This window comes from Theropithecus gelada, chromosome 15 (assembly GCF_003255815.1).
Source record: "Theropithecus gelada isolate Dixy chromosome 15, Tgel_1.0, whole genome shotgun sequence".
NCBI classification, from domain to species: Eukaryota; Metazoa; Chordata; class Mammalia; order Primates; family Cercopithecidae; genus Theropithecus; species Theropithecus gelada.
In genome coordinates, this window is record NC_037683.1 from 6,712,361 (window position 1) to 7,000,718 (window position 288,358).

The 288,358-nt window shown below is 45.5% G+C and overlaps 1 protein-coding gene across 3 annotated transcripts; it reads left to right on the forward strand.

Annotated features, from left to right (window-relative positions):
* The first annotated feature begins 22,533 nt into the window (after nucleotides 1–22,533).
* On the forward strand, nucleotides 22,534–240,337 carry MED27 (mediator complex subunit 27). 3 transcript variants are annotated; one of them, XM_025360394.1, is made up of 8 exons: nucleotides 22,534–22,773; nucleotides 24,851–24,995; nucleotides 88,800–88,930; nucleotides 163,942–164,035; nucleotides 206,373–206,480; nucleotides 216,194–216,235; nucleotides 237,320–237,397; nucleotides 239,752–240,337. In XM_025360394.1, the coding sequence occupies exons 1-8, from the start codon at nucleotides 22,571–22,573 to the stop codon at nucleotides 239,884–239,886; spliced, it is 936 nt and encodes a 311-aa protein (XP_025216179.1). In that variant the 5' UTR covers nucleotides 22,534–22,570; the 3' UTR covers nucleotides 239,887–240,337. The 3 variants fall into 3 exon arrangements, with proteins under 3 accessions (XP_025216179.1, XP_025216180.1, XP_025216181.1); XM_025360395.1 differs by lacking the exon at nucleotides 206,373–206,480; XM_025360396.1 differs by lacking the exons at nucleotides 88,800–88,930; nucleotides 163,942–164,035; nucleotides 206,373–206,480; ... (1 more) ...; nucleotides 237,320–237,397; nucleotides 239,752–240,337 and adding an exon at nucleotides 29,023–29,414.
* The last annotated feature ends 48,021 nt before the right edge of the window (nucleotides 240,338–288,358 follow it).

Consider the following 288,358-nt stretch of genomic DNA (forward strand, 5'->3'; position numbering starts at 1 on the left):
CAGCAAGGCCCTGTTTCTAAAAACGAAATAAGATTATCAATAAGTTCTAGGTTGGAAATATTTTTCCTCAAGATTGTGAAGGCCTGTGCCTTCTTGCAGTTTCCAGTGATGATGTTAAAAAGTCCAATGCCTGCAGGCAGATCACCTGAGGTCAAGAGTTCAAGACCAGCTTGGCCAACAAGGCAAAACACCATCTCTACTAAAAATACAAAAATTAGCCGGGCATGGTGGCGCATGCCTGTAGTCCTAGCTACTTGGGAAGCTGAGACAGGAGAATTACTTGAACTTGAGAGGCGGAGGTTGCAGTGAGCCGAGATTGCACCACTGCACTCCAGTTTGGGCGACGGAGCGAGAATCCATCTCAAAAAAAAAAAAAAAAAAAAAAAAAAAAAAGCCCAGTGCCTGATCCTTGATCCTTTGTGTATGCCATTTGTGTATGACATTCTGTCTTTGGAAGTTTTTGACATGCTTTTGCACTGGGCACTCTGAAGGCTCTTTAAATCTGAAAATGTTTGCCCTAAAGTTTTGGGAAATTGCCATGTATTATTTTCTTTGATAATTTCTGCCCCTCTATTTTCTCTCTTTTTTTTTTTTCCCTGGAATTCCTCCTTTCGGATATTGAACTTCCCAGACTGTTGTAGAGAGAATAATGCCCCCCTACAGATTACCACATCCTAATCCCCAGAACCTGTGAATATGTTACCTGACAGGTGAAAGGAACTTGGCAGACATGATTTCATTCAGGATCTTAAGAAGAAGAGAGGAGATTAAGCTGGGCTTAATGAAACAGCGAGGATTTTTTTTTTTTTTTTTTTGAGACAGAGTCTTGCTTTGTCACCCAAGCTGGAGTGCAGTAGTGCAATCATAGCTCACTGCAGCCTTAGACTCCAGGGTAGTTGGGACCACCAATGTATGCCACCACACCAGGCTAATTTTAAATTTTTTATAGAGATGGGGTCTTGTCATGTTGCCCAGGGTTCTCTTGAACTCCTGGCATCATGTGATCCTCCCACCTCAGCCTCCCAAAGTGCTGGGATTACAGGTGTGGACCACTGTTTCTGGCTGCAAGCATTCTTATAAAAGGAAATCAGGAGGGTCAAAGTCAGAAAAAGGAGGTATGACCATGAAAGCAGATGTTGGAGTGATGTGCTTTGAAGGTGGAGGAAGGGGCCGCAAGCCAAGGAATTCTGGTAACCTCTAGAAGCTGGTAAAGGTGAGGAAACAGATTCTTGCTTTGAGTCTCCAAAAAACAACCCAGCCCTGCCAATACCTTGCTCTTTGCCAAATTAGACTCATTTCAGACTTATTACCTCCAGAACTGCAAGATAGCATTAATGTTATTATTAATATTGTTATTATTATTCTTATTATTATTTGAGACAGAGTCTTGCTCTGTCACCCAGGCTGGAGTGCAGTGGCATGACCTCAGCTCATTGCAACTTCCACCTTCTGGGTTCAAGTGATTCTCCTGCTTCAGCCTCCTGAGTGGCTGGGATTACATGCAAGTGCCACCATGCCTGGCTAATTTTTTTTAACTGTGCTTTAAGTTCTAGGGTACATGTGCACAACATGCAGGTTTGTTACATAGGTATACATGTGCCATGTTGGTTTGCTGCACCTATTAACTCATCATTTACATTGGGTATTTCTCCTAATGCTATCCCTCCCCCACTCCCCTCACCCCACGACAGGCCCTGGTGTGTGACGTTCCCCACCCTGTGTCCAAGTGTTCTCATTGTTCAGTTCCCACCTATGAGTGAGAACATGTGGTATTTGGTTTTCTGTCCTTGTGATAGTTTTCTCAGAATGATGGTTTCCAGCTTCATCTACATCCCTGCAAAGGACATGAACTCATCCTTTTTTATGGCTGCATAGTATTCCATGGTGTATATGTGCCACATTTTCTTAATCCAGTCTATCATTGATGGACATTTGGGTTGGTTCCAAGTCTTTGCTATTGTGAATAGTGCCACAATAAACATATGTGTGCATGTGTCTTTATAGTAGCATGATTTATAATCCTTTGGGTATATATCTAGTAATGAGATCGCTGGGTCAAATGGTATTTCTAGTTCTAGATCCTTGAGGAATCGCCACACTGTCTTCCACAATGGTTGAACTAGTTTACAGTCCCACCAACAGTGTAAAAGTGTTCCTATTTCTCCACATCCTCTCCAGCATCTGTTGTTTCCTGACTTTTTAATGATCGCCATTCTAACTGGTGTGAGATGCCCAGCTACTTTTTGTGTTTTTAGTAGAGACGGGGTTTTGCCATGTTGGCCAGGCTGGTCTCGAACTCCTGACTTCAGGTGATCCGCCAACCATGGCCTCCCAAAGTGTTAGGATTACAGGCATGAGCCACTGCACCCGACCTGTATATGTTATTTTAAGTCACTAAGTTTGCAGCAATTTGTGACAGCAACCATAGGAAATGCATACAGGAACGAACAGGCACCTACTGTGTGACAGGCACCAGACCACAGTCTACATTCCTTCTTTGCTGAAACTTTCTGGAGCCTTCTGATCTGGATGAGCCTCACTTTGCAAATTCACCCTCCTTGCGCTCACCACAATTCTCATTAAATCATCAGGGATTTTTATTCATTCATGTCTCTCTACCCACTAGACCACGGGCTCTATGAGGCCTGCAATTATGGGTTTGTTCGTTTTATTCACCACTTTGTCCTATGGATGTTAATAAACATGTAGTGGGTGAATGAGTAAGTGAATCAAAGGGATTATCCCTGGTAGTCCTCACAGCAACCCCGGGAAGTAGGACCCATTACTCATTTCACAGGTGAGGAACTGAGACACAAATGAGGCCCCATCACTTCTCTAGGGATGCACAGATTAGAAGGAGTAGAGCCAGGATTTGCGCCCAGCATTGTTTGCTGGGGCCTTCAGTCCATGAGCTTAGCTGCTAAGCTAAAGATGTCCCTCCAGACTGTCTGCCTCTGCCTCCCTGACTGTCCCCAGCCCCCAGCCTTTGCTGACTTCTGCCCAGAGACCTGACACTCTGGAGGAAGGAGCATCTTAATTAGGCCACCCTGCAGCTGTTCGGGGAGCTGCCTGGTCCCCCATGGAGGCGGAGGTTTCTGTGACAAGTCCCGCGCGTAGCTGGGCTGGGGGCTAGAAGCGACAGGATCTGTCAAGTAGGTTTGGGATCCTTGGGAACGGGCAGTGTTCCAGAACCATAGTGTCATCATCGTTATTATTGTTTTATCTAATCTGTTCTGGAGAACAACCATTTTGAAATTGGGCAAAAATATAGCCTAATATATTTAAACATATATATTTTTATTTTTATATAATTTAAAAATAAACGCATTGATGTACATTTTCCAAGTGCCTGCCTGCTGAATTCCTAATGTAATACAACATGACTCAGAGCTAAATTTAAAGAGAGAAGCACATATGTTTAAAGCAGGCACCAACTTTCAATCTGAGGAGAAACAGAGTCAAAAGTATTTTTTTTTAGCGTGTGAGTGGACTGAGTGCAAAGTGAATTATCTCCAAGCCATCTGGGAAGTCTGGTGTTTTTCAATGCCTTCACAACTCTAATTTTAAGCCGTTATTTGGCCTTTAAATAACAATATCTTTTCTTTCCATTGGAATTTGCACCACATCCGCATTTATTGCGCTATCGACTCCAAAAAGACCTGTCTTTGAGAGCGAAAAGAGCAAAAGTTATTGAACGTATTACTCTGCAGATTGGCTCTGGGGAAAAAAACAGCAGTCTGATATTTTGCAAATGAAGTTTGACATATTCTGGGATGGCATATTGCACTCACCAAAACAAGCTGGTTGTGCCCGGAGGGGAAAGCTTAATTAAAACCCCCTTAACAGCACACAGCTCCAGGAAGAACACTCAGGGTGTACTATACTCGACCTTCAACTCGTTCCGCAGGGTTCTCCTTCCCCGACGAGATTCCCAAAGTCACAAGAACGGTCTTGATTTTTGCCCAGAAGAAAGACACCACAATATGATCACAGAATCTTAGCTCTGAGGGGGTTCTGGTACCACTTCCCAACCAAGGCAGGGATCTCCTGCCTAGAATCCCAGATGAACGTTCCTTTTAATGTCTACTTGGATACCTTTAGTCATAGGGAACTCACTACCTTCCCAACTGTAGGAAGTCCTCTGCAATATGAGGCTGAAATCTTCCTCCCTACAGCTTTCCTGCAACGGGTTCTTGTTATTGCCACAAGATAATCTAGAAGGAATCTTCTCTTGGGCTGACAGGAAGGTGAGTTGAAGGTCACCACCATGATCTTTCTCCTGCTCCAAGCTAAGCACACCCAGCACCTCTAAGGCAGGAACATGAAGACTTGGCAGGATCTCTCCAGTAGCAAGGATGATACCTTTTTGGGAAACTTGTCCATGGTGGATGGGACAGAGAGACAAAGCGGATGTCTTGAGCCTCCATAAAGCCAGGTTTGGCCAACGTATTTCTTTGTTTCTGTTTTTGTTTGAATCCCAAGCCCTCTCTTCCTTCGGCAACCTCTATGTATGTTCCTCGGAGGCGTGGACTTTGCTGAAAACCAGATTCTGATTAGTAGAGATGTTCTCAAAGGGAACGGCCTACAGAACACACCATCCTGTCAAGAGGTCCCTCAGACATTCTTCTGCCATGAGAAGAAGACATGCCAACAAGATTGGGAGACCCAACGTGAGCCGACTCCAACAAAGACTTTTTTTGGAATGTGCACGCACATCCTCGATAGGTGGCCCAAGGGTTCTTTTGCTCTGCAGTAGACGTTGAAGGTCAACTGAAAGGTCCAATGAGACCCCGCCTCCCTCACCTCTCTGATCTCAGCTCCCATCCACCTTCTCCATTTCCTTTTGTGTTCCAGCCACTCTGGTCTCCTCGCTACTCCCCACAAGGACTTTGGGTTTTTGTGTTTTTTTTTTTTTTTTTGGTAGGGGGTCAGGGTCTCGCTCTGGTGCCCAGGCTGGAGTGCAGTGGTGCGATCACAGCTCACTGCAGCGTTGACCTCCTGGGGTCAAGCAATCCTCCCACCTCAGCCTCCCTAGCAGCCAGGACTACAGGTGCACACCACCATGCCCAGCTAATTTTTTATTTTTTGTAGAGATGGGCGTCCAGGCTGGTCTTGAACTCCTGGGTTCAAGCAATCCTCCTGCCTCAGCTTCCCAACATGCTGGGATTACAGGCATGAGCCGCCATGCCTAGCATCCCCCAGGACTTTGCACCTGCTGTTCTTCCTTTTTGGAATGTCCTTCCCACGGATATCCTCACAGCAGCGTCGATTCCTGATTGCACACAGGTGACTACTCAAAGATCTCCTTATCTATCAAAATGGCACCTCTGCATCAGTCTGTCCATTCATCCTGCTTCATTCTCTTCTTAACGCATCTCACCACTTTCCGTAACTAAAATGTCAGTTTCATAAAGCAGGAACTTTATCTCACTATGTATCCTGCTGTGTTCCCTAGGCCTACATTGTGCCTGGCATGGAGTATTCCATTAATCAATGTTTGCTCTATTTCTTATGTTTGCAGATCAGTTTGTGGACTCTCAGAATGTCCTGCAGACAGACTTGAGAATGACTGGGTTAGCTTTCATGCTATGTCCTTCCTGAGCCCTCTCTAACCCTTTAGATAAAGTGACTCTCCTTTCTTTGTGTTCTCCTCAGACCCAGCGGTCACTATTGAGGTGGCCTTAACCTACAGCAACTTAAGTTTTAGTAACTTGTATTCGTATTTCTTGTTAGGAACAATTCCCAGAGAGCAATCAGTCACCCAGATGCCAGCAGGTGCTCATGAAACACAAGGTATAAAAATAAATGACGTCCTCCTCCTCCCTCTGTTCTCTTTAATGGAAAGGTTTTGGAAATATTTAGGTTGAAATATCTTTTTTTTTCATGATGAAAACTTTTCATACCTAGTCAATTGGGAGTGCTGGTGAGCAGTGGGGTTGAGGTGCAGTGTGATTAATATCTCAAAGAACTTTTACTATCTGCTCAATTATGTCCACTCTGTCAGGTGTCATTTAGAATTCATTTTTTTAAAAGTCCCCTTACAACTCAACAGATGAATAACCCAAAAAGATGAATAACCCAATTAAAAACAGACAAAGGATTTGAAAAGACATTTCTCCAAAGAAGATACATAAATGGCCAATAAGCACAAGAAAAGATACTTGGCATCATTAGTTGTGATGGTTAATATTAAGTGTCAACTTGATTGAATTGAATTGAAGGATGCAAAGTATTGTTTCTGGGTATTGCCAGAGGAGATTAACACTTGAGTCAGTGGACTGGGAGAGGCAGATCCACCCTCAAACTGGGTGGGTACCATCCAACTGGCTGCCAGCATGGCTAGAAAAAGCAGGCAGAACAGAATAGAGAACCCAGAAATAAACCCAAAAACGTACAGCCAACTGATCTTCAACAAAGCAAACAAAAACATAAAGTGAGGAAAGACACCACATCCAACAAATGGTGCTGGGATAATTGGCAAACCACATGGGGGAGAGTAAAACTGGATCCTCATCTCTCACTTTATACAAAAATCAACTCAAGATGGATCAAGGGCTTAAATCTAAGACCTGAAACTATAAAAATTCTAGAAGATAACATTGGAAAAACCCTTTTAGACTTTGGCTTAGGCAAAGACTTCATGACCAAGAACCCAAAAGCAAATGCAACAAGAACAAAGATAAATAGGTGGGACTTAATTAAACTAAAGAGCCCCTGCACAGTCAGCAGAGTAAACAGACAACCCACAGAGTGGGAGAAAATCTTCACAATCTATACCTCCAACAAAGGACTAATATCCAGAATCTACAAGGAGCTCAAACAAATTGGCAAGAAGAAAACAAACAGTCCCATCAAAAAGTGGGCTCAGGACATGAATAGATAGTTCTCAAAAGAAGATATGCAAATGGCCAACAAACATATGAAAAAGTGCTCAACATCACTAATGAACAGAGAAATGCAAATCAAAACCACAATGTGATACCACCTTACTCCTGCAAGAATGGCCATAATAAAAAAATTTTAAAAAAAATAGATGTTGGTGTGGATGTGGTGAAAAGGGAATACTTCCGCACTGCTGATGGGAACGTAAACTAGTACAACCACTGTGGAAAACAGTGTGAAGATTCCTTAAAGAACTGAAAGTAGAACTACCTTTTTATCCAGCAATCCCACTACTGGGTATCTACCCAGAGGAAAATAAGTCATTATATGAAAAAGATACTTGCACACACATGTTTATAGCAGCACAATTCGCAATTGCCAGGATATGGAACTAGCCCAAATGCCCATCAATCAGTGAGTGGATAAAGAAATTGTTATATATTGTTATATTGCTAAATACATACATATAAAATTGTGATGAAATACTACTCAGCCATAAAAAGGAATGACTTAATGGCATTTGCATCAACCTGGATGGAACTAGAAACTATTATTCTAAGTGAAGTAACTCAGGAATGGAAAAACCAAACATCGTATGTTCTCGCTCCAAAGTGGGAGCTAAGCTATGAGGATCCAAATGCATAAGAATGACACAGTGGGTTTGGGGACTTGGGGAAAAGGATGGGAGGGGAGTGAGGGATAAAAAACTACAAATTGGGGGCCCAGGCGCAGTGGCTCACGCCTGTAATTTCAGCACTTTGGGAGGCCAACGTGGGTGAATCACGAGGTCAGGAGATCCAGATCATCCTGGCTAACATGGTGAAACCCGTCTCTACTAAAAATACAAAAAATTAGCCAGATATGGTGGCGGGCGCCTGTAGTCCCAGCTACTTGGGAGGCTGAGGCAGAAGAATGGCGTGAACCCAGGAAGGGGAGCTTGCAGTGAGCCGAGATCGCACCACTGCACTCCAGCCTGGGCGACAGAGCAAGACTCCGTCTCAAAAACAAAAACAAAAACAAAAACAAACTACAAATTGGGTTCAGTGTATACTGCTCCGGTGATGGGTGCACCAAAATCTCACAAATCACCACTAAAGAACTTACTCATATAACCAAATACCACCTGTTCCCCAAAACCCTGTGGAAATAAAACATTTTTTAAAAAGAAAGCAGGTAGAAGAAGGTGGAATGAGCAGACTTGCTGAGTCTTCTGGCCTTCATCTTTCTCCCATGCTGGGTGCTTCCTACCCTCCAACATCAGACTCAAAGTTCTTCACCTTTTGGGCTGTTGGACTTATGGCCGTGGTTTGCCAGGGGCTCTCTGGTCTTCAGCCACAGAATGAATGCTGCACTTTTGGCTTCCCTGCTTTTAAGGTTTCGGGACTTGGGCTGAGCCACTACTGGCATTCTTGCTCCTCAGTTTGCAGATGGCCTATCGTGGGACTTCACCTTGTGATCATGTGAGTCAATTCTCCTTAATAAACTCCCTTTCATATATACAGCTATCCTATTAGTTCTGTCCCTCTAGAGAACACTGACTGATACATTAGTCATTAGAGAAATGCAAATCAAAACCACAATGAGATTCCAGTACGCATACACACAAGGATGGCTATAACCAAAAAGGCAGATGATAAAAAGTGTCTATGAGGATTTGGGGAAATAAGAACCCTCATACATTGCTGGTGGGAATGAAAAATGGTGCAGCCACTGTGCAAAACAGTTTGGCAGTTTCTCAGAAATGTAAGCAGAGTTACCACATGACCCAGCAATTCCACTCCTAGATAAATATCCAAGAGAATTGGAAACATATGTCCACACAATAACTTATACACAAATGTTCATAGCAGCATTATTCATAATAGTCAAAAAATTGGAAACAACCCAAATGCCTATCAACTGTTGAATGGAAAAACAAAATGTGGTCCATCTACTCCTTTCGTCCACAAAAAGGAATGAAGCTCTGATATATGTTACAACCTGGAAGAAACTTTTAAAAACCCATTATTTTAAGTAAAAGAAGCCAGACACAGAAGACCACATATTGTATGATTCCATGTATATGAATTTTGCAGAATGGGCAAATCCACAGAGACCGAAAGCGGTTTCCACAGACTGAGAGGGATAGAAAGTGTTCTGGAATTGGATAATGGTGATGGTTGCTCAACTTTGTGGATATATAAAGCATGCACATTTTAAAAGGGTAAATTTTATGGTATGCAAATTATAGCTCAATGTAGCTCTTATTTTTCTAAAACATTAGTCTTCACCTTTGAGTAATTAAACAACTGATAAAAGTGATTACCATAGGTAGCTTTCACCTATTTGCATCTATTATGAAAACACACACACACACACACACACACACACACAAATCAAGCAGTTGAATAGAATCAACTACCATTTTGACAGACTTCAACTATCTCCTCCCAGTACTAATAACACAAGACACCAATGTTTTGGGCAAAGATAAAAACAGAAGTCATTTTCTGGTTGATATTATGCAGAGGAAGTAAAGTGACTGCTGGTAGTATCATGTTATCTTCATCCCTTCCAGCAATGACCATCACAGTGGATAGTGGACAGGTTGGTGTCCAAGAGTCCACATAGCCTGTTTGTTTCTACCAGGCAGTCACCATAACCAACAAATTCCTGAGCGGGGCATGGTGGCACACACCTGTGTCCCAGCAACTTGGGGGCTGAGTTGGGAGGATCACTTGAGCCCAGGAGGTCGAGGTTGTAGTGAGCTATGATCATGCCACTGCACTCCTGGGCAACAGAGGGAGACCTCATTTCTAACAACAAAATATAGAACCAACAAATTCCCAAAATAACAACTTAGAATCGGAAAAACTCAAGGCATGTGAGTACCTACATAATGTCCCTAAAAACAAAAACAAAGAATAAAAAAAATCTAACCTCATTATGGAAGCTATCCAACTATGAAACCTAAGTAGAGTGAATAGTAGAATGAATCCCTGTTTCAATAATTCTCAGCTGATAGCCAATCTGGTTTCACCTTCCCCCATCTACCTTTGCTCCTCCATATAACATATAATCTTACCCGTCAATATCTCAGTATGTACTTCTGAAAGGGGACTCCAAAAAACACACACATGGCTGGGCATGGTAATCCTAGGCATAGGAAGCTGAGGCAGGTAGATTGCTTGATCTCAGAAGTTTGAGACCAGACTGGGCAACAGTGCAAAACCCTGTCTCTACAAAAAATACAAAAATTATCCTGGTGTGGTGGCACGCGCCTGTACTCCCAGCTACTTGGGAAGCTGAGGTGGGAGGATCACTTGAGCCTGCGAGACAGAGGTTGCAGTGAGCCATGATCAAGCCACCGCACTCCAGCCTGGGTGGCAGAGTGAGACCCTGTCTCAAAAACAAAAAAAACCCACACACGTACAAAACGTATTCAAGTTTTCCTTATTATCTTACAAACTTTAAAAAAAAGTTTATATAATGTCCTTTTTATTATTATCTCTATTCTCCATGGAAACATGAATAGCAATTGCCACTATTTACAAAAGCAGCTATTGTGTGCCAGACAGTTTACTGGGGGCTTTCCACATATTGCACAATAAAATCCTTGTGTCAACCATAGAAGGTGGTCATTATCACCCACCCATCCACCATCTCCCAACTCAAGGAGTTTGAGTGTCCCAGCCAAGGTTCAAAGACAGGTCAGGCTGGCTCACCTAATCTCTGTTTCCCACTCTTGGTTCTCCCATGCCCGTCTTTATTATAGGGCTGAGCTGTCCAATAGTCTAGATACTAGTTATGTGTGACACAGTAGTTAAAGGGTAGCTAATGTCCAATTTGAGATGTGCTGTAAGATCCACAGAGAATTCAAAGACTTAGCATAAAAAAAGAATGTAAACTATCTCATTAGTAATTTTTATATTGATTGCAGATTAAAATAACTTTTGGATATATTGGCTTAAATAAAATATATTATTAAAATTAATTATCATGTGTATTAGTCCGTTCTCATGCTGCTAATAAAGACATACCCAAGACTGGGTAATTTATAAAGGAAAGAGGTTTAATAGACTCACAGTTCCACATGGCTGGGGAGGCCTCACAATCATGGCGGAAGGTGAAGGAAGACCAAAGTCACATCTTACATGGCAGGAAGCGAGAGTCACTTAGCATAATGTCTTCAAGGTCCATCCATGCTGTAGCATGTGTCAGATTTCCTTTATCCTCAAGATTGAATAATACTTCATTGTGTGACTAGACCACATTTTGTTTACCCATTCGCTGGGCACTTGGGTGGTTTAGACTTTTTGGCTGCTGTGAATGACACTGCTGTGAACATCGGCATACAAATATCTCTTTGAGACCCTGCTTTCATTCTTTGGGTATATATCCAGAAGTGGAATTGCTAGATCATATGGCAATTCTATTTTTAAGTTTTTGAAGAACTGCCATACTGTTTTCCACAGTGGCTGTACCATTATACATTCCCATCAATAGTGCACACAGTTCCAATTCCTCCACATCCTTGCTAACACTTGCTACTTTCTGTCCGTTTTTGTTTTTGTTTTTTGAGATGAAGTCTCACTCTGTCACCCTGGCTGGAGTGCAGTAGCATGATCTTGGCTCACTGTAACCTCCGCCTCCCGGGTTCAAGCAATTCTCCTGCCTCAGCCTCCTGAGTAGCTGGGACTATAGGTGTGTGCCACCACACCTAGCTAATTTTCCACCATGCCCGGATTTATATATATATAATATATATATATTTTTATATATTATATATATATTTATATATATTATATATTTATATATATATATATTTTATATATATATATTTTTTTAGTAGAGATGGGTTTTCACCATGTTGGCCGGGCTAGTCTCAAGCTCCTGACCTCAGGTGATCCACCCGCCCCAGCCTCCCAAAGTGTTGGGATTAAAGGCATAAGCCACAATGCCCAGCTGTTTTTGTCTTTGATCATAACCAGCCTAGTGGGTATGAGGCTCTTTACCTTTTTAAACATGACTACTAGAAAACATGTAGCTCACATTCTATTTCTTCTTGCCAGCAGTGCTAACGGAGGCTGGAAAAGAAAGAGAAAACTTGATTTCCTGGCCTCCTGTGCAGATAGAGGCGGCCATGTGACATTGCTCTGGTCAGTGAGGCATGAGCATATCTGCTGGTGCCACCTCTTCTGCTTCCTCCTTCTTCCTGCCTATAATGCATCCTGCAACCATGAAGTGACAGAAATGAGGATGAGGTTAAGTGTGGTGGGGCAGACTGATGAAAGAGGAGACTTGCTGGTGAACCCTGGCATCGGCCTCTCATTATGTAGCCCCACACCACTCATCATGCAAGACCATAAGCTCTTCTCCCTTCAGACCACCTGTAGCTTTTTATGCGTTTGTTAGTGTGGCCACACTTCTATAATGGGATCACTCCTAAAGTGGCAGAGCTGGGACTTGAGCACATGTCTGTCTGTCTGTCTCCTAAAGCCTCTCCATCTGTATTAGTCTGTCTTCACACTTCTGATAAAGACATACCCAAGACTGGGTAATTTATAAAGAAAAAGAGGTTTGGGGCTGGGCGCGGTGGTTCACACCTGTAATCCCAGCACTTCGGGAGGCCAAGGCAGGCGGATCACGAGGTCGATAGATCGAGGCCATCCTGGCCAACATGGTGAAACCCCGTCTCTACTAAAAAGACAAAAATTAGCTGGGCGTGGTGGTGCACTACTGTAGTCCCAGGTACTCAGGAGGCTGAGGCAGGAGAATTGCTTGAACCCGGGAGGCGGAGGTTGCAGTGAGCTGAAATCGTGCTACTGTACCCCAGCCTGGCGACAGAGTGAGACTCCATCTCATAAAACAGAAAAGAAAAGAAAAGAAAAGAAAAAGAAAAAGAATTTTAATGGACTCACAGTTCCATGTGTCTGGGGAGGCTTCACAATCATGGTGGAAGGTGAAAGGCACTTCTTACATGGTGGCAGGCAAAAAGAATGAGAGAATGGTACCCAAGTGAAAGGAGAAACCTCTTACAAAACCATCAGATCTCGTGAGACTTATTCACTACCATGAGAACGGTATGGAGGAAACCACCCCCATGATTCATTTATCTCCCACCAGGTCCCTCCCACAACATGTGGGAATTATGGGAGCTATAATTATGAGATTTGGGTGGGGACACAGCCAAACCAAATCATCATCTCTCTCCACCTCTATCACCCACTGTCTCCCAATAATGGACTGGTGATACCAGTGAGCTGAAAACCAGGCTCTTGGCTGTCCTCTGCATGATTACTCCCAAACAGGAAAGGCGTTTTCTAACCAAATGGTGACCACGCATCAATTGCAGGGAATGTGTCTACTTTACACACACATAGATTTACAAATAAGGATGTCCACCGCTGTATTGTTTAATGTAGGAAACTTAAGCCATCAGCAATAGGGAATTCAATAAATTCTGCAAAGCCATTGAATAGAATCTTTGATGGTTATTAAAATGATGTTTTGGAAGACTATTTTATGATACAGTATTTAATCTATATTATGAAAGATAGAGGTATCAAAATAGTATGATTCTAATTTTGTAAAAGAATGTATATTTGGATATAATCAAAATGTGGAGTGGTAGGATCACGCAAAACTTAATTTTTTTCTTTGTTTTTTTGAGATGAAAAAACAGATTACAGGCTCATACCACCACACCCAGGTAATTTTTGTATTTTCAGTAGAGATGGAGTTTCACCATGTTGGCCAGGCTGGTCTTGAACTCCTGACTTCAGGTGATCCACCCATCTCGGCCTCCCAAAGTGTTGGGATTATAGGCATGAGCCAACACGCCTGGCCATTTTTTTTTTGAGACAGAATCTCACTCTGTTGCCCAGGCTGGAGTGCAGTGGTGCCATCTTGGCTCACTGCAACCTCTGCCTCCCTGGCTCAAGCGAACTTTCCACCTCAGCCTCCTGAGTAGCTGGAACTATAGGCAGGCACCACTGCATCCAGCTAATTTTTGTATTTTTTTATAGAGACACAGTTTCACCATGTTGCCCAGGCTGGTCTAAACTTCTCAGCTCAAGTGATTTTCCACCTTCGCCTCCCAAAATGCTGGGATTACAGGTGTGAGCCACCTCATCCGGCCTTAATTTTCTTATGTAGACTCTTTTTTGGCTTCCCAGATTGCAAAGTAAGCTTGTATTTTCTAATCAGGAAGATAGAAAGCAACGCATGAAGAAAAATAAGGCTCCTGAATGGACTGTTGCTTTGTCTGGAATCTCACACGCCCCCTTTATTGTCTTACGGAGAGTTGGGGGAGGGAAAGCTAGAGAGGGTGTTGGGAGGGGTAGGGGGAGCTGAATGGGAGCTTCTGAGACAAAAATCCTAGAGCTGCTGGTGCCCCATGTGCCCTGGCCTTCCCTGGGGCCCTGGAAGCCAGGCATCTGCCCTTTGCACCCAGGTGCTGGGTGAAGACTCCAGATTTAGTAGCTTCTGATGCTGGCAGACCACTGACCCTCTTGATTAAAATGCACCATCCACATAACTCAGTAATAGAATTAGAAGGCAATTCCTCCCTCAAATGGGCTGCGGTTGAGGCTGCACAAACAGCGCGTGTTTTGTTCCACTTTGATTTGGCCTAATGTGTTGGTAAAAGGGTCCGTTCCTGAGATGTCTTGTACTTAATTACGTATGAACATAGCAGAGAGTGGAGGACCCTAACAACATGGCCAGTGGTTGATTAAGTGAGCATCCAAATGGGCAATCAATAATTTACTAAAATATTTAAAATGCCTCCTGGCTTCCTGTGATGGGAAGAGTATGGCTCCTGTGTGTCCTTCATTGGCTGTTCGGCAGGTGGAGGTCTCCACTGCCTTTCTGGTCTCTCTGCTTCTGAGCTTGGGCACATCTGCCCACTTTCTCCAGAGGTGGACAGTGGACTTGCAAAAAGAGATCTGATCACATGACATCCTTGTTTTAACCATCTATTGCACTTGCCCCAACCCTACCTTCAGAGGGAAGCTCAGGATACACTACAGTTATTCCATTTATTTATTAAACGCCATCCAAGGCCTTTCTGGTTTCTTGCTGCAGGCTCTGCCCCTCCACACTCTAAGCGGCTTCTCACTCTGGAGACTTTGCATTGGCCGGATGGTTCTCCCTTTCCTCTACCCCCACTTCACCTGGTCAGCCCCTATGTACCTCGGCAGGTGTGGCTCAAGCTTCCCCTCTCCAGGAGGATGCTCTGACCATCCTCTCTAAGGACCCCACAGTTCTCCATGTATATCTTTTACCTTGCACTTGAACTTCACTGTGTTGCATGTTCTGATCATGTCTGCCTCCCCTACCAAGCTGTGGGTGGGTGTCATGAGAACAGGAACACGTTCCACCTGGATCTTTATTTAATCTTTTCGTTGGGTGGATACTCCCTAATAAACAAAGGAATGCAGGAATCCTGGCATGGTGGTTATGATCAGGGTTGGTGGTTAAGGATTCTCTCCCTGTCCTTCTTGAATTAACAAGTTCCTCTGAATCACCTACCCTTGGATTGTTAGCTACAGAGGGGATTCGCTTTCTTATTCTCTCTTTTTTTTTTTTTTTTTGAGACGGAGTCTCGCTCTGTCACCAGGGCTGGAGTGCAGTGGCCGGATCTCAACTCACTGCAAGCTCTGCCTCCCGGGTTTACGCCATTCTCCTGCCTCAGCCTCCCGAGTAGCTGGGACTACAGGCGCCCGCCACCTCGCCCGGCTAGTTTTTTGTATTTTTTAGTAGAGACGGGGTTTCACCGTGTTAGCCAGGATGGTCTCGATCTCCTGACCTCGTGATCCTCCCGTCTCTGCCTCCCAAAGTGCTGGGATTACAGGCTTGAGCCACCGCGCCCGGCCCGCTTTCTTATTCTCTAGCTGCAAGAGCTGAGGTCCAGAAGGGTTAACTTATTCACCTGAGAGATACCAGTGGAGCCACAGGCCCTAGTCTACAAGGGTTTCCTGACTTCAAGGGTCCGCTTTGTCCCTGGGAGCATGTGGGTCATTGTCCTCATGGTAATCATCGTCAGCATCAGCATCATGTCAAAATAATGATAGGAAGGAAATAAGAGGAAAAGTTCAGAAAGGACTCAAAGAGGATTCTCTACCATACTTGTTTTAGATTAGTTATAATAAACCTGATTCTAAGCAATCTAAAAACGATGGTTGTTCTGAGCCTTAACCAGGTAAACATGGAAGAACACAAAACCCACTTGAGATATTTTCGGTGATATTTATTGGGCTGTACCATTGACTCCCCAGACGTTTAGCAAAATGTTGGGCACATTCAATATGTATTTGTTGAGTGACTCAAACGAATGCCTACTATGTCCCCAAAACTGGATGCTTTCTTAATTTAATCCTCAGAGCAACCTGCAAGGTCTTAAGTGTTATGCCACACTGATTACAACATGTGGCTTAGTTATGTTGTGGCTTATCTGAGGCAGATTTGATTTTAAATCTCTCTGGTGACATTCCAACCATCGAATGCATTGCTCTGCATCCAGTGAATCCTTAATAATTATTAATTAATGAGGGTGCCTTCTCAGTCTGAATGCTTAAACCACATGCTCTCTGAGTATGATGGGAGTTGCAGCATATTTTAATTAAATACTGACAACTTTAATTCTGATTGCTCATTCTAATACTCCTGAGCTAATAGCACCAAGCTAATGGCTTGTTCGTTTTGGAAGATATTAACAGCGGGGCACTGCCTTTTACCCAAACATAAGATCATAATAATTAAAATCTGATATTGCTCGAAACGAACTCCTTTAAAGTAATTTATATCCCACAAACACACACAGATGCAGCCATGTAAGTGCCAACATTCCCAAGAATTTACAACCCCTTAGAGAAACTCTGTCCATTTCTTTCCAAAATGAAAAGTTTTCTGTTGACGTGATAAAAGACTCCTTACTAGGTTCAGGGGAAATGTGTATTTCCACTGATCAATTTCTGAGTTTCCCAGAAGAGGGGAGCCACAGAGAAATCCTGAAAATGAATGGCTGCAGGAGCAAAGTCTATTTGTACTTTATTGCACCAATCAGAGTCTAAACCACTGAATCGGAGAGTGAGACAAAGAAAAATCTTATTGTATGTGTGAGACTGAGCATGAAGGAGAGATGGGATCTGCATATACAAAGAGATGGAATAATTTGGAGAGAGGATCCAAAAAAGCAAATATAACATATTGCATTAATTAATTGCTTCCACCAACTTATACTGAGTACTTATTGAGTCCCAGGCATTGGAGACCCAACGGTGTTAGTGCCGGAGTGTGATCCTTAATGAGAGGTTCACGTCTGGGCTTGGGGAGGTGGTGCTATGAACCTCCTGAAATTGTATGTAAAATCTTATGTTTATGGGCACATGTGGGTGAGGGTAGAAACAGACTGGTACTTTTTTTCTTTTCTTTTTTTCCTGGGGACAAAATATACAGCATGAGTCACATTTTCTAATCCTTCAAAAGGTAAGTAACTATGATACCTTTTGAACCCCCAAAAGGTAAGTAACTATGATAGTAGAATTTGCCTCCTCTCCTCTTTCCCTAGAGAGAATGAACAAACCGAAGCAAAAACCAAAACAAGCCAATGAACAAAGATATTTTTATTTATTTTTACTTCCTTTACTTTTGTAAAGTTAAAAAATATTTTCTACCAAACCTTAGAAAAAAGCTTTACCCCTACATTCCAAAGGCAATAAAAAGGCCACCAAGGCCAGGGGCGGTGGCTCACAACTGTAATCCCACCACTTTAGGAGGCAGAGGCGAGCAGATCACCTGGGGCTGGTAGTTCGAGACAAGCCTGGCCAACATGGTGAAATCCCATTTCTCTAAAAATACAAAAACTAGCCCGGCATGGTGGCATGCCTCTGTAATCCCAGCTACTTGGGAGGCTGAGCAGAAGAATTGATTGAACCTGGGAGGCGGAGGTTGCAGTGAGCTGAGATCGCATCACTGTACTCCAGCCTGGGCGACAGAGCTAGACTCATCTCAAAAAAAAAAAAGAAAGAAAAAGAAAAAAAACCCACCGAATACAGTGAATTATGGGATACAATTCATTGACAAGCTATTAGCAACAAGGTCATGTCATTAGAGATAATTCGAACTAATAATCCGATTGCTAATCTTTGCTTGAGTCTAAGTAAAGAATTCTCAGTGGGATGAGAAGCATAAGTCACAGACATCTTCTCCTAACAGTTATGCTTTTCTGAGTATTTGTTATTTACCAAGCATTATTTCAAAAGCTTTACCTGCAAGGTGTTATTAAACCTCACAGCTATTTTATGAAGATATGTATTATTACCAGTCCTGTTTTACAGACAAGGGAACAGATTCAGGGAGGTTCAATAACTTGTTAAACTCCACAGCTAGAAGTTTCCTGCTATCTTCATCCTTTCCCTTAAGAAAAGCTATAAATGACCACACCGTAAAGGTGAGCTAGATGTCAGGAAATAGAAGCAACTATACAATCTCAAGACAAAATAGCTTTCTTGCATGAGACAATTAATTAATTTAAATAGTGTTTAATAGTTGGTTTGTCAGGGTCCAGTTTCTTAGCAGAATTCATCTTTGTGTTTCCAGAACTACAGGAATTGAACTGAGGTGGTGAGGTCAGGTTAGGAGGAAGTGGTGAATTTTTTTGAGACAGAGTCTCGCTCTGTTGCCCAGACTGGAGTGCAATGGCACAATCTCGGCTCGCTGCAACCTCCATCTCCTGGGTTCAAGCGATTCTCCTGCCTCAGCCTTCCGAGTAGCTGGGATTACAGGCACATGCCACCACATCTGACTAAGTTTTGTGCACGCCTGGCTAAGTTTTGTATGTTTTAGTAAAGACAGGGTTTCACCATGCTGGCCAGCCTGGTCTCGAACTCCTGACCTCAAGTGATCCACTCTCCTTAGCCTCCCAAAGTGCTGGGATTACAAGCGTGAGCCACCGTACTTGGCCAGGAAGTGGGGAGTTATTAAGGAGGTGGAATTGAGGTGAACTACCCAATTTCAAAATCCTTGTCAGCACAGCCTGGCTGAACCGAAGATTTTTCTTACCATCTAGATGGTGGTTTAGACTTTCCCTGCATCTTAACGATGGCTTTTTTTTTTTTTTTTTTGAGACAGAGTTTCACTCTTGTTGCCCAGGTTGGAGTGCAACGGCATGATCTCGGCTCACAGCAACCTCTGCCTCCAGGGTTCAAGCGATTCTCCTGTCTCAGCCTTCTGAGTAGCTGGGATTACAGGCATGCACCACCACACCTGGCGAATTTTGTATTTTTAGTAGAGATGGGATTTCTCCATGTTGGTCAGGCTGGTCTCAAACTCCCAACTTCAGGTGATCCTCCTGCCTCAGCCTCCAAAAGTGCTGGGATTACAGGTGTGAGCCACTGCTCCCGGCCTGGATGGCCATTTAAAGCAACTTATTTTGACATACCATACTTGCAAGAATAATACAAAGTATTCCTGTATACCTTTTACCCAGATTCTGTGTCTGTTGACATTTTACCACATCTGCTTTTTCCTTCTCTCTCTAAATAAACATATTCATTTTATTTTCTTTTTCATGTAGACATAATGATGCTCTTTTTTCTCTTCAGGGTATATTTCCCCTAAAACAAAGATATCCTCTTCCGTAACCACAATACAATGAACAAAATCATGAAATTATCAATGATATGGTTTAGCTCTGTGTCCCACCCAAATCTCATGTCAAATTGTAGTCCCCAGTGTTGGAGGAGGGGCCTGATAGGAGGTAATTGGATCATGGAGGCAGATGGATCATGGCGGCAGATTTCCCCCTTGCTGTTCTAGCGATAGTGAGTGAGTTCTCACGAGACCTGGTTGTTTAGTTCTCACGAGATCTGGTTGTTTAAAACTGTGTGGCACTTCCTCCTTGTTCACTCCTACTCATGTAAGATGCGCCTGTTCCCCACCACCTTCAGCCATAATTGAAAGCATCCTGGGGCCTCTCCAGCCATGGTATCTGTACAACCTGCAGAACCATGAGTCAGTTAAACCTGTTTTCTTTATAAATTGCCTAGTCTCAGGTATTTCTTTATAGCAGTTTAAGAACAGACCAATGCAATGATTGATAAAAATACTATTAACTCATCTACAGATCTTACTCGTATTTCACCAATTGTCCCGATCGTATCAGCAAAAGAAAATCCTAGCTCACACATTGCTCTCAGCTGTCACATCTCTTTGGTGTCTTTTAATCCGGAAGAATTTCTTTCTTTCTTTTTTTTTTTTTTTTTTTTGAGATGGAAGTCTCGCTCTTTCGCCCAGGCCGGACTGCAGTGGCACTATCTCGGCTCACGGCAAGCTCCGCCTCCCAGGTTCACGCCATTCTTCTGCCTCAGGCTCCCGAGTAGCTGGGACTACAGGCGCCCGCCACGGCGCCCGGCTAATTTTTTATATTTTTAGTAGAGACGGTGTTTCACCGTGTTAGCCAGGATGGTCTCGATCTCCTGACCTCGTGATCCGCCTGTCTCGGCCTCCCAAAGTGCTGGGATTACAGGCGTGAGCCACCGTGCGCGGCCTAATCCGGAAGAATTTCTCAGCCTTCTTTGTCTTTGAGGACACAGATATATACATATATATATATAAATTTTTTTTTTTTTTGGTTGAGACTGAGTCTCGCTCTTATTACCCAGGCTGGAGTGCAATGACGCAACAATCTTGGCTCACTGAAATCTCCACCTCCTAGGTTCAAGCAATTTTCCTGCCTTAGCCTCCCGAGTAGTTGGGATTACAGGCGCCCACCACCAAGCCCAGTTAATTTTTTGTATTTTCAGTAGAGATGGGGTTTCACCATGTTGGCCAGGCTGGTCTCGAACTCCTGACTTCAAATGATCCACCCACCTTGGCCTCCCAAAGTGCTGGGATTACAAGCGTGAGCCACTGTGTCTGGCCTGACACAGATATTTCTTGAAAAAGTACAGATCAGTCAGTTACTTTTGTCATGTTTTTCAGTTTGAGCTCTACTGATGTCCTGATTAGATTCAGGTTATGCACTGCTGGGAAGAATATCATGGAGGTCATGTTGTGCTCTTTCCAGTGCATTGTACCAGGAGGTGCACAACATGTCCCATCACTGATGATGTTGACCTTGGCCTTTTGGTTAAGCTCGTGTCTGCCATATTTCTCCACTGTGAAGTCACTCTTAAGTCACTATCCATCCCCCCTTATTTTTACATTAATGAATTGTTTAAAATTTTTGGTAAAATATGCATGACATAAAATCAACCATTTTCACTGTTTTTAAGTGTCCAGTTCTGTGGCATTAAGTACAATCACATTGTTGAACAGCCATCACCACCATCCAGCTGTAAAACTTTTCCAAGTCTGTACTCTTTAAGTACAGACTTAAAGGTGGCCGTTTGCAATATTATGCTGAAATCTTCCTCTCTACACCTTTCCTACAACTGGTTCTTGTTATTGCCACTAGTTAACCAAGGACGACTCTTGTCTTGGGTTGACATGAAGGTGAGTTGAAGGTGACAATCATGACCTACCTCCTGCTCTACTCTTCTCTGCTCCAAGCTATGCAACCCCAGCTCCTCTAAGGAAAGAACATGAGGACTTGGGCAGGTTCCCTTTGATAAAAAGATAATAAATTTTCAGAAACCTGTCTATAGCCAACAGGACAAAGAGACATTGAATTTTTTCATAAAGCCAGATTTGGCCAAAATGGTTTTGTTTAAATCCCAAACCTTCTCTTTCTTCCACAACCTCTGTGCTATGTATGTTATTTTCGGAGGTGTGTGCTTCATTGTAAACCAGCCACCATTCTACTTTCTGTCTCTAACATTTTGACTACTCTAAGCAGAATTTTGTCTTTTTGTGACTGACATTTCACTTAGCATAATGTCTTCAGGTTTCCTCCAGATAGCATATGTCAGAATTTTCTTGCTTAAGCCTGAAGAATATTTCATTGTATGCCAGTATCACACTTTGCTTATTCATCAGTTTATGGACACTTGGGTTGCCCCTGCCTTTTGGCTGTTTGGTGAATAATGCTGTTATGAACATGTGTACAAGTATTGAGTCCCTGCTTTCACTTCTTTTGGGTATGCGCCCAGAAGTGGAACCTCTGGATCATTATTTTCCTCTTCTTAATTAATAAGCATGTTGGGGGACAATACTTTGAGATTACCTGAAAAACCTGTTATTTTTCTGACACTTTCACCCACTAGTGTTAGCATCCATCGATTTCTATCTGAATCAATTATTCTAATGGTTGTCAAATGGCAATTTTCTAATTCCGTCACTCTTTCTGCGTTGATGAGTTGGCATTCTACTAGAAAGAAGAAACTTCCCTTCTCCCCCCTTTATTTATGAATATGGACTCATTTTATTGAATGGGCTACGCTCCTTTCCTTTTTACACTATTGCTCTGAGCAATTCTTTTCCCTATGATTCCCCAGAATGCAAGTTTGGGGAAATGCGAGAACTTTCTGTATTTCTTTGTTACCATTAAACAAACTGAGAGTGCAACCTGACTTCCCCAAGTTGAGAAAAATCATTTTCCTGCCCACGCATTAGTTTAGCTCAAGGGGAAACCCTTTTTCGAAAGTGCTTTCTGGGCAGCCCCGCGCGAACTGCATTTCCCAGAGGTCTTCGGAGTTACGTCATCAGCGAGCGCGGCTTTTTGCTGGCGAAGCCGGCTTTGGAGAGCTGCTGTGGCGGCGGCAACATGGCGGACGTGATAAATGTCAGTGTGAACCTGGAGGCCTTTTCCCAGGCCATTAGTGCCATCCAGGCGCTGCGCTCCAGCGTGAGCAGGGTGTTCGACTGCCTGAAGGATGGGATGCGGAACAAGGAGACGCTGGAGGGCCGGGAGAAGGCCTTCATTGCGCACTTCCAGGACAACTTACATTCGGTCAACCGGGACCTCAAGTAGGTACCGGCTGAAGGGGCCGGGGTCGGGGACCGGCCCCGCTCCGACCCTGCGCCTACGTCGCTCGAGTCTTCCCAGGCAGGGGCTGTTCTCCATTTCCTTTGATCCCCGTTCTTTCTCTTCGTGCTCTCCAAGCCTCTGCCTACCTCTCAGGGACACCTTATCACCATGCCTGCTTTCTCGTCTCGCTTCTCCTGGCCTCCTGGTCCTGTTTGTCTCCCGCCATCCTCGACCTCTTCTGTGGCGGTTCCATTCCTGACAAGGAGGCATGCTCTTCCTGTGAAGTTCCGCTTCTCTGAGGTTGGCAGGTTTCTCACCTGTAGGCCCTCTGTGCCCCATCACGTCTGATCCGAATGTAGTGATAGTACAGACAGGACCTGATCAGTCCGCTCCAAACCCAAGTGCACCCAATCTGATTAGCCCCAATTCCCTGGCCCTGAACTTGGACTTCATCAGTTCCACCACCACCCACCGGCAACCACGACGAAACAGGCCAGGCCTTGAGCTATCTTCTCCGTTTCCCCTACCCTCTCCCAAACCACCTGATCAGTTTCCTCACTCCCACTCTCACTGCTCCTGTTCAGTTCCTTCCGCAGTAGAGACCTAATTTTCAAGCTCCTAACCAGTTTACTTACTTATGCTTAACGCCCCTGCTTCTTAATTTGTAGTCTTTTAGGGTTAAGGATTCCACTTTTCCTAGTCTTTCTTACAAAGCACCTTCTTCACTTATACTTCACAAGTGTTGTAAGAATTAAATGAGAGGATGTTTGTAAAGGGCCTGGCACATAGTCGGCGCTTCTTGATTGCTTAGGTCCTGAACTTGCCTTCTCTTTTATAAGAGAGTCAGCCCTTCCCAGGAAGGTTAGAATTTCAGGATTTTTGCCTTTTACTTCTCAGAACTGACCTGAGTAGGGGAAAGCATTTGGTGAGCTAGTCATCCTTTGATTTCTGGACTGGTTGAATTTTTGTTTTTTCAACTTGGTCTCCTTAGTAACCAGATGGAAAGAGGAGATAGGAGGGAGGAGGAGGTGGAGGAGGTGGCCAAATGATGGGTGCCTTTTTGTTTTCCCCCTAAGTAGTTGCCATAAATCACACACCCCTTCTCAACGCCCACATCCGCTTGCTATTCTCTGGCACAGCGCCGAGCACCAGTTAATACTTTCCCTGCTTCAGGGGATGCACTGGCTCTTCTTCCCTATCTTCTATTTTCTTTCCATTTTCTCTCCGAGTTACTTTCCTTTGTAATGTTCAGGATATTATAACCCTTCACCATTTTAAATAGAAACTTTAAGAGTGCTGACATTATCCCTGTGCCGTCTTAAATCTTTGTACAGTAGTGCCAAGAAGAAGGTGGCTGATGATTCCAAAATGAATGTGGCATAAGAAGCTGTTCCTAGAGAGTCTTTTGTTGGCAGTTTGGGACTGGCCCCTCAGAACGTACTCCTGGAATGTGCTCTTGTTGGCTCGCTTTCCCAAGCTTCTCGAGGGTTTTCCTGCTAGACTGAAGTGTGTTTGACACAGCCCCCTCCGTGGTGTCTTCCCATTCCATTTGTTTATTTTATCTCTTCTTTGTTTTGTTAAGTTTTGCCATCTGTGAAGCATCACGTACAAATCTATCCCTATGTGAATGAGAAATAATCATTTATTCAGGTACTTGCTGTTCTGCCAAGTGTAATGATCTGCACGTGGGTCTGAAAACTCTTAGTGAGAGGCCGTGTTATGCCACATTTCAAAATTCCAGAAAGTCTCGTCCCCACTGCAGAGATGAATTTGAGTTGTTCAATTCTGATTGTGGGAGTCTTATTGATTCTAGTGCCCATACGTTTTTTTCCTCCTTTGGAATGGCACCAGGAAGCTCTGTTTTAAAGTCAGATAAGCTCTCATTTAGGGTTTTGTTTGTTTGTTTGTTTTTGTTTTTTTTAAGTGTCCCAAATATTTTTTAACCTTTCAAAAAGTGTTTCTTCTTAAGGGACTTCTGATGGATGGTTTGAAGAGCAGTCTTTGATCCTGGGGGTTGGCTTTACCTTGGAGTGTAAGTGGGCTTAGGTTTATTTGCCTTATCTCTTTGCTTTTCAGTGAGCTGGAACGTCTGAGCAATCTGGTAGGCAAGCCATCTGAGAACCATCCTCTTCATAACAGTGGGCTGTTAAGCCTGGATCCTGTGCAGGACAAAACTCCTCTCTATAGTCAACTCCTTCAAGCATATAAATGGTCAAACAAGGTAAGGGAGATGTAATAAATGGAGCTAATAGATGGAAAGCCAAGTTTTCTTATATTCCATAAATGCAGAAAGCAAGAGTAAGTTTGGATTGCTTGCTATGTTCTTGATTCAGCATGGGGTTATAGAGTTGGAAGTTGTAGAATTTTTCTGTAATCTGTTTTATAGTCCTTTGAAGTCTTTGGGGATTCATGATGCTCAGGTGATTACGTATTAAAAATTCTAACTCAGGTGTATTTAACCTGGAGACCGGGTATAGGGAGCAACTCTTATGAACCCCTTAACATTATATGCAGCATGTTGTGGTATGTGCATGTGTATCTGGGGAAGGCTTCGTAGCTTTCATCAGGTTCACAGAGGAATCTGTGGCCCCCAGGAGGTGTCTAAATGTTTAGCTGCAAACATTATGTTCTTGTATTGTCTTTTCCTCTGTCACAGATGGATGAGCATCACTACAATACCGTTTGTTAGATGACTCTCTAATTACTTAGATGCCACCTAAGGGAGATTTTTCTTAACATGCTCTGTAGAGTTTGATATTCATGATTTCTTTCAGCAGGCAGGCCTGCGGCAGAGACCCTAGGACAGCTGTAAGTGGAAAACTAAACTGTAGTTGAAAAATAACAGAAACAGTTAGGCTCATGAATCTGGAAACGGTTCGTTTGTTTACGAGCAAGTTCCTTTTGTTTGGGTGCTATGTGTTGTGGCGTGCATGTGTGTACGGGCTTTTTATGTTGATAGGGAACTAGAATATATATATACTTTAGGAATGATTTTGGAAGCTTTTTTATTATACTGTGCTGCCTCTTTGAATAATTGTTGTTAGAATTGTTAGTTGTTTAACTGTATGCAGGGTGGTGCCCCCTCCAGTAATCCATTGGCATTTTCTTCTTTTCGGTGGTTTTTTTCCCCTTAGGTCTTAGATAAGAGATAAACCTTGAGAGTTTTCCTGGTGTGCAGAATTTTTTCTTTGAATTTCTCTTTGAGGGTGTTTTAGTATTCTTTGGTTTGAAGGGGAACCCTGGGAGCTTCATTTGTGATTTAGGAAGGTGATTTATCATGGGTTACTAAAGAAAGAACTTGAACCTTGAATGCATACATGTAGCCTAGAAGGCCTTTCCCCAAAACTCTGGGCTGCCAGTGACAGAAACCCAACTGGGTCTAGATTTAGCCAAAAAAAAAAAAAAAAAAAAAAGGCATGGGGGGCCTTCAGTGGTTCAAGGAACTAAAATGTTCAGGGAGTTACTTGTCTGTGACTGAGCTCAGGAGCATCAGGGTGCTTGGGTGGTGTGGCAGGAACGTCACTCTCCTGCCCTATCTAGGACTGCTTTCCTTTCTTGGCCTGATGCTCTCCAAGGGGTAAAAAACATGGCTCAGCAGTTGTGGGTATACATAGTTCTCATACCTGGTGACCTCCCAGTGTCCATGTCAGGCTCTGAAAAAGGGTTCTGGCCCAAACTTGATAGGTGCCCTCTGAGATGGTTCATTGCATCCATGGGTGGGATCCTCAGCTCAGAGCACCTGAAACATAGGAAATGGGGCTCCTTGGAGTTGGGACAGAGGGAGTTCCCAGAAGGGATGGATGCAGGGCAGATAAAGAAATCACAGATGTCTGTTGCAGTTTTTTTAGGCCAGACGTGGGACTGTTCCAGCTCTATACAGATAGGTGTTTGGAAAAGGAAGCCATGTTGATGTATCCTGTGGGTCAAGTTCTCGAAATAGGGTACAGTGACAAGGACTGTTCAGTGGTGGGAAGATTCAGGCTGATCTCAAAACCATGAGTGAGTGGGACACTTCATGGAAATGACTAGTCTTACGTTGAAGTGATGACACTGAATTTTTGAATGAAGGTAGTTTAATCACTGAATTGTTCCGCTATTAGAAGTTCCTACTTCGGCTGGGCGTGGTGACTCACGCCTGTAATCCCAGCACTTTGGGAGGCCAAGACGGGCAGATCATCAGGTCAGGAGATCGAGACCACGGTGAAACCCTGTCTCTACTAAAAATATAAAAAAAAATTAGCCAGACGTGGTGGCGGGCACCTGTAGTCCCAGCTACCCAGGAGGCTGAGGCAGGAGAATGGCGTGAACCAGGAGGTGGAGCTTGCAGTGAGCCGAGATCACACCACTGCACTCCAGCCTGGGCGACAGAGTGAGACTCCGTCTCAAAAAAAAAAAAAAAAAAAAGTTCCTACGTCAACCCCTACCCTTGCCCCACAGTGGAAAATAGGTTGTATTAAGGAAAAGAAATGTTATGTATTATGTATGTGGAACTTCTTGTGCTGGAAATGCTACAGGTTAAAAATATCTGTATGCATTTATCCCAGATTATAAATCTCCTATGAGCAATGTGAGGGGGTGTCGAGGCTGCAGACATGTCCCCGGCCTGCTGAGGTTCGGCTCCTGTAAAGGAACTATGTTCTTTCACCAGCACGAGAGAACAGTTAAGAGACTGAGCCCCTTATTTTAGAGGTGAGCAAACTGAGGCCCAGTGAACTGACCTGTTTACAGCTCCCCAAGCTAGACCAGAATTTGGGTTTCCTGACCTGGTTCAATGTTCTTTCCTCAAAAGTTGATGTTTTAGTCCGGTTTTGCTTAAGGTTTTCAACTGTAGAAAACATTTTTTTCCCCGTTTACTTGCATCCTGGAAACAATTCACATTATATTTTATTCGTGAATCTGTATGTATTTTTCTAATTTTTAGTGATTTATCAAAGGGTGGAGATGGCAAATACATGGTACCTGGATTCTTAACCTATTGCTCTTTCTAGGGCAGACATCACTAATCAACCATTGCATTCTTTCCTGCTGAGGCTGTGTGTATATTGGCTTAGAATCCTTGCAACTCTCTGTTCTGGCACTAGGCAGTGACTGCCAATTATTCAGAAGAGGGTGGCAAGGAAAACATGTTTTTTATTTCTGTTATAGCATATGACGTCCTGTGCAACTATTACTTATTTATACCTTACCTTTTTCTACAAGGGATTTAAAATAGATTATAAGAATACACAAAACCCTGAAAGAAAAGAGGGAAAACAAGAATGAGGATGCCTATATACATTTCTTTAATAAACACAAGAAGTAGCCTCAAGAAATAAGCCAGTACTCTAATTTCCAGCTGGGGACATGGAAGAGCAAACAATTAATTATATATGTTTATCTTGCCTTTCCTACAAATGAAAAGAGCTTTTTAATTGCTAAAGCTTTCATCGTTCATCATTTTACCCTCAAAGAGTTTAAACCAGTAAGTGCGTTAATATGTTAAGTGAAGTTTGGGGTAACTTGCCAATGTCAGCTGTATGCACTATTGGCTAAGAATTGAAGGACATATGAGAAAGGCTTTGATACCCACCCATTATGAGATGAACTTTCTGTTTTATGTGCTGTTGGCTATAGAAAAGTCTCGTTCATGCCTAATGACTAATTATTTTCTTTAGGGGATTTTGTAATTTTTGTAAAGTCAGTTGGAATATTAATTACCTGGTACTTGGCATAATTGTTAGAATAACACGTTTAAAAATTAATCTCATCTAATGGAATGATGTCAAATTGCTGTGAGCAGCACTTTTCCCATACTGAACTGGGGGAAGAATTTAGCTTTTCACTATTATGCACCTATAGATAATTGTTCTGAGAAGGATGACAAGCTCTCTTGACTAGGGCAAAAAATAATTGGCATCAACGCTGTCCTTGCTATAAAATAGTGAATGTAGACTTGATAGTGCTTATTATGTTCAGAGATGCTGAGAGTTAACCTGAACTTATTCTGAAGGTCCCCTTTTGAAGGTTTCTGGCATCCTGTCACCAGGCTTTTATTTCTGGCTTTTATTTTTTTTCATTTGTTTATGGCAGAAGGCTACTTGTATATTTGCCTGGAAAAGCAGACTAAGACGTCCGCCTTTCCCTGGCGACATCTGAAGCTGCAAAGACCCCAGAAGTGTCACTTTTTACTGGGCTTGGGAAATGGGCCCAGAGCGAGGTGCTGCTGCTACCTTTTTTTTTTTTTTTAAATGTTTGATTTTTTATTATAGAAAGAGCAACTTTCTATTCCAAGAATATTCCATTGGAAAGTCTGAAGACGTTTCCTCCGTCCTGCCCTCCTGAACCGTTCTTATCAGAATCCAGTTGCTTAATGACTAAGTTACTGCAAAGTTCACTTCTTACATCTATCTCTGAAGGTGCTCTTTTCTGTTTTTGCATCACGGAACTAACAGGGTTGGAATCGTTTTACGTTGCAACGCAGAGCCTTTCCTTTACGGACTCCGTCCTCTTTTAAGGGTAAACTCTAAGGCCCAGGGGAGAGAAAACATGTCCATCTTGTTCCTTGCTGGGAGTCCCCAGCACCTAGCAAGATGCCTAGTACACTGTAATCATTCAGTGAAGACTAGCTCAGTGAATGAAAGAATAAATGAATCGAAGCATTTTCTGTTGAATTTTTAATTTACAACCCTTTTGTGGTTTGCTTGCTTGTATTTTTGATGAAGTACAATGAGGGCATTTCCATTTTCAGCCATTACTGAGAAAGCCAGTTGTGGTGCTTGCAGATGGGAGGAAATTTGGAGATCTTATGATGGAGGCCAGGGCTGGGGGTCATTTGGAAGGCCAGGGTGAGGTCATTGGGTGAACCAATGATAAGCTCTTTGAAGGCTGATTGTAGCATTTTTATCCATATCATCTGTCACCTGGTGTGCCCTTCTAATGGGACTTGGTGGAAGTTTTTTGGAGTTGCCTGAGTCAGGCTAATTTGAGCTGCTGCACCTGATGTCAGGTGTTCTGTGGCAGCTGTCATTTTGGCAGCAATGTGGAAACTGTCTAGGAAGAGGAAAGTCAGCTCCACCAGCCTCTTAGGGTTATCCTACTTTGTGAGTTACCTATAACCAATTTCTGCTCGTGTTTTCCTTCCCACCAGGCCCACCCTGGCTCATTCTTCTCTCCATATAGCTGCTACATGTTCAGGGAATACAGATTCATTCAGAATATAATAGGAAAGAAAATGACTTAAATGCCCCTCAAAGTTTAATCATCATGACTTTAGGATTGAGCACCCTTCTGGATTGTCCTTTTATTAGCGAAGGTGTTCTTTCACCTAAATCTAACCTGTGTAGCGCCCCATCACTCAAAATGAACTTGCTAGCATAGTGGATTGGGCTGTAGTATAGACTGCTCTGGTTAGCCTTGAACCCTGCACCCTCCTCCTCCCTCCCCACCTGCAAACCCTGGATACCATGGGAGCCATTATGAAAAGAACAGCCAACCAGAGAAAACAATGAAATTCAGCCAGTCTCCTGGACAGCTAGATATATGGTAGGATTCAGAAGTCAAGAAGGTATATCAAAAATATAAAAACCTAGATGTGAGTTCTGGAGTCAAGACTACCTGAGTTCTGATCCAGCTCTGTGCTTATACTTGAGCTCACAACCCTTGATACAAGGGAAAAAATTCTTTTTGAGTATCAGTTTCCTCATCTGTAGAATGGGGATAATACTAGTATTTGTGTCATAGGGTTGAAGCGAAGATTGAGATAATGCACATCAAATGTCTTAGGATAACTCACACATAGTCAGTGCTAAGTAAATGGTAGTTATAATGACCAGGCATAGTGATAGTACACATGTGTGTTCTCATTCATGGAATGCATGTTACTCATGCATATGTACTCATTTATAGAACGTGTGTTACTTGTATGCATGTGTACTCATGGATTGCATGTCACTCGTATGCCTGTGTACTCATTTATGGGGTGTGTGTTACGCATATGCCTGTGTGCTTGTTCACGGGGTACATGTTATGCATACGCGTGTGTGCTCATTTATGGGGCGTGTGTTACTTCTGGGCCCGTGTACTCATGGATTGCGTGTTACTCATATGCCTGTGTACTCATTTATGGGGTGTGTTCTACTCGTATGTGTGTGCTTGTCCATGGGGTGCGTGTTATGCGTGCGTGTGTGTGCATGCTTGTTGATGGGGTGTGTGTATGTGTGTACTCACCATGGGGCATGCTTTACTCGTATGCATGTGTGCTCATTCCTGGACACGTGTTACTCGTATGCATATGTGCTCATTCAGGGGCGCGGGTTACTCGTGTGCATGTTTGTTCATGCGGTGTGGGTTACTTGTATGCGTGTGTACTTGTTCATGGGGCGTGGGTTACTCGTCTGCTTGGCGTGCTCGTCCATGGGGTGTGCGTTACTCGCATGTGTGTGTGCTCATGGAGTGTTACTCATATGCGTTTGTACTTATGGGGTGTGTGTTACTTGTGTGTGTGCTCGTTCATGGGGTGTTCGTTATTCATATGCGTGTGTGCTCATTTATGGGGTGCATGTTACACATATGTGTGTGTGCTCATTCGTGGGGCACCTGTTTCTCGTGTGTGTGCTTGTTTATGGGGCGTGTGTTACTTACATGCGTGTGTACTCGTTTATTGAGTGGTGGTGTTGCTCAGTGGTTCAGAGCGTAGGCTCCAGAGCCTGACCACTCTGGCTCACATGCTGTGTTACCTAATAGCCGTGAGGCTAACCTCTCTGTGCTTCAGTGCTGTGTTCTCTAAGATGGGAATGATAATTGTACCCACCTCAGAAAGGTGTTGTGAGGACTAAATGAGGTGATACAAGTAAAGCACTTAACCTAGCACAGAGTCAGTACTCTCCAGTGGCTGCTATTACTGTCTTAAGACAATGCTGAGGACAGATTCCAGCGAGTGGTGGCCCATCTTCCAGTGGCTTCAGCTCCCTCACCAGGCCTCCCACACCTGACTTTGGTATTCTCCTGAAGTTCTTCACATTGGAGATTCTGTTGGATAATCAGCACCTTTTCCACTGAGACAACAATTCACACATTAATATGAATTAATGTGTTGGGGGGCAGTTCTTTCCTCACAGAACCTGGGGGTGGAGGTAAGGGATTGGGGATTTGGTGGGGGGTGTGGGAATCGAGGGGCAGTAAAGGCAGGGCGAGAGTCCTGGGGACAAACCACAGGAATAGTGAGAGGACTGTGAAGAGGAGGTGAGAAGGGCATGTTTGGCCCCAGGCGGACATTTGTGCACACCAAAGGGGACTCTTCCCACCTTGGGACTCAGTAAGACCTAGGAAATCAGATCTGTTTTATAGTCTTCTCACCTGGTGGGAAAGGTCTTGTGGGCCCGTCTGGGATTTTTAGCCTTTTTTTTGAGACAGGGTCTTGCTGTGTTGCCCAGGCTGAAGTACAGTGGCACAGTCATGGTTCACTGCAGCTTCAGCCTTATGGGCTCAAGAGATCTTCCTGCGTCAGCCTCCCAAGTAGCCGGGACTACAAGCATGCACACCCACGCCCCAGCTAATTTTTAAATTTTTTGTAGAGACGGGGTCTCACTATGTTGCCCAGGCTGGTTTCAAATTCCTAGGTTCAAGTCATCCTCCTGCCTTGGCCTCCCAAAGTGCTGGGATTACAGGCGTGAGCCACCACGCTCAGCAAGCCCTGCTTCTTGAGGACAATATCTGAACACAAAGGCTAATTTAGAACATTTGGATTCTCTCCAGGTTGTAAATCGGGTGCTTGTTATCAGCAGGGCTCTGGAGTCAGACTTCATTGGGTCTCAATCCTCATCCCCCTTTTCCCAGCTTTCTCATTTGGAAGAACGTGCCTTTGCCTCAGCCTCCTCATCAGTTCAGTGTGGATAACAGTAGCTTCCACTTTCCGGGGCTGTTGTGGGGACTAAGGCATTGAGCACATTTGAGGGACCTAGGCCGGTGCCCAGTGTGGCGCACTTGCAGCAACTGTCCTTTATTCTTGCTCATTTTAATATGAAAGGTAAAGCTGCACCTGGTGGTGTGCAGTCAGGAGAACCCTGGATGGAGCATTCTAGAGAGCACTGTTCAGTCTTGGCCGTCCACTGTCCTGCTCTGTGGCCTCATGCCAGTGGCTTTCCCTGCCTGGGTTGCAGCTTCCTCGTCGGTAGGATGAAGGGTTGGGCTGGGTGATCTCTTCAGTCCCTTCCAGCTCTGCCCTGGAGAGGTTCATCGGAGTCATCAGTGCATTTCTGTGGTCATGGTAACAAAAGTGTAATCCAAGGAAGGGAGAGTTATTTCCACCTCTTCAGCTCTAGTCCAGTAATGTTTCTGAAGTCCACACAGCCTTTGTGTATGCTCCAGAGCATCTCAGAATATCCCCGAGTGCAGAGTGGAGCAGCAGCCCCCAGGGACTTGAGTGGAAAATTACCTTGCAAAGGTTCTGCAGACAGCATTCGCCTCTTGTAACACACCATGGGTAAATGTTACTGAAAATCAAGCCATACCCCTATCATTCGAAACGGTTTCTATCCCAAGGCTTTGGCCCGATTCCATGTCTGTATGTTCTACTTATTAGTTGTGGTTTCTGAAAATAGTCACTTTATTGTTGCCTGGAATCAGGTTTGTGACTCCCTCATTCTTTTCTGTAAAAGAGCAGGAACTGTCTTTGGGAGGCTCACTGGCTGGCCCCAGGGAGGCTGCAGAGGCTGCTGGACATGTGTCAGCCTGCCCGCTGGGAGCCACTGGCTGTGGGGACTCACATTGATTCCCTGCTTGACTCTCTTCTATCAGCCTTTTGTGGGATGATCAGGTTTGTGTGGTTTGTCCAGAGCCTTCTGTAGATTGTAACCAGAGCCTATAAAGGGCATTTTCTCTTCTCTTCCAGGAATGTTAAGTAGAAAGGAAATTGTCTCCTGTCATTTGTCCTTATGCAAAATTGTACATTGGTGGTGGGAAGGAAGCATATCATTACATGTACAGAAGCCTCCCATTTTCTTGTCTTCTCTCTTCATGGTGGTTTGGGCTGGGAGAAGGCCGCCGGGTTATTAGTGCTTCTCTCCCTTTTCTGGGCCATCTCATCTGTTCTGTGGCTGCGCTTGCCAGCCACACACAGTGACATCTAACTCCATCACCAGGCTGGCTCCCTCCCCCAACATCCAGACCCATGTATCAAAGGGCCCAGCTGGACAGCTGCCCTTGGAGACTCACAGGCCTCTCAGACTGAAGCAGTCCAGAACTGAAATCCTCACCCCCACCACCAACCCACTTCTCGTGGTGGGATGCCTTAGCCAGCCACCTGCCCAGATCCCTGGGTGTCATCCGTCGCTTCTGCCTGTACCTCACACCCTCTGACAGATCTATTCATTCCCCCTCTTCACAGCCTCTCAGGTTTTTCCTCTCCATCTTGACTGCTGCTGCCTCTCCCCGGGCCTCCATTATTGCTCGGGGCAATGCCGCAGCCTCCCCACTGGTTTCTGGCCTGTAGTCTACCCTTTCTAATCTATTTTCCACTCTGCAGCTCTCGAGGGATCTTTAAAACGTAGAGATCTGATTTTGTCACTCTTCAGTGATTTCCTCCCTCTCTCTTAGGATGAATTCCAGCTCCCTTGCTGGCGCTTGGAGGCTTTCTAGTAATAATACACGGGAGCCCAAGTCCTTTGGCCGGCTTCCCTCGCCTCAGTTTCCTCATCTGTAAAATGCCACAAATAGTCCTGCCTCTTAGGGTAGCAGTGAGGATGACGTGAATATTGCATGCGAGTGTGTGGCCCAGGGGGAGTGTCTCTACATGACCTGTTGACAGTTAGCAGTCCCAGTGCAGGCCTGTCGTCGTTGTGGTCAGTTGTCGTCGTCGTGGTCTGTTGTCGTGGTCAGTTGTCGTCGTTGTGGTCTGTTGTTGTGGTCTGTTGTCGTCGTCGTGGTCAGTTGTCATCGTCGTGGTCTGTTGTCGTGGTCTGTTGTCGTCGTGGTCTGTTGTCGTGGTCTGTTGTCGTCGTTGTGGTCTGTTATCGTCGTTGTGGTCTGTTATCGTCGTCGTGGTCTGTTGTCATCATGGTCTGTTGTTGTCATCATGGTCTGGCACCACTTGTTCTTCTAGCTTGTTTCCTCCCTCCCTTCTTGCGGAGGGAAGAAACCCTTTTTATTATGAAAACTTTTTATTATGCAAAATTTCAAATATACACAAAAGTGAGAGAATAATGACCTAGCTTCAACCATTAAGAACATTTTGGGCCGGGCGCGGTGGCTCACGCCTGTAATCCCAGCACTTGGGAGGCCGAGGTGGGCGGATCATGAGGTCAGGAGATCGAGGCCATCCTGGCTAACACGGTGAAACCCTGTCTCTACTAAAAAATACAAAAAATTAGCCGGGCGTGGTGGTGGGCGCCTGTAGTCCCAGCTACTGGGGAGGCTGAGGCAAAAGAGTGGTGTGAACCCGGGAGGCGGAGCTTGCAGTGAGCTGAGATCACACCATTGCCCTCCAGCCTGGGTGACAGAGAGCGAGACTCTGTCTCAAAAAAATAAAAATAAAAAAAGAACATTTTACTAAACTTGTTGCATATATTTCCCCATCTCTCCCCACGCTTCCTTGCTTGCTTTTTTGGTTGGGGGAGGCGAGGACTGGAGTCCATATGTGAAAATGGAGCCCAGACATCCTGCATTTCGTCTATGGAGACTTTAGTGCACAGCTTCCTCTCTCCCCACTTTCCCTGCTCTTCTTATTGCCACTTCTAGTCTACAGAATTAATTGCGGTTCCCCAAGGGGCCATCATCTCTTCGTCTTGGGGCCTTAGCACTTGTTCTTCCTCCTCCTTTCTTTCTGTGGAAAACTCTGAGTCATTCAAGTCTCAGCTTAGTTGTTACCACCTCTGGGAAGCCAGGCTTTGAGATGCATCCAAATTAGGTGTTCCCTGTGTTTACCCCATGATTGCCTTTACTTGTCTGTTTTCCCTGCAAGATGAAGGCTTCTCCTGTATTAGCACTGAGGCTTTGGGCCAGTTACCTAACACCTGCTGGACTGTGAAATGGGCATGGCGCTGATCTCACAGGGCTGTTCTAAGCATCTAACTGGAAAATGTATGTCAAGTTTCTAGTTCAGGGTTGGACACACAGTGGCATTTAATAAATGGTAATTATTGGTATTAGTGATTTCCAAGTGTGCAATAAAACAGTATTTGAATGGAATTAAAATGGAGCCTCTGAATCTCTTCCTCTGTCATTTTTAGATTGTGGTTTCTTTTCCTTCTGCATCTGCCTCTGTTTGCATCACCTTAACTTTTTCAGATTTTGGTTGTGGCTGTTGTCAGGTGCAGGAGCACTGAGAGGCAGGAGGCCTGGGAGTGAGTGCCAGGAGGCTTCCTCTCCATCTTTGGCTGCTATGTGCTTTTATTTTTATTTTTATTATTTTTTTCATTTTCTTTCTAGCAATAGAAGATTCCCAAACTACACTCTGTGCTAATCTTAGGGATTCTCTGCACTGGCTCAGGACTTCTGGCCTGTGTGCGGGAGGGGAGCTGGGGCATCTGTTTTGCCTCCTGTTCACTGCACTTTTCTTTGGCTTCTGGAACTTGCTCTCTGCATTTCCTTTGCTGCAGTCACTTACTTGTTTTGGGAGGCACCAGCTCACCACAGTGTCTTGGGCATGGTGAGGCTTGTTGTTGGGGCCAGTCCCTGCCCAGGGTCTTGGCCCAGCTTCTGCTTTTCCTTGCTGACCTCTCCAGCTGAAGAGAACTCCCTAAGACCCTCCCATCACACAGGGGACGGTTTGCTCATCTAGTACTTGCTGGGAAGTCAAGAACTTTGTTGTCTTTTTGTCACATTGCCAAACCTGTTTCAACCCTGGGGTTGAAGGCTGTTTCTGAAGGCTCCTCCAGCCTCATCTGTGGCTGCTCTGCGAGATGCACCCCGGGTCAGCTGCAAGGAGCCTGCAGAGGTCAGCTGTGCCCTGCTGCTCGCCGCCGTGCCTCCGCCTGGAATGCCTTGCACTTTTGCGAATGCATTTTCTCCTCCAGCCCTCTTAAAGTGTCTCTTCGATGAAGACCAAGCGGAGCTTAGCTCAGCCGGCTTTGCCCCACAGCCTCTGAGCAGTCACGCTGACCACACTGTGGCTGCCTGCTCTCTGGGTCCGGCCCTGTTCTCCATGGTGGGGACTGGAGTCATCTTGGAGTGCCTGGCTCTGAGTACAGAGCAGGCATGCCGTAATTGAGCAGCACCTCTGCCATCTTTCCAAGCACACTCCAGGGACTGTACTTCTTTGGACTGTTAGGGGACCTTGGTGACGAGGTTGGGCATCACATCTCATTTGATAGAGAGTGACTTGTCCAAGGCCATGCTGCTAGCCCTCTAACTGGAACCAGCAGTATTTGGCAGCTATAAGAGGGAATGTCAGTAGAATGTCCAGAAAAGCAGAGAGGTTTCTTCTACCATTGAGGCCCATTAAGATACTGACTTTTCCCCTGGGTGGCCCCCATCAGTACAGCAGGACCAGTGGTCTGTCCATGTGACATACCAAAGGGAATCATTGGGGACAGGTGTGATCCACAGACAGCCATGTGGGGCCCAGCCTGGGCATGGACACAACTTAGAGGAATTGCCCTGACCTTTATGAGGAAGGCAGCTGCAGGCCTCTCAGATTCGGGAGCGGCAGGCACCCTTGTGTGCGTTAAGCTCTAGCTATGATAAGTTGGGATGTGAGCAACTCACTGGCATCTTTGCAGGGCGTCTCATGAAAGAGAAAGGTACTGCCCAGGAGCCCCTTACCGGGGTGGAAGGGGGCACCAAAGAATGGCTGTGTCAAGACAGGCACCACCCCTGCACCTTTTTGTTTGTTTTAAACAGGGATTGTACTCGGTCGCCCATTGGGTTCATAAGATGAGATACCCGCCGCTCTTCTCCTTTCCCTGTTTGTGTGTGTCTGTGTGTTTTAGCACTGGAGGGTTATGGTAGACCACTGTTATTTTTAGTCAGTAGGCTTCTCTGATTATTGATTACTTATCAGTAGTTCCCACCACTGTGTGTTCTGGTCTTGGCTCTCTCTGGATGCCGCTAAATGTGTTAACTTTTGAAGGGTGAGAGTCTGTAGGTTTTGAATGTGTATATGCATTAACGTGTGAGAAGATGGTCGCACTTGCTGCCAATGTGCTAATTCTTAATCATTTCCAAACTGTGCTTTTGGATAGTGTGCTTTTTGCTAGGAAATATCCAGTGCATCCAGTCGATATGCATTTATTGAGCACCTCCTACATTCCAGGTGCTGTTCTAACACAGTGAATGAAGCCCGTAAGTTCCCACCTTCCTGGTGGACAGAGGAGTAAAGTGCCCAAAGCACCTGGTTTTAGTAATAATTTCTGGCCCTACTGCTTGTCTTTTTTTTTTTTTTTCCCTTAACCAGTAGCCTTAAATGCCTCAGCTTACCAGTCCTTACTGTCAGAACGGAACATGACAGAGTGCCGGGTGACTTAAATTGGCAAATGTAACTTATCTAAAGCAGTGTCTGAACATGAAGGAAATTTTGTCTTGCTATCCTGGTATCTTAAATATCGCCCAGTTTTTATAGCATGGTGCATTTTAATTCTGCTCCACACTTAATGCAAATGCAGATGTATTATTAGCGATATACCCTTTCTGGCTTATTTGCCCTTGGCTTGGCACCAGTTTGCCTTTATCCTTTTCTAGCCTAAGGCTGTGCTCACTTTAAGGGATTCTCATTGATTGGAAGAGAACACTCTATATCTTATATTTATGGCCCATCGAGGAAAAGCAACCACTCAATCAGCTTTAGGGTTCCATCAACGTCAGACCTGACTCAGTTGGTCTGTTTCTGTCATGAGATAACTTTCTACATGTTCTTTGAGATATGTATTGGTGACTCTGTAGCAAAGAAGCTACACATTTGTTACTCCTTGTATTTCGGACTGGGTCTGTTTACATCTCCTCTAGATCCCCAAAGGCTGATTTTGGCCGTGTGTGAGACAGGCCTTATTCCTTGACTTCAGCACCTCCTCCCTGCATGCTGGGTTCCCGGATGCTCTGTATTCTCTTGGTATGTCCGACCACCCACCTGCTCTTCATCCAGTCATCCAATCATAGCAAGATTTATCTACCTCGCCATTTAAAATCACACTTGGTATTCGGCATGTTTCCCAGAATTGAATGCATTGATTCAAAATACTACATCATCCATGTTGTCTGTGATGAGAATTGGAATCACCCGAGTTTCAAGATAGACTGAATTCTTGATGTCTTAGTGAGCAGAAAATGACGAAGTGACCGTTGAGGAGCTTTGTTTAGCGACAAGGCGGAAGTACGTTTTCCTTTCAGTGTCTCCATGATAGTTTCTGTGTGCTTTAGATCCTCTACAAGTTTCTTCCACTTCACCTGCCAAATGGCTTTGAAGACACTCCTTTTTCCAGGTGGTGAATGCACCTAGATCGGGCTGGCATATAGTAGGCGCCCAGTAGGTCTAAGTTTTTCTCTCATTACCCCAAGCTCCCATCCGCCATTCCCCCTGCCCCTGAACACTTGAGCGGTGGAGGTGTTCCTGCCTAACTAGATTCCCTTCAGACTCGGCTTGGATAGCATACATACCAGCTCCAAATGCCTTTAAAATGTTTAAGAAACTAGCAGAGGATTATGGAGGCCAACATTCCTCTATCCCTTGTTTTTCCCAGTCTAAAACAGAACAGTCCGTGTTAATTTTAATTGCTTGGATGAGCTCAAACATTGAGATTTTAATGCATTTTCACAGTAGCTCAGACAGCATAACCACATTATCCTGCTGGCAGTTGGTTGGAATCCTCGGCCAAAACGTTGTACTTGGGGACCTCAGCTCAAAAAGCCGGAACGTGGTAATTTCCTAGCGAGATGTCTTGTGGGGAATGTTGCTTTTCCTGTTGAGACTTCCTCCAGATAGTGAAGTGTTGTCCTCCATCACGTAGTGGTAGGTTCATATTGCTTTCAAGGAGGGTTTCAAAGCTCTTGGCTAGCTGAGGGGGTTTCTGGGGGAACTGCTTTATTCTTATGAGTTGCAAAATGGAAAAGGCCTATTATAGGCCTCCCATAAGCAACCCAGATGGAACGTTGTCACTGTCTGCAGCCTGGCGTGCTCTGGAAGGCACTTCCCAGTGACTACATCTCCCATCTCCTCAGATGATACTGATGAATTTGCTGCTAACTGAATGAACAAATACTCCCACCCTGTTTCAGGCCATCTTCTGTCACTAGGACACTTGCAACAGCTTCCTCACAGGCGGCCCTGTCTTACACCTAGTCCTTTTCCCACATAGTCAGAGTGACCTTTCAAAATGCAAGTTTGATCACATAACTGTCTTGCTGAAAATATACTGATGGCTGGGTGCAGTGGCTCACACCTGCAATCCCAGCACTTTGGGAAGCTGATGCTGAGGACAGCCTGAGCCCAGGAGTTCAAGACCAATCTGGGCAACATCATGAGACTCTGTCTCTACAAAGAAATGAAAAAATCAGCCAAGTGTGGTGGTATGCGATAATCCTAAGTCCCAGCTACTCAGAAGGCTGAGGTGGGAGGATCACTTGAGCCCAGGAGTTCGAGGCTGTAGTGAGCTGTGATCACCCCACTGTACTCCAGCCTGAGTGACAGAGTGAGACCCTGTCTCAAAAAAAAAAAAAAAAAAAAGTATTGATGACTCCTTCTCATGCTCAGGATGAAGACGGACTGCATAATGTAGCTTGCTATGGTCCAGGTCTGGCTCCCATAGCGCCCCAGCTCTGGTACTTAGTCACCTTGAGTCACCATACTCGACCTGCTGGCCCATGCTACTGGCTGAGCTGTTGCTGTGTTCAGATGGGCCCACCTCACTTTATGCGTGGTGAATACGTTTTCATTTTTCTGTATTTGTTACTTGAGAGTCTTTTCTAACTCCCCAAGTTGGGGTGAGGCAGTCCTCCCGTGTGCTTCCGCAGGCCACTTTCCCACTCCCATGTTGCCCACATCATGGCCTGATTCATGCTGGACTGTAAGTACTGATTGCCTGGACAGGGCCTGGGGCCAGATCGGCCTGTTCCCCATTTCATTTCCAACATCTAGCAATTCTAGCAGAAGAAAACAAACTAACAAAACACTTTCAGTCAGATGAGTAGCTTAATTATCTTTGAAGACAATATGGTAACTTTAATTGAGCATATTTTTGAGAGGAGGTAGGAGCATAGGTGGGATTCCAGGCCCACTTTCTGGAGGTTGGTGGGAGATGACTGCTAACCCGTGTGTCTCCAGAGCACACAGCTGCTGCGATGTCTGTATTGGGCTTATGCATTCCACTCACAGCTCGGCTTGCTGAAGGAGCATGCATATTAAGGCTTGTTTTTTTCTTTTTTTAAACTAGTTTGGGGATACAAACAGAAGGTAAATTATCCTGATTATTTTGAGGCAGTTATGAAAAGGGCAAAGAAAGGATACAGCGAAAGTCATAGAGACACCTTATGTTTATTTTAGGCCTTTACAGTTTCTGAAGCATGGACATGCCTGTCATTGCATCAAGCCAGGAGCAGCTGCGATGTATGGGGTCAAAGCCTGGGCTCTGGGGCCCAGTGGGTGGCCTGGGTGCCAGCCCAGCTGCCGCCCTTTAGTAACTGGTGACGTTGTTCAGCTCACTCCTGTTTCCTGATCTGTAAAATGAGGTTGATGGCAGGAGTGATTTGTAAACAAGGCATTTTATTAATAAAATGTTTAGACCCTTCTTAAAATACAACAAATTTTATAGTGATTAACATGTTATGCTCTATAAAAGTTTATTATAGACCATTCAAGCTAAAACAATACAATTTGAAAGTATGCCACATCAACTTCACTTACAAACTACTAGCAGTGTCAGTATAAAAAGCAAGATCCCACAACCAAAATCAAAAGATCTAAAGTACGGTTGTTTTTATACCTTAGCATCACCTCCAATTCTAACTTTGCTGGGTGAGACATACCCTCCCATAGCCACTCGTTGGCCCTCAAGGGACAGGGCCTGCAGGAATGTGCTGTGAATAAGGCACCGTTGGTCCTTTTAGCTCTGACTTACTTTTGATTTGGAGAACTTATGTCTGAAGTTAAGGTTCAGCCTCCATCCCTCAAGGTTTTACCCACATCCTTTTGCTGCCCCCCTTTCTGTCCTTAAGTGTCCTTTAGTGTTGGAGAAATGGTTGTAGATGCAGAAATGCTCTTGTATCAGTCCATTAGTTAATGAAGAAAGAGCTACTTGTAGGGTAACAGCAGATGAAAAGAAAGTTAAAACTTGTAGACACTGTCCTCTGAAAGAAAAAAGGGATTTTTTTTTTTTTTTTGAGATGGAGTCTTTCTCTGTCACCCAGGCTGGAGTTCAGTGGTGTGATCTCCACTCACTGCAGCCTCTGCCTCCCAGGTTCAAGCAATTCTCCTGCCTCAGCCTCCCGAGTAGCTGAGATTACAGGCATCCGCCACCATGCCCGGCTAATTTTTGTATTTTTAGTAGAGATGGGGTCTCACCGTGTTGGCCAGGCTGGTCTTGAACTCCTGACCTTCAGTGATCTGCCCATCCCAGCCTCCCAGTGTGCTGGGATTATAGGCATAAGACACTGTGCCCAGCTGGGAAATGTTCAAAACACTTTATCTGAAAACTGAATTTTGAAGTTGAGTAATACGTTGTGCTTGGTGGGGACCATAAAGGGTTTCCTGTAGAAGCTTGGAAAGGGCGGCCCTTGGAGGAAGCTTCTATAGAAATGGAGCCATCATGTGGAACCGTGCAGTAGTCAGTCGGGTGGGAGGGGGAGTAGTAATTTTTGCCGTCCCTGTGCACATTTGTCCAACTGATGAGAAAAACCTTTGAGAGTTGGCCTACATCAAATTTGCCTTATGACAGGGATATCTGTATCTCACGGCTGTACGTGGAACTGGCAGCCAAAGAGGTCAAGCTTGTGTCTACAGCTTTTTGTCAACATTCATCTTCTTCCGCTGTGTCTGTCTGCCAGTGGTGATGCGTCTGCATTTCGACAAGATGGTGTGTCACTGCCTCCCCCAAAGCAGGGGGCCACCCACTTCCTCATTCTCCCATTAATCTCTATACATGGGGGTCATACCTATGCTAGTCGGTGATTCTTCTACGAAAGAAATGGAAACTGAAATTTTGTTAATTTGTTCATGTTTTTCTACCTTGAAACCAACTTCCCAGCAGCGTTAGGTAACTAGATCAAGTCCAAGCTCTGCAGTTTCTTGTTTTTTTTTTTTTTTTTTTTTTTTTTGAGACGGAGTCTCGCTCTGTCACCCAGGCTGGAGTGCAGTGGCCGGATCTCAGCTCACTGCAAGCTCCACTTCCCAGGTTCACACCATTCTCCTGCCTCAGCCTCCCAAGTAGCTGGAACTACAGGCGCTACCACCTCGCCCGGCTAGTTTTTTGTATTTTTTAGTAGAGACGGGGTTTCACTGTGTTAGCCAGGATGGTCTCGATCCCCTGACCTCGTGATCCACCCGCCTCTGCCTCCCGAAGTGCTAGGATTACAGGCTTGAGCCACCGCGCCCGGCTCTGCAGTTTCTTTACTGTGTCCTTGGGCAGGTTACTTGACCTCCCCTGAGTCTCAGTTTCCACATCTTTAAGTGGAGAGAATCATGGTTCTTACCTTCTAGGATGTCTGTGAAGACTCAGTGAGCTAACCCTGGTAAAGAACTTAGCTCAGGGCTCCCTTAGTGTCAGCTCTGAGGGGTATGATAACGAAATGTATTAGTGAGCATTGGTACTAAATATAACAACAGTCACCTGAGCTGCTCTTCAGACTGGTAATACCAAGCGAGGAAGTTGAGGAAGTCGTGTGTCCCTGTATCACATCTCAGCAGACAGGGATCTTCAGCTGGGTTTTGGGCAAGGCGCATTAATGGCTGCTTTCCTGAGGATTTATTTCCAGCCATGATGTACAAATGGCTGTGGGTGTTGAGGCTGTAATGGATCTTGTGTTTAAGGCTTCTACTGTCACGGCTCAACAGAGCCCTCCCTCGACCCGCCCCTCAGATTGCTGCCTCTGGCTCGGAGCGTGACTGCATCTCTCGGCCCCATCACCTGCCAGCTCTGAGCTGGTGGCTGTGAGGCGCGGCCTTGGCATTGCTGGCAGGTGTGTCTTAGGAGAAGCTAGGCACTAGAGCTTGCCAGCACAATTTGTACTTTGATTAATGTAGTTAATCTAACTATCTTGTGTCAACCTGAGAGGATCATTATGCACAAATCACTGTTGAAACTTGAAGCTGGCCTCCCTTTCACTAAGCCCCCAGGCTGGTCTGTAGTGCTCCACCAGAGTCTTTCTAAGGGTGATTCTGTTCCTCTTGCCCTCTCTGAGATACCAGACTTTCTCCGAAGTTCAAGTTAGAAGCTTTGAAGAAAGGACTTGTTTGGATTCTGGTCCCGTATGTTGTGTCTCGCTTGCGGAGAACTGTCCCCTTTTATCTTTGCATGTGAGTTAAATTTCATTTTTCCGCTAAGTAGTGTGAGTCTGTAGCTGACTGCTGCTGCTGCTGCTTTCAAGTCAAGTGGGATTTTCAGAATGGGGCCCGAGTGGGCTTAGAAGTTCCTTCAGGGATGGGAAGGAGGTATGCATGGGGCGGGGGGAAGGGTGACACTCACCAAATCGCTTCTGTTTTATTGAATGTAAACAAAGTGTAAGACGCTTCATTCTTTGTACCACTAAGAAAGATAAAGCACCGCCACAGGTAATTTTCAGACACTGTGATCATAAGATGCATCATTATTTCAGGTTTTAGAATAAGTGAAATGTGATATGTTGATAATGAGGCTGGTTATAAAATCCTTAGCTTTTGATACGGTTTCACTGAAGTTGTGGAGATGTGGATTTGGAGGACCCAGATATTTGTGTCATCCAGTGACCTTCACATGACCTTCTATAGTAGTCTGTTCTCATGCTGCTATGAAGAAATACCCGAGACTAGGTAATTTATAAAGAAAAGAGGTTTAATTGACTCACAGTTCCGCATGGCTGGGAAGGCCCCGAGAAACTTACAGTTGCACTGGAAGGGGGAGCAAACACGTCCTTCTTCATATGGCGGCAGGAGAGGGAAGTGCTGAGCAAAGGGGGAAAAGCCCCTTATAATACTATCAGATCTTGTGAGAATGAACTCACTGTCACGAGAACAGCATGGGGGTAACCACCCCGTGATTCAGTTACCTCCCACCAGGTCCCTCCCACGTCATGTGGGGATTATGGGAACTACAGTTCAAGATGAGGTTTGGGTGGGGACACAGCCAAATTGTACCATCTTCCAAGTTGCTAAAACAGTAATGTACCCATCTCTCTGTGAGGTAGGAAGAGGGAGACCAGCATCCCTAGTTATGCACAGAAAGATTGGAATATTGTGCTTTTTATGTGTGACTTTCAGATGATCACATTCTACATATTTTCAGTCAGCTTAAAGTTTTCACTTTTAAAATTGTTGGCCAAGCCTCATATAATTCTTAACTTTAAAAAAATAGGATTATCGCTTGACACGTTTTTTTTCTTGAGGATAGAACATTCCACTGTGTTAATTTATTATTTCGTTTATTTTTTAGAAATTAAGTTTTACTATACTGCCTAGGTTAGATTCAAACTCCTGGACTCTGGTGCTCCTCCTGCCTCATTCTCCCAAGTAACTGGGATTGTTGGCACATGCCATGGCACCGGGCTCCACTCACTGGGCAACACAGTCCTGATGTCTCCTTTGTTGTCACCAGGGAGGGCTGAGGAAGTGGAGTGGGCATTGACAATTTGGGAGTCTGGAAGAAAGATAAACTCAGGAGGTCTTTTCACTTTCGTGAGTAATGTTTGGGATCACCTGTTAGGAAATCCAACGTACAGGCAGAATTTTCTAGTCACTCCCTAGATGAGTATCTGGGAAACTGATTTAATTGCCGTCATATCGGCTTATGTTTATCCTAGAGCAAATGAAGTTTAAGGAGGTCCCACTAAGTTATTCCTGATTATTTCAGTCTGTAAACTAGCTACAGATGCAAGAGAATGTTTAAACGCCATATGGATGTGACCTGTGGCCCACGCAGCCCAGCTCTGTTGCCTCTTGAAGGCACACCAACCACTGGCAGACCTTTGCTGGTGCTGCCTCCATATGTGATTCCCCATAGAAATAACTGCTCACAGCAGAGCACAGCCCAGATTCCATTTGTTTCTCATTTGGTCCCCAGTAACTTGTGAATCTAGACTAGATTGGTTTGCCAGATGAGGATGCTGAGCCTCCGGGAGGACACAAACAGCACTGGATGGCCAAGCGCTGTAGATCATCCTGTTTGGTGGGACTGGCAGAGGATTACCTCGGGTGGTGTGCTTTTGTCTAGGCTCTTGTGATTAAGAGGGAAAGGTTCGCTTGAATTCATGTGAACAAAAAGGAGGCATTCTTTGGGTGTTTTGTGGAACCAGAGGGCAAACAATATAGCCAGACCTTGCAAGGGCCTGGCACCAAGGGGTAGTGCAACTCCTTTGTGAGTCTTGGTGCTGTGGGGCCCCATGGTCCCTTGTCTCTGCTTCCTCATGAGTCTCTATCAGGCTTTGCTGTCAGCAGATGGGTGTACTTGTCAGGGCACGATGGCCTCGTGGCCTCTGAGTTTACATTACCTCAGCATCGGTGAGCCATATGAGCCGAATGAAGAATCTTTAGTTCCATTTTTTGAGAGAGCATCTGAAGCCAGCTCTTTGTTCTGGTCCACTGAATGTGTCCATGGAGTTGGGGTGTACAGTTCTGAGAGACAGAGGGGTTATGCGGGACTAGACCCGAGTCATCCTCTGCAAGGTGTGAGCCCTCTGTCATGGTGTCTATACCTTCCCTAATCTGTGAAAGTCGGGAAGTTCCTTTTCTGAAATAGCTCATACAGGTTGAGTATCCCTTTTTTAAAATGCTTGGGACCAGAGGTTTTTCGAATTTTGCATTACACTTACCAGTTGAGTGTCCTGAATCCCAAAATCTGAAATCCAAAATGTTCCAATATGCATTTTCTTTGAATATCATGTTGGCACTGAAAAAATTTGGGATTTTGGATTTTGAGATTTGGGATGCTCAATTTGTACCTGCTTGGAAGTTGGTGGTATTTTCACCCAGCAATTCTCATTTTATCATTCGGATGGGAGGCTGGCTACTGTGTAATTATTTACTAGGGCATCAGCCTTATACATTTGAAGTTTGCTGCTGCTTTTCCCTGTCATGACTGCATCAGCTAGGACTCCGCTAAGATTTAGAAAGAGGATTAATCTTTGTGTTCCTTGCATAAGCAACGTCTGTTGTAGAACTAATAATGAGGTATAAAAAATGCTAGTATTTGTCCGACTTAATGAAGTCACCATAATGAAGGCATGAAACAAGCAAATATGCCATAGTTATTTTGATGGAAATGTGAGCAAATGTTAGGCCTGTTATATTTGAGGATAAAATTGCAATTTTAGGTGCACAGAAGTATGACATGATGATGAAGCACAGGAGCCCTCTCTGATGCCAGGTTCAGACCCTGCTTTTACCACTGCCTTGCTGGCTGTCCTGGGGGGGCGCACTGATCTCCTTTTGCTTCCTAATCTGAAAAATGGGCCTAAGCATGGCAGCTGCCTCTGTGGGTTGTTGTAAGGCTTCAATGAATTAAATCCCCTGAAGTACTTAAAGTGGCATCTGGCACATCATAAGGACTCAATAAATGGCTACTTTTCTTAGCGTTGTTAATCATTACAATTGGACTGTGGTGGAGGTTTGACTAAAATGAGGCTTTTGTGTTATCTGTGGATTTAATGGTCTCGGCTGCTCTCTTGGTTCCAGTGAACGGATGGATAATGGGGAGTCTTCTCAATACTGTTATTAGTCCAGATGCTTTACCTGTCCTAATGTTCTGTCTTAGAGGTGGCTTATCAGTGCTATGAGTGAGTATAAGGCATCTTAATAGCAGATTTCATTTGTGGTTTGCAGTGTGAGTTGACCCACATCTAAATCTTCCTTGATCTAATCGTCTTTGCTGTCCTGTTTGATCTTGTAAATATTAATTTAATCTGGTTGTTCATGTGGTTTTCAATGGTCCCAAGGTTAATTACTGTGTTTTGTTTATAAAGTACTCATAGATGGCTAGGCCCATTGTGGAGGACTTACAAAAGCTCCATCTGGGTTTAGGCCTGCAGACTTGCAATAAAACTTGGTGAGTGTTAATGAAAAAGAATTTCCAACTCTACAGTTTTGGTCTGGGAGATTCCTGCTTGGGTCCCTTGTTTCAGGAAATATTGGGGGCATAACTATTTTGTACCTTTTCCTATTTGCTGGCAGAAATGAGGAGTACCTAATCCTGTCTCCTAATTAGGTACTGGATTAGGAGTACCTAATCCAGCATCCTGAGAATGCTTGGTCATTTAGGAAATGCTTCTTGAGGGCCCACTATGTGCAGGGATGTATGCTCAACTGAAGGCCCTGCTTTCACTGCACTTCCAGGGTAGTGAGGGGGACAGCAAGGAAGCAGATCCACAGGGCACAGGGCAGGAGGGAGCAGTGAGGCTGGGATGGTCAAAGAAAGCGCCCTTCTGAGAGGCTTGAGGAGGAGGCAGCACTGGTGAGGGTACCCTAAAGAAGACCGGAGGAGAGCGTTGGCCTGCCCCAAAGGGTGTCTGCTTCTAACAGGCAGACGTGGAGGGTAGAGGGGAGGGCAGGAGAGTATTCCAGGTGGAAAGGACAGTTTGAGCAAAGGTAAACAAAACAACTAGGTTCCTAAATTTCTTAATCTAAGAAATTGGATTTGCAGGTGTGTTAGGCTGTTCTTGGGTTGCAATAAAGAAGTACCCAAGGCTGGGTAATTTATGAAGAAAAGAGGTAGTGGGACATGATGGCTCATGCCTGTAATCTTAGCACTTTGGGAGGCTGAGGCAAGCGGATCTCTTGATCCCAGGAGTTTGAGATCTGGCAACATGGCAAAACTCCATCTCTACAAACAATACAAAAAATTTAGCTGGGTGTGGTCGTGCCTCTGTAGTCCCAGCTGCGTGGAAGGCGAGAGGATGGCTTGAGCCCAGGAAGTGGAAATTACAGTGCACAGAAATCCCGCCACTGCACTCCAGCCTGGGTAATAGAGTGAGACTCTGTCTCAAATAAAAGAAAAGAGGTTTAATTGGTTCACTGTTCTGCAGGCTGCACAAGCGTGGCGGGACATCTGCTGAGCGTCTGGGCTTCTGGGGAGGCCTCAGGGAGCTTTTACTTATGGCAGAAAGTGAGGTGGGAGCAGACACCTCACATGGTCACAGCAGGAGCACTGGGAGGAGGGGGGCCGTGCTGCACACTTTTAAAGGAGACGTCAGTATCACCAGTACAGCACTAAGCCATGAGGGATCCGCCCCCCTCACCCAAAAACCTCCCACCAGGCCCCACCTCTAGCACTGGGTATCACATTTCAACATGAGATTTGGGCAGGAACGAATATCCAAGCTGTATCAGCATGCTACCTTCTTGGGTTTTTGTTGTTGATGCCATACTCCCGTATTATCTTTAGTTTTGATTACTTGACATCTTTTTCAGCAATTTTTTTTTTCTGAATACATTAGCTTTAAGAAGGAAATTTTGTCACTTAATCTATTTTATTTATAATTTACATATTATATATAATATATATATTTTTCCTATTAGAGATTACAATAAATATATAAACACTAAAATGAGAAACAGTGTTCCCCTGGGATCTACCCAGGAATCACCTGGTATTCACCAGTGGTACGCCTCACACGCTTTGGGGAACTCTGTATTTGGCTGAGAGGCTCAACTATTTTGCCTGAAAACTTGGAGAGCAGGAGAAGCAGAGCAGGAAGATGGGGAGTGTGGCCCAGAGTTACCGCTGGATCTGGAACCAGGCAGCCTGGGTCCATAGCCTGCTTCTGCTGTTTCCCAGCTGTGTGACTTCAGGCATGTTGTTTCATGTCTCCGTGCCTCAATTTTCTCTTGTGAAATGAGATAGTGTCCACCTTATAGGGTTATTGTGAAGATGTGGTAATGTCTGTAAATTATTCACGACAGAGTTTGGGACATAGTAAGCCCCTCAATAGATTTTCCTTTTTTTTTTTTGTTACAAGAGGTAAGCATTTCTGCTGGGTACCCAAGTCTCTTTCTCTCTGGTATACTGTATTCAGATCTTTGGTGCTCATCCTAACGAAATGAGCACCTCTGTACCCCATTATTTTTTTCCCTTACCATGTTTTCTCAGCAGCCAGCCTAAAACTCACAAGTGTCTGAGTGGCCCTTTCATGGGAACCTTAAAGGACACCCTCATAAATAATGGAAGGTGGATTAACAGACAATTGGATAGAGAAGGTGTCCTGTGTGCATGCCATGGAATACTACTCGGTCATGAAAAATGAAATTATATTTAAGGTGGATTAACAGACGATTGGATAGAGGTGTAGTGTGTGCATGCCATGGAATACTACCCAGTCATGAAAAATGAAATTATGTTTAAGGTGGATTAACAGACGATTGGCTAGAGAAGGTGTCGTGTGTGCATGCCATGGAATACTACTCGGTCATGAAAAATGAAATTATGTTTTTTTACAACAGCATGGATGGAACTGGAGGTTATTAAGTGAAATAACCCAGAAACAGAAGGTCAAGTACTGCATGCTCTCACTTGCTGAGTGGGAGCTAAATAATGTGTACACATGGACACAGAGAGTGGAATAATAGACATTGGGGACGGGGAAAGGTTGGACGGGGGAAAGGTGGGAGGGTGGGAGCGGTGAGAGGGATGAGAAATTGCCTAATGGCAACAATGTATACTATTCAGGTGATGGTTACCCTGAAACCACTATTTTTTTTTTAAAAAAAGAGAGAGAATGGTATGGACAGGTAATTTCAGCTGACTTGGAATGTGGTGTGGAAACTCTCACTGCACCTGTGTTTGGTTGGGCTTTGCTGCAGAGAGATTTTTTTTCCCTGTGTATGTATTTAAATCTTAGCTTTGAAATGTGACCTCTACAAAGAGTTATTAGGCTTTATCCTGATAGCTATTACATACTTCAAAAACCTATATATTGTATAACTACTAGATCACTACTGTGTGGATTTAACCTTCATTATTCAACCTCAAAATAGGGACTGTTTGCAGTTTAAATGTCTGCTCTTGTCCACAGTGTTTTGATTTTGCTTCTGAAGCGGAAGTTTGTAGACAAATAACTGATCCCTCTTAAAGGAAATGTACAAGAATAAAGTTGTCTTGAGGCGACCTTGTCAGAGCCAGGAGACCCAGGGCCTGCTGGTGCCGTTTTCCCCCCTTCGTGTTCCTTTTCTGTGTCGCCATCCATCTCTGCTTGTCAGAGCTGTGCTGCTGCCCACCCCTGTCTCGCAAAATCTCATGCTTGGGCTGGATGAAGCAAGTCACGGATTGAATGGAGCCATGTTATTTTCTCCTATTGCCCTTTTTCCTGGAACACAGTTGTTTTGTTTTATTCATCTTTTGATCAACTATTATAAGCTAAACTCTCTCATCATAGTTAAAATGGCAAGGAAAGGGACCTGCTTTGGCACCTCAGTCTCGTCCATCGGGATTCTTCTGGTTTTAATGTGATATGTGACATATTTTCTGGGATCAGGGCAGTGCTTGCCAATAGAACTTTATGTGATGATGGAAATGTTCTATATCCACATTATCCCACATGGTAGCCGCTAGCCACATGTAACTGTTGAGCGCTTGAAATGTGGCTAGTGTTACTGAGGAAATAAGTTTTTTATTTTACTTAATTTTAATGAAACTTAAATAGCCACCTGTAGCCAGTGGCCACTATGTTGGACGTCACAGATCTGGAGGCTAGAAGGAACCTTGGGCCATGTAGATGAGTGCTTAACTTAACCGTTTTTTGCTTCACTGTGCTTATTTCCACAGTCTTTCTGTCTAGCTAAGGAGGGGCAGGGGATGGGATAGGGCTTTGAAAAGCATCAGTTCTAGTGATGGGGTGAGAAAGAACGCAGAGCCTCTGAGACAGGGAGCCTGGAACTCTGTGGCCAAGACAAGCCCTCTTTTTTCCCCAACGTAGTTAGATTTTAGAACAAAGTACATTTGGCATTTGGGTTAATCCTTTCAGAAATCCGTGTACTAGCTAGCTGTAATTCTACCCCTTTCTTTCCCACTCAGGAAAGCTTACTGGAATGCAAATGAGTGATAGAAATGTTATTAGGGATAACCTTGAATCTGATCTAATTTATCAGTAAATAATTGACAATCTTGTGTACTTTAACTGTTATCGGGAACATGTTATTTGGGACACATCTCATAATTGATTATAAAAACTACTGTGTCTTGACACTTCATTTGAAAAAGGATAGATCCATTAGAACATTCGCTGCAGTGTGTGGGGGTGAATGTGCAGTTGTATAGATGCATGTGTTGAACCTAGGGTTTCCTGGACAAGTGATGATTGGAGAAACACAAATAAGGCCATCATTGAGTCTTTTCAGCCATTCAGTAGTTATTGAGTGCCATTCATATGCTGAGATGTTGACAACGTAGTAATTTAAAAGTCAAGGTCTCACAGCCCTTACCCTCCCTCATGGAGCTTACATTCTGCCAGGGGAGACAAAACTATAAAAGCAATGGCAGGTGGTGATAAATCATGCAGGATAAGAGCTACAGAAAGACTGGGGTGAGTCCCTTTGATGGGGTTGGGGGCCGGCCTGTGTGGAGAGCAGAGTCTGAGCAGAGGCCTGCATATGGTGTCTGGTGAGAGCCTTCCAGCAGAGGAAACAGCAAGGCCAGCCTTGGAGTCTTCGGAAGGCAGTCTGCTGCAGTTGAAGCTGTTAATATTTCTTGCTGTCACAGAAGGGGCTCTTGATATCTGGAACTTATATTGATTTCTCACTCTTTTTTTCCCTGTGAACGTAATCAGGCCTGGACCCTGTCTTTTACAGAGCGACTGTCTTCGTTGGGCACCTTCAGCCAAAATCAGGTTGTTAATTGCCACATGCGGTGGGCTGTCTTCCCACGGGCTGTGTCAGCATCTTCCGTGGTGATCTCATGGGCAAGCGTGCTCCTTAGCCCGGCACCTCGACTGCCCCTCATCTCCCATCTGAAGCCCTGCACGTTGCCTTCTGTAGTCAAGACTGTTCCATTTTCTGTCCTTGGAACAGAGCTGGTACTTTTCTTATTTCCCTTTTGTTCATGTGGTGCCTCTTTTCTGAAACAAACTTTTCTCCTCAGTTCTTCCCTGATCTTTCCCATCCGCTTACTATCCCTTCTCCTGGGACACTTGACCACACCCACCCAGCTGTGGCCGGAACCCTTATTTCCTGATTTGTGGTGAGGGATTGTTTGGATTACATCACAAGCAATGCCCTGATATTTGTTGAGTTGGTAATAAATATGATCAGGCCCATCCCACGTTTTATTTCTCCCATTTCTTGGCCTTGAACTCAAGGACTCTTTGTAGTGTTAGGTTTGAGGAAAAAAAATAATTTAAAATACTGTAAAACATAGAGACACTCCAATTCTGGATTCTTTAGAATACATTTTCCCTTTTTTGGGGTTCTTTGGATTTCCCCCATTTTTCTTTGGCAGTGTTTTCAGTTTTCTCTTATTTCTGAGAGCTGAATGTGTGGTTAGGGTGATGTAGGGTTCTGGGAGCCAGTCTCGCTGACAGTCGGTGGGCCAGAGATTATGTGTGCAGCTTCGGAGGGCTCACATTGCTTTGTTTTGTTCTCAGCCCTTTCTGGTTGGAAGGTCCTGTCCAGGCCCAGGTTCTCTATGATTCTCTTTGCTGGTTTCCTGGCTGGGCTGACCGTACCCTGCTGGACATTCACCAGACCTTGGCAGCCTGTCCGGGAGAGCTGGGAGGAGAGTGTGGCATCCGTGCTGGCCATCTCCCCACTGGGCTCTAGAATGACCACTTGACTGCCACTCTCCCTCTGGCTCCACTTTGAGCGCATGCCTGCAGAAGCTCATCTCAGGAATATTGAAGTTTTTCCTTGATTTTTCCCACAGTCTGCAGAGCCTGATTTAGGGCCGCACCAGGATTAAGTAAGATTACCAGCATCTTCTCTCCATCTCTCTTGTGTATCTTGTATGAATGTGTCCTAATAACTATTGATATCAAGTTCATCCCTCCAGAAGCCAAGACCGACCTTTGGTGTCCTGCTGAGGTTGCAGTTTTCTGATGTGTTTTTCTTGCAAGTAAAATCAATGGAGATAAATCTCAGTAACTTTTCCTGCACAGTGAGGTGGTTAGGCTCTGCTGCCATGGTGGGCTCCTCCCTCTGTGCCATGTGCTCGCTCGTCTTGTGCAAGGTTGTTTCACCAGAATTGATTGGTTGCTCCACTACTCTAAAGGTCATGCTTAATCACATTTCAGGAAGATTGAAGAAGATTCCAAATTGCCCAAGTTGCATAGTTGGCTTTGTGTTGTCCTTTGGTGCTGTTTGTTCTTGACAGCACAGCTCTCATTTACTCAGCAGTTATACCTGTACTTAAAGGACAGAAACCCAAGCTGCGTTTTTTATCCTGAAAATTGGTCACAGCCAGTTGTCTGTGGTTCAGAAATGGTCTCTTTTGCCCATGGAAGTCCTAACATGAATGGCATGACACCCCAGCATGCTGCCAAAGCCCTGCCCGCCACCCCCGTGATTCAGGTGTCGGGTGAAGGACGGGCCGTGGCCGCAGAGTGGGTTTGGCTTATCTGAGCAGTTGATGAACCAAGCTGACAGGTCCAGAGGGGTTCTGCTGTTGGCCTTTCATGTTAAGCATGGGGCTGTAGAACAGATGGAAGGGAAGGGGCCGTCTTGACAGTTTGGGAAGGTGGGGACCTTAAGTTACGATGAATCAAAAGAACAGTTTAGTTACTAGCGGCGCTCTGTGTGACAGCTTGACATTCTGTAATTGTCCACAGAGACCCAACTACTTTGGAATGGTGTTCTTGCAAATGTGTCATCTAATTTTTTCCCTAATAAGGAGGAATGGTCTGATTTGAAAGTTCTGAGTAATTTCACATTATTTATTAACTGTCAGCTGCAGGAATGCTTTTCCTCTCCATAGTGGTTGACTGGAGGACTGGAAACGAGTAATTGAGATTCCTGCATTCCAGAAGCATTTTTTTTTCCATTCCTGAGAGAAAAATTGTGTTTGGAAAATCTGTAACATGACTTAGTGTCATAATGTCGAGGATGTTTGCAAGATAGGAGAAAAATTATTATTTTGTAGGGGATGGTTAACTATTGTTTTCAGAGTAATATGTGCTCATTATCCCAACCTGAAAAACAGAAAAGCAGAACGAAGAAAAAAGTTATCTGTAATCTCACCACCTGACCGATGTATACCTGAGGTTGCAGTTTTTTTTAATTTTTGCAATCAGACCTTGGCAATGACCTTGAGCAGTAGGATATAAATAACTCCCACATGCTTAGTGTTCCAATAATGGAACACTAGGCATAAATGAGCTTTAAACACCATCAGCATTTTTATACCTCCTTCTAGCCTTTTTTTCTAGGTAAATGTTTTCATTTTTAGCTTTGTTATGTTCATTCTTTATATGCAACGAAAACTAGCCTCACTCTGTTTCCCACCATAGCCTACAAATTTTTTATGATGTTATATGGTAATATTATTATATAGTATTCAGAAAATTTGGATTTTAAAAACTGTGTAATATTCCATTGAGGGCATGCACCATAATTTCTCATACCATTTTCTTGTTGTTGGAAATTTTGTTTACCACTGATATAAATATTGATGGCATAAATATCTTTTGCTTAGGAGTATTTCCTAAAGATAGAGTCTTGGAAGAATTATTGGGTCAAAGAGTATGGATTTTTTTTTTTTTTTCCCAGGATTTGGACAAGCTTTATTACAAAACTATAGGTCACCATTTGAACCACTATAAAGGTGCCAAGTGGACTAAGACACGTGTGTGTGTGTGTGTGTGTGTGTGTTTCTAAAACATGTATAAAATGAAGCATTTTAAAATTGCCAAGCAGTTTGGCCTTAAACTGTAAGGTTACCTATATATGGGTGGTTTTTTTCTGCCATTTTGCAAATGGGACCCCAACTGTATTTGGTACTCTTCCTCGTGATTATCGATCTTTTATGTCCTTTATTCTTGCTTCTCCTCCTCTCATCTCATGCTCTGCCTCTGTCTTTGTTGCTCAGTACACGTTCACATTCCACGTGGTTGTTTTCTCTCTGAGTAATACTGAACCGAGGTGCAAAGCTGTAAAGACAGCGAGATCCCTGAAACAAGTACAATCTTAAAGATAGATATACGTATATGATCATTTACATACGTATCTTTAAGATTGCATGTATATACACACACACATGCTCTCTAAGGTGAAACCTATGCATGTTCAGCTTAAGGATGAAGCCAGGAGTTCATCAACTTTATGAGGTCACTTTTCCAAGTGCCTCCTTTTCTGTAATTTCTCTTACACTTTTCTTGAGGCTCTCCTTTTTGATTCCTTGGCTGGAAAACTGGGGCTTTATTTGCCCTGCTCTGCTGGCTACTTTCACGTTGCATTTGGGACAAAACGGTAGCAGGGCAGAGAGAGAATAAAAGCAAGGGGTGTGTGTGTGTGTATGTGCGGGGGACAGATTCCTTCACTCTCTTGGGACTACTGTTCCTTTGACTGGAAAGGAAGTTTCTCTACCCTTACTCAACATTTGAGGCTCTTCCGGGTTCCCGTTGCAGCTGCTAATGCCGGTGTTGTCACCACCGCTACAATTGCTTGGGGGCTGGGACGTGAGAGAATGGAGAGAAGGGAAAAACCCAACAGGTGATTTCACCCACTACTATTTACTTTTCATAGTCCTCAAATAACTGCTCCATATATTCTGTTCAGCTTTTATAGCTGCATTCAGTGGAAAGTCAGGGTGGAGAGTACTCCCTCTGACTTACTTACATCCAGAATAAGATATGGCTTTTTTTTTCTTTAAAGATTCTTGGTACCTATTACTAAATTGCTTTTCACAATAACTATACCAGTTTGTATTCCATAGCAATATTAGCTGACCTGTTTCAGTTTACTTTTGTGAGCATTAGAAAAAATTGTCAAAACAATCAAAACAAAATAACAAAATAAAAATACTTTCATCTTTACTTAGTTGATAGGCGAACCACTGCAGCTTACTGTGTTAGTTTATTTCCTTAATTAGTGGTGTGGTTTAACTTTTGCCTTTGTATTTATTAACTTAGTGTATCTCTTTTCGTCTCTTGAATCGTCAGTTCTGATCCATTGCCTATTTGCTAAATTTAGTCTTCATATTTATACATGGTCATTTTTAACTATAAAATAACATAAACCTCTCAAAATATCACAGGGCTGGTATGGGAGCTCTGTATTTCCAGGGACCAAGGTTCCATTATCCTATTGCTTTGCCACATGTAGCTTTTATTCCCAAGTTGTCCGGTATGGCTGCTGGAGCTCCAGCCATCACACTTTCTTTCGTAGCAGCAACCTGGAGGAAGTAGTGAAGTAGGAGGAACAAAGAACTCTCATGAGCTTTAAGGAGGTTTCCCAGAACCTACAGATAACATTTTGTTCAATTCTTACTGGTCAGAACTTAGACACTTGGCTACCTTACTGCAAGGGTTGTTGAGAAACAGTGTTTAGCGGGGCAGCAAAGAACCTGTTTAAAAAACTGGAGTTCTGTAACGCAAAAAGTAATGGAGAATAAATACTGACATGCAGTCAGAAGTGGCTGCCATGGTGTTAGTTCCTTTGGAATTATATCTATATCTATTTGTTGTAAAACAAGCAAACAAACGTAATAGAGGCCTAAAAAGTCAAAGGTGAATGGCTGGGTTGGGATTTCCTTCCTATCATTTCCCTTTACCACTCAAATATAACTGCTGTTAATGGCTGGCAAATAGTTTTTTAGGACCTTTTGTTATGCATGTAAAAGGTGTGTGTGTGTGTGTAATTTCCTCTTCTTAGACAGTACTTAGAGTTTTCTTTCATTCAATAATAGACGTACAAATCATGTGTATGTGCAGCATGCATACAATATTCTATTATATGAATGTACTGTAACTTACTTTTCTTGTATCGACAGACATGTTGCCTAGTTATTTTATGTTTACAAATACGCCTGCAGGGAACAGTCTTGAGTATCTATCTTGGCATACTTGGTACATATATTTGTCATTGTTTTCCTTATATCTATTAATTGTAGACTTTTTTTTTTTTTTTTTTTGAGACGGAGTCTGGCTCTATCGCCCAGGCTGGAGTGCAGTGGCCAGATCTCAGCTCACTGCAAGCTCCGCCTCCCAGGTTTACGCCATTCTCCTGCCTCAGCCTCCCGAGTAGCCAGGACTACAGGCGCCCGCCACCTCGCCCGGCTAGTTTTTTTGTATTTTTCAGTAGAGATGGGGTTTCACCGTGTTAGCCAGGATGGTCTCGATCTCCTGACCTCGTGATCCGCCCGTCTCGGCCTCCCAAAGTGCTGGGATTACAGGCTTGAGCCACTGTGCCCGGCCAACATTTTTGTTTTTTAAAGTATCTCCCCAATTTGTTGTCTGCCTTACATTTTGTTACATTTTCTTTTTTAAAAACATATACATATTTAAAATTTTATAGTCAAATCTGTTGGTCTTTTTCTTTTCACCTGTCTCTTTGAAACTTAGTGGTTGTGAGATGTTCACATCTTTTTTTCCTCCTATGTTTTTCTGTGATTTGATTTCATACTTTTAACTCTAATTGATCTAAAATTACTTCTGGTGTATGGTGTGAAGTGGCACTCCAAATTAAAACTTTTTCCTGTTTTTAATGTATTTCCACTGAATTAAGTAAATTTTATTTTTGACTTGGTAATGATAGAGATCTCATTAAATGAAAACTGACCAGAAATGGGAAAAAAAAAAAAATTAGAGTGTCTTCATTTGATTGGCTTCTACAGGTAATTTTCCAGCCATGGAATTTGAGGGTGAAATGTGGACTGCTTTTGATCATTTAAGCAGATACAGAATTGTCCTTCACATGTGAGGTCAGCAGATCCAACTGCAAAGCAGTTAATGATAAACAAAGTTAGCTTACACACTGAAAATCGGGTGCAGTGGGCGGCCTGGCTGCCGGTAGAGCACCCGCCTGGGGAAGAGGTGAAGTCAGCCTTGTCTTCACCCTCTGTTCGTGTTGCCCCTCAGGACAGACCATCTCATGGTTACCGTCTCCATTTCTGTCTCCTCCTCCCTCTCGCTCTGGGAGTTTCTGATGCAAGATCACTGAAAAAGTGCTGGGAGTGAGAAGTAAGAAGCGTAAGAGAAAGTTTGTCATGCATTTATAAATGAGCAAATACTGTGCAAGGTGCTTGATACAATTGCTGAACCTAGAAGCAACTCCATGGTGTATGCATTATTGTTCCTCCTTTAACGAGGAGAGAACAGTCTAGAGAGTTAGGTGGCCCATGCCGGGTCCCTCAGCTACCAGGCAGTGCAGCCAGGCTTGTTTGCCCCCAAACTTTAGAGTACTTCTCCCTTCCCTCCTGCCCTCCCTATTTCTTTCCCATCTATCCTTTGTCCCTCTGTGACCTTTTTTGTCTTTTCCTTTGTTATCTCACGAGGGACTTTAAAAAACAACATCTCAGATTATCAGAGTAACACATTTATTATAGAAATTTTGGAGTATATAGCAAAGATCAGCAAGAAGACATCCCCGCCAGTTGACACACTTGACTACGGTGTGTGAGTCTCATTTCCCTTCACGGTTTGTCAGCACTGGGTATGGAGATGAGAAGACAGTCTTTGCCAGTTGCCCTGAAGGAAGGTGGGACCTGCATGTCGTCTTTTGCACGTTGCAAGTTCATGCCTTTGCCCTTTCTGCATTGCTTGGTGTGGCATTTTTTTTTTTTTTTTAATTGACATCCATGCTCCTTCCACTTCTACTATACTGTAGAGCTTTGGTTCTTTTGCCCTAAGAACCTTTTTCCTGGATCCATTACCATTAGGAATTCCTTATTAAATCTGTTAATGTAAGTTTTAATTGAAAATTATTTTTTTCGGTTTACTCTTTTCTGATAGCATGTATTTTCATTTAATCTTTGTAATAGTGGAATTAGAAGGTTTTTTCTTTTTTAAATTATAAAAGATTTTATGTATGAAACTATATACGTGTATCATATATGTGAAATGCAGATGTATAATAATTGCTTATGTACCTGCTCCTAGCTTATGAAACAGAGCAGGCAGCAGTTCCTGTGCATATCTTATGAGCCCCTCCTCATTCTCCCTCTCTCCTTCTAGTTCCTCCAATGTACCCCACCTGACTGAATTTTGAGTTTATTATTTCCTGAAGACAGACATCTTTATTCCTTTTTTAAATTTTTTTAAGAAAAAAAAAAATAGAAGCCTTAAAAGGTCAAGTAAGTTGCCCAGGGTCTGGCAGTGAAAATAACTGTGATGCTGGCACCTAAATCTCGGCCTTGTAGTATAAGTGTGACTTTTCCTTTCTCTTCTGAAACACTGTAATACCTCCTCATTTTGTTCATAGTATTATGGTTTTTTTTTGACCCTCACCCTATATAGATTTAACTTTATCGGTTTTAACAATACAGATTTCTGAAGAGTAAATTAAAATTTTTTGGAAGTAGTGCTCTTATTACTGAGAGTTTTACATTTGCCTGCTCCAGATGTTACTAGAAAACTTACCTTGTCCCTCAAAAACAAAAGTACCAATGGTCTGTGGGATATCTGTGTATTAGCCTCTCTAATTTGTTCCCATAGCTAGAGTTGGCAAAGGTAATGTACACATGATTAGTGGGTATGTGATCACCCCTTTTATACAATCAATACCATGGTTCCAAATGAATAAACCTATCTTGAAAAATGGCTAGCCTTTCAAAAAGTCAAATGCTGGGGATTTTCCACTGGCTCTAGTTCAGTTTTTGCTAATTTTTGTAACTCACATCAACATTCAGGTCACAGATGTGGATTAAAAGTGAAGCCCAGTGAAATAAGATCTGTCTTGCAGTGGTGGTGTGTGCAGCAGGGTCCACTCATAGACCTCAGTTTCCTGCATCAGAAATGCTTAGTCTTCTTCTTGGCATTTGCTTCAGTGCTGACTCACAGTGAATGCAGATTGTGGCCACTAGACTGTGGATAAAGGAGGGGCAGGAATTGTGGGCTCTTCAGTCCCAGAGGTCCCTGGGCAGTATGGCATTGCGGTTATAAGTGCAGACGTTGAAGTCTCATACCTCTTGGCACGCCCTCTTTACCTTGTGACCTGCAGCAAGTGACTTTACCTCGTGAAGCCTGTTTTCTCATCTGTAAGATGGGGGCAACATCAGCATACACACTTTTGAGCATAATGAGTTTAAACAATTTATAAATAGGGTATACATGAGACTGTTTCTGTGAACCCTTTTCTCGGTGCCTGGCACACAGCATGCGTTAAGAACTGTAGCTGCCAGTAGTGATGGCCGTCACCGTCATCGTTGTTTTCCTTAAGCCAGCCTCCTCATTTGTAGAGGAAGAAACTGAGTCCCAGGTCCTGTGGCCACTCAGCAGCCAAGCTGGGACAAGACTGGCAGCGTCTGGGCTTCCCGTGCAGTGCTCTTTCCACCTCACCACCTGCCTGTCTCCACATATCTCTAGATCACGTACTTTGTCACCTCCCCTGGTTCTCTGCAGTGCCGGCAGATCCTAACAACAGATGGTTCTGTTTTGAATTAAAACAATTTAACTCAAGATCCATCAACTGCCAACATCAAACACCCTTAAAAGAAGGGAAGAAACTCATTATCAAGAGTATTTAAGCAAAGTAGGTATTTAATCTATCTTAATCATTTGCATTCTTGAGAAGAAGAAAGTCAGTGGCAGCTGCCACCGTAGGCCAGGCCCCACGAACGTGCTTGCACGTAATTGCTTCTCCCTTTTTTTCTTTGCCATACCGTACTGATTTGGACTTTGGCCCTTAAGAACAAGTTTTTCAGCACACTGAATATTCGACTATTTAAAAATTTAAAAAGTAATCTCTCATTTTGTTCCATAAATCCTGTGGCTGTCCATCTTTCAGTCGAGCTTTGTCACAGCACACATGGGCACTGCGGGCCTTCTGACGCCACGTGAGGCTGTGCTTGCAGTGCCCGACAGGAAGATGGGGAGCGACTGAGCTCTGTGGACGCTGCAGTCGGTAGCATGATGGTTCCTGTCTGGCAGAGCTGCAGTCACCTACGTTAAATGTGCATTCGGTGCTGCCCCTACGTGCCATACCTGGTTCTTCCCAAAGCTTGGTGTCTACAGAACGTTTCCTTGCATCGAAATCACAGAGCTGATGGTGTGAGAGTGGATGTATGAGCCATAAAAATATGCAGACTCTTTAGTCACGTGTGCGTGCTCAGTTCAGTCCACTCAGGTCTGGACTCTCAGCATGACTGTCTCCTCTCCCACTTTGGCCCTTCACTGTCATCCTCTCTGCTCTGTTAGCGAGCTCGTCATCTCCCTTGCAGCCCACATTAGGTGCCGAGGGACACAGAGGCAGTTGTTGGCGACCCTCTTTTTCCCTTTGTTCTTTTTGTTTCTTCTCTCTACCCCTCTTCTTCTACTTTATTTCCTCCTTCTTGTTTTTCCCTTCTTCTCTTCTTCTCTGCTGCCCGTGGTGTGGTCTGATGACAGCTGCCAGCAGGGCCGCTGTGTTACACTGCTTCCAGATAAATCGTACGCCTTGCCTCTGGGGTGGTGAGATGGCAGTGGCTCTGGGCCCTGGCTGCAGGTACAGCTTAACTCTTTGGAACCAGGCTGTGGCCCCCTCCCCTCCCCTAATCTCAACATGAGAGAAAATGATGGAAGCACCCAGTTGTTTGACAAAGCATACGGGAGGAAATCAAACCGTTGCCTGCGCCTTCCTAGAATATCCTGTCGTGCGTGCTGGTGCTTGAGTGTGCGGAGTGTTTGCAAGTGCACAGGGCGCACCGGCAGAAGCAGAGATGTGCTGGTGGAGCCGAGCACTTTGTCACCTTGAGTGCTTCTTATTGGGACCTTCATGTCCTTGACCAGATTGAAGCCTGATGGGCTGGAAGGTCTGGGTGTAGTTAAGCTCTGCCGTCTGCTCCCAGCTAAAAGTAAACATGCTGCCTTAGTATTTGTTTTCCACACCACACTTTTGCCCAATGTATAGATCTAAAGCCCTATTTATAGCTTTCTCGTGACATTTGTACGGGCAGTCTCTCGTCAGGGATGCCTTATCTGCGTGTGGAGCCGCCTAAGCCCAGCCAGCCCCTCTCCATGGCCCCACCTCTCATCCCGACTTAGATTTCTCTGTGTATAAATGGCTGCTCTTAAGCAACCTGCCATGCAGTTTCTTACCTAGTTTGGTTTAAAGTATTCTCCCACAGGGAAATAAAGCAAAAAGGTGACGGCATTTGCTTTTTAATCTTTTAATAATTCATTTCCCTGCCGCAGGGAAGAGACTGAGGCCCCCGGTGGCTGGCGGCAGCTTTGTTTAGTGCTGGGCAGCCCATGTGCGAGGACTGATGCTGAGCACGACAAGGTGAAATCTCACAGGTCATCAATTTGTAGCTGACAGCATTTTGAAAAGTGATGTGTAAGGAGCTGATATTGGTATAGTGGTATGAGTGAAATTTATCATATCATAAAGTGTATGTGAAAGGGGAATATTGTATATTTTTTCTTTATCAAAATGTCCCACTTTCTTATTGATGCTTTTCACCCTTCTATGGTCTTATGAAACAAGACAACAAAACAAAGCTGGGAATCATGAAATCTCAAAATTAGCAGAGAGGCCACAGAACTACTATCTTTTATTATAATTCAGGGACCTGCCGTCACAGAGGCGAGTGGTGTCCTTTGTAGCCAGTGAAAGTCCTAGAGGCAGGACCCTGTCTTGAGTGCCTTTTTCTCCCCAGGGCCAGCACTGAACGGAGCACACAGTGGCGGTTGACGGGCAGGAGGGATTGCCGAGCACGTGGACTCCGGCTTCCTGGGTCCTCTTCCACTCGTCCTTGTGACACAGGGTGTTCACTCACTGTCCTTTGAAGTAGGGCTCCCCTCCTTGAAGTGTACGTTGGATCCAGTGTGGCCTTTGATGGCAGACAGACTGGCGGTGAATTTAGCTCAGTGACCACTTGCTGGGAGACCCAGCCTTCTCTTCCCTCAGTACCTCGGGATGGAGTCAGTACTGGAACTGCACTGTTACGACTCGTAATGACAATGGCCAGTGTTTATTGAGCACTTGCCATGTGTGGGGCACCGTGTTAGGTACTTTGCATGAATTAACACATCTAGTCCCCACAAGAGCCTGGAGGCGTGTGTACTATTATTATTATCATTCTCACTTGAGAGCCGAGGAAACTGAGGTGCACAGAGCTTCAGTTACACAGCTTCCTCTTCACTAGCCCCTGAGTTCTCCCGCCTCTCAGCAGAGTACCTGACACATAGCACTCATGTGGTAAGTGACAGGTTTGACAATAAAGTTAAACTGTTTGTATGGCAAATCTCTTAATAGTGTTCTTTGTGGTTTCTTTGCTTTCAAGCTTGAGAACCTCTCCATCTAGAAATCATTAACTCTTTATTCCACTGGGAGTCATTTTGGTTTATGGGATTCCTTGCAATTTTGAAGTCCAAGTTCAAGGCAAAGAGACCAAAATCATACTGTTTAATTGCATTTGAAGACATGATGAAACCAGATTGACCTCCATGTTCTTGTTGTGGCCCTGCCATGGATTGGCTGGCTTCTCCGCTCTACTGCCTGTTCTCTATCAGCAGGCCGAGTGTTTTTTAGCAAGGACAGTTGAGTCCTGTTACTCTGTTCGAAGCCCTGCCATGGCACCCATCATATCCAGATGAAAACTTGCAATGGCCGCCCCCACCCACCTCAGCTCCTTCCTCCTTCTCTGTCTCCTGCTGATTCAAAGTCATTCCAGGCACACTCCCTTCTCCACCTTAGAGCTTCTGTGCTAACTGCTCTGCCCCCAAATATCCCAAATACCTAAATCCTCATTTTCAGATCACATTGCAGGTGCCATCTTCTCAGTAAGCACCGTGTTTAACATTGCAGCCCACTCCCACACCCTGCACATTTTAAAAACCATAACATGTTCTATCTTCTAATATACTATATATTTTACTTTTAAAAAGAGTGCTTCTTGGGAAGTAGCCTTTCTTTGTTTATTTCAGTGATATTTCTCAAGTGCTTAGAAGGATACCTGGCACATTTTAGGGATTGGCCCATAAATATTTGTTGAATGAATGAATGAATGAATGAGAGTGTAGCCTTGGTGAAGCCACTTTCTCTTTGGGGCCTTAAAAAAAAAAAAAGGTAGAATAGCAGCTTGTACTGCTGTAGATGACATACATCCTCCCAATTGTAACTTCTGTTGATTCTTTGCATCTTGGTTGTGTCAATGCATCACAAATCCACCCTCACCCACCCCAGGATGTGAGATTCGCAGAGCAGACAGAATTCAGCTGGTGTTGGGGAGGCAGATGACATATCCTGCATTGCTGGATCTAGAGATCTACGTTCAGCTCCTATCTGGGGTCGGGACATGTTGTGTGTCAGCCAAAGCTCATGTGTCAGAAACACAGCACTTTGCCCAGCCTACAGCTGCCCAGTGAGAGCCTGCCCGTTTTGCCCACTTTCTTCTGGTGATGTTTCCAGAGCCTCTTTGCAGTGCCATTGTCATTTCCCATCACCAGCAGGGTGGCTCCAGTTTTCTGTCAGTGCCACCGAAGCCAGCCCAAGCCCATTGTTGCTGTGGATTTGTTTGCATATTGCACAGCCATCTGTTCTCTTTACCATCCAAGCTTTAGATTTTGAAATATGAATTACCAACCACTCCAAGGATTTCAATGGCTTACTGTTTGTTTTGTATGCCAGTAACTAGTCTTTCAACTGTTAGCATCACCGTTTTAAAAGCCTAGATTACTCTTCTGTGGTGTAGGCGCGTTGGGCAGTCATTGTGGCTGAATGAACTAGTACCTAGGTATCTAACTGAACCCTAGGCTTGAAAACCACCATATGCGACTATTACTGTCCGTGCTTTCATCCTGATAGGGAACATTAAATCAGAAAGTTGTTTGAGAAAGATACCAGTATATAGTAACCCTAAATATAGTAAGCTCATGGATTAGGATTACACTTCAAGCGTGTTTATTCGCGTTGTGACTTCAGCTTACTATTCTCTGTGATAAACGGAGGGGTCTGTGAGCATGATTGTGTGTGGCGCGCTTCTCAGTCCTAGCAGCAGCGTCTGTTGTTACTACCATCCTTTACTGAGCATTCACCTGTACCCAGCGCAGTGCTTCAGCATTTCGTCTTCCACCCACAGCTTCTTTCATTTTCTTTAACATGCCAAGCTCTCCTTGCTCTGCTCTTTGGGCTGTCTCTTTCCCTCTGTCTCAGTCACTTTATGTGGTCACAAATTTTACAGGCAGTGCCTCTGCTTTTACATGTTGTTCCTTCAGCCTGAACTGTCCTTCTGGCATAGGCTTTTAGCACTTGTGTCTTTCCTTTGTGGCATTTGACACAAAGGTCATTAATCTTTAGTTTGGGGGTTACCTGTTTATTGTCTGTCTGTACTTATAGACTGTAAGTTCTGTGAGGTTCCAAGCTTTATTAGCACCTAACACTACCTGGAAATAGACTGAGTCATATTTCTGTAATAAATGTTGTGTTTTCACAGACAACCCTATGAAATGTATGCATAGTATAACTTCTGTTTTACACATGAGGAGACTGGGATAGAGAGAGGTTAAATCACTTGCCCAAATCATCCAGCTGGTAAGCGGTAGAGCCATGCTCTTTCCTCTGCTCTTCTTAAGAAGCAGTGCATGCTGGCATGAGTGACCTATGAGTGACTAAGATAGTCAAAAAGCAGTAACAACCAGACGCAGTGGCTCACACATGTAATCCCAGCACTTTGGGAGGCCAAGGTGGGAAGACGTCTTGAGGCCAGGAGTTTGAGACCAATCTGTGCAACATAGTAAGACCTCCTCTCTACAAGAAAATAGAAACAGCTAGCTGGGTGTGGTAATATGTGCCTGTGGTCCTAGCTACTCAGGAGGCTGAGGCGGGAGGATAGCTTGAGCCCAGGAGTTAAAGGCTGCAGTGAGCTGTCATCTCACCACTGCGCTCCAGCATAGGCAACAGAGAGACCCTGTCTATAAAAACAAAAAACTAAGACAGTAATACATAAACCAAAAGACCTGCATTCTGAGTACATCAAAATGGTTAGGAGAGAGAGATGTTCTTACTTAATAAACGTTAGCCAGGGAATATTTTTGTTTTCTAGCTTTTTCATGTGTCTAAAATGTCTGTTTCTCTGCTTTAAACAACCCATTACAAGAATGGGATTGAAGCCTACAAAGGTCCCATTCTCTGTGGTCTTGGAATTTTTTTGTGTTTTTGCTTTTTTTAGAGACAGGGTCTTGCTCTGTTGCCCAGGCTGGGGTGCAGTGGTGCGATCAGAGCTCACTGCAGCCTCCACTTCCTGGGCTCAAGTGATCCTACCATCTCGGCCTCCCAAGTCGCTGGAACTAAAGGTGTCTGCCATCACGCCCAGCTAATTAAAAAAATTTTTTTGGTAGAAATGGGGTCTTGCTATGTTGTCTAGGCTGGTCTTGAACTCTTGGGCTCAAGGAGTTCTCCTGCCTTGGCCTCCAAAAGTGCTGGGATTACGGGCATGAGCCACCATGCCTGGCCAGGCCTTGGAGTTTTCACTGTTGAGATGATCATTTGCATTTTTTCCCTCTGTCAGAAGGTTTCCTTGACTGCCTCTAAGATGCACTTGCATCCTTCAGGTTTTAGCTCAAGTGACCCCTTTGCAGGAAAGCCTTCCTTGACCACACTATTTACTGTTGCGGCCCTCTCGTTGCCACCCCCATCTGCTTCCCTGCGCGTTTTTCATGGTCCTCCTTTTTGTCACTGAACTTCCTTCATGTTGTACCTATTCCTTTGTTTCTTGTCTGTTGTATCCCTCCTCTAGAGTGTGCTCTCCAAAAGCATGGATGTCTCTGTCTGTTTTGTTTGTTGCTTATTCCCAGTACTGTCCTTAGAGCAGTGCCAGGCACATTTGACTCATAGGATGTATTAATATTTATTATTCATTATTGAATGAATGAAATGCTATTTGGCTAGACAAGTTAGCTTTGTAATTCAACCTGCAGGTATTGGGCTCATTTGGACCTGGGATCAACTGTGTGACTTTGGGCAACTGACAGCTTCTCTAAGCCTCCTTCCTGATTGATGGTGTGGGTTGTAGGGACACCTTCCCCTTTATTGAGTTGCAGGGATTTCATGCCTGCCCCGCAGTGAACACTTGGAGGCTATTATCATCGTTTCAGAAGCTGCATAGCCTAGGAGTCTTGATTGGTTGTTTCTGTTTACATACTGCTCATTTGAGGGGCATGTCTGTTTGTGTGCACATGTGTGTGTATGGTCTGGTGAACCGATTGTGGTAATCAGTGAATAAACTAGGCCACTTTCACAGATAGTTTTCAGAGCTGAAGTCTCGGCACAAACGGTCCCCACTTTTTGCACATAACAATTTGATATTTGATAATGAAGACCTACGTGTCACGTCCCCCTACCTTGAGTTTCTTTCTGGTTGACCTATGCTCATAGCCAGACAGGAGAAGGTGAAGGCCACAGTCAGCGCATAGTCTGGTGCTCTTCCTGAACCCCCTGGGTGCCGGGGGAGGGGCTGTCCCTGAGTTACATGAGATTGCTGAGGAGACAGAAGGGCGTGGCTTTCTGGTACCTTGTCAGAAACCCAAGCTGTCACGCTGAGGTTCCCTTCTCCATCACGTGCTCAGTTCTAGCTACCTTTCGACCTAAAAGTGAGATGCACCTTGTGATTCTTCTGCAGACATCTTTCCAGAACATTTCTTAAGTTGCCCTTTGCCCTTGGACAGAGTGCTGCAAGGGCACCAAAGCAAAGGGCAGGCTTTGTTAGGGTTGTAGTTCTTGGAGAGGTGAGAACCAGATATTGTCTTGTTGTGATAATAGGTGACTTTAGTGACCTGCAGTCCTTGAGTCTGACGTACTTTGATGAATTTATGATCTTGATTTGTCCAGGACACTTTTAAACTCCTCTTTCTTTGCTCCCTTGAATCTAATAAAGGTAATCCCTTGTTTTCTGCTTCAGATCTGTTTATATTTATGAGAACTAATGATATATTATGTTATGCCTTTGGGGAAGAGAGGAAAAGTTCGTCTTGATTCTTGAGCTGGGGGAGGGGGAGAGCCGTAAGCCGCATTCTTTATTCCCATGTGTTTAATAAAGATTGCAGCAGTACTCATGACTTCTCGTCTATTCATACGGGGCTGTATTGGTGCTGTGTTGCCGCTTCTGAGATTGGCACTGTTATATTATTAATAGTACTGATCACACATGCCTTGCATTTAATACAGAACATAAGAGGCTCACCTAGCATGAATGAAAAATCTCAAATTGAAAGTGTAGATACTATAAAATTTTTAAAGCAGGGAATGCATTATGATTGAACTTTCAAAATACAAATAGTGTATTTTTAATAACCAAGTTATGAATGTCCTTGGATTCTTGGGTTAGGGAGGTGGAGAAAGGAAAGAAAGTGGCTTCCTTTTGCCTTTACGCCAAATGGAATCTGGAGACACACAGAACACCAAAGATCTAAGTTACACTGACAAAAACCAAAACAAAAAGCCCAGATCCAAACCGGAGTTTAGGAAGGCGGCATTCCATCATTAACTCATCCAGCAAGGCCAATAATGGCAGAGATCTCAGAACAGTTGGAAGTTTATGTACACAAATGTATGTGCTGAAATGCCACACTCTGATGACATTCGATGGAGAGGTAACCTTTGATGATGAATTTTCTTGCCCTTTTTAGGGGAGTGAAAGGGGAGGCGGGTGGTACTTCACAGGACTCTAAATTTACCAAAGTTTTTCAAATTTAAATTTTCTTAGAAAAAAATGTCAAATGATTGTAGATCCAAAAATGCCTTTGTTGGCATTTTAATGGTGCTTTTTGAGCCCAGTATGGAGTGTAAGTGAAAAGAAAAGCAGTTTCTTTCTTGGTAATATGGTATTGAATCCAAAGCCTTGGACCATACAATATCCCAGGAAGCTTCGTGATTTATATATGGTATGTGATCTTTTCTTAAACATTGTTAACCTGTGCCCTTTACAGACAATGCCAGGTCAGAAAATGTCAGGGGAACTTTGGATTGCCTTCATAATCGTGTAAAGAAAATTATTGTCCTCAAAATCCAGAGACTATGACAGGCATTCTTAAGAGAGTGATATGTTCAGAGACACAAACAGCATGCATGGGACTGCTTTTAGCTAGTGGGGAAGGAAAAATATTTAAGTGATATTTTACTTCTGGTTCAGACCCACTGTGGTTAAGAAAAAATGTAGCTACATGTCAGGCTGTTGTAGACACCTATTTAATTTGTTGGAAAGGTGAATTCTCAAAGCAGGAAGCCTTTTGAAATGCTTATTCACACTCAGACAATTTATTATAGAACTAGAGAGAGGCTTAGTGTGGAGTGCGGGACTAGGTGCTCCCCATGAGAAGAGTGGCTTGGGCACAGGGTTGTGAGAGGAGGGGCAGAGGAGGCCAAGAGAGTGGCTAGGTGACAAGAGCCATCACCTAAAGCCAGTGGAAGTGGGAAGTGGGCCCTGGTGATGGGTGGCGTTCTGCATTCCCTCCTGACCGGCTCTGCCTCCTGGGACCTGTCAACCCCTCAAGTTAGTTAAGAGCTCCGTTTGGGAACACATTCTGTTACAAAATCGTATTTGCTTAGGTGCAAATGAAAAAGTGTCTTCTTGTTCCTCTTATCATTTAGGTCATTAAAGAACAGGATTTAAGTGAAAATGAGAAAAGAGACAGTTCTTTGGCAGAGCAGAAACTGTGTAACTATTTTCAACCCCTGTGTTTTGAAACAACATTGGTTACTTCAGTTCAGCTCTTTCAGAAAGAAGAAAAAAAAAAAATCGAATGTGTGGGCTTGATAGGTGGTTTTGCCAAAGTACAGACCAAAAGTTGCATTCAGAGTGCCACATCATTTCTTTTCAGAAAGTTCACTTTCTCGGTAAACACCAAAGAAGAACCTACAAAAAGGAGCCTAAAAACATGATTTTATTTCATGAGACTTCAAATGCCTTCTTGTCTACTTTTTCCATGGTTTTTCAGCTTTCAAAGTGGTGAGCATTACGTTCTTTATCTTTATTTGCAGCCAAGGTGGGCTCGGCCCGTGGGCTTGTGGCAGAGCCATCCCCCATGCCCAGGCTCCCATGGCACGCAGCTAGCAGCGGCCAAGCTTCGCGCCTCGCCTACCACATCCACCTTCTGATGGCAGTGCTCGCCAGTGGAACAAGCTCTCTCCACACCTCATTATTTCTACAACCTGAGTGAATTTGCAAATTAATTGGTGTGTGGGAGGGAAGGCATCTGCTATTGTAAAAACCTTTAACTGTGGCAGTAAAACGTGAAATAAAATTAAGTGTTACTCTAGTAAACTAATAGTCCCTAGGTGATGAAGCACATTTTGTAGTGTGTAGGGGCTTCCGTTTTCAGGATCTGTTTAACTTTGAGGCTCTTTCTGCCCCCTCTCCCCCGGTATAGTTTTTATTTTCATCCAAGGAATTCAAGCATGTAGTTTAAAAGGCAAATAAATAATACTACAAGATTTATACCAGATGTGTTGGTCTTGCCCAACTATGCTATGCCACTCTTCAGAGGCAACTCCTTTTAACTCTTTATTTTATCGTTTATTTGTTTTAGAGGAGCGGTCAGGCTGGACTCCTAACTCCTGGGCTCAAGTGATCTCCCACTTCAACCTCTCGAATAGCTGGGACTCAGGTGCGCTCCACCTCGCCTGGCTGCTGTTAACTCTTTTAGCTCTTTCCTTGGATACTTGCCCACATTTTCCTAAATAACCTGCTTAGACTGCTGTTTTAGATGTTATCTCTTGCCTCTGCCATGGAAGATGAAGATTTGACTTTCATAGACCACCATCTTCCCATTGCATTGCTTTAATTGATACTTGGTTTTTACATTATTATGACTATGAAATATTTTTTATAGTGGACACATGTAGGATACTGTGATTGCTATTTCTTTTGGTGAATGCTGAAGTAGAGGGTAGCTCACCATTTAGTGTGCAGATTTATCCCCCTGTCTTCAGCTGTCCCTAAACCCTGAGCCTCTAGGACAGCCTCTCCAGAGAGGACACCACCTGGCTTCTGATGGAGCAGGGATCTGGGTGTTCAAGAAAGATTTAACCAGTCCACCTGTTTTATGCCTACTTGACCCCTGGCCTTCCAGGCCACTGAGTGCCCCCACTTCCTCAGTCTTTGGAAATTCTGCAGTGCAGTTCAGCTTGCTGTTTAAAAATAGACTTCTCCCACCCTCCCAGCCTTCCCTTCTGTTCAGGGTAGGTGTTTAGTGTACTTCATTCTGCGAAGGTAGTGCTGGTCCACTTACTTCCTGTGTTCTGAAATGTAGTTGACCTCTCTTTCTATTGCTGTCTCCTCTTCTCTTTGTCCTTGTAGGCTCATACCGTGAGTTTATTCATTTGCTGTCATTTTAGTGGTTTGGGGAGAGAATGCAGGTGAACATGACTTCATTCTGCCATGTTCAACAGGAAGGTCTCTGGCTTCTGTTTTTGATACGTTTTGCTTTGTTTTACACATAGGTCTACAGCGTCTTTGAATTTCAAAAGCACATTTTGATTTAATGGGCCTATATTTTTCATGAAGGGTCTTTTTTTCATCACATGATTCTAAGAAATGTGTGCAGACAAGCACATTGCTACTTTGAAATAGAGTAATAATGTCTCTGGGTCTCTAGTATGCTTTCTAAGAAGATCCGTCGGATGCTAGTATTTCATCACGTAGCGGGAGGGAGAAATGATAAAACGCGAAGCTCCTGAAAAGAAAGGACTGGCCTTTCTTCCCCTCTTTTAGGTGCACGCTGGTTTTAAAAACCTCTTTCTCAGCGGTGCTCTTACGATTTTGGCCCCCAGCAATTAGCTTTTCTAGAGTGGAATAGTTGAGGGCAAGAGTACCTGGTGTTTGATGGCAGTGTTAGAAGCTGAATTTTTCAGAGAAGCAGAGACTCCACTAGACTTAGAGCCACTCCCTTGGGTCAGGGCCACGGAGAGCCAGGCAGCACTGTCATGAGGGGCGCCGCTGTCTTTGAGACCACGTGGCTCTGGCACCAGTGGACACTCCGCTGAAGACAGGGCAGAGGCCCGAATCCCCTAACACTGGTCAGGCTTGTGCCTCCTCCAACAGATGGACCGGTAACACCTTTTCACATCCCTCCCTGTCTTTGAAAACCAGGACATAAGTCGCCAGTTTGTTGTCTTCTGCCTTTGGGAAATCCTCACATTTTCTGTATGGGAAGCACAGCCAGCCCATGTCACTCCACCCTTTTCTACCTCCTGCCACTCTAGCAGCAGTTCACGTGCCATAGCCTGTGTACCTTGATTTGCAATTTTTGGACCATACTCTGCACCGGCTCCCCCACCCCCCGCACCCCGACACTTTTGTTTGCAAGGGTAATACAAAATGCAGCTCACAGGCCTATTTCAGACTTTATTAAAACATCATTTCCCCTGCCTTGTTCCCAGATTTCTGTGCTTAATCATAGAAAGCCAGCTTGTTCAAATATACATTATTCTTGTTTGGAAAACTCTTGGCTTGTCTTCCTCCCCACCTCCTTCCATGTTTTGTAACCTCCCTTCACCGAGGCCACTCTTATTAAATATCATAATTTGCTCATTGGAGAGTTATTTGTAAACTTAATTAACTCTCTGTCAGTGTTTGAGTTAATTTTCTCCCTTTCATTTTAGCCTCCCTGGCCATGGTTTTTCATACTCTGTCCTGTGTCTGTTAAAGACTTTGTAAATAGTTTTGAAATGCCAGTTGGTGATATATGGGCCTCTTTAACATTTCTTTGATTTATGTGCAGTGCTGTGGAAAAAGGCAAAGAAAGCAAATTATATGGCAAAAAAATGTTGCCAATCTTTACTTTTTTACTCTTAGTTTTAAAAAGTATACTTATCAATCAAATTTGATGGACTTTCTTTTTTATAAAGATTGAAAATTTAACTATTTGAAGACTTGTGCAATGCATGTTCTGATTTGCTTAATCAAGTAACTTGGTACTAGAGTAGGGTTTCAGAATTCTAAAAGCTTTCAATCTCTACTATTTGTTCCTATCCTCCTCCCTCCCTGACTCTTCAACAATACATGCATGAAATGGCCCGATTTTTGATAGGAGTTAGAAAGAAGGAATCCTCTCAATGCTGGAAGTATAGTGCTGAATCTTTCTGGTGAACCAGCAAGAGCTGTGTCCTTCTCTTAGTTGACCGTGACTTGTCTGAGGCTTCTTTCTCCGTGGCATATCTCTGATGGCTTCCAGGTCTCAAGAGACTGACCTCCTGAAGCTACCAGTGAATCTGCAAATGTTAATTCTGTACTCAGATTTTAGCATGTCTCGGAGCTGCCCGGGGGTGCCTGTTAATGGTGTGAATTCCTGGGTTCCTCAGTAGAAGTTCTGATCTCACAGATTGGAGGTGGGCCCCTGGAATCTGCACTTTTGGCAAACACTCTGTAGATGATTCTGTTGCAGATGATCTCTGGCTATCCTTTGAAAATGATTTGAAGGCTATAATGTCCTTGATTATACCACTCCCCTATTCGGTATCTCCAGTGACACCCCTCGCCCAATTGTCTACTATATGAAGTCCAAAGAAGATGTAAAAATTCCATATTACTTGGGAGCATTGGGACTTGTCATTTGTGTAGGCAGGGTATATAGGTCTGGCTGTGCAGTTATGCAATGCCTACAGACCTCTTTGGATTTTTTTTTTTTTAAATCTATTTGTTCATTCAGCCACGACTATGTGCCAAGCACTGTCGTAGATGTTGCAGCTACAGTCATGACTAAGAAGTCTCTGTCCTATTGGAGCTTATATTCTAAGGTATGGGAGATAGGGAGAGGGTGAGTGGGAGAAGTAGAAACTAAACAAACAAACGATATGTAAGTAATACCTCGCTGGCTTTACTACTGTGATTAAGATAAAACTGCTGTGATGGAAAGCACCTGCCAGCTCCTTTAGGTGGCCAGAAAAGACTCTCTGAGAGTTCAAGTTGAGACTTGTACAACAAGAAGTCAGGTATGCAAAGATCAGATTGAAGAGCATTCCAGGTAGAGGGGACAGCTAGTGCAAGAGGCCTCAAAACAGGAACAGAAAGGAAGCCAGCCAGGGTGGTGGAATGCTGGTGAGGCAGGTGGAAGGAGGAGGTGGGGCCAGAGCACATAGGTTGTCCTGCTGTGTGTGTGTGCCCTGTGACTCTACTGTGGCTGTGGTTGCTCAGATCAGAGACGGGCACCTAGGCCAGTGGCTGCCAGCAGTTGATGAGGTCCCAGCCAGCATGGGTGCTGTGCCCAGCACACTCACCCTCCACGGCCTGGCACAGATTCACAGCTCCTTATCAAAGCTTTGGGCATCTGAGTCTGTTTTGGATTTTATAACATTTTATATTATAGAATGGTAGCATGGCTCCTATACCGTTAATTTCTCCAGCAGGGTCTGGGGCAGTGCAGTGTAATCAAATTCTGTGCAGCAAAATGTGTGACTGTTCACACTAAGTGAGATAAATGAAGATTTCAATAGACTCACATCAGTTCATGGCAGGTGTTGCTGCCACATGAGTTTTGGCACCTACACCGACGAGAAGGCTTTAGATGTTCAGAACTGTTTATACATTTTATACTGTGCAAGGGAATTATGGCTGTGTACTGGCAGATTCTTGGCCCATCCTCTGTTCTGGGTGTGAAACATCAGAAGGCAGTGAGTGGGTGAAAAGGTGTGTGCACACGAGTGTGCCTGCTCAGGCGGCAGCAGGCAGAGTCCCAGGAGAGAGCAGAGGCGAGTCAGGAGACGTTGATTGTGGTGGAGTTGGAAGAAGCAGCCCAGAAGAATCCAAATCCCAGAAGCTGAGTAGGACAAATGGCCGGAAGCTGCTGGAGCAGTTGGGCTGCGGTGGGCTGCGTTCCGGTCTCTTAAGAGGCCTGTTTGTGGATACGGCTCCTGTGGTTTCTTCTTTCCCACAGAGCAGACCCTTACTAACTGGGCAACCAGAGCACAACTGTGCTCGTGGTAACCTGCAGACCTAACTGGATAATAAGAGGAGTCATTAGATACCCATCATCCTCACTCCGTTGATTCAGAATTCAAATATCTACCATACTTTGAAGTTTACTTACATCCTCTCTGGCTATCTCCTGCCAGCTAATGAATTCATTTACTCATTTATTTTAAAAATACTTACTGAGAGCATGCTAAGTCCTGGAGAGGCAGTTGAGTGTAGTGGTTACATAGCAGGGGCCCCAGAGCCAGGCTCTCCGGATACCAGTCCTGACCCTGCCGCTTAACGTCTGTGCCTCAGTTTTCTCATTTGTGAAACAGAGATGATACTAATAGTACCTGCCTCACAGGGTGGTTGTACAGATTAATTAAATGAATTAGAATAGCACCTGGTTCATAGTCCTGTATACACATTAGCTGATGTTATTTTTTTTTGTTGATAGGCCAAGCACTGTTCCGGACACTGGGGATGTAGCTGTGAGGACTAGGGGAGGTATCTACTCCTACGGGGCTCACATTCTAGGCAGATCTTGACCTTCTAAAAGCAGAGCGTTTCTTTGTATGTCCATTCATGTGCAGCACTGTGCTCTGCATCCATCAGGCCATCCCATTCTCAGCACATTTTTATTGAATGCTCATGTAGACCCTTATGCTAGGCAGGGAGGCTTCTAAAATGGGGTTTTAGAGACAGTTCTGGCACTCTTGTGGCATACACTTTGGGCAAAGAGTAAAGTATTTACACAGAAACCCCCACACTATCATGTACATTGGTCAGCCGTGGGAAGGGTGTTTCAGAAAGGCTTCTGGTGTGGCTTGAGCAATTTCAGTTCTTCACCACTCTCTGCATGCCAGGTACTTAAAGGGAAAGGCAGCCTATTTCTTGGGTACTGGGGACCAAGAGGACACATGAGATGTCGCACAAGTTGCCTGTTCTTATTTTCTCACTCCTGGTCCCAAAGCAGGCTACTTTCCCCATCTGGGCTCTTCCTCTGGATGGACGTGGTTGGTGATGGACGTGTGAATATTCCTTCTTGGACATTCCCAGCTGGCTGCTGCTGCTCCTCACTTTGGTTGCTCGGCTTGTTCTTCACAGCAGATTTTGGAAAGTTTGAGTAAGGCTGCTGAGCATCATTGGAGTTAGAGTAGGGAACATGCACATTGGAGTAGCCCTTCTCGTGTTGGACTCAACTGTCTTATGGCTCAGCCATCCCTGTGCATTCCCCTTCCCCAAATCCACCAGGAACAGACTTGTTTTTGACTTGTCTATCTTTCCTAAGGCTTTTTTCATCAGACGCAAGTTCTTCCAGTTATTGGCACAGTCACTCCTAAGACTTAGCTTAAGTGTTAATGGCTCAACAATCTCAGCCTATTAACACTAATCATAATAATATTTATTGAATGTGTGCTTTGTGCCAGCCACTTTGCTTGGCCCTTTTCATGTTCTTAACCCTCACTAACTCCAAGAACCAGAGTGTAATTTTGCTCAGTGAAACCTGAGATTGTTTCTAGAGTAATCAAATAGTATTGAGTAGCAGTGTTATCCCCAACAGTAGAAGAGAGCAAAGGCTTCAGAAAATTGAAGAACTCTCCCAAGGTCATAGAGTTGGTTCAGGAGAGGCCCTCTGCTGTATATCCAGATGGTTGACCATGAACCCACATTCTTAATTAGATTAAGAGTAGTAGAACTCTTTCTCTGCCTAGGTCTTGTTGATCAGTAGAAAATTCACTCTGGGCCGGGCGCAGTGGCTCACACCTGTAATCCCAACACTTTGAGAGGTCGAGGCGGGCAGATCACCTGAGGTTCGGAGTTCGAGACCAGCCTTACTAACAAGGAGAAACCCTGTCTCTACTAAAAATACAAAATTAGCCGGGTATGGTGGCGCATGCCTGTAATCCCAGCAACTCGCGAGACTGAAGCAGGAGAATCTCTTGAAAACCCAGGAGGCGGAGGTTGCCGTGAGACGAGATCGCGCCATTACACTCCAGCCTGGGCAACTAGAGTGAAATTCCGTCTCAAAAAAAAAAAATTCACTCTAATCTGTTTGTTTTAAACCAAAAACATGCCCGTTGTTAATATGTGTGACTTTGCCTTTTTTTTTTTCTTCCAAGGGGAAAAATCATTGTCCTGTATTTATATGGGAAAATCCTGACACACAGGCTTCCACCTGCATTACCTTTTCTCATACTTCCTGTGTGTAGATAATCACAATCAGAACTTGAACAGACCGACAGAAATCCTTTAGCAGTCCTACAAAGAGTGCTGTGGGAGTCTGGGGAGAAACTTTCATCTTCTAGTACCGAATTCTTAGATAGATGCATAAGAAGCACTCCTTAACCTGATTGTTTCATGCATCAAGCTTGAGTCAACTCTCTGGGCATTTAGGTTGTGTGTAGATTAAAGAGAACAACCTCTACAGTATATTAGAAGCAGCTGCCCAACTAATCCTCGGGATTGCCTTTCAATTAGAGTGCTCACCTTGTTTCTGCAGGCCTTATACAATTGTCCTTAGGATTTGACCAAGAGGCATCATCTTGTAATAGATTGTCTTCCTCAATTGTATGAGAAGAATTCTGAGTTGGGTTTCCTTCTCAATATAGCTACTCATTTAGAATGACCTAGTGGGTACATTTTTCCTTTTTTCTCATTACATTTATCAATTTATTATCTGACATGCTTAGGGTGACAGGATTTGATTTAAAAGGTGATCATTCTAATCAATTTTGTGAAAATTCAGTCATTCCTGGTGTTATTGGAGGAAGCGAATTTCTAGGTATGGTCACTTGTGAAAATCACAAGAACAGCTCTTTCTTTGTCTGTTTGCAGTGTACTGGGCAGTATGCTTAAGGCTTTTGCACACATTATACCGCCTAATTCCAACAACAACCATTCGTCATCTGTAAAAGGAGGCTGACGATACTGCCCTCCATGGGTTTGTTGTGAGATAGGGAAAAGGCACTTTTAAAGCCTGCCTTAGGGGAGTGTTCCCAATAAACACAAAAACAGCGCTCTCCTTATGAGATTGAACGTTGCCTTTTCTTATTGAGCTGATAAAGAAAGTGGCTCAGAAGGGAGGGAAAACACCCAGAATCACTCATGTTGGACTGGGGTTTGAACTCAGGTCTATCTCACTGCGAGGCTGCATCTTCTGTGCATTGGGCCACACTGCCTCCAGAGTGTCAGCCTTTGCTGCTTCATGGCCAAGTACAAAGGAAAGCAGGTGCCTCCTTGGGCCTGTTGCCTCCTCATAGTCCTGAGCCACCACACCTTGTTCTTCCTATTCCTAAAAGGACAATGCAGTTGTTAAAATGATCAATAAAAAAAAAAATTCCTTCTTAAGAGCTCTCTCCTGTTTCCTGATTTCTCTTCTTGCATGCCTCCTAACTAAGCAGCTGTCTCACTTCCACTCCTATACTTTTTTGTTTTTCTGACATCATTGTCGTATATCTTTTTCCAGTCAGTGATTATATGGCTCCCTATTTTCCTGTCTCCTTCCATCTGAGTTTTCTCTTCACTGCCTATCCTTCTTCCTTGCCTCTTCTGACTGTATATCCCCAGTAAGCAGGGAGTAGGGGGATGGCTGATCAAATCCCTGATTTGTAGCCAGGTGTCTCCCAGCAGACTATTGGTTTATGGAGGAAAGCCGAGGAGACTATTGGGGCTGCATCTGACCATAATGAAAATGGTGCTTAAAGCAGCAACAGGCATTTCATGATACTGGAATAAAGAAGAGCTAAATAAACTCTCCAACTAAATCTAAATGAACTGGGAGGTGCACAGAAACTCATTTTTCTTTTCTGAGAAGCCATCCCTTCTTCACACTACCCATAAAAGAAGAAGTTTATAAAATATCAGATTGGCAATTTTCAAAAAATCAGGTTTATTAGTTTACTGACTAGATACCTTGGCAATGAGTGACTAATGCTTAGAATTCAGTGTTTAGAACTTGAAATGTCCATTGGTGGTTCTCACTGTACTCATTGTTTAGTTGAAAAACGTCTGTTTTCTTTTGGGGCAGGGGAAAGAGAAATATTCAGGGGCATATTTCTTATATGGGAATATTTCGTTCTTCCCCCATGCCTCACCTGTGAATGTTTGGGAAGAAAAACCAATAAATATTGTATGTCAGTAAATGCTTAAGTGCCTGTTAGGGCTGTAGCATTGCATTTGATTTCAACTTTTACTAGGCATAAGACACCTCAAGGAGCCCTTTCCCAACTGATATGATTTGGCTCTGTGTCCCCACCCAAATCTCATCTCTAATTGTAATCCCCGGGTGTTGAGGGAGGAACCTGGTGGGAGGCAACTGGATCATGGGGCGGTTTTCCCCATGCTGTTCTCATGATCATGAGTGCTCATGAGATCTGATGGTTTTATGTTTGGCAAGTTCCTCCTTCGCTTGCTTCTTTCTCCTGCCGCCATGTGAAGAAGGCCCTTGCTTCCCTTATGCCTTCTGCCATGATTATAAGTTTCCTGAGGCCTCTCCAGTCATGTGGCACTGTGACTCAATTAAACCTCTTTCCTTTATAAATTACCCAGTCTCAAAGTATCTTTATAGCAGTGTGAAAATGGACTAATACACCAGCCCCCCGTCACTAGCTGCCTTAACTGGAGACTTTTGGTGACTAGTAAAATGTTTGCATTCCATATTTAAATTTCACTGATGTTGATTTTTGTACTAGGAAGTCAAGCGCAGACTGCTCAGAGTAACATTTAAATACAGAATTTCATTGTTAGGACCTCAGTCATAATTCTAGCCTTACTTTGTAGACTTTTGATTCAGGCCTTAAGTACGTGTTTAAAAACTAATGTCCTACATTTCTGGTAGAAATATAAAGATAATCCTGAGATGTGTGTTTCTTCCCTGTTACTTCTGTCTTTGGTTAATAACTGAAAGATCAGATGCACAATCTGTTTTTCTTGAGTCCAGAAGTGTAATATGCAAATGGATAAGGATTCCGGGGTGGTTCATCCTTAGCTGGTGACAAGAACATGATGGTGCATCTGACATGGCCTTCTTCCTCCAATAGAAACATGGGCAAACAAGATAGCCCACCATGTTGTCCCTCTTCAGAGGGCATATTCTCATTCATCGTCACGGCCTGTCAATAATCTGTTATGATGCTCTCATTACTGTGTTGTCAAATTTTGCGTTGATCCTATTTATATTTTTGGCCTGCATCTCCTTAAGTGGCCATGTGTCTTAGTTTAGGCTGCGTAATAAAATACCATAGACTGGGGTAAACAACAAGCATTTATTTCTCCCAGTTCAGAAGGCCGGAAAGTCCAAGGTCAAGGTTCTGGCAGATTTGGTGTCTGGTGAGAGCTCTCTTCCTGGTTTGCAGATGGCCACCTTCTTGCTATATCCTCTCATGGTGGAGAGAGAGAAATCTGATCTCTTCCTCTTCTTTAAGGGCATTAATCCCACAATGGGGGCATCACCCTCATGGCCTTATCTAAACCTGATTATCTCCCAAAGGGTCCAGCTTTAAATACCATCACATTGGGAATTAGGCCAATGTGTATTGAAACAGAAGAATTTTGGGGAGACAAAAACATTCAACCCCTGACACCAGGTGACTCTCCAACGTGATCTTTATGACCCTGTCCATTGGTCTCTGAGACCATGCAAGGCATATAGGGTGAGCGCCTGGTGTGAAGTGAGAGGGGGCTCCTGGGAGACAGGAAAACACCAATTTTTATATACCCTTGTCTGTCTTTTCTTAGCTGCTCATCTTCCCATTTTTTCCCTTTCTTCAGTTGTCTTTCTCTTTCCCTTTACAAATAATCCCTATGATGGTTGTTTCTTCCATTGTTAGCCACATTTTAGTTTGCTTTGTTAGTGAATTCATTCAGATATGTGAGTCATTCTCCTTCTGTCAGACTGGCATCTTTGAAGGATGGTAACATGCATACAGCTGTAGCGTAAACAGGAGCAGTCGTGGAGAAAGGCCTATTAATAAAGGTGGAAATTCTGGGGAGTTGCAGTAGAACCATCTAAACAACCCTAACCATTACAGATATTTAAGAGGGAAAAGGGCTGCTATCCATCGTCTCTGTTTACTTCTTGGATAGCTTTTGAAGTTTGGACATTTGAACACTAATATGTAGGGAAGAAAGAAACTCAGATGGCATTTAGCATGTAAATAATGCCACAGTGGAGCAGGAAGCGCAGCTCTGATTTGCTGTCCTGCTTTCCTAGTAATTGAAGGAGCTGAAACCGAGCTTCCGGGAGAGAACAAATAGGCAAGTAAATTGAAGGCTTCCTTCTTATGGTTTACTGATGCTGTTTTGACCAAGTAAAAAGATTATTTACCCATAAAAGCTGAAGTCTAAGGTGTTTTTTCTAAACTATTGGCTATTTGAAAGAAGCATTAGGAGATAAAAGGAGGAAAGAAGCTAATATCATTATCTGATATTTAGATTAAAACCCAAGCAAAACAATTAGATTTATGATATTTTTCTGTAGCTGTTTTCCTTGGCACAGATAATACCAGACGAGCTTGCCTGTTTTTTGCTTAGAGTTACGTTCAAAAGAAGAACCAGAGCTCTATTGTAATACATGATTCTTTCTCATTAGCTGGAAACAAAACTTATTTCAGTAATGAGGGCAAAGGTCCTTGCAACTCACAGTGGTGACAAAGTTTCCTGATTTTGCACAGTTCTTAGTTCTAGTTGAAAGCTTAATGGTCTGGGGAAACATGACTGTGGGAGACTCTCAGATTAGCATCCTACCTCCCAGTGCTGCAACGCACATCCCAGCTGTATGGGGTGTGACTTGATCCAGGTGTATGTGGTATGAATTTTTCCAGGTGTCATGTGTCCTCAGGTTGTGGCCGTGGGCTTTGGCGTGTTCTGTTGTACATTGGAAGGATTTTCAGTGCACTTATGTCAGCCAGCTCTGGCTGTTTTGGTCAGTGATCTACAGGGGAAGTGGCACTAGTATCCTTTCTTGCTATCATTATTTATAACATACATTCGCAAAGAGAATTCTTCAGTAGAAACAGAGGATACATGTGGAATCTCCTGGAAACCCATTAGACAGAAGCACAACTGCTCTATGACAGAGCCGTATCAAAACTGCTAGGAAGGTTCAACGTGCCACTGTGCATCTGGAATTTAGATTTTCTGATGAAACTATGGTTTCTTGATTTCTTTTCTCTAAAGTATTTAACCCTGAATATTAAAACTGGAAGACAATAGAGTTGAAAACTTCTTCAAACTCACCACCTAACACATGACTGGAGTCAGTGGGAGGGAAAAGCATGCAACATCTCAGCGCCTGCAGGAGGGCAGAGTGAAGAGTTTCTATCATGACAAGCAGGAGCCAGGAGAGGCCGGTGACAGGAACGTGGCTGCCTCCTTGGCATGGGCCAGCTCCCGTCCAGGAGGGACTGCTGTGTTCCGTTGCCGACGGGGAGATAAACGTCAGTACCTCCAGTTAGAAAGAGTCTCCGCGGGACAGAGTTATTAAGGCAAACCCTGTATGGCCCACCGTCCTCCTGCGAATGGTGTGACCTGGGGTCAGTGACCTCTTTAAGGCTGGCATCTCCTCTCATGTGAAATGGGGTTGTGGGTAGGGAGAAGATTGGCATCTGCTATGGTTTTTCTCTATTGTTAAATTCTGTGATTTGAAGTCGTCCAGGGGCAGTCCCTATGGACCCCTTTTTCTGAACTCAAGCCTGTGAACATACCCACTTTTGGGCAATTGGAATAAGAGGAAAAAAGGTTTCTTTTGTGGTTCTGTCATGACAGTGGGCACCTAGAAAGCAGTGTATTTGCTTTCATAAGAGGCCAGCCATAAGAGGACTGTCAGATGGAGGCAGTCTGTTCTAGATTGGTTGCAGTGCCAAGCCAAGCCAGCATTCCCCCGAATCTGCCAGTCTACTTGTTAGCTGACAAATTCATTAGCATCACCTGTATTCAATGCACTATCCTGGACATTGTACAGAATAGAGTCATCAATAACAAGGTCTGTGCCCTAGAGATAAGAATCCCTGGGTGGCAGCTTCACTCCCAGACCCAGGAATAACACAAGGCTGCATTTCCTGGTACGGACAGGAGCTTTGTGCTTGGAGAAGGAAATTGGCCTAGAGTGACTGGCAGAGGAGATGGTGGGGCTCCCTACCCCCTTGATCTCTTCTGCCCTCCTGTGGGTCCTCCGGTCTAAGCCAGACAGAGTTTGTTATAACTTAGTTCTGTGCCATTCTTTGCCCTTATATGTGATTATATGCAAAGTTATTTAAAAAAATAAAGTGAATCATAACTTATGGCCAGGAGAGCTCTTTTTTTCCCCTTCATCCTTAAAAAAGCCTTTGGTGAATCTTGAGAAAGAAATAGTGATTTTCATAGTGAGAAGAATCAAATCTTGATTGATCTGGCTTATACATTTTGAGATTGTCAAATGTCAGGTTCTCTTAAAATGGAATTTGGGCCAGATGGCAAGGGTAGAGCAATGCTGCATACGATGGGATGCTGTAGCATGGACCCCGGGGAGGTTCCAGCATACACTTCAGCTTTTAAGTACTAGGTCTAATTGAATGCCACTGGCTTAATTAGTATATTGAACATGATCAGTTTGATGAATTTCCTTCTATTCTCTTTTCAAACTTTGGTCCAGTGCAAAACATTTACCTATGAATATTTTGGGGCGGGTAGAAGCATTCAGAACACTGCGGAAGACATCAAGCAAGTGGAGAGTGAATGGGGGAGGGGTTATTGCTCATCTCATTTCCTGAACCCAAGATTTAAGTCAGAAACTTTGTGTTTGAGGCCGTGCACGGTGGCTCAAGCCTGTAATCCCAGCACTTTGGGAGGCCGAGATGGGCGGATCACGAGGTCAGGAGATGGAGGCCATCCTGGCTAACACGGTGAAACCCCGTCTCTACTAAAAAATACAAAAAAACTGGCCGGGCGAGGTGGCGGGCGCCTGTAGTCCCAGCTACTCGGGAGGCTGAGGCAGGAGAATGGCGTCAACCCGGGAGGCGGAGCTTGCAGTGAGCGGAGATGTGGCCTCTGCACTCCAGCCTGGGTGACAGAGCGAGACTCCGTCTCAAAAAAAAAAAAAAAAAAAAAAAGAAACCGCATTTGAATCCTGTTTTTATCATTGCCTTTTATATCATTTCCTTCCAGTATATGTTATTTGTAATTTGAGCATATTTTAAAGCTAATTGAATTTTGACTCCCAATAGTTTGGACTCTTCAAAAGAGGATTCTATAAAGACCTTGGCTATCCAACAGAAAAAGGTTTGTTAAGTCTCTTGTATTAATATTGCAGGGATATTCCTTCATGTCAAATACATTTCTACCTTTAGAAATACAAAGGAATCAAATTTTAGAGCTCGGTGGGTCCTCAGAGAAAATGTCATGCATATTTTCTAAAGAGGGACAGGAGATACGTAAGGTCACCCAGTGTGGTAGTAGCAAAGCTCAGGAGCACATTTCCAGAGAGGCTGCTGATTGCAGAGGCCCTTCCTCTCCCACTTACATTTCATCAGGACCCTGCCTGACAACTTGGAGCCTCTTATGTATTCAATATGACTAAAACAGCGTTATTTTAAAACGATTCAGTAAATCAAAGTTTTCCTCATTTCAATTGGTCTTTCCTCAGATCATTATTAATCGCTAAAACTTTCTCAGGTATAGAGGTAATTAGTAGATATAATTGGTTAGAGAGGGCTTCAGGTTGAGAACTGATAGAAAAATCCCAGGTCATTCATAGAAAATAGAAAGTGGAAATTAATAGATAGCAAAATTGTAACTGAAATACTCTAAAAAATTCAGAGAACACTGCAACACGGAAATGGCTATTCCTGTGCAGCGGTAACTTAACAGTAAGTCACGAACCTTCCCTTCCAACTCACCAGCCACATCAACACTCCCATTCCCCGCACTTGTCAGATATGGAAGTTAAAAGAATAGATCATTTCTCTCCTTCTTTCATTTTTATTCCTGCTGGTTAGTGGAGAAACGATCTTCGATAGAAAAATCACATTAGAACTTTTAATAAGTTGCTTTTTGAAATAGAGTTGTTTCCATGCTGCAGACATTTGGAGATAAGTATGTTTCTTGAAATATATTTTTATAGAAAATATTACAGAACCTGTAATTGAGAACTTATGGCAGTATTTTGGGGAGTTATATGTTTCTAATGTTAATTTGTAGATTCACTCTGAACTCCCTTCTTCTGTTTTAGAACCATTGGCTGAGTGAACATTTTCCAAGAGCCTCTTCAGATCTAAACTGTGTTCCATGGAATGGAGTATTGGTGCTTAAATAATGTATAATCCAGTTGGACAGGAGCTGCCTGTCAGTTTTATTAACTTTGACCTTTTCTCCCATTATAAAGGTGGTTCAGTAAATATTTAATGGGCCCCTATAGATCTTGACAGTCAGAGCCGTGTTCCTGGAAACCGGGATACATATATATGATTAACAAGTGCTGCTTAATCATTATGAGTCAGCTCTCAAGGGCAGATTTTGTTTTGGGGGAAGAAGAGTCCTTCCACCTATATGTGCTATTAGAGGTGCACTGTACATTGAGAGCATCCAAGATGGTTGAGGTTTCAAAGGAACCCTTTAAAAGACAGATAGCAGTTAGCATACATTTCTGCTGTTTTGGGTTTTTTGTTTGTTTGTTTGAGCAAATGATCAAAATGATGCCAGGTGGGCAAAATCACCCTGCGACTCTGCATAGTTAGCAGGACTCTTCCACTCAAAGAGTCAGCAGGGCTGGAACGGCTGAGCTTGCATGGACCCTAATAAATACAAAGGAGGAGAGCCAAAAGGAGAGACGATTCCTTGAGCCAGGAGGAGGCCCCTGCCAAGCTGTCTTTCCCTGTAATTCCGTAAAGCCCCATGCATATTGCACTCATTGCAAATTCTGGCAGGGAAGATCGAAACGCAAGTAGCTGACATTTTGAAACATTGTCTTTCAAACTTGTACTGTCCCTTGCCTCCATTGATTTCCCATTTAAGAAATCTGTAGGAAAAAAACAAATTTGAGCAAAATTCGTTGGTCTAAGATGAGTTGTTAGAGCCAAATTATGATCCCCCCGCCCCTTTTCCACCCTGAAAAGAGCTCCATCTTTATTATGAATGTGATGTATGTTTGTCTTGTGTTGGGCACCCGTAGGCTCCCACAGCAAATCGACCAAGTAAATCAAGAGCCTGTTAAAAAGCGGTATGGATGTGCCAAACACAGTCTTGCTGGATCACTGGATATCCTCGTTTTTATAGCCACGTTCCAGCAGCAGATCATTTCAGTTGGTTTTGTTTTCTCTGCTCTCTATTTGCAGGCGGCCCTGTGGCTTTAGGTGAGGCTGTTTATTTTTCAGAGCGTTATTGCCCTTTGCATCCAAGGCCCAGCCCCTTTTATATGGTGGTCGCCAGTTTCATTACTGTGAGCTGTAATGCAGCTGACTTGGCAAAGAAAATCTGTGCCTTGGAAGAGCGTTTTGAGAAGAAATTGATTCAGAGCTTTAGAATGAATTACTATTTGTATGTTTAGATAATTCTAAATAAATGTTTGAAAGACCTTTCTTAATTTGAGAAGAGAGGAAGGAACACATTGGATGTTATAAATGGTCTCTATCCAAGTTCTTAGCTTGGCATTTTCACATGTGAATCTTTTATTTACATCTGCTCAAAATTGGGATACCTTTCAAGGATAATTTTATTATAGCGATATTGATGACAACTCTTATGATCTAAAATACAAAAGTATGGGATTAGAAAGGGAAGCTAAAAGTTATTGTCATACGTCAAATTGGTTATAAGCTTCATTTAGCAAGGAGTGAGAATGATGAGTTATATTTTAAATCAGAATTTCCTGATGGTAGGTGTTAAGGGGATTGACTGCGTTAGGGCACAAATGAGCTTTCTGTGGTGATGGAAAGTTTCTTCATCTTGATTGGGGTGGTAGTTATACAGGTATATACATTTGTCAAAACTCATTAAACTGTTCACTTAAAATGTGTGTATTATATTTTACATAAATTATAATTCAAAGTCTTGTTTGGTTTAGAACTGGGTACTATCATTTATCTTTCCCAATAATAAATTGAAGTATAGAGAAATAAAGTTATCTATCCTAAGTCACTGTGAGGCTCAGCAGTTTGTCCAGGGATCAAGCAAAGGATGCTGGCACCAGACACATTTAAAGCATGCTGCTGCTTTAGACATTGTTCCAGTTGCACGTCCATGGACTTGAAATTGGCTTCTCCACTCTGTTCTCTCCAATGAGCTTATATCCATTTGTATACATTGTTCTAAGATATAGTCATGAGCTTTTTCTTATGATTGATATTTGTAATTTAACCATTTAAAAGATAGCTCAGTGGTTCTGAATGCAGACTCATAGTATGTTTGAATCTATGTATGATAAGCCATGTCGTGGTCATGGTGTGCTGCAGTAGACTACAAATTCTATGGTTTTTATTATAAGCAAGATATGACGGTAGCAAGACTTCCCAGAACTAACTTTGTCTCTAAGGAAAACCTCTGGATTTTCTTATTAAAAAATTACATAGGCTTTAAAACCATTTACAAAAAGCGTATGAATAGTAGTAAAAAATAAAGTAAAAATCACTCAAATTCTGCTACTGAAAAATACAGTCAGCGTTTTAGAGAACATTTTTTTAAGTGCCTCTCTGTTTACAATGGAACCTTCTTTTCTTTTCAACAAAATGATATTGTGAAGTTCTTTCTCTAATCAATTTCACAGTCATTTGTTGGACATTTTGACTGCTTCCAGTTTTTCATCATGAGGTAATGCTGTGATGAACAGTCTTGTTCTTGTTTCGTTTCCTGTTTGTCTGATTATCTTTTTATGGATAAATTCCTTGAAGCAGAATGTGAGCAGTTGTATTTGAAGTTACTTAAAATGTTCTAAGGGGATAAGATTATCAAGCATTGCTAGTTTAATACCATTTGTCCTGCTTTTACCAAATGCTATTTTTCTTTCCCTTTTGTTTTGTTTTTCTCTGCAGTTGCAGTACCATGCAGGACTAGCATCTGGCCTTTTGAATCAGCAGTCGTTGAAGCGCTCCGCTAATCAGATGGGAGTATCTGCCAAACGTAGACCAAAGGCTCAGCCCACAACTCTTGTTCTACCACCTCAGTGAGTGACGGGTTTGAAAAACTACTTTAGTACTGGGTGAACTTCTTTACTTTATACTTGTTTCGGGGTAGTGGAAAGTTATTGTTTTCTTCAGAATTCCCTCCCTCTCTCCCTTCCTGTTTTTGAGACAGAGTTTCGCTTTTTCACCCAGGCTGGAGTGCAGTGGTATGATCTCGGCTCACTGCAACCTCTGCCCTCCCCTGCCCCGTCAGGTTCAAGCAATTCTCGTGTCTCGGCTTCCCAAATAGCTGGGATTGCAAGCACACACCATCATGCCCAGCTAATTTTTGTATTTTTAGTAGAGATGGGGTTTCACTATGTTGACTAGGCTGGTTTCGAACTCCTAACCTCAGGTGATCCACCTGCCTTGGCCTCCCAAAGTGCTGGCATTACAGGTATAAGCTACCACACCCGGCCCTGAATTATTTCTTTCTTTTAAAAGGGCATCTGTTAGGATTAGAAACCAAGCATGATGGTAACATAATTTGCATAGATCTTTGTGAAACAGCTATAATGCAGTTTATTTTACATATTTTGTATGTGACTTTTCCACCTAGGATTTTAAGAGACCTCATGGCTTATTATTTGTTTCCTTGTCACATTCCCAAAGGTGGTAGAATATGAGTACAGTTATCCTTATTTTATAAATGAGACAGCTGAGGAGCACCTTTGGTTAAGCTGCAGTCCACCTAGAGAACCTGCTAGAGCTGAGATTAGAATAAATGCTAGGTTCATTTGTTCATGTTTAAAAATAGTAATATATGTGCTCTTCTTTTTCCCATTAGGAAGGATAACGGATATAGTAAGCTTCACAGAGCATACAGTTTAATGATTTTCTCACACTTGTGTACATCCATGTAGCCACCACTTCCAGAATCCCATAAGGGTTCCTCCTCTTTGTTCTCTGTCTGTACCCGTGCTGCCCTCCTTCCCAAGTTTAACACCATTCTGACTTCTTTAAACAGTTAATATTGCCTGTCCTTGAACTTCATATAAGTGGAATCATGCAGTGTCATTTTTTTGTATGAGCTTTTTTTCACTTAACATCATATGTGTTAGATTCATCCAGTTGTCCTTTTCTGTTGCAGTGTAGTCTTCCTTTGAATATGCCACACTTGATTCATCCACTTGGTTCATTCAACCTGTTGGGTCCTTTTGATTAGAATCCCTAGTAGGTGAGTGCAAAGGCTCACTCGATGATGTGGAATGAGAAATGTGGGCACACCAGTCCCTGTTTTGTCAGTGTGCACACTCCTCTGGGAGGGCCAGACGCCTGAGAGGCATTCCCTCGCCTGTCCTGCTCACTTCGTGTACCTTCCTCTGTTTACATCCTCAGTTACAAACAGCATTCTTTTCCAGTCCAAGGGAGTGTTTGCATATACGACTTGATTGTTTACCTTTGCTCAAGGTCTCATTTTGTTTGGTTAGCAAATATTTATTGTACCTACTATGTGTCAGGCATGTTTCTAGGCCCTAGGGATATAAACATGGGCAGGACAGACATTGTCCCATCTTTGTTAAGCTTTTTATTTTGGGGGCGGGAGGAGACCAAAAAAGCATCCCTTAACAAATTAATAAATTAATGCCTTAATTTGTAGTTATGCTTAGTGCTAGGAAGGGACTACAGAGTGGGGGAAGGTATGGGAGTGGGGGATACTGCTTAAATAGGATGATCAAAGAAGGCTTCCCTGGGGAGCCAACGTGAGGCAGAGGCTGGACGAATGAGGAGGAGAAAGGCCAGTGAAGAGCCAGCGGGATCCCGAGGGGTGACTGCTCTGGGGATCCTTTCTCTAGCTGCCACCACTTCCATGATTTTCAGGCGTTCTTCACAGTTCACACTTGCTTCCAGGATAGGAGGAATGTAACCAGCCAGCCTCGACAAGTAGCTTGTGTCTGCTGCTTGCACGCACAGGGGCCATGTTTTTCAAAAAGAAGCTCACTACAGGGACAGCTGCTTTTAGTGATGCAAGCCAGAGTTTTTACTATTTGGCAGAACGCTTCTTAAGGGCTGTTATTCTATCTGTTGTTTCTCATGTGTTGATTTGGTGATTCTGCAAATCTCAACTTTCAGCTCTCTAAAGTCTGACGGGCCTTGTAACTTGTCATTTTCCCTGCATGGATCGTCTACTGAGGCAAGATGTTTGGCGAGAAGTAAAAGACTTTCTAATGGTCCCATAAGACTGGAGCCAAAAAGTGTTTGTTGCTAACTCTCTCTTGACAAAAGTCAGTTCTTAGTCCATCTGTTCACCATTTGTTAATTTGCATTGGCTTGAAACCTGTTTACAGGTGACATGCTATTATGAGGACACTTAGAAACTATTTTAAGCATCAGGGCAATCAACAGACTCTGTTCTCATGCCAAAAAAAAAAAAAAAAAGACAGAGCAAGAGGTATTCACAACTGCCATTATAAATTTATAATAAATCACTCAAAATAGTTTCAAAGAGAAAAGTGGTTACTATGTCCTAAGAATACAACATAAAAATGATTTCCTATACTTAGTAGCCTATTTCCTGTGAAAATTGACTGCTACCTTTTCACATCATTGAGCTTTTTGGGCTTACATTATCCTGGAATCCCATTATAGAACTACTGTCCAGTAGGCAGAATCTATATCTAAAAGACATCAGTTGCCTCCCCCACTCCCCTTTTTGTTTCTTTTTAGAGGCAGGTTCTCCCTGTGTCGCCCAGGCTGGAGTGCAGTGGCGTGATCACGGCTCATTGCAGCCTCCAACTGCTGAGCTTAAATGATCCTTTCACCTTGGCCTTCGAAAGTGCTGGGATTATAGATGTGAGCCGCTGCACCCCACCCTATTGCACTTCCACTGAGCACCTACTATGTGCCACTCATTATGCTTGATGTTGGCTGGAAGTGCAACATGGCTGCTGCCCTGAAAAGTTTTGTTTTTCTTTTTTAAGCTAGGAAATAGAACAATAATAGTATATACATAATGTAGATTTTGAAAAAAGTTATTAAGATTAGGATGGATATTGTTCTAGACTTTTTCTATGAATATATCATATATAGTTTTTAAAAGCTATAGTTTTTTAAAGCAATAAATAGGTTTTAAAAGCAAAAAAATCTCAAAAAAGGAGTATATTATAGTATTTTTCTATTTCATATCTCAACATTTTATTGACTATAGTTGTGAAATTTAAGGGAGCATAATTTGATCTATGGAATATTCAAATTTGCATATCAATACTCATCTTATGGTTATATTCTATAGAAGACTCCTTATTACAAAATTTTTATTATAAGCACAACGTAACTATAAACTAACTTTTTGTCATTAAGAAAATCCTTTCAACCCCCTTATAAAACACCGAAATCCACCAAGGTTGCTATGTTAGTTAATTATCTATTGCTTCATAACAGATTGCTTTAAAACTTAGTGCTTTAACAGCCATGAGCATTGTCTCTCACAGTTTCTGTGGGTTAGGAATCTAGGAGTGGCTCGTTTGGGTGGGTCTGACCCAGAGCCTGTTTTAAGGCCACAGTCACCTGAGGTTTGGCTGAGGTTAGGAGCTCCACTTGCAAGGTGGCTCACTCACATGGCAGGGAGGTTGGCGCTGGCCATTGGCAGGAAATCTTGGTTCCTCTCCACCTAGGCCTCACCACAGACTGCTTGAATATCCTCATGACAAGGCTTCTGGCTCCTCCAGAGCCAGCAATATAGGAGAATGAGAGCCAGGCAGCAGCCATCCTTTTTATGACCTAATCTCAGAAGACACATAGCGTCAGTTCTACCCCATTCTGTTCATTTGCAATGAGTCACGAAGTTTGACTGACATTCAAGGGGAGGGGATAAGGCTCTCCCTTTTGAAGAAAGACGTGTCAAAGAATTTGTGGACATATTTTAAAACCATCACATTGCACACAGGAACAGTGGCTGAGCCTGTAAACCCAATTCACTTATTTATTCAGTAAATATTTACTCAGGGCCTACAAATGCTTGGTTCTATACACTGTGCTGGGGATTCGGAGATGAGTAAGATATAATCTTGGCTTTTGGGAAGCTCTGAGTAGAGACAGGAGCAAACAAGGAGCAGAGCGTCATAGCGACATGGACCAAGTTGACTGACATGACCTTCTTCCAGTGCCTGAGAAGGCCACGGGCAGAGTGGGGAGGGAGGTCCACTTGGGGAAGCCCAGCCGCCCTTCACCACATTTCTCTGCTACTGGCTGTGAAGGATGGAGGGTTTATTTCCTTGAGAGTGCTAGATGCTTTCTTGCATAGGCTTACAGGATTCTAAGGAAAGGTTTTTTTTAAAACAGTGGAGGAAAGCAGTGAAAGGCTCACGTCTGGGTTCCTCACACACCTTTCTCTGCAGCCCCGTGCATGTTAGTGCAGTGACGGGTAGCTTTCTGCATGGCTTGTGTTAGCAGTTGGATGGCACTAAGGCTGCCACAGCAAAACTACTAGTTCTGCCCAGCTGTGCCGAGAGCACAGGCATGGCAAGAATGAAGGAGATGTGTACGATGTGTTTGTTTTCAAAATCCAGGGCTCCAACAGTAGTAGTCTCTGAAGACTCAGATTCCTCCCTGAGCTCCCATAGGATGAGTGATTCATGGGATCAGTGATTCATATCTTTCTCCCCTTCCAGAGAAGCTTGATAGAAGATGAAGATCTTGTTCACGATGAAATGTATTTTATCACGTGTTAGCGTTCAGCGGGCACTAATGAAGTGACCTCACTTCTAGGATTTCCAAGTGCTCAGATTAAGTTTTTTGCACAAGGGGCACTATCGTTTCCATAAAGAGGCTGTGTCCACTGTTGCTGTGTAAACATTGTTGGGCTTTTTGAGCCTCGTAGGATTGAGATCAGCCTGGACAGTGGCTATCTTATTTAATTGATCTATAAGTTATATATTGTGATATCTATGTATTTATTATTTGAGAGATGTAGCTATGTTTACCTGTGTTCTGTCTTAGCAGCCTCGATTTTCTAATCCAGTGTTGTGTGCTTTTGTGTTAACATGGAATATTGCTTTTAATCAGTATGGCCAGGCTGAATGGCCTAGGACTCCTCTGAGTTTCAACAACTTGGCCTGATGAAGTGCCGGTTTTCAGTGACGGCAGAGGTGACTGTGTTCTTATCTAGCAAACCTAGATCTTATTTAGGTTTGAGGGAAAACAAATAGTTTTTCAGAAAGCTTACTTTGAAAACTATTACTTCCATGCCCTGGAAGTTGTGGGGACAGGCAATTTCTCTTGCATTATATTATCTTCCATGAAAAGATTCTGTCTGCTTGATTAAGGGCACACTTGTTTCCTGGGCTTCATTCTGTGCGGTCCCTGGGGGTGAGCTATTCATGCTCCAAGCTAAGAACAGCCCTTCTACTTGTTGATGGATCCCTCTCACCTGCTCCGGGCCGTGTCTCCATTGGTCTCCTTTTTCCGTCCTACACCATCATTTTTCCCTTTTCTCCTGATTATTCTCATTCATAGATAAAACATGCTTACCCTGAAAACCGTTCCCTGTAACAACACACGCCCATGACACCATTCTGCCTCCCAGCTCCCACCTCATGTCTCTCTTTATAGCAGAACTCCTGCAAAGAGTGCATTATACTTGTCTCCAGTTTCTCTCCCACCCCAGGCAACTACTGTTCTGATCTCTATACTTATATCTTAGCTTTGCCTCTTCTAGAACTTCCATATTAGTGGAGTCATGTAGAACATAATATTTTCCTTCTGATTTCTTCTACTCAACATGATGTTTTTGAGATTCTTTATGTTGCATGTATCAGCGGTTGGTTCCATTTTATTGCTGAATAGTATTTTTTTGATGTTCTTTGGAGCTTACTGGTGCCATTTCCTCAGCGTTTGCATCTGTTTCAGTATCTTGTCATACTTTCAGGAGAGCAGAGTCCTCACTTTCCGTTTCGATTCTTGGATGACTTGCCTCTCAGGTTTGAGTAACAACACCACCACAAAAACAGCATGCAGTGACAAGTGTTGCTGGAAGGAAGTGCCACCCGTTCAGGAGGTAACAGGGATAATGACACAGCACTCACACCTAGGGCTTCCAGTGTTTGAACAACAGATTGCCTTTGGTACGGCCACTGATTTGGCTCTGGGAATTTAACTGAAAGAGGCTCATTTTCTGCCACCGCCTTGCACATTAATTCCCAAGAAGATCGTTGACTTGAAATTACACATGGTGCTTATCCAGATGATTGGATCCTTTCCAAGATGTGTGGTAGATGCTGTTTCTGTTCTTGAAAGGCAGAGGCTCATGTTGTCTTTTGCTTGATGTAAAACCAGTGGGAATCACAGAGAGCAAAGCAGCAACTTGAATCTGTCTTTGGCAATAGTGATGCATGAAGTGGGGGTGATCGTTGTCATTGCTGTGTAAACCGAGCAAGGCAAACACTTGCCAGGATGAAGCTCATGAAACAAGTCTCTTCTCATAGCTTCCTAACTATTACATCATTATCTCTTCTGTTGCTCATTTTGAGACCTTTTTTAAGGGTTTTTTTTTTCTCTTTTTTTTTCCCCCCTTTGCCATACAGGTATGAAACTCCAGGTTTCTGCAGTTCGATCACAAAAACCTGGCTCTAGATGCCATTTGCATAGTGACTGTGAACATGTGTCCTTGCAGGGACTTGATTTTCTTCTTGATTACCTGGGCTTTGTTTTGTTCCTGGACTCCTGGTATTTGGTTGAGGGCAGAATTTGGTTATATGCTGATTAATTTATATTAAATTCTTCAACTTTGATGGGACAGGAACCTTGAACAAGAATATCTGGCATCTTTTTTTATTGGAGTTTAGTTTGCCTCTGAGCAAAGGAACAGTGAGTAAACCATGAATGTGATGCAAACTGGTCCATTGCCACAAGCCTTGCAAATGCAGAGCATTTCCTCAGCCTCCTTTTCCAGGGACACTGTACAAAGGGAACAGGTTATTACCAGACTGGCTCACCCTGAGCTTGGGCTGGTGGGCAGAGGTGTCGCCTGGCTTAATGTCCTGCAAAGGAAACAGAGAACTTTGCAGCTGTAAGTTTCCTGAGTTTTGGAAAAAGTCATCAAAACTTGGGTAGAAATTTGCTAAGTCATTCTTTCCCCCACTGGCAAGTATTAAGTAACAATATTCATTAAATACCACAGAGAGGCTGTGTAATAAAGAAATAATCCTAGGCCTAGGTGGCTATAACTCTCTAGAAGAGTTGAAATTGAGAATATAATTAAAGATTAAAACATTGTTTGCATTCTAGAACATGGAGAAATCTTTTCTCTCCATTGCGGGACCATATTAATAAGGAGGAGATCAGTTGCCAATAACTGACACTACCTAAGCTCATTTATTAATATCAGTCATGTTTAAGCTGTCTGACTCAGACAGCTGCTTTTGCCTTTTTCCTACAAGACTGGAGCTGTCTCCAGGAATGGTGAGGGATGCCACTCTTATCCCAGACATTTGTCCATGTCGATTCCATGTCCCGAGTGTGAATAGGAATGTTTTAGACAGCAAGGGTTACCCGTATTAGGATCTTAGATGGAAAATTATTCAGTTGCCAAAAGAGAGGGATACAACGAATTTCAAGATTGAAGATCCCAATTTTGGTCAGTTTTTGTGCAAAAGTTAAAAGATGGGTTGGAACTAGCATACCTGCCAAGGTTTTATCATTGTGGCTCATGAAGGGTCAGGAGCACTATAGACATTACCAGACCACCTTGACACGGTGACAGAAAGAAACCCTTCGTGGTCAGATACCTGGCATTCAGAGCTCCTGGAAGCCAGTTACACTCTCAGACTCACTCAGGAACAGAGAAAGGCCTTGCCTGGTTGGATTGTAAACGTTTAACTGCCCAAGCCCTGTTTCTTTCTCCGTCTGCCTTTTTGTTCCGTTTGTCTTGAAGTAGACTGAGAAGGCATTTTGAGGCCAAGCATATGGGATCATCTTCCTTATGTGTCCCATCTCCAGTGTTGCCTTGTCCTCATCGCTCTTTAGAGTTGCTCATCTGAGGCGTCAGAGAAGTCACACCCAGTAATAGTTGCTGAAATGTCCTTTTTTATGTGTTTATTTTGTGTACTCCTGTTATTGGCAGGTAGAAGAGGAAAGTGTCTCTCTGAGTCTGTCTTTGATGAGGGAAGGGAAAATGCGATTCAGTGATTGGGCAGAAAGAAACCTTCAGCTTCTTACTCCTATAAGGTTTCGGTTTTGTCTCTTCCAGGGCAGTTGCCACTTTCTGCCCTGTGTTGTGAGACTTTAACTCCTTGAGGACTGGCGCTGCCCATGTCTCTTTTACGGCCTAGTCTTCACTGTGCACTATTGGCTGAATGAATGAGTCCTGAAGGCTCATTCTTCTCTGTGCTGCTCACCTGGCTGATGAGGCTCAAAACATCTTTTCACAGCATGTTCTGGACGTGTGTTCCTACTGCCCGTGGCTCTTAGTGGATTGGAAGTGTGAGCGTTGGGTATTTGAATGGCCGGGAACCAGGTGCCATTTGGACAGACAGAAATGCTATGGGTAGGGCTCTGTAGCTGCAAGTCTGTCCCCAGTGGCAGTGGCGACCCTTTCTGCTGAGTGAGGATGGATAGGGTTGAATCTAGAGGTTCTGGCAGCGAGCAGGGCCCCAGAGCCAGGCAGAGGCCTTGCAGTGCGCTGCTGCAGGGAGAGCAGGCCCCCGGGGCTTGTGAGCAGGGGCTGATATGTGGAAAGTGGTATATTAGGAAGATTAATCGAGTAGCGGGATGCAGATAAATAAGATAGTCCTTTGTAACTGTTTAAAAGATAATTGGTTCATGTTACTTATCTTTTATTCCCTCTCTTTGGGCAAGAGAAAAATCTCTGGGAGAAATAAACGAGGAATCCCTCATAAATATTAATGCAAAAATCTGTCTATGGAGAATAAATATAGGGACATTTTGTTTTAAATGCTCTCTGTCATTATGCTTCATTAGCATATATGTTGTAAAAGTTATTTTTCTCCCCTTGAGAGAACCGTACTCAGTTCAAGAAGCCACAGACTGAAATCTGTAGCCTGTCAGGGATGGAACACTTTAGGTGGCCAGGAGAACTGATTCGCTCCCCTGCTGCATCCCGGGGGTTTCCTTGGTTTCCTCCTCTTTAGAAGCACTGGCCTGTGGCAGAAAGCTAGGAGGAAGTCCTGGAGGGGGAGGGGGAGAGAAGAGAGAGACAGAGTGAGAGAGAGAATTTGTGTGTGTGTGTGTGTGTGTGTGTATTTGTGTGTGTGTGTGTATGTTCACTCTGAAAGCCTTTATGTACTTTCCACAGGCCAGGTATATGTTTGACCACGCCGGGAATCTGAAGGTGCAGAAAGGACTACTGCATTTAAACAGAAAAGTAATGGGTTTCATTTGAAGCACATGAAGTTTGAGGTACCCTTAAATCTTGGGTGAAATGATTCGATGAACCAGATTCACTTTAAAATACTCCAATCCCCCCTTCCCAAAAGTGCTGGACGGTGGGATGTGGAAGGGGAGTGTGGACAAATAGTTGCTGGTTGGTTGAAACTGCGTGATGAGAGCGTGATACTGTTCATGAGCATAGGGAGGGTAGAAGTCTTAGAGTGGATATGTTCTGCCAGTGATTGTGGAGGGAGACCAGAAGAGCAGGCAGAGGAGTTGGTGGCACAGCCCTGCCACCCCATCCCGCCTATCCCTGCCTCCCCCTGTCTAGCCTTGCTCTAGCCAACCCTTCAGGCCCACCTGTCGTGCCCCTTGCAGCCCTAACTATCTGGTTCTGATCCTGGCCTCACTCTCAGCTCACCTGACCTATATTTGTCTCAGACCCATTGTGACATAGACTAAAATTTAAAACCCAGTGTCTTCCATAGATACTGAGTCAAAGAGAAATTGCATAAAATAGAAAACTGTAATAAAGAACCTGGCCATTAAGCACTAAGTTGAATGTGGCAGCCTGCAGAAGCAGTTTAAAAATTATATTTCATTGCATCCTCTAATTGCATTTCTCCTTTACAAGGTGATTTTATCCAGGAAGACAGCTGTCTGGTGTGGTTATTACATCACTGGCCATTATTGGGCAAAGGAAGAAAAGAAATGGGTGGTTGTGTAGTACAGCTCATCTCATAGAAGCTGGATCCTTTTTTTTTAAATCTCTCTTTGCATAACAAAGAGCTTCAGGATTGTTAATATTTCACACCATGCCATCCGCAACTAATGCTGGTTGTAAGTGAAACTCTTTTGTTTCAGATCTTTCTGTTCTTTCTTGGAATGGAAAGTAATTTTAATGATTTCTTTTTTTCTTTTTCTTTTTCTTTTTTCTTTTTTTTTTTTTTTTTTGAGACAGAGTGTCACTCACTCTGTCCCCCAGGCTGGGATGCAGTCAGTGGCGTGATCTCGGCTCACTGCAACCTCCACCTCTCGGGTTCAAACGGTTCTCCTGCATCAGCCTCTGGAGTTGCTGGGATTACAGGCGTGTACCACCAAGCCAGGACAATTTTTTTGTTATTTTTAGTAGAGACGGAGTTTCACCATGTTGGTCAGGCTGCTCTTGAACTCCTGACCTCAAGTGATCCTTGCCTCAGCCTCCCGAAGTGCTGGGATTACAGGCGAGAGCCACCGCGCCTGGCCAATTTTGATGGTTTCTTGATGCCTTTTTCTTTCTCTCTCTCTGCCATATAGATTTTGGCCCAGAAAGCAAGTCCCTGGTTAGGATTATAAGTCATCAAGAAGCAGTAAGCCAGTTTCTCTGTTCACCTGTGTTGAAGGTTGCGCCAGCTCTCACAGGCACAGTGACCTCAGTAACATGAGAATAGGCATGCGTGGGAAGTGGCTTTGTCTCCTAGCTTGAGTCTTTTAGGGCAGAATGGATTTTATTCTAGTCGTACCAGTCACTCTGAGAGTACTCATTTAAAATAGATACACAGGAATTCTTAATAATAACACGAAAAACCTGTTTTCAGTGCAGATTACACTTATTTCTAGCTTGCTGAGACATTAAATATCTCTCTAATTTTGGTTAGTATGGAAAGAACTGGACATTCTTTGTGTTTGGAGGCAGTGGTGAGGGGGATGGGTACCAAATGTGTTTCTAAACCTCAATTAATCTCTGAGCTCAGGGCCTGCTGGCCCTTTGGAGAAGTGGTCAGGGCCAGGCCTCACTGTAGATACATCTGACAGCTGAGTAGTAGTAGTAGACTATAATGGGCTGCCAATTAAAGGGACCAGCCAGCTAATGCGGGGACCGGCCAGCTGATGCGGGGACCAGCCAGCTGATGCGGGGCCACAGCTTTGCTCTAGAGGTAAGGGGGACTTTGGAACAGGGACTCCCAGCCCTAGCTACACATTAGAATCTTAGGGGGAATTGTTTTGGGGAAGAGGCCCAAGTCATCCATATTTCTAAGCAGCTCCCAGGATGATTCCCACATGCAGCTGAGACTCAGAATCACTGCTCCAGAAGGGGTGCAAGGAATGCTCCAGAGATGGAGGTCTCTGGGCCAAGAGTTGTCAGAGCATCTATACCACAAGGGAAACAAGCATTATAGGGGGAATGTTGGCAGAGCTGACTTGTTCAAGGCCACAGATGGGAACCTGCTGGAATTTGGAACTTAGAAGAAGGTGGATCCTAACTTTGTTACTTCCTCATCAGCTCTGGGAATGTATCTGGTATTATCAATACCAATCGTTTTCCTGACCTGTTTTAGCGTATGATGCTCAGATCCACAGAAAAAGATAGGCTGGTGATTTTTTGCTTTTTTTCTTTTGAATATATTATTTCATATTATAATAGTGGTTTGATCCTTCTAGTTAAATTGGTATCTGTGACTAAGCATATTGCATTGTCATTTATGTAAATCAGAAGTATACAGTTTATTGTGATCTGATGTATATTCTTTTTTCCTTTATAGCTGTATTTTTTCAGCTTTATTTGAGGCTACAAAAATATAATCAATTATACCTGTTTAAAGTGTACAAATTGTGACACATGTATATACCTTTGAAACTATCACCTTACTCAACATAATCAAGACAATGAACATATTTCTGACCCTGAAAATTTCCTCATGCCCTTTTATCATTCCTTTTTATCATTTACCCTCACCCCAGGCAACCAGTGATCTGCTTTTTGTCACTATAGATTAGTTTGCGTTTTCTAGAAGTCGTATTAGAGGAACAATACAGCATATACTTTTTTTTTCTTTTTTTTTCTTTGAGGCAGGATCTTGCTTTGTCGCCCCGACTGGAGTGCAGTGGTGTGATCATAGCTCACTGCAGCTGCAAACTCCTGGGCTCAAGTGATCCTCCTGCCTCGGCCTCCCAAGTAGCTGAGACTACAGGTGTGTGTCACCACACCTGACTAATTTTTAAGTTTTTTGTAGAGATGGCCTAGCATATACTGTTTTTTTGTTTGTTTGTTTATCTGCTTTGGCTAGGTGTGGTAGCTCACGCCTGTAATCTAAGCACTTTGGGAGGCAGAGGCAGAAGGATCATTTGAGCCCAGGAGTTCAAGACAACATAGTGAGACCCTATCTCTAAAATAAAAATTTTTTTTTTAATCTGACTTTTCTACTCAGCATAGTCATTTTGAGATTCATCCATATTGTTGCGTGGATCAGTAGATTATTTCTTATTACTGCTGTATAGTATTCCACCGCTTGGATATACGGCAGTTTGTTTATCCATTTATCTGTTGATGGACAACTGGGTTGCTTTGGCCATTAATAAAGCCAGTATGAACATTCATGTACTAGTCTTTGTGTGGACACGTGCTTTCTTTTCTCTTGGGTAAATATTGAGGAGTACAATAGCTAGGTCATATGGTAGGTGTGTGTTTAACTTTTTTAAAGATACTGCCAAGTTGTGTTTCAAAAGGTTGTGTCATTTTTACCTTCCCACCAGCAGGGTATGAGAGTTCCAGTTGCTGCGCTTCCACCAACACTTGACATTGTCCGTCTTTTTAATGTTTAGACATTCTAACAGGTATGCAGTGGTATCTCATTGTGGTTTCACATGCATTTCCGTAATGAGTAATGGTGGTGAGCATGTTCTCATGTGCTTATTTGCCATCCGTGTATCTTTGGTGAAGTGCAAAAAAAGGCTAAGGCTTTATTTCCGTGAAAGGAAATTCTGAAAACCTGTATTTCTCAAAAGTGATTTTACTTTTGATCAAAAGTGATTTTACTTTTGAGAAATACAGGTTTTCAGAATTTCTTTTCATGGCTTTGAAAATGCCTTAATATAGAGCCTCTCTTAGATCAATTTTGTATTGATTGATTGGTGAGTGTCCTTTGGATAGCCACTGTCTGTTCATCATTCCACCAGTTGCTGTGGGGAATTCAGAGAAAACAGTAGTTGTGGGCTGGAACACCAAGGAGTCCAAACACTCCAAGTTTTGCTTGAGTGTTTCATAGTGTTTCTTAACCTTGTCACCTCCTTTCCTGTACAGATGTGATAGCTGTGGAACTGGAGTTGGTGCTTTTGACAGGCTTTTAATTAGTTTGTCCTGATTTTTTATTTTCTTTTGGTAGAAAAACTTATCTTTGAAGCATTGAAGTCTAGATTCTTGCTCTTCTTTATCTGTAATTGTTATTTTATTTGCACTATGCTTTTTATTCATTTTTGCAATTCAGTAAATAAAATCTAATGTCTACAGTGTTTGGTGCTGGTATTCAGTGATGAATAACCTTCCCTTAAGGAGCTTGCAGTGTACCTTGGAGACCAGCAAAGAGGCCTTTTGGATCCAGAAGAAGGCCCTTCTTCTGGGGTCAATGCCAAGATGATCCCCATTTTCCCATTCATCTTTGTCCCTTAGAAACCTTGTCTTTAACCCTTCAGTAACCACACCAAGAGACTTTACCAGACTTGGGTCTCACGTGAAACTTACAAAAGACTCTAGTCTCTGATATTGATGGACACATCATGATAGGACAGGACCAGCTTTGGGAATTTTTTAGTGGACCCAGCCCATAGATAGAGTTCATTATGGATTGTTGAGCTGAAACTTCTCATCATCCTCCAACTGTCTTTTACCCTGCTGTTTTGGGGCTCCGGCAAAGATATTCCCCAGGTATATCTTTTAAAGGAATGGAACTCTTTCTTTGCAGCTTCCCCAGGTCCCCACACAGGGAGTTCGATTTGCTGGGTACTTAATGTCCCCAGAGAAGAAACGTTGGGGCATCACAGTGTTCCAAAGCTTTCCTTAGAAGTCTCTCACAGTCTCAAATTTTTGTTTCATATTTTATCAGCTCCTTAAGCTAGCATGAATCCCAGGCACAATTGCTCTAGAAAGCTGTCATTTTCCTATTTGACAGGTAACAAAATAGATTTAGTTTTTTGTTTTGTTTTTTTTTTTTTGGTGGACTTGGGCACTGTGGAAAAAATAAAACAATTGAAATTAAGTAAATACATTAAGTAAATCAAAGCCATCAATTTCCTTTTCCCTCCTTCTTCCTGTCAGTTAACATGGATGTGCCTCCCAAGTATGGCTTGACCAGGACCTGACTTTACACATCAAATGTGGGGCTAGGATTGATTTGTACAGATCTCCCCCCACCATTCTTTTTCCTTATTAATACTTCTTACACTTTTTAATTGTAAACAAAGGAACACTTAGAATTTAAAGGTCTCCTATGACTAATTAATTCAGTGTAGTTTATTGAGTAGGCATTTAGACAGTAGATGGCATTGCCCTCACCCCTAAGGAACCTCTGATATCGTTGGATAGTATTTACAGCGTCGTGAAAACCCAGACCTGGAAGAGCCAGAAGGCATCGCCTTTCCACCCTCATTTCATGGTGAAGGAAATAAGGATGCAGATAAGTGAAGCGTTTTTCTCCAACGAGTTCTGAGACTTTTTAGTAACAGATCCAGGCCTGGAGCCTCTTAGTTTCCCGGCTCCTGTGACGCTCCCACTGATAATCTACTGCTGTCTTCCCTTCTTGGAGGAGAGGGAGGGGCCAATGCAGGAGGAAGGGAAAAAAAAAGCAAGATATAAAAACTGTGTCTTTTTTTTTTTTAAGAGGATGCTTTTGAGTGGTATTATGGAATCACTACCCCATTTTGCTGTTCGTAGCTCTCCCCAAGTGCGCTGCTTCCCTTTTTGTTTCTGAGACTTGCGTGTGAACCTTGCCCATTCCTTCTGGTTCTTTGCAAATGGAGGGGATGGTTTCAGCACTTGTGTGCTAAGAATTAGAGCTTTCTGCTTCGGTGCTCCTGTGGCCCTGGAACTCTGCCCTGTTAGCAGTGCTTCTTGGCAGAGCAGCAAGACTTGATCAGCCAGTGGGAACGGATATTTCTGTTCTACAAATGAGCCCAGATTTATAGACTCAGAGTTCAAAGAAATTAGATGAGAGATCACCAACCAAAGCATTCTACAGTGAGGGAAGGAACACCATCGGACCGGTTAATAATGAAAGCCACCGCACAGGGCACTCATGTAGTTTGAACGCTGTCCTTTGAGAGGTACCGTTACTCTCCTCAGCTTTACAGAGGCCAACACCGAAGCTCCCACCTTGTCTGGAGCCTCCTGGCTGGGAAGTGCTGGGACTGGGATTCAAACCCGGCTACAGAGAACCCGGCATCTGCATGTCTCAGCTGTAGTACAAGGCAGAGGATTCGGTTCTCAGGAAGCCGAGGTTGAGTTGGAGTTGGGCTGCAGTATATTTATTTGGGATCACCCCCTGTGAAAGAAAGTGGGAGGAAGCAGGACTGCTGGGGGAGATGGCAGCCTGCAGTGCAGGGCTGGCAATGCCTCGGTCCACTCAGGGGATCTCTGCAGCAGGGTTACCTGCCTTGTCCTGTGTTGGCTGAAAGACTGGGCCTTTGTACCCCTGCCTCACTCAGTCACCATAGGCAGGTGGCTCCAGGAAGGCTGTGACCTCGGTGAGATAGCTGTCTGCAGCACAGGCTGATCCTGAACGTGTCGATAGCTGGAGGCTGTATGCCGATCGCTGTCCCGTAGCCAGGCCGCAGGTTCTTCCTGGGAGAGGATCTGCCATTGCATCTCCTTGTCTACCCTGATCTTTATCAGCTGTGATACTATTACTAGCTGGCTAAGCTCCAGCATGCTGGAAGCTAATTCTTTATTCTCCTGAAGTGGCAGATTTGTACAACCTTTCAACATGATAAGATAAGGGCTTACAGAGGAGAAAATCTTGGCTTTTAATTTTAATTTTATTGTTTACAATGAATACCAACTATTAAACTACAGTTGACCCTTAAACAACACAGCGTTAGGGGTACCCACCCCCCACCATAGTCAAAAATGAGCATGACTTTTGACTCCCCAAAAGCTTAACTACTAACAGCCTTACCGATAGCATAGCTAACACATATTTTGTAGGTTGTATGTATTACATACTGTATTCTTACAATAAAATACTTTAGAGAAAAGAATATGTTATGAGGAAAATCATAAGGAAGTGAAAATGTATTTACTGTTCATTAGGTGGGAGTGGATCCCCATAAAGGTCTTCATCCTCATTGTCTTCATGCTGAGTAGAGTACGGAGGAGGAGGTTGGTCTTGCTGTCTCAAGGGTAGCAGAGGTGGAAGAAAATCTCAATATTTAAATGGACCTGTGTGGTTCAAACTCATGTTGTTCAAGAGCCAACTGTGCTGTGTTCTTCGCTGCCAGACACTTCTGTATCACTGCATCTCCGTGTCTTCTCAGCTACCCTGTGTTGCTCAGTTCTACTTCTACAATTCTGCTATGTACATTTGAGGAGCTGCTCCTCCAGGAGTCCAATGGGGCCTCCCTTCCTGAGGGAGAGCTTAGAAGCTTCGTGGGATCAAGATCAACTATATCCTCCACCTCTGCAGTTAGTCTCGTTCTCTCTCTCCTTGGACATCCATTCCAGATTGGGCTCACCCTTAGCTGGGACCTCTGCTGGCTCCAGTGGCTCCCCCAGTGGCAAGACCCAGCACTTCATCCCTGGCAGGTCTGAGCCCCTCATCACAGTGCCCTTCTCAGGCCAGGGTTGCTATGTCTTCATTCATGGTCAAAATTGAGCAAGCGAGTATCCAGGGGTACCCCGGCTCCACAATATTTGTCTCTGCTTTCATTCTATAACAGCAACCCCTGCTTCTTATGAGCAGAACCAGTTTGGCAAGATGGATGATGACTCTTCTTTTTGACTACTGGTCCCTGGACCTGGAGCCCAAAGTGCCCAGGTGGCAGCCATAGCTTATAATGCAGTGAGATTCCTGCCATTCGCAGGCAAAAATGTGGGGATCTAGACTTGGGCTTTGCAGACCAGGATCCTTAACTCTGCAAAGCCCGGAGTTCTGGAAAGGGGATGCTTGAAGTCTGCCATGGGATATCAGGAATTATGGAGTGTAGAGGACACTCCTGCTTCCTCCGCTTGACTCCCAGACCCAAGTATTCTTCCTATTAGGGGAGAGCACCATAGAAAGGTCTTTGATTCAATGCATATACTGCATCCTGCAGGATGGTGCCCCATCTTTGCAGAGCAGTGCCTCCAAGCTGGTGCTTCAGCTGTGCCTTCAGCAGGTAGACCACGTCTGCTGGGTGGTAGTATGTGATGTGATCAGTGGATTCCATGATCATGGGCCTGCTACAGAAAGTGGGTTCCTTGCTTTGATATAATATTGCGTGGGATCCAGTGCTGGAGGTTCAAAGATTGTCACTAAGCCCTTGGATGGTGGTGCTGACTCAGGCCCCGTGAGTCAGAAGGGCAAACCCTCAGTTGGAAGGCATGTCTATTTCTGTTGGACAAATATCTGGCCTTCCAAGATAGAAGGAGTCCATTAACTTGCACCTAGTCGATGGTTGGGCTCCTTGAGGAATAGTGCCATTTTGGGAACTTGATATGGTCTCTGTCGTTGGTAGATGGGATTTTTTTTTGACATTAGCAACTAGATCAGCTTTAATAAGTGCAAGTCCATGCTGTTGGGTCCATCTCTGTCACTGTGGCCACTTTATTCATGGGTCTATCATGCTAACAATGGGATGGCCGATTTCAACTGCTTGGGTCGCTTTTCTGCTTGGTTGTTTAATGCCTTTTCCATGGTGGGTGATGACACATGGCACAAAGCTTTTCTACCCTTCGTGTCCCCTCCCCATATGCCCACGTACATATCCATACCTCATACTTTCTTGTCCTGATTTTCCAATCTTTTTCCTTCTAGGACCTTGACAATCTGAGCAGACCACTCACTGCTGCCCTTGAGTCTTCCTGTAGTCTGACCTTGAGCTGATGCTTTTCCCATATAAAGGGCACTGCTTGAAGCCCTACTCTTTGGGAGGCTTTCCCCTCACAGCTATCTTTTCTGTCACCCCAAGTGAGTTTGTAATGCAGCTGCCATGGATTTTTGGCTTTTACTCACATGCCAGAGTGACTGGTCTGTAAACCAAGCTTGGACATTTCCCGCTTCCTCCGTATGCTCATGTAGGATTCCCCCAGGCAACCACAGGCATGAGCTAGGGGAAGGCCACTGGGACTACTGAGATGGGTATTATATATTATAACAGAGGGCAGGAGAACTTGCCCTAAGTCAGAACTCTAAGTGTATATTGTTGTCTATGTCTATTTCATGGAAATATGAACTGTTCCTGAGTCTTGTTTTTGACTGGGATATAAAAAAAGGCTTTCACTAAATCAGTGGCTTTGTATGACCTGAGGCCATATTGTTCTGCTCTAGCAAAGATGCCACATCTGACACTGTGGTGGCGATCAGGGCTCCCTGCCTGATTGAGCTCGCAGAGGTCTGCAGTCCTCTGGGATTCATCAGGTTTCTGCAGGGGTCAGGCTGGTAAATGAAACAGACATAAAGTGGGACCACTGCCCCCTGTGTCCTTCAGACCCTTCAAGGTGGCACTAATCTCTGCCATTGCCCTGGGATGCAATATTGGTCTTTAATGCACTATTGGGGGTAGAGGAGGCAGTTCCGAAGCAGGGTGTATCAGAGACTTCCATTCGGCCTTCCCTACTCTGGTGGATCTTACCCCATTGACCAAGGACCTAATGTGGTGGTTGTAGAAATTGTCAAATACAGTAAGTTCTCATTTAGCATCATCGATAGGTTCCTGGGAATTGCGACTTGAAGCAAAACAATGTATAACAAAACTAATTTTACCCTAGGCTAATTGAAGTAACAAGAGTTAAGTTCCTACAGCAAAACATCACCAAACTTCTAAATAAAGACCAAAATACTTCTGATATTAAACATTGAAGTAAATGTGAGCTATACATACCTTTAAGAAAGATTAATAGAAACAAGATAATTATTTACCTACTTATTCCATTTTAGGGCCTTGGATGGCTGGCAGCTATCCCAGCAGCTTAGGGTGCCAGGCAGAAACTAACCGTGGATAGGACGCCATCCCATCACAGGGCACACACACACACCCACTCAGACTGGGACAATTTAAATACACCAGTTCACCTAACGTGCGTGTCTTCGGGATGTAGGAGGAAATCAGAGTGCACGGAGAAGACCCACACAGACATGGGGAGAGCCTGCAGACCCCACACAGACAGTGGCCCCAGCTGGGAATGGATTTTTTTCCTCTCATCGATGTTAACGAAATGTGTTGAACAAAGCATTGTTCGAGGACCTGCTGTATGTCGGTCTCAATTAGACATGATGAGATGGGTCTGCGGACCCAGTGGATGGACCCACCGTAAACTAGACCTTGGCCAGGGCTCCATTTATTACCTGCTCCCCATGTGCCCCTACTCAGAACGGGGACATGATTAAGCCTCAGGTCTCTGAGAATTGGTGTTAACTCTAAGAAGTGGCTCTCTGCAGCTGACGCTGACCCTGTGTGAGCCAACAGCTGGCGCCCATGTGTTGACTGTCCTCCCACAGCTGGGCAGCATTCCTGAGGGGAGCTGAGCAGACGTCTCTGTGTCTCCCACCCTCTTTCGTCCTCAGCTGCGATACTGTTGTTGGATGGCTAAGATCAAGAATACTTGTATTCAGTTCTCGCCCTTCCCCTAGTATTCTTTTTGGTACAACCTTTCAACATGGTAAATAAGGATCTGTAAGGAAAAACTTGAATTAAAAAAATATATATATGAATAACAACTGATGTTAAACTATGGTGTTATTTATCCAGCAGATTTAGGTAAGGCACGGTGGTAGACTAGAAATACAGAGAGCCCTTGTTCTCAGGAATTTATAGTCAAGCTGGGGATTTGGAGCATCCTGCATATGAAAATAAAGATGTATAGGCTAAACGAGCAGGTTCTGGAGTGAGATTTCAGGGCTTGAATCCGGGTCACCCATACGCCATCTGTGTGCCTTGGGGCATCTTACTCAAACCCTCTCACCATTAATGTTCTCATTTGTCAAATGGGGATAATAATGGAATGAGAGTACCGTATTTATGATACGGCGATCACCCAGTAGGTGCTAGCTGCTTGTGTATTATAATTATTGTTGTTTAGAGTGGCAGTAGTATGTCCCAGTTGAATATTGCGGGTGGTGAGTTTCTCAGGGATTCCAGCAAGGGGCAAGAAGGAAGGCTTATGGGGCAGATGGGCTCTGAAGAGTTATCTTTTATATGAATGTGTGCATTCCTCTTTAAAAGTAGGTACTGGGCCAGGTGCAGTGGCTCATACCTGTAACCCAGCTGTTTGAGAGGCCACAGCGGGAGGATTGCTTGAGGCCAGGAATTCAAAAGTAGCCAGGTCAATATAGTTAGATCCCCATCTCTACAAAAATTTTTTTTAAAATAGCAGGATGTTGTGGCACGTGCCTCTAGTCCCAGCCTCTCAGGAGCCTGAGGAGGGAGGATCCTTTGAGCCCAGGAGGTCGAGGTTGCAGTGAGCTGTGATCACGCCACTACACTCCCGCCTGGGCAACAGAGTGAGACTCCCAACTCAACGAATAAATGAATGAAGGTACCAAAAGAGATGCAATATCGACAGATGAGAATTTTGTAGATTTTTATCCCTGTTTGCATTGAGATGTTTTCCGTGTCCACATCTCGAAAGAAAGATTCTGTTAATGGTGATAGAAATGATAACAAGGCTTTCCTTTCCTTTTTTTCTCATTGCTTCAAACTGAGATAAAATTATGTCGCCTCTAATCAACATGGATATTTTCCACTGTGCACACATGCTCTCATATTTCTTACACATGGAAGGACATTGTTTTCTTTCCAAATAATATGGGAATTGAGCATTGAAAGATAATGAAATGTTCTAACAGATGTCACTAGATGAACTTACACAAAGGTCAGTTGACAGTCATTTTGGGTAAATGTCTTAGTTATTAATAATTGATGTGGCTGAGCGCGGTGGCTCACGCCTGTAATCCCAGCACTTTGGGAGGCTGAGGCAGGCGAATCACGAGGTCAGGAAATGGAGACCATCCTGGCTAACATGGTAAAATCCCATCTCTACTAAAAATACAAAAACTTAGCTGGATGTGGTGGCGGGTGCCTGTAGTCCCAGCTACTCGTGAGGCCGAGGCAGGAGAACCGCTTGAACCTTGGGGGTGGAGATTGCGATGAGCTGAGATTGCACCACTGCACTCCAGCCTGGGCGACAGAGCAAGACTCCGTCTAAAATAAATAAATGAACAAATAAACAAATAGTTGATGTCTCCAAGACACCAAAAACTATTAGTTCCTTCCTGAACCTTCGAAGAAAAATTAAATTTCATGCTATATATTTTGTTTTGTGTTTTATAGTATTTTAATTTTGAAAAATTGTTAATTTATGTATGTTAAGTGTGGTGCCTTAAAACAGGAAATTAGATTAAAAATATCACGACTTTATGAGAGGATGGATCATTTACAGCGCTCAGTAAAGATTTGCCTGTTACTGTGACTGAGTTTGGTTCAGATCTTTGTAGGATGTGGGCAGGGATAATTGCTAAAGGTGTTTTTCTTGCTTCTAATAGTGGGATGAAAAATAGAGGCTTTGAATTTCTACAGCAACTAATGAAATTAGAATGTTCCTATCTATTTTCTAAGGGATTCCTGGCTTGGTTAGAGAATATAGAAATAATAACTCTGCTTTAAAATTAAGTTCTGAGCAGTTGTATCTGAGGGTATTTCTCTGTCAACTGGTGCATTTAGGTCCCTGACGGCACTTGCATTTTTTGAAACACAGCTGTACTTTAACATAGCAAGTGTCTGTTGTTTTGTATGGCTGCCTCAAAGATACATGGGTATAAGCAGCAGCTATGAGAAACCGTCAAGGTTGTCTTGGAAGGGAAAACAGTCTCTTGTTTTAGTGCTCTCGGTTATGCTTTAAAAGATGGGACTCACTATGTTCCACTCTTTAGCATAGCTAGTCCTGTCTTTTAGCAAGAACCCCCCAGATTTCTCATTGTACCCTACCCCTGTAATGCCAATTACATTGATTAATGAATTGACTACAAGTGTTATGGATTTCCCGTTGCATGTCTGATTAATGCACAGTGTTATGTGCCCTTGACTATGAGGAGAGAATACTGTTCCTGGTGATTTGCATAGAGGTGGGCCATGAGATTATTGCGAGCTGCAGTCCTCCAGGAGGTGCGATTCAGCCAGAGCTGCTGCGCTAATGGGAATCCTAGATCTGGTCAGAACCCCCATTCCTGGGACAAGACTGGTTTTCAGGATGCGGAGCATGGAGTCAAGGGCAAACTGAGAGACCACATTCTCCTGGGGTGACACTGAAATCATTGGCCAGATGGGCTGTGCAAGCCACGCACAAGTTCAAAAGGACTGGATCAGTGGTTCTGAACATCGTATTTGAGGATGCTCCATAAACACTCTGGGATGATTGCAGAATGAGTGTTCTGAGTACTCTTCCAGGCCCTAGGGATCTGGGCCTGCACAACAAAATAAATCCCTGCCCTCATGGCAGTGATAGTTTTTGTGAACATAGAAATAGCACGTGCAATTTCAGGACCCCAGGGCAAGGACCTCAGAGTTGGTGAAAGAGAGACAATTCGGGTAGAGCTCATAGATAAAACAGAAAATGAAGGAACGTTCCAGAGGGGTTGACTCCTCGGAGCATCACTAAATTGATGGAGATGAGCCTCAGGTATTTATTACATGGCATCTGTGGGCTCAGTCATGGGAAGAAAAACCATTGTTAAGGGCCCTGACCCTTCACAGACAAGATGGGAGCTGGACTTTGAAGGAAGCAAAGACTTTCAGTAAACAGAGAAGCTGTGGGGAAGCAGTGGTGGGGGTGGGCCAGGGAAGCACTGTCTGGGAAGGATCTAAAGTGGGGCAGGTTCTGTGTGGGGGGGAACCATAGTGAACAGCCCAGGTGGTGTGTAAGCTGCAGTATAGGAGGATAGTGGCTGAATTTGGAATGCCTTGGTTGCAGGCTGAAGTTAGATTTTAACTAGTACATAGTCAATAGCATGGTATTTTGAGCAAGGCTCTGCTGGCCCAGTGACTTGCCAGGTAAATACATTGCTTCCTAACGGCAGGTGTTTGAGTACAGCTATATCACAGCTGTAGGTTACAGGTGAATTGATAGTGATGTCAGGATTTGCACTGTTCCTTTTTTTTTTTTTTTAAAGTATGTTTATGTGGAGGGGAGGGATACATGAAACAGGATGGCAACATGGATAATTGCTAGAGCTGGCTCACAAAAGTTTATTGTATGGTTCTCTCTACTCGGATATGTTTGAACATTTCCATAATAGAGTTAAATTAAAAATAATACAACTGGTTTCACAACAGTATGAATCTACTTGATACCAGTGAACTGCGTGTTTAAAAATGGTTAAGATGGTAACTGGTTTATGTGTTTTTTAAACAATTTTTTAAAACGGTTAGAATGGTAAATATTATGTTACAGGTATTTTACCACAATTAAAAAAGTAATACATATATCTTACCTACAAAGCGGGTAATATCAGACCCTGTCCAGCAGCCGCAGAACCTACTGCTGAGGCCTCTCAAGACACGTTTTCATGGAATAAAAGGTTAGGAGAAGTCCTAGGCTCCTGCTGTGGTCCTGAAAGGGAAGTTCTAGGCAAACTGTTAGAACCAGACCTGTTTCCTAGCTTGTTTTCTAAGAGGACGCCTGAATAGTGGGATCTTTTCAAAGTGTTATAAATATGTTCTTTTCTAGCATTCGCCAGCTACTTATATAATGCTATAATCCTTAGTTTCTTCATCCACAAATGGGGATAATAATATTTATACCTTGTAGTAGTTATAAAGTTTAAGTGAGATCATGAATATTTTAACATCTAACACCATTTCTCTCTCCACACTTCTGAAGATCCTCCTTCAGAACTGGGTTTGCCTAGATGACAGGTTGATAGGTGCAGCAAGCCACCATGGCAGACGTGTACCTGTGTAACAAACCTACATGTTCTGCACTTGTATCCCGGAACTGAAAGTAAAATGTAAAAAAGAACTAGGTTTGCAAAGTACAATTGACCTTTGAACAATGCAGGGGTTGGAGGTGCTCACCCTCGCACAACCAAAAATCCACATATAACTTTTAACTCCCCACAAATTTAACTGCTAATAGTCTACTGTTCTACTATTGACCGGAAGCTTTTCTGATAACAAAAACAGTCAATTAGCTGGGTGCAGCACTGCATGCCTGTTATCCCAGTTCCTTGGGAGGCCAAAGGGGGAGGGTTGAGCCCAGGAGTTAGAGACCAGCCTGGGTTAGCAAGACCCTGGTCCCCCCCCCACCCCCCCCCCCAAAAAAAAAAAAGCAGTTGATTAAAAAATGTTTTGTATGTTCTATGTATTACATACTGTGTTCCTAACAATAAAGTAAGCCAGAGAAAAGAAAATGTTACTAAGAAAATCATAAGGAAGAGGAAATACATCTACTATTCATTCAGTGGAAATGGATCCTCATAAAAGTCTTCATCTCCATTGTCTTCATATTAAGGAGGAAGAAGGGGTTGGTCTTGCTGCCTCTGGGGTAGCAGAGGCAGAAGAAAATCTGAGTGTAAGTGGACCCGTGCGGTTCAAACCCGCATTGTTCAAGGGTCAGCTGTAAATGGCTTCTTTTTTTTATTTTTTGAATGGCGAGAGCCAGAATAAATGGCTCCTTTAATGAATAGGTACCACCGATACATTAATAACTATTCCTTTGTAGACAAGCATGGCTAAGTAGCTAACAAAGACTATTTCTCAATATCATGTCGTTTTCTGAAATTAAAAAGATTAAGTAGCCACTATGCTGTAGCAAATTTTGAAAAAGGCAAAAGAGCTCACAATTTTCGGTTTTTAATACCATGATTTTCTTTTTGACTGCTGTATTTACAGAAATGATTTTCCTAGCTCACATTTTTAAAAGCTATAAACCTAAAAATCACCTGAACCAGTCCTTGTCTTAATGGACGCAAACCGTGACCTTTTCAGACCGTTTTTGCTGCATTGGACCTTGGAGCATACTCTCTTTGTGGAACTGGAGACTCTGAGGCCCAGAGAGGGCCAGCCGCCCCAACTAAGAGAGGAACCAGGGACCATCCCCAGTGTCCTGGTTCCTAGTTGACTGCTTTCCCCACTGCCCCAGTGGAATTAATGAGGTTTTCTTGTACCTGTTCTAGCAGGGAGAGGACCAATTTTACGCATAATTCTTCATGACTGCCCATAGCATTTTAATTGCCTGTTATTGTGTCAAAATATTGTCCTTCTGACAGCTAAGATAATGTAAATAGAAAGCAAGAGGAGACAGAAAATTGAGGAAATTTGCAAGAAAATAAGAATGCCTTTGAAATACCTTAAAGACTGACTTAATATCATTTGAATAACAGTTTGATCTCTTGCATTGTCAGGTGTGATTATTTAATGAGAGAGAGTGATTTCTTTAAGACAGACTCTACATAGAATGAAGTTTCTCTCAGTTTTATGCAGCCTTGGAAAGAGCTCAAGATCCTGCTTGTCCACATTCCCACCATTCCCCCTGTCCCCACTGAGTAAATGACTCCACTTTGCTACTTTGAGGACACATCACATCGCATGAGACTTCTGACCCTCCTCACCACCACATCTACAGATACTCTACATCACCATCTACAGATACTCTGGAGGCTTTCTGTTAGATGGCAGAGTTACCCCAGACTCTGAAATCTTCCTGTCCATACACTTAGTAAAAGAAACAAAAAAGAAGTTAAAACTAGTAAAAGACACACAGCATTAGTCACAGGAAGGGACTTAACCTCTTTGAGAACGTGCATCTAGGGAAGTTATCACAGAAGATTACAGGAATCATGATCTCAGATTATTTCCACAGCTGTCATTGAATACCCGGAGGCAGTGGAGCAGTACAAAATTTGGGGGGAAAGTTTGACCCAATAATTTTATTTATTTATTTATTTTTTATTTTTATGAGACGGAGTCTTGCTCTGTCGCCCAGGCTGGAGTGCAGTGGCCGGATCTCAGCTCACTGCAAGCTCCGCCTCCCGGGTTCATGCCATTCTCCTGCCTCAGCCTCCCGAGTAGCTGGGACTACAGGCGCCTGCCACCTCACCCGGCTAGTTTTTTTTTTTGTATTTTTTCGTAGAGACGGGGTTTCACCGTGTTAGCCAGGATGGTCTCAATCTCCTGACCTCGTGATCCGCCCGTCTCGGCCTCCCAAAGTGCTGGGATTACAGGCTTGAGCCACCGTGCCCGGCCTACCCAATAATTTTATACTGAACCAAGTTTTGTTATGTAGAAAGACAGTAGTATTCTTTAAAAAAAAAAAAAAATCCATGAACTCAAGGAAAGGCCCACGAGCCTTTCTTTCAAAACTACTCAGTGACAAAATGCAGCGAGTCAAGGGATCAGCAAAGTCAGTTCATTCATTCAGCAAATATTTATTGACTGCCTGTTATGTGCCAATCCCCGTTTGAGATATTGGGGATGTAACGGTTCATTAGCTTACATTCTGATGAGAAATCGTGAAGTGAATGGTCTGTTTAAATAAACAGCCAAGGCCACGTAATTGTCAGAAATGATATTTCAGAAGGTAAATACAGTCATGCATCGTTAGACTCTTCTATCATTGTGCGAACATATATTTACAAAAACCTAAATGGTAGAGCCCACGGCACACCTGGGCTATATGGTGTAGCCTATTACTCCTACGCCACAAACCTCTACAGCATGGTACCGTACTGAGTACTAAAGGCAGTGTAAGACAATGGTAAGTATTTATGTATCTAAACATACCTAAACACAGTAAATGTATAGTAAAAATACTGTGTAAAAGGTAAAAAATGGAGCTGTGTGCGGTGGCTTACGCCTGTAATCCCAGTATTTGAGAGGCTGAGGTGGGAAGATTACAATCTGAGGCCAGGAATTCAAAACCAGCCTGGGCAACATAGCAAGACTCTGCCTCTATAACAAACAAACCAAAAAGAAAAATAGAAAATGGTACACCCGAACAGGGACTTCACCATGCATGGAGCTTGCAGGACTACAGATTGCTCTGGGTGAGTCAGTGAGCCTTGGTGAGTGAACGTGAAGGTGTAGGGTATTACTCTACACTGCTGCAGACTTTACAGACACTGTACACTTAAGCTACACTGAATCTCCAAGAACATTTTTTCTTCCGTAATAAATTAACCTTGCTTTTTCGCTTTATAAACTTTCACATTTTGTTAACTTTTTGATTCTTTTGTAATGACATTTAGCTTAAAACACAAATACATTGTACAGTTATACAAAAGGATTTTCTTTATATTTTTCTTCTGTAAAGCTTTTTTCTATTTTTTATTTTTGTTTTATTTTATTTATTTATTTTTTTACTTTTTAAACTTTTTTGCTATCACCAAAGACACAAATGCACACATTAGCCTAGGCCTACGCAGGGTCAGGATCGTCCATATCAGTGTCTTCCACCTTCACTTTTTGTCCCAGTGGAAGGGCTTCAGGGGCAGTGATGCACAGAGCTGTCATCTCCTATGATAACAATGCCTTCTTCTGGATCCCTCCTGAAGGACCTGCCTGACGATGTTTTACAGTCAACTGTTTTTAATAAGTAGAAAGAGTATATGCTAAAAAAAAAAAACAACAACAATTAAAAGTATAGTACAGTAAATCCATAAACCAGTAACAGTCATTTATTATCATTATCAAGCACTCTGTACTGTACATAATTGTATGTGCTATGCTTCTATGTGACAGGCAGTGCAGTAGGTTTGTTGACATCAGCTTAACCACAAACACACAAGTAATGTGTTGTGCTGTGACATTACCATGGCTACTATGTGATAGGAATTTTCCAGCTTCATTATAATCTTACGGGACCACTGTCATATATGCGGTTTCACCAGAACGTTGTTATGTGACACTTGACTGTGTTATAAAACATGGGAATGCAAAACTATTCACAAAGCAAATAGAATGAGGAGATTGGGATGATGAATTTTCTCATCTTATTTGGGAGCAAGAGATATATCTAAACATTAAAAAATAGAGGTTTTAGTATATTATGTAAAATTTGAAAGAAAATCCTTAAAAGCATTAAAAAGAAAGGAGATGCCAAAGCCCTGAAGACAACAGTAAAGACTTAGAGTCTGCAAAGCAAAAGACAAACCAAAGCAAGCATCTGGAGCTGGACACATGAAATAAAATAAGACATAAAAGAAGATAAAACAAAACAGTCTCATAAGACCACCAAATTAGGCCACACACCTGTAGTATCAATAAATACCAATGAGATAAATATCTGCTACAGGAAAAAGACTCAGATTGTCCCCAAAATAAAACCCTGCTATGTACAACATAAAACAGCTATTAGACAAAGACAGATCCTGTATTTCTAACTAAAAGAAAACTGGACTTGTAATAGAAATACTAGATAAGGCTGAGTTCAAGGCGTATGGTATAAATGACTGCAAAGAGAAGCTTTATAAGGACAGAATGTAAGTCCACAGTGAGGCCGTAACAGGTCAGTCCCAGGCTCAAAATACCAGCATAAATGTATAAATGTCAGGAAGCACCAAGAGAAACAGGGACTGTGACTCACCTCAGGAGTTCACAGCAGACCAGCAAGACGGAAAATCAGAGAAGCATGTGGAGGATTTAAATACTTTCTCCTTATTGTAGTTTTTAGCTGAAATGTCAGCTCGTCAGAGGGACCTTCCCTGACTACCCAACCTAAAGTAGCTTCCCCAGTCACCTTGTATCATACACCTTTTCATGATCCCTGTAGTGCTCTGTTCTGCTGTTCTCTTATGGGTGTATTATCTTGTGTTTTGTTTTGTTATTTGGCCCAAATCCCTGTGAAGGAGGGACCCTGTTTAACAGTCCTGGTCACTGCTGTAACCCCAGTGCCTAGAACAGTGCCTGGCAAACAAGTCGATCTTGAGTTCATAGTCAGCTGAGTGCCTGCTAAATGGCAGGCACTGTTCTAGGAGCCCTGAGCACTTGAGTGAACAGACTCCTGCCCTTGTGATACTTACATTCTAGCGGAGAGTGTGGAAGACAAACAATCAGAAGTCGTGTACAGAATGTGAGGAGGTGATTAGTGCTGTCGGGGAAAGTGGGGGGGATGTGAAGAGCCAGGAGGGCTGAGCTTGTGGGAGGTGGGCAGCGACTTTAAAAAGAACGGTTAGGGAGACTGCCTTGAAATGGTGATGTCTGAGCAAATGTGGGGAGGGAGTTAGCTGTGTATGTCTCTGGGGTAGGTGTCTCAGACAGAGCAACCCAGAGGATGGGGAACAGTGACATAAAGGGGTAAAGACAAGTTGGGGCTGTGAACACCAAGGCTTGGACTTACTCTTGAGATGAGAGGTCAGAAAGTGACTCTGATTAAATACAGCTGGATCAGTTGGAGCCACATGAGGAATTTCACCTGATATGTGACCTGGAGCCAAGCTACTGATCATGGCTGGTTTTGCCCTGTTGTGTAATGTAAACAGTAGTTCCTGTTTTATAAATTATTTTGAGGGGTACAGTATGTGCTAATTTCAATTATTAAGATGTCCATTTAGGATATTTATTAGCACAGATGATTTTAGTTATTTCAAATATAGAAGCAAAATATTGTGTAGAATGAAAATATGCGATATAATTAGACTATTAATGAAAACACCTCCTCTGCATAATTGAAAATGAAAGGTTGTCTCAAAAGTATAGTGCTAAATATTTACATATCTGTCTGAAATGCACATTTTTAGATGCTAAAAATATTCATTGTTAATGATTGGATGGGAAGTCTAGGTTTAATATAGTAATAGGCTTCCATACATTTGTCTCTCACCAAAGTCAAAGCCAATTTTGTAAAGTATTACAGGAGCCTTTGAAATAGGAGCTACTGCTGAAATAAAAGGACCATCTTCCCTATTCAGTGACAGGAAAGTTTGCAGAATGACGAAACACTGAGAAAGTTTGCTTGGCAGGTTAGCCATCGTTAAAGTTTTTTATGCATGTCTTAAAATTTTCCTTCTAAAGTGTGGTGGTCTTGAAATGTGAAGAGTAAGTTATATCAAATCCAGTAACAGGAGCCAAGCAGTGAGGGAAAATCTGTGGTAGCTTTCTTCATGAAGAGATCTGGCCCAGGTGACTTCTTTAAGCCTTTTCCTCATCTGTAAAATGGGGATAAAAATAAAACTTACATGATTGTAAGCTTCCTCTCACTAAAGGAAGCATAGAAAGTGGTTAGTATTATGCCTGGGACAGAATAAGTGCTCGTTAATTACATGAGGCACTCCTGAGTGTCCTGAGTCAGAAAGTGTGGTCTGTGGATCAGCAGCATGGTCTCCTGGGAACTTGCTGAAACTCAGAGTCGCAGACCCTCCTGAATGCGAATCTATATTTTAACAATCCTCAGGTGGTGAATATCATTACAGTTGGAAAAACACTGACTAGAGCAGTGATTGGCAAACCAAGGCCCACTGGCCTACTACCTGTTTCTGTAAACAAAGTTTTATTGAGCACAGCCTTGCCCATTCATTTCCATATTGCATATGGCTGCTTTTGTATTACAGCTCGAGATGCACAGAGGTCAGGCATTGCAGCAGATCCTGCAGCCAGAAAAGCTGACGATATTTACTCCCTGGGCCTTCAAGAAGATGTTTGGTGGTCCCCAATTTAGAGGACCACCTCTAGTGTCCCACCGACTGGGTTCAAATCCACCTCCCCGTCAGCAGCTGTGGACCAAGTTACTTGTCTGCTGTTTTGCCATCTGTAAAATGGGGATAACAGCATCTGCTTCATCAGTAGTCATGATAATAAATGAGGCCATACACGTTGAATCACTTATTGTCTGCTTCATAGCAAACCATGCCAAAACTTGGCTATTTACAACAAAACATTTTATTTACTCATGATTGTGTAGTCTGGTCTGGCCCACCTAGGTGATTCTACTCCTGGTCTTCTCTGTGATCATTCAGGGAGTTGTATTCAGTTGCGTGGTTGGTTGGGAGCTGATTCTTTTTCCCTGTTGCCTCACGGCCCCTCCTTCTCCGTGTGGCCTCTGCACGTGATGTCGAGCAGAAGAGCTGAACTTCTTAGGTGGCAATTCAGGGCTCCCAAGAGTGCAAAAGCAAAAGCTGCCAAGCATTCTTGAGGCTTAGGCCTGGAACTGGCACCTTGTCAATTCTACCATGTTTTATTCTTATAGCAAGTCACAAGACTGTCCTAGACTCAAGGGGAGGAGACTACACAAGGGCATAAATACTGGGAAGTGTTCCACCGGGAGCCATGAGGGAAACAGATTACCAGCGTGGAAGGACATGGGAAGTGCATGATAAGTGGTATCTACCGCTGCTGCTGCTGCTGCTGATAGAAACATATACATGGCGGGCTGGAGGGCAGGGGAGGGTCTAGGGGTAGTAAGTGCCTTTCCCTAGGTGCTTTCCTCCTGACTGGAGTCCCTTTTCTTACCCTCTCTACCACTTCAAAATAAAGTAGGAAGTAAGTGGAGTCAGTTGTCAAATCTGGTTGGAAATTGGAGGACTGTTAGAGAGTGTGTTGCCTCCTTGGCCGCCGTGTGCCCCCTCTCCCTGAGCTCCGCTTGCTGCCTTAGGGTAGCAGTGTGATGACTGGGTGACAGGGCTGGCTGTAGCCTCCTGCCCCATTTCCTGGCCTTGCTTTGCAATTGTGTTGATATAGTAAGTTGCCTTCCTGCTATTGCGGATGCACACCAGCTTCAACCACCCAGGCTGTTGTAAATTATATGAGCCCTTTCTGCTCCTCCTCCTGTTTTGGACTAGCAGCCCCTTCTCCTGGGAATAGTTGAGGAAGGAAGAACTGTACAGCTTGCCTCCGTTAGGACTGGTTCTCACAAATGGCCACATTTTAAAATAAACTGAGAGAGAGGAATTTTGGATCATCTGTGCATTTTCTTATGTGTGTGACTTCTTCATGATCAGAGACCGTATTTTAGTTTCATTTCAGCACATGGGCCCAGATTCCATGGGGCTTTACACATGTCTTACGCCAGTTTTGAAGGAAAACGTCTTTAGCCATCACCCTGTGCAAAAATCAGAAGGATATGATTTATTGTAATTTAGCCAAGACAAATAGTGGTTTTCCTTAAAACTTGCAACAATTGCTGTGAATGAGCAAATGTTTATACAAGGTGTGAAATTAAGTTTCATATAGTCACAAAATGTGCTTCTAGCCAACAGCTCTGAAATCAGATTTATATTTTGGGTAACAATTTCAGTGGTGTTCTTTGTTGCAATTAGGAGTCCTGCTGCTTCAAGAAATGATACCATCATCCAGATTTAGCTCTTGATAAAGAAAACTATACTGATTTTTTTTTTAACCTGGAGTTTAATCCTTGCTTTAAAAATGTGCAAATTCTGTCAAAAATTTGGGGTGACCGAAACTCTTCCTCCGGGGTTTTATTTCCTAATCTGCTCCATTGAACTGTTTCTTCACTAACAAGGAATTCGATTGTGTCTGTGCTGCCTGCTGTCTGCTGCGAGAAGTGTCAGAATTCATTGAACTAAGAAGGTTCTCCGGAGCAGCAGCGAAGTGGTTAAAGCGTGACATTTTTGTACCTTTTTTTTTTTTTTTTTTTTTATGGGACTAGTCAGGCTCATGTTTCTATACAGTTTTTCCAGCAAACAGTCAAAGCCCATTTTAAAAGAGTTTTCAAGAAGGGCAGAATCCATAAAATGATTGAATATTGTGCATTTATTTTTAAGAACTAACTGGGAAGCATAACTGTCTTTGGTCAAATGCTTCCTGATAAGTGAAGAGCGATGTATTATTTTGTACCCCTTACCTTTTTGCCCTAAGGTCCATTTGTTTTATGGAAAGACAAAGTGCAGACACATGAAATGGCATGCTGTGTCCAGGAGGGGTACCTGCCAGTCTGTTTTGAGCTCTCGCGAATACTAGAATCTCTCAATCATTGAAGCCTTCTGCTGATTGCGCGGTAGTCTTTGTTTTTGGGTCAAAATCAGGTGTGTTCTGAATGTGAGGAAAAATTTTGCCTGGTCCAGCATTTGATATGTAATGAACTTGGTGGCTGGCTTATTTTTAAGGCAGTTCAGTGCTTAGAGCAACTGCTCTTGTTAAATAGCACCTCATTTTCCTTCCTCTCCCCCCCCACCCACCTCCCGTTTTCCCATTGTAAGCTTTTATACATATGTGTGTGTGTGTACGTGTGTGTGTATGTGGCACTATAATATATACACACACATATACACACACACATATATTACCTTCCCCCATCCCCCAAGAGATAACAGTTTTCTTGTTAGTGATATATTTGTACTTTTGGCAATTCATAGACCAAAAGCCATTTAAGGATACAGTTAAGGTTTGAGCTTAAGTTCTGAATTGAAAATGTATACAGTTTTATTATGCTTTAAATAAAAAGTTAAAATGTTAATTTAGGCAAACCAAGTAGCCTAAGGTTTTGAGGAAAGAAGTCTCATAGAATCCCAAGGGTGAATTCTCTGGCCAGCTAGCCAGCCATCTTGTTTTCAGGTGCTACTCTACAAGGAGTTAGCATGGACTAGTAGACAGAGCCCGTCCAAGGTAAGGACTATTTTGGCGTAAGTGGCTTTGCCACTGAGCAGATGTCCTTATGGAGATGACACATTTCTAAAATGTAAACTCTCCATTTCTAAAATGGGGGAGTTTAAGAGTGATTCCTTCATTCTTTATTCAATACCGTATTTCATTGAGCACCTACCATATTCCAGGCCCTCTGCAAGGGGGATGGCAGATAGCATTAAGACCAGGCTCCCTAGGTGATCTAGCTTCAGTACTAAAATCCAGATTGGATTTTTTTTTTGTTGTTCTTTTTTTTTTTTTTTTAAACAGCTTTTAATATTTAGTAGCAAATAAGTAGTGCAACTTAGTTTGCTCAGATGTATCATATGCTCCTAATACAGAAAGGAAGATACATAAGCATTGGTTACATTCTCTAATCTGCTTAAAACGAGATTGCAGAGTTACCCTGGATCTTTCCTGATTTAATTCATTGGTTGGGCTGATGCTGTTCTTTAAAATGGTGAGGCAAAGAAGGAGGTGTTAGGTGCCATATTTGACCTAGATTGGGTCTGCTGCCTCCAGCTTTGTGCCTCATCAGAGCCAGATAATGTCCAGGGAGCTCCAAGGCCCAAGGCATGGGTGAGAGGGAAAAAGAAAAAGGCAAGCGATGCAAGTGACACCCGTCATCTCTGCGGTTCATCACTTGCCTGTACAAGCTTGTGCACCAAATTGTCACCAGGTAGTTGTAGCTAATCTTAGGTTTGTAAAGATGATAATTCATTTCTTTACATAAAGGGCTCTTCCCTGACATAATTTTTAGGGCTTTGTAGTATAAAGGAAGAGCACGGAAAGTGGGAGAAAGGGTAGGGATGATCTAGCCGTATTATAGACAGCAAGGAAATTTTCTTTGCTGCGAGTTCTGTACGTGCACAATTGAAACCTGAATAAAAGGCCCTGTTGCGATGGTTTCTCCAGTTCTGCAGTTGTTCTGAAGAGCAGTGTGTTTCAGCCCGTTTGAATCCAGTGCAGAATGGTACAAAGTTAAATGTCAAGGTAGAGTGAAACCATGCTTGGACAGTCATTTTTCTTAAGAGGTTTTTTTTTTTTTTTTTTTTTTAAACTTTTTAATGGAGAACTTCAAATGTCCGCACACGTGGAAGACTGAAATGAACTCACGTGGACTCCAGTGTCCATCAGATCCTTATGCTATTTCAAAGCAAATCTGAGATATCATATCATTTAATCCATGAGCATTTCACTGTGGACCTCTAAAGTTTCAAGATACATAAAGTATAAAGACTTTCAAGAAACAAAACCATAATACTATTATCCCACCTAAAATAAAACTAGTTATAGTTCTGTAATGTCAGCTGTCTAGTCAATTTATGAATTTCTGGTTGTTTCATAGGTGTCATGATTTTTTAAAGCAGTTTGTTTGAATTGGGATCCAAATAAAATCTACTTCTTGATGGATATGTCTTTTGTGTCTTTTTAAATGTATGTATATGTAATTTTTCCTTCCACATCTCTCTTTTTTCCCCCTGAAATTTTGTTGCTGAAGACACCAAGTTGTTTTCCATAGTCTGGATTTTGCTGACTTCATCTCCTTGGTTTCATTAAACATGTGTCTGTGCTCGGTCTATACTGTAGATTTGGTGGCTGGGTGAAGATGCTTGATCAGAGTCGTGTTTGATTTGCTTGTTTGTTTTCATAAGGCTGCTTCATCGATGGTATTGTGTTCTAGCAGGAGGCACAAAATGTCTGGTTGTCTCTCTTTTTGATGACGTTAGCTGCCGCTTACGCTCAGTGTCTAGATTCCTCAGGGTGCAGAGAGGCGATACAGTCATGCCGTCTTCCTTGTTCATCTATCAGCTGGAACACGTCTTCAAAGACAAACTTCCCCATCTCAAACTATTTGGTTGCTTTGTGGTATAACTTATCCAGGACAGGCAGAGTAAATGCTTGATTCATTTCTTTGTGTTCTAGTCTTCAGAATAGAGCTGGTTCTCTAGCACCCCTCAACAATGACCAATTTACTTCTTTTCTAATTATTCTTGAGATGAACATAACAATTATTTTTGGCTAGCAACGTTCATTTTTGCAATGACCTAGGCCCTTTACATGAACCAAGAGCAGCCCCAGGCTATTGGGGTGCTGCTGTTTGCACTGTATTCCAGAAACCCCTCCAGAGAGACCAGTACCCAGCTCTCAGGGAGGGGAAGGTCTCTTCACAGCCAGCCGCAGAGCAGAGTGGTCCATGCCACCCAGAGAGTTGACTGGGAACAAGGGCTGTGTTGGAGAAATCAAATCAGATATTGCCCTAACGATGGTTTTCAAGGAGTCGGACACTCCTTAACAATCATGCAGACCAACTTATTCTTCAGACAAGGAAAATAAGGCCCAGAAATATTGTCTAAGGCCGCAGTAGTAATGACAAGTGGTAACTAGGGCCTACATTTTCTCACTTGCAGTTCAGTACTACTTCCCACAAACCAGGCTTTGACCTGACTGCCTTTGGTTCCAGAGCTGCCACTTCCTTATTTGGCTGACACCTGGCTGCTCTGTGATGGCCACCATTCTGCTGTGCATAGGGGCTCCAGGCAGAGAATGTGGCACACGTGGAGTTCCTGAAGAAGCAACTTTTGAATACAGTTCCAGAAATCATGATTGGAGTAACGAGTGGCTGAAGGGTTAATTGGACTGGTGACTGGCTGGCTTGGCAGGGCCATAAAAAATTCTGTTCAAGTTCATCCTTGTAACTGACATCAAAGTAGTACAGCTGCTACTAGAGCCCCAATTAGTGCTTTTCCTGTTTAAATGGGGCTCCTGCAAGTAGAATCTTGAAATAACTGTGTTGTGATCAGGGTTTGGGAGAGCGGAAAGGGGGAAGGCCTCTTTTAATTATAGTGTTCTTAAAGCATAATGATCTGTTTTTCAGTCTGTCCTGATTAGATAATAGTGTTGTAGATTAGAGACAGAACCAGCTTAATTTATTGCTGTATTCATTTATTTGGTTGGGTGTCTTTTGGTAGCTGTTTTCGTAATCATTGTAAACAGTTTATATTTACAGATTTTCTTAAAGCAAATAAATGATGAAGCTAATTGTTCAGAAGTTCAGTTTGTCAAGGAAGAAACAAGACTTTGTAGATATTTCTTTGCTAACTTCCCTAAATTACCTGTCTTTTCCTGGCAGGATTTATTTTAATTCATTAGCAAGGCCTATTTGTAATGGGAGATTGGATTAGTGATAACATTTGCTCTTCTTATTTGGTTACAGGACCTGCACTCAGGGTCCTGGGAATAATCCTATCACTCATCTCAGTAATAAGATAACCTACTAATATTATACCCACTGCCCAGTGACTGTTTTTATTGTTATTTTCTTGGCCTTTGATTTTAAGAGCATAACTTATCAGCTGATTAGGATAATGGAGAGGATAATTGAATCTCCAGCATTGCAGCATTTTGCTGGGGTGTGCTTAGATGCCTGGATTGAGTAAGAGACCAGAGGCTGGGTTCATTCCAGGCTCTCTTGATTTAGCCAGGTGACCTTGGGCTCCCCTGACTTTAGTTCACCTCCATTTTTTCCCTTTTAGTTACCAGGAGTTGGATTAAGCAAGTCCCGAGGTGTCTTTGAACTCCTCTGTATGATACAGCTCTGGTCCACACAGAACCTTCTCTTTCCTGGAGATGACACTTGTTGCCTCCGTAAGTCCTTCTCTCCTCTCTGTGCCCTCACAGCCCTTCGTGGGAAACTGCCTACCTCACACTCCGTGACCTTTGGTCACAGACCCTGCTAAATGGAGGACAGGAAAGGGAATGAGTATGTCCTAGAGAATCAAACAAAGCTCACAGAGAAGGAGAGAGAGATGCTGCTTAGATTTCTGACAGTCCCTCAGTTTGTAGTTCCTCTCCCTTGGAGAACCGGCAGAATTCCTGATATTTGAATCTGTGAGGGACATTTGGGTGTCGTGCCAATGAAACCCCCCGTCCTTTTTTACTCAGCTTAGTTTTAGTGTGTTCCTGTTCTTTGCAGCCAGTTGATCCTGACGACGTCTTCTGTATCCTCATAATGCTTTGTGTTTCTCCTGTCGTTCCTTTCTCATCAGTTATTACATATTTGTGTTACTCTTTGCTTCTCTTAAGCTATTAACTCTTTAAGGGGCAGGGATTGTGTCATCATCTTTGCTCCCCCAGCGCTTATGGCAGTATAGGAATGTGGTCAAAAGAATGAATGACTGGACCACTGTTGCTTAAAAAAAAGTTAATTAAAACAAGGAAACTAACCCAGAGAGATGATATTCACTGGAAATTGATGAAGCTTGGTCATTTAGCAGCAGAAACAAGATGAGAACTCAGGACTTACCCACTGTCCTTGCTTCTGCCCTTGTCTGTTGAGGTGTGAGTAAGCAACAAACTGTTCAGCAAGATGAAAGGAGTAGTAACTTGGTCTGGATGACCCACTAACCAAATTCCTACATGTTCTTCATCACACAGAGAGTTGACTGTTTACAATTTTTAAGAAGTAGTGAACTTCTCATAGTGGAGGTACAATGCTAAGCTGCTATTTATTTGATTAAAAAATTGGAGATACATTCCTTTTGAAAAAGATTGGCTCTAAGGTGTAATCTGAGTATTACTTCTCCAAATCACATATTTAAAGGAAAAAGAGATAAATAACAGCAACTAAAACAAGTTTTACAAATGACTACAAAGTAATTATGTTTCTTTTCGTGGCTTTTTGCTTTGGCTTAAAGGTCAGCATGAAAATAGATGAGAGTTAAACTTAGAACTGAGCGTATCAGGTAGGAAATCACTTAGGTTCCATTGAACACCCACTACCAGCCAAGTTTTTCGGTTTGCTGGTCTTAAAAAAAGGTATATGCCCTTCTGAACTGAGGGAGAGGAGGGGGAGATGTAGGAAAAAACTGAAGAAGTGATAGCAAACGAGGTAACTGGTAAAAGCAACAAATGGAGGATACTTACTGGAATACAGCTCGAGTGACAAGAGCACAGGACTTTGGATGTAGTCCTGCCTAACAGGTGAGTTGGGAGGAAAGTTTACAGTCAAATGTTGGTCAAGTATAACCCTCCACTACATTCTTCTCTCCCGTGTTCCACATTTCAGGCAAATGAACGAAGGAGGCCCCTGTGAGTGTAAAACAGTCCAGACTCCTGATTTCTGTCCCCAGCTCTGTCACTGACCCACTTCTCTTCTTTGGGTAGGTCATTTCTCTCTGGGCCTGAGTTTCCTCACTTTTTAAATGAGAGAATTAAACTTTGCAATCTCCAAGGCCCCTTCTCACTCTGAAAACCCTATCTACATGGTCAGATACGATCACACATCCCCAGTGTCCTGGGATCATTAAAAGCTCAGCCCACTAATAGAACCGCATGGTGAGAATGGTAACGAGGATGCTGGTCAGTCTGACACAGGAGCCTCAGAGATTCCTGCTTGATCTGTATATCCGTTAAGCCTGGTACCTTCTTCTACAAGTATCAGAAACCCTGTAACTAACTTAAACTAACTTAACAGTAAAACTAACTTAACTAACCGAAACAGGGCAGTCCATTTATAATAAGACAGTTTATTATAAAAAGAAATTCCAAGGTGAGGGCAGCACTAGGGTGAAATACAGTCAACTCTGAGATGTCACCAGCTGTAAGATGCGCCCTGATATTACGTTCCACTAAGGAAGAAAAATCTCTGCCAGTTACATGATGACATGCTACAGCTTATAAAACACGTCTGATTTCAGAGATTAATAAATGTGGAGGGAAATGTATCTTAGAATCCAGTAGGCCGGGCGCGGTGGCTCACACCTGTAATCCCAGCGCTTTGGGAGTTTGAGGCAGGTGGATCACGAGGTCAGGAGATCGAGACCATCCTGGCTAACACGGTAAAACCCCGTCTCTCCTAAAAAAAAAGAAAAAAAAATTAGCTAGGCGTGGTGGCGGACACATATAGTCCCAGCTACTCAGGAGGCTGAGGCAGGAGAATGGTGTGAACCCGGGAGGCGGAGCTTGCAGTGAGCCGAGATCACGCCACTGCACTCCAGCCTGGGCAACAGAGCGAGACTCTGTCTCAAAAAAAAAAAAAAAGGAATCCAGTAATACAGTAATTCAGTAGCTGAAGGATGTCATCTTTCCAAACTGCTGTTCTTCCTCCAGCTGCTCCCTTGATGGCTGCAAGATGACTGCAGCCCATCCAGTCAGACAAGACAAAGCCAAGACCCAGGTAACTCTGCCTCTAGAATCGCTTGAACCTGGGAGGCAGAGGTTGTAGTGAGCCAAGATCATGCCACTGCACTCCAGCCTGGTGACAGAGTGAGACTCCATCTCAAAAAAAAAAAAAAAAAAAAAGGAAAGCCTCTTCCAGAAGCCCTGCAACCAATTTCTTCATGTCGCATCGGCCAGAATGGTCACACATCACGTGCATGCTTGTTGGCATCCTAGTCATTGCCAAGGACCCAGAGTTATCCTGGAGGGGATAGTGTCAACCTGCTCAGGATCCCTACAGCTGGGGATGGGCCCTTCCCTGAAAGGGGATAGTTGTCACAGGCAGGGTTTTGTTCACAAGAAGGAAGAAGGGAATGGACAGGGAACTATTAAACCAAGAAAGTGTACTAGAAAGTTGGAAAAAAAAAAAAAAAGAAAGTGTACTAGAAAGTTGATAGTTTTTTCTAGGTAGGAGTGACAGGAAGATGGTTCATGATTAATTTCAGTGATCTTCCTGCTCTGAGCATTTGAGTGTTTGAAATTTTATTGTATTAAATTGTTTCCCTCATTTATAAATTCTGTGATAGTAATTATTTTCTGCATATTTTAATGTAGAGAGGTACATATTCAGTTTTGGAAATAGTTGGGATTACAGGTGCACACCATCACACCTGGCTAATTTTTTGTATTTTTAGTTGAGACAGGGTTTCACCATGTTGTCCAGGGTAGTCTCGAACTCTTGACCTCAGATGACCCACCCGTGTCAGCCTCCCTGTTGTTGGTTTTCTGAACAGGACTGATGGGGCAAACTCTGTAGGTTACTCCGTGTTGGGACTAGCATTTTTGGTACAACAGTTCTTTTCTGTGAATGTTACCAGGGATCTTCTTGACCTTGTTCCCACGAAAGCTTTACCCTTACCTGAGTCTCTCTTCATTCAGCCCAGGGACTTGGAGAGTTCAGGGGAGAAGCAGGACAACTGGAGTCAAAGATTTAATACTCATTTATTCGTTCATTGGACATTTACTAAACCTGAATGTATACCGGGCTGAGTACTAGATTCTGGGTGGGGGGGACATACCACCTGAGACTTTAGTGTGGCTTTTGAGGAATTTATTGCTGGAGGTTACATATGCTGTCTACTGCCTTAGGATATTTCTTTGCTTTGTCCATCAACTGCATGTGTCTGTCTCTATTTATAGTGCAGAACTTCTGAAGAATAGCATTTGGTGTAAGAAGGTGTAAGTGAGCAAAACCTGCCTGCTCAAGCTATTATTTTTTTTGGTAAATCTAAAAGACACTGTTCTGTACTGGGGACTTGCTCCAATTGTAAATTGGAATATGAAATTTGACCTCACTTTCCATGTAGGGAAAAGGGCTAGATCATTTTAGTACTCATTCCTCCAGAAGAATCTGAAATAAATATTCATTGGTTCAAATCTCTCATATTTGAAACCTGTATGTTCTAATCACAACAAATCCGATTAGAAGCTATCTGTACTAGAATTAAGAGGGCTAGAGGGAGAGAAACAGAAATTGCCAACATAGATTTTTTTTTTTTTTTTTTGAGAGAGTAGTTAGCCTTGCAGTAAAATCCCTTCTGTCAGTTACCTGCGTAGTCTGCAAGCTTATCACTGTAATGTCTGCATGGAAGAGTGACCTCAGCGACCACACATGTAAGTCAGACTTCTGATTATGGTTTAAATCTGATAGTGCTTTTGAAATTCCCTTTTAGAGATGCAGACTCCTTTGCATAGAGATAAACCGTAGAAAATGGCGAAGTTTTCCTGTCATTTCTGGGAAAAGGATTAAAATCAGACAGGTAATTAAGACTGGAATCCAAAAAGAAATCTCTCTCACCTCCCTGCCCCCGCCCCCAGTCTAGTTCACAAGCAGTATCTCTAGATTACATCTCAAGTCCTGCTCTTCTCCCTGTCACCGCTGATGGGACCCAGGTCCAGGTCACCCTCTTTTCACACTTGGGGTCCTGCCAACGTCTCCTCACTGGACTCTGCTTCTACTCTGGCCTCTACATAAAGCAGCCAGAGCAACATTTCATGACACAGATTTAATTTTGTCCCTAATGGTTAAATGTCCCACTAAATTTGTCCCTTAGTGGCTTCTCATCACATTCGCAATAAATTCCAAACTCCTCTTATTGCTGGTCTGCAAAGGCTTCTGTGATCTGGCTCCTGCTGGTTCCACTGCCTCATCCCCTTCCACCCTCCTCTCTCTCACCCTGTCCTTGCTAAGCTTCTTCACTGTTCCGGGAAATCTCCAAGTCTGAGAGCACCTGTGCCTCAGCACTTTCTGTTCCTTCTGCCAGCTGTGCTCTCTTCACAGCGTGCCGGGTGTCCTTCTTCCCAACACGCTTTTTTATTATTAAAGTTTTAAAATCCATAAAAGTAGAATGGGAAAATGAACTCCCATGGGATAATCCCCCAAATCCCAAATCACCAACCTTTGGCCGTGTTTTATCTATCTTTTGTTTCTTTCTTTTTTGCTTTTGCTTTTTTGTTGTTGCTACTGGAATGTTTTAAAGCAAATCCCTTGTGTCATGTCATTCTACCCCCAAGCACTTGTTTCTGCAAAATAAGGACATTCACTTTTATAATCACAACGCCATTATCGCATGTAACAGAATTAACGATTCCTTTATATCATCAATACTCTGCCTGTATTCGTATTTCCCTACTTGTCTAAAAATGCCTTGTTACAGTTTGTTTTTTATCAGGATCCAAACGAACTCCACATGATCTGTTTGGTGTTTGTCTTCTCCACTGTTCTCCTCCTAGCCTCCATTTGTCTTGCTGTGCTTTCTGTGATGTCTCTTTGCTTTTATGTTTCTTTTAATTTGGTCTTTATTTCTAACATTGTTTTCCTTCACATTTTACTGAGTTTTGCCAGTTCTCATTTCGCATGTTCTTGTCCAGCCATCTCGCTTCTGAGAACGTCTATTTCTGATTTGTGCTGTTTTTTCAAAGCAGCAGTTAGTTGTTTCCTTAATTTCTTTCAGCTCAGTTTGAAATAATTGGTTGCAGTTTTCACCAGCTTGTGGTCACCGTTTCGTGTTGTGGACTGTCCTGTTCGGGTTCACCTTGTTTTCTCCTATAGTACTGGGTAAGGTGGTATTTTAGTATTTCTATGTTGCCCCCACGAAGGGCCCTTCCATGGAGAGAGCATGGTAGCCAGGGCGGCCTCCTGGCCTCAGCGAGGATAAAGGCACTGGGTACCTGCCTACACTCTGTGGCCACCCCAGCCTTCAGGTGCTGTGCTGGTGCCCCTGCCAGGCCCTGGGCAGCCCACCCTCCTTCCACTCTGGGCGTCCCGCCAGCTTCGTTTGGGTTCGGCTCCCAGCCACGTGTCCACAGAAGAGGAGCTGCTTTTCTGAGTGGAGGTTCGCTGGGTGGTTCTGCAGCCCCCAGTGACCCTTTTGTAAGGGTTTGTGGGTGTCTGCATGCGAACACTCAGAGGACTTTGCCCAATCTGCTTGCTGTTCCCAGACCCACTTGTCAAGGATCCCGCTGCAGGGCCCTCTTCTGGAGGTGAGTATCTCCTGGAGATCTTGGGATCTTGTGGCACTAGGGCAGGTCATTTTTCGCCTTTCACCTCCCTCCCACCCCTCCAGCCTCACAGCAGCTGATGCTACGCGGTGCTGCCCACCTGTGTGCTGTGGATCATGGGGAGTTCTTTAAATCTGGCTTTACTGAAGAGTTCATTCAGCTCTCACTATTATAGCTGCTTTGTCTGGTTTCCAGGAGGAGATTTAGAGAGATTCCAAAATTATGCTGGCTGCATCAGATGAGAGGTTGCCTCAGGGCCTTCCTGACCACCTGCAAGTAGCCTCTCTCTTGCGCTGCCCTCTCAAGCCTCTGTGCTCTGCGTGTGGCGCGTGTCACCCTGGACCTGCTCTTCATCCTCACAGTCTGCCAGGGCCATCTGGCTCCCTCTCCAATCCCTCTTGGGCTGGAATAGCAGCGGCCTAGTGTAAATGATGGGCACAACAGGCTTATCCTCCCTTGCCACCAAGAAACTGGTAACTTTCCCCAAAAGCTCTCAACCTCTTTGTTATGATTATGTTACCCTGAAATAGAAGTAAAAGAAAAATCTTTTTCTAAAATGTTATGAGGGCACTTAATATACAAAATGCAAGAGGAAACCTCCATTGAAGATATTTAAAATAGTAATGAAATATACACTGAATCAACCGTCACCAAATACTAAAATCCAGGCTCACCTTGTCCCAGCAGAGAGGACTGATATCTTGGTCTCTTGTCTTTCCATTATGGAGTCCCTCATACCTAAGACTGAGTAAACTCTAAATCAGCGGTCCCCAACCTTTTTGGCACCAGGGGCTGGTTCATGAAAGATAATTTTTCCATGGATGGAAGGTGCGGGGGGCAGGAGCAGGGGATGGTTTTGGGATGATTCAAGTACCTTACGTTCATTGTGTGCTTTATTTCTGTTATCATTACATTGTCATGTATAATGAAATAATTATATAACTTATCATAATGTGGAATCAGTGGGAGCCTGAGCTTGTTTTCCTGCAACTAGACAGTCCCATCTCGGGGTGATGGGAGGCAGTGACAGCTCATCAGGCATTTGATTCTCATAAGGAGCGTGCAAGCTCGATCCCTTGCGTGCGCAGTTCGCAGTCAGGTTCACACTCCTGTGAGAATCTAATGCGGCCGCTGAGCTGACAGGAGGTGGAGCTCTGGAATGTGGGCAATAAGGAGCGACTATAAATGCCGATGAAGCTTTGCTCGCCCACCACTCGCCTCCTGCTGTGCGGCCCAGTTCCCAACAGGCTCAGACTGGTACCCATCGGTGGCCCAGGGGTTGGAGACTCCTGCTCTAGATTCACAAATACAGTGTTTTCAAGTGTTTCCATTAGGGAGTCCTATAAAATAATGGGAAGAAAGATGGACGTAGAGCAGAAACAAAGCAAGATTCCTTTTTTTTTTTTTTGAGGCGGAGTCTCGCTCTGTCTCCCAGGCTGGAGTGCAGTGGCCCGATCTCGGCTCACTGCAAGCTCCGCCTCCCGGGTTCACGCCATTCTCCTGCCTCAGCCTCCTGATTAGCTGGGACTACAGGTGCCTGCCACCTCGCCCGGCTAATTTTTTGTATTTTTAGTAGAGACGGGGTTTCACCGTGTTAGCCAGGATGGTCTCGATCTCCTGACCTCGTGATCCGCCCACCTCGGCCTCCCGAAGTGCTGGAATTACAAGCGTGAGCCACCTCGCCCGGCCACAGCGACAAGCAAGATTCTTGTCCCATCTCTGCCTCTTAGTAAAGATGCAACCTTGGGCCTCTCTCTTCATGCACTAGGGTTTCTACTATCAGTAAAAGAAGAGGGTTGGGTCCCTTTCACCTTGTAGTACTAGGATTTTTTTTTTGTTTTTTTTTGTTTTTTTGAGACAGGGTGTCTCTCTTGCCTAGGCTGGAGTGCAGTGGTGTGATCTAGGCTCACTGCAGCCTCAATCTCCTGGGCTCAAGTGATGCTTCCACCTCAGCCTCCCGGGTAGCTGGGACCACAGGCATGCAAAACCATGCCCAGCTTATTTTTGTACTTTTTGTAGAGATGAAGTCTTACTACTATGTTGACCAGTCTGGTCTCGAACCTCGGGGTTCAAGCAATCCTCCTACCTTGGCATTGCAGAGTGGTGGGATTACAGGCATGCACCACCGTGCCTGGACTCAACATTCTTATAAGCATAAATATCTTTTAGCTTAAGACCCATTGTAATTCCTGAGTATAAGAATCATGAGGCCGGACGCGGTGGCTCACCGCTGTAATCACAAAGCTTTGGGAGGCTGAGGTGGGTGGATCACAAGGTCAGGAGATTGAGACCATCCTGGCTAACACGGTGAAACCCCGTCTCTACTAAAAGAAATACAAAAAATTAACTGGGTGTGGTGCTGGTCACCTGTAGTCCCAGCTACTCAGGAGGCTGAGGCAGGAGAATGGCATGAACTCGGGAGATGGAGCTTACAGTGAGCCAAGATGCGCCACTGCCCTCCAGCCTGGGCGACAGAGCGAGACTCCATCTCATAAAAAAAAAAAAAAAAAAAATCATGAGAGGCCAGGCACAGTGGCTCACACCTGTAATCCCAGCACTTTGGGAGGCCGAGGAGGGTGGATCAATTGAGATCAGGAGTTTGAGACCAGCCTGACCAACATGAAGAAACCTCATCTCTACTAAAAAAAAAAAAAAAAAAAAAAAATTAGCCAGGCATGGTGGCGCATGCCTGTAATCCCAGCTACTCAGAAGGCTGAGGCAGGAGAAATTGCTTGAACCCGGGAGGCAGAGGTTGCAGTGAGCTGAGATCATGCCATTGCACTCCAGCCTGGGCAACAAGAGCGAAACTCCATCTCAAAACTAAAAAAAAACAAAAAAAAGAATCATGAGAGGAAAGTGTTTTCTGAGCTGGAGACTCTGCTGTAAGTGCAACCTGATAATGAAAGCAGAAGTAATATCTTTAAAATATATACTTCAGTTTAATTTTACAATTATCCATTTGCAAGTAGCCATTGAGCATTTTTTGTTGATTCACAGTGGTGGTGTCATGGGAGATACATTTAAGAGAGGTTTATTGGGAAGGTACAGTTCTGCAGATTGTACCATGCATTTCTGAAAAATTTGAATTAACACCCACAAATTGGAATGGCCTAGGGTTTATATTTTGAATAAACTTATGGCATATTTATTCAAGCACAAAGATTTTTGTACAGAGTAAGGAACAGTGTAAGAAATTATTCAATTACTGATAGAACATTAATGATAGCTACTGTATATCAAGCACATATTATATGGTAGACCCTGTGCCAAGCACATTACATACATGGTTATTTAGCGATGCTGTGAGTGAAATATTATTGTTCCTTTTTATCAGATGAAGAAACTGAGATACAAGAAAGTTAAACAATGCCACACAACTAGTGAAGAGTGAAGATGGTCATAGCTCTGGTGAGCATCCAGATAGTACTTGCTACGTGCTCGAGTCCAAGTACTCTGCATTTTTTTTTAGTCATTGAGTCTTCCAGAATTCCTGTGAGGTTGATATTATTAGGTATCTTTTGCAAAGGAGGAAACTGAAGCACAGAGAGGTTAAGTGACTTGGCCAGGGTCACATAGCTAGCTCAGGTCCTGTCAGAGCAAGGACGTGAACTTGGGCACTTAAGCATTGGGAGTCCAGGTTCTTGTCCACTAGATCATGCCACCCAGCATCAGTATAGTGACTGACAGACTCCAAAGTGCTTGCTTTCAACCATTTCATTACAAGTGGTACTAGAAGAGCACAAGGGATCCTAAGTAAAGGCATTTTAAACTTGTTCTTTTTTATGTTAGGGACAACATTGGGATTTTAGCCATATAGCATGTAACCTGAAATTCAGCACAAATAAAACTTTCTCTTGCCTGGACTCTGAAATCTCGAGTTTGGGGACCATTAGTGGAAATGCACTTCCTTTTTCTTTTCCTTTCCTTTCCTTTTTTTTTTTTTTTTTTTAAACACAGGGTCTGGCTCTCTTGCCTGGGCTGGAGTGCAGTGGCACAATTACGGCTTACTGCAGCCTGGACCTCCTGGGCGGAACTGATCCTCCTGTCCCAGCCTCCTGAGTAGCTGGGACTACGGGCAAGTGCCACCCTGCCTGGCAAATCGGTTGCTTTTGGTTTTGGTTTGGTTTTGTTTTTTTAAGAAACAGGCTTTCACTGTGTTGTCCAGACTGATCTCAAACCCCTGGCCTCAAGCAATCCTCCCGCCTCAGCCTTTCAAAGTGCTGGAATTACAGGTGTGAGTCACCACCCCTGGCCAAAATGCAGTCTTTATTCTTAGGTGTCAGACCATACTGCAAGGTGGAAGTCCTCTCTGGGATGCACATAGTTGCTAAGGAGCACTAAAGACTCCCGGGTCCCTGAAGGTCACCTGCTGTCTTGCTGATGCTTGGTTACTTTTCAATGGTGCATTATATTTTGCAAAACAACCCTTTGAAAAAGTGTTAATTTAAAAAGAGAATTCCCAGCAGTTGGTGGTGGTGATACAGGTCTAAAGCTAGTGACATGTTTTTATGAGAAATTTGGAACAATATTTATCGAGAAAGGGGAACAGCCTAGGGTCTGTTGTTTAAGTGGAATCCTTTATTTTTTGTTCAAGAAAAAGTGAAGTGATGCCTTGCAACATAAGGTATCCCAAGACTTTAATCAACCTGTAGACTCCTAGGAGGCAAAGCCAGGCTTTGCATCTCACTCAGCTCTGCTGTGGTGGCACCAGAGAGCCGGTGGCTCTGAACCATGAGTGACAGAGAAGGACCAAGAGCAACAGATCCAGCATCACTGCCGCTCCTTGTGGTTATTGAGCGAATCTCTTGGAAGGTCTTTAGTGGCTTTTCAACTTGAAAAGAACAAATTTGAAATAAATAAATTGATCCATTAACCTGTTACAGGAAGGTTCCCACTGTGCTTAGTACCCCCAAATCATCTCTGATAAGGTTGACTAAACCATACTCTAATAGATTTCAGAGTAGTATGTGGACCATAAAATGACCATTAACCAGCTTGCTTTGTTTATGAGAGTCAGGCACTTAATGCCATGGCCTTGCGCTGGAAGCACATTCCACTGTGGTATGTTTCAACTCTGTGAAGTCATTGATCAGATGAAAATGACCAGTTAGCAAGTAAGTGTTTCCTGGGCTGTAGGCCTTATGAATAATGTGTTCTTCAGTTAAATTCAGCACTTTAAGCAATTGTTTAAACCTAACCATTTGGGAATGAGGAAGAGAGCTTCATGAATAATTTATTTTCAGAAGAAAAGATTAAGGGATCTGAACTTTTTCACCTTCCCAAACCTTTTTGACTTAAGTGACAATACCTACAAATGCTGTAAATCCAGATAAATAAAAGTCATAATGCATACACAATGTACGTAAGTTTATTGTACTTTCACTTTTAAAAAGCCTTTATTGAAAAGGTGTAAGCATGTAAATACAGTGAGTTTAAAATAAGAACTGGGTATGGAATTGCTGGAAGGGTTGTGAGATTTTAGATGTAGCGTTGAACATGCATTAGCATAGTACCATGGGAAAGCTTAAAATATGGGTAATATGTCCTTGTATCGGAAAGGACTTCATCAAAGCCGACCAGTTTGATCCCTTGTGCTTAAACATTATGCTTTCCACTTTCTAAAACAGACCACTGTCTTACAAGAATTGCACGTCCTTGGTTCAAGGTTTAAATAAGAGAATTTGGAATGGGGGTTAGGTATCAATATCACAACACCCAAATTCTCCTTGCCACCTTCTTCCTCTTGTTCTTATGTTATTGAAAATACCCAGTTTTGCATTTGTGGTCCTGTCTGATACTTGGCCAGAGTGATTTGTCTTAGTGGCTGAAATTTTCATTGACCATCTTGGCACTGAAGGAGCTACTGAAGGCACAAAGGAGCCTGGATATTGCTTCACAGTCATAATACCAACACTACCACCACCACGACCATCACCATCACCTCCACTACCATCACCTCCACCATCACCACCACCATCATGATCATCTCCACCATCACCATCACCTCCACTACCACCACCACTACCACTATCACCCCCACTACCGTCAGCATCACCATCACCTCCACCATCATCACCATCACCTTCACTACCACCATCATTTCCACCATCACCACCACCTCCTCTGTCACCATCACCTCCACCACCACCACCATCATCTCCATCACCATCACCTCTACCAACACCATCACCACCACCACCATAGCCTCTGCCATCACCACTACCATCACCATCTCCACCCCCACCACCACCATCACCTCCACAACCACCATTACCATCTCTACCACCATCATCACCTCCACCATCTCCACCTCCACCCCCACCATCACCACCCGCACCATAACCTCTACCTCCAGCACCTCCACCACCACCATCACCTCCATCACCATCATCACCAGCACCACCACCACCACAATCACTATCAACCACCACCATCACTGCTGGCAGCTGTTATTGATTGAGTGATTACTCTGTCAGACACTGTTCTGAGCACTTCACACTGATTAACCTTATTTAATCCTAACAACCTTCTGAACTGGGTGCAACTATTATCTTCATTTTATGAATGAGGGAACTGAAGCTTAGAGTGATTAATTACTTGCCCAGGTTCACTGGAGCCCATATTTTTAACCCTTTCAGCTTCTATACCACCTTCTCCATTCTCCTCACAATCAGATCAGTACTCACTCTGGGTGGGTAGCCAACTTCATAGAAGGGCACACTCACTTATGCACTATTCATCTTTTAACCCCCGTAACAAATTGGAACACAGTCAAGAACCAAGAAGTATGAGAGGAGGCCTAACCCAAAGTGCTGTTGTTGGTTTCCCATACTGTCAAAGACCCTCTCACAAAGCCCATTTTCTCCGGGTTGTCAGGGTAACGAATTTGGAAACATGCAGCACACACACTAACAACAGCTAGGAGCCAATGCTTATATAACAAGAGAGGAGACGGGCAGAACTATAAATATGAAGCACAGGAGCCGAGGCTCATAACATTCACAAAAATTAAGTTGTTTTCTCATTAGGAATAAATGTAAGTATATCTTTGTTTTAAAAAGATATCATAAAAATAGAAAAAATTAAGCGTAAGCATTTGAAGAGATAGGCGTGAAGGATCTGAAACCTTTGCTAATGAGAAAGGGCGCATTCTCCCGCAGTGGTGGACAAATGAGGGGAGGCTGGGGCACTGAGCCTGGCTCCTTACTGCTGTTGGTGTCATAAATACTTTCGCTGTGATATAGGAACCTGCCTTGTTCCCATCTTCTTTTTCTGCTTGCTGCTTCGGGGGGCTTTAAAAATTTTCATGTTTAAGTTAGGGGGCCTCCCATTTTAAGCTAGTCACACTTGAAATATATCCCTTGAAATTACCAAACTTAATTTCTGGCCATTTTGTTTCAGAAATGCTAACCTCAGGGGGTCTTTGTTCTCTACCCTAAAACTTAATCTATTTGGAAAAATTCCATTTCCTCTCTGTAGAAATTGACTGGCCATGGCTCCTGTGAATGATACGGTTGCTATTATCCCTGAACACTGTAAAAATGAACTTTGAAACAGTTGGGTAGGACCCAAACAGAAAATGATGTATGACTTGGAAATAGTTTAGCTGAACATTATGCTTTAATATTTTACTGGCCATTGTGGCACAGGTTTAGAAATATATGTTCGGCTTTTTAAAGTTTTATTTTTGGATTAGAAACTTTCTTGCAAACCAAAATAGATGAATCAAGTGTATTTGAATCAATGCTGAAATGTCATCCACATCTGCGGAATGAAAATCATTAGCCAGTTACTTAAAATTCAGATAAAATGAAACCATCTTACTATGAACTTCATCCAGCTTTACTCTTCACTAAAGGAGAGAATGCCAAGAATATTTACAAAAATTTATTTAACAGGATTACTGTTTTATTCCAAAAGATTTAAAGAAAATGCCAAAACAGATACTAATTGAGCGTGAAATAGCACCCAGCCGGGATTGAGTTGAGTATGTCCAAGCATCCACTTTAAACACAAACTCATGATTTCTTGAGTCTGTGTTTGAAAATAGATGAAGGTTTCTCAAAACCTAGTGGGATAATTTCGATTACATATAAACTATGACCAGAATTTATTGCTGGAAAAGTAAGAGTGCATCAGAATATAATACTGCTATCAAAAAAAAAAAAAAAAATTCACAGACCAGGCACAATGGCTCACACCTGTAGGCCCAACACTTTGGGAGGCTGAGGCGGGTGGATCACTTGAGCCCAGGAGTTCAAGACCAACCTGGACAAGGTGGTGAAACCCTGTCTCTACCAAAAAAAGACAAAAATTAGCTGGATGTGGTGGCACATGCCTGTAATGCCAGATACTCAGGAGGCCGAAGTGGGAGGGTGACTTGAGCCTGGAAGGCAGAGGTTGCAGTGAGCTGTGATTGTGCCTCTGCAGTCCAGCCTGGGCGACAGAGTCAGACCCCGTCTCAAAAATAAATAAATAAATAACAACGGAAACTTTTTTACATGTGGCTGTAAGAGTCTCTTAAATCTGCCTTTTGGAAGAGTTTATTGGTTCATAATGCTTATCAGTAGCCACATTTTAAATGTCTCTATCTCAGACTAGTGTCTGGGGAAAAGAAAACATTCAGAAGGATCTGAGTTCCAATCCCAGCTTTGCCTACCACTAGATAGAAGTCAGCGGTAGCCTGTCCACGGAGTAACAAATTTGGACTAGCTATCTCTCAGTTGTCTTCTGTCTCAGGATTATATGATTCCTTTGGAGACTATCATTATAATTCTTAAATCTGTCAACTTTTGGAATATATTTCCAAACATGGATTGATTCACTGAAGTGCCTTTCACGTCATGGAGAAAATAGCGCTAAAGGTGCACAGCACATATTGTCATCTTTCAGAGCGAGAGAGCAGAAGAAGGCTCTTTAGCCGTAGAGTGTTTAGGGTCCCTGTGGATATGGCTGTGCTACCCTAAGTGGGAAGGGACTGTAGAAAGCAGTGCGTCCCCAGCGTGAGGCTCCTTAGCTGGTTCGTGAAAGCAGCGGTTCTGTCCTGTGCCCTGCTGCCTTCATCAGGCCTTGAAACACAGAGGCCAATGGTCAATCATTATTTACAGTAGAAATCTGGAAAAAGGCTATTTCCCAGAGCTGTCAGTGGGCCCTCAGAACCTTCATAAAGATGATGAAAAGTTTCCAAGTCCTGCTAATACTCATACTACAGCTCATCAAGTGAAATGCTTTACATTGTTTAACAACAGAAAACGTGCTCTACTGTTCTGAACTCAACAAAGAAAGAAACCTTTGAATTAAGGCTGAAAAATATCAGAGAGCATTTCAGGCAGGGAAAAAAATCCTGTTCTGTGATCGGGGTGTGTTTACCCAGAGCCACCGCCCAGACAGCTTCGAGCTTCTGTCTCTGAAACAAGCAGCCATTGTGTTGCCTTCTTGCCTGCTGCGACATATACCACATGCGGGCCATTTTTACAGACACGTGATGGGTTTCAGTGTCAAGACTGTTGCCCGGTGGGCAAAACCCTCACTTATTTTGGAGGGTTAAAAATGTTGATAAGCAAGAGTTCAGCCTCCTTGTTTTCGTACCCATTTAGATCAGCAGAGGCCTCTCTAATGACACTCTTCTCCAGCTCCCCTGCACTGTGGCAGGAATAATTCCACGCGTAATGAGGCAGGTGTCCAGCTTTAACCCCGCATGCCTCTACAGGCGGTCATTTCTTGGCCTCTCCTGGCAGCCTCTCCTCTGCTAGCATTCTCCCCATTGTTTCGTTTTGCCTAATATTTAACCTCGGTGTTTCCTGCTGTCACTCTGTCTTATTATTCTCATCGACTGAGGATAATTGATCTGTCTTCACTTAGCAACTTCCATTTGCATGTTTTAGGAGTAACTGTATCATCTCTCTTATTTTGTGGTAGACACTCTCCCCTTGTTGTTAAGGCTTTGTATACCTGTGTTCAAAGGGATTACTGGCTGTATTCATCTTCTGTACATACGCTCCAATTTGTCATCCCTCATTATTATTCACGTTGGTACTACACCTGTTTTTACCAAAATGGAATGATTATCTCCCATTTTGCATGTAATCCTTTATATTAACACAATTCTCAGCAGTTGATTTTAACGCTGTTGCATTGTTGACTCATTCACAGTGTGATTCACTCCAGTCTCTGTCAGGACAAAGGTGAGATCTGAGTGAGAAAGACTCTTTGCTGCATCATTTTGAGCCGTGTCCCCAGCTCTTGAGCTGTACCCACTCAAATGTTTCTTGTGTGCACGAGCGCACACACATACCCCACTTCACGAGTCAGAGCGTCAGACTACAGCCTTCATGGGGTAGGTGCATATGGTGATATTTGGAGCATTAAATGGAGTGATTGATATGACACAACTGAATCTGAGTTACAGCTGCATCTGTTAATTGTAACAGATCTCCTGTTTACAAGAGTGGGTGTCTGAAATTTAAGAATTCAAAGACCTGGATGCTTATATTCCTGGCTTCTATTTCTAAAGCCGTTGACATTTAAGTAAATAATTGTTTTTATCTATTCTATTCTGAGATCCTCAAGTGAAAGACAGATTAGGTATGTGCCCTTTAATTTCACATGCCCTGTGAACATCCTACGCAGCCACATTAGGGCAGCCTACTCAGCTACAGTAAATATCCATTTGTGAACTGTAGTGGGCAGAGTCTTTCCTGTAAATTTCCTTGATTACAAAATTTGTTTCCTGGGGTTCTTGTTAAAATACTCATCCTTAGTCCTCAGGCTTAGTTGCAATAGTTCTTTCTAGTTACAAGTTTCTTCAGAAATTTCTAGTAATGGGCCCCCCTAGATAGTGGCAAAGACCACATATTTTGTGCCAGAATGGTACTTGGAATTGTTCTGCTGCTATATACTGATAGATTTCACTAAAATCTATCAAGTATAACAGATTCCAGTTATTCCCAGAGGTTAAGAAATAGGCTATTCTGATTAATTTGAGTTTTCTGGAATAATTACCATATATACCATTTAAAGATGGACAGTCTTTATAACTGTGTAATTGCTTCTTTGTGCATGTAGTAAGCTCTCAGGAAATGTGTATCGAGTTGACTAGAGCTGGAAGGACCCTTAGAGATTACCTTGTCTAAAGAAGAGGAAGCCAAAGCCAGAGGGCTGGATGATTTGCCCACTGTGGCCTGCTGTACGAGGAGGAGAGCCAGCATGGAATCTAGATTTTTCCAAAGCGGCACTAGGATTTTTTCAGCTAATTACACCACCCTATCTGCTTTGGGTTAAGGTGAGGAGGTGGAGAAAACTGTGGCAAAGGACCCAGCTACATGGATTCTGGGTCAGAGTTTAATGTACTGAGCCGTCTTCATCACATAAGTGACTGCTTCATGCGGGTCTACATGTGTGTTGTGCTAGGAAATATGCCAGGCCTCTTCCATGCCGTACTCATTTAGTCTTCACAGCCACCTTATGAAAGAAGATACTGTTATTGTCCCCATTTCAAGATGAGAGTCGAAGCCCAGTAACTCACCTCACTTCATAGAGCGGGGAATTGGACTGAGGCAGTTGGATGCCTGATTTCATGATCTAAACTACAGCACTGTCTTCTATTAACTGTTCTCATTCAACATGAAAAGAATTTTCTATTCAAAAATTGTTTTGAGGGAAATATCTTACTTCAGTAGTAATGTACAGGTCTAAATATGTCAAAAATGTTTTCTCTATTCAAACGCATGTGAAACTCTTAATAGTCCAGACGGGCAAATAAAGAGCCAAAGGGCTCCTTCACAAGATAAGGTTGTCCTGCAGAAATTCTGCTCAACACATGAAGTCTGCGTCTCCTCTCCAGCTATCTCTGAACACGTTCACGTCCATTTTCACCCTATACAGGTTATAGCTGTAAAGACCGGTCACAGGCTCAGATGGGAATGCAGCAATGATTATAACACCAAGCTTGGTGCCTGAGCCTTTCAGGACTGTAGTTTCACAGGCACAGGTGATGAGGCAGCTGCTGACCCTCATCTGGTTTGGCACCACGGTGGGAGCTGATGGCCTCCCCAGCACTGACACAGTCTGGAGAGCAAAGCAACCTGAGCTCTCATTGGCTGAGTCCCTGGGGGATCCTGTCTCTTGCCTTGTCTAACCAAGACTTATTTATTAAAAACCACTTAATTTGGCCGGGTGCAGTGACTCATGCCTGTAATCCCAACACTTTGGGAGACCGAGGCAGGTGGATCACGAGGTCAGGAGTTCGAGACCAGCCTGACCAACATAGTGAAACCTCTTCTCTACTAAAAATACAGAAAAATTAGCTGGGCATGGTGGCGCGTGCCTGTAAGCTACTCAGGAGGCTGAGGCAGGAGAATCACCTGAACCTGGGAGGCGGAGGTGTGCAGTGAGCCAAGATTGCGCCACTGCACTCCAGCCTGGGTGACAGAGCGAGAATCCATCTCAAAAAAACAAACAAACAAACAAAAAAAAAAACACTTAATTTGACTCTCATCCTATTAATGTTTGAGATTAGTGCTGAGAATTCCATGTGTGTTCCAAGCATTTTTAAAAAATCAACTTGATTGAAGTATAACTTATATAAAATAAAATACACCAATTTTATGTATTCTATGTTTATGAATGTACAGTTCGATGAGTTTTGACAAATACATGCATCTGTGTAAACATCACCCCAAATAAGATAGGAGAATCACCCCAGAAATTTCTTTATGCTCCATCCCAGTCATCTGCCCCCTCCCAGTCTGCCCTCCAGGCAGACTCTGGTCTCCTCTCTGCCACTCTAGATTAAATGTCTTTTCTTTCTTTTTTTTTTTTTTTTTTTTAAATAGAGACAGGGTCGTCTTGAATTCCTGGGCTCAAGCAATCCTCCCACCTTGACCTCCTAAAGTGCTAGGATTCCGGACATGAACCACTGAGCCCAGCCAGATGTGTCTTTTGAGAGTTCATATACGGTGCATGGAAGCATGTTTTGTGCCCAGCTGCTTTTGCTCAGCATAGATTCTCAAGATTCATTCAAGTTGTTCATACATTGTCTATTCTTTTTATTATGGAGTAGTATTTCATTGTATGGCTATACCACAGTGTGTTTAATCTCTTCACCTGTTTACAGACATGTGGGTTGTTTTAGTTTTGGGGGTAATAAAAATAAAACTGGGCCAGGAACATGGTCTGTAGCTCATGCTACGTTGTAATCCGAATGGTTTGGGAAGCCAAGGTGGGAGGATCGCTTGAGCTCAGGCATTCAAGATCAACCTGGGCAACATAGAGAGACCTTATCTCTATCAAAAATAAAAAAAAAAAATTAGTTGGGCATGGTGGCACACACCTGTAGTCCCACTACTCAGGAGGCTGAGGCAGAGGGATTGCTTGTGCCTAGGAGATCGTGGCTGCAGTGAGCTATGATCACATCACTGCACACTCCAGCCTGAGGAACACCCTGTCTCCAAAAAAAAAATTAAAAAACTGCTGTGAGCATTTATGTACAAGTGTTTGTATGGATAAAGCATTTTACTTTTCTTGGGCAAACACCTAGGAGTAGAATTCTTGAATCTTATGTTGTATGTATATCTTTACCTCTATAAGAAACTGCCAAACAGCTTTCCTAAGTTGTTTTGCCACTTTGTGCTCCTACTGGCAGTGAATGCGACGTCTCCTTGCTCTGCATCCTCACCGACATTTCATATTGCCAGTCCTTGTTATTTTAGCCATTCTAGTGCAGGCCAAGTACATTTTGCATTTTCCTTTGATTATTGATGTTGAGCCCCCTTTTAGGTGCTTACTGGCCTGAAGATTGGCCTGTCCTTGTTACAAAGTAAGTATCTGTTCAGATCTTTTGCCCTCTTCTAGTCCTACTCTGCTGAAAGTGTGTGTGTGTGTGTGTGTGTGTGTGTGTGTGTGTGTGTGTGTGTGTGTGTGTGTTTTAAATCAGTTGGGTGTTGAATTTTGTCAAGAGTTTTTTCTGCATTTATTGAAGTGATCAAATGATTTTCCTTTAATGTGGTAAGTTACATGGCATGGATTGATTTTTAAAAAATTCTTATTATGTATACATAGCATATAATTTAATCACTTTTAAATGTTACAATTCAGTGGCATTAAGTACATTCACTTTTTTTTTTTTTTTTGAGATGGAGTCTCACTCTGTGAACCAGCTGGAGTGCAGTGGCGTGATCTCGGCTCACTGCAACCTCTGCCTCCTGGGTTCAAGCAATTCTTGTACCTCAGCCTCCCGAGTAGCTGGAATTACAGGCACCTGCCACCATGCCTAGCTAATATTTGTATTTTTAGTGGAGACGGGATTTCGCCACAGGCTGATCTCAAACTCCTGACCTGAGGTGATCTGCCCGCCTCGGCCTCCCAAAGTACATTCCCAATGTACTCCCAAAGTACATTCATATTTTTGTGCAGCCATCACCACCATTCATCGTCAAAACTCTTCGTCTTGCAAAACTAAAACTCTGTACCCACTAAACTGTAACTTCCAATTGCCCCTCCACCAACCCCTGGCAGCCGCCATTCTACTTTCTGTCTCTATGGATTTGACCTCTGTAAGTATATCCTTAAAGTGGAATCAGACAGTATTTATTTTTTTCTGACTTAGCCTAATTTCCCCAAGGTTCATAACTTTAGCAGGTAATATTTCATGGTATGGCTAGACCACATGGGTTGATTTTTGAATGTTATTCCAATTTTGCATTTCTGAAATATACTTGATCGTGATATATTATCTTTTTTTATATATATTGCTGGATTCTATTTGCTAATATTTTTATTAAGGAATTTTGTATCTTTGTTCATGGAAGAATATTGTCTATAACTTTCTTTTTTTGGTAGTGCCTTTCTCTAGTTTCAGTGTCAGGATAATGCTTGACCCATTAAATGAGTTGAGAAATATTTTTTCTCTGTTTTCTGAATTTCCATATGATTGATACTATTTCTTCCCTTGATAGTTGATAGATTTAACTGAGGAATCTGTGTGGGTCTGGAGTTTTCTTCATGGGAAGATTTTTAATAACAAATTCACTTTTAGCAAAATAGATGTAAAGCTTTTTAGATTTTTATTTCTTCTTATGTCAGTTATATAATTTATATCTTTCAAAGACATCTACTTCATCTAGCTGTCGAAGAGATTGGTTCATAGTATTCTCTTCTAATACCTCTAGAATCTGAATGATGTCTCATCATTCATTCCTGGTACTGATAAATTATCTTCACTCTTTTTCCTTTTCTGATCAGTCTAACTAGCGACTTCTCAGTTTTGTTGATTTTTATTTCCATAACCTGCTCTTGGTTTTGGTGATTTTTCTATATTTATCTGTCTTCTATTTCATTGATTTACACGCATTGCCTCCTTGTATTTACCTTGGATTTAATTTGCTCTTCTTTTTCTTTTTTTAATGGAAGCTTAGATATTTGATATTTAAGTCTTTTTTCTTTTCTTATATAGGCTTTTAAAAACTATAAATTTCCCTCTGAGCGTGGTTTTAGCTGCATCCCACATGTTTTAATATATTTTTATCATTCAGCCCAAGGTATTCTCTAATTTCCCTTGTGATTTCTTCTTTGACCCATGAGTTGTTTAAAAGTGTATTTAATTTCTGAATATGTGGGGGCTCTTTATATTTTTGTTATTGATTTTTAACTTCAGTTGCGGTCAGAGAACATATTCTGCATGATTTTGAGACTTGTTTTAAGACCCAGCTTATGGTCTGTCTTGGTGAATGTTCCAAGTGCACATGAAAAGGATGTACCTTCTACTGTTTTAGGATATAGAATATATATGTCATTGGGTTAACTCTGTTCAAGTCTTCTGTATTCTTACTGACTTTCTGTCTACTTGTTCTATCAATTACTGAGAGAGGCGTGGTATTGACTATTTTTTAGGAGCATACACATTTAGGATTGTTATATCTTCTGGATGAACTCATCCTTCTAAGCTTTTTTGAAAAATAAGAATTCTTATGACCTTCCTTGCTTATAAATGATGGGTTTTATTCACCCCTGAAGTTGTCCCCTTTCTCTGCGCAGAGGAGTTTCTTTGGGGTGGCATGCTATGGGAGAGAAACAGGTAGGAGGACTCAGAGAGGCAGTGGTAGCATTAATGAGCAGAGGGGTCAAGTTGATTCACTTTATTTCTCCTCTGATGTACAATATAAAAGAATTTCTGCCAGAATTTGAAAGACTGCCATAAGATTTCTCAGCCGCAGGAGATCACAGCTGAGTCTAGTTTATGGTTTGATGAGGCCACCTTAAACCTGTAGAGGGCACCCTCTCGAAGTTTGTTCAGGGCGTTGCAAGCATCATCTACCTGTCTCAGGTAGAATCCTAGATTTGGCTCCACTGACAGAAGTATGTTCTGGCGTGGTTTTTAACTGCTTTGAAAGGGGCAGAAGACATTTTGGAGCCACTGAGCGTGCATGCTGCTGGCTGTGGGAAAGACATTTTCTATCAAGGAGGCCCTCCTCCTGTGCTCATATCACACTTTCCCAGACACACATCCCAATGTGGTCAGCTCCCAGCTGATTGATCACTGGCAGCCCTTGCTTAGTGGTGCTGCTTACCTAAACACCCTGGCCACTCCTAGGGTGCTTGTCCATTTCTCCTCCTTCAATATATCCAAATATATGCATAAAAACTTTTTTTAAAAGATATAAAGGCTGGGCACGGTGGCTCACGCCTGTAAACCCAGCACTTTGGGAGACTGAGGCGGGCGGATCACCTGAGGTCAGGAGTTTGAGACCAGCCTGGCCAACATGGCGAAACCCTGTCAAAAATTAACCAGGTGTGGTGGTAGGGGCCTGTAATCCTAGCTACCCAGGAGGCTGAGGCACAAGAATCGCTTGAACCTGGGAGGCAGAGGTTGCAGTGAGCCGAGATCATGCCACTGGCACTCTAGCCTGGGTGACAGAGAGATACTCCATCTCAAAAAAAAAAAAAAAAAAAAAGATATAAAAGTGGAGATTTATTTAGAGTGGGGAAAAAAAAACCCCACAATGTACGAACAAGGCAAAACCTTTTTGGAATGAAGCTGTGTAATTACCTGCCTTACTGTAAGATAGTGTTTCTAAACTCAGTCATTTGCAAACCAACTGTAGGATTTTTGCCAAAAACCTTTGGTCAGCTGTTCTATTATTCGTATTGTATTTTAAATATTATTAAATAATATAATTTTAATTATAATTTGTATAATATTTGTGTAATTTTTTAAAGCCTAGCCTCTGTGGTACCATGACTGAGCAATGATATCTATGAAATCACAGGTTTTATTTGCTGGTTGTATATTGTTCTCTATATACAGATATTGAAATGAAAAATGTTCATCCATATATCACCTAAAACCACTTTTATAGGTATGACATTTTGGAAACTGTTAGTTTGTGCAAATTCACACCTGCAAATATGAATTTGACAGTAAACTTAAAGGGAATAGCAAACTTTGGAGTGGCCTCAGAAGGACTACTTTGTGGCTGCAGTTTGGAGGTGCCAGGGCACTTTAAGAAGGAAGGGGAAGGCCAGGCGCGGTGGCTCACACCTGTAATCCCAGCACTTTGGGAGGCCGAGGCGGGCAGATCACGAGGTCAGGAGATCGAGACCATCCTGGCTAACACGGTGAAACCCCGTCTCTACCAAAAATACAAAAAAATTAGCTGGGCATGGTGGCGGGCGCCTGTAGTCCCAGCTACTCAGGAGGCTGAGACAGGAGAATAGTGTGAACCCGGGAGGCAGATCTTGCAGTGAACCGAGATCGTGCCACTGCACTCCAGCCTGGGTGACAGAGCGAGGCTCCATTTCAAAAAAAAAAAAAAGAAGAGGAAATAAGAAAGGCAGCAGAAAACCAGACTGGGGTACCTGTTTCTCAGGGAGGCACATCCTTCCATTATCCTGTTTGGATGTGTTAAATTTCTAAACTAGCCACATCCACAGTTAAAATACTCCAGGGGGAAAAAATTATTAAATGAATGTTGTTCAGTTTAAGCAGAGTGCATGTAAATTTTGTTTCATTACTAATCTAGAATATTTATATCACTGTTACCTTCAGTTGGTTTAAATAGTCTTCAATTTGTCGTGTTTCTTACTCTAGCAGGGTTGGTTTTAATGTCATGTGTTTTATTTAGGAAGGACTTTTTGTTCTGAGAAGAAATTTGTCCAAGGGAACGATTTCCAGATTGAGGAGACTTTAATAAAGAGACTGTTTCCAAAGGTGTGGGCAGGGTATAGGGAACCCATGAGGGACTAGGGCAGCACCTGGGCTAGTGCCCATGGGTGGAACTGTTACTATCCTTCCCCCAGGGGTAAGAGGAGGGCATAGTTACTGGAGCCCAGAGTGAGAGAGAGAGCTGTGTGGAGAGGGATCCTGACAGAGCTATGATGAGGGATGCAGCCAGTTCCTGGGGACTTTGCAGGCAGGATAAATACCCTGACCTCGCTGCTTTTCCACCTTCCACATCTCCCTTTGGCCAAACTCAGCCAGAGGGCGAAGGAGCCCGTGGATGCAGTCCACGTGGGTCAGCTTTTTGGGGCACAGACCACTGCGGAGAGGGTGGGTCTGGAGAGGGTGAAGGCTCTGGTCATTTCCCACCCAGTGCTCTTTACATAAGGTAGTGGTGCAGGGGGTGGAGAAACAGTGAACGTGAAACATAGCTGCTGCTGCCCCGCTGCCACCAGTAACAAGGTCTGTGATGTCATTGGTCATGGGTGACTTCTGCTTCCCCCCAGTCCATGTCTCTTTGCTGCTGGTGCCTCTGCTGAATAGTGGAATGAACCAGACCTTTCGTGGTGTGGGATTGGAGTCATTGGTGTTTTGCTGTTACTGAGTTGTCACAGCTGGCCCTCAAGGACAAGGACCCTTGGCCTCATGCTTCTCCTGCCCTCTGAGTCTCCAGCCAGTGCCTAGTATTGGTCAGAACACAGCTGGAAGCCAGAGAGCAAAAAGGCTTGTTGATGTAATCTGTGTGTAGGCCAGCCTCCTGGGGCACAGTGCGGGATGGCAGAGGGACAAACGAAAGCTCTCCAGCATAGTCCCTATTCTAGAAGCCGGATCCATTTACTCCAGCCCGCTTCCTGACTAGGTCGTTTCAGGATCATGCCAAATATGGACAGTCTGTCCGCTCTCTCATTGGCCTTCTTAGAAAAATAATGAAAAGAACTGTGCTTACTAACTGAAATGCATTGATGTAGTAAAATGAACCAGAAACCTGAAAAAGCATCCCTACTTTTAAAGCTCATGCTTCGAGGTGTTTTCAGGGCTGCAATTACCTTTTTGAGGCTTTGTATTTCTGTAGATGCAAACAGAAGTTCCTAACCTTTCGTGCAGAAGAAGACAGTGTTTGTACACATAAAAGGAACAACTAATACCATTATTTGTCTATTTTGTGTTAAGTGTTTTATGTACTGTGTTCACTCCTTTACTTCTCATAATGATTATGTGAATAGGATTGTGATGTTATCCTTATTTCACAGATAAGGATGCCAAAGCTTAGAGAGGTTAAAGTAACTTGTCCAAGATGAGGGCACTGTGAGAACTTGAACATCCAGGTCCCTGTGATTCCTAAGCCCCAGCTTCAGACTCTGTTGTGCTAAATATAGTTGTAAGGACTCCATGTGCATGATTCATTTATCATTTGTCTATTGAGAGCCTGTTGTGTGCTGGACAGTGTGCTGGGGGCTGATGGCAGGGAGAAAGATGGCCTGTGCCTTCGCCCTGTGGAGTTACCACTCTAGTGGGCAAGGTAAACATTAAACAGTCATTCCCCCAGATATGTGAGATAGACTGTGATGTGTACTGTGAAGAACAGGGGAAGGATACCGTGATTGATGACACTTGGCTGGTGTGTATTTGAGGGCCTTGGAGAAGGCTTCTCTACTGAAGGTTCCGTTCAGCAGACACCTGAAGGCAATTCACTTAAGAGGTTGGGGGATGAGTCCTGAGGTGGGAAAAATTCCTGGAGCTCCAGCCAAGGCACCTCACCCAGGAAGGTCTGTTTTTGTTTGAGTTACTTTCCATTTGTCATCATCTCAGTCCCGCTTTATAACCCAGCTGCGCTACAGTGGTGCCGTCAGTAAGGGGGAGAGGAGGGGCACAACTTCACTGTGTCTATTCACTTTGTTGGGTGACATTTCGTGATTCAGAAATTTTTGCTACTTGTAGGAGAAACAATTACAGAACAAAATTCTGTTTACTCTGGGATCTTTATTTCTCTTTGTGTCAGTCTACTTAAATCAGTCCCATTCACCACATTTATTGAGTATGTATTATGTACAGAATTACTGCAGGAATTAAAGACGTGAGCCTCAGACTCTCCCCTCAAGGAGCTGATCGTCTGATGAATGAAGATCAAACTTACTGTCAAATAGCGTCTTTGTCCCAGGAGGGGTTCTGCGGTTTCCTCAGATGTGTTGACTGTTTCTGACTCTGAGTGTGCATTTGCTTTAATGTATGGTGATGGCTAGAAGAAGTTGTTCAGTGATTGTGATCGTTCTCTTTGGCGTTTCTTTTTGTGAAATCTACCGTGTACATTCTCAGGGACGTTAAAAAAATCAAGTGGAAATGAAATAATGGTTCTAACCTGTGCAACAAACTGAGTAACTGGAAGCAGTCACCACATCCGAGCATTGCCAAGAGGTGCCACAGTGACAGTCCTCAGCCGTACCTGGGCACGGGAGGGAAAGCCGTTGGAATGTAGGAAGGCAGGCATCATCTGCCCTCGCCAGCTCCTGGTTGAATGTCTGCCGCCCACAGGTTGCTTTGCTTTAACTCCATGTGAGTTGTTGCATCTCAGTTCACTGCCTATCCGAGCTCCAAGCGTCATTTCACCAGATCTGACAGAAATGGCTGATTTAATAACTATCGTTAATTGATGTTGCTGGAAGGCTCAACGTGGGTGTTTTATTATTAGGAGTTTTTTTTTTTTTTCTGTCTCGTAAACATGTAAGGGCTTGCAGAGCAGGTAGATGTTGAGTGACATTAAAATTCTTTCCGAAACTTAATATGTTGCTTAAATGTTTTAGGGAAAACCAGGACCCACAAGATATCTGAGTAAATTTGTAATGCAAGAAGAACAGAAATTTAGAAATTATTAATTATATTAATATTTTTAGTTATTAATATGAAATAAAATGCAAAACAAGTATTCACTGTTTCACTCCTCCCTGTTTCCTGCCAACTTTGCACATTAATTGAGAGTCACAAAATCAAAAACCCAGCAGGAGAACTTGAGGAAGTTTCACCTGGTTGTCCTGTTTCTCTAGAGACAAGCCTTCTGCCTTGAAGAAACTGGAAACCCCATGAAGGCAGAGACTGCCTTAGTCATCACTGCATCCCTGAGCTCACTTAGGCACTGCATGAATATTTACCAAATGACTGGGAAGAAAGAAAACCATCAATTGATTTCATTTTGTTACTACGCTGCTAAAAGATTTCTCAATTCTTTTATGAGAAGCCTGAAGAATGACAAAAATGAAACCTGCTTTTTCCAAGGAATCCTCGCAGACCTGATAAAAACACTGCTGTGTGTAAGAAAGCCCTAGAATGGGGAATCCAGGGACGTGGGTTCTGGGCTCAGCTCTGCCTCTCAGCCACAGTGTCTTCCTGGGCAAGTCACTTAGACTTCTTTTTTCTGTCATTTGTAAAACAGGAGTTTTCTGCTTGCCCTGCTTACTTCCCAGAGTTGGTGAGAGATCGAGCGAGGCACAGGGTGCAAAAGTGCTTTGAAAACTGGAAAACAGTGCCTGCTCTGGCACTCGCCCTCCTCTAGCAGGAAGGCCAAGGTCGGGCTCCGGCCATCCTCCCCTCTCCCAAGGCCTGCTGTGAACCAGCTGCCGTAATTGTTTTCTATCCTTAGTACTTAGTATCATTCCTAGAACACAGTTGTTGTTGAGGAGTAGGCACTCAAAAATATTTATTAATAGATACTGTAGGACTAGTAAACAATTCTTCTCTAAATCATGCTAAATCACGTGTAAGAATAATTCTATTTTATGATGATATTTGTCACGTGTTCTAGTCCATCACATACCCATGACCTCAAAGGGCACTTGACACCCTGTAGCAGGAAGAAGGTGGGCAGGTTGGTTCATACGTTTCAGTGTGTGCTGGGCCCTTGCGTGTTGCTTTTGACTTCTGGAAATGGAGGGGTCGCTTTTATTTGCCTGCCTGGGTGATTCTCTTACATTTCTTCAGGTAATATATTCACATGGCTCAAAATTCAAGAGCTACTAAGGAGAAGACAGGATCAAGCTCCCCATCTACTGCTGCTTGGTCACCATTTCCCTCCCAGGAAGCAGCTCTTCCTTATCTTGCCAGCTCTGCCTGCCTAAGTGTTGAGTTGCCATAAAGAGATCTTGAAGTTTTTGAGTGTCTTTCATTGGAAGAGAACAACACAGTAGATTAAGTAGCCAGTTGTGTTGGGATGAGAAGGGTGTGTAGTGAGATCTAAGCTAATGTGCTTATTTCTGCCTGCAGTACATCTAGTCTTGCTTTTAGTTGTACAGTTTTGTTTTTTGTTTGTTTGGTTGTTGTTATTTTTTGGGTTTTTTTTTTTTTTTTTTTGAAACGGAGTCTCTATCGCCCAGGCTGGAGTGCAGTGGTGTGATCTTGGCTCACTGCAACCTCCGCCTCCTGGGTTCAAGCAATTCTCATGCCTCAGCCTCCTGAGTAGTTGAGATTACAGGCACATGCCACCATGTCCTGCTAATTTTTATGTATTTTTAGTAGAGACGAGGTCTCACGATATTGGCCATGTTGGTCTCAAACTCCTGACCTCAAGTGATCCTCCTGCCTTTGCCTCCCAAAGTGCTGGGATTACAGGCGTGAACCATTGCGCCCGGCCTGGTTGCACAGTTTAGAAAGTATTTTTGATTTTCTTGAGCAAATAATCAGAAATTTTTCACAGCCATGATATAAACATTTTATAAATCTGAGAAGTAAGCAAATTGGACTAAGCTTCCAATCTCTTTCTCCAGCATCTCGAGATCGATAGTCGTAGTTTCAGTCAATCTCATCTCCTGAAGTAATTAAACAAGCCCCCGTCTGTTTCCACCCACTGCCAAAGGCGTCTCAGTCTCATCACTGCGGACAGGTATGGAGGGAAATCTTAAATCATTTTCAGATCGTGCAAATGATTCCCTTCTTGGTATCTACTGGGCATTACCCTTTTCCCCAAAAGGTGGTCTATTAATATATGCATTCCTAACTTTTAGATTTTGTACGGGTGGAGAAAATGAACAGCATGTATTTTACACATTGTGTGGGGTAAGTGCTATTTAAATCCGGCTCGAGCTGCTAAGCATCACACTAATATGGGATCACTGGCTAGGGCCCAGATTTGTTGTGTGTGTGTGTTTTTTTTTTTTTTTCCTTTTGAGGAGGGGGTCAGTCTTTAGAGAACTAAGCCATCTGTCCAGTAAATTATTTTAAGGTTTTAATAACAAATACTTTGCAATGTATTTGAATGTGTGGAGTAAAAAATTAATGTTTTGCAAAGGCGATATCTTTAGAAATGTCTTCCACATTCTGTTTTGTTATCATTTTGGTATTGTAATCCCAATTTGGTAGCATGCATCTTTATACTAATGTTTTGCAGAATTAATTAGTTCATTAAAAGCAACATTTTAAAATTGGCATGTCAATAACAGTGTGCTTCTTTAGAAGGTTTTGCTTCTAAGAGGCACTGAGCTTCCACTAAAACAGATGCAGGGATTCTGTAGCTGCATATTAAGCTGGAAGACTATAAAGGATATCTGCGGCTTTCTTTGAGGTTGGTTTTGTGGAGTTCTCTGGTTGCTGTTGTTGGTGACTTTTGATGGCTAAGTAATGAACCCCTGACACCTCACATCTTCCTCTGCTAAAGAGAACTTTGCATTGTAGTTGTTTTATAATGGCCTAATTTGGGTCTATGTGGCTTACTTTTAATGTACAGTCTAGTCATTCAGGAAATATTTAAGGCATGCTTAGTGGGTGCTAGGCACTGTGGCAAGATGCTGGGATTCAGCATCAAAGAAGACAGTCATAGGTTCCCATAGAATTCTGTAGGGGAGTTAGGTGTTAAATAGTCACTCAAAAAATTATTTAATGACAAAGGGGACAGGAGCACAAAGCAAATTTACAAGTATCATAAGAGATAAAATGGGATACACTGACTGATGGGGTGCCAAGGGAAGTGTGAGACGGTATTTCCCTGAGGAAGCATCATTTAAGATGAAACTCAAAGACGGAAGCATGCGTAGGAATGACCCAGGCACAGGGGTGAGAATACTTGTGAGAAGAATCTTCCAGAAAGAGTGTGCACAGTATCTAAGATAGAGTGAGCCTGCTCAGGGACGTGGAGGAAGCCTAGATGAGGCTGTAATAGTCACTGCAGCTGGAGCGAAGGGTCCCCTTGGCCCTCCTAGGACTTGAGATTTTAGTTCACCACTGAGCTGTGCCTTAACAGTGATATAAAAAGTAGGAAGCCCTTTGCTTATACAAACAAGGACATGGGTGTGAAGCATGAGAAATGTGGCTTTAGAGGGCAAAAGTGGTTACCCCAATCAGATGACCTCTAAAGTCATGGAGGTAGGTCTTTGATTTTGTTGGAAGGATGAGTAACAGTCAGAGGCAGGTGTTTAAAAACAAACACGAAAGATACGTGTTGGCAAGAACGTGGAGAAAAGGGAGACCTCGCACAGTGTTGATGGAACTGTAAATTAGTACAGCCATTATGGAAAATAGTATGGCGGTTCCTCAAAGTGTTAAAACTAGAACTACCATATGACCCAGCAATTCCGCTACTGGGTATATGTCCATAGGAATGAAGTCCGTGTGTCAAAGAGACATCCACATCTCTATGTTCATTGCAATATTGTTCACAATAGCCAAGATGTGGAATCAACCTAACTGCCTATTAGTGGATGAATGAGTAGAGAAAATGTGTTGTATATACACAGTGGAATACCATTCAGCCTGAAAAAGAAGGAAATCTTGTCGTTTACAACAACATGGATGAACCTAGAGGACATTGTGTTAAATGAAATAAGCCAGGGACAGAAAGACAAATATTACATGATCTCTCTTTTTTTTTTTTTTAAAGAGGTAGGGTTTTATTTGTCACCCAGATTGGAATGCAGTGGCACAGTCACCGCTCACTGCCCCCTTGAACTCCTGGGCTCAGGCGATCCTCCCATCTCAGCTTCCCAAGTAGCTGGGACTATAGGCACATACCACCACACCCAGCTATTTTTTATTTTTATCTTTATTAGAGACAGGATCTTGCTATGTTGCCCAGGCTGATCTCGAACTCCTGAGCTCAAGCCATCTTCCTGCCTTGGCCTCCCAGTGTTGGGATTGTAGGCATAAGCCACCGCACCTGGCCACGATCTCGCTTCTATGTGGAATCTAAAAAAGTTGAACTCATAGAAGTAGAGAGTAGAATGGTAGTTACCAAGAGCTTAGCGTGGGGGTTGGGGAGAGATACTGATCAAAAGATACAAAATTTCAATTAGGTAAGAGGAATAAATTCAAGAGATCTATTGTATAACACGGTAGCTATAGTTAATAACAATGTATTATATTCTTGAAAATTGCTAAGACAGTGGATTTTAGGTGTTCTCACCACACACATGAAAAAAATGCTAAATATATGAGGCAGTGTATGTGCTGATTAGCTTGATTTAACCATTCCACAATATATGCATATTTCAAAACAACAGGCTGTACATGATAAATATATACAATCTTTATTTGTCAATTAAAAAATAAACAAAAACTAGCCTACAGCTCTATCACAGAAACATGATTTAAAGACGATAAGAATTAGTAGATTCTTTGTACCCCCTACGCCATTTCAGAAGTTGTGTTCACTTCTGGGCTGCAACAAATATATAAATATATATATATTTTTAATAAAAATAGCTTTATTGAAAAACAAAAGTTAACCATTGAGAAAAGAACAAAAAAGCAAACCAGGGACCACAGTTCCAAAACAGGGCTAAAACAGGGATGCTTGTGGACTTTAAAGGTCTATGAACTGCAGAAGTTTGTAGATAAAATGTTGTACAGACATGTGTTTTAATTTTCATACCTTCTTCAAGGGATCTGTGACCCAAGAAAGACTAAGAACCAGTCAGGCGCAGTGGCTCACACCTATAATCCCAACACTTTGGGAGGCAGAGGCAAGCGGATCACTTGAGGTCAGGAGTTGGAGACCAGCCTGGCCAACATGGTGAAACCCTGTCTCTACTAAAAATACAAAAATAAGCCGGGCATGATGGCAGGTGCCTGTTATCCCAGCTACTTGCGAGGCTGAGGCAGGAGGGAGAATCACTTGAACCCAGAAGGCAGAGGTTGCAGTGAGCTGAGATCGTGCCACTGCATTCCAGCCTGGGTGACAGAGCGAGACTCCGTCTCAAAAAAAAAAAAGACTAAAAACCGCTGATGAAAGAAATCAGAAAACCCAGCAGTCTTTTATAAAGTCCATTCATGGACCCCAGAAAGCCTTTAGGTTTTGGAGGAAATATTTGTGTGCCATTCTAAAGGCTAAAGTAGGATGATTGGGTGCAGATACTAGTAAGTGGATTTGAAACAATCAGACGTCAAACAATGCAAGGGGTTGCCTCATGAGGTGGTGATGGGGGATATTTATGCAGACCACCTGTTGGAGATGCTGTTAAAACCCTAAATTGTTGGGGACAGTGGATGAGAGGACCTCTGAGGTCCTGGTGTTCTTTAGTTCTCAGACTAAGGCCATTGAAAGGAGCAAGCTGGGCTACTTGAAGAAAATTAGAAGTGAACAAAAGTATAGGGCTCTTGAAATCCATTTTAGCCATTTGAGAATGGTTGGATTGTTTCTGATGCAGTGGAGATGTTGAGGCAGTTGAGACTGAAGCTGTCCTTCAGGAAGAGATGGTTGGGTTGGGCTGGGAAAAAATGGATTGGAAACCGTTGAGAGTCTGACCGCAGCTAAGGCAAAGGACAGGGAAACAGAATGCTCTGGTTGTTTAAAAGTTCATTTTCTATCTGAACATACTGAAGTTATGGATCATACCTTGATTTGAATCTGTAATTTCTAGAAGTTTGTGTTTCTAGCCCAGTTCTTGGACCATCAAGCCAGCTCATTGACCAAATACTTCAAGAAGGAGAACCAAGCAGCTCTCCATTTTCGAAAGGCTTCTGTAATGTAAATAGGAACAGCAGTCTTTCCAAGTTATTACCCTGTTAACAGGTTGACAGATATGTGCAAATTGTGACTCACTGCTCAATTTGGCACTAAATTAATGTCTTTCCGCGCCGCGTCTGCTCAAGTGTAAACTAGTCACCACTGCTGTGTTACTGCTTGTTTGCCTATATTCCAAAGGTAAAAATTAAAGTAATTTGATTCTGCCACAGAACAGAGTGTAACATATGGTGGAAGTGTAGGAGGGGAGCACGCTGTTCCTACCTGTCCTTAGCCCTGCTCTCAAAGTGGGGTGCCACACTGCAGAGCCCGCTGCAGACGCTAGCAGTGCTCACTGTCTCGGGAGGCAACACTGGGAGAGTACTGCCAGAGACCACCTCCCGTATCAACACTCCCTCTCTCGGCGAAAAAAAGAGTGTCATTTTTGTCTCTAGATTTTTAATTTGAGCCTCCAAGCTTTCCTTACTTCTGTCAAGTCACTAGTGGTTGATTTGTGTTTCGAAGGTTGGGTCTGTTTGAAAATGAAGTGTTTTGATTTTTGCCTCGTGAATTTAGACATTGTTTTCCTCAGCTAAAGATGCAGCTGACTTTCTCTCTTTCCCTTTTTGGCAAATACATAATGTCACCTGTAGAAAAAAAATTTGCATCTCCTTTGTGTTAGACATGTGAATGGAAAACAATCTCCTGAAAATGCAGTTTTGCTTCCTACAGTCTTTGAGTTTGCTGAGCTTTGTCTAAGGTCACGGGTTGGGGAAGAAACAACAAGACAAGAACAACGAAACCCACCTGGATCTCTTCACTTACCCGCTCCAACAGCAGATATTTTCCCTAGGAATTTATTTTTCTTTTGCCATTGCCTTTTCTTAGAGGTAAAAATCTCATCAATAAAGGAATCAGAAATGGCCAGGAACCTTTGTTTGCCCATTTAGAACTCTGGCCCTTACTAAAAGCAAGCGAAGTTAGGTAGTTGGCATGGAATTCTAGAAATCTACACACTGAGCTTGGTTTCTGGCTTTTTGCTTGACCCGGGATCATCACTTAACCCACCTCATTTCTTTATTTTTCTAGCCTCCTAAGGAAACTAGTTTTCCAGAATGTATCTTGATGCCTTCAAGGTGAAAGGTACAAGGGAAAGCAAATTATGATGTTACCTTTGTGCTGAAGATCTGCATATTCATCTGCTTTCTGCTGTCCAGAGCTATGATGGCTATTGATTGAGGATCAGTTCGGAAGACATCGCCTGTCCTCCTCCCCATTAGCATATACTTAGCAATGACCTCCATTCACGCAGGACAGTGGATGTTTGCTTCCTGCTGAGTCGGAAGAAACTGGGTTTAAACCACACATATAGATTTAGAAAAGAAGTATATACATGCAGGAATGTTTCCAGTGACCTGGTATAAACTTTGGGCATGACGTTTTTGTCATGTGCCTTCACCATTTCAAGAAACGTCAGGCAATGATGAAAAATGAGTTCGTTTCCTCTTCTCTTCACTTCTCACCCCTTTTGTAGCATTTAAGCTTAGATCCAAGGTTGTGTGTCATGATGCTATAAATCTAGAAGGAACCATGGGACATGATGTGTGGTCAGCCTGTGTCTTAGCCATCCAGGAAAGATTGTTTATTAAACCATTAAAAAATCAGCAGAGGCCAGGCGCGGTGGCTCACGCCTGTAATCCCAGCACTTTGGGAGGCCGAGGCGGGCGGATCACGAGGTCAGGAGATCGAGACCATCCTGGCTAACACAGTGAAACCCCGTCTCTACTAAAAATACAAAAAATTAGCCAGGCGTGGTGGTGGACACCTGTAGTCCCAGCTACTCGGGAGGCTGAGGCAGGAGAATGGCGTAAATCCGGGAGGCAGAGCTTGCAGTGAGCTGAGATTGTGCCACCGCACTGCAGTCTGGGTAACAGAGGGAGACTCCATCTCAAAAAAAAAAAAAAAAAAAAAACTTCGGCAGAATGGGGCCTTGCCTTTAAGAAATGCTCTCATTCTTTCTGAGCAAGTTCACTTTTTGGTGCCATATCCTCACAGTATGGTGCTTTTAAGAGATGGGAGATGCTGTTTGGTACTGAGTTCATAAAAGCCATTCATGTACTTGAAGAATATCAAAGTCTCCCTCGGCCTTCTTTTCTCCAGGAGCAAATACCCTTCAGTGCACCTCCAGACCTTCTCGCTCATCTCTGCTGCAGTCTGCTTACTGTTGTCGTTGTTTACCGCTGGGCCCTCTCTAATTTTTCCCCTTCCTTCTTCAGCTGAAAGTTTTAAAACTCGACATCACATTCTCTAAGGAAAACCTGATAGGCTTTCCTTAGAGAATAGGTAGGGTCGCTTTCTGACTTTCAGAGCTGGCATGTGATGTTCGCTTTTTAACAAATGGCATTATGTTTTCTGCTCTCTCTCATGAGCCCCAGGTTCAAACTAAAATCTTTTCATGTTGTGAACAGAGAACTAATCTCCCTCTTACCCCAAGAGAATACACCTTTTATAGGTCCCTGACTTAATGGACATGTAATTTAATTTGTCGTAGCCAATGGATATGAAATCCAATGTAAAATCCTTAATAGATAGTTTTACATGTCAGCTATTATATTATACATCCTCTTTGTGTCCAGTGTGATTGGATGGTGAACACAAATTCTTGTATGATTTTGTTCTCAAAGGACCTGAGCCAGACCCTACTCGGTGCTATGGGCTGATGTCTTCACAGTGCGCTACCACTGTAGGGAAGAATTTATCCCAGTAAGAGAGGGCATTTTTGCAGAATTGGCCCATGGTGTAAGTGGTAGAACTACCAATCAGGGCACTTAAAATTTTTGAGCCCTTTATATGTGCCAGTTCTCATGCTCAGTCCTTAATGTCACTGACCTCAATTATTATTAAACCTTAAGAGATACAGGTTTCATCTGGGCTGTAAGAACAGAGGATTCCCTTTTGGTGGGATATCTCCAAGGAAAACATGAAGCTGAAAGCTTGCCTGATATGTTTGGAGTAAGAGTCAGGTAGAGAGTTTAGGAATAAAACTGTAACAGATACATAGAAAACTAATCAAATGAAAAGGCAAAACAGGGCTGGGTGCAGTGGCTCTCGCCTGTAATCCCAGCACTTTGGGAGACTGAGGCAGGTGAATCACTTGAGGTCAGGAGTTTGAGACCAGCCTGGCCAGCATGGTGAAACCCCGTCTCTACTAAAAATACAAAAATTAGCCAGAAGTGGTGGTGGGCGCCTGTTATCCCAGCTACGCAGGAGGCTGAGGCACGAGAATCGCTTGAACCTGGGAGGCGGAGGTTGCAGTGAGCTGAGATAGCACCACCGCACTCCAGCCTGGGCAATGGAGCAAGACTCAGTCTCAAAAAAGGAAAAAAAGGAAAGGCAAAATAGAAATACAAGGAAACAGAAAGCTGTATAAGTAAATAAATGTAGTCATGAGCTACTATGTAGCTCAGCTATTAAAAATATATGCAGAGATTTTAGAATATAATCACAGACTACTGATTTAAGTAAAAATTGTGATATAACTTGAATCAGAGCACAACCAGGAGATCAGGAATGACTTCAGGTATTTAAAAACAGAAGGAATTGGCCGGGCATGGTGGCTCACACTTGTAATTCCAGCACTTTAGGAGGCCAAGGCGGGCAGATCACAATGTCAGGAGATCGAGACCAGCCTGGCCAATGTGGTGACATCCCATCTCTACTAAAAATACAAAAATTAGCCAGGCGTGGTGGCGTGTACCTGTAGTCCCAGCTACTTGGGAGGCTGAAGCAGGAGAATCGTTTGAACCCGGGAGGTGGAGGTTGCAGTAAGCCGAGATCACGCCACTGCACTCCAGCCTGGGTGACACAGCAATTGTCACCCAAGTTTTTGTCAAAAAAAAAAAAAAAAAAAAAACAGAAGGAATTTAATCCCAGAAATTGGTTATTCCAGTGATTCAGAGGAGAAGCCTGATGAGACAGTGAGACAGCCCAGAGGTGTGCAACAGCAGGACACTGCTGCCATCCTGGACTGGAAGGACAAAGGGAGGGAGCCATGTTGTTGGAGCCCAGTGACCCAGCAGGTGACACAGCTAAATTCTGACCTCCTATAGAAGAAAATTAATAGTCGTGCCTTAAAATGAAAAATCAAGAACTAGCATTAAAAACACATTATCTGGACATACAGAGGTAAAGACAAAAAGGTTTCTAATCCTATTTGCCTTCTTAAAAATGTGTTATGTTGATTTAAAATTACATTTAAAAACAATGTCTTTCGAATACTATTAATCTGTAGTTCTTAACTGCATGTTTATTTTTTTCCCACTTAGATATGTTGATGATGTGATCAACCGCATTGACAGGATGTTTCCTGAAATGTCCATCCACTTATCCAGACCCAATGGAACATCAGCAATGCTTCTGGTAAGATCAGCTTGACTGATTTGTAGGGATGTTGGGGAAAAAAAAAAATGGACTTCTCAATTAATTCTCTGGTCCTGTGTTGTAGGATCTATATAGAATGGGGATTAAATTCCGATTTGACGGTGAATAACGTATTTCCTTTACTAGCATTCTGTAGGTTAATAATTCTGCACATTGAAACCTTGCTTTTGAACAAAATTGCAGATCTCATGTAAGAATTAACCAGAGAGGAAAGACACTGTAAGACCATTTCACCTTAAGTCACTTCATGCAACCTCCCAATGTTTTGGTGAATCTGTTTTCTATCTTCCCCAAAGAAGTATAGTAGACAATAGTGATGCTCAACTGTTGGATCCTGCTAAAGAAAACGCTCTCTTAATACAAAACCAGAATATTATGTATTTGAAGAGAGTGTTCTGAGGCTTGTGACTGATGACTTCTGGTTTTGCCGTTTCTGATTATGGTTTGCTCTGAACACATCACCTCATAATCTCCTGGTGGATGTTTGTATTTGCATGAATTCACCAAAGACAGGTGTGTTTTGGAAATACAGTGGGATAGAAATGCCAGATTATATTATTAATTAGGAAGTCATAGAGACCTCAATGATGAGAAGCTTTTCTAGTGGTCTGTATAATAACACTTGTATGTGCTTGAAGAATACTTCCCTGAACACAGATTTTTGAGGAACCACCACATTTTATAAAAAAACAGAGTTTATTGAATAAGAATGATGGTTTCAATGAGCGTCAGGGAGGTAAGGTTCAGGACTGGGTATTTTTTCCATCTATTCTGCTGTTGCTGCTTTGGAGCCTAGTGCGAACTCCCTATATTTTAGCATTTTACTTGTGTGAAATCTTATAAATAGCCAGTCACCCAGGATGAGTTACTATTTACTCCAGCCCATTCATCTTAGGGGAACATTGTGTGTGCATGTGTGTTTTGGTCTTAAGACAGGAAAAGATCTGGGCTTGTTAAATGTTTGTTACGTCATTTGTGGGGAAAAAAAATTAGTGACATCCACCTGGATAACATGCTACTTAAAAAATTTCTTTCAGTTAAAACATAAAGAAAAGGAGATAATGCTAGGTGTTTTTTTTTCCATAGAAAAGGGAAACAGTTTTCTTCACATAAAATGTATCTGTCTACAGAACACAAAATATCTTCTGCTTCCAGAGGTTGCAGTGAGCTGAGATCGTGCCATTTTACTCCAGCCTGGGCAAAAGAGCGAGACTCTGTCTCCAAAAAAAAAGTCTCTCTCAGTTAAATGTACAAATTGCCCAGATTTTAAGATACCCCAGACCCAGCAGTTGAAACATAAATCCTGCTCTCGGCATACCTGACAGGGTCCCAAAGAGTTAATGAAGATAGAAATGAATGCGTCCTCAGTGAAATAGGTTTGTTCAAATTATTTCTGGGTCATTGAGCTCCCATTTCATGACGAGGGTGGGATTTGGCATTGAAGGGAATGAGCAGAGGGAACAAGATTCCAGGCAAATAGGCTACACAGATGAGTTGCTTCCACCTGAGAAGGCAGGCATGTATTTCACAGTGACGGTCGACCTCGCCTGCTTTCCCATGGAGCTTCTGTCCTAATAGACTGATGAGAGAGTTTAGGGACTCAATTCAAGGCAAGAATCACGTTTCACATCCCCGGTTTATTTACTACCACCAACACCCATCCACCCCTGCTAATTCAGACATGTGCATCTAGGTGCCTACTTGTTATCTTTCTTCAGCGACACAGGAACTCACAGAAGCTGGTGCTTACTTACAGCAACAGTGGTAGGTGATCTGATTCAGAATCAGATTGCCACGGGGTTAATCGTACTTTTAACATAATGCCTGCGTTTGGCGTTTACTATTAGAAGTTGGAATTTTATGAGATGGCAAATCTCTAGGCTATTCACTCCTCCCACATCCATCATGAGGTGGGTGACGGGAATTCCTACCTGGAGGGGGAGCAGGACCAACAGATGCCACCTCCTCCACTACCTACTGCTAGTCACCTGTTCCCTGGACTTCACTGGTAAAGTTTTGGGGCCTAGACTGTAGGCAGGAGGTGTTGGCAAGAGTTGAAAGTGTTTTCTGGAGATGAACCTGGAATAAATTGAATTAACCGGGAATGCAGTGTATTCTGGAAGGCGTTGGGGGCAAGTGAGACTGATGGGGAAAGACCAGTTAGGAGACCTTTGAAGCAGGGTGCACTTGAGCAGTCTCAGCCGACGCCTTCCTTTACCTCCCTTGGCAAATGTCCGAACTGCGCCTGTGCTTTTGAAATAAAATGGCATTTCCTCCGGAATTGGCTGGGCTTCCTTGAATGCGGTCAACAGCAACTGATTGACTCACATAAGGAAAGAGTTGGTTTGGGTTTTGCTGTTTGATGGTGCCAGGTGCATGAGACTCAGTGATGAAGCTGACCTGCCAGGCAGGACAAAAACCAGAGTAGCTCCAGGCATGTCAGGAACAAGATCAGGACAATGTTTTTTAGGGGGCCCCATGGCCCAAATGATTCCATACGAACTGCCTTCCATCCCTGTGCATACAATCTGGGAAGAACACTCCTGCTGGCCTAGCCTGCCGTTGCTCTTTGCCCTGAGCCCCGAGGATGGGGGAGTCAGGCCTTGGCAGCCCCACAGAACTGCAAGGAGTGGAGAGAAAGTAATTCCCTAGAGGAACCAGCCGTCTGTATGACACAGTGAACGTCTGTGTGGACAGAGGCTTGTGGCTTACGCAGCATTTGTCTCATCTGATCCCCACTGTGGCCCTCGAGGTAGGGTAGCACCAACTGTGCTCATTTGACAAGTAGGAACTGGAGGAAGTTGTTTCCTGGGCTTGTGCGGTCAGAACACCTATCCCTATCTCCCCAAGCCTCCAGGATGCTATCCTTCTCTTGTCTCTGAGGACAGTTCATGCTGGTGGCAAGTAAGATTTGGACTACCAGGCACCAGGCTGATTTTTTCTTTTCCTTTTTCGTTGTTTTTTTTTTTTTTTGGAGACAGATTCTCACCTTGTCACCTAGGCTGGAGTGCAGTGGCGTGATCACAGCTCATTGCAGCCTCAACCACCTGGGCTCAAGCAATCCTCCCACCTCAGCCTCCTGAATAGCTGGGACCACAGGTGTGTGCCACCATGCCTGGCTAATTTTTGTATTTTTTGTAGAGACAGCAGGCTTGTCTCGAACTCCTGAGCTCAAGTGATGTGTCTGCCTCAGCCTCCCAAAGTGCTGGGATTACAGATATAAGCCACTGTACTTGGTCAGTTTTTTCTTAAAAATTTTAAACTATGTAATTTGATATATACTAAAGAATATATGTAATGTATATGTAAATTATAAAGCTTAGATAAACCCATGAGCTCATCACTCAATTTGAGAAATAGAACATAACCAGTATGACTCCTCCCTAATCCCTGCCTCCTGACCCATGGTCATCTCCACTCTGAGAGGCACCCCCTTCTCATTTTTTTTTTTTTTTTTTTTGAGACGGAGTCTCGCTCTGTTCCCCTGGCTGGAGTGCAGTGGCGCGATCTCGGCTCACTGCAAGCTCCGCCTCCCGGGTTCCTGCCATTCTCCTGCCTCAGCCTCCCAAGTAGCTGGGACTACAGGCGCCCGCCACTGCGCCCGGCTAATTTTTTTGTATTTTTAGTAGAGACGGGGTTTCACCGTGGTCTCGAACTCCTGACCTTGTGATCCGCCCGCCTCGGCCTCCCAAAGTGCTGGGATTACAGGCGTGAGCCACCGCGCCCGGCCTCTCATTTTTAAAATGCAGTTCGCCACATGTGCCTGTATCGCTAAATAATGCCTCCTTGAGTTTTGAGCTGTGTAAAAATAGTGTCATACTATGTATATTGTTTCTGAGCTGTATCCCTGATGGTGGTCGTATCTTGCAGTTTGATCATTGTCATCTTATGACCATCCTGTGACTGTCCACACTTTATCCTTTCTCTTGCCAAGGCACATTGGGGTTGTTTACAATTTTGCTTTACAACTAATGTTGGCATGAGCATTCTCTTGCATATACCAGGATACTTTTTTTTGAAAGTTTTTATTTTAATTTTTGTGGGTACACAGTAGGTGTATATATTTATGGGGTACATGAGACACTTTGATACAGGCCTGTGATGCGTAATCATCACATCCTGGTAAATGGATATCCATCCTCTCAAGCATTTATTCTTTGTTTTGTTAAGTTATCCAATTATACTCTTTTAGTTATTTTTAAATATACAATTAAATTGTTATTGATTGTAGTCACCCTGATGTGCTATGAAATACTAAGGCTTACTTATTTTTGCCAACTACTTTTTGTACCTGTTAAACATCCCCACTATCCTGCCCCCATACTCCCACCCCAACTATCCCTCTCAGCTGCTGGTAACCATCCTTCTATCTCCAGGAGTTCAATTACTTTAATTTTTACCTCCCACAAATAAATGAGACCATAATAAAGTTTATCCTTCTGTGCCTGGCTTATTTCACGTAACTTAACAACCTTCATTTCCACCCATGTTGTTGCAAATGACAGGATCTCATACTTTCTTATGGCTGAATAGTACTCCGTTGTGTATGTGTACCACATTTTCTTTATCCACTTATCTCTTGATGGACACTTAGGTTGTTTCCAAATTTTGACTGTTGTGAACAGTGCTACAACAAACATGGGGGTGCAGTTATCTCTTCGACATACTGGTTTCCTTTCTTTTGGATATATATGCAGCAGTGGGATTGCTGGGTCATATGGTAGCTCTATTTTTAGGTTTTCTGAGGAACCTCAAAACTGTTCTCCATAGTGGTTGTACTAATTTACATTCCCACCAACAGTATACAAGGGTTCTCTTCTCTCCACATCCTTGCCAGCATTTGTTATTACCTGTCTTTGGATAAAAGCTATTGTAACTGGGTTTTTGCCGTTTTGTATGTCTTCTTTTGAGAAATATCTATTCAGATCTTTTGCCTATTTTTTAATCGGATCATTAGATTTTTTTTCCTGTAGAGTTCAAGCTCCTTATATATCCTGGCTATTAATCCTTTGTCAGATGGGTAGTTTGCAAATTCCGTAATATTGCAGATCCAGTCTACGGACTGTCTCTTCACTTTGTTGATTGTTTCCTTTGCCGTACAGAAGCTTTTTAACTTGATGTGATCCCATTTATCCATTTTTGCTTTGGTTGCCTATGTTTATGGGATATTACTCAAGACATTTTTGCTCAGACCAATGTCCTGGAGAGTTTCCCCAACATTTTCTTGTAATAGGTTCATAGTTTGAGGTCTTAGATTTAAGTCTTTAATCCATTTGTATTTGATTTTTATGTATGGTGAGAGATAGGGGTCTAGTTTCATTCTTCTGCATATGGAAATTAAGTTTTCCCAGCAACATTTATTAAAGGGACATCTTTTCCCCAATGTATGTTCTTGGCACCTTTGTCAAAAATGAGTTCACTGTAGGTGTATGGATTTGTTTCTAGGCTCTCTAGTGTCTTCCATTGATCTATGTGTCTTTTTATGCCAGTACCATGCTGTTTGGTTATTATAGCTCTGTAATATAATTTGAAGTCAGGTAATGTGATTCCTCCAGTTTTGTTCTGCTCAGGGTAGCTTTTGCTATTCTGGATCTTTTGTGGTTCCATATAAATTTTAGGGTTTTTTTTTTTTTCTATTTCTGTGAAAAATATCATTGGTATTTAGATAAGGCTTATATTGAATGTGTATTGCTTTGGGTAGTATGCACATTTTAACAATATTGTTTCTTCCAACCTATGAACATGGGATATCTTTCCATCTTTTTGTGTCTTCTCCAATGTCTTTTATCATGTTTTATAGTTTTCATTGTAGAGATATTTTTCTTCTTTGGTTGATTCCTAGGTATTTAATTTTATGTGTAGCTATTGTTAAATCAGATTACTTTTTTATTTCTTTTTCAGACTGTTCACTCTTAGCTTATAGAAATGCTTCTGATTTCTGTATATTTTGTATCCTTCAACTTTACTGAATTTGTTTCTCAGTTCTAATGGTTTTTTGGCAGAGTCTAGGTTTTTCCAAATATAAGATCGTATCATCTGCTAACAAGGATAATTTGACCCTTTTCCTTTCCAATTTGGATGCCCTCTATTTTTTTCTCTTGTCTGATTGCTCTAGCTAGGACTTATGTTAAATAACAGTGATGCAAGTGGGCCTCCTTGTCAAGTTCTAAATCGTAGAGGAAAGGCTTTCAGTTTTTCCCCATTCAGTATGATACTAACTGTAAGTCTGTCATATATGGCTTTTATTATGTTGAAGTATGTTCCTTCCATACCCAGATTTTTGAAGGTTTTTATAATAAAGTGATGTTGGTTTTTATCAAATGTTTTTCAATATCAATTGAAATGATCACATGGTTTTTGTCCTTCATTCTGTTGATGTGATGTTTCACATTAACTGATTTGCGTATGTTGAACCATCTTTACATCCCTGGAATAAATCCCACTTCGTCATGATGAATGATCTTTTTAATGTATTGTTGAATTCAGTTTGATAGTATTTGGTTGAGGATTTTTGCATCAATAATCATCAGAAATATTGGCCTATAGTTTTATTTTTTTTGTTGTGTCTTTGTCTGGTTTTGGTATCAGGGTAATACTGGCCTCATAAACTGAGTTTGGAAGTATTCCTTCCTCTTCTGTTTTTTGGAATACTTTGAGTAGGATTAGTATTAATTCTTCTTTAAATGTTTGGTAGAATTCAGCAGTGAAGTCATTGGATCGTGGGCTGTTCTTTACTGGGAGACTTTTTTATTACTGCGTCAATGTCATTACTTGGTATTGATCTGTTCAGGTTTTAGATTTCCTCATGGTTCAATCTCGGTAGGTTGTATGTGTCTATGAATTTATCCATTTCCTCGAGGTTTTCCAATTTATTGGCATGTAGTTGCTCATAGTAGCTACTAATGATCCTTTTAATTTCCGTGGTATCAGTTGTAATGTCTCCTTTTTCATCTCTTATTTTATTTGTATCTTCTCTCTCTCTCTCTCTTTTTTTTTCCTAGTCAGTCAGGCTAAAGGTTTGCCAATTTTATTTTGTGTTTCCATTATCATTTATTTCAAGAAACTTTTCAGTTTCCTTCTTAATCTCTTAATTGACCCACTGGTCATTCAGGAGCATATTGTTGAATTTCCATGTGTTTGTATAGTTTCCAGAATTCCCCACGTTATTGATTTCTAATTTTATTCCAGTGTGGTCAGAGAAGATACTTGATATTCTTTCAGTTTTTTGTTTTTGTTTTTTTTAATGTTTTCAGACTTGTTTTGTGACCTAACCTACGGTCTGTCCTTGAGAGTGGTCCGTGTAGTCTTACCCTTGAGAGTGATCTGTGTGCTGAGGAGAAGAATGTGTTCTGCAGTCATTGGATGAAATGTTCTGTAAATATCTATTATGTCCATCTGTTCTGTAGGTCAGGTTAGGTCTGATGTTTCTTTGTTGGTTTTCTGTCTGGAAGATCTGTCCAATCCTGAAAGTGAGGTGTTAAATTATTGTATTGTGGCCTGTCTCTCTTTAGCGCTAATGATATTTCCTTTGTGTATCTGGGTGTTCCATTGTTGGTTGCATATATATTTACAATTGTGATATCCTCATGCTGAATTGACCCCTTTAGCATTGTATGATGACCTTCTTTGTCTCTTTTTACAGTTTTTGTCCTGAAATCTATGTTGTCTGATATAAGTATAGCCACTCCTGCTCTCTTTTGGTTTCCATTGGCATGGAATATCTTTTTCCATCCTTTTATTTTCAGTCTATGTATATATTTATAGGTGAAGGCTGTTTTTGTAGACAACAGATCAATGGGTCTTGCTTTTTTGTCTATTCAGCTACTCTGTGTCTTTTGATTGGAGAGTTTAGTTCACTTATATTCGATGTTATTGTTGATAAGTAAGGATTTACTTCTTCCATTTTGTTGTTTTCTGGTTGTTTTGAGGTCTTCCTTCCTTTTTCCCTTCCTTCTTTTGTTCCTTTTAGTGAAGGTGATTTTCTCTGGTGCTATGATTTAATTTCTTGCTGTTTATTTTTTGTGTATCTATTGTATATTTTCTAATTTAAGGCTACCATGAAGTTTGCAAATACTGTCTTATAACCTGTTGTTTTATTTATTCATTCATTTATATTTTATTTTATTTATTTATTTCAGAGATAAGGTCTCACTCTCTCACCCAGACTGGAGTGCAATGGCATAATCTTGGCTCACTGCAGCCTTCACCCCGTAAGCTCAAGTAATCCTCCCTCCTTAGCCTCCCGAGTAGCTGGGACCACAGATCCGTACCACCACACCCAGCTAAGTTTTTGTATTTTTGGTAGAGACAGGGTTTATCTGAGAAAGTCTTTATTTCTCCTTCATGCTTGAAGGATATTTTCACAGGATATACTATTCTAGGGTAAAAGTTTTTTTCCATCAGCACTTTAAATATGCCATGCCACTCTCTCCTGGCCTGTAAGGTTTCCACTGAGAGGTCTGCTGCCAGACAGATTGGAGCTCCACTCTTATGTTACTTCTTTTCTGTTGCTTTGCTCCTTTTAGGATCCTGTCTTTATCCCTGACCTTTGAGAGTTTGATTATTAAATGCCTTGAGGTAGTCTATTTCAGGTTAAAACTGCTTGGTGTTCTATAATCTTCTTGTACTTGAATGTTGTTATCTTTCTCTAGTTTTGGACAGTGATCTGATGTTACCCCTTGGAATAAACTTTCTACCCCTGTCTTTTTTCTCTACCTCCTCTTTAAGACACTTAGATTTGCCCTTTAAGGCTATTTTTTAGATCTGGATTACCAGGCAGAGACTCGGTTCTCTTCCCTCACTTTCTCCCAAACAAAGGAAGCTTCTCTGTCTCTGTGCTAAGCCACCTGGAGCTGGAGATGAGGTGATGCAAACACCGCTGTGGCCACCGCTACTGAGACTGTGCTGGGTCCGACTTGAGGCCAGCGCAGGACTGGGTCTTGCCTGAGGCTCGCTGTAACCACTACGCCTATGTTCACTTAAGGTGCTAGGACTCTACAGTCAACAGATGGGGAAGCCAGCCAGGTTTGTGTCGTTCCCTTCAGGGTGGCAAGTTCCCCTAGGTCCCAGGTGGGTTCAAAGATGCTGTCTGCGAGCCAGGGATGGGAGTCAAAAACCTTAGAAATCTAGCTGGTACTCTCTTCTACTGCAGCTAGCTGGCCCTCAAACCACAAGAAAAGTCCTTCCCACTCTTCCCTCCCCTTTCCACAGGCAGGAGAGCCTCTCCCAGTGACCACCACCACCACTGGTCCATGGGGCGTTCTGCCAGGCCACTGCCAACATTCACTGAAAGCCCAGGGGCTCTTCAGTCAGTGGAGAGTCCTTAGTGGTTGTACTAATTTACACTCACCATAAAGGCGTGGCAAATGCTGCCGTGCCTGAGACTCACCCTTCATGGCAGTGGACTCCCCTCTGCCAGAGCAGGTCCAGAAATGCCATCTAACAGCCTAGGCCTGGACTCAGGGACGTCCCCAAGAGCCCATTTGGTGCTCTACCCTCCTGTAGCCAAGCTGGTACCTAAGGGGCAAGGCAAAGTCCCCTTTACTTTTCCCACTGCTTTTCTCCAGCAGAAGGAGCCTCTCCCCAGAGCCACCATGGCTGGGAATGTGCTGGATCTCTCTCGAAGGCAGCACATCTCAGAGTCTCACCAAGGCCCATGGCATACTACCTGGGTGTCACTGTTGGTTATTCAGGGCCCAAGGGCTCTTTAGTCAGCAGGTGATGGATCCTGCCAGGACTAGGTCCTTCCCTTCAAGGCAGCAAGTTCCCTTCTGGCCCAAGGTGTTGAGAAATTTCATTTGGGAGCTAGGGCCTAGAATGGGGGCCTCACAACTGCCTGGTGCCCTATCCTGTTGTGGCTGAGCTGGTATCCAAGATGAAGACAAAGTCCTCTTTACTCCTTGCTCTCCCATCCTCAAGAAGAAGGAAGGGCCACCTTCATTGCTGTAAACTGTGGTGTCTAGAATTGGGGGAAGGGTGGCACAAGCACTCCCTTAGCCACCCGGGCTGCTGTCTCCCTAGGTCACGTGCCCCCCTAGTCCACTGGCTCTGAGCCCAGCCCAGCACTAGAACGTGCTTAGGAATTGCGGTCCTTGTGATCTAGACTGCCTTTCAAGTTTACCTAGAACCCCAGAACACTTTAGCACCACTGGCGAGGCTTGCTGAGAAACTCAAGTTCCCACATTGGAGGGGGTGATTTCCCTCTGGCCAGAACTGGTCCAAATGCTCCCTCCGTGGACACGGCAGCAGCTGAGCCCAGCACGGCTTTACTCTCTGCTGTGACGGGGCAGCACTGAGTTCAATGGCAAGTCCCCCAGTTGCTGTGCCCTCCCTCACCCAAGTGTGCAGATCCTCTCTGGGCCATTTGGCAGCTGCTGGAGGAGGAGGAGGGGTGGTGTCACTGAAGACTGTCTTTCCCCTCCCCTCTTCCATGCCTCTTTCAGCGAAATGAAGTTAAAACCAGGCACTGTGATTGCTCACCTGATTTTTGGTTCTTATTATGTTGCTTTTTTGTGTGTAGTTGTTAAAACTTGGTATTCCTGCAGCGGGCATGGTCAGGGGAGGCTTCTGTCCAGCCATCTTGCTCCACCCACCTCAGGATACATTTTTAAGCCTTAGCCCAAGCCACAGAGCCAGTGCAGACTCCTTCCTGGAGGAGCAGGGAGGGGTTGTGATCAGTAGGGAAAGACGGCGTTTTCCTAAGAGCCACCTGAGTTGTGAAACCTGATGTTGCAGTGCCCACATGGGTGTCCAGAGCGGCTCCTGTTAAATGGCCTTGGTTCTGCAGTAACACATTCCACTGATTTGATTGCTGTTCTAAATCTCATCTGCTTTTGGTATATGAGTGTAGAAGGCTTGGGGGTTGTTTGTGCATATGCATGGGAAAACAGCATAAAGTCATTGGACTTCAGGCAATTTGCGGACAAAAGGCAGGTTTTGGTGATCCCATTTTGGCTTCCCCCTTCATCAAGCAGTCCCTGCCAAGAAGCTCCTGACATGCCTGGAGCAACCCTGACCTTTGTCCCTCCTGGCAGGTCCGGTCTGTAATTGGGAGTCTCAGTCCATCATTGACAGTTTCTTCAGAGTATAAAAAAGGAAGAGGGAGAGGGAAACTACCAAACTGGCACTTTTTGAGCCCTCTATATATTTCAGCTTGGCTTATCGAAAGCCAAACCAGCTTTTTGTTGTTGGCCTGGAAGCACCAGGGCTTCGAGGCCAGTCAGAACCTTAGGAGCAGTCACCTCCTAGCCTAGGACTGTGTTTGATACGGGGCACATGCTGGAGGCCTCTTCACAATTGTGAACCCGCAGGGAGTGTACTCTTAGGAGAGGAGTTGGGGTGAGAGGAGGGGAGGAAGGACAAATGGGCACTCAGCATTTGCTGAATGAATACATGAATGGCAGAAATAAAAGCATCTTTGACTTTCATATGTATCCATTTGTCCATATTGGCAGAAATGGGGATCTGCTCTTTGGCTACTCAGGGGAGAAGGAATGACACTTGTGACTGATTTGATTCTGAAATCGCCAAGACGGTTACTGGCTTAACTTCTGGTGTCCTTGTACACCTTAGGTAATCGACTGTAGCCTATACAATCCACACCCTAGCTAATGTCAGATCTAAACTTGCAGCCTCTTGCATAATCTTTAAATACATTGTGGTGCTCTCTGCTCTGTTCCGGGGCTGTTTTGGTATTGTGTAAATTAATAACTCATGATATAATAAATCTTGCTTCCGTTCTTTGAAGAGATGAGCACAGTTATCCAAAAATAAATCTAGCTATGTTGATATTTAGTGTCAGTTAATCTACCGCCTAACATCCCATTATTAATTTTCTTCGAACAGTCAAAATATTTTAAGAGCTTAACTGAATCAGAGACTGGAACAAGCTGCTGGCTTCTCTCGGCATTTAAAATATTAATTTACAATTTTTGACTGATCTATTAGGTAGAAAAATGTAAGAAAAGAAAAACGCTTCAACCATGATATTGAAAATATATCTCGATATTTTATCATTTTTATTTAGGTGTTATTTGATTTGCAAAAGGTAAAACTCATTTAGCAGTCTTTCTAAATCCACATTTTAACTGACCTTCACTTTCCTTAACGTATTCATACCCTGCTTGTGAATGACACATCCCATTTTCAACCATTTAGACTAACATTATCTCATTTTACTCCACCCTGAGTTCTTTGAGATAGGAAAGACTATTAAGTAGCTAGACTGCTTAATTATTTGGGGCCTTGATTTCTCCACTGAGTTCAATAGTGCTCAGGCTTGAAAAGGACTAAGAGTGACCAGCGTAGTTTGTGGGAAGTGCACATTCTTGACAAGCAGTACAGAAATTCCAATTCAGCAGCTCTGGGGAACCCAGGAGGCCAGGACGGCCAGGGTGCAGGGAGCGAGGGGAAGGACGGTGGAGTCCTGGAGCTCTACTTTTTCTCACTGCTGTGTTTCTTGGGCTTCTCAGCTGAGTCTCAGGTAATCTGTGGAGTACATTTTGAGAACTCCTTTGTGCCCTTGGAGTTCTGATAAAGGCTGGCCTTTTTGATAAGTCCCAGCTCTAGTGTCAAACTGGCTTATGAGATATGCTACTAAGGCATTCATATTTATTCAGTAAATACTCACTGAGCCCCTGGAGATAAAGGCATAGTTCTAGGCACTGTTCGGCATGGACCACAAGAAGTTTTTGCCCTCACGGAGCCTGCCTGTAGTGTAGAAAATGGACAAGAGACCAGCAACTTGCATAAAATGATGTCAGATGGTGATAAGGCTAAGAGGAACAGAAGCGGGGTAAGGGACTGCAGCATGGCAGAAGGTGTTGGGGGGCAGGGCAGCCCTCTGTGAATCAAGACCTGCATGAAGCGAGGTTGCAGGTGAGCCATCTGGGGGGCAGGGTCCAGGAGAGGCCACACAGGTAGAATAGACCCTCCCTGGAGGGCAGTGGGCTTGCCTGGGGAGACCCCAGGAGGCCAACACGACCAGAGCGCAGGAGTGAGGGGAAGAAAGGGAGAAGTTGACACCACCTAAGCAGGAGACACCAGACTGGGCCTCACAGGCTGGGAGGAGGGCTTCCTGCTTAGTGAGGTGTCCCTGTCATTTTAAATTCAGATGTACAAATTTGGATTCATCGTGACCCTTGACTCATGACACGCTGTCATCACTGACGCAGGCATGGCCCTTTCATATTGATTTGTTTATAATGCAGTGAACACCTTTGAACATAGCACTGGACCAGGAGCTGGAGCATGATTGGCAGCCTGTGCTGCCTGGGACTACCCCGCATCCCCCACCACTCCCCCGCCCCATAGGAGCTGCTATCCCCCTGCGTGTTTATCATTCTCTCTCCTGTTTTGGAGGGGGTGCTTCACCATATATGTGTGTATTCGTAAATTTATTCTTTAATTTTCCCTGGTTTTTAACTTAATTTATTTTAAAGGGATTATATGTTGTCTTCAGGGACTTAATTTTTCACTCAGCATTCTGTGTTTTTTACTAAATTTCATTCAATTTGTTGGTTTAGCTATAGCTTATTCATTTTCACTGATAGGAAATATTCCATTATCTGAATTTATTCTAATTTATGTATCCATTTTTCAATCGATGGTCATTCGATTTATTTCTGGGTTTCTGTTTTTCTATTATAAACAGTCCTGCTCTTACATTTTAAAATAATGAAGAGTGTAATTGGATTGTTTGTAACACAAAGTGTAAATGCTGGAGGGGAAAGACACCCGCCCCCCACCCCCCCGTTCTCCATGATAACGATTATTATGCATTGCGTGCCTGCGTCAAAACGTCTCATGTATTCCATAAATATGTACACCTCTCATGTACCCACAGAAAAATCAGAATCGAATAATCAAACGGTCCTGCGCAGAACATTCTTGTTCATGTTCCGTGGTACCCATGGGCTACAATTTTTCTTGGATCTACTCCTAGGAGTGGAATTGCTTGGTTTAGAGCAGTGGTTCTTAACTGGGAGTGATTTTTGCCTCCCAGCAGACATTTGGCAAGGCCTAGAGATATTTTTAATTGTCACAACCTGGGGAAAGTGATGTTCCTGTTATCTGTTGGGTAAGCGTGAGAACAAAAATGTAGACCTAAATAAATAAACAAGCAAAGAAAGTATCACCTAGAGAAAGAAACACTGAAAATATTACACACATAACTATAAAATGATATGACCAAGTTGAGACCACACATATATCATATCAATGAATATGAATTAATTTAACACACTTATTGAAAGCTTTTTAAAGGTGATGTTGGTGTGAAAAAATAAGTATGCATTAAAGAATAGGAAAACACCAAAAAGAAAAGCTACCAAAGGAGCTAACCCCATCAAGCATTAAAACATACCCTAAAACCTCTATCATTAGAACAGTGCACAAGTATACATATGTAACAAACCTGCACGTTATGCACATGTACCCTACAACTTAAAGTATAATAATAATAAATAAATTAAAAAATAAATAAAATAAAATAAAAAAAAATAAAAAAAAAAAAAGAACAGTGCAGTACTGGATCATAAGTAGACAAACAGGCCAGTAGAATAAAATAGCCTAGACATAGACCCAAGTGCATGTGGAAATTTAGTATGATGCAGGTGACATCTCAAGTCAGTAGGGCCTCTGTCATTAAAAGCAAAAAAAAAAAAAAAAAAAAAACTTCAGATGGTCAAAAACATCATTAGAAAATCAAAAGAGAGCCAAGCTGGGAGAAAATATTTGCAAGATACATTACAGACAGGACTAATATCCCTAAAATTATTTTTTAAATCATAAAAATATAGGGTAAAAGACCAAAAATGGGGTAGAAAATGAGGAAAAGAGACAGTTCACCAAATTTTAAATATATATGATACTTAAAGAGATGAAAAGATGTTCAACCTTACCCATAATTAGGAAAATGCAAATTAAAATTGCACTGAGGTACCATTTCTCACCTACCAGATTGGCAAACATTAAAAAACGTAACAACAGGTTCTGTTGGTAAGGCTGTGGGGAAACGCCCTCTCATACCTTGCTAATGAGAATGCAAATTCATCCAACTGTTTGAAGGGACTTTGGCAGTGTCTAAGAAAACTATGTACATCACACTTCCAACTATATGAAAATACATATACACCATTATTAACTGAAGCTTGTTTGTAATTGTAGAATATTGGAAATAGCCGAAATGCCTGTGCAGAGGAGCATGAGTGAATACATTATGATAAGTCGCACAGTGGAGCCACATCACTTTTTTCTCCATCTTCCAAAAAGAATGAGAAAGACCTCTGTGACTCACATGCAGTGATTGCCAAGATATATTGTTAATAGAAAAAAAGCAAAATGCAAGAGTATCCTTAATACGCTTACTTTTTCTGGAAAAAGGGAGATATAAAATACCCATTATCTGCTCATTTGTAGTGGGGAAAGATAAACCCGAAGCAGAGAAATTGGTTATGGGTGGGTAGATGGGAAAGGCATGTCCCGGGTGAGGAGCGGGGAATAGAGGAAGGGAGGTGTGTGCTGGGGAAGCCTGACTCTGAGTATACCGGTATACCTTCTTACGTAGTTCTGACTGTTAGAACATGTGAATGTTTCACATACTTGAAAAAATAAATAAACTGGACAAGATTTTAAAAAAGAAGAATGCAAAACAAATAAATTGAAATATATTTCAATTGAATAATGTGACCACACCTTAGGGGATAGGAGAGGCATAGAGAACTAACACTAGTAACCTTTGAACTTGACATTGTGACCCTAAACCCTTAAGCTGGGGATGATAATAACTGTGAACTAATATTAAACTTCAGTTGGTTGGCTGGTTTTTCACAGTGGTTTGGATTAGTGATTCTGAAACTATGTGTATTCTAGGTTTGAGCAAATACGGAAATAAATTGTGGATAATGGGAGTCAGGTTTCTTCCCTTTGGAGAGGGAAATTATAAAGATGGAAAGCAGAATGCCAAAAGTCAACCCTCAGTGTGTTGGACTGCAACTGGAAGTATCAGTATCAATGGATTGTTTTTATTGTATGGATGTAGAAATAGATATAGATGTGTCTGTACACACGAGTGCATGTTTCCCGGTTCTGTCTGCTGAGAAGGTCTAGAAGCAGTGAGACCCCAGGAACAGTGAGCACAACTGTCATCCACGTGTTAGTTTCCAAATATCATTCTCACTAATAGGAGCTCCTTGGAGAAGTGGCTGATCCCAGAACGGGAGCAGGAAAAGATGAGCCTGGAGCATCTTGCTGTACCGGAAAGTAAGGAAGTGCCCAAAGAATGATAGGGACACATCAAAGGACACAGGCCAGGCATGGTGGCTCACACCTGTCGTCCCAGCACTTTGAGAGGCCGAGAATGGCGGATCACTTGAGGTCAGGAGTTTGAGACCAGCCTGGCCAACATGGCAAAACCCCATCTCTACTGAAAATACAAAAATTAGCTGCCTGTGGCAGTGCCTGCCTGTGATCCCAGCTACTCAGGAGGCTAAGGCAGGAGAATCGCTTGAACCCAGGAGGTGAAGGTGGCAGTGAGGCAAGATCGTGCCACTGCACTCCAACCTGGGTGGCAGAGTGAGACTGTGTCTCAAAAAAAAAAAAAAAGACATAGAAGCCAGTTGGAAGGAGCCTCCTACTCACCAAACCCAGGACAATTGAACACCCCATGGATTACAATCCATTGAATACAGTAATAATCTTCGAGTCCATACTGATTTAAGTAAATACATGAGTAAAAAGTTGAGAGCTATCGGTATAACAATAGCTCATGGTATATTGCTCATTTCTTTAGCAATAGCTCTGGGAACGCTCTTTCTTACAGTAGAATGTGAACTAAGAAATGTAAAAGAAATTAGAAAATTGGGTAGCCACCATAGTAATTGTTTCAGACAAGAATCAGGAATCATCAATGGGTGCTAAAATGTATGGGCGACAGTTTGACGATGGACCGGGTGTGTGTGCAGAGAGAGTGCAGATGTGAGTGTGCGGCAGGTGCAGGGTAGTGCTAACGGCACCTAGATGAAGGGTGTACGGGAATTCTTTGTACTATTGTTGGAACTTTCTGTGACTCTGAACTTGTTTAAAGTTATTTCAGAATAAGAAATTAACATTTCTAAGCATGCATATTTAGATATCCACATTGGATGAAACGATATGTGTTTGGCCCAGAATCTGTTGCTTCTGCTCCCCACAATGCCACCACCACTCTCCAAGCCTCTGGTCCCTCTCACCTGGATTATTATAGCTGCCTCCTACCCGGCCTCCCCTCTCCCATCCTGCCTCTCGTCAGTTCTCCACGTGAGGCCAGAGCCTTTTAAAGGGAAAGTCAGGCATGTATCTTCTCTCTTCAGGACCTGCAGTGGCTCCCCATTTCCCTCCAGTGCAAGCCTGTGTCCCCTGTGACAGCCCATCATCTGCCCCTGACTCTACCCCACTTTCCCCCACCACTAGGCCTAGTGCTGCCATAAAGCCTTTGGCCAAAGGTTTCCCCAAGCCCCCATTCCTCCTAGTCTTCAGGGCTCCGCTCTCCTGTCCCTTCTACCACCATGTACAACTGACTACACCCCAACTCCTTATCTCCTTAGCAGCCTTTATTTTCTTTTGTTATTCTTACCACTTTCTAATGTAGGATATGATTTCCTTATTGTTATGCTTATTGCTTTTGTGTTTCCTCTGGAAAGACCCTAAGTTCCACACAGGAGAGATCTTTGTCTCTTTCGTTCAATGATACGTCCCAACCCGCTAGAACAGTGCCTGGCACATAGTAGGTGTTCAGTAATTATTGGTTGAGTAAGTGTTGATTCAGATTCATGCATGTATGTGTAAAGAAATGAAAATTAAATGTCTTCTTTCAAATACTGAGATGAGCGATCAGGGAATGATATATTATTAAATGAGCCTGAAATACAGACTGTGCAATCCTGGTTTTGAGGGAAACAGACATATACCTATTGATAAGTGCGCTTGTAAACAGGCTAGAAGGGATATCTGTACACTGCACTGTTAGAGAGGAGTGTTTATCTCATGGTGGGTGGGGTAAGATCGTTAGTTTCTTTACTTTCTGCTTAAGACACCTAAGTATTGTTTGATCACTTTTACTAGAAACATGCATTAAGGCCAGGTGTGATGGCTCACATCTGTAATCCCAGCACTTTGGGAGGCTGAGGCAGGTGGATTGCTTGAGTGCAAGAGTTCAAGACCAGGCTGGGCAACATGGGAAAACCCCATCTCTACAAAAAATTTAAAAAATTAGTTGGGCATGGTGATGCATGCCTGTAGTCCCAGCTACTCGGGAGGCTAAGATGGGAGGATCACCTGAGCCCCGGAGGTTTGAGGTCGCAGTGAGCCATGATCACGCCACTGCACTCCAGCCTGGGTGACACAGCGAGACCTTATCTCAAAAAAAAAAAAAAGAAAAAACAAAGAAGAAGAAGAATTATGCATTATTCTTAGAATTAAAATTTACAAAGGAAAAACTTTGTAGTATAAAGTTTCCTTTCAAGTGTAAAATTCATGGGATACATAGTGGCCCGATGCTAGAGGTCTCCTCAGCCAGTGTCTTTGTTCGTGTGAGCACTCCCTGTGCTGGGCACCGTGCGCAGCTCTTTACCCACACCATCGCAGTCACCCCTGCTTGGGACCCCAGGAGGTGGGTGGCATTGTCCCCATTTTCCAAATGAAAACACGTGCTTGAAGAGGCTCAAGCCCACAAAGCTACAGTACTAAGTGACAGATTGACTATTGGGATCCCAGTCTGACTTGAGAGCTCAAACTTTCATCTTTAAAAAAAAAAAAAAGTCACTCAAAGCCAAATGTTCAGGTCTTCCCCAGCCTGCCGCATGTCGTGCCTGCTTGCTCAGGGTGCCACCCACTTGGCCCTCAGCTCCCTAGAGTCTCCAGCCTCCCTGTAGCCAGAGGTGAACTCAGGACCCAGCAACCGAGGCTGAGAACTGCCTCAGAAATTGTTCTGGGCCCACTCAATTCTGAGATCTCTTAGGCAAAATATGTGCTGTGCTTCCATCTTAAATATGTATGCCAAAACTGTACTTGGCTATTTATCTTTTGGAGGCAAACGATTTCAAGTTCCGTGTAAATACGGCATTCTGTTTAAAATCTAGTAATGTCATTTTGTGGGAGTTCCCTATCCTCCTCCTCCCTACTCATTTGAAATTGCTATTGTCTTTATCTCAGGGCTTTTAACCTTGGGTCCACGAACTCCCGGGAGGTAGTGGATGGGTTTCAGGAAACCTCTGAACCCCGCAGTTTTCTATGTATGGATGTCCTTCTGTGCCGCCTTCTGAGGGAGAGGGTCTGTGACTTTCATTAGAATGGGAGGCTCATTCCCAAAGCAGGTTAAGGACACTGGCTGTAGACCTCAGCTAGAGCTCGGAGGCCGTCTGTAGGCTTTCTGCTGACCTACAGGTCCAGCTTCTATTCTCTGAACTCTTGTTTCATACTCGGTACGCTGGAACATGTGTGTTTCATTTCCGGGTGAATTTTTGGTGGCTTGCACATTAAAGCACAGTGGGACAGATCCTATTGTTGACGAAAATGGCCATGTAAAGGAAGCAGAAGGAGTTGATGCTTTCAGGCACCAGAGTGGAGCAGCTTGAAAAAAAATGCTTGGGCATTAAACCTGTTTTTCAATTTTCTGACAGCTAAGTCATACAGAAAGAAAACACTTTATGTTACATAGTTTTTATTTTGTGACAAAAACATACTAAGTCAAATTTAGAGATAAATATTTTTTTCTTAGAACTAATTTCAGGGAGTTGTTTGTTTGCTTGACAAATGCTACTTACTAGGTATACATTGTCTGTTTAGTTAATTTCTACAGCACAGTCATTCCCAGAGGCAGTGGTGCACTTATATCTGTCCAGTGAATGTATGTTTAGGACTTAAGGGTAACTGACAGTTTCCCTAAGATTCCACAAAAATATTTAGTCTACATTAGCAATAGCCTAGTTAGGCAATCTAGATTGTCCCCCTTTTCCAAAAATGCTAATATGCCCAAATCATCAGGCTCATAATTTCTAAAGATAACGTTTGAAAGCCCATAATTCAGATCTCTGGTTTCCTTCCACACATTTCAACTGCATTTGTCCCAAAGAGGTGGAAAGCATATTCCTCCATCCCTAACAGATATATTTCAATGACTGGCATTTACAATAGTGAATTTAAATGTTGGAGAAGGCAATTCCACCTCCAAGGGAATTTTGTTGGATTTTACTTTTAAAATATTTTGAATATGTGAAATTAATGCCAGGTAGAAAGAGGTGGCACTGGCCTTTTTGAGACAGGGTGAAACTCTTTTTAAAATTTAGAAAAGCGGTTTGAGTGAATGCATGGTACTACCACTACCTTTATTTATTTATTTTTTTTAAGGTTGTCTAATTTAGTTTTAGTCAGTGATAAATGTTGGATGTTTTCAGGCCAGACTACTTGTCTTATGCTTATCCTACACCCTTTGGATCCCTTGCAACTTGTCTCCAATTTGACGTTTTTCTGTTCCAGTACTTGTCTTCATTCTTGTAACAAATGCTTATTGATCAAATACTGTGTGAAAGATAACCCCAAACTGTAATATCTAGCACTGATTACATTGCAGGTGGCATCTCCATTGTCACCCACAATGCCACATGCATTCTTCCTGATGTGCTGTCAGCATGCCTCGTCCCTGCACACCAGCCCCAGCCCCATCTGCACTGCTCTCGTCTCCTGTCGTCTGAACTCTTGCCCCAGCCATCTCATTGGTCTCCTGGTCTACCTGCTTCCAAACAGTCTGCCTCCCCTCATCTTCCACACTGGACTCATGATTCCAGAGACGCCAGTCCGCTACCCTGTTGGCTCCTGTCGCTGGCAGGATAAAGCCCCCCTTTCTAGGATAGTTAGGGTACATGGTCTGTATAACCCGGCCTCAGTTGACCTTTCTCCTCTTCTTCCCTCTCTCCTCCCTTCCCTGGGTATCCTCAGTATTCTCTAATGTTTCTCAGTAGAGGCACGGTTGGCATTTGGGATGGAACAATTTCAGTTCCAGTGTGTGGAACTGGCCAGTGTATTGCAGAAGGTTTAGCATTCCTGGGTCCAATCTGCTGACTGCCAGTAGCTCCCCGACTTATACTGTGACAAGCAAAAATACCTTCCCGTTTCCAGGGGCTCCTTAGGAACAAGATTGCCATGCCTGGTGCTTTTAAGCTTTGTACCTACATTTCTGCCCATGGCACCCTTCTCCACCTGTTGCCCCTTCTGGCAAAACGACTGTGCATTCTTTGAGATTGGGTTCTAATGTCATCTTTCAAATGCCTACCCTTATTTCCAGGCCGAGATAGCCTCACCTTCCTTTATGCCCCTAGAATCCCATTTATGCCTGTATTGAAGGGGTGTGCTGTGTGCAAAGAGGGATCATGGGTTGATCTTACATGGATCGCTTTGCTGTAGAATGCCGTTTGATGGTGCCCACAGTATCATATATTGCTGTGTGCAGTGCCTTTAGGAAGAGGGTAACAGGGAAGTGCTGGGAGCTGGCCAGTGCCCTGTTAACGTCTGCTGTGTTCCGCCTTGTGACATAGCACGCCAGAGCCCTTGGTACTAGATACAGGGAACGTCACAAAGAAGGGTTCTCTTGGGACTTCATAATTTCTATAGGACAAAGAGACAATGTAAAGTATTAGTGTTGGCCTCGTTGTTAGAAGAACAATGGTATTGATCAATAGACTGTGGATCCCTTGCAACTTGTCTTAGGGTTTGTATTTTACCAAATGGAGCCATTTCTCTCCACACCCACTGCAGTCAATAACGTGCCGCAAAAATGATGTTTCTGTTCCTGACCCGTAAGCTTCGTTTTGAAGAATTATTAACACAGAAGCCCAAGCTGCTATTTTCTTGTAGACAATCGGGTTGTCCTGATTCAAATTTATATACAGCAATTGAATCTCATTAACTTGGATTTACACTGTATAGACCAAGCATGTAAATAATTGAAACCTTCCAGGGCTATATTAAATCTTCAACTGATTTTAAAAGCAGTTTATCTTGATATTTTACTTTGTTTCTTAATATCAGTCTACACAGTTGATTTTTTTTCTCCAGTTAATCTTTTCATGGTGTTTATACATTGAGATAAAACAGTTGCTCGATTTTAATAAAAACGACATGCACAATTCGTTTCTGTTGGCAATTGAATTAAAAAATTAGTCTGCATTTACACTAATATGGTCTATGGTATTATTGATTATATAAATTGTATTATATTGGATCTTAATAAAAATTAATTGAACTAATTGTACTACATGTAGTTACAGGAATAGTAGTCATCATTCTCATCATCATCATCATTAACCTGACTTGTAAGCAAATTGTAATTAGCAGACAGCCTCTGGAGCCAGGCAGCTTGGGGTTCAAATCCTTGCCTGGCCATTTCTAGTCATGTGAGTTTGAGTAGTCAGTTGCTGTGCCATCATTTGCTCCTCTGTAAAGTGGAGCTAATTGAAGCCTTCATTTTTGGGGTTGCCATGAAAATTGCCTGTTTAATTCAGATAGCATTGCTCACAGCTGTGCCAGTGGGCAGTGGGAGTGGGAGCACAGTGGTTTCCACTAGACACTTGTTGAAGATCATGAAATGTTGTAGGCCGTGTTCACGCACTTAATTACCACAGCAACTGTTGATCCTAAACACTGTGATTATTAAAAAGTGCCGTTGTTCCCATTCAAAAATCCTTTGTAAATAATCTGGGTCCTTCAATCAAACCTAGAGTGAAAATTCTTGTCTTTCCCCCTCCCCACCTTGAGTGACGTTTTTAGTTAAGATTCCATGGCGGCAGTTCTTGTGTCTGCTTTTAAGGTGACTCATTATTGATCATGCTTATTTCACTGCACATCCATCTATGTCCACTTCTTTCAATTACAAAGATGTGTGAGGCTTGCCAAATGGAATTTTGGAGTAGATGTTTTGTTAGTTTTTGCCTTAGAATAAGCTATCATAATACTAGCTACTGTTTATTCAGGTTTGCCTCCCCTGTCACTGGCTATACCTTCTTGGTCTCCTTTATAGATTGCTGCTCATCTCCCCAAAACATCGACGTATCTGGGAGCTCAGCTTTTCGTCAAGCCCCCTCTCTGTCTACTCCTACTCCCTAGATAATCTCATGCATCTCATGGCTTTAAATGGTTCTATTTGCTGGTGGCACCCAAGTTGACATCCTTAGTCTTGGCCTTTCCCTGGACTTCAGCCTCAGATTCATCTGCCTGTTCATGTCGCCATTTGACTTCCATACTTGCTGCTTGAGATTCTTCCTGTTGCCCAGGCCAGAATTCTTGGAGTTGTCCTTGCCTCTTCTTTCTCCCATATTTCATAATCAATCCATTGGTAAATTCCATGGGTTCTTCCTGAGAAGCATATCCAGAATTTACTCACCTTTCCCCAATGCCACCCAGTTCAGGCTGCCATCTTTCTCCACATTCTCCCAACTGGCCTCTCTGTCTCCACCCTTGCACCCATGTAATCTGTACAGCAGCTAGAGTGCCACTTGTGCGGTGTCACTGTTCTGCTCAGGAGACTCCACAGGCTTCCCGTTGCACCAAGAGACATCCTTACCATGATCTCTAAGCCCCTACATGACCCATCTCTTCCCCATGTTCTCTGTTTCTTTTTTCCAGGCTCCCCCACTAGAATGAGAGCTCTGTGAGGATAGAGCTCTGCTGGTCACTGCTGTACCCTCAATGTACAACGCTGTTGTATCCCTCATATACAATAGCACCTGGCTTTTGCTGAATTCCCAATAACCATTCATGATAGGAATGCACCATGTTACAGTGTCATCTCACAACAGTGAGATTTGCCTTTTGATCCTAGCAGAGTATGTCCCTGCCACTGTGAATATTATTCTGATCACTGCTACCACTTAATATGCCTACTGTGTGCTCAGGACTCTATTTCACCCCTTACTATATGCTTATGATTATTTATTTGATGTTCACACTCACTCCTCAGCCAAAGATGTTATCACTGTTTTATAGATGAGAACACTGAGACTCAGAAGGTTCGGTAACTTGTTCAAGGTCACATTAAGTGGTACAGCTGGGATTTGAAGTGAGATCCATGAAACGCCCAAGTCCTGGTCTTTCTTCATCAACCTCTGCTGCTATCCATGAAAAGGTCACAGAGATTCAAAGAAATACAGGAAGCTCCTAGTGCATGTAGGTGACTAGGGGAAATGTATTGAAATGAGTGAAGTTTTTTTTAAAAGAATAATGGTTTTGATCAAATGTAATTTTGGTAGGCAGTGCTTTCTGAAAATACTTCTGACTTTCCCAGTTCTATTTCCTTCCTTCACACAGCCTTTATCAAATGATTGTTTTGTTGATAAATTTAGTGTGCAGTTGGGACTTATATGTAGATTGTACCTACCCTCAAAGGGAGAGAGGATTTTATAGTTTCCATTCATTCTCATTAAAATCAGAACATTTGCATCTTAACTTTTACATCTTGTTCCAGGAATTTTAAGCAGTCTGATTGTATGGAAGTGGGTCGTATTAATTGCAAATGGGCTAGACATCTGCTCGCTAACATGGAATGATTTTTTTTAGCTCTGTTTTGTTTTTATATATGATCTACCAGAGTGATTAAGTGAGGGCTGTTGGTGATGCTGTTACAAGACTGGGTTTTCAGAGACTTATAATGTAACCATAAAAAGGAATTTAAGAGTGGATCTTTGAAAGTTCTTGAACTGGGAGCGATTAAACGTCTTAGAGTTTATAGATTTTTTTTCCCCCCACCGAGACAGAGTTTCACTCTTGTTGCCCAGGCTAGAGTGCAATGGCATGATCTCGGCTCACCACAACCTCCGCCTCCCAGGTTCAAGCAATTCATCTGCCTCAGTCTTCCAAGTAGCTGGAATTACAGGCACGCAGCATCACGCCTGGCTAATTTTGTATTTTTAGTAGAGATGGGGTTTCTTCGTGTTGAGGCTGGTCTCGAACTCCTGACCTCAGGTGATCCTCCCAAAGTGCTGGGATTACAGGCGTGAGCCACCACGCCCAGCCAAGTTGATAGATTTTTATCCACAGTCTGTCAGGGAGCCATTTCCTATCCTTGGAGCCTCTGTTGGTCTGTTACACAGTGAAGTCAGGTTCAGTGGGTTCCAGACTCTGGGGTAAAGGAGTGGGGAGCAGCATTGCTGTCGCGTTTTTACCTGCAGGGAGTGACATGGGAGTGAGTGAAGTGACGTGTGGTATCAAATTGCAAAACTAGGATCCAGGCTACCAGTGCCTGGTTAACTAGCAAGTTATTTTTTTTCCTGATGCTAATGTAACAGTGTTTCCCAAAGTGGGTTTCTTGGAACACTAATTCTTAAGGAAGTTCATGTGGGCAGTAAGTTTAGGAAGCACTCACTGGTTAAAGAAGGCTAAGCACTTTCCTTAGCTGCAGTCCTTTTCAGAGCCTTTAATTCATACACACTGTGAATCTTCAAGAGGAGCATATTGTTTCCTGGACATGCTTGACCACAGACCCCTTTTCGTGAAATAGACTTAGGAAAATGTCAAGGAGAGCTTCCCAAATACTTCTTTTTAAATTAGGAACTCCGGAATCTAATTGGTCTCTTGGTCATATAGTTTAATGTAGAGTCTCAGTTCCTCGGGGTGGTTGGCTCAGACCTCTTGCCTTTCTGGACTTTTCAGGCCCTGGCTTTTTAAGATTTGCCAGTTCTAAGACAGTGGTACCACTGGCTCAGCTGTGGGGCAGGAGGGAAGTTGGGGCCACTGCATCTCCATGCATGTCTGTGTTTGACCAGGAGAGAAAGGTGATAGATGGTTAACAGCAGTGATTAGGGAAGGAAAAGTAAAATATGTAAAGGATGGAGAGTGCTCTGGATGAGTGACATTTTTTTAGATTCCTGACCGTGCACAGCACCTGCTATCTAGGCAGGGCTCAGTCAGCACCTGTTTAATGAATACGTTGCTAGGTACTCTGCGTCTTTGCTAAAAGACTATATCTAATGTTGATATACCATCATATTCTTGCTTCAAGTTAGTTGCCAAATGTGTATAATCTTTCACACCTTCTAGAATCAAAGGTTAAAACATGAGAACTTTTCTTTTCCTGCAAATAACAGATGTTCTTTCCATACAGAAATATCTACTGCCTTGCCACGAAGCAAATGTTCCTGGCCATTATTATTCTAGGAGTGGGAATGGATTTGAACCCATTGTTCCAAACCCTTATTTGGTCTCTCTTAGAACCAGTGACAGCTGACACATGTAAGGGGTGATGTCTGCTACCGTGGAACCAAGCAAAGCTAGTTGACTCGCAAGAGGGGTGAAGCTGCAGTTTGAACCTGTGACCTTGACCTCATTAACTTCAGGCATCTGAAGCACCAGCATTCTGATAATGGTGTCAATACCTATCTTAGTGCCAAAATCTTTCTCCTAATGTTTAGTGGTACTGTTTTCCCATTTAGTCCCCTCCTCCTGCACACTATGGCTTGTTACCCAAAGGAAGGATCACTTGCTCATCCTTAATATGGGGAAATCATTTAGAGCACTTAATTTGTGTTGACTCTTTATTGGTGCACTATTGCAATTAAGTTAGATTAATGAAAGGTAAATTCCAGTCTATACATGAAAAAAAAAATCTCTTGTAAAGATCCTAATTAGTATGTGTGTTTATTTAGCCTCTCATGGTTTAATTGCATCCCATCTTGCTATTTACAAACAGGCATCATTAAAGAATAATGAGTGTGTGAAGAGCATTAATACTAGTGGCAGATGAGGTAACTGGAGGTTGCTGGGGATGGGGAGGGATAGATGGGAAGTCTGCTGATTTGTATTATTTTCGAACGAAGGAGCATGCAAAACTATCCTCCGCACTGGTCCAGGAGGGAGGACAGAGCAGACATTATGCAAGGCAGCAGCTTGTCCTTTGGCTGCAAAGAGTTGGGCGCCTTTTAATTTGTTGCTGCAGTGTAATCTGTGGAGGTGAGCAGACACACTCACACAATTGTCTGTGACCTTAGCCGGTGTTGTTTAGATGGAAGCTTTCTTTTCAGCCCTGCATAGCAGGACATCTGCTCTTCAAATCTGTGAGGATTCCCTAGGGTGCTGAAAAAGCCATGCAAAGTGTGGGACTTTCCTGTATCACTCAGCTCTGGGCCCTTCAGTAGCCCTTTAAAAAAAAAATCCAAACGTAAATGAATTGAGAAACAGGTTTATGTTATTTCACTGGCACCCCTAATATCACATTCTGATTTTATGTAATTTGCTGGTGTTCCCTGAAGTTACAAGGTAGTTTTGTCTTTAGGTACATGCTTAATCATTTATATTCTCTTATAACCTGGTTTAAGGGTAGAAAAGCTGAGATTCCAAATGGGATATAATGTAACAAGGAAAATAGAACAATATGGAAGAATCCAATAATAATAGTAATACCTAATACATTCCTATAATTTATTGTGTGCTTCTGTAATTCTTGGCGTAAAATAAAATTTTCTCATTAATCAGGAGTGAAATGTAGGGGTAGAGGTGGTAAATCTGAGAAGGAAGTGTCTAGAGCTCTGGTTGAATAATGCTTGTAGGAATAAACAAGACTCTTAAATACCAGCGCCTCGGTTTCCCCTTCTATCATGGTGATCATTGCAAACAGTTTTGTAAATGAATTCTACGTGAATGCAAACTGCTGCTATTCAAATCTTGTAAAAGCCTTAGATTTCTCTAGGGATTCCTGGGTGAGTTGAAGTCCAGAGTTTAATTTATTTAAAATTAGGTTATAGGAATTCACAGCTTTCAGTACATCTTATGTTTTTCTTCAAACAAACTACAATTTAATTTTAAGCTACCCTAAATAGAAGTAAAATAAAAAAGTTTTCAGTATTCTAACTACCTCATGTATCTAAGGACACAGAGAGCTGCATTCTCAGACACACAAGAACCCAAACAGTGTTGTATGGTTGCCTCTTTTGTTGTTAACTTGCAGCTGTTCCACTTTCAGCTCACAGAATTGTGGGACATATTTTTCCATTCATATTAATTGGATTTTTAAAGTGACCTTGTCCACATATTGATTTGTATTAAAATTTTCTTCATCAAGGTCAAGTTGGCATATATCCTACAGACAAAATATTAAAAAGCCAAGCGCTGCCTAACGGGGTATCAGCAGAAGAAGCGGAGATTTAACAGGGCCAAATTTGCCACAGAGGGCACTGTGGTACCCTTCTAATGCAAGTGGCAAGTCTGTGTGGGGACCACCTTCACCTGGACTTGAATCTGCCTTATCAAGAGGAGAGTCCTGTTTAAGTCCGGGGCCCACCACTTTTGGGGAAGAGCCCCCTTGAGCCCCTCAGAGTCCAAACTAATGCTGTTCACAGGAGTGGGTTTAGGATGAGCATCAGCTCATCTGAGATTCACCCAGGCCACCTTGAAAAAGAGGGCCTGTTATTATTGTTCGTAAAATTGAACTATCTCTAGCTCAGGCCTCAGCTGTGCCTGGCCTGCCCATTTGACATCTCTTCGCTTACATATTTCTGAAGTATCCTAAACTTGGTGAAAAGGAAGTGCTATTTCCCTTCAGGTTTTTTCCCTTCTTCTTCTCAATAAATAGCAAAGTCATTACCTGGTGCTCAAACCAGAAGCCTGCAGGTTTCCTTACTTAGTTTCCCCTTTTTTCTCACTCCTCATATCCAGTCCAACAGCAAATCATATCAGTTCCTAAATCCATTGGCTTCTCACTTCTCTACTGCCACCGTCCTAGTTGAAGCCGCCATTGTCAGAGGTATTTGAACTAGAGCAACTCCATCTTGAATAGAGGGTGGGTAAAATGAGGCTGAGACCTTCTGGGCTGCATTCCCAGGAGGTTAGGCATTCTTAGTCACAGGATGAGATAGGAGGTCAGTACAAGATAGAGGTCACAAACACCTGGCTGATGAAACAGGTTGTGGTAAAGAACTAAGCCAAAACCAAGATGGCAGGAAAAGTGACCGTTGATCGTCCTTACTACTCATATGCTCATTATAATGCATTAGCATTTGAAAAGCACCTGTCCCACCAGCACCGTGACAGTTTACAAATGCCCTGGCAATGTCAGGAAGTTAACCTATATAGTCTAAAAAGGAGTGGAACCCTTAGTTCTAGGAAATGCCCACCTCTTTCCTGGAAAACTCATGAATAATCCGCTCCTTGTTTAGCATATAATCAAGAAGTAACTGTAAGTATGATCAGTTGAGCAGCCTGTCTACGGAGTAGCCATTCTTTTATTCCTTTACTTTCCTAATACATTTGCTGTCACTTTGTGGATTTGCCTCAAATTCTTTCTTGAGCAAGATCCAAGAACCCTCTCTTGGGGTCTGGATCCGGACCCCTTTTCAGTAACACCATTATTCCCTCTCCTGGTCTTTCCATTTCTTCTCTTGATGCCTCCACAAAGCAGCAGGAAGGTGTTCCTTTAAAAGCACACACCAGACATGCCACTCCTCTGCTGAATGCCCTACAGTTGCTTTCCATTTCATGCAGACAAAACTCAGCTCCTCATCAGAGCGTCAAAGGCCAGTCACACTCTTGCCCACCTGTCTGACCTCCTTTCTGTTCCTAGGACACCAGGCGTTTGCAGGTGCTGCCCTCTCGGCCTGTGCCGCTCTGCTCTGGCACTGGGCATGGATGACCTTGTCTTACCCAGTAGGTTTCAACCAAACTTGAACCAACCCCCTTGTCCAGCTTTATTATCTTCATAGCCCCATACAGACCAAGTATTTTTTGTTTGTTATCTGCCCACAACCCCCTCCCCCATCCAAGGATGTACAAGCCTGAGATCACATGTTGTTTCATTCCCTGCTCGGTCTCCAGTCCTTAGAACAATGCATGGCACCTGGTGGGTACTTAGTAAGTATTTGAGCAAATGAATGAGCAAGTGAATAATTGAGTGATCTGTTCTACATGTCATTTTTGCACATGTAGATATTACCTGAATAATCTCTCTTTAAGCTATCCCCGTTTTGTTCATTTCTTTCATAACTCTTCGTAATTTCTATTTCTGTATTTATACCCTTCTTCGTTGCCTATCTCCTTCACTAGACTCTTAGCTTTGTGAACGTCTATTTCATTTCTCACTCTGGGTGCCTAATGCCTGGCCTGCACATAATATGTATTTAACAGATATTTGTTGGGTAGATAGGAGGAAGAAGGAACTGGAAGAACAAGCAATTTGCAATCCAAGGCAGCTCTAGGTTCTTCTCCATGTTCTGCAGTCCAAATTCTGGAAGGAGGCAGGTTGGTTTTTTCTTTTTCTTTTCTTTTTTTTTTTTGACAAGGTCTTGCTCTGTCACCCAAGCTGGAGAGCAATGGCTTGATCACAGTTCACTGTAGCCTCAACCTCCCGGAGTCAAGAAATTCTCCCACCCTGGCCTCCCAAAGTGCTGGGATTACAGGTATGAACCACCGTGCCTGGTCCTGGAAGGGGCAGTTTTATTGGCCTAACCAGTATGAGGCAGAGCCTCCTCTACCAGGCCACCGTGTAGGGTGCCTCCTGGACCAGCTGGTTCCACCCCGCACAGAAAACAGCAGCTTCCTTGGATGGCAGGTAGTTTCAGTGAGACAGGAACACAGTGTGAGGCGGGCTTCATTACTGTCATGTTCAGTTTCACGTACAGATAAAGGACGTGTGCTGTCGAGGATTCCTCTTCACATCTGTTAGGAGCACCTTGACATTTTCAGTATGTTCAAGAAAACGGTAGCTTCCCATTTTGTCAGGTAACCTGTATCCCACTTGATTCACATAGAATCTTTTTGGATTGGAGGCCCTATTTTTATACAGGCATTGGCATTAATTCTGTATTCGCTTTCCCTGGAAGGGCTATATTTTATATATTTGAATATATGTTTTATAAATTAAATGAGCTAATTTTGATAGTTTGGGGGGATTTTTCCCAAGACTGCAAGGGAAGCCCAGAGGTAGCATGAAACCAAGATTGGAAAGCACAATTCTCTATTCTATCTTTGTTTCTTTACATTTTATGGGAACTTGTGTTGTTGTTATTGAAGGGGAGACGAGGTGAGATAGGAAGATTATGAAGAATTTTATATTTACAGTATGAGATGGAACACTACTTCATAACCCTTCCCAGGCCTGAAAACCTTTTATGACACGTGGCAAATGGATTAGTCCACTGTGTTGAAATTCCCCTCCAACCAGGATACTTCTGAATTTGGAAGAGAGGGGAATAGAGAAGAGCTAAGGAAAATTGAAAGTGCTGCCCAAATTGTTAACATTGATGGCTCTTTAGCAAATGACCCCAGTTCACTCATGAGTGGAATAAGCTACCTCATATAAAAACTTGTTAGCCAGGTGGAATGACTCACACCTATAATCCCAGCACTTTGGGTGGTCAAGGCAGGAAGACTGCTTGAGGCCGGGAGTTCAAGGCCAGCCTGGGCAACATAGTGAGACCCCCCCCCCCCCCCCACCATCTCTATTTAAAAGAAAGAAAAAAGAAAAATTAGTCCAGAAGTTCCAGGCTGCAGTGAGCTATGATCATGCCACTGTTCTCCAGCCCGGGTAACGGAGCAAGACCCTATCTCTAAAAAATAATAAAAATATAAAAATAAAACACGTCTTATTAGGCAGGGTGTTTAATAATTTTTAAAAATAATGATAACAGATCAGCTGCAGTGGCTCACGCCTGTAATCCCAGCACTTTGGAAGGCCGAGGCAGATGGATTGTTTGAGTCCAGGAGTCCAAGACCAGCCTGGACAACATGGCGAAACCCCGTCTCTACAAAAAATTAGCTGGGCTGGGCGCAGCAGCTCACACCTGTAATCCCAGCACTTTGGGAGGCCAAGGCAGGCAGATCACGAGGTCAGGAGTTTGAGACCAGCCTGACCAACATGCTGAAACTCCCGTCTCTACTAAAAATGCAAAAATTAGCCAGTGTGATGGTGCTCGCCTGTAATCCCAGCTACTCAGGAGGCTGAGGCAGGAGAATCACTTGAACCCAGGAGGCAGAGGTTGCAGTGAGCCGAGATCACGCCACTGCACTCCAGCCTAGGCGACAGAGTGAGACTCCATCTAAAAAAAAAAATTAGCTGTGTCTGGTGGCACATGCCTGTAGTCCCAACTACTTGGGAGGCTGAGGCAGGAGGATCACTTAAGCCCGGGAGATAGAGGTTGCAGTGAGCTAAGATCACGCCTCTGCACTCTAACCTGGGCAACAGAGTGAGACCCTGTCTCAAAAATAATAATGACAACAGTGATAATATTTTGCCATGATGCAAGGAGTGCCCACTGAGTACAGTGTCCCAACAGTAGCTCTCCTGGACGTCCAATAGCATCAGCTGTGCAGACCTTAGAGAGGGCTCCATGTTAGAAGTAAGAAAGTCAAAGTGCATGTGGGCTGCCTTTCCCAGGGCCACTCTGCTCTGTACGTGGCAGTGGCAGTATCTGAACCTGGGTCTCAGGCTCCAAACCCCTGGCGCTCATCCCACACTGCCTATCCCTGTGCTGAGGGGACTAATGGGGTAACCCCGTCATATGGTTTGACTGTGTCCCCACCCAAATCTCATCTTGTAGCTCCCATAATTCCCGTGTGTTGTGGGAGGAACCCGGTAGAAGATGATCGAATCATGGGGGCAGGTCTTTCCCATGCCATTCTCATGATAGTGAGTGGGTCTCACAAGATCTGATGGTTTTAAAAACAGGAGTTTCTCTGCACAAGCTCTCTCTTTGCCTGCTGCCATCTACATAAGACGTGACTTGTTCCTCCTTGCCTTCTGCCATGATTGTGAGGCCTCCCCAGCCATGTGGAACTGTAAGTCCAACAAACCTCTTTCTTTTGTACATTGCCCAGTGTCGGGTGTGTCTTTATCAGCACTGTGAAAATGGACTAATACACCCTGTGGCCACCACTGACTGACCCAGCCCTTGCCATGGTTCAGACGTGGTGCTGAGCACTTCACATGCATGGTGTCATTCCTTCCAGGGTTGACAGGCAAGAAAACCGAGGCCTAAAGAGGTCAAGTGACTTGCTCAAGGTCACACAGCCAGGAGGGAGCAGAGCCAAGACACAAATGCAGGTCTGTCTTCCTCCCAGCGCCCAGAACTGTAGCTGCTGTGCTCTCCCATCTTGCTGGCAAGTTGGTTTCTGACTTGTTGGCAAACAGACCCTACATTCAGTTTGCCTGCCTCGTTTTTGCTGGGTCCTTGTCAGAGGAAAAATACAATTCACCTCTTAGGGTTGTAACAACTTTGTATCTGGAGTCTAGTCCGTACGTGGCAGCCGCCCCCAGGGCCATTTCTCCTTTCCTGTATCACATTGTATTGCGTTGTGTTTTATCATTGGAGGCACAACTGGTTTGGTTTTGCAGAGCAAAATGAGTGACCTTCAGCATGGAAGAACATCATTTTAGCTTTGACAGTCCCTCAGTCTGACCTCTTGGTTTCCAAGTCACATCGCTCTGTTTTCTTTTTATGATTCAGTTACTGTCCTGCACAATACAGTCCTGGTGGCCCCCTCTTCCGTGGCATGACAGTTTATCTTGTCTGCCCCAGCTCTGCCAGAGTTTCAGCCTTTCCGAGTTGGTCTGTCTCTGTTTTCTTTTGACTGTATCCAATTTTACAGTTTTCCTAGAAAGAAGCAACAGCCAGTTTCCCTTATCCCCCTTGCTGCTGCAGCTCTCGAGCCTGCTGTTAAGAGAACAATTCCGCCCAGCACGACTCTGTCAGGGCTACACATACCTAGCAGCTGTGCAGAATTCAGAGTGCTAGCTTTTTAAAAAAAGCTAAAATTAGAGGAGCAAGTAGTTTATTAGCGTCTTAGAGATGGGGTCAGCTTTGTGTGTATGAAGTCATTTGTGAGGGAAGCCAGGAGTCTCGATTGGCAAGGCTTTGAGCCCCTTAACAGAGCCCTGGAGGAGGATTGCTGGGTGGCTGGAGGAGTCCATGACTCAAGGCTCTTTGGTCACCGTTGCTTGTGATTTATAGACACGGATGTGGGGTCATGGGCCAGGCATGAGGTAGGGAAACAGCAAGAGGCAGCTTCTGGCCCTTCACAGAAAACCAGTGACCTTGGACTCAAATCTTTCAAAACTTCAGCTTCCTTCTATTAAGAATGGGAATGAGACACCTGCCTGGGCTGAATCCCGGGGTGGTTAGGCAGACAGAGGAGGAAGTTGCCTGCCCTGTGTGCATGCACCTGCCCTTGTTCCAGAGCCAAGGGGTAAATCTGCATGATACGGAGGAAGGACCCCCAGGAAAAGTGTAGGGGCACTGATCAGTTTTTACAGACCACATCTAAAAACACCCCTTAGAGGAGATCCCCATTTGGAACCCCATTTGGGAACTGCTCATCTATACAGCCAACTCTACCCTTTCAAAATGTGCAGCGCACTGGGCAGGCGCTGAACCAGGCATTTTCTGGTTGTGCCAGACAGCTCAGTGAGGCAGTGCCCTCCTCCCTTCGTTCCTCAAGCACACTGTGAGCTCCAGGTGGCAGAGCACTTCAGGTGCCCTCCAGTGACTCCAGGCATATGTCGGCTTTGTCACCTTCTTTAAGGTAGGAGCCATATTTGATACTTCTTAACCTCCCTAGGCCTCAGTTTACTTCTTTAGAAATGGGAGAGCTAGAGATAATGATTGTTTACATCCTTTCCAGCCCTGCAGTTCTGTGACTCTGTGAAGCAGTGTCCTTGCCCAGTGTTGCACACAGTACAGACATTTCTTCAGCAGGATACTGCTCATGGCACTCACTCACCTTAGCCTGTTCTTTGTTTGGAATTAGTACAAAGAAGGAAACTCTATGAAGGAAAACGCTTCCTAAATCTCCTTTAGGAGTGCCCGCCTGCCCCTCCTTTCCACCCTTCCTCCTTCTCTCCCCTCCTTCCCTCCCCCATTCTCTCTCCCCATCTCTCCTGTCTCTCCTCATCTCTCCTGTCTCTCCTCGTCTCTCCCCATCTCTTCCTCTGTCTCTCTCACCTCTCTCTCCCCCTCTCTCCTTGTGTCTCCCCTCTCCTCCTCTGTGTCTCTCTTCTCTCTCCCTCCCTCCTTCTCTCTTACCCTTTTTTTCTCTCCCTCCCTCTCTCTCCCTCTCCCTCTTTCTTTCTGCTATACTTGGAAAAACATCATTTAAATTACAGCAGACCCCTTAAGGGCACTTACATATCAGACTTTTATTTTGTATACAGAAAATAACATTCATGGATGGTTTTACAGAAATAGTTGGCTTCTTTTTAATTTTAATAACACACTCCCCTCCCCAAAGCAGGGCTTAGACATGCCACCATTTGTCTAACTGACAAACCCCTGAACTACCGCCCTTCACCCCCCACATACGTGCTTTCTGCCAGGTTGGGGATGCCACCTGGGCCTGGGTTCCTCGTGCAGGTAAGCTTTTGGTCAGCTCACCTCCCCTGATACTAGACACAGATACCACTCAGTTTCACAGCTCCCCTACACGAGTTCTAGGGGAAGAACGTTTTAAGTGACCTCTCACCTTCTCAGCTCACATGGTTAGGCGGTAGAGATATCATTTCCACCACCAGATTTGTTCGGTTTTCGTTAGACATCAGTTGGCAGAGCCGAACTAAATACTTTTTCTACTTTCCTCCCACTTTTCCTTTCCTGTCTTGTGACTTGCCTTGCCACAGTGGACTAGAAATTCTCTTCATGGAATACAGCTTGGCAGGCGATCGCTGGAAAAGCAGATAGAGAAGACCACCAGTTTCAGCCCCCGCTGCCCAGAGTGCAGCTGATCTGATGAGGGGCTAGGCAGGGGCAGCTTTTCTAAATACACTTCGGGGAGGCAATGGCCAGATGGGAGGCGGGCTGGGCTTCCTCTTCAAGTGCACCTTGATGCCTGCACAGGAAACATAGTGCCTCCCTGACTCTCTACCATGAGTAGTGAGCAAGCTCTTTGGAAATGTGCTGCTTGGTATAGAAAAGTGTTACCTTGGCAACAGCAAGCTCGCTTCATTACCAGATGGCATTAGCTTTTATTAGTGGTATCCTATAGCAGTTGCCAAGAGCCGACCTGTAGCCCCGTCAGTGGGCGTTTTGCTGCTGACTGTGACCAGCGTTGGCTAGTTTGTGGAAAGATGCCCATCGGCCTGTATGTGCCGCATCGCCTTATCAGTCTATCAAAAAGTTCAAGGTCACTACAACCTGGTGCATCCAGATACGTTAGAAACCGGCACACGCCAGATACATGAGAATCGGAATCCCCGTAGAGCGATGTGAGGGCTGGGAGGACTGCTGGAGAGCGCACACCAGGCTCCATCTCGATGGCAGAGCCAGGAGGGCTCCTGTTATGTTACCCTTCCTGCCGCACCACACTCCGAAGAGAAAGGATGCTACCAGCCATTGAGCTTTGCTGTGCACCGCGCCCCTGGGCCCAAGTTTTCCATGGTCTCATCTCCTTCAGTTTCCTCAAAAGGTCCCACCACATTTCACAGCTAAGTAATCAGGCACCAGAGGTTGTCTGAGTTGCCCTGGGTCACACTGCCTGCAAGTGGAGAATGAGGGCCTGAAGCCCAGTGCTGGAGAGGAGGAGCAATTGACCTGCACACCAAATGGCCACTGCCAGGAGGTCTGGGTGCCTGACCCTCAGGCTTGCAGGCACTTTCTGCTCAGTGGTCACTCAGCAGACCCCACAGTCTTATTCATCCTTCAAGTCCAGCACAGCTGTCACCCCCTCTCAGCTTCCTGTAGCCCCAGGAGTGACAGCAGGAAGGGAAATTAACATAAGGACCAAGTCAGCCAGTTCACTGACTTGGCTACAGCAGCAGTTCTGGTTCCAGCTTTGATGTTAACTGGCTTCAAACCATTTCACCTTCATTGAGTCCAAACAGGGGTTTGGGCCAAGTAACAGTAGCTGCCACTGAGCACTCCCTGTGCTGTCCTCTTCACCTGTGCATTGTCTCACTGACTCCTCACAGTCATCTGAGATGGGAATGCCATTATCTCCATTTAGATGTTCAGAGTAGGTAGGTAGCTAGGCCAAGCTTTCCAACAGCAGAGCCGAGACCTGATTCCAAAGCCTCAAAATGTTAGGCTTCAAAATTGGGTATATTATGACCATGTTAAAAATCCAGGCCAGGCGCAGTGGCTCATGCCTGTAATCCCAGCACTTTGGGAGGCCGAGGTGGGAGGATCATTTGAGGTCAGGAGTTCAAAACCAACCTGGCCAACATAGTGAAACTCCGTCTCTACTAAAACTACGAAAATTAGCCGGGCATGGTGGCACACACCTGTAATCCCAGCAACTAGAGAGGCTGAGGCAGGAGATATCACTTGAACCTGGAAGGCAGAGGTTGCACTAGACAAGATGGTGCCGCTGCACTCCAACCTGGGAGACAGCAAGACTGTCTCAAAAAAAAAAAAATCCATCAAGCCATAATTCTATGCCTGTTCAACTTAGATGAGCACCAGGATCTTTTTTGGCTCTATAAAAAATAAGAATTGGCCGGGTGCAATGGCTCATGCCTGTAATTCCAGCACTTTGGGAGGCCGAGGCAGGTGGATCACCTGAGATCAGGAGTTCAAGACCAGCCTGGTCAACATGGCAAAACCCTAAAAAAATACAAAAGTTAGCCGGGCATGGTGGCATGTGCCTGTAATTCTAGCTACTTGGGAGGCTGAGGCAGGAGAATCACTTGAACCCAGGAGGTGGAGGTTGCAATGAGCCAAGATCACGCCACTGCACTCCAGCCTGGGTGACAGGGTGAGACTCCATCTCAAAAATAAATAAATAAATAAATGAGAATTGACAAACTTCATAGAGCTTTATGGATTCAGAAGATCCTAAAAGTAAGCCAGTGCAAGACTTTTCATACTGACTATCCATAAACTACTACAGCCCCAGAAGTCATCTTGCAAAAAAAAAAAAATCAAGCCTTCACCTCATCTTATTATCAATTTGCAGGCAATACAGAGGAAGGAGGAGCATGTTAAAGTATACCACTGGGATGCCATCAGCAAAATCCAGACTCTGGAAAACTCCGCAGGAGATAACCCAGTTTCTTCAACAGATAAAATGGGGGCATGGGGTTGGGAGGGCATCTCTTTAGTTTGGGAAAGACTTATGAGATGTGTCAGGGAGCCACATTGTGTGGGCCATATCTGGATTCTGATACAAGCAGACTTGTAATAAAGTGGCATTTATGAGGCTGTTGGAAATCTGAACACTGAACTGGCTGCTTGATAATATTGGAGCGTTACTGTAGATGTGGGTGTCATGGTTCTGCTTTTGTGCTTTTGGAACCCTTCGAGAAATATGTACTGAAATATTTACAGATGAAGTGGTACCATGCTGTTATTTGTTTCAGAAGAGTAACTTAGGGAGGGAAAAGGAGGTAGAGGTGGAGGTGACAAGATTGGCCAAGAGTTGGTCATTGTTGAAGTTGGGATGGGTTCATGGGGTTCTTTGTACTATTTAATTTACTCGTGTATATGTTTTTAAATCTTCCATAATAAGAAGTTTTGAAAAATCAATTAAGTTGGTACTTTGGGCAGGGAAGGGGTTTGTTGGATTTTACTTCGTTTTGTTTTGATTTAGTAGTGCCCGTCGCTGACAAGAGCAGAATGAAATAGGTGTGTTCATAGCTTTCTGGTTGGCATAACCCTTGTGGTTAGCAGTTTGGCAGATTATATCAAAAGCCTTAAAATATTTGTATTGTTTGCCACAGTAATTACGACTTTGCACATCTAGGGAAATAATTCCAAATGTGGTGAAAACTTTGTGAACAAAAGTATACACTGCAGCCATATTTATATTAGGGGAAACTTGGAAATAACCTGAATGTCCACCAGTAAGAGAATGGTTAAAGAAATTATAGGATATCCTCTCAATAGAATGTCGTGCAGCAATGCAACACTGATTTTGAAGACTATATAGCAGTATGGAACAATACTTGTCATAGTTTTAAGGGAAAATTTGATTTGAAAATATACATGGCTGGGCGTGGTGGCTCGCACCAGTAATCCCAACACTTTGGGAGGCTAAGGAGGGCAGATCATGAGGTCAGGAGTTCAAAACCAGCCTGGCCAACATGGTGAAATCCCATCTCTACTAAAAGTACAAAAATTAGCTGGGCATGGTGGCACACGCCTGTAATCCCAGCTACTCAGGAGGCTGAGGCAGGAGAATCGCTTGAACCCGGGAGGCAGAAGTTGCAGTAAGCTGAGATGGCGCCACTGCACTCCAGCCTGGGCAACAGAGTGAGACTCTGTTTCAGAAAAAAAATATATATATACATATATAATTTCATTATAACAATGTTAGAAATTCAAAAACCATAAGCCTTTGATAATAAAAAGATTGAAAGGAAGTACCCCAAAATGTTAATAGTGATTATCTTTCTATCGCAAGACCGGAAACAACTATCAAGAAGATAGGAAGAACCTTTGTTCTCTACATTTAGATTTTTCCATAATAAACGTTTATATTTTTAATTTTTTAAAGTATTAGTTAACTTTAAAATATCAAAATTAACTTTTAATACAAAAAAAGTTGCATATAAAATTTCTAGTGTTATTAGTGTGTATTTCTAAAATCCATCTTAAGAAACTTAAATTACAAAGGCAATTTATCATTTAATTAATGTCAGCCAGGTTTGGTGTTTCGGGAAACAATTGCTTAGTCACCTAGGCTTATTAGCAAAGAAAGTTAAAACGTGCAGTTGCGAACAGTGGCCCTTCCAGAGGAGACCTGTGGAGAATGTGTTGGGCCTACATTCACTTTAGCCTAGTGAGAAGGTACTGATTTCAGTGCCTGTAACTACAAAACTCGGCCGGGCGTGGTGGCTCACGCTTATAATCCTAGCACTTTGGGAGGCCAAGGCAGACGGATCACTTGAGGTCAAGAGTTTGAGACCAGCCTGGCCAACATGGTGAAACCCCGTCTCTACTAAAAATACAAAACAATTAGCCAGAGGTGGTTGTGTTCACCTATAATCCCAGCTACTCGGAAGGCTGAAGCAGGAGAATCGCTTGAACCCGGGAGATGGACGTTGCAGTGAGCCGAGATCATACCACTGCACTCCAGCCTGGGTGAAAGAGCAAGACTTCGTCTCAACACACACACACACACACACACACACACACACACACACACACAAACTATAACTCAGTTGCTCTCCCTCCCTCCCTTTCTTCCAATAGGCTCCATGTTAACTAAAGACAAGAGTTACTTGGCCGGGCGCGGTGGCTCAAGCCTGTAATCCCAGCACTTTGGGAGGCCGAGACGGGCGGATCACGAGGTCAGCAGATCGAGACCAACCTGGCGAACACGGTGAAACCCCGTCTCTACTAAAAAATACAAAAAAAAAAAACTAGCCGGGTGAGGCGGCGGGCGCCTGTAGTCCCAGCTACTCGGGAGGCTGAGGCAGGAGAATGGCGTAAACCCGGGGGGCGGAGCTTGCAGTGAGCTGAGATCTGGCCACTGCACTCCAGCCTGGGAGACAGAGCCAGACTCCGTCTCAAAAAAAAAAAAAAAAAAAAAAAGAGTTACTCACTCTACCTCCATGTTTTATTGGCATCCTTAGATAGGGATTTTCAGTTCCACAAAAAAATGACCCATTGATTGGACATAGGATGATAAAAAAATAAAGAGACCCACTGAACATTACATGGTGTGACAATATTTAAAAGTGTTATGCAGAAATGGGATGTCTTTATTAGCGTTCCCTTAAATGTAAATACCTGTTTTTTCTTACCACGTTTGCATTCAGTACTATTTAAAGTATACAGAAATAGAGCTATCAACCTAACACTTGAAATTATTGAAGGAATCAAATGTTGGAGGTGTTCACTGATACCCAGGGCTAATCAAGGAAAGCAGAAGGTTGTTATTGGGGACGATCAGATGGAAACTGCAAGGAATGGGGACATGAGGAAGGGGTGATTGGAGGTGGCATCCCCAGAAACTGATGGCAGGTTGGAGTTGAAGGATCAGGATTGCTGTCTGGGGCTAAGGCTCTTACCTTGTGCAGCTCAGCAGGGCTTTCCTTCAGCAAATTCTGTGACATCAAAGCCTCATCAGAGCAACTCGGACTATGGGCGGGTGGGTCCCGGGCTGGGGTCTGCGTCCAGGGTCTCATATACGACATGAAAAGCTTTAGCAACGTTTTAGAAGAGTTACGTGAGTCCCTTGTCTTCATCCATATATTGTTTATTGTTGCTATAATAGAATACCCGAAGCTGGGTAATTTATAAGAAAAGAGATTAAGCTCACAGTTCTGCCGGTTGGAAGTATAAGAAGCATGAAGCCCGTATCTGCTTCACCGGCTGGTGAGGGCTTTTGTGTTGCACTGCATCACAAACATCACAACATGGTGGAAGGTCTAAGGGGAGGCGACACATGTGAAGGACAAAACCCAAGGGGTGTCCTGGCTTTATAACAGCCCACTCTCTAGGGAACTGATCTAGTCTCGCCAGAGCAGGGACACAGTACCTCGAGAAGGGACCCAGCCACTTCTGAGGGATCCACCTCCTTGACCCGAACACCCCCGACTAGGCCCCTCCACCCAACACCACACTGGGGATAAAATTTCAACGTGAGTTTTTGTTGGGGGGAAACAGCCATATCCACACCATAGTGTCCCTAAAGAAAGGAAGGTGCTGTTTCTATTCTTGGTGCTGAGCCTATTCCAACAAGCACAGCAGGTTCCTTTTACCCTGGCATACATGAAACTGCACTTTTTTTAGGATTTTTTTTTTTTAATGTATAATATGTGCTTAGGTTCTGAGAGTAAAAGCACTTAAATGTATTTCCAGGATCATGTTTCCTTTTTGGAGATAAAATTCAGCTACTTTCCTTTTACCTCCTGACTTTATTTGGTATTGCTTTTCCACTTTTACCAGTTACTTTAAATAAATAGTTCAACCAAGAGGCATTTGGTACCTGCCTTTGCTCTGTATATTGTACTCTGTACATATTGCATAGGTCTGCATAGGGCCACAACATAGTACGAAACAACACGCTCACTAAATCCTATAATTGCCAGAATTGTAGGATCCTCACCTTTGAAAAAGAAAATCTTAAAATGGGAAGGGGAAGGATTTTACTTTTTCCAGCAGATAGTAAACATGTAAAACTTGTCCTGAGTTTGTAAGCCAAAAATATAAATAAATTTAGGGAAGTTAGACAAGTTGAGGCCCAAAACATTTTTCAGTGATTACAGAAAGAACTTGCTGTTACTGAGAGTTCGTTTTCCAGTGCTGGAGGATCCACAGGGCCAGCACCATGAATCCAGTCTCACTGGATCGGCCAGGTGGTCATTTCTTCTCACACTCCTGCCCAACGTTGTGTGATTTGCGTGCTCAAGTGTCAACTTACATGTGTTTGGCAGGTGACCTTGGGAAAGGTGTTGAAAGTGATCGTCGTCATGCGGAGCCTGTTCATTGATCGAACAATAGTAAAGGGATATAACGAGAATGTCTACACCGAAGATGGCAAGGTAAGCATTCTGGAGTCTTGTGTGTTCCTTGATGTTCTGTATCCCAGAACAAATGTAGTCGAGTCTTAGATGAATGGCATTAAAAACGAGCAATCAGCGGAAATGATCAACAAACGTAGATTTGTCCGGGTGAGGGTGAACACTTTATGAAAAAACATTTCGTTCTCTCTGCTTGCATTTTTCACCAAGCTTCTGCTTTTTCCTCTAAGCCTGATGCCCTTAGTTGAATTTCTAATTTATCACCTTAGACCCCCGTTGCCTCATTAAATGTGTCTTCTGAGGAAACGAATTTTTTTTCCCCAAGTCAAACAGCTCCTCAATAGCCCAGGGGTCAGCATTTTGCTTTTCCTAGAACCATGAGGAAAATTCCTGTTCATTTGACACAACCTGATGACACTCTTTTTCCACAAAACTAACAAGTCACCCTTAGGAAGTTGCTGTGCACAGCAGCATATATTGAATACTGCTGTTGAAAAAGACGTGTTATTTCCACGGGTGACTTCTTTCCTGGAAAGTTCACCCAGGTGAACCCCTAATTCCTTTTGACTGCACAGTCTCCATATGGCTCCACAGAGGGCGTCGGAGGATGCTGATGGGAGCTGACAGCCTTCATTTGTGTTTGCACCGGAGTGTAATGAGCACCCCGCCTGAGATGCCCCACACTCTGCCAGGCCACTCTCAGCGCAGAGCCTGGTCTCCCCACCCCATCAGGAGCCTTTCCTTCCCTCATGACTCATTAAAACGTAAAAGTTTGTTAGCATGAATACTGGTACTCACCACCCAACAGCCACATTACAATGAGAATAGAATGTTCTTCAAAAAAAGGTGGTAACTGTGGCTTAGCACATAGCAGGGTGTTCCATAAGAAGCATGGCCCGTGATATAATGAGATGTGTGTTTTGAACAAGTAACCCAGCATTTCCACATTCCACACAAGTGTTGTCTACATGGGATGCTACTCCTGCTCCAAGGACTGTGCCCAGTTCTCGTAAATTTCCTCGTTGATACCATATCATTCATTGAAGGGAGATTTACTGTTTCTTTTTGGAAAAACAAAATGTCTTTGGAGCACGCGTGTGAAGTGAGTAATCAGGTATGGTCTGTGCGTCTGATTTGTAAACTCTGACAGCTGCTCCAGAAGGTTCCACACTGTCGGTCAGCAGCAGAGGCAGTACTGAGGGTAGTGTATACCCTCGCAGAGACCATGGGCAGTGGCATTTTGAGATGCCATTCTTGTTGGGTTTTTTCAAAGTTGACAACTTCATGGTCACGCCTGGTACAAAACATAACCCTTGCTTGCCAAGGACTTAGAAGCGAATTGGAGAGATGGAGAACAAATATGTAGAAAGGTGAGTCATAATCAGGACCGTGCTACTAGAGTTACCAAACTTAGGGTGCAAATGAAGCATGCTCTGAATTGAGATCGTAAGGAGGAGTGGAAATTTACCTACTTTGCATGGTGACTTTCACATTCTATTTAATTGCCCCTTCCTGAAAGTGTGCGAAATAATACACATAAAGCACTTGGCACTTTGCCATCTAGTCGATACTCAGTAAATTATAACTGGTATTATTTTTATTCTACACTTAAAACAATGGTCTTGGAGTATAGAGTCTCATAGGTATGGTGCTTCCAAAATGCCTCTGATCACCCCTCCTCAGCTGCTCCAGTTACTTCCTTCTTTCTTGTCTTCACCCTTGACTTCCCAGTTTCCCAGAGTTTTTTCTCCCTCTGCGCATTCTCTTTGGCCATTCCCACCCATGTCACCCACACAAGGATCACTCATGATTTGTTTCTAGATCAGACTTCTTCCCATGTTCCTCAAGTTTAGCCTGTCCAAAACAAAACTCATCATCTCTCTCCCTAAACTCAGTTTCCCTCCTCTTTTCCTTATCTTGTTTAACAGTACCACCACCTAACTGGTTAAACCTTTCTTCCCTTCATCCCGCTGGTCTAGGCTGTCAGTGATTACTGGCAGTTCTCCCTCTTAAGTAACTCTCAAACTGGGCCCCCCATCCCTCTCCACCCCTCTCGCTCCTCTCCGGTTCTCATTATCTCTGCACTGAAGAATGCACGCACCGCCTCACTTCTAGTCTCCAGTCTTGCTTCCCTCACAGTCTGTCCTTCATTTGGCTTCCAGAGCTGTCTTCCTAAAATACACATGCGAGCGGATGATTCTCTTTCTTTTCGCCATCTCCCCCTTGCCCAAAGCAGTCCTCCCCAAAGTAGGAAAGTAGGCTATTAATAGATGTTAGGCAGAAAGCAATGCATGGTCAAACAAGTTGGAGAAACTCTGGGTTAGAGAAAGTTCAGTGGGTTTCTTTACTGTGGAAACCAGTTTGCTGATGTGCCTTATGAATATCTTAAGGGAGTAGAGAGTATGCAATATTTTCCTAACTTATTTGACCACCAAATTCTTTTGTCTTCCTTTTTTCTTAGAACATATTGTGACATTGCCATTTTGTAGAACATACTTGTGAAAACTCTGGCTTGTAGAATAAAATCCAGATTCCTCTGCAAGGCCTCATGGCGTAGCCCCTGCCTTCCTTTCTGACCTCATCTGGCATCATTCTCTACACACACCTCATCTTATCTCCAGCCTCATGTGCTCCCTGTAGCTCCCAGGACATGCCAGACTCTTTCACATATTTGCACGTTCTGTGCTTTTTGCCCTGGGATCCCTCCTAGTCCACCTGACAAAGTTTTACTCTTCCCTTTACACTGGCTGAATGCCATCTTCCTTCCCATCCTGTCTCCATTTTCCCAAGAGCCTCTTTGCTTACGAGCATGGGCTCTAGAGATGGCCGACCTGGTTTGCCTCTCCTTACAGCACAGAGTAATCATCATTATCCACACACCCACAGAATTCAGAACAATCTTTTACTAGTACTAAAATTAGTGCATCATGATTATTTGCATGTCCATCTTGCAATTAATAAAAATACTAACAATACTAACACACATTGGTCAGGTAGGCGCTGCACAAAGCGAACTTTGCCCACAGTGACTGTTGAATCCTCCTCACAGCATCGTGACGTAGGGGCTGCTCTTAGATTCATTTTACACATGGAGAGACTGAGACCTAGAATGTTAAAGTTGCCCACCGCCACACAGGGCTGGATCTCAATCCTGCATCTGCCAGGAGCTCCTCAAGGGCACAGGCTCCATCGTGTGACTCTTTGTCCCTAGGGTGCACTTCTGTGCCAGGAGCATGGTAGGAGCCCAGTCCTGTCTGGGAGGAGATGATGAAAAAGCCTACTTGGGATACGAAAATGCTCAAGCTGGAATGCAAAGTGGAGAATCAAAAATGAGAAATGGGGACTAAAAGGAGCGCCAGGAATTGAAGTCGTAAATAAGTCAAAGGATAAAAACAGACACACGAGTAAAGGGAGACCTCGGGCCCTCCTGAGGAGAGATTAGCCCAGCTTCTCTCTTCCTCCTAAGGAAAATGGCTGTGCATTTGGGGCCCTGGTTGACATCAGAAATGTGGTGGGACAGGAAGCCTTGTGTCCCCCTTTACAACTGTATGCATTGGCCCAAGCAGTAAGCAGAGACCCTAAAACTGGAAATTGCAAGACTGACAGAACCAGGCCCCTTTGTACTTTAAGGACACACTGACCACATTTGGCAGAGAAGCTCTCAAAATGACTGCTCCACCCAGAATCTCATCCTAGCCAATTTGATTAGCCCCTTTTTTCAGAGCACTTCACAAATGATAAAAATAAACCATGCAGACATTATTAGTGCTCTATTTTGAGTACTCTGTGTGTACTTTATTTATATACAATCTAGGCATTAGTGCAATTAACGTGTTGAATTGTCTGGCACATCCCAAATGAAATGTGGTGTCTGGAAGGAGCCACTGGGGCCTGACATGTGTTCTGCAAGAGCACGTTGTTGCTGGAGACGTCGCTGCTCCCAGGACACAGCCCTGCATTTGCTGAGTTGGTGCCTAGGTGGCTGCAGGGGGCTGTTTTGCTGCAGTCTCCTGGAGCACAGCCACAGAGGCCTGGGTGTGGCTCAGGAAGCCTCCTATGGGCTTAACTTCTGCCTCTGCGGTTGTCTGTGTCCTCCAAGCCTGAAGCAGCCAGCACATTCGAAAGTTTCATTATGCTTATTGCTGCTGTAGTGGCCCAGCACCACCCCTAATTTCCAGACCTTGCAGGTTTTTTCCCCATCAGAATCCAGCCCAGCAAGGCTATCACTTTGCGTAACAACCACCACCATGACCCAAGCCTCCTGTCTCTTTACCTGCAATGCATATTTTTGATACCAAGGACCAATAGCCTGATTCCTCTAATAAAACAAAAATGCTTTCGGACTTACCAACCACTTATTCATTGTAATCAGGGAGTAGCAAGAGCCATGACTCAGCATGTTAAAAGGCAGGATTGAAGATGAATACCTGGCCATTGTCCTGATTTTATACCAGTCAGACTTAACTGAAAAAATATGTGTCTCGGTTGAATTTATCTTATTAGGGGATTTAGGTTATGTTAATGCTATAGCTTCATTAATTACCCCATATCAATAAAAAAAAGGCAGCTTTTAGCCTCCAAGCATAAGAGAGGAAAAGAAATGGTGGTATCAAAGGAAACCTTCAAAGACAGCCAGAGCTGTCTCCAGGGTAATTTCTGATCCCCGCATTCTTCCCACTTCAAAGTTGGCTGTGTGTGTGCATGTGGGTCGAGGGGGTGGGGAGCTGAATCTGATTTCTCTAATAAGTGTTGGCATCAGCCCTGTTTGATATCAGATGCAGGGAACATTTTGATTTGTTATAGCCTTTGAAATTGTTCAGACGACCTTCAGAAAAATGGCCTCTTGTTACTTCTAGGGGGAAGGGTGAAAGCCAGGGAAAGGGGAATCCAGTTTAATTCATATGCAGAGGATGCCCTGAAATTGAGCTTTCAGCAGTTTTTTAGTAACAAATGCATGTCCTGATTGAAAGTGAAAAGTTGAAGAATAATAGACCTGTAACACTGTGTTCTTGGGTGAGGCTCTTGTTCACTCTTGTATTCTCTGGGGAGGGTGGGCGGATTTGAGAGGGTGACCACATAGAAGTTTATGGTTTTGAAAACGTGGGTAACCATGGAGAGCTCCGTCACCATAGCTGGTTTACAGCATTCTACCCAAACCGATAGGCCTATCACCTATTCACCTTGCAAGATGAAGCTACTAAATAAAGGTTCTAAAAGTTGGAACCTTGTGTGGCTTATGAGTTTTATTTAGATAATTTTGAATCTATTCCACTGTTTTTTGAAACGAAGTAAAGAATTGATAACTTTCTGATAAGCTGCCAAAATGTTCACGTGCTGTTAAATGAATTTTAGCGGCAGTGGTTGTCACAGCAGCAGGCCTCAAAGCAGAACTGTGCTCCCGGAAGAGCTGCGCAAGTGACAGCTTAGGGAGCGTGCAGCCCCAGCATCCCGCCTGCCATCTAGCTGGAAGGCAGTCTCTTCCTCCCAGGGGAAGAGCTGGGCCTCTGCACACAGACCTGGTTTCAAATTCCCCACCTCGCATTGACTATGCAATGGTGGACAAGTTGCCTAACTTCTCTGAGCCTCAGTGTCCTCATCTGTGAATCGGAAAGGATTTTATCAACCTCATGTTATCACCAAAGGAATTTTAAAAGATAATGCAGGTAAAGGGTAGGCCGAATGCATCATCTTCATCAGTAAATGGCATCTGCCCTTGCTGGTTGTGATGGAGGTGGTGGTGGTGGTGGTGGTGGTCAGCATTGCAGACAGAATCACCTGCCTGCTGATATCGGGTCGCTCTGATTGTTCTTGTCAGTGAATAAATTTGATTTGTCACCATTTTCACCAGTTCTTCCTGTGTATCAAGAGGTCTTTTGATATCTTGGTGTTTGCCCCTGAGAATAGATGTGTCTGTGCTAAAGCAGTTGGTCATCTGCAGGGTTTGTTTTCATTTCACCTGAGAACAGACCACACCCCACCCACCCTTAAAATACTTACTCCAATCCCCAGAGGCCAGGAGGCTGCTCTGAGACTGCAGACTCAGCCACCAATTACCGCAAGGTTGACTTTTGTGTTTTCAGATCTTTCTAATGCTCACAGTACTGAAGGGTGCTTTGCTTTCTTTTTCCTGGCACTATAGTTCAGAATAATTTCTTGTTCATCAGGCTGAAGGTCTGCAGCTTCCAGAATGCTCCTTTTCTGAATATTGCAGCCAGCAAAGAATTGGTAGCCATGTCTGCCTCTGTAGCAAATAAGCTGAAGCTAATAAATACTCACTTGGATCAGTCCTGGCTCCCTGAAATGAATTTCTGAAATCTTCCTGGCCCTGAGGAGAGGCAGGGCATTGACTCCAGAATGCTCATTTCATTGGCTTTCTTTGGCATAAATCTAGCAGAAAATCAAGTCCGAACCACCTGCTGTGCACTCCTAGCAAAAGAGGGCCCTATTGTTCAGAGGTGCTTTTCCACCCATGCGCGCCAGGTAAATAGACCGTATTGTCTAAGGTCCTTCTGTCCCAGATGGTAGGAGCTTTTCCCTAGGGTCCTGAATAATATATTTAAACCTTTTAAAAAGAGCATCATCCTCACTTTGAATAAATGTGGTGTGTGTGGAGAATCCACAATGAGGCTGGAGAGGCCACGTTTTCGCTAAACCTATGCGTAGTTTTCTCTAGGTTTTTTAAAATGAAAACATTTTGCAGATACTGAAGGATTTTTAAATATGTTTATCTTTAAGATAAAAGCTATAACTTTTTACCCTAGCAGACTCTTCTTTTCTGTTTTTCTTGGCTCTGTGTTGGTGTCCTGGTCTGCTTATGTATGATGTAAGCGGGCAGGAAGGGTCAACAGTGAAGAAGTGCAGAAGAAACAGCTGTGGGCTCAAAATGGAAGGAGAACTGTGTTAGTTCCAAGTTCAGACATCGGTGTTCCTCTTCCTAAAATTGAGATTTAGCATCTTTGGATTCTCCCTGTCATCTTGGCAGTGATTTGGGTACAACTAAAAGATGCAAAAGTCATTCTTATTCATCCTGCAACCCCTGAATCATCTTTAAATGCTGCATTTGTTAAGCCCTGGGCTGCACTGCTGCACTAAGAAAGTAATACGAACCTGATTTATCCTCCCAAATATGACCAGCTGCCCAACAGTAGTTTTCTTCAACAGAATTGATAACGTGGGGAATTAATTTCGTATGTTTCTTTTGAGATTTCCCTCAGAGTTATCTGGAGGTAACATGTCACTTTTCCCCTTGCAAATTGTTGAGCTGTCACATTATAATTCCAGCGCTGGAAGATCTTTAAAATTCTTACTCCATCCAGTGGTTTAAGTTGGGGGCACTGACTGGCAATTGACACCACCTTTCTGAAGAGCAGTTTAGCCAGAGTAGAAAGAGGGTGATCTGTTGAGGGTTTTTGTGGCAATCCAAGAAGGAGATGATCGGTGCAGGCAGTGGGGGTAGGGAGAGATGGGTGAACTTGAGGTTCATTTTTCCGATTGAATGAATGAATGCTGGATCAGTGAAAGCTCCTCCATGATTTGTCATGGAGTGCGATGAACTAAACCTCTGCCCTGTCCTGCAGAAGTAGAGTGGCCTCCTTAGAATCATCTTAACCTTCTCTGCTGTCCTAAAAGTCTTCAAACACAGTGAAATTTTCATGAAACTAATTGTGAACAGGGAAAAGCCAGGAGAACTAAATGTATATGCCTGTTCACAGCCCTGCTTTTAATTTCCAAGCACTGTTTTCAGAAAGCCAGGTTTTAGTGTCTTCCGCAGAATAGACACAGGGCTCCTAAGTGTTCTGGGTCAAGTGCAGCACATCCTGTCCTGTCTTCTTAAAGGACTTTTTCTGTCCAGTGGCTTCCCAATGCTTTCTGGTGCTCCAAAATCAATCACACACCACACAGGCCTAAAACGCCATGGCCCAGGGTTCTACCTGACCACTGGCCAACCCCAAAGGCAGGTTCCCAGAGGCTCATTGACCAGGTGTTCCATTCACTCAGCTCTTGAACTCATATATTAAAGTCAACTTTTTAGCACCTGTGGGACACAGTGATGGCTTTCTCATTTCCTCATTGCCCTTGAACCGTCTCTGTCAGCACTGTATTGTGGGTAGTTCTATTTTTGCTGTACTTAATTTGTTCTAAACTCTTGAAACAGAAGGCATTGATCTGGTATATCATGCAAACCAGTAAAAACCAAAATGGTTTTGGTTAGAATGAGCTACTGAAGTACCCTGTGTGTGACCAAGTGTGGCCAGAGGAGGACTGGACTGGGTTTACTGTGAGCCCTACCCACATGCCAACTCACACCTCCTCCAGCTTCTTCATTCGTCAAGTAGGGGCGCCCTAGAGCAGGGGCTCTTGACCGGCCAGGCGTCAGTTACCCTTGGGAGCAGGGCTACAAAACAAACAATGGAACAGGCTCTTGGGCCCGCTCCAGCCACTGATTCCATACTCTAGGGGAGAAACTGAGCAATCTGTATATTAAAAAACAAAAACCTTCCCCCAGGGGCTTCTGATGCCCAGCCAGGATTTGAGCACCACCAGACGAGGCCATCTGTAAGATGCCTCGCCAGACAGTCTTGGGCTCGTGAACGGCTCTGAGCTGTTGTTTCCCCATCTGGAGAGGAAGACTGTTCATGGGACCAGCCACGTGGGCCAGTTCTGGGAATTACACGAGTGTGTGTGGAGGGCCTAGTGCGGTGCCTGGCATGGAACAGGTGCCCAGCAGCTGGACGCTGCCAGCTTTCCTCCACTCAGAAAAGACCTGCTGATGCCCACAACATGCCAGACCCCATTTGTGGACCGGGGGAGGCAGCGGGAAGGAAGGCAAGCCTCCTGTCCTCACCGAACTTCCATCCTGTGGGCAAGTCAGGCAGGAAACAAGTAAATAAAGGAATAATCGAGCTTCAGGCAGTTAAATGTTACGAAAACTTTAAATTTTGAAATGGTAAAGAGGTCCCAGCATAGTGGCTCATGCCTGTAATCCCAGTACTTTGGGAGTCCAAGGAGGGCAGATCACCTGAGGTCAGGAGTTTGAGACCAGCCTAGCCAACATAGGGAAACCCCAGCTCTACTAAAAATATGAAAATTAACCAGGCATGGTGGCGCACGCCTATAGTCCCAGCCACTCGGGTGGCTTGAACCTGGGAGGTGCGGGTTGCAGTGAGCTGAGATCACACCACTGCACTGCAGCCTGGGTGACAGAGCCAGACTCCATCTCAAAAAAACAAAGAGAATCAAGGTAACAGGTACCAGAAAGAATGTTTTGATAGGGTAACTGGGAAATGCCTCTCTGATGAGGTGACATTTGAGCTAAAGGGGGTATAAGAAAAGCCACACAGGGGTTTATGGGAAAAACAGTTCAGGCAGAGGGCACAGCAAGTGCAAAGGGCCTGAAGCAGCATTGACCTTGGCATTGAGAAATGCAAGAGCCGTGGTGAGAATCAAAGTTGCAAGTGAGACAGGGGCTCAGCCTGCAGGAGCCCTGGAAGCAGCAGGTCCCTCAAGGTGACTTCCTGTATTCCTCCATTTGCTTTTCTTAACTTACCTACAAATGGATAAAGAAGAAATTAAGTCGGACAGTTAAGATCCTTTTCAACCCTGAGATCCTATTATTCTATAATCATATATTTTTTTTTCAAGTTTAAGAAGGGTTAACAGTAGTTACAATATGATTTCTTGAAGTCCCGAATTCTAAGACCGATGCTGATGATCCTTCTCTCCTTTCCCCTCAGCTTGATATATGGTCCAAATCCAACTATCAAGTATTCCAGAAGGTAAGTTTTATTTTTTGCTTCTTACTCAAGTGCCATTGAGAAAACCTGAATGCTTTGAGATTTAAACATTGGTCTCAAAACAGAGGCTTTTGAAAAAGTGAAAAAAGCCAGACAGAAAAGGATGCTCACTGTCTGATTCCATATGTATGACATTCTGGAAAAAACAAAACCTTAGGGACAGAAATCAGATCAGTGGTTGCCTAGGGGAGGGTACAGGGAACTGACCCCAAAGGGGCACAAGGGAACGTGGGGTGGTGGGAATATTCTGTATCTTAATTGTGGTGTTGTTACACAACTGTACATGTTTGTCAAAACTCACAACTATATTACTACAAAGGGGCAGTCTTATTGTATGTATATTATACCTTAGGAAAACCGTAGGTTTTTGAGATGTTCCAAAAACTGGATTCTGAAAAACCTAGTTTTAAAACTCGATTTCTCAGAGCCCTAGCGGTTTCCACCGGTGCCCAAGGGATGGACCAAGGGAGGCAGGCTGGCAGTCCCTCACCCAGCCCCTTCCCCACTTTGTGCTCTGGGGACACTGTATCTTTTTCAGATATTGGGCTTCCTTATGAAAAACTGTTATGGGAAATGTCAGACAAAATGAAAAGTGACCAGAGAAAATTCATTTCCCCAGCTCCTGACAGTGCAGGGCCCCTTCCCTGGACCAATTCAGGCTCTGTGGCTGGTGAGGGTTCTGTGCCCCCCGCCACACTCCCACCAGTCCCCACAGTACTCAGGGCCAGCTCCCTGCAGGGCAGCAGCCCGCTTCTTCTGTTCTCATCCATCTTCCGTCTCTGGTCTCATCCAGTAGTGAAATAAGAGAGTTGGCCATCATCTCATTTGTTCCCTCATCCAGCTCAACAAGAGGTATCCACTCCCCAGCACTTTGGGAGACCAAGGTGGGCGGATCACCTGAGGTCAGAAGTTCAAGACCAGCCTGGCCAACATGGCAAAACCCTGTCTGTACTAAAAATATAAAATTAGCCGGGCATGGTGGCGGGCACCTATAATCCTAGCTACTCGGGAGGCTGAGGCAGAAGAATTGCTTAAACCTGGGAGACAGAGGTTACAGTGAGCCAAGATTGTGCCGTTGCACTCCAGCCTGGATGACAGAGTGAGACTCCGTCTCAGAAAAAAAAAAAAACAAAAAAAAAACGGTATCCACTGAGCCCCTTTGCCATGTGCCAGGCACTGTTAGATGCCAGGGCCACAGAGGAAACTCCCAACAGGCAAGGAAGCCTAACAAATAACTCCAGGTGATTAACCGGGGGTTGTCGCCAGGAACCACAGGGGGGCCTCCTTCCGATTAGGCTAGTCAGAGGAAGCCTTTGTAGGGGAAACTGAGGCAGGCAGTGTGAGAAGGAGGAGCCAGCCATGCGAAGGGGGAACAAAGTGGAGGTAGAAGGCAGGGTTCAGGTCAGGGAGGTACCTCTAGGCCCTGGTGCAGAATTCGGATTTTATCCTTAATTCAGTGAGAAACCACTGACGGGATTGACACGGGGATGTGATTTTGAAAGCTTGGTCCGAGTTATCCCCACGATGAAGAATGGTTGTGTCCACCATGTGCCAGGAAGCATAGGACTCTTTTGTAGATTGAGGTGAAATTCACATAACATGAAATTAACCGTTTTAAAGTGAGTGCTCCTTGGCTTTAAGTGCATTCACAATAGTGTACATTGACTACCTCTGTCTGGTTCTAAAACATTTCCTCAGCCCGGAAGAAAATCTGGTGTGCATTAAGCAGTCAGTATAGGACTTAGTATCAGAGGGGCGTCATGGACCACCCTCTAGTGGTGTTTACTGTACATCAATCCACAGCGCCCCCGGGCCTCTTTTTGGTGATAAGGGCTAGGCAGAGGACAGGTGCCTAGAATTAGGGGAGTAGTCTGAGGCTGAAAACCACACATTTAGGGAACCTATATTAGTGTTATAGATTCATGATCTAATCACAGCTAAATGCAATGTACTACCCTGGACTGGATCCTGAAACAGAAAGAGGTTACTACTGGGGCCAGGCACAGTGGCTCATGCCTGTAATCCCAGCACTTTGGGAGGCTTAGGTGGGTGGATTACGAGGTCAGGAGTTTGAGACCAGCCTGGCCAACATGGTGAAACCCTGTCTCTACTAGAAATACAAAAATCAGCCAGCCTTGGTGGCGGGTGCCTGTAATCCCAGCTACGCAGGAGGTTGCAGTGAACCACTGTACTCCAGCCTGGGTGACAGAGCAAGACTACATAAAAAAAAAAAAAAAAAAAAAAAAAAAAAAGAAGTCGTAGGGGAGGGAGGAAGGGGTTACTAATGGAAAAACTGGTGAAATCCAAATAAAGGTTGGAGTTCAGTTATGAGTGAGTAACCAGTGTTGGTTTCTTCATCGTGACAGATGTGCCATAGTAATGGAAGATGTTAACAGTGGGGCAACAGGGTAAGGGACATGGGAACTGTCTGTTGCATCTCTGCAGCTTTTCTGTAAATCTAAAACTGCTCTAAAATAAAGTTTTAACAAAGAAAATCATAGCTTTACTCTTCTAACACCCCTTTACCCAACTGAGCTCCCTGGAAATGTAATGGAGAAAATAGCCTCCCTCCCTTCCTCCCTCCTTCCCACCCTGTCTTCCTCCCTGGTCCCTGGATCTGGAACATAAAAGAAGGAAGGGTGTGGTTATGCACAGGCTTGAGTGCAGGGAACTACATTTCTCATCTTAGTGCTCTTATCTAAGTCACCATACTGGAGGTATTTACTTTGTTTCGCATGCAAAAGGTCTCAGCCTTCAATGCTAACATTTTCCCTGCTGACTGTCCTTGTCATTTTTCCCCCAGTGGCTGGTTGAAAAATACTCTGAGGAGAAAGAACACTGCTCATTATCTGTATCTTGCTCTGCTTTAATAGTGAAGAACGTTAAAATGGTTGGTTTTTCCCCTCAACCTGGTCCTTATCTTCATGTCCTCTGTGGTATTGCAATGAGTTCCCTCTCCTGGCTCCACAAAAGGTGAATGATGACTTCTCGAGGGCTGAATGATGACTTCTCGAGGGCCGCCAGCATTGCAGCTCATAACTTGGTCTTTAACAATGGTCCATTTCCATTCCAATACCCTTAATGAGGGAGGGGCTTGCACATGCTCACTTTCGCCTGTTTGTTTTTAATGTTCTTTTATTTTTTAATGCAAGCAGAAAGTGTATTAGGAAGTTGTAAGATGTGTGAAACACAGATTTCGTGAAGCAGATTTAGAAAGACAGTGCTATATTTTTATCCTACCTCCCTTGAAAATAACCTGCCAGGCACTCTTTGTATTTGTTTAAAATTACAAACACACTCTGAAGCAGAAGTGTTTAAAATTTGATATTAGTCTAGTTGGAGAGATTTAGGAGCATCCGCCAATTCCTTCCTTCCAGTCTGTGTAACACGTTTCAAGTAGTAAAAATTGATGAATTCTAAGGAATAGGAATTTTATGTCACTGGTGAGTGGCATATCATGTGTATTTGTGCAGAAGCCTTTCTGAGATTCCTTTATCATCTCTCCTTTCACCTATTATTAACTAAGTGGACTTAACCTCTGATATTGACCTGTAGCAGATTAAAGAAACACAATTGGGAGAGGTGGTAGTGCCTTCTGATTACAACTAAAGGCAGATAACGTTGAAGCCTTTTTTTTCAGGGACAAGTAAGAATTAAATTAGTGAGTGCTCTCTCTTGCCTACTAAAATGTCTTCCATTTGCTGTCAAATGAAGGAAGCGTATTGGAAAATAATATACAGAATTAAGCTTAATCCTTTATCAATAAAGTCTTCAACTAATCATCATCACATGGAATGAGTTGGGATCTTGTAAAAAAACAAAAATGTCTTTCTGTATCACTGAGCTTGTGGGAGATGGCGGTAGAAAGCACAAAGCATGCATGGTGTAGTCTCCATCCCAGGGAAGTGACTGCCGTGCGTGTTTCATCGTGTTCCTCTTAGTGGCCAGCAGGTAGACCTCCCTGTGCCACCACCAGGCCCTGCACCATATGCAGAGGTGGGACCACGTTGTCCTTTGCAGATTCAGAGACCTGGCACAGTTTATGGGGTGACGTTAAGTATTTTTCTAAACTCCGCTTTTTAGGATTTGCTATTTCTCAAGATTCTATTTTCCTCCTGTCCACCCACTTATACATGGGGTGTCACGATCGATGTTGCTTTTAGTGTTTCCCAGAAAGACGCTGTTTGGGAGCACTGCGGCAGACATCTTCCACCTGCTCTGCCTGTTTACATCCAGCCAAGTCGACTGGCCAGGGTGGCATTAGTGCCCAGCACCATCCAGAAAAGCTCAGCCTGCAGCAGTGGCGTGAAGTGCACTGGGGAGCGGCGTGACATGCTGGAGGAGGCTCCTTGGTCATCAAGAAGAGGAGATTGCTCAGGGTGAAGATATGTCCTGACAGTGGTGGGAGGTACCAGAGCTGTGCCCTCCTCTGAGATGGGAGTTCTGGGCCACCAGCAGCAGCTCACATGGCATGAATGGTGGAATTCTCCTCCTGCCCTAGCTGAGGTAGAACCCCGAGAGCTCCCTCTCCTAGGCCTTCACCATGTGGTTGCAGTCACTGTGTTGGGTCTGTTTTCTTGCCCACAAGAAGCAGCCGTGGCCAGCCCAGAACGAGGGAAAGCAGAACTGGGAAAGCAGGAAGCCCCGCCGAGGTCCCTCCTTCAATGTGACAGGGGAGGGGGATTGCCTTGCAGAGCCAAACCAAGCTAATACTCACCTTTTTATTTCTGGCAAACAATGTCAGGAGGTAGGAGAATGGAAGCTTGTCCCTGTCACATTCTCTCAGGCCCGTGCCTGACCCGCTGGCTTAGAGCCTGAGCACCTGAGCTTCTGCAGCAAATCCCACCACAGGAAGCAAAATTCTGCCTTCCTTTTGTCTGCAGATGTTCACGCCGTCAGCAAGCCCTTTTCGCTCTTCCTCGTTAGACCCCTTACCCAAGTGTGGAAGTAGCAGAGGGCTGGGGACAGCTTGCTGTGGGTCTGTGGCTGCTAACAGGTTCCCATCATTTACTGTGGTCCCTGGAGGCTCCTTGCACTTGGTCCTAGGATGAAGAAGCTTTTTATAGCCAGCAAGTCTCCAGCAGAGTAGATTCAGAGAATGGGACTTAGAAATGGGTGGGGCGGGTGGGGGGTGACCATCTGAAAGGGCAGAATCACAAAGAGCTAGGAAAGGTTTCAGGCGTGTTCATATTTTTCTGACATTTAAACTCTGCAGGGGCAGCCACTATTTTGATCTTTAACCCCTTCATTTCAAAACAGTGTGCATTTTCATCCAGCAATTTAGGGAGAGTGAGAGCAGACTGACAGCTACTCACTGCATTAAGTCCTGCTGGGGTGGCTGGAGAGAGGTAGAGTGTGTGTACCACCCAGGTAGACAGGGGACATCGAGAGAGAGGCCCAAAGGGACCTGCACACACTTTACAGCTTTCTCATCAGAGGTAAGGGACAGCATGAAAGTAGCCCGCAGATGTCCAGCTCTCAGTCCACAGTCATTGCAGAAAGATGAGTAACCCTTTCAGTTCTGCACCATCTGAACTTTTAGCTGTGAGCAAATGGATTGTCCATGGTGGGTCATGTTCTGGGCAGAGTGCCATTTGCTTCTTCATTCCTTTGTTCATTTATTAGTTGATTATTTTTATTTTTTTATTTTTTTATTTTATTTTTTATAATGGAGTCTCATGCTGTTGGCCAGGCTAGAGTGCAGTGGTGTAATCTCAGCTCACTGCAACCTCCACTTCCCAGGTTCAAGTGATTCTCCTGCCTCAGCCTCTAAGTAGTTGGGATTACAGGCATGCGCTACCATGCCCAGCTAATTTTTGTATTTTTGTAGAGATGGGGTTTCACCGTGTTGGCCAGGCTGGTCTTGAACTCCTGACCTCAGGTAATCCACCTGCCTCGGCCTCCCAAACTATTGGGATTACAGGCGTGAGCCACCACACCCGGCTTGTTCATTCTTTTTAATATGCAAGACTAGCCCCTAACTGAGGCAGACTTGATAAAGGTCTGTTTACTTGGTGGCCACCTGGTGCTTTTCAGTAAAAGAGATTGAGTCAGCCCTAGAAGACTCAGTTCTCTGAAAAGTGGGTGAACACCTGATATTGCATTGGTGGGTACACGGAGAACCTAGCTGACTACCAACCCCAATAGTATTCAAAAGTCCTCACCTATCTCTCATTCCACCTCCTAGGGAAGGAAACTGTTTCAACATGGGATCATTCCCCAGGGATGGGACCCATCACCTTCCCCTGAGTCAGGCTGTGCTGCACACCTCACTGGGGTGTGTGGAGCCGCTGCAGCATTTCACACCACTAAGAGGCCCCATCAACAGTCATTACGTTATTTAATTTATTTATTTGAAACCGGGTGCCACTCTGTCATCCAGACTGGAGTACAGTGCCATGGTCTTGGCTCACTGCAACTTCCACCTCCCAAGTTCAAGCAATTCTCCTGCCTCAGCCTCTCGAGTAGCTGAGATTACAGGTGTGCACCACTACACCCAACTAAAATTTTTTTTTTTTTTTTTTTTTTTTTTTTTTGGTATTTTTAGTAGAGACAGGTTTTTACCATGTTGGACAGGCTGGTCTTGAACTCCTGACCTCAAATGATCCACCTGCCTCAGCCTCCCAAAGTGCTGGGATTACAGGCATGAGCCATTACGCCCAGCCACGTTATTTTCAATCTCTAACATTTCCTCCTACCAACCTCCTCTGCATTTCCTTCCAAAAGCCTCTCTTCAAATGCCACAGATGAAGGCCTGGAAGAGGCCATGGTTGTGACGAAAGTTCTAAAACCTCAGGCCAGATCTCAGTCCTGTTCCCTGTTCAGCACCCTGCACAGGTGAGACCCCCACACTCAGAGGGACTCCACAGCCGGGAGCAGCCTCCCAGAGTCGTTGAAGGCCCTTCTGCCTTTTACAGATCTCAGCCCTCTGACCATCCGCCCGCCTCTTACATGGTGATTAACTTTTTCCAACAGGGAGAGCTTATGTTGTAAGGACAGAATGTGGTGTCATTTTCATCTGTTTCTGTGCGTTCTGTTGCTGCCTCACAAGTGTGTTTCAAACAAATAGAACTGAGGGGACAGCTTTCACCCTTGCGAAGGGAAATGGGCCGCTTCATGTAGCAAGACAGAGTCCTATCCGTGACTCCGATGAGTGGTGTGCCCAAGAGATGTGTGTGTGAGCCCGCTAGTGGGCTGGCGACGGGCTTCAGGGAAGGAGCGGCGGCGGACAGTCCCAGGGCGTCCCTGAGGGCAGCCGTTCCCTCAGCTGACAGCTGGACTGTATTGACCAGGTCACCACGCAGAAGCATCAGCGCGGGGCCCTGGGAGCTGAGAGCTGCAGGGAGGGGCGTCAGGCTCAATTCGACAGCCGAAAACCCTTTTACCGCCACCTTCTCTCTTAATGGTCTTGTTTGAATATTCATAAGCATCTAAACCCCGGACAGATTTGATCATTTGTTCTCCTCTTATGCCGCCCCAGTACCTTTCCTGCACAAGGCTCCCTCAGCCCCTGCTGAGTGTGGGCATGGCCCGGGAGCTCACATGGACCCAGTTTTATGGCTAAAATTGAACCAGAAAAGCCTGGGCCATCCTGTTGACTTTCTTAGGGCGCGCTGTGTTGCCCTGGAAGTGGTCTGTGGCTTTCCGCCATTAGAGGAGTCACAGAGTAGTCATCTGTCATCTCTATAGCTTATTTCTTCCTGAAGGGTTGTGAGGGCTGCAGTGTACTCAGGTCAAAATCTGAAAACTGCTTCTGGGAAGAACACCCACCTTCCCATTCCCCAGGCCTCCGTCCTCAGCCCATAGGGCTGTAAACTCCATGCATGGGCTGCCAACATAGCAGGACAGCCCCCGCCCATTTGCTCTCTAAGCCCAGGCTGACCTCCCACCATGTTCCCCAGAGCGACCATCCCAGAGAGAGGCCATATAGCACAGTGGCTAAGAGCCATTTGCCATGTCATCAGGTCCCAGCTCCCCCACCTATTTCCTGTGTGGAGTCACTTGCCTCAGTTTCCTCATCTGTAAAACAGAGACGTAGCTAGGCGCATGGGTCATGCCTGTAATCCCAGCACTCTGGGAGGCCGAGGCAGGGGATCACGAGCCTAGGATTTTGAGAACAGCAACATGGCAAAACCCCATCTCCCCAAAAAGTAAAAATTAGCTGGGTGTGGTGGCATGTGCCTGCGGTCCCAGCTACTCAGGAGGCCGAGGTGGGAGGATGGTTTGGGTGTGGGAGGTTAAGGCTGCAGTGAGCCATGAGAGTACCTGCCCCACAAACTTGGCGTGAAGTCGAATTCATAGGTATGAAGTGTAAGGTGAATTTCTTGTCCACCACCTGGCCGACTTCTCTGAAGAGTCTGTCAATGGTGACACTCTCTTCTCCTGAGAAAGCTATCCCTCCATCCCCTGTGGGCAGGCTTCCTCCCACAGGCCTCTTCCTCAGCGACCACCCCTTCCGTCTGTGCTTCCCATATCTCCGCAGTGGACACGGTGGCTCAGGGTATAGGCTGGAGTCAGACCTGGGTTTGCGCCCAGCTGTCATGTGTAAAGACAAGCCAAGACCCAGCTGCTATGACAGACGCACCCACTCCCACCAAAGCATTGTCCGCCTTCCCGTTTTTTCAGGCATGTTATCTGTGCTTCTGGTCACAAAGTGAGCTGAAGAGCCTGTGAGACACCACAGTTACGGCCACGCAGCAGTGCCCTTTGTGCAGCCCTGACATGCTGATGTAGACGACATCCTGGGTCCAGGACCTGGATCAGTCCCTAGGGTCCTGGGAGGGCCAGTGGCACAACCGGTGATCTCCGGAAGGCACCCGAGATTGAGATGTTGTGCCCCAATTTACCGTTTCCCCCACTGAGCAGGGGTGGCGGGGGGCCGGCGCCTTGGCGGCTGAGCTGCGTCTTGGCGGGTCTCTCTCCCAGCTCTGCAGTCTGCATTCTTCTCCGGTCATTACCTCAAGTTTGATGGAGAAGTAGGTGGTATTGTCTGTGTTTCCTGGGAGCCCAGATGTCTTTGGATGTTTCTCTGCCTGCAAGGCTGTTCCTGCAGAAAATAATATCACACCAAGTGGGTGCAGAACAATTCAGGTGTCTTTGGGCTTGGACTTTCCTGGCAGCCAGGGACAGAAACTGACGTTTTGCCATCTGGAAAGCACTGAACTTTTTTCTTTTCATCTAAATAAAAAGCCTTAATTCCTTAATCCTGAGAAATGTCAAAGACCCTGTGCGTCTCCTCGCAGCCTTGCACAGGGCCTTCGGCAGACATGGAAGGCTGTCAGGACCCTGGAAAGCGCAGCCTCTCACAGGGCCTTTGGCAGACACGGAAGGTGGTCAGGACCCTGGAAAGTTCCCTCGTGTCTACCCTGGGACTCCCCTGTTCGCCCAGGCCCCACCTCCCAAGCAGTGCCCACCTCTGCTTCTCTACCCCATCCCTTCCCTGTCACTCCACTTCCCTTTCCCCAGTGGCTGAAAATCAATACGTACACTCCTGTCCACTTTCTCTCCCATTCACTCAGGCTCCTGCTAGGTGAGCCGCACCCAGTGCTGAGCCACAGTCCTCTTGGAGACCCTGAGCTAGGCCCAGGGAGGATGGAGATGTGGCAGGTGTGACCTCAAGGAGAGCATGGCTTGGGGGACAGGGGCATCTGGTCACAGGTCTGGCAAGTGCCTGGCAGGGGTGTGCAGAGGATGCTGCTGAGAGTACAGGCAAGGGACCTTCCCCCAGCGGGGGGGTGGGCTGGGATGGGGAAGACCCTGAGCTGAGTCCTGAGGGGTGAGAAGGGCTTAGCCTGACAGGAATATTCCAGGCAGAGGGGCCACTTGAGCACAGACGTGCAGCCAGGAAAACGTGTTGGGGCGGGAGGCGGATTCCTCCAGGAGCCGGCATTGCTGCCATGGAAGGTGGGGACTGAAGGGAAATGCGGCTGAGACCCAGGTCTGCAAGGCCTCCTTTGCTCCTCCAGGGCTTTCAGAAGGATCCCGTAGGTGGCTGTGGAGTGGCCAGCGGGGTCGCATCACCCCTAAAGGCTGTCTGCGACCAGTCTGCACTCAAGGGTCCAAGGAGTTGGGGGCTTCCCTCTCAGGCATCAGTGGCACCCTGGCTGGGACTTCAAAGAGGATGAGGTTAGAACCCCCAAAGCAAACCACATCTCATTTATAGAGGCCCTGGTGTGTGCCAGAGATCTTACCAAGGACATCCACAGACTTGCCCCTCTCAGACACAGAGCTTGATCTCCAAAGTGTCAGCAGGGATTTCCAGCAAGATGGAGCAGCAATGTTTGCCTTCACCTCTCCAGTTCCAGCTCAGGCAGCCTTGCCTCTGGTCTCATCCCAGAGCAGCATGCCTGGCTCTGGTGGACAGTTGTAAGCCCTTCAGAGCCCATGCAAATGGCTCCTTCATCAAGCAGAGGAGGAAATATTGATCCCATCCAAGTAATCCCAAGTCCCTGAGGGCTTCGATGTTTCCTCTCCAGGCTGCTAGGCCCGCTGAACCCGTGGCATACAAATCCGAGGTACAGATTAGAGACGAGAGCTGCATAATAAAAAATAAATCCCCTGCTTCCGCTCTACTGTACTTTCATCCCCATTTGAGAAGCTCGTCTCTGCGCACTCCCCATCGCCCCCCAACATCACTGTCAGGGCTGACTTCATAGCATTCCAGTTTTGAAATAATGACGGCTCCTCTTTTCATGGAATGAGCACTTCTGGGACTGTTTTAAATATTCTTCATCAAACCAGCACACATCCTCAGAGCAACACTGCTGGCAGGGATTGCTGTCTTTTTAAACATTTAACACACTTGGTTCATGTCTTTGCCCACAGGACCCGCAAAGAGTTTTCTCCTTCCAAGAGATTCCTGCTGTCCCTCTCCTTACGGGTGGCTCTGTCCTTGGCGAAACTCTTCGTGGAGACCCAAACTCTTGGGCTAATCTCCTTGTGTAACATTAAAATACATCCACCCAGTGAAAGCCCATTCTGATCTCTGCATCGTGGGAACCGCCTGGGCACCTGTGCCTAGCACACGTTTGGCTTTCCTGCCTGCTACTGGAGTGCTCCAGAGTCTGGTTGAGTGGCACAGAGGCTTCCCACACAGAGAACAGTGCTGTGCAGGTGGTCTCCCTGGTTCCAAGCTGAATTCTCAAGCTCTTTGAACTGGCCTAGAATCTGAGGCCCACCTGAGAGTGCCTTCACATCAGGGCAGCAGGTGGGTTCCTGGATTAGGGCAGGAACTTCAGGGCACAGCGTGTCCATGCTGCCAGGAGGTAACTAGGGCAGCTCCGGCTCTGCAGCAGCATCCACTGAAAACCTAGACCTCGAGGGGCCTGCAGAATTACCCAGCCCTACCCTAGCCTCACCACGCTCTTCTACCAAGGGCCAGCAGGGAAGAGGCCCCCCAGGCCATTCATCACTCAGCTAGGGTCGAACCCCGGTCTCCTGACGGTTCCCCTCTGCCTTTTTGTCACTTTCACCCAGGTCTAAGGGAATCTTCCCTTCACAGTATATAGAAGCCCATATTGGCTGGAGGGAAGCCACAGTCTGGGTCCCTACCAGGCTTTTCTTTTAAATAAGCAACTTCTAAACGCTTGAGTACTTAACTTTCCCTATTTACTAATCTTATGGGGAAATACTTGGAATAATGAGAGGCGCCCACTCTCCTCTCTTGGCTTCATGGGCTGTGTGCCGACAGATAATGCCCTCAGCGGGTGCGTTGGGAAGAGCATCCCTGTTCAAGCTTAGCTCTCCCGGCGCTACTCAGCCACAGTCCTGTCCCCTGGTGGTGGGAAGCAGGCAGTGGCCCGCAGCAGCCCTTGCACCTGCACCCAGAATCATCTCAGGGAGCCTGTGAACTCCTGGGTCCTGGTCCCCAGCCTGCTCCACCAACCAGGAGCTGGAAGGCGGTTCCCAACAGTCAGCCTCCAGAGTCTGTTGCTTACCTGCATGCCGGCCGGCAGCCTCCACTCTGGCCCAGAAGCATGCCCCCTGGGGCCAGCTGGTGCTCGTGACCTTCGGGCACTCAATTCCTGGATCACTGAGAAATACAAGGGCCCCTGTTTTAGAACTCCTGGCAGAAACTGTAAGTTTCCATTTAAATCAAATCAAATACCCCAAGTTGAAAGTATTCAGAAAATTCAGAGAAAAAAAGATAGGAAAGAGGTACAAAGTTGGGTCGGGTATGGTGGCTCATGCCCATAACCCCAGCACTTTGCAAGGTGGGAGGATCATTTGAGCCCAGGAGTTCAAGACCAGCTAGGACAACGTGGCAAGACCTCATCTTTACTAAAAATAAAAAAATTAGCCAGGCATGGGGGTGTGTGTCTGTCATCCCAGCTATTTGAGAGACTGAGGCAGGAGGATCACTTGAGCCCAGGAGTTCGAGGCTGCGGTGCACTGTGATCAGACCACCGCACTCCAGCCTGGGTGACAAGTACAAGTTCACCCCTGAAACAGAGGACAAGGGTCTTGCTGTGGATGGCGCTGTTGTTCCTGTGCCAGGCTGGCAACTGGCATTGTCATCTTCTCAACATTACCCCATCAAGGAGCCCAACAGACCCTTGCTTTTTAAAGAGGAAAGTGCTGAGGAACAATAGTGTATTAAGAGGGTTTTTTCCCCCAGTCCTTTCTGTGTCATCACAGTGTCCTTTATTCTTCCCTTACTGCCATAGAACAAACCTCCATCTGGTCAACATAAAACCTGGGCTCTGGGGGTTAAGCTTAAGCGAGAAATCAGCTTGCTAGGCCTAAACCTGTTATCTTTGCCCCCACAGCGGGAGAGGGCCTGAGTAGGAAAAAGCGTGTGGGTGCTGCATACCGAATCTGGGATGTACAGTGGGGTGAGCACCGAATCCGGGGCGTAAAGCAGGACACGCACCTGAATACATACAGCAGGACGCGCACCTGAATCCAGGGCTCACAGTAGGATGCACACCGAATCCCAGGCACACAGTAGGATGCACACTGAATCCCGGGGAACACAGTAGGATGCACACTGAATCGGGTCCACAGTAGGGTCATCCCGCTCTCCCCGCCCCGCCCCTTTCCTCAGACTGCACTTTCATTTCCTCGGTGAATGTGTGTACACACCCACCTGATGCAGCTGCGTTGTATTTGCCCCACCCCTTCTTTGTCCACGGCAGGGAGGCTCATTCAATCTGGAGGTCTTCTTGAGGGCCCACGGGTGTCTCTGTCAGACCGTTGGGAGGGTTGGGGCCGGCACATAGCAGGGAGCCAGACAGGTTGAAGCTTCTGGCTGAGAGGTGGAAGGAACATTGTATCGGTGACAGGAACTGGGGTGTAAGTGAGGAGACTTGTTATCCAATCCCAGCTGTACCCTAAAAGTACTGAGGTCCAGTCCCTCTGGGGAAGAGAGGGCCTGAAAATGGCACATTTCTTCATCGCCCTACAACCTCTGTCCACCCCAAGAGGCCTGGAGTGGGGTCCCATCAGGCTTGGGGCGTAGAGTCCGGGCACTCAAGCTGGGGTTCAGAAGGTCAGAACAAACTCCTGCTCTGCACCTAGCAGCTCCTTGGCTTGGGCAAGTCACTTAACCTCCCTGTGACTTAACCCTCTGACTTAGAAGTGTCAAATGTGAGAGTACCTCTGTCATAAGGTTGTCGGGTTGTTGTGGGGATTCAGTGGGCTAAAACTGCGAGGGGACACATTTGGCGGGCACTTGCCATGCGTCGGACACTTGAGATCTGTTTGTCAGTGCACTGTCCCTGCACTGGCCCATTTAACCCTCGCCCAAGGTCACACAGCTCACAAGGGACAGATCCAGAGGCTGGGCTCCTGTTGGAGGAGCCACACACCCGGGCTGTGCGGTGTAGACCAGCTCTCGCACAGGGTTAGTGCTCAGTAAATGGCGATGTGGGTTGTTGCTGTTATTGCAGGCAGTGCCACTTTGGGTTTAGCTAAAATAACTCATGATCTCCGAAGCACCCTCCAGCTCTTGATTGTAGGAGGGGGGCCGTCAGGAGCTCCGTGCACACAATATGGCAGAGGAGCTTTGGGAGACTGTTTTGACTGGCATCTCCTTTTCCAGCGCTCTGACTGGCAGCTGTTTCAAGGTCTCTTGAAAGAGTCCCTACTCCCTCCCTGAGTTCCGTTCTCTCTGGGTTTGGATATGCTGAGAGAGGGTAGGGAAAACTGAAAGGAACATTGATCAAGTGAACTGGATCTGTTGGCAGGCAATGGAGATGTCACCCTTCTCACAGTAAATCACTGCAGGTCACCACTGAGACAGGGGACACACCCCAAAGGAGGCATCTGAGGCTTCTCTGCCTTGGGGTGAGCAGGGCACCTCCCAGCGAAGCCCCTCCCCTGTGTCGCCCTCTGCCCCTTTGTGAGGCCTGTCTCCCCATCCCCGCATTCCTCTTGCTTCAAGGGCCCCTGTCTTACTGGCTTATTGTTACCCTCCTGCCTCCTCCTCCCTCCCTTTCCTTGGGCTCGCATCCCTTTGATCTTTTTATGAGCCTTTTTTCAAACCGGCACTCACTGGTGGGGTGAGTCGCCTCCCTCTCATTGGGAGCATTAGTGCCCTTCCTGGCCTCCGCCAAGAGGGAGGGCGGCTTTTATCTCCCAGTGGAATCTCATTAGCTTTGCCACACAATGGGACCGAACCTCGGCTGCCACAGAGTGGATTTAAATTAGTTAATAGCAGATTTTTTTTTTTTTTTGCCCCCGGCCTGTTTTTTCCACATCTTGGATGCTGAGCAAAAAAACAACTTTGTTGTTGAAAAATGTAAAACAAAAAAATGTTGAAGGTGGAATGCTTTGACAAGAAGGAAGATCATTGTAGGTGAAGTTCTCCTGTGTTCCACAACCATCCACAGGAATTCGAAAACCAGCAGTGGAGGACTTGGGGAGGACAGGAGGGAAAACATACCAAGTTAATCAGCTTTGTTTCCTTCTATTAAAATATTTCTGTAATTGGTGGTGGGAAATTGAAGAAATCGAGTGATTGCATCAGTGCTGGAAAAGCTGCCACCACTTGGCAATGGAAGAGAATACTTTATACTGGACCTTTTGAAAAAGAGGCTGAGTTTGGCCAGATTGCCGACCAGCAATGGAAAAACTAATTAGGTGCCTTGCCTGTGAGCCAGACGCCCAGCAGGGCTGTGGCGCATGGCTCCCGCCGCCTCTGAAGAGGACACTTTCTAGTGAATTCAGTTTGTGCTACCCTTGAGCAGCCTGTGCTACAGCAGGTACATTTGCGAATCTCCCAACCTGTGCCTGGCGTCGGAACTCTAGCTTCCCAAAGACTTATCCGCCCTGGGAGATGGTGGACAGCTGCTGGCCACAGCCCTAGGCCTGCACCTTTATCTGCAAACTGGGAGAGCCAGGGATGGGAGTCAGTGGGTGGGAGGTGGGCAGAGGCCTGGGCCTCCCAGTGTTTGGGCTCCCACAGTGCTACCCTCACCCACTATGTGCATCTTCCCAGCTTCTGGACATCCTCACTCCTCCTCTATCAAATGTAAATAAGAATAGGGGGTGGGAGGCTGAGGCAGGAGAATGGCGTGAACCCGGGAGGTGGAGCTTGCAGTGAGTGCACCACTGCACTCCAGCCTGGGCGACAGAGCGAGACTCCGTCTCAAAAAAAAAAAAAAAAGAATAGTGGGCCAGGTGCAGTGGCTCACGCCTGTAACCCCAGCACTTTGTCAGGTTAATGATGTAAGCCAGGAGTTCAAGACCAGCCTGGGCAATATAGCAAGACCCTGATTCTACAAAAATAAAAAATTAGCTGGGTGGGGTGGCATGAGCCTATAGTCCCAGTGATTCAGGAGGCTGAGGTGGGAGGATTGCTTGAGCCCAGGAGGTCAAGGCTGCACTGAACTAAGATGGTGCCACTGCCCTCCAGCCTAGGCGACAGAGCAATACCCTCTCTGTCTCAGAAGAAAAAAGAAAAAGAAAAGCACCTATCTCCAAGTTACTGTGGGAATTAAATGAGAGGGGCACACAGGGCTTGGCACATAATAAGCTGTTACTAATAATAGCTACTATAAGTTAATAAAATATCTGATGGGTCTTTTAAAAAAAGCACTTTTCAGAAATAAGGAAACCCCCCACTCTACAGGCACCTGTTATGAAAACCTTCCACCCTGGCACCCCACAGTGCCCATCGTGAAACTCGGGGGGTGCCATTCATTTTGATTCATGAGAAAGACAGACTGTCATTCTGATTTGTATTTCTTTGTTTCATGGCCCAGAATCAAATGCTTAACCCTCTGGGGGCCATTCTCCTGTAGTGCCTGGGATATGCCCCAGCCTTGCCACTCAAAGCCCAGTCCCTAACCAGCAGCATGGGCACCCCTGGGACTCGGCTGGCAGTGCCGATGCTCCGCCCCTCCCCAAGTTCCTAGATGAAAATCTGACAAGACCCCCGGTGATTGGTGATTGTGCGCTCACAAGCCTTGCATTCTCACCCATTTTAGCATCCCTAGGAATAGCCTGGAGGGGCTGACATAGTGTCTGGGCCCCACCCTGGAGATTCCAATGCTGTGGCGAGAGAGGGGCCCAAGAAGGCAGATTTCTAACCAACTCCCAGATGGTGCCAGCGCCGCTGGTCCCCAAACATTTCAAGCAGCACCATTCTCAAAGGGAAAGTTCCTTGGCCGCAGCTTGAACTTGTTGTGCCACCACTGTAACGAGATCGGGAGACCTGGCCAACACTATGGCCCATTTTCTAGATGTGCAGTGAATATCCAAGGAGGCAGATTGGTCTGGAGAGAGGAGGAGGATGCCGAGGGACAAACCTGCTGTAGTCCTGCACGCCTCAAGCTCATTTCTTCCTCACATTACATCCCCATCCTGAGTTTTGACAGGGCTGTGTCACTCAAGGACGAGTGACCGCAGAGGGCAAGTCCAAGATGCCCCAGCACCTTAGAGGCAGACCAGAGCCCAGGTCCTAGCTCCTGTCCTGCAGTCCCCACTCCTTCCAGGCCCCTGGCGCCACCCACCTCATCTGAGCCACTCTCCCCGCAGAGAGTCAGAATGGGGACCCTTCTCTCCATCTGCACACATGTACTGAGGACCTCCATGTCAGGCACTAGATGGACATGGGCTCAGAGTAGGGAAATTGACACTAAACATGCATGGCAAAAAATACCAAGTTCAGATATGAGGACTGAGGTGGGAGAAGAGAGCCAGGCAAGGAGACAAGCCCCATCGGGAGAGCCTGGGGGGCTTCCCTCAACACGCGAAGGAGGGGAGGGAAGGGAGAGAGGCCCACGCCAAGGGGAGGACTCAGGGAGGACAGAGATGGGCATTTGAGGAGCTGAGGGACCCGAGGAAAGGAGGCAGACACCAGGTGCTGCAGGGTTTCACATGGACGTTCACAGTTCGCATTTCATCCTAAGTTCAGGGAAAGCCATAAGAGGGTTTTAGGGGATTGACATAGTTGGGTTTCTAGTTGAACGATGGCAATCACTCATGTTTTCTGACCAGCACACACTTCTGCCCACTACTTCATCCTCACAGTCATCCCCTGTGGTAGGCACTCTTTGTCATTATCCCCATTTTCCAGATGGGAAAACTGCAGTGAAGAAAGATGAAGTGCCTCGCCCAAGGCGTCACTGCTGGAATGGATGGAGCCCATGCCCTTTCCCTCTTTGCTACAGAATGTTCCCTCTGAGCCGTGATGAGGCAGGCAAGGTGGGAAGAAGTAGAAGGATTTGAGATAAATAACTTGGAACCATGTATGAGGCAGGGGGAAGACAGGTGACAGGGCGGGGCCCAGGTTTCTGGCTCGGGCCTCTGGGTGAAAGGCCATTTAGCAAAAATGCTGGAGGAGGTGCAGGTCCGGAAGACCACTCAAGATGTTCCTGTAATTCACATGATGCCTTGCCTGGAGAGAGCACCTTGCGGTTATCAAAACTAAGTTGTCTTGGAACTTGGCTTGGAGAACTCAAGTTCAGCCAGAGGAGGTCAAGTCCAGAGGTCAGCTGAGGAAGGGACGAGGAGATGGGCACAGATCTGTCAGGCCAGGGAAGATGAGCTCAAATAAAGATCAGGAAGCCAGGCCAGGTGCCCAGGGAACAGCAGGCTGGGGAGGGTTTGGGGAATCCTGGGGGTGCGGGCTCTTGTTGGTTTGGTTAGAGGCTGTAAACTCCAAAGGCCACAGGGGCCAGCCAGGTCCCCTGATGAGTGGAGCAGGCTGGATCTAAGACCCTAGAGTGCTCAGGCAAACTGCACATGTCACCGCCCCTCAGCTGCTGCAGCTGGTGGCCATGTGGCAGTGCCAGGGTCACACACACAGATGAGGAGAAGCTGGGCCCTGTTTAAACGTCACAGTAGCCTGTGAGACAGTCCCCAGATTCTCCAATGCTTCAAGAGGAGCTGGGCACCATGGTTAAGTGAAGTTTCCCAAATTTTAAGTGTTGATCATTTGTGTTTAAAAATGTGAAAACAAAAGAAAGAAAAGTGCAGCCAGACAGAGCCTCTCCGCCTGCACGTGGTTGCAAGGCCGAAGTGGACAGAGGCGGTCTCACCCCAGGGGCCTCCCAGGGACCGACGTTCCCGTGGCGGGGAAGGTGTCACACCGAAGCTACAGAACAGCAGGGCCGGAGCAAACAAAACCAGCCCAGCTGCCTCGGCTGTTCCAACAGGAGCTACACTGGAGACATTTTAAAAATAAATGGGGTGAGAAGAAAGAATTCTCCAGAAACTTTGGTTCTTCTGTAATGGCAAGTATAATTGCCAAATACATCTTGTCAGCCCGTAAAATGGCACTTTCACGGGTTTTCTCAGCAAGGGAGCTAGATGGGCAAGAACCAAGCGTTCAAGTTCACGGACCGTTCGAGCCCAGTTTGCTTTGCTGTGTTTTGTAGCCATTAATTTCCCCCCACCAATTACCACCAGTCATTTTGCAAAGTTATCATTACTACTGTTTAAAAGAAAAAAAAAAAAAGCATTGCTCATTTTAGAAAGCTGTCTGTCAAAAATGCTTAAAATAAAAGCAGTCTTGGCACTCGAAGGAATAAGTACCATTTATCTTGAAAGCCACTTGGGTAAGAATTTCTCAGCAGTGTTGGCTACATGAACTGTTGATGGATTTGCGAGAAAGTGCAGGTGTTTATGGTCCATGGCCTTTGGTGAGTGGGCGTTTTTAAGTTTATTTCTTTATTCAACAAATATGTATTGGGCACCTGCTGTATGCAGGGTGATATCCTAGGCCTCGGGGATGCAGTATGAACCAGGCAGACATGATTCCTGCCCCGTGGAGTTGACCGTCTGTCTGGTGGGGCTCACCAGCCATCGGGCAGGCCATGAAAGTCCACTGGGAAATAGGGCAAGTCCAGGGCCCAGGCAGAGCAGAAGAGGAGACCAGGCAGGCGGGGCTGGTGGCATTGCCAGAGAGTGAGTGCTTCCCACGACTGGCTTCACGCTGTTCTCTCACCAGCCTTACTCAATATGTAAGACAATCTCCATTTTATGGAGGGGGAAACTGAGGCTATAGAGAGGCCCCATAAGAGGCCAGGGGGCCAGGCCCCGGCTTGCCTGGCTGCACAGCCAGTGTCCTCACACTTCGTGGGGCAGCCTCTCCAGCTGCAGGTGTGGACACATGTCGCCGTGCGGGGCCCAGACCCTGGTCTCCACCTGCCCAGCTTGCTCTACCCCTGCATGGGTTCAGCCGCGTACATAGCGTTCATTGGGGGCTAGAAAATGGCCACGTCTGCACAAGTGAGACCTGTGTTCATTCTTGTTCTCAAAGCTAAGGACTTTCTCTGGAGTTTTTTGGGTTTTTGGTTTAGGTGTGGTTTTTTCATTTTGTTTTGTTTGAGACAGGGTCTCTGTCGCCCAGGCTGGAGTGCAGTGGCACAATCGCAGCTCACTGTAGCTTCAACTTCCCAGGCTCAAATGATCCTCCCACCTCAGCCTCATAAGTAGCTGGGACTATAGGTGTGTGGCATCACAGCCAGCTAATTTTTTGTATTTTTTATAGAGGCAGGGTCTTGCTCTATTGCCCAGGCTGGTCTTGAACTCCTGGGCTCAAGTGATCCCCCCGACTCAGCCTCCCAAAGGTCTGGGATTACAGGCATGAGACACCACGCCCGGCTTGTTTTGTTTTTAATGATGACATGTGCGATGTCAAGAATCCCTAATGAGGACAATCATGTAAACCATTACTTTGAACATGACTATCAAATTAGGTATAATCTGCTCATTTGCTGATTGATGGCAGGCATTAACAATTCACAGTGTCATACAGTTTCAGAACCACCAGGGTTCTCAGGCCAGCCCCTTTGCTTCTCGGAAGCGGCATGGAGACGCAGAGAGGATAAGTAGCTGGATCAAGGTCAGGGGGTGGTGCCGGAGCTTAACCCTGTGCTCTTTCCATCTGGTCACCTGATGCCTTCAGTGGACCTCAAGCAGCCTTGCCCTTGGCCTTGCTGATAAACTTCCCCTGAGGAGTCGGGAGACAGTGGGTGCAGACCCCTAGGGTGCTCACCATAGGCCACAGCCTTCAGGGATCTGGTGAGGGGACCACACCAGGCGCGCCCGGCTCCTGCGAAGGGCCCTCCTAGCAGTGGTGAGGCCCAGCAGAACAGCCTTAGAAACTTCCAGGCTCACCATCATAAATCCTGTGTGGCTACAAATGGTGACAGAATGAGGATTCAAGGAAACAGAAAGAGTTGCCCTGTTGGGAAAAACGTCCCAGGAGGAAGAGGAAGTGTGTGTACCAGGCGGAAGTGCTCCTTGGCCTATGTCCTGTGTGTGCCGCGCCTCACTGAGCAGGGAGGCCTGGGATCCTCTCCGGGATCTGCCCTCACTGGCCTCTGGCTGCTCCCTCTGCCAGTGCTCCAGCCTGGCCAGGCTTTCAGTTGCTGGAATCGTCCACACTCCCCCTGCCTCCAGGCCCGCATCCTTTCTGCCGACAGCATGCCCCTTCTCCCCCTCTGACTCCCCAACTCTCCTAATGAGTTTTTCTACAGAGATTCTATTTTAGATGCCCTTTCCTCCACGAAATACTCAGATCTGTTTTCACACAGAAGGCGTGCCTTTGTCTTGCTTGTTTTCTCCATGCCGGCTGGGAGTGGCCGCTGACTAGTCTTTGTCCCGCACTCTCAGGTAACAGACCACGCCACCACTGCCCTGCTCCACTATCAGCTGCCCCAGATGCCGGATGTCGTGGTCCGATCCTTCATGGTAAGTGGCTTCAGGAGTCAGGTCTCCTGTTTAAACCTTGGCTCCCTTCAAGTGAGAACAGGGAGCTTGAAGGGCAGCCGTTGCATCTTCAGACTTTGAGGGCCTCCCAGTGGGAGATGGGGCTGCCAGTTTAAAACTGCTACTTTCCTTAAACTGGGAAGGGATCTGGGAGAAACCACTTCCAGCTTCATTCACTAGTGCTTTCTTCTACTTGCTGAAAATGCGGTGTTTTCAGAAATGATCTTCCAAAATAGTTCCCAGCATTGACTTAGTCCACAGATATTTCATTGAGCTCCTAATCTGGGCCAGGCCCTGTGGCTGGCACAGCACATGTCGCAGTGAATTAAATCGCGCAGTTCTCCAAGACGTTTACTCCTTCGATTTTCAGAGTTGGAGCTGGAGATGGAAGCAGCCGCAAAGCAGCCATTCCTGTGGTGTGCTGCAGCCGGCTCCTGCCAGTGCCTGTTCAGTGTCTTGCGAGCTGGTTCTTCAGCCACTACTAGTTTGAAATCAAACTTGGTGGGAGTGTGGACCCCACGGAAATCAGCAAACACTGCAAATCAGGACTTTCCCCGACCTCAGGGCCAGTTGATCAGCATTTATCACACGGCCACCAGTTGGCCTAAGCAGGGCTAACACCATGTCCCCCGCATCCTTGACAGACGTAGCCAGTTGTTGCACCGTCATGCTCACACGGCCGCGTGCTCTTACGCCGGCAGACCTCAGCGTCCACCGCTGCCGGGACTCCCTAGAAAGTCTGCCGGTTAGAGAACCGACTCCAGAGACTCACCTGTTAGCAAGGCCAAATCAATGTTCATCCCATCACATGGGCATCAACAGTCCCACTGCTCAGAGAGCCTGGAGTTCATTCGTCGGAAGACACATCCCTGGCGCGTTGATTGGCTTCCTGATGGTGGCAGACTGGGCACAACACGGCCAGGTGCTCAGAGCTCCTCACGGAGTGGTCCTTCTGTATGTCCAGGGAACGGTTCCCCTGCTCCAATTTCAGATAGCTGCAAAGACTTGCTTTTGAGCCTAACACGTTGTAATGCCCCCTTTCCCTTTGGTAACTGACTTTGGGATTCAGGGAAGATTTGAATCCCAGTGACTCCACTCAGGAGGCTGAAGCAGGAGGATCGCTTGAGCCCAGGAGTTCGAGGTTACAGCGAGCTATGATCGATTGCACCACTGCACTCCAGCCTGGGTGTCAGAGTGAGGTCTGGCCTCTTAAAAAAAAAAAAAAAAGAACCCTTTTCATCTGTCACAGCACTCAGCACTGTGCTCAGCCCACACCAGCCAATTAATACCAATCTGTTGATTGATTGATTTGAGGCACAGACATGAGTACTATTTGTGGCAGAGACAGAACTTCTGCTAGTTAGGGAAGAATAAGTAGTTTAACTGAATGACCTCGTGACCTCGTGTTTATTGCCAAAACCCCCAAACATCTGGCCTTTGGAAAGGGGGACAGGACTGATGGGCCATGCCCTGTCACCATAAAGGCAGCTGTGGTGGAGATGGAGATGGAAGAATTTGTATCAATAAGCTCGGCCGACCTCTTCGAGTAACAGTTTTCTCTTATAGACATAATTCAGGAGGACATGAAATGACAAGATTCGTGTGCCCCTTTCACAGCGAGAACTTGCTTGCCTTCCGTTTGGGGTTTGGGTATTTTTTTCTTTGGTCGTGAATCTCCTTGGGTTTGAGAATTGAGTTACGGGAGGCTCATCCTTATGTATGACGCCCAAGAAAGCTCTGCACTCTGAACCACTCAAGTGTGGATTTGCTGCTTATGATGTTATTTAGTGGCACCAGAGCTGTCCCCACCCACCCCCCCAGTGTGTCAGGCCACACTGTGACAGTGAGTGACGACCTCTGAAATCAGATTAGCTAGAAGGCATGTTGACCTCCTCGGAGAAATCTGAAATTGTCCTCGGTTCCAAGGCTTCCTTAGCACACACCCACAGCCCGCTCTTAGTGGTGGGCAAGGAGAAGAGGATGGATACTGACATTCAGAAGACACGAGACCCAGAAAGTAAAAGCGGGGTGCTGGCCCCCAGACGCCAGGCTGCTCGGTGGTTCCCGGGGACTCCAGAGAGGCCTTCCTGCTTTTGAGAGTAGGGGTTTCTATTTTCAAAACCCCCTCGGTTGGGAGGGGCAAGCGAGCATCACAAGTGAACATCAGCAGTCAGGTGACCTTGTGGGTTCCGCCTGCTGCTCCCTGTGAAATCACGGGGCGTCTTCTGGGGCCAAAGCCAACTTAAGTTGTCTGGGCCATTAGGCTTGATAGGAAGGAGGACTTTGGGAGCACCCGTATCCCATTCTTTCACTTCTCTCCTCGTTTCTCTTTTTAGACCTGGTTAAGAAGTTACATAAAGCTGTTCCAGGCCCCGTGCCAGCGCTGCGGGAAGTTTCTGCAGGACGGCCTTCCCCCGACGTGGAGGGATTTCCGAACCCTCGAAGCCTTCCATGACACCTGCCGGCAGTAGCCCCCACGCTAGCCCCAGCCTCAGACCCCACCCGGCACCTTCCCAGACACGCAGGAAGCCCACAGAAGGCTCAGCTGGTTCCTCACTGCCCAGATGGGTACCGCCGCTCCTCCCTTTCATAAAACAGCGCCATGTGTGCTGAGGCCACTCTCGAAGAGCAGGCCCCCTCTGTGGCCGATGGGACTAATTATTGCCACTAGCCAGTAGACTGAAGGCAAAGAAGACTTTTCTAGAAGCTGGTAGAAGGAAGCTGTGCAGCATGCTCCTCGTCCGCGTGTCGGCAGTGCTGGTGAGCTGACCTCCGGCCGCCGTGCCTGTCTGTCGTTTCCGTGAGCTGTTACTGGAATGAGCCCTTGTGTTCATGGCGATCGTCATGCAGGGTTCTTGTGTTTTGTGGGGTTTTGGGTTTGGTAACTTATTTTTATAAGCAATAAACCTTTTGTACCCTGGACAAGGCTTTGTCTCCTGTTTCTTACAGCACCTTATAAGAACTACACATTCAGTTCATGAACACGTAATGGACCTGGGCCCTTTGAGGAAACAGAAACCAGCACATCCCATGTTCACAGGGTGGTTCTCTTTGAGCATGTACTGCCCTGTGTCCTGCTTGCCGGGGAGAGGGCAGTGCTAGGAGATCCTCTATTTCAGAGACACTGTGATGGCTTGAAAAATGGATGATTCTTTTCGAGAAAAAGAGCATGCAGAAGTTTCTTTTTACTAAACCAGTCACATGTACACCCCAGAGGGAAAGGAACCTGCCCGGGTTAGCCGGCCAGACGCGCGTGAGCAGCACTTGCTGGGGTGTCGGCTTGTGGGCGCCAGGTTTTGTCCTCAATATTACTGTGACTTGATCCCAGCCCCATCTCCCAACTTTGTTCAATGCTTCAGCGCCAACTTTTAAAGCCATAGCCTGCTTCTGTGAAGATCGTTGACCTGGTAAAGGGCTTGAGGAGGGTGGTGGCATCACCCAGAGCCCGCCTGGCCAGGCCCATGCTAGAACAATGTTCTCTTTGCCATGAACAAAGCGTCAAGAGAGATGACGCCTTCTGAGATGTCCAGAAAAACCAGTGGGTCCTCCCTGGCTTCTGGTACCACCCAGCCTTCCCCCCACCCCTGGCCGAAAAGAGCCAGAGAATGGAGAGGGTTTACTGCTGAGGGCTCTAGGACACTGCCTGCCCACGTGGCGTCCCACCTGCAGCACTGCCACCGTGGGAGCTTATTAGAAATACACATCCCCAGGTGGGGCGCGGTGGCTCACACCTGTAATCCCAGCACTTGGGAGGCCAAGACAGGTGGATTACTTGAGCCCAGGAGTGTAAGACCAGCCTGGGCAACATGGCAAAACCCTATGTCTACAAAAAATACCGAAAAAAATTAGCCAGGCATGGTGGTGTGCGACTGTAGCCCCAGCTACTCGGGAGGCTGAGGTGGGAAGATCGCTTGAGCACGGGAGGTCTAGGCTACCCCTCTACACTCCAGCCTGGGAGACGGAGCAAGACTCGATCTCAAAAAAAAAGAAAGAATTACACATGCTCCAGGGTGGGGTCCAGCAACCTGATCTTTATCTACCTCCAGGTGACTGTCACGTGCACTGGCACCTAAGGCCTCTGCCCAGGAGAAATGGCCATGCTTTGATGGTCCACTCGGGGAAGTGGGAGGGGCACTCGGGGAAGTGGGAGGGGCACTCGGGGAAGTGGGAGGGGCACTCGGGGAAGTGGGAGGAGCACACGGGGTAGGACTGGATTAAATCCCAGGGGTGGCCGTAGATTAAATCCCACACCTACTTTGTCAAATTCAAGATGCCAGTGCTCCTAAGATACATGATTACGAACCACTAATAAAACCATGCTGCCAATTAAACCCTGGTCTTAATGATAATCCTGTGTGACACGTGAATCCGTCGCACCAGCCTTTCATTGCTTTGACGTTTTCTTTCATCTATTCCAAGGGAGTAGTCATTTCTCCTGCCTTCAGTCTTGTTGTTTAGGCTGTGATAGGCGATCCGTTTACACCACTCCCAGTAACAGACCAACACACAGCTTCATTGACTTGCCCTGTCCTCCTTTCTTTGGTCTTGTAAGACACTTGTTTCTTTGTTGCATTGCAAGAAAAGATGGAATTGAGGATATCGGGTACACAATAACACTTTGTCTCAGTGCCGCACATCTTTCCGGAGACATTTAAAAGGCAAGTAAACTGACCCCGAGCGGTAGGAACGATGTGCATAGCTCATGCGAAGTGACGACAGTATGACCAGCTATGACCAAGCTGGAGCATGTGCAGATAGTGACACGCACGTCGTGACTGCCAGCTGGCAGACGGCACACGCCAGAGACGTTCAAATGTGGAAAAGCATGTATCTGAGGATTGATGGATTTGTGGTCCTGGTAAATCTCATTGTGAGAAAGCGATCTGGGTTTGTAACTGTTTGAATCCTCCCGATTTGCAGCGAGTCTGATAACGTCCCCATTGGCACTAAAGGTCGCTCCAATTCCCGCCAGTCTCTGTTTTCAAAAGAGAGAAGAGCCTTGAGGTCACAGTCAGGGGCAGGTGCCGTTTCTACTTGGAACTAAATGGCACTGGTTTTGTCTTCTCTGTGTCGTCCTCAGAGAAACCTGTTTATCGCAAATGATGCCGGTTTCCCATTTACAGGAGTGATACAAAGTGTCCATTTAAAATAAATTTATTTAGGTGAAAAAGTGTGACTATTAAAGAAAAACATTAAATAATAGCACAGAAAGAGCGTGGCTGTGACAGAAAGTGTGAAGGATGTAGGCAGGTGGCGGGGGGCGGACGCACTGCCCAGGCCTGCACCCCAGCCTTCTGCTAGCAGTGGCAGGAGCCTAGAGAAGTCGCTTCATCTGAGAACCCCATGCCCTCATCTGTGAGATGCGAGGCTGGTGATTGAGCCATGGTGGAGGGGCTGGGGGCTTGGAGATGGAACAGATCGGCCGTGCGTTGGTCATGGGGAGGCTCCACAGTGGGGGCACACATGCTGCCTGCTGTTCTGTTTTCCTGCTTTTTAACACTCCCTAATTAAAGAGGGAGATTGAGGCCGGGCACGGTGGCTCACTCACTCCTGTAATCCCAGCACTTTGGAAGGCCAGGGTGGGTGGATCACTTAAGATCAGGAGTTCGAGGCCAGACTGACCAACATGGTGAAACCCTGTCTGTACTAAAAAAAAAAAAAAAAAAAAAAAAAAAAGCCGGGCATGGTGGCCTGTGCCAGTAGTCCCAGGTATTCAGGAGGCTGAGGCAGGAGAACTGCTTGAACCCAGGAGGCGGAGGTTGCAGTGAGCCAAGATTGCACCACTGCACTCCAGCCTGGGTGACAGAGTGAGATCTCATCCCCTGCCCCCCACCCCCAAAAAACGGAAGGTTGGAGGAAAACAAGAGCCTGAGCAGCTAGCCTTTAAGGCCTTTCCATCTCTGACATTCTCCACCTTCAATCAAGGATGAACGGGAGTATATTTGAGATCCAGAAAGGAGAGAGGGACTACAAGGGTGATGGGTTCATTTGCCAAACCCTCAAAGGCTGGGTCCTCCGGGAGATGAACGTGAGGGAGGCCGGCTTTGTGTGTCTCCCACTGAAACAGAATGCACTGACCTGAAGTTGACACAAATGGAGACCAAGGTGGGTTGAGGTCAGTTCCAAGATGGTGGACTGCAAGGGAAGCCAGAGACGCCGCCGCTGTGAGGATGGTCACCAGGCCTCAGAGCCATCCTTTGGTGCCTGTCACTGAAAGGAAGGTGGCTATCGATGGGTGCTGGGTCACCAGGAGCAGAACATGAGCTCGATTGTCCAAGGATGGGCCAGGTGCAGCAGCTCACACCTATAACCCCAGCACTCTGGGAGGCTGAGGTGGGAGAACGGCTTGAATCCAGGAGTTCAGGACTAGCCTGGGCAACATAGCAAGACCCCATCTCTACAAAAGAATTTTTTTTCAATTAGAAATAGACTATCCAAGAATGACCTCTAGGCCCGACCTACAAGGTATTTTATGTGACTTAATTAGGGCTCCTACAGTGCAGCACCTCTGCTTGCCAGGCGCACTACACTGTTGGCTAATTTAACCCCGGGCTGGGGGGTGCGTGTTTTCCCTGTTTATTAGATGAGAAACCAAGCAGAGGGGCTCACGCAGTGGCACACGGAGGGGCTGGCTGCCAGGGTGGCCACAGCCGGGCTCCGTGGCTCCTCAGCAGCAAGGGACTGGCCCCGCCGTGCTGCATTGGGTGTGGCCTGAGCCAGAACTTGACTCCTCTGTCTTGCCAGTGCTTCCCGTGGCCACCAGAGGCCGGGACGGCGTTACCCCACGCTGTCTGCTGGCCGGGTGACGGTGAATCCCCTGGGTGCCCAGTAGGAACTGACAGAATGGAGCGAGGAGGTCTATGAAAGGTGGTCCAGATTTTTTTTTTTTTTTCCTGAACTAAATTGGGAATTGGCCTTTTGGTACGGAGTGATGTTTTTCCACTTCACACCACTGACTGCACGACAGGCTGATCTTTCCGTGTTAATGTGCAAACTCACCATTGCATTTAGGCTGTCGGAGTGTGGGCCTGCTGCTAAATCGAGAGCCTTTTAAGGGCACTGAAGTTGGGAGGGGCAGGGACGACACCAGGATTCTCACAAGATCTGGAGCCCCTGCAAACCTGACGGGAGGCACTGTTCGGCCATCAGGTCTGTGGGTAGAAGACAGAAAAGGACAAGGCGCCCTTCTAATCTGTGCCCCCAGCCTCCACATCTCCAGCAGCATGTGGCAGATGATGGGGAGCCTCATGGTTCTGGGCCTGACAGGACACAGTGGGCCGGCCCCATTCCACCTGCTCACCTGCTGAGTCCACTCAAGGCCGAATGATCTGCACGTCCGAAACCGTGGACGAGAGGCAGTGGATAATTAGGCTTCACTCTCTAGGACACGCAGGGGCCCTTTTTCCCCAGTCTCTGCCATCCCTCCCCCACTCTCCTTCCCAGCCAGGTCCTTACATCCGGGGAAAGGAACTTCAGAAACTCACTTTCAAGTTGAATTTTAAATTGCAGGCTGCCTGTGCCCTGTTATTAGTACTTGAAGAGGTAAACCTTGAGGTTCACAGCACATCCCAGGTAGAGCACTTGGCAGCTCTGCGATGATTAGTTACTTGGGAGCAGCTCCAGCCTGTCTCGGCGCTAATTGAGTTTGAAATTTCAGCTGCAGATTGACTGTCCTCGGTGTGAGCTGCAGTTTGGCGCTAAGGGAACAGGCAGGTCCTGCTGGCAGCGGCTTCATCTGCAGCGTGCTCCTCCCAGGCCTGATAGAGACAATGACCTGTGCCTCCAGGGAAGAAGGGACAAGGGAGGGGCTGAGGCCAGGGGGACAGGGAGAGGAAACTGAGACCACAAGCTGGAGAGCCAGCCCGGGACAGCAGCAAGCGATTGTCAGCACCCGCCGTGCTCACACCCTGCGCTCGGGTGGAATGGACTGTTATTTAATGCGTTACTCATCTCAGCCTTGGCTCTCATCTCCATCATAGGCTTGCTTTCTTAATCACAAAAGGAATCCATATGTTCCTTTTGTAGAAAATGAGGTAATGCGAATAAGCAAAGCAAATAATACCTGTGATTCCCACACGCAGGAGCTCATCCCTGGAGCACTTCAGTGCACACCTTTCCAGACCCTCCTATGGACATGTGTTTGTTTTTTTGTTTTTTGTTTTGTTTTGTTTTTCAGAACAAAGATGAGATCAGACTGTACTGAAATCTTTTTCCCATTTAGCAAAGGCTAAGGTTCTATCACACAGAGGTCCAAAAATACAGTGGCTTAAAGACAGCAGACACGTTTCTCCTCCACTTAAGATCCCCACCAGGGAGTGGACAGCTGTGCTCCATGCAGTCATCTGGGGATCCTGCTTTCCTGTCTTAGGATATTGTCACAGGCACCTTCCAAGTCTGCAGAAAGGGGAAGGCACGTGGGGAGCACGTGCCAGTGTGTTAAGCCCCGGACCAAGCACTGGCCCACGTCAGTTCCTCTTGAATTTCATTAGCAGAAACTTTGTCACGCAGCATTCCCAGCTGCCAGGGCTGCCGGGAAATGCAGTCTGTAACTGGGCAGCTGTGGAGCCAGCTGCGACCCTCACTCTGGCCAAGGGGAGAACCCTTTCTGATGGATGAACGGCAGCCCCCACCACACAACACGTGCTGAGCCTCTTTCAGTCTCAGGGAGCGTGGATCAGTGGTGCTGTCCTTAGCAGCTTGTTTATTTCTTGGTTGTGTCCATCCTTGGGTTTTATGTTACAAGGGAATTCCTCTATTTGGTTGCACACCATAATGCATGCCATACTTATATTTGATTTTTTTTTAACTTTTTATTTTGAAATCATTATAGATTCACAGGAAGTTGCAAAGAAACATATAGGGAGGCTCCATGTACCCCTCATCCAGCTTCCTCCTGTGTTAACATCTTGCGTAACTAAAGTACAGTATCAAAACCAGGGGACTGACATCAGGGTGATGCAGAGGTTATTCCAATTTTACCAGCTAGACATGCACTCGTGTGTGTGTGTGTATGTGAGTGTACGGCTCTATGCAAAATATATATATATATATAGTGGTTTTTATTTTTTTGAGATGCTCTCCTCTGTCACCCAGGATGGAGTGCAATGGTGCAATCACGGCTGACTGCAGCCTCAACCTCCCAGTCTCAAGTGATCCTCCTACCTCAGCCTCCCAAATAGCTGGGACTATAGGCGCACCACTATGCCCGGCTAATTTTTGCATTTTTTGTAGAGACCAGGTCTTGCCATGTTGCCCAGGCTGGTGCTCTGTACAATTACATCACATGTGTAGCTCTGTGAAACCATCACCACCACAACCAAGATGACTAACGGTACCATCCTTACGACTCCCCATCGTACCCCTCTCTAGCCACACACGCCCCCTCTTCCCGCCCCCAACCGCTGGCAGCCACCCATCTGTTCTCCATCTCTGTAATTATTTTAGTTCACCAGTGTTATATACATGGAATCACGCAGTATGTGTCCTTCTGAGATTGGCTTTTTTTACTTACCATCATTTCCTTAAGAGTCATTCAAGTTGTTCCACATACCAGTATGTACAGTCCACTCCTTTTCCTGGCTGAGTAATGTGCCACGGTGTACATGTACCACACTTTGCTTAACCACTTACCCACTGGAGGACATTTGGGTGGTTTCCAGCTTGGGGCTATTACAAAGCTACTCCGAGCATTTGCGTACAAGTCACTGCATGAAAATCAGTTTCATTTCTGTGCCTTTATATATATGCCTTTGAATCTTGTTGCTGGGTATATGGTAAGTCCATTTTTAGTTTTAAGGAACAAACTATTTTCCAGAGTGGCTGCAGTCCTTTCTGTTCCTGTCAGCAGTGTGAGTGATCCAGTTTCTCTGCAGCATCACCAGCGTTTGGCGTGGTCAGTATTTCTTACGTTAGCCATTCTGATAGGTGTGTAGTGATGTCTTGCGTCTTTTATTTGCATTTCTCTATTGGCTAATAATGTTGAAGATCTTTTTGTGTGCTTATTTACCATCTGGTGTCTTAAGCAAAATGTCTCTGCATGCCTTTTGCCTTTTTTTTTTTTTTTTTTTTTTTTGAGACGGAGTCTCGCTCTGTCACCAGGCTGGACTACAGTGGCGCCATCTCAGCTCACTGCAACCTCCGCCTCCCATATTCAAGCAATTCTCCTGCCTCAGCCTTCCAAGTAACTGGGACTACAGGCATGCGCCACCACGCCCAGCTAATTTTTCATATTTTTAGTAGAGACAGGGTTTCACCATGTTCGCCAGGCTGGTCTCGAACTCCTAACCTCAAGTGATCCACCCACCTTGGCCTCCCAAAGTGCTGGGATTACCAGCGTGAGCCACTGCGCCCAGCCATTTGCCTATTTTCTAATTGATTTTTTTTGTGTTGAATTTTGAGAGCGCTTCCCATCTTTGAGATGTAAGTCCTTTGTCAGTTTTGTGATTTGCAAATATTTTCTTCCAGTCCTTGGCTTGCCTTTTCCTCCTCTTAACAGGGTCTTTCACAGAGCAGACGTGTTCAGTTCTAACAAGGTCCAGTTTATCCATTTTCCCTTTTATGGCTGGTGCTTTGCTGTCAGGTGTAGCATGTTGGGTTCAGTGAGTGGTGAGTGGTGTTCTGCTGGAAGAACGTGGTCGCTGTCTCCTCCCCGCCACCCCAGGCACTCAGCAGGAACTTTGGATACCTTCTAGTTCATCCGTGCATTTGACAGCAGTCATATCCAAGGCCTGGAGACGTGCTTGGCTCACCCAGCAAGGGCGTGACAGCATGAAGGCAAGAACCAAACTCCCCTCAGTCAACATGATTTCACGTCCCCAAACCCGTCTCAGGGTAACACTTGACCTACAGTGTCAAGATGAAATGGATCCTGCAACCACACAGGTGAAGGAAAGAAAACGTTGGCGACAGCAGCCTGCTTTCCACAACCCGGCCCCAGGCCCAGGTCGTGGTGCTCAGCGGAAGAGCCTCAGTCAGGAGTGAAGGGTGCCAGGGATGCCTCGCCATGTCCTGTCACGGGCAGCTGCTGCGGTTGGATCTGCCCTGGGAAGGGCAGGAGAGGGCACCTTGATGGTCGGGTGCAAGAAGCTGCTGAGTCAGCAGATCGCCCAGCCCTTCCCCACGTGTTCAATCTCCTGGCCTCTGGGCTGCTTTCTCCACCTGGAACATTCTGCCTCCAGAAAGCCACGCGGCTCATTCTCTGACTTCCTCCAGGAAGCGACCTTTCTAGCTCGGCTGTCCCTGACCACTCAGAATAAAAGTGTGCACGCCCCGTCCCTTCCTCCCCCAGCTCCGCCCCGTCCTTCTGAGCTCCCCGCACACTGCTGCTAACTCTCTTGTCATCTGTCTCCCCCACAAGTGTCAGGTTCCACAGGGCAGGGGCAGCATCTGTCTTGGATGCTGCTCTAGGCCCTCGCACACAGCAGGTGTTCAATGAATACCTGCCGACTGGAATGGAGTAAGAATGCCAGGCCCAGGTTTCTGCTCCGCTCCTAAATTGGTGGCCTTGGGCCAGTAACTTGATCCCTCTAAGCATGGATTCTACAGCTGTGAATTTGGCCAGTGAGTCTAGCCCTCTGGTGTGGAAGTCCTGAACACCAAATGCGTATTGCACGGCCACTGTGTACAGGTGCTGGGTGCCGGGGTTAAGTTCACGTGTCAGACGAGCAGAGGATCAGAGAGCGAAGCCCACCTTGTGTGCACAGGCAGAAGTGCGGATGCCACAGGGAAGTGCTCATTCACGTGGGACCTGCTCCATCTTCCGTGAAACGGGGAGACTCCTCATGTCTCCCTGCTTACTCTGAGGAAAGGATTCAGAGAAAGGAATCCAAGCTGGGCACAGTGGCTCACGCCTGTAATCCCAGCACTTAGAGAGCCAGGGTGGGAGAATCTCTTGAGCCCAGGAATTCGAGACCAGCCTGGACAACATAGTGAGACCTCATCTCTACAAAAAATTTAAACATTAGACAGCCATGGTGGCACACACCTGCAGTCCCAGCTACTTGGGAGGCTGAGATGGGAGGATCGCTTGAGCCCAGGAGGTCGAGGCTACAGTGAGCCATGATTGCACCACTGCACTCCAGCCTGGGCAACAAAGCGAGACCCTGTCTCAAAAAAAAAAAATAAATAAAAGGAAAAAATAAAAGAAAGAAAGGAGTCCAGGAGGTGTATGGGAATCCCATGAGGGCTTCCTCGCTGCAGACACGAGACATCTTCAGGTGTGGGTTGTGACCTGTCCTCAGCACAGGGCCTTACAATGCCACTTAGAAAGTGCAGGGGTCTCACTGGGAGGTGCAGGTTGCATGCAGTGAGCTGAGATCGCACCACTGCACTCCAGCCTGGGTGTCAGAGCAAGATCCTGTCTCAAAAAAAAAAAAAAAAAAAAAGGCAAGTGTCTGAGACGGTGGTAGAATCATGGCACTGCCCCGTTTTCGTGGGCCTCTCTGCATTTCTGTGAACACGTTGCATCTTCCTGCCTTGATTAGAACGCAGTCCCTTTTTTGCCATGGCCTTTTGATATTTGACTTTGCACACGATGCCCCTAAAGCTAATAGGCACTGGCCTTTCCTTTCCAAAGGGTAGTTGGTCAAATTAATGATCGCCAAAAGGCCATAGTTAATTTGCTCTCCTTTCTGTTTCATTCCATTAGTTTGCAAACCAGCAAAGTTCAGGAAAACTTCTGAGCATAAAAGAGTAGGGATCTCATTCGGAAGCAGACAGGTAGTTCTAAAGTTTTTCAAACTCTGGGGCCATAGAAGAAGGGGCAATTGTGAGCCTGTGCCAGCAAGAGATGCCAATTCACTAAGTAGCAACTTTGTGTTGGCAGCTGGTTACGTCCTGGCTGCAGACAGGCGCATGGCAGGCCGGGGACAGCCTGTAAGAGGATGAACGTGTGACCCTCAGCCTGCCTCATGGTAGCTTCCTCATTTCATCACTGAGGAGACTGCAGCTCAGGGAGGTTCTAGGCAAAGGCAGGATTTGAACTCGGGTCTGATGGGCTCGACAAGCCTGGATCCTTGTGCCTCGGCTGCACAGCCTCTCCTAGGAGCAGAAGGTAGCAAAGAAATAGGGCTCCCTGCCAGTATTTAACGGAGGCTTGCTAGTGATACTTAGAAACCTTTTAGCAACATTTTACTATGCTATGGTAGCGAAAGCTGGTAAACCCAGAGATTAAATTCCAACACACCCTCCACGCACTTTATACACACTCACCCTGCTGGTCCTCAGCTGCAACCAGGCTGATGTTGTTGTACAATAGGCCTCTCTCACCAGAAATTGGGAGGTTCCCACAACCCCTTTCTGTACACTGGGCCAAGCACCATGCGCCCCCTCAGATGAGGAGCTGCAGCAGATGCATGATCAAACCACAGCCGCCCCAGCAAGAGATGCTGGGCTTGCCTGGACCGGGCACTCCGAGCAGTTAGCTCTGAGCAGCAGCAATGGTGTCTAGAAAGGCATTTAGTCGGCGGAGCGTGGTGACTCGCTCCTGTAATCCCAGCACTTTGGGAGGCCAAGGCATCTGGATCATTGGAGGTCAGGAGTTCAAGATCAGTCTGGCCAATATGGCAAACCCTGTCTCTACTAAAAATACAAACATTAGCCAGGTGTGGTGGCGGGCACCTGTAATCCCAGCTACTTGGGAGACTGAGGCAGGAGAATCACTTGAGCCTGGCAGGTGGAGATTGCGGTGAGCCAAGATCGCACCACTGTACTCCAGTCTGGGCGACAGAGTGAGACCCTGTCTCAGAAAGAGAGAAAAAAAAAAAAAGACGTTTACTCTTAAAGGACAGACCCAGGCAAAAAGAGCAGAGGACAGAAGCTGGAGCTGTCGCACAGCTGGCCCTTTGGGGAACTAGACCTTTTGTGGTTCCGAGTGTGGCAGGCAGGGTGGGAGGCGCTGGGCCCTCCCTGTGGGCAGTGAGGTTTGGGTGCCATGAGCGCCTCCCTCGGGCAGTGCGTTCCTCCCCCGTGGCTGCTGTAATAATTGACCATACTGCATGGTTCACACAGACAAACGTATTCCAGAGTTCCGGAGGCTGGAAGTCTGCGGCAGGTCTCGCACGGCTGACACCCAGGGACAGCAGGTCCGTGCGCCCCTCTGGAGGCGCTGGGGGGGACTCCATTTCCTCCTCTTTCCCAGCTTCTAGAGGCTGACCTCACTTCTTGGTTCCTGGTCACGGTCACTCCCTCCTTCTCAAAGCCAGCAGGCTTGGGTGGAGGCCTCACAGCCGTCACTCTGACTCCCCTTCCATCTCCCCCTTACCCCTTTAAGGACGGTGGGGACGACACGAGGCCCAGCTGCATAATCCAGGCTGTGCTCCCTACTCAAAACTCCGCCGATTCGCAGCCGCCTCTCCAGCGGCAGCCCTCCTTCCCTCTTGCCCTGTAACCTAACGTGCTCCCAGGTTCCGGAGCGTAGCAGACACCTGCCGGACACCGTGGGGGCCACCCTGGGGGCCACTGAAGGCTGCTGAACTCACGCCAGAGATGCAGGCCTCGATTTGCTTTGGAGGAACCCGTCCTCAGCATCCTGTCAGTTCACATCCTGTGATTAGACTGGCTCCAAACTACCCCTCCCCACTGCACCCTAGAGTAAGGAGATCCAGGCCAGTCTTAGCGTCAGAACCACCCACGCACACACACACACACCACGCATGCACACACACATGAAGACACACCACATACAACCACACACACACCACATACACACACGCACTCACACCACGTACACACATGCACACACACGTGCACACACACCACATACACATGCACACCACGCACACACACCACATACACACACATGCACACACACCACATACACACACGAACACACACCACATACACCACATACACATGCACACACACCACATACACACACATGCACACACACTACATACACACAACCACACACGCACACCACATACACACACACACACCACATACACACACAACCACACACACATACACACACACGCACACACACCACATACACACAGGTACACACCACGCACACACACATACACACACAACCACACACACATGCACACGACATACACCACATACACACACCACATACACACCACACACATGCACACATACACATGTACACAAACACATGCACACCCCACATACACGCACACACATACCACATACACATGCACACACACCACACACACCACGTACACACACATGCACACACTCCACACATGCACACACCCATGCACACACACGCACACACACATGCACACACACACCACATACGCACTGTGGCAGGCCCAGGGATGGGCATGTGATCTCACCCCGCCAAGGAGACAGTTATACCTGGAGGGGACGCCCTTTTCTCCCTGCTGTGGGATGTGGAGCTGCTGTCTTGGACCAGGAAGTGGGAATGGAATGTCTTGGGAATGGAGCCCACTTGTCCAGAACAGATAGGACAGACTTGGGGGTCTGAAGACACTGTGGGTCCTCAACCAGCCCTCCCCACTCACCCCCGGGTGTAGACAGAGGAGAGAAGCCTCTGCCTTGTTCAAGCCACCGTGACTTGGAACCTTCTGTCCCTCACCACCTAACTTGGTCCCAACTCATACACCCACTGTGATGGGCTCTCTCAGCACCTACAGCTTGGGAAAGTGCCGTTTGTCCATGCACGCGTCTGATGGGGTGTGTGTTGGCCACGGGCAGGTTTTCAGCGCATAGTGGTTATATATTCGGAACCCAGGGTTTCATGGCTGGTTCACTGTTAACTGGGGGTTAAGGGGATGAACTCTGCGTATCCCCCCCAAGCTGTGCAGCCCAGAGTCCCCACGAAGGGCCTTGCAGCGGGGGTGGAGGGGACGGCGGGAGGACCTCTTACTCGGATGTGATCAGGTAAATTTTTGTTTTCTGTCTGGATGAAGTTTGCTGTTTTTACATGTATCGCGTCACGACTGAAATGTCACAGTTTATGTGACTAATCCCCGTGTACTTTTAACATCCCGCCGTGTGACATTTTCCCCCTTCAAGGGGGGACTTACGCTCCCCCTCTGTCATCCTTCTGTCCCTGGCGCTGCGCTCAAAGTCAATGTCTTCTTTTGACCGAAGATGTTTAGTTCGGGCTGAATGTATTTTAACTTTAGGACATGGCAGAATGTGTTGCTTCCCTCCCCAGTGGTCGTGCTTCCATTCTTCCTCTGTAATAGAGCTCCCAATTTTAGCCTGGGACGAAGACTTCATTAACTAGCTTCTTTACCATTCGGAGTGGTTGTGGAGGTGCGACTGAGGTTACGCACAACTTTTGGGAGGTGTCCTTAGGGGAGTGGTGGGAGGAGGGAGGTCTCTTCTGCCCTTCATCTTTCTTGCTGGCTGAAGTGTGGACATGATGGCTGGTCCTCAAGCAGCCACTCTAGACCCTGAGGTAGAAGCCACATGCTGAGGATGGCAGAGCAGCAAGGTAAGAGGCTGACTTACTGGCAATTTGAACATCCATCTCTGGTCTTCTGTTGTACTGGAGGGAACTAAGTTATCTTGTTTAACCTGCTAATGTTCTGGGTTTTCTGTCACTCGCCACTGGATTTGATCCTACTTGTCACAAGGGTTATCAAGTGAAAATTGGCGTTTTAAAACAATCCACAGTAGTCCCCTTTCAGAGGAGCTCACCGAGAGTCTCAGCTCAGGATGGGCGCAGTGGCTCACGCCTGTAATCCCAGCACTTTGGGAGGCCGAGGTGGGTAGATCCCTTGAGGTCAGGAGTTCAAGACCAGCCTGGCCAACATGGTGGAACTCCGTCTCTACTAAAAATACAAAAATTAGCCAGGTGTGGTGGCGGGCACCTGTAATCCCAGCTACTTTTGAGGCTGAGGCAGGAGAATTGCTTGAACCTGGGAGGTGGAGGTTGCAGTGAGCAGAGATTGCGCCACTGCACTCCAGCCTGGGCGACAGAGCAAGATTCTGTCTCAAAAAAAAAAGTCCTAGCTCTTTGCCAGACTTTGTTATTGACTGTGGTGTTCACCACAGTTACACCCAAGGCCCAGCCGGGGCTGGGGCTCCCTCCCACTCGCCTCTTGCTAGCTGCCTTCCCTACGATCATTAACACCCCGATTCCACCCGATTCCACCAGCCTCTCTTGCACCCCACATGATTTCAGTTTCTGCTGGTGTTTAACACTGGTAAAGGTTATCAAATCCATCTTTAGTCAAGAAAAGCAGTTTAATGAACGGGTTTCTGCCTCACGAAGAGAAAGGCTGTGCGCACGTGTGTTATGTGCTAAGTCACAGTCAGCCCGCGGCGCCCCGTGTCCGCCTTGCCGATTTAATCTCTTGGCCAGTGTTGGACAAACAGAGCAGGCTGTTTCCTCATTTTCTCCTCCCAGGCCTCCCCAGCCCCCCTCATGCATTTTTCATCAACTCCTTCTGCCTGGGAACCGTATTGATTGGCTGATTAAGCCATCAAGTCACAGCCAACAGCTTTAATGTTCTAACCCTGGAGTCTGAGTTCTTTTCCCTCCCTATCACTATGTTCCTCGCCTCGAACCCCTCCAGCCCCGCCGTGATGTTGCAGGTGTGTTCCAATCATCAAGAGATGAACTGTTGAGAACCCAGGCCCCTCCTTGAATGACGCTTCACCTGTCACCTAAACAGAATACCCACAACTTTATTATCTTTTTTTTTTTTTTTTTTTTTTTGAGACAGAGTTTCACTCGTATAGCCCAGGCTGGAGTGCAGCGGCATGATCTTGGCTCACTGCAACCTCTGCCTCCCAGGTTCAAGCGATTCTCCTGCCTCAGCCACCCAAGTAGCTGGGATTACAGGCGTGACCCACCACACCGGCCTGGTTTTCTTTGTTGTTGTTTTTTTTTTGTTTTTGAGACGGAGTTTCACTCTTGTTGCCCAGGCTGGAGTGCAATGGCACAATCTCAGCTCTCTGCAACCTCTGCCTCCCGGGTTCAACTGATTCTCCTGCCCCAGCCTCCGGAGTAGCTGGGATTACAGGTGTGCACCACCACGCCCAGCTAATTTTTGTATTTTTAGTATAGACGAGGTTTTACCATGTTGGCCAGGCTGGTCTTTAACTCCTGACCTCAGGTGATCCACCTGCCTCAGCCTCCCAAAGTACTGGGGATTACAGGCATGAGCCACTGTGCCTGGACAACTTGATTATCATTTTTAATTACACCTCTAGAGAGGACCCCTCTTTCAAAACCCAAACTCCATATTTGTTCTCTTTTTCTGCAAAAATAAATAAATAAATAAATAAATAAAGTAAAAAAAAATTACCCCAGAACTTAGCTGTTTAATGTCCTGCAGGATCTGAGGGTCAGGGATTCAGGAGTGTCGTGGCCTGGCTCTCTGTCTCCCGTGAAGGTGCAGTCACAGAGTCAGGGGCCATCATCTGACACGCCCCCGAGTGGGCAGCTCCCCTTCTGAGGTGGTGGCACCCACATGGCTGTCGGTAGGAGGCCTCCGCACCTCGCCATGTGGACGTCCCCATCTGAGCATCTGGAGTGTCCTCCCATGTGGTCATGTGGCCACTGCCCCCGCAGGTGAGGGATCCTAGGAGGGCCAGTGGCGAGCCGCGGTGCCTTCGATGGCCTGGTCTCGCGTGTCTACCATCACTCTGCTCCTTTTCTGTTTGTCAGAAGCGCGTCACCAAGTCTGGCCCACATTCAGGGGAAGTGCTGCATTAGGCCCCACCGTTTGACGAGCAGGCTCAAGGATTTGAGGACACATTTCAAAGTGTCACCCTCCGCCCTCTGGCCACCGAGTCCTGCATTTCTTCCCATGCAAAATATCCTCGATCCCCCTCCCAGCAGACCCCAAAAGTCTCAACCCGTCGCAGCCTCTGTTCCAAGTCCGGGATCTCATCCAAGTGAGGACGAGCTCCCCGGGACGGTTCCTGGGTCAGCTCCTCGCCTGAGAGCCGCTCCACCTGGAGGCCTGTATGCAGAGAGCCAAGCGGTTGGCCCCACAGGCCCTGCACCCACAGCAGGGCAGCCTGGGGTAACCGCAACACACTCCCCCATCCCTCGCTCCTGGCACAGCGCTGGGCACCTGGGGCACCGCCACTACCCAGACAGTGAGTAAGGGAGCCGGAGGGGAACAGCCTGAGACTCGGACGCAAGGATGCGTGGTCAGCTCTGGTTCGTCACCCAGGTCCCAGCTCACCCGCAACCTCCAAATCCCACCACGAGCTGGGGCCTGACTCCAATCACCATCCTGACACCCTGGCACCCTCTAGAATGACTCCAGCTTCTCCTGGTGACTTCCTTTCCCCGCTAGCAGGGGAGCCAGGGAGGAAGGCCTGATCTGCCTTGTTCACTGTGTCCCGTGCACCTAGAACAGGACGTGGCAAACAGTAAGTGCTCAATAAGTGTTTGTGGACTGAAGGAATGGAGAAGTGGAATAGCCGATAATCAGAGTTGCCGGGCAGGGCAGCCTGAGGCACAGTCCCAGCACTGGAGAAATTGGGACGTGGACTGAATATTCGATGGTGGCATCGACGTCTGTCTTCTTGGGGTGGATGACAGAACCTCTCTGTAGGAGTGCACCGTGTTCTCAGCAGGCACAGCCCATAGTGTGATGGAGAAGTGCTATGGTGGCTTCAGCCTGCCTGCAAGGGTTTGGCAGGGCAGGGGTGTGGGGGGAGAAAGAGAGAGAGAGAGAGAGCAAGAGCAGGCTGGTGCACAAATGTGGCAAAATGTGAACAGTCAGTGAAGGGAGATGAGGAATTGTGAGATGCACAGACTCAGCTTTAAACCCCTCCATAGGTGAGACATTCCTCACCTGATGACATCTGGGTCCTCTTGAAGGGTTTAATGCCCCAGGAACCAGCTGCCCTCTCATGCTGGCTCTGGGGAGACAGAAGAGGGCAAATGGGCATATGGTAAATGGGCATACAGAAGGCACACTGGGGCGGGCGCTGTGGCTCACACCTGTCATCCCAGCACTTTAGGAGGCCAAGGCAGGCAGATCACCTGAAATCGGGAGTTCTAGACCAGCCTGGCCAACATGGTAAAACCCCATCTCTACTAAACATTAGCTGAGCGTGGTGGTGGGTGCCTGTCGTCCCAGCAACCTGGGAGGCTGAGGCAGGAGAATCACTTGAACCCGGGAATCGGAGGTTGCAGTGAGCCAAGATCGCACCACTGCACTCCAGCCTGGGCAACAGAACGAGACACCATCTCAAAAAAAAAAAAGGTGGAGGGGGTGCGCACCAAGTTCCTCAGAGGCCTCTGGGGCCTTTGGGGCCTTTGAAGACAGGTAAAAGGTTTGTCAACTGCCAGGCAGCAGCCCAGAGGCCTGCAGAGGAAGTTACACACCATGGACAAGAAAAGCCTCTCCCGCGGCCAGCCTGTCAGGATGGGCATCTCAGGGGCAGGCGGCCTGGCCTCCCTCACCCAGTGCAATGCCTGGCTCCCACCTCCCTCCCCATGACCCCTTCCGGCCCCCTCCAGACTCCCACTCTCCAGCCCCGTCCACTGCCAGCCACCCCAGTCCACTCCCCATCAATCTCTAATGGCCCTGGCGTCAAATGCAGGGCACGCTGGCCGCCCCTGGTCCTGAGCCCTGCTGCTGGCGCACCTGCCTGGCTCCCCTGTAGGAGCTTACGCCAAGCCTGGCCACTCCTTCCTAACCTGGAGTCCTGAGAGTCTCCATCCCTGCCCTCTCTGTGGTCCCCAACTGTGTCTCCTGACACCCTGGGGTGCAAGAGGGAGTTTCTGCTTTCAGAACACCCATCCGCTCTGAGTAGGGCCCTGTGCCAGGCATGGTCTTGCGTTCCCCATACACTGAAAGGCAGGGACCGTGTCACCTCGCTGGGATCTGGCCTGTGGGGCCGCCAATACCTGGGGACTGGATGAGGGCTCAGTGGCCACCCAGTCACCTCCACCGGCTTGGTCATCAGCTCACCCGGCGGGTCGGGAGTAGCGAAGGGAGATTGGCACCAGGTGTGGGGGGTTTGGGCCCAGGACAAAGAGCTTGTTCCCGAGGCGGCCCTGCCGTGGCGTGATTGGCTCTGTCGTGTAGGAAGTCGGCGTGGCAGTAAGAGGGATGGGAGAACCAGACCAGGAGACCCCAGCTCTCCAGAGGAGCCCAAAAGCGGGGCTCATGGATAGGCGCTCCTGTTGCCAGTAACTTGCCTGGATGCGGATGAAACCTCACGACTCCTCTGCAGCCAGCCAGCGGGATGGTTTTTGTGGGGTCCCACGGCTCCCCTCCAAGCCGTTCTTGGAGAAGGGAGGCTCCTGGGCTGGCTCTGGTGCTGCAGCGGGCGGTGGGATATGCTCCAGGTCACCCCTGCTTTCCTAGGACACAACACAGTAGCGGAGAACCCAGGACACTGACCCGCCAGAGGTCCACAGCTACTTCCTGGGTTCTTCCTGGAGTCATCTCCCCACAGGCGATTTCCACCAAACCCACATTGACGACACCCCCAGATAACCACAGTCTCCCCAGAGGCAGCTCAGAGCCCGTCCCCACCCTCCTGCCCCCTGAGAAGCCTCCAAGGTGTGCCCTGACCATCACCCAGCGAGCTCCTCCACGGCCGGTTTCAAGGGGTTCATGGGGTGGCTGCATGGAATTTACTTACAACATCCCCTCAGCCCCCCGTGAGCGGCTCTCGCTAGGCATTTAGCGGCAGCTTCCCATCCGTGTCCTTTCCTGTGTTACTAAATACCAAGATATTCTGGTCCGAGTTCCCACTCCCCCAAGCCCTGATTCACGCGGGCGTGCATGCTGAGGAGTGTGAGACATCGTCACCTGCCCCCGTGAACCGGGATGGGCGGTGACATCGCCAGCAAGAAGCTGGCATTTGAGCGCAGGTTCTGCAAATATCTCCAGGGCCCGCGTTAAACCACCAGAAACCACGCGTGTAACCGGTGACATCACCCCCCGTTCAAACCGCTTCTTTCTCGGCTTTTCCTCTTCCCTCAATGTATGTCCATTTCTCAGGCTCACCCGGCTCTGGGGCTGCTGAGGTCTCAGCCGTTTTGAGGGTAAATGCCCCGAGCGCCTCCTGCCTCTGGCTTTTCACTTCTTCCCAATTTCGAATTCATCTACTTGCCTTCCAGCCTAATGTGTGCACTAGGGCAGGCTTCATCATAACAATGCAGTCACGGGATGTTGACAGAGGGCTCACCGCGTGCCTGGCTATGCAGGCTGGCTCCTGGGGTGGCGGGTGCTGAGGATGGATGAACATGCTTGCCAGTGGCCCGCACCTGCAAGGGAATGGGGAGGTGGCAGGACTGGGCAGAGGGAGGAGCTGAACTGACACACAGTCCCAGGAGCCCTCCACCAGCGCAGCAGGACCTCAGACATGGCCTGGGCGAGGCGGATCTCTGCAGCCCACCCTGAAGGAACTGAGAGCTGAGCCTGTCTGGTGACCACGCCCTGCAGCTGGGCCGCAGGTCCTTCCCGAAGATGATCTGGGCGGCGCCTCTCATCTACGTGACCCAACTTCACCCTCACCGCAATGCCCCGGGACTGTTTTGCAGGTGAGACAACAGGCTCAGAGAGATTCAGTCGCTCGCCCACAGTCACACAGCTGGAGGTCTGCGCAGATCTTTCCGGCTGCAGCTCCATGCTCATAACCATTGCTGCACTGCCTCTCAGGCTAAATAGTGGAATTTGTGGAATATATTTTTTTTAGAGTTGAGGTGTCACTCTATTGCCCAGGCTGGAGTGCAGGGCACAATCTCAGATCACTGCAGCCTCCGTCTCCTGGCCTCAAGCGATCCTCCTACCTTAGCCTCCTGAGTAGCTGGGACCATGGGTGCGTGCCACCACACCCAGCCAAATAATGGGATTTGAAAGATGAAACTGAGATGCTGTGTGCTCTGTCGTCCTAGGGAACAGACCTCAGCCCTGTCCGGTGGCCTGGCTTCCTCCCTCGGGACGGTTTCTGCTTCCTTGTCTGCAGATCGGCCCAGCCAGTGCCACCCCACTTTCCTTCCCGTTTCCCTTCCTCATTGTCTGGTGAAACTGGGAGCAGCTTCCGGGATGGATGTCATTTGGGTTTGTTCTCTCTTTGATGCCAAAGGAGGAAAGGAAAGAGTTGTTCTGCACCATCGTTGGTACCAAGATACTGGTTTGCTGAGTCCCTCTCAGAGAAGCACCAGCAGGGAGGCTGACGCCATAGAAGGGCGAACCCACAAGAGATGATCCCACAATGGGACCCCAAAGGCAATTTCCTGCCTCTCCAGCTAGCCCACTGCTTATTATGGGGGTGCGCGGTGATGGTGCTGAGAGGAGACACCCTGGGACCAGGCGGTGTCACATAAAACATTGTCCAACTTGGCCTGGTGGCCTGGCCCGCGGTGAGCTCAGTAAACGGGAAGGAAATGGGTGGCTGTGGTGGTTGCCTGGGGCCCCAGCTCACCCTGCTGGAGGCAGTCCCGGCCCTTCCTTTCGCCTTCCTCTCCTCCCCTTCCCGCCTCCTCCACCCTTAGCAGCCAGGGCGGGACCTGTGTCTGGCTCAGCCAATCAAATACTTCCTTCTGGTTTCGAATTTTGGGCGAATGGAGATCATTGAGAGTGCACCCTTAGCTTGGCTCTGGGCTGTGGTTCCAGCTGCCCCACTGGCCGTGGCTTCCACCATTCCCTGCCTCCCCGTGGATTCCAGTAGCTTCAGCTGTCCCTCCAGTTCCTCTGTTTGCTGTGTAAGACGCCAGAGCCAGTTTAGGCTGTTGCAGCCCGAGGTCCTGGCTGTCTGAAAGCAAAAGAGGCACATCGGGGGCCAGCACCCCCAGCTCAGTGTCCCCCAGCCCCACCTGAGATCAGGTCCTTGTCGCCTGGAGCCAGGGGATCTGCAGCTCCCCTCCCCTCCCCCTGCCCTCCCGAAGCCTACGGCAGAAGCGCCACCTGGGTCGGACCATGCCGGGGTGCCCTCTGGGTCAGACCAGGTTCCAGCTCCTCAGACAGCAGGAGACGCCTGTTCACCTCTCCTCAGCCCCCTCTCCCTCTCCACACGCTGTCCCCTCCCTGGGAAGGCTGCTCCCCTCTGTTCCCAGCCACTCACTCCCTCGAGGCCCGCTCAGTCCTCCCTGCAGCGGCCTCTCCACCTGGGGGCTTCACTGACTGCCTGCAGCAAACGTTGCTCAGGCTCTGTGGGTGGCACTGTGTGTTCGGCCCGGGGTCTCTGGCGTGCCGGTGTCAGCCAGCGTGGGACCTGCTCAAGGTGGGCCCTCAGGCAGTGGTGCTGAACGACTGAATGAATGAATGAATTCTGGCCTAGAGGATGGGACAGGCATGGAGATGCACAGCAGTGCCCCCAGGAAAAGGCTAAGATGGGAGGGGTTCCGGAAGGCTGGGCAGAGGGATCTGCCGAGAGCAGAACCAGAGGCTGAGGAGTGGGGAAGGGTCAGGCCGGGAGAGAGGGTGAGGTGGGCGGTGCCCAGGCCACCCACGGATCCTTGGGGGAGCTTGGAACAGGGGCCGTGGCTGCCCCCTCAGGATGAGCTGGGCGCCTTGGGGATGGGGGTCCGCCTGACGCCCCCTGCCCCAGGTCCAGCCCCAGCAGCCTGTCATCTGTACAGTGATCTCTGATGACTGAGTCTCACTTTCCAAAGAGGCTTTCTCACTGCAAGGCTCTTCTGTCCTCCCTGAAGGGACCTCTGCAGCCAGGTGTTGGCGGCGTCACCCCACACGTCACTCAGGGCAGCTCGTAGGCCAGCAGTCCACGAATTAGACAGCGACCACCAGGAACCCCATGTATGGTCCTGATGAGTCCACCAGGCACTGACCCAGGGCTGCCTTGCTCCTCCCATTCCACCTGCACAGCAGCCCTGCACGGGGCGGGACTGCCGTGAGCCCACTTCCCAGAGGAGGAAACGGAGACGCCCAGGGGCAAACTCGGGTCACACTGCTGAGAAGTGCAGGTCCCACGCCCCTCAAAGTAACATGAAGTGTTCAGAGCAGCTCAGGACAGTGATTGATCTAAGGTGAGGGTGGGGGGTGGCAGGAGCAGAAGGGACACCCAGAGCTGAGAACAGAGCAGAGGGCTGTGTGTTTTGGGGGAGACAGCAGGAGCTGGGAACAGAGCAGAGAGGTGTGTACATTTTGGGGGTGTCCAGGGCTTGCTTGGGAATCTTGCTTCCAGAAAAAGCTGACAGACATTCAAGGTATGCAGGCTGTTGCCGGACTAACAGTCCCCAAGCCCAGGCACAGACTGGCAAGGGCGCGGTCAGCCTCAGCCCAACCTCCCCTGGGCAGCCCAGGAAGGCAGGAGGGCGATGGAGACCTGGAACCCAGGCCCCCGCTCCCGTCCCTTCCCCAGACCCCACATGTCACGAGCATTCTGGCTCCTCATTCTCTCCAGAATCCCTTGCCTCTCTCCAGCCCTCGGTTGTAACTCCAGAGGGCTGCTGCCATGTTTCACCTGAGCACCCCTGCCCTGCCTCCCAGTGGCCCCTGGAGTCCCACTGCCACTTCCTGCCATCAGCCTGCAGCAGCCACAATGCAGACAGGGGCACCGCCCAGCCTGACCTGGTCTCTGTCCTGCCAATCCCTGCCCCTGCCCTGCTCCTGGCTATGCCCTGACGAGTGCTAGGCTGGACCTCAGGTGCTCAAAGATGCCAGGCTGCTCCAGCTCCTGCTTCTCCCCAACAGGGCTCAGACCATCCAGCCCATCCCACTTTCCCACTAACTGCACAGGTGTCTGACTCAAATGCACCTTCCTCCGGGAAGCATTCCGTGTTTAGACACCTGCCCCCTATGGCCATCAGAGCCCGTACCCCACCATAGTAGAATTTCTGCCTGCTCGTCTGCACCCCCACCCCAGAACAGTGAGCACCAGGACAGGGCCTATGCCTGCCCAGCTCACTACAGGCCCAGCTCCTCCCAAGTAAACTAACAAGGGCCTTTTTTTTGGTGGTGGGGACAGGGTCTTGCTCTGTCACCCAGGCTGGAGTGCAGTGCTGCGATTATGGCTCACTGCAGCCTTGACCTCCCAGGCTCAAGTGATCCTCCCACCCCAGCCTCAGTAGTAGCTGGGACTACAGGCGTGCACCACCATGCCCCGCTAATTTTTTAAATTTTTTTGTAGAGACAGGGTCTCACTATGTTGCCCAGGCTAGAGGGTCCTTCCCCCTGCAGCCCAGGGACGTGAAATGAGAGAAAGGGGGTCTGCGGGTGCCGGAGCTCGCCTGCTGCGTCCCGGGTCCTCTAAAACATCAATCCAGCTCCAGGCAGGTGCGGAGAGCCTCAGGGCATGTGCAGGTGGCCCTGTGACACCGGCCGCCACTCTCGCTTCCCCAGAGTTACCTCCAAAGGGAACCTCACGCCTCATCTCAGAGCAGTTGGTGGCGCAGGCTGAGCTGGTCTGGTCACGTTGTTTTTGCAGGCGAGGTCTGAATCCAGAGACTAGGAGTCAGGGTCTTCTGTGGGGGCCAGAGCCGAGCCAGGTGCCCGAGTCTCAGCCACAGGGCCTCGCCGGGCTCCTCTCAGGAGTACGGGCACCTCGCTACCGAGGACGGGGTTAGGGCTTCCCACGTGTCGCTTCACTGAATCCTCACAGGAACCCAGTAGGGAAGACTGTGTTATTTTTTCCTTTTACTGATGGAGAAACTGACGCTTGGAGTAGATAAGAAACTTGCCCCAGATCACAAGCTAAGAAGTAGAGGAGGCGTACGCCGGGCGCTGTGGCTCAAGCCTGTAGTCCCAGCACTTTGGGAGGCCGAGGCAGGCGGGTTGCTTTAGCCCAGAAGGCCAACTGCAGTGAGCCGTGATCGCGCCACTGCACTCCAGCCTGGGCAACGGAGCGACACCCTGTCTCAAAAAAAAAAAAAAGTAGAGGAGGCGGATTCCACCCCAGGGATGTGTGCTTCAGAGCTACGTTGCTTCTTCCTTCGGGACACATCCTGTCAGGTGGGGTCAGGAGGATACCAGGAAGGAAGAGACAAAAGGCCATAGGGAATTCAGAAGGGGGAGCGTGTGCCCTTGTCTGGACATCCAAGAGGGCTTCTTGGAGGTGGTGGCATTTGAAATGAGCCTGGAACCATAAGTAGGGTTTGACCAAGAGGAGTCAGGGTTGGGAAAATCCGTGGGAAAGTAGCAGGGGGGTCCCAGAAGCTGTGGACACCCAAGGGCCCCACATGCCTGGCACACCCAGCCCCTCCCACCACCTCCCTCAGCAAAGGAGCTGGAATTCCAACACCATGCAGCTGCCGTGTGCCTGCCCAGAGGCTGGGCGTGCAGGGAGGAGAGAGGACAGGGAAGCCCCAAGTCCCTGGGCCGGAGTTAGGGAGGTCGCGTGAGTCTGAATCTGGGTTGCACAAACCCAAGTTCCTCTCCCGGCTCCCAGCATCATTGGCAAAGTTGTGTGGCTGTGGAGAGAGGGTCTGGAGCCCCCATTAAAGGCCCAGGACCCCGCAGGCTCCACACCCTGCAGAAGGCCTAAGGCTGAGCATCTGGGGGAGGGGGAGAGAGGAGGGCCCCCGGACAGCCTCCGAACTTTGCATCCGCTCCAAGTAAAGGAAAAACACAGCTGTTCAAGGCAGAAAGGCTCCGTTTACACTTGGAAAAGCTGAAGGTGGGGCTGCAGAGCCCTGAGCCGCAATGACTTTCGCACATCCCCCGACAGCCCGGGAGGGGCCCGCCCACATGGGAGGACGGCTTTTCAAGCCTTTCTGGGGTTTCTTCCCCACTTTCCGAGGCCGGCCTGTGATGGATGACGGGTCCGTTTAGGCCTGACGCAGCCTTTCTTCTGCTAAACTTTCCAGCTAAAAATACCTTTACTTTTAAGGACTGCCTCTCCCTCTGGAGCCTGATTTTCTCTCCAAAGCTTCCTCTGACAAGTCTTCCGGCTGCGTGGATAGAAACTTTTTAATTGATCCTGCTTTTGTGCAGGAGGAGCGAGGTGGGCGACACCTTTCATCTTCCCCCAGGCCGCTGGGCCTGCGATGGCTGAGTGGCAGTGGGCAGGATTAGAAATCCTTAGGTGATCAAAGGCTGTGAGGAAGGCAGTAGCCAGAACGTGCTCTGGGGGCAGTGGAGGGCCCCCGCTCATGGCCTCAGAGAAAGGCAGCTCCAAATCCCAGGAGGGGAGCTGAGCTCTGAGCCACGATGCTCAGGGGTCCCAGGGCCTCCTGGGACCAGGCAGAGGGCCACAGCCCACCCCTGGTGTGACGAGAACTCAGCCACGTCAAAGAAGGAGAAGGGACAAAATACCCAGGGTGGGAATTAAAGTATTAGTGACCATCACACAGGAACTAAAATATTAATCAGAGTAGGGCCTCACAGGAGCCCCACGGGATTTCTCCTTTAGCCTGAAGCCGCCTTCCTGGTCATTGTCGACCGAGCCTCCTGAGAGGCACCAAATTATTGGTCCTGATTCCTCCCCATCCAGCAAGGTGGTCAGACTCTTCATATGGCAGCTCAGACCTCCAAGTGAGCTCCAAGAGACAGAAGGCAGAAGTAGGCCCAGAAATGGAGAGTGTCACTTCCACCATATCCTATTGTTTGAAGCAGTAATAGGCCTATGCAGATTTAAAGGAAGGAGATATAGACCTCCTTGTTTCAATGGGAGAAGCTCACAGAATTGGTAACCATCTTTACCACGCTTATGAAAAGTACAATCAGCAGTCAGGAAGGGCTCTGCTCCACACAGTGACTCAGAGACTCAGGCCAGGAGGGGCTCTGCTCCACACAGTGACCCAGATACCCAGGTCAGGATGAGTTCTGATCCACACAGTGACTCAGACACCCATGCCACAAGAGGCTCAACTCCATACAGTGACCCAGAGACCAAGACCAGGAGGGGCTCAACTCCACACAGTGACTCAGAGACCCAGGCCATGAGGGGCTCTGCTCCACACAGTGACTCAGAGACCCAGGTCAGGATGGGCTGTGCTCCACACAGTGACTCAGACACCCATGCCACAAGAGGCTCAACTCCACACAGTGACTCAGAGACCCAGGCCATGAGGGGCTCTGCTTCACACAGTGACTCAGAGACTCAGGTCAGGATGGGCTGTGCTCCACACAGTGACTCAGACACCCATGCCACAAGAGGCTCAACTCCATACAGTGACCCAGAGACCCAGGCCAGGAGGAGTTCTGCTCCACACAATGACTCAGAGACCCAGGCCAAGAAGCGCCCTGCTCCATACAGTGATTCAGAGACCTAGGCCAGGAAGGGCTCAGCTCCACATAGTGACTCAGAGACCCAGGCATATTTCACTTCCATGCACACTTCATGGCCAGAATTCAGCACATGGCTCCACTGAACTGCAAAGGAGGCTAGGAAATGCCATTCAGCTGTGTGCCTGGAGGGAAGGGAGACAGGCTTGGACAGTCCATGGGTCTCCCTCCCAAGGTTGAGGTGAGGAGTACATGAAAAGGATGCCTGACACACCACTAGCAGCCCTGAATGGCCATCCTCTCCTCCTCTATGTACCTCTGAGCATGTGGGCAGCAGGCATGGCTCGTCTGCATCACTGTGTGGTTTGCTACTGGTACCTGCTAGTCCCGTAGCACCTGCAAAGGGAAACATCCCCCACATATGGGTGGCCCCAGGTGCCCATGCCATGCATCCCATGGCTCCCCTGTTGTCCACAGCTGAGGGAACAAAAAGAGGCTGGTCACTGGCCCACAAAGGGACCTGGCATGAGAAGCTTTGCCTGTGGAGACTGGTCCAACCAGAGTCTATGCCAGCCAGAGCTGAGCTGAAAAGATGCAGAGAGCAGTCACAGTGTGGAGTGTGGGTTGGGTGGGGCTGGGGCAAGCGAGAGCTCACTGCCTTCGGGAGCAGAGCTGGGAGCTGACACAGAAAGCTCTAGAGAACAGGGGCAGGAAGCAGGTGGATGCAAGGGTTCTGATAAGGTGATGGAGGAGAAGCAGAGACCATGAGACTTAGCTGAGATGTGCTGGTGAAGATCTTTCTCTGGACTCTGAGAAGCCATCTTATACCACACAGGGGAAGACCAAGTCCTTTCCTCCTACCCTTCTAGGCTCTCAGCAGGGGCTCCATCACACACACACACACACACACACACACACACACACACACAGATTAACAAGAGAAAAACATACATATTGCTTTCATGTATGTTTACAGGACCTGGTGCCCTCATAAGGCAATGAACACTTAAAGCAGCAGGCAGGGTGGAATATTTAGGAACTGAACTGGACAAAGTAGTAAATTAGGAAAATGTGACAAGACAAAGGGGCTTGGGCTAAGGTAGTTTATGATGGAGAAGTAGGAAGATAAGGATCAGTTTAACCACGTGTGTTTGCACAGATCTTTCTCTGCCTCGACTCCCCATCTCTGGTGATAAGAATGTTACTTCCTCTCTGGTATAGAGAGGTCATCTTCTATGCAAGGGTTTTATCTCCTACTTTTAGGAAGAAAAAGAGGTCAGAGTACTTTAGTCACACCTGCTATTTCTTTTTTTCGGTCTTCCTTCCTCCCTTCCTTCCTTCGCTCCCTCCCTCCCTCCCTCCCTCCCTCCTTCCTTCCTTCCTTCCTTCCTTCCTTCCTTCCTTCCTTCCTTCCTTGTCTTAGACATCTCGCTCTGTCGCCCAGGCTGGAGTGCAGTGGTGCGATCTCAGCTCACTGCAACCTCTGTCTCCCAGGTTCAAGTGATTCTCCTGCCTCAGTCTCCCGAGTAGCTGGGATTACAGGCGCACACCACCACACCCAGCTAATTTTTGTATTTTTAGTAAAGACAGGGTTTCACCATATTGGCCAGGCTAGTCTTGAACTTCTGACCTCAAGCGATCTGCCCACCTCAGCCTCCCACCCCCTGGGATTACAGGTGTGAGCCACTGCGCCTGACACATCTGCTGTTTCTTTAAGTGCCTTTAGTTCAAAATAACCCTTATGTCAAAGAGGCACATTTGAGGGTGGTGTATTCTCCCACCCTTTAGTCTCATCCTGAGCAGGAGACTCACAAGATTTCCTGGGTCCTTGTGAACCAAGAGCAACAAACAGAGTGCAGACACAGCTAGAGAGAGTCATCACTCTCAATCATGGGTCGACAGACTTTCTGCAGGGAGCCCGATGGCCAGGATTTGTGGCTCTGTCAACTCTGCCCTCACGGTGCGAAAGCAACCATAGACAACAGATACACAGTGAATGGGGCTATGCGCCAATAAAATGTTACAGACACTGAAACGTTAATTACGTAAAATTTTCACATTTCAAGACATATCATTCTTCTTTTGAATGTTATTTTAAAATGTAAAACCCATTCTTAGCTCGTGGGCTGTACAGAAAACAGGCAGCGGGCTGGATCAGGCCCATAAGCCATAGTTCGCCAACCCTAGTCTTAGTCCAGAAGGGCCAAGGGTGCCCTGTGGTTTGGTCGCTCAGCTCCTGAACCTACTTCTGGGCCTGCGGAGGCCTCTCCCTTCTGAGGCAGAGCCCCCCTTCTGCTGTCACAGCCAAACATGGCCAGTGTGCACATGAGTCCCAGACAGCCATTGGCAGCTGCTGCCCCCGCCTCTACCAGAGGCACGTGCTGGGAACCAGGGACCGAGGGGAACCGTTCTGGGATGGGTGGTGACCCTAGAAACCAAGGCACGTGACAGTGCCCGGGGAGGTGTGGTGCTGCCTGGTGGCAGAGAAGGGAGAGGTCCCCACACAGCTCGGGCCGGGCAGCGATGACATGGTGTCTTCACCAGCCACTTCCGCTGGAGCCCATTCTTCCCTCCCAGCCTCACGGGCTCCAAGCTGGGTCCTCCGGCCGCCAAAGGTTCTGGAAGTCTCAGTGCCCTTTGAATGAATTCATTTTCTGCTTAAATCAGCTGGAAACTATTTCCGTGGCCTACAAATAAGAGCCCTGTCCATTGTTGGAATTTCTCTTCGTGCTTTTCTCTAGTGAATTTCCAGGGCAGAAAAATGGGCTATAACATTCTTTTAATAAGTTGTTTTAAAAAAATTATTACCTAAATAATACATGTTCACTATTTTAAAAAGCAAGAAATAAAGAATAATACAAAGAAGAAATAAAAATCTTTCATAATCACAGCACCCAGAGATAATAAGCACAATTACTATTTTGAGGCAAACCCTTTCAGAGATAGATACAGATTTTTTTATTACCAGAAAATGGGATGATATTATATGCCATCTTCTGACTGGCTCTTTTACTTGCCGGCATATCATGAGCATCTTTTAATGTCAATAAGCATACGTTTACATCTTTTTTAGGGAGTGGGGCGGGGACACAGTCTTACTCTGTCACCCAGGCTGGAGTGCAGTGGCACAATCTTGGTTCACTGCAACCTCCGCCTCCTGGGTTCAAGCAGTTCTCCTGCCTCAGCCTCCAGAGTAGCTGGGATTACAGGTGTCCTCCACTACACCTGGCTAATTTTTGCGTTTTTAGTAGAGATGGGGTTTCACCATGTTGGCCAGGCTGGTCTTAAACTCCTGACCTCAGGTGATCCGCCCACCTCGGCCTCCCAAAGTGCTGAGATTACAGGCATGAGCCACCACGCCCAGCCTACATCTTTTTAAATAAATGCCTATGCTGGGCATGGTGGCTCACGCCTGTAATCCCAGCACTTTGGGAGGCCAAGTCGGGAGGATCACGAGGTCAGGAGATCAAGACCAGTCTGACTAACACAGTGAAACCCCATCTCTACTAAAAATACAAAAAAATTGACCGGGTGTAGTGGCATGAGGCTGTAATCCCAGCTACTCGGGAGGCTGGGGCAGGAGAATCTCTTGAACCCGGGAGGCAGAGGTTGCAGTGAGCCGAGATCTCGCCACTGCACTCCAGCCTGGGAGACAGAGTGAGACTCTGTGTCAAAAAATAAAATAAAATTAAATTAAATTAAATTAAATTAAAATAAGCCTAGTACAGATCACGGGACCCCAACCCCCTGGCCACAGACCAGTACCTGTCCATGTCCTGTTAGGAACCAGGCCACACAGCTGGGGTGGGCAGCGGGCATGTGAGCGAAGCTTCATCTGTCTTTACAGCCATTCCCCATCGCTCACATTACTGCCTGAGCTCCACCTCCTGTCAGATCAGCGGCAGCGTTAGATTCTCATAGGAGCACAAACCCTGTTGTGAACTGCGCGTGTGAGGGATCCAGGTTGCATGCTCCTTATGAGAATCTCATGCGTGATGATCTGTCACTATCTCCCATCAGCCCCACATGGGACCGTCTAGTTGCAGGAAAACAAGCTTGGGACTCCCACCGATTCTACAGTACAGTGAGTTGTATGTTTCATTATATACTATGATGTCATAATAATAGAAATAAAGTGCACAATAAATGTAATGTACTTGGGCCGGGCACGGTGGCTCACACCTGTAATCCCAGCACTTTGGGAGGCCGGGGCGGACAGATCACAAGGTCAAGAGATCGAGACCATCCTGGCCAACATGGTAAAACACCGTCTCTACTAAAAATACAAAAATTAGCCAGCCGTGGTGGTGCACACCTGTAATCCCAGCTACTGAGGGAGGCTGAGGCAGGAGAATCGCTTGAACCCAGGAGGTGGAGGTTGCAGTGAGCCGAGATCTCGCCACTGCACTCCAGCCTGGGTGACAAGAGAGAAAATCCTTCTCAAAAAAAAAAAAAAAAAAAAATGTAATGCACTTGAATCATGCTCAAACCATCCCCTGCTGCCTAGTCCATGGAAAAATTGTCTTCCAGGAAACCAGTCCCTGCTGCCAAAACAGTTGGGGACCACTGGTGTAGATGGTCCCCAGGTCACTTCACCACTCCCCATTAGTGTACATAAAGGCTGTTTTCAATCTTTCATTATTGGAAACGATACTTGAATAAATATCTGTGATGGCCCAAATTGTGTCCTCCCCGGAATTCATATGCTGGAGTCCTGACATCCAGCACCTCAGAATGTGACTATATTTAGATCATATGCTGGAGTCCTAACACCCAGCACCTCAGAATGTGACTATATTTGGAGACAGGGAGAAGCATATTCTCGGAGAAGCGTATATTCGGAGAAGCATATATTCGGAGAAGCATAGCCCAGGCACAGTGGCACACACCTATAGTCCTAGCACTTTGGAAGGCCGAGGTGGGAGGATCGCTTGAAGAGTTTGAGGCTGCAGTGAGCTGTGATGGCACCACTGCACTCCAGCCTGGGCAACACAGCAAGATCCTGTCTCTTAAAAAAAAATTTCTTTTGTCCAGTCTCAATGGCTCATGTCATATAATATTAATTATAATATTATATAAATATAAAATTAATTATAATATTATATAAATATAAAATTAATTATAATATAATATTATAGGCTCATGCCTATAATCCCAGCACTTTGAGAGGCCAAAGCGGGCAGATCACTTGAGACCAGGAGTTTGGGACCAGCCTGGGCAAAATAGTGAAACCCCGTCTCTTGACCAGCTGAAGTGACTCACGCCTGTAATCCCAGCCCCTTGGGAGGCCAAGGTGGGCAGATCACTTGAGGTCAGGAGTTCAAGATCAGCCTGGCCAACATGATGAAGCCCCGTCTCTACTAAAAAGACAAAAATTAGCTGGGCATGGTGGTGTGTGCCTGTAATCCCAGCTACTCCGGAAGTTGAGGCAGGATAATCACTTGAACCCAGGAGGCGGAGGTTGCAGTGAGCTGAGATCCCGCCACTGCACTCCAGCCTGGGTGACAGAGTGAGATTCCGTCTCAAAAACAAAAAAAGAAACCTTGTCTCTACAAAAAAATTAAAACTTATCCAGGTGTGGTGGCATGCACCTGTGGTCCCAGCTACTTAGGAGGCTGAGGTAGGAGGATCGCTTAATCCTGGGAGTTTGAGGCTGCAGTGAGCCTTGATTGTACCACTGTGCTCCAGTCGGGGTGACAGAGTGAGACCCTGTCTCAAAAAATTAATTAGATAGCAGCATATCAAGTAAAATAGGGTCATACAGGTGGAACCCAGTCCATCGGCCTGGTGTCCTTATGAGAAGAGATTACGGCTGGGCGCAGTGGGTCAAAGGCCGGGCGCAGTGGCTCACACCTGTAATCCCAGCACTTTGGGAGGCCAAGGCAGGCAGATCACCTGAGGTGAGGATTTTGAGACCAGCCTGGCCAACATGGTGAAACCCCGTCTCTACTAAAAATACAAAAATTCGCCGGTCGTAGTGGCACTTGTCTGTAATCCCAGCTACTCAGGAGGCTGAGGCAGGAGAATCGCTTGAACTTGGGAGGTGGAGGCTGCAGTGAGCTGAGATCGCACCACTGCACTCCAGCCTGGGTGACCTGTCCATGTCCAAAAAAAAAAAAGAAGAAGAAGAAGAAGAGATTAAGACGCAGACAGCAGAGACTGAGAGACAACTAGGTAAGGACACGGCAGCAAGATGACAGCCACCTGCAGCCACGGAGAGTGGCCTCAGCAGAAACCACCCCACCAACACATGATCTTGGGTTTTGAGCTTCCAGAACTGTGAGAAAATAAATAAATTTCTGTTGTTTAAGCCGCCCTGTCTGTGGTATTTTGTTATGGCGGTCTAAGCCGACTAATACAAAACCCTTTTAACTTTTAACCTCTGGGGACAATTTAAATTCTTCCTTAGGCTAGAATCACAAAAATGGGATGACTGAATCAAAGGCTAGGCACTTTTTAAAAGCGGTCTGTTAAAATAATTATAGAATCGCAGGAAGTTGCAAAAATAGTACAGAGGGTCCTATATACCCTTCCCCCAGTGGTGACATCTCACCTAACAGTGGCCCAGCACCGTTCCATAGGCCACAGTCCTTATTCAGCTTAGAGATCTTCTGTATCTGGTCATAGAGTGATTCCTCAGTCTTTGGTTTTTGGATGCTATTGCAAATGTAATTTCCTATTTTATTGCCTGTCTGTTTGTTTCTGAAATAGGAAGACTGGGTTCACGGACCTTGTATCCAGCAATCTTGCTAAATTCACTTATTCTGGTAATCTGTGATTCTGTTGGATTTTCTTTTTTTTTTTCTTTTGAGATGTAGTCTGGCTCTGTCGCCTGGGCTGGAGTGCAGTGGCGAAATCTTGGCTTACTGCAATCTCCGCCTCCTGGGTTCTAGTGATTCTCCTGCCTCAGCCTCCCGAGTAGCTCAGTGGTACAGGCATGCACCACCACACCCAGCTAATTTTTGTATTTTTAGTAGAGATGGGGTTTTACCAGGCTTGTTCTGAACTCCTGACCTTAGGTGATCCACCTGCCTAGGCCTCCCGAAGTGCTGGGATTACCGGTGTGAGCTACTGCGCCCAGCCCTGGATTTTCAATGTATATAATTTTATCATCTGTGAATAATGACAACTCTTTCTTTCTTTTTCTTTCTTTCTTTCTCTCTCTCTCTCTTTCTTTCTTTCTCTCTTTCTTTCTTTCTCTCTCTCTCTCTCTCTTCCTTCCTTCCTTCTTTATTTTTTTTTCTTGCTCTATTGCCCAGGCTGGAGTGTAGTGGCATCATCTCAGCTCACTATAACCTCCGCCTGCCAGGTTCAAGCAATTCTCATGCCTCAGCCTCCCAGGTAAGTGGTACAGGCACGGACCACCACACACGGCTAATTTTCGTATTTTTAGTAGAAATGGGATTTCGCCATGTTGGCCAGGCTGGTCTCGAACTCCTGGCCTCAAGTAACCCTCCCACTTCCACCTCCTAAAGTGCTGGGATTACAAGTGTGAGCAATTGTACCTGGCCAACAGCTTTATTTTTTCTTTCCATCTTTCTACTTTTTCCCCCTTGCTGCCTTGGCCAGGAAGGACAGTAAAATGTAGAATAAAGGAAGGCAGTAGAGGGGAGTTTTCCATAATTTACCATTAAATATGATGTTTACTGTAGATTTTTAGTTAATATGGTCGAGGCGGGCGGATCACAAGGTCAGGAGATCGAGACCACAGTGAAACCCCGTCTCTACTAAAAATACAAAAAATTAGCCGGGCGCGGTGGTGGGCGCCTGTAGTCCCAGCTACTCAGGAGGCTGAGGCAGGAGAATGGCGTGAACCCGGGAGGCGGAGCTTGCAGTGAGCCGAGATCGCGCCACTGCACTCCAGCCTGGGCGACAGCGCGAGACTCCGTCTCAAAAAAAAAAAAAAAAAGAAGTTCCCTTTTATTTCTAGTTTTCTAAGAGCTTTTTTCATGAATGGTACTGAATTCCATCAAATGATTTTTCTGCATTGATAAAGATGATCATATGATTTTTCTCTTTTTTAATTTTTTATATAGAGACAAGATCTCACTATGTTGCACAAACTGGCCTTAAACTCCTGGCCTCAACCGATCCTCCTGCTTCAGCCTCCCAAAGTTCTGGGCTTACAGAAGTGAACCACCGCACCTAGCCAATTTTTCTTTTTATTATGTTTTTTGTTCGGTTTTTGTTTTTTATTTTTTTATTGAGACAAGGTCTCACTGTCACCCAGGCTAGAGTGCAGTGGCGTGAACACAGCTTACTGCAGCCTCAAACTCCTGGGCTCAAGTGATTCTCCTGCCTCAGCTTCTCAAGTAACTAGGACTATGGGTGTGCACCACCATGTCCAGCCAATTTTTTTTCTTTTTTTTTTTTTTAGTAGAGACGGGGTCTCACTATGTTTCCCAGGCTGCTCTCAAACTCCTGGATTCAAGCAATACTCCCACCTCGGCCTCCCAAAGTGCTAGGATTACAGGTGTGAGCCTCTGAGCCTGGCCTGTGATTGATTTTTTTTTTTTTTTTTTTTTTGAGATGAAGTCTCATTCTGTCACCCAGGCCGAAGTGCAGTGGTGCGATCTTGGCTCACTGCAACCTCCACCTCGCAGGTTCCAACGATTCTCCTGCCTCAGCCTCCCAAGTAGCTGGGATTACAGGCGTCTACCACCACGCCTGGCTAATTTGTTTTGTATTTTTAGCAGAGACGGGGTTTCACCATGTTGGTCAGGCTGGTCTCGAACTCCTGACCTCTAGTGATCCTCCTGCCTTGGCTCCCAAAGTGCTGGGATTACAGGCATGAGCCACTACGCCGGGCCATGTGACTGATTTTTGACTGGTAAGCCAACCTTGCATTTTGAAATAAATCCCACTTGGTTGTGATATTGTTTTGTTTGACTTGCTAATATTTTTTAAGGATTTTCACATCCATTTGCACGGGAACAATTGACCCATAATGTTTCTTTGTTATAATGTCTTCATCAGAATTTAGCATTAAAGTTTTGCTAGACTCATAACATGACTTAGATGGTGCTCCTGCCTTCTGTCTTCTCTGGGAGATTTGATGTAAGACTGGGATCCTTTCTTCCTTCAGTGTTTGGTAGAATTCACCAGGGAAGTCATCACCAGGGCCTGGTGTGTTCTTTGCCTGATCATTCCTAATTTGGGGCTCAATTTCTTTAGTGGATATTTTTTTTCTTGTGACAGCTTTGGTAAGTTGTGTTTTTAAACTACTTTGCCTCTTTCCTTTAATTCTCGAATGTATCCACATAAGCTGCTCTGCTCGCTTCTTCCATTCTGTTTAAACATTAGACCTCTGTATGATTACAAGAGGTTTCTGTATGATTAGAGGTTTACGCACTGTACGCCCGTATCATAGCCCTCGTCAAAGTATATCAGCATGTCCTTTGTATGTGTCTGTCTTTGTCATCTCCTCTGCCCCCCACTGAACTGTGAACTACCCACCGCCAGGCGTAGGGACCAGATGGAACTCACTGCCCAGACAGGACACATCTAGGCACCATTGAACTGAGGCCAGAGTGAATGGTTGCACTTCAGAATTTCAGGGGCAGCCCCCACTGGCTGCTGACTGCTTTAATGGGCCTCAGATCACTTTGAAATGGAGCTTTCAAATGCCATTTGCATGGAAACATCTAAGAGCTCCCCAGGTCCACCAAGCCAGAGAAAGTCATTGATAGATTAGATTGAATGAGGATTAATCAATAATTTATGCTGATGTTTTTCCTCATGCAGCAGAGAGGCCTTTTTTGATATGATTTGACAGGGTCAGGCACACATTGGTTTAATTAAACCTCATACAGAAAATTTAAAAAAAAAAATGCCCACCAACCCCGGGTGATTGGTTACCGAAGATGGACTCAACCTGCAATCGATGAGGAGGGACGGAGGAGCAGACCGGGCTGTTGAGTGAAAGTCCAGATTCAGCAGATGCCTCTGCAAGGCTGCCCTGATGGGTACAGCGAATGTAAGTACACTTATTGGCATCTTCTCATAACATGGCCTTTAGGAGGCCAGCCATTCACACGCGATGATGGATGGTTTTGCTGGCGGGAGCCAACGTCTGGAAGCCAACGTTGCTGAGGCCTCCCTTGGAGGAGCCGGAATGCTGAAACCGACGTCCTTGGAGCAGACATCAAAAGAAATGAAAAAAAATTAATGATCAACCTCTTCCCAGCAAAACGGAGGCAATCTTGGAATCGAGCGGAGCATCGCCGTCTAGGCGAGCTTCTCGGAGGACTTTCCAAGTCTTCCGCCCTCCAGGCTCTCAGTGGGATCTCCAGCCGGGGCAGCCTGGCCAAGCGCCCCCATCCCCAGATCCACCTCCTTATACCACTAGACCGTCGCAGTGCACAGGTTTCTTCTTCTTGCTCTCTGCCTGAGTGATGAGTGAATCACACGGCCCACATTCAGCCCCTTTACCAGTTCACGCGCACTTACCGCCACAGTGATGACTCATCGCCATAGCAACCACATCCCCATAGCCCCCCGTCAGGCTACGTTGCCCCGACTTGAACAGACGTTGAAACTGGGTCACAGGTGATGCTGAAGCTGGACCCGGAAGCCCTGTCTTGCCTCCCAGTTGCTTGGCTTCTCTGCACCGTGCAGTCTTCCTAGGAAGGAAATTCCCCAGGCTCTACCAGTCAGGGCCACGTGTGGGCCCCAGGGCTGGCCCACCATTGTTTCCGGGCTCTTTGCTCTGGTGTAGCACCCCAACTCCATGCAGAGATTTTCCCTGCTCCAGGGACTCCTGACAGTCGGGAATCCCACCAGGTGCCACATGAGCTTTGTCCTGTTTCTCTGTCTGGCTCTGTCCTCCCCAGATATGATAGGTCCTCCAGGACTCGGCACCACTGGCCTCTGTCGCTTCTGGTACTGCTGCGTCTGCTCCCAACAGGCACTGCTGTCACTCCCACAGGGCTCGCTCCTGCCCCAGATGGGCCCGTTGAGCCCCTCGAGGGCCAGGCTGCTCTTGGGGCTGTGGCAAGGCAGGGGCACGTCCCCAACTCCCATTTTATAGTGGTCTGTTAGAGAGATCTTGAAGGAATATTACCTGGACCTTGGGATCTTTCAGAGTTTCTAATGAAACTGCTCTTTCTGTTTTCACTGATCTCCTCCCTGTCCTCTGCACATGGTTATGAATCTTTGAGAAATTAGGCCTGAGGGTTAAACTCAAGACTGTCCCACCTGGGGCCACTGAGGTTTGTTGCTGAGTCAGGCTGGTCACCTGGTATTTTCCTTGAGGAGCTCTGGCTCAGGGTGCCTTCATCCCACTCCACAAGTTTGCCTGACATGGCCAGAATGTCTCAGAGCCGGAAGTGCAGAAGCCCCAGGTGGAAAACAAACCATCTTCCTCCCTGCCTTGCCCATGGCAGACATTACTAATCCATCCCTGCGTACTCGCCTGATGACACAGAGGAAGGGGCAAACCTTAAGCCAGCCCTTCCTGCCCATGCACACTAGAGGAAGCTACAGGTAGGCAGGGAGGGGTAAGGGGTGGAAAGGCAGGAGGTGAGCCAAATGTGTCCCTTGTCCCCTCCCAGACTTTGGCCAGAGGGCTGCCACATTGGGTAAGAAAAGAGGAAAACTAGGAGCAAGGAGGTTCTGTCCAGGTTGCATTTAGGACTCTGGTAAGAGATCGCCTCCCAGGCAGGCAGCCCCCGCCTACCTGGTGTGGCCACGTGAGAGGGTACTCGGCAGCATAGTGTGGTTGGGAAGGGATGAATTTCCCCTCCGCCTGCAGCTCCTATGTGGCCTGAATGAACTGCGGGGCTCCCACGTGCCCAGGAGGCACTGACGGAGAGTCCGTGGGAGCCACACACAGAGGGGAAGAGACCCTGCAGCAGAGGCTGCGGGCGGTTGTTGGAGGCCAGGGACCATGTAGAGCACACACAAGGGACCCAGAGAGAGCTAGGGAGGGGGCCAGGCCAGCCGAAAGCCCCTGGGGCCCAGCAGGAGGGACCCCTGGGAAGGTTACCTGCAGTGCATCCAGGAGTGCTCAGTCCCAGAGGCGCCTGGGCAGCCACACCCAGCAGACCCCTCCCCACTCCACTGCCGCCGCGGCCTCCACGTCAGTGGTTCACGCCGTCACATGAGATTGAGCCCGTCAGGTTGCAACTCCAGATCCCCATTCACCACCCTGCGGTGTGCAGAGGAGAGGAGGCATCTTACTTCCCTTACAGCAGACAGAGGAGGTCGGGACCACAAAGCAGTCCCCCAGTTCCCAGGTGACTTGTGCGGGGCCTTGTGAAGGCCCCTGGAGCACGGTTTGTCCTCCCCCTGCCCAGGCTCGGTTGCTTTTGCTGGCCCAGCATCCACCCCGCCTTCTTCCAGAAGCCGCACCTCATGCTGCCTTGGGAATCCCCTGGCACAGATGCATGTGCACTGCCTTAGAGGGACTGTCATTAGGGACACCCCCTTCTCTCCCCTGGTGGAGGGATGGACATGAGACCCACGTCATGCTGGCTGGACCCCTGCCCTGGAATGCCGACTCCTGAGCTAGGTGATGCAGACACTGAGCCAGAGCTGGAGCACTGCTCCAAGCAGAGGGGCCTGGAAGAACCTGGCCCCGCTCCTGCTCCCCAGGCCACCATGCTGCCCCACCTGCCCTTCTACCCCTGGATTCTTCACTGTGCTTTTTGTTTTTTAATTTAATTTTTGATTGTGGTAAAACAGGCATGACCTAAAATTTCTCATTTTAGCCATCTCTAAGTGTGCAAGTCAGTGGCATTAAGCACATTTGCGTTGTGCAGCCGTCACCCATCCATCTCCAGAACTCCTTCATCTTCCCGACCGCAGCTCTGTCCCTACGCAACGCTCACTCCCCCTCCACCTCCCCCTGGTAACCTCCATTGGACTTTCTGTCTCTGTGGACCTGACTTTTCCAGGTACTTTGTAGAAATGAATCCCCCAGTATTTGCCCTTTGGTGACTGGCTGATTTCACTATAATGGCCTGTGTCAGAATCCCCTACCTTTTTAAGGCTGAGTCCTATTCTGTTGTATGGATGGAACCCACCTCATCTACCATTCACCCAGCAATGGGCACTTGGCTGCTTCCACGTCTTAGCTATTGTGAAGAATGCTGCTGTGAACATGGGTATACGAATATCTTTTTGAATTTCTGTTTTCAGTTCTCTTGAGTGTACACCCGGAAATGGAATTGCTGGATCACATGATCATTCCTTGTTTCGTTTCTGAGGAACCGCCATGCTGGTTTCCACCGTGCCTGCTTCATTTTGCATTCCCGCCAATGGTGCACGAGGCTTCCCATTTCCTCAGATCCCCATCAGCACCTGCTATTTTCTATTTTGTTTTAATATGAACCATCCTAATGGGTGTGAAGTGTTCACCTTTGCTTTTGATTAAGTGAGCCTCATTCCTTCCATAAATCCTTCTTTATCCTTCCTGAAATTAGCCAGAGTTACTTTCTGCTGCTGGCAGAATAACCCTGACTCATCCTAGAGGGGAGACTTGCTCGTGTCAGAACCACAGAAGCTTAAGGAGTCCGTCAGAGCTGGCACTCTCTTGTGCCCTCTCTTAGCACCCCGCTTGCAGCGGGACCACAGCTATAGTCCCCTCTTGTGTGCAGGGAGGGATGGGGGAGGTGGGGGTGCTACGAACATGAGCAGAAGAGCCCCTGCTCTAAAGGATCTCAAGGCTGATTGGAAAATCAGCTGTGCCAGGGAAGTAATTCAGCCCACATCTGGTGAGCACCAGGTCCTTGCCAGGCACTCAGGTTATATGGGAGCAAATTTAGACCTAGTTCCTCCCCTCATGAAGTCTACACCATAGTCAGGGAGACTGAGACGTTTTGGGTGACCCACCCATGAGACACGACCCTCCCCGAGTTCCTTGTTATCACAGCGCTGCTCCCACATAGAAGATAAAATTGGGAAATACCTGCCTCCTCAGACTCCTTTGCATGTAGGCGTGGGCAGGTGGCCCAGTTCTATCCACTAGGACCTGAGGTCTGCTGGGGGGGCTCTAGGAAAGCTTTGCATCTCCAACAAGAAGAATTGGGAGTAGCATTTTCCCCTCCTTCCTTGTAGACCTTATTATTATGTGATGTGATTCTTGGAGCTGTGGCAGCCATGTTGTCACCATGAGGTGAGGCCTTGCCATTATGCTGGGGAAGTCAAAAATAGTAAAATACTAGCACGTTGCTATTGTTACTGAGCTGCTGAATCAAGTCTCTTTTCTTTCTTTTTTTTTTTTTTTTTTTTAGACAGAGTCTTACTCAGTTGCCCAGGCTGGAGTGCAGTGGCACTACCTGGGATCACTGCAACCTCTGCCTCCCGGGGTTCAAGCTATTCTCCTGCCTCAGCCTCCTGAGTAACTGGGACTACAGGTGCCTACCACCATATCCAGCTGATTTTTAAATATTTTTAGTAGAGATGGGGTTTCACCATGTTGGCCAGGCTGGTCTCGAACTCCTGACCTCGGTGATCCTCCCACCTAGGACTCCCAAAGTGCTAGGATTACAGGGCCACTGTGCCTGGCCCAGATCTCTTATTATGTGAGAAAAATAAGCTCCTATTATTAAAGCCACTTTTCCTTGGATATGCTATTACAGCCTAAGGCATTCTACCTGATACAAAGAGGATGACATGAAATGAAGAATTACATACAGAAATGAATGTTCCAGCTGGGCTGTATCCGGTGAGAGTAAGACGTGCTGCATTAAATAGGGAGTCTAGACCCTGTCAGGGAGGCTGGGGCAGCCTCCCTGAGAAGGTGACCACCAAGCAGATGTCAGGACCAAAACCAGTGGATCTCAGACAGAGAGAAGAGCCTGTGCCAGGGGGAGCGTGGAGCCTGTAGGAGTGCACTGGAGTCACTTGGAGAGAGTCTTAACAGTTCACACCTGCTCCCACCTCACTCAAATGAGACCTGAATGTCCAAAGTTGGGGACCCAAATGTGCAGCAGGATTGAGACCCGTGGACTGGCATGCCGGTGAGGCTGACCTGGAGAGTGTGGGTGGGGAGAGATGAGGCTGGGGTGGGAGGGGCCAGCTAGAACAGAGGGGCCCAAGCACAGCTTGGCAGCCTGACGCAGGAGAACGCACACCTACCTGAGTCACGTGGACACTGATCTTGGCCCCGCCAGCCCCTCCCTGGAATCTGGGGAAAATCACTTCCCCATCTGGGTTTCACTTTGCCCATCTGCTAAATGGTCACCACAACCTCCTGGCCAACCCAGAGAGCTGGGCGGTGGGGACCCTGGTGCCATCGGAAGCCAGGCTGGAGTAGTTCCAGGGGGTGCTCTTTCGGGGGTCCCTGCCTCTGTCCTGGGCGGGGGTGTGGGCCCCGTCGTGCCTTGAGATGAGAAGGTCACAGCGGCCATCAGGCCTGGGCGGCCCTGTCCCTATCGTGGCTCGTGCTGCTGCGTCTCCCGCCATAGTGGATTAGATGGTGGCCCCGAAAAGATAGGTCCACCCAGACCCTCAGAATTGTCTTTATTTGAAATAAAGGTCTTCGAGATGTCATCAAGATGAGTATCTTGAGATGCAGCCATCCTGGACTGGGCCGGGATGACAATGACAGGTGTCCTTATAACAAGAGGAGAGGATACAAAGACACAGAAGAGGCGGCCACCTGAGGGCAGAGACAGGGACAGGGTCAAAGAACAGGGAGGACAGCCCACAGGCAGCAGACGCCAGGACAGAGGCCACCGGAGTCTCCCTCTTAAGTTCCAGAAGCAGCCATCCCCACGGGCGCCTTAACTCCAGCCCTCCAGCCGCAGAGCTGTGGGATCACCGTTCAGCAGCCCAGCTCGCCCTCATTTGTCACAGCAGCTCCAGGACGCTGGTGCACAGCCAGCCCATGCATCTCAACCACCTCCAGCTCCTCCCAGAAGCCAGCAGTGCCCAGGGGCGACAGGCCGATCCCTGCGGCTCCCTGCAGCTCCCCTCTCAACCCTGGCTGCTGGGGCTGGAGGCCCGGACAGAGCAAAGCAGGACGGCCCTTCTCAGGAGCAAGGCCGCCATCCCCTCATGGCCAGATTGCCCAGCCCCAGAATGGTGGCCTGGCCGAGGAGGGGCCGTCTCATCAGTGCTGCGGGAGCTTGTGCTGTTGTGGCAGAGACTTGTACGGCACCCAGGGTGACCTTCCCATGACAGACGCGGCGCTGGCATCAATTATTCACGCCAAGCACCTTGGAACGCGTTCAACACACACGGGCTAGGGTTTTTTGTTGTTACCCCCATCCCACTTTTAAAGACATTTGTCAAATCTGCGTCTGGCAGAGAAACAGAGAGACGGGGCATCTGGGAGGGACGGGAAGCAGAGCGCCCACGGGGCTCCACCAACTCGCCGGCGCCGGGCTCTCCGCGGCGGCCCCACGCAGAAAGAGCTGTCTGCCGGCCGCGGGGCCTTTGATTCCTCCCTGACAGGGCGCTGACGGATTGATCTGGAACCATACATAATTCATGAGCCCCTGAGCAGCTGTGAATTCTGAGCAGGACTTTCTACGACACAGACGGAGCTGGGCGGGAGAGAAGGGCTCGGGGCGCGGGGCGTCATTTTCCAGACCTGGGACGGGGAGATGGGGCCTACCCCTCCTCTCTTCCTCTGCCGCTCCCCTGGTTGCCGCCGCCCCCAGGAGATGCTTCTCCAGGGTGCAGAGAAGAGTTCAAGGGAGGCTCCGGAGCTGTGGGGATGGCCACGGGCATAGTCCATCATCTCAGAGACAGCGGGCTGCAGGGGCCCTGCCCCATCGGTCCCCTGGAAGCCTGAGCACACCCTTCCAGATGGCCAGCCAAGAGGAGGCTGCAGCCCCCAAGGGATACCCTCGGGCCACTGTCCTGCACACACGACTAGCTGGGTGACCTTGTGCAGGTCACTCAGTCGGCCTGAGTCACACTCTCTCCCTGCAAAAGCACAGGGATCATAAGCAGAACAGGTGAAGGCGCTTCCCTTCCACCTGCAACCCAGCTTTCAGGGGCACTGTTGGAGGCGATGGCCTCTTGGAATTCTGCTAGCTAGTCACACCCATCCCCCTCTTTTCCACGTGGCTCCCAGGCTCCATCTCCTGGGGTGCCGTCATAGGCAGAGTCTTGGGACCTGGTTCACACTCAGACCTTGAGGCACAGGCCATGACCCATGCTAGACCAAGGAGCACAGAACAGAGCCACCATCGGGTAGAGAAAGCCCTTGTCAAACTCGTTTCTCAGAACCCTGGGAGGTGGTTCACAAGTCCAGCAAAACAGCAGAACCACCTAGAGTTTGCAAAGGACAGCATCTGGGCCTCCCCAGGAATTCAGATTCAGAGGTCCTGGTGCACCAGGAATCCACGCAGTTCTTCTGATGTCACCCAGATGGCCGCTGCCTGGCTAGAAACAGGTACCTGGGAAGAGGCCTGGGTCTAATTCCACGATATTTTCCAACTGGAGCGTGGCTGGAGGGGTTTCTGATAAACAATTAGGTTGTCCTTTTTCCCCCCAGTGTTTCTGGTTGACGACATTGATTTTTTCTTCATAGTATTTATTGTTAATAGATTTTTTCCAAATTGCAAATTTAATACATAAATAAATGTTTTATTATTCGCCATGCTTTTCTGTATTTAAATTTTTTCAGGCCGGCCGCGGTGGCTCATGCCTGTAATCCCAGCACTTTGGGAGGCCAAGGTGGGTAGATCACTTGAGGTCAGGAGTTCAAGACCAGCCTGGCCAACATGGTGAAACCCCGTCTCTACTAAAAATACAAAAAATTAGCCGGTCATGGTGGCGTGCGTCTGTAATCCCAGCTACTCGGGAGGCTGAGGCAGGAGAATCGCTTCAACCCAGGAAGCAGAGGTTGTAGTAAGACGAGATCGTGCCACTGTACTCCAGCCTGAGCAACAGAGCTAGACTCCATCTCAAAAAAAAAAAGAATTTTTTTTCAACATTAAAACATAATATATATTGCATGCAAAAAAAAAAAAAAACCATGGAAAATAGAAAAGCAGAAAGAAAACTATCTCCCAGGCTGGGCACGGTGGCTCACACCTGTAATCCCAGCACTTTGAGAGGTTGAGGCAGGAGGATCATTTGAGGCCAGAAGTTCAAGACCAGCCTGGCCAACACAGCAAGACCCCCATCTCTAAAACCAAATATATAAACAAAAAGAAAACTCTCCCCTACAATCCCTCAATCCAGAGATGACCATGAGCACCTTGGTCTGTGTCTTCCCAGGACCATAGCGATGTGAACAAAGAAACAGCCTATTTCATCTGACTATGTTTTCATTGTGGTAAAATACATATAATATAAAAGTTACCATTTTCACCATTTTTAGGTGTATATTGTTTGCAGCCATCACCACCATCCATCTCCAGAACGCTTTCATCTTCCAAACTGAGACGCCATCCTATCAAGCCCTCGCTCCTCATTCCCAGTCATCCCCTAGCAACCTCCATTCTGTCTCTATGGATTTGACAACTCCAGGGACCACGTAGAAGTGGAATTCTGCAGCATTTGTCTTGTGACTCTCTTATTTCACTCAGCATCATGTCCTCAAGCTTCATCCAGGCTGTAACATGCATCAGAATTTCCTTCTTTCTAAGGCTGAGATGGAGATCCTATCTATGAAAGAAAATCATCTTATGGGTACAGAGTCTCTGTACCAACTGCTTTTTCACACAACATAGATTGAAAACCTTCTCCCATCAGAAACTGAGATGTGATTTCCTTCTTTCTGCCACTTCTCCCACCAGGTACATTCTCCTGAAAGCAGCTCTGGCCTGGGAAGCCCAGGCCGGCCCTCTTTCCAGCTTGGGCACCTGGGACGGGGCAAGTCCCACCTTAAGCCTCACTTGACCCCTGTCCAGTGAGGGGCTCCAGCTCACTCTGAAGCCCGGAAGTGCCTGCTCATAGGCCATGTCTTCCCTACAGATACAATTCATGTGAGCTTCAGAAGTCTTCATTTTGAATCAACATAAAACATCTGGAACCTTCACACTGTGTCGAGGGTCCATAACACCACCCCTGCCTCCTGTTTAGTGATTTACTAGGACTCACGGGATTTAGCATACTGTTTGTATCACAATTATGACTTATTACCGCAAAAGGACACAAAATAAAATCAGCAAAGGGAAAGGTGCATTGGGCAAAGTCCCAGGCAAGAAGGTGCCAGTTTCCAAGAGTTCCTTCCCAGGGCAGTCTCATGGGAGTGATTCCATCTGCAACATGTTGTAGTAGCACATTCGAAGTGTCATCTACCAGGGAACCTCGTTAGAGACTCAGTGTCTGGGGTTTTTATGGAGATCTGGTCACACAGCATTCTCTATCTAGCGTGGAACAAAATTCCATACCTCCAGAGGACAAGCAGGTGTTCCGCATAAACCCCATTTTGTGTGCAAACAGTTCAGGCACAGCAAAGCACTATTAATAGTTAGAGAATGGTGGCAACTCTCTTGAGATCCAAGTTCCCAGATGCCAGTCAGAGGCTACTCTTGCAAGCAGGCCTTTTAAAGGAGAGCAGTCTCAAGCATGCTATCTTAGTTCTCTTCTGCACACACACCAAAATCCAGGATTTTAAAAGTCCAAGGCTTAAGACAAAAATACCAAACATTTTGCCACCTCTCTGGGGGAGAATAGCTGTATCTTTAAGGCAGGTGAGTAGGTCTGGGAGACTTCATTGTTCCATTCTTGCAAATTAACTGTAGGTTTGAGAGTAGAAAGAAGTCTAATGAAGATGTGCAGCCTACGCTAAAAACTACAAAATGCCATTGAGAGAAATTAATAAAGATCTAAACAAATAGAGGTATATACCATGTTCATGGATTGGAAAACTACAATACTGTAAATGTATCGCTTTCCCCTAAATATCTAGATTCAATGCAATTTCAATCAAAATCCCAAGAGGTTTCTTTCTCATGGAAATTGACAAGCTGAGTCTAAAATTCATATAGAAAAGCATTGGGTCAAGAATAGCCAAGAAGATCTTGAGAACAAACAACACGGCTGAAAGACACTACAAGACATTGGGGGAAAAAAAGCCACAGTAATTAGGACAGTGTGGGATTGGCACAAGAATAGAAAAACTGACCGATGGAACAGAGGGAATCCAGAAAGAGACCTTCCCTCCCCACAGTGTACTCAACAGGGCAACCCAGCCATAAATGGGGAAAAGAGGGTCATCTCAAAAACATATCTCACAAGGCCAAGCATAGTGGCTCACATCTGTAATTCCAGCACTTTGGGAGGCTGAGGCAGGAGGATTGCTTGAAGCCAGGGGTTTGAGGCCAGCCTGGGCAACACAGTGAGACCATCTCTAAAAAATTTAAAAATTAGCCAGGTGTGGTGGTGGGTGCTTGTAGTCTCAGCTACTCTGGAGGCTGAGGCAGGAGGATTGCTTGAGCACAGGAGGTCGAGGCTGCAGTGAGCTGTGATCATGCCACTGTACCCTAGCCTGGGCAACAGAGCAAGATCCTGTCTCTATGATAAAACAAAACAAATGTTATCTCACAAATAACAAAATATCCATTCCAGGTGGATTGTAGATCTAAATGTGAAATGCAAACCATAAAGCATTTAGAAGAAACACTTTTGTGATCTTGGACTTGGCAAAATGTCTTAAATAGGACACAAAACTAACCATAAAAAATAAATTGGACTATAGTAAGAATGTTTATTCATCAGAAGAACCTTCTAAGAGAGTGAAAAGGTCGTCCATACAGTGTAATTAATGCAATATAAGGATTCATACTTACAACATACCTACAAACCAATAAGAAAAAGACAGACATCCCAGGAGATAAATGGGCCTGGATAGGCAGAGAAGCCAACAGGGTTCCCAAATGGACCAAAAAATACCCCATATAACAAGAGGCTCAGTTTCATTAGCCAACAGGGAAATGCAAATACAAGCCACAGTGCAATGTCAATACACACCCACCAGAAAAGCTAAAACAAAAAAGATAGAAAATAATAACACGAGTTGGTGAGGATGTGGAGCAGCGCACCTCTCTTACACTGCTGGTGGGAGGAAAATGAGAACCACACTTAGGAAAAGAAAAGCCATGCATCAGAATGTTCATAGCAGCACTATTTATAATTACCCAGAAGCCCAACAATAGTAGAATGGGTGGAGTGTAGTATTCTCACGCATTGGAATACTGTACGGCAAGGAAAATTATTCATCTACCTCAACACACAGCAACGTGGACGAATCTCCCGAATGTATGCTGAGAAATAGAAGCCGGACACCAAAGGGTACATGCTGTGTCATCCCGCTTATATGAAGCATGGACATAGACACGAGGAGCCTTCAGAGGTGCTGGTTCCATGGGACCAGTTTGTGAAAATCCATCCATTCATAGATACTCACTGATTCATATACTCTGGACACTTAGGGCACTTTACTATGTGTGTTATTAAAGGGAAATAGTTGTCTTTCTAAATCCTCGCAACATTTCAGACATCACATGTGTTTTGATGTCTGGTGTGTTTGCCCCACACCAACCAGTTCTTTAGTTCTTGGCAGACGTCGACCGGGTGTCCTACATTTAACTGGATTCTGACACTAGCTGCCCAGAGTTAGTTCAGACCCCACAATCCCACAGACTGCATCCCACATCAGAGGCCAAGTTGGGGCCTCCTGTACTTTTGAACCACTGACTATAAATTGGGCGTTCCCACAACCCCCTTTCATGTTCAATAATTTGCTAGAATGGTTCATAAAACTCAGGGAAACATTCATTTACATTTACCAGTTTTTATAAAGGACACGACTCAGGATCAGCCAGTTGGAAAAGCTGCACCTGGCAAGACATGGGCGAGGAGCACAGAGCTTCCGTGCCCGCTCTGGGCACGGCACCCTCCCAGCATTTCCGTGTGTTCACAAACACAGGTCTCCAAACTCCGGCGTTGAGTGTTTTTATAGAGGTTCCATTCCATTGGTGTGAATGAG

Excerpts from the sequence above, each read along its gene's own strand:
- MED27 (XM_025360394.1), top strand. The coding sequence starts at position 22,571 with ATGGCGGACGTGATAAATGTCAGTGTGAACCTGGAGGCCTTTTCCCAG. Across the intron at positions 22,774-24,850 it reads TCGGTCAACCGGGACCTCAA|TGAGCTGGAACGTCTGAGCA; the intron begins GTAGGTACCGGC and ends TTTGCTTTTCAG. Across the intron at positions 216,236-237,319 it reads ACTATCAAGTATTCCAGAAG|GTAACAGACCACGCCACCAC; the intron begins GTAAGTTTTATT and ends CCGCACTCTCAG.